The 273,590-nt window shown below is 50.1% G+C and overlaps 16 protein-coding genes and 3 non-coding genes across 136 annotated transcripts; 4 read left to right on the top strand and 15 right to left on the bottom strand.

Annotated features, from left to right (window-relative positions):
• Positions 1-39,746: 39,746 nt before the first annotated feature.
• CHRD (chordin) lies at positions 39,747-48,864 on the bottom strand. Of its 14 annotated transcripts, none has more exons than XR_011429108.1 (23): positions 48,360-48,696; positions 48,021-48,124; positions 47,418-47,547; positions 47,153-47,281; positions 46,956-47,055; positions 46,743-46,830; positions 46,240-46,381; positions 45,985-46,125; positions 45,819-45,910; positions 45,595-45,742; positions 45,353-45,459; positions 45,110-45,229; positions 44,310-44,466; positions 43,747-43,967; positions 43,195-43,308; positions 42,601-42,873; positions 42,419-42,512; positions 42,245-42,301; positions 41,856-41,959; positions 41,289-41,474; positions 40,776-40,930; positions 40,529-40,628; positions 39,747-40,204 (listed from the first exon to the last, which is right to left on the bottom strand). XR_011429108.1 is itself a non-coding variant. In XM_070243409.1 (23 exons), exons 1-23 carry the CDS (start codon positions 48,505-48,507, stop codon positions 40,152-40,154), a joined length of 2,871 nt encoding a protein of 956 aa, XP_070099510.1. In that variant the 5' UTR covers positions 48,508-48,864; the 3' UTR covers positions 39,747-40,151. The 14 variants fall into 14 exon arrangements, 10 of the variants coding, with proteins under 10 accessions (XP_070099510.1, XP_023479210.1, XP_070099509.1 ...); XR_002801776.2 differs by having other exon boundaries at positions 39,747-40,207; positions 45,819-45,928; positions 48,360-48,616; XR_002801777.2 differs by having other exon boundaries at positions 45,819-45,928; positions 48,360-48,616.
• A 1,234-nt stretch (positions 48,865-50,098) lies between these two features.
• On the top strand, positions 50,099-55,683 carry THPO (thrombopoietin). Of its 7 annotated transcripts, XM_070243421.1 has the most exons (7): positions 50,099-50,218; positions 50,666-50,711; positions 52,047-52,210; positions 52,445-52,572; positions 52,863-52,949; positions 54,405-54,572; positions 54,812-55,683. In XM_070243421.1, exons 3-7 carry the CDS (start codon positions 52,198-52,200, stop codon positions 55,466-55,468), a joined length of 1,053 nt encoding a protein of 350 aa, XP_070099522.1. In that variant the 5' UTR covers positions 50,099-50,218; positions 50,666-50,711; positions 52,047-52,197; the 3' UTR covers positions 55,469-55,683. The 7 variants fall into 7 exon arrangements, with proteins under 7 accessions (XP_070099522.1, XP_070099521.1, XP_070099520.1 ...); XM_070243420.1 differs by lacking the exon at positions 50,099-50,218 and having other exon boundaries at positions 50,526-50,711; positions 54,824-55,683; XM_070243419.1 differs by lacking the exons at positions 50,099-50,218; positions 50,666-50,711 and adding an exon at positions 50,758-51,951.
• Positions 55,684-58,874: 3,191 nt separating this feature from the next.
• On the bottom strand, positions 58,875-64,135 carry POLR2H (RNA polymerase II, I and III subunit H). 2 transcript variants are annotated; one of them, XM_070243422.1, is made up of 6 exons: positions 64,053-64,135; positions 62,248-62,711; positions 61,253-61,336; positions 61,076-61,169; positions 60,177-60,260; positions 58,875-59,238 (listed from the first exon to the last, which is right to left on the bottom strand). In XM_070243422.1, exons 2-6 carry the CDS (start codon positions 62,318-62,320, stop codon positions 59,121-59,123), a joined length of 453 nt encoding a protein of 150 aa, XP_070099523.1. In that variant the 5' UTR covers positions 62,321-62,711; positions 64,053-64,135; the 3' UTR covers positions 58,875-59,120. The 2 variants fall into 2 exon arrangements, with proteins under 2 accessions (XP_070099523.1, XP_001498295.1); XM_001498245.5 differs by lacking the exon at positions 64,053-64,135 and having other exon boundaries at positions 62,248-63,876.
• On the top strand, positions 63,947-78,798 carry CLCN2 (chloride voltage-gated channel 2). 2 transcript variants are annotated; one of them, XM_005601853.4, is made up of 24 exons: positions 63,947-64,442; positions 66,706-66,862; positions 67,008-67,139; positions 67,504-67,632; positions 67,720-67,853; positions 67,959-68,036; positions 68,120-68,198; positions 68,323-68,448; positions 68,549-68,633; positions 68,723-68,824; positions 69,721-69,805; positions 69,972-70,127; positions 70,778-70,847; positions 71,094-71,204; positions 71,433-71,646; positions 71,971-72,104; positions 72,354-72,526; positions 72,648-72,762; positions 73,001-73,074; positions 73,308-73,367; positions 73,511-73,549; positions 73,723-73,827; positions 77,946-78,032; positions 78,173-78,798. In XM_005601853.4, the coding sequence occupies exons 1-24, from the start codon at positions 64,371-64,373 to the stop codon at positions 78,365-78,367; spliced, it is 2,712 nt and encodes a 903-aa protein (XP_005601910.3). In that variant the 5' UTR covers positions 63,947-64,370; the 3' UTR covers positions 78,368-78,798. The 2 variants fall into 2 exon arrangements, with proteins under 2 accessions (XP_005601910.3, XP_023479192.2); XM_023623424.2 differs by lacking the exon at positions 73,308-73,367 and having other exon boundaries at positions 64,179-64,442.
• On the bottom strand, positions 78,708-87,467 carry FAM131A (family with sequence similarity 131 member A). Of its 8 annotated transcripts, none has more exons than XM_023623429.2 (7): positions 87,236-87,467; positions 85,987-86,047; positions 84,838-84,980; positions 82,526-82,619; positions 82,094-82,276; positions 81,795-81,911; positions 78,708-80,473 (listed from the first exon to the last, which is right to left on the bottom strand). In XM_023623429.2, exons 4-7 carry the CDS (start codon positions 82,593-82,595, stop codon positions 79,998-80,000), a joined length of 846 nt encoding a protein of 281 aa, XP_023479197.1. In that variant the 5' UTR covers positions 82,596-82,619; positions 84,838-84,980; positions 85,987-86,047; positions 87,236-87,467; the 3' UTR covers positions 78,708-79,997. The 8 variants fall into 8 exon arrangements, with proteins under 8 accessions (XP_023479197.1, XP_070099515.1, XP_070099517.1 ...); XM_070243414.1 differs by having other exon boundaries at positions 85,642-86,047; positions 87,236-87,437; XM_070243416.1 differs by having other exon boundaries at positions 84,189-84,980; positions 87,236-87,432.
• Positions 87,468-88,038: 571 nt separating this feature from the next.
• On the bottom strand, positions 88,039-107,254 carry EIF4G1 (eukaryotic translation initiation factor 4 gamma 1). 34 transcript variants are annotated; one of them, XM_070242337.1, is made up of 35 exons: positions 107,019-107,169; positions 106,153-106,209; positions 105,834-105,927; positions 105,452-105,538; positions 104,933-104,953; positions 104,171-104,347; positions 103,840-103,939; positions 103,427-103,497; positions 102,630-102,742; positions 101,732-101,824; positions 101,461-101,527; positions 100,343-101,176; positions 99,986-100,074; positions 99,704-99,890; positions 99,478-99,611; positions 99,206-99,364; positions 98,852-99,040; positions 98,454-98,651; positions 98,090-98,236; positions 97,631-97,867; positions 97,342-97,446; positions 97,057-97,216; positions 96,752-96,852; positions 96,033-96,135; positions 95,669-95,771; positions 95,209-95,441; positions 94,947-95,065; positions 94,654-94,826; positions 94,228-94,353; positions 93,999-94,080; positions 92,127-92,225; positions 91,877-92,011; positions 91,658-91,739; positions 91,378-91,518; positions 88,039-88,668 (listed from the first exon to the last, which is right to left on the bottom strand). In XM_070242337.1, the coding sequence occupies exons 9-35, from the start codon at positions 102,672-102,674 to the stop codon at positions 88,484-88,486; spliced, it is 4,326 nt and encodes a 1,441-aa protein (XP_070098438.1). In that variant the 5' UTR covers positions 102,675-102,742; positions 103,427-103,497; positions 103,840-103,939; positions 104,171-104,347; positions 104,933-104,953; positions 105,452-105,538; positions 105,834-105,927; positions 106,153-106,209; positions 107,019-107,169; the 3' UTR covers positions 88,039-88,483. The 34 variants fall into 34 exon arrangements, with proteins under 34 accessions (XP_070098438.1, XP_070098445.1, XP_005601808.2 ...); XM_070242344.1 differs by having other exon boundaries at positions 98,852-99,037; XM_005601751.4 differs by lacking the exon at positions 103,427-103,497 and having other exon boundaries at positions 107,019-107,184.
• Positions 96,932-97,007, bottom strand: LOC111769140 (small nucleolar RNA SNORD66). Its single transcript, XR_002801936.1, has one exon. It is a non-coding gene; the product is annotated as a small nucleolar RNA SNORD66 (small nucleolar RNA).
• On the bottom strand, positions 97,508-97,576 carry LOC111769142 (small nucleolar RNA SNORD66). The gene has a single exon (XR_002801938.1). It is a non-coding gene; the product is annotated as a small nucleolar RNA SNORD66 (small nucleolar RNA).
• Positions 100,223-100,301, bottom strand: LOC111769141 (small nucleolar RNA SNORD66). The gene has a single exon (XR_002801937.1). It is a non-coding gene; the product is annotated as a small nucleolar RNA SNORD66 (small nucleolar RNA).
• A 3,982-nt stretch (positions 107,255-111,236) lies between the features above and the next one.
• Positions 111,237-120,627, bottom strand: PSMD2 (proteasome 26S subunit ubiquitin receptor, non-ATPase 2). Of its 2 annotated transcripts, none has more exons than XM_001497742.5 (21): positions 120,356-120,627; positions 119,850-119,906; positions 119,317-119,481; positions 118,211-118,332; positions 117,803-118,027; positions 117,349-117,507; positions 117,048-117,192; positions 116,808-116,868; positions 116,406-116,552; positions 116,133-116,239; positions 115,809-115,936; positions 115,494-115,581; positions 114,303-114,465; positions 114,076-114,177; positions 113,754-113,899; positions 113,412-113,495; positions 113,022-113,190; positions 112,838-112,932; positions 112,511-112,637; positions 111,948-112,066; positions 111,237-111,576 (listed from the first exon to the last, which is right to left on the bottom strand). In XM_001497742.5, the coding sequence occupies exons 1-21, from the start codon at positions 120,488-120,490 to the stop codon at positions 111,394-111,396; spliced, it is 2,727 nt and encodes a 908-aa protein (XP_001497792.3). In that variant the 5' UTR covers positions 120,491-120,627; the 3' UTR covers positions 111,237-111,393. The 2 variants fall into 2 exon arrangements, with proteins under 2 accessions (XP_001497792.3, XP_070099507.1); XM_070243406.1 differs by having other exon boundaries at positions 120,144-120,550.
• Positions 120,628-126,790: 6,163 nt separating this feature from the next.
• ECE2 (endothelin converting enzyme 2) lies at positions 126,791-156,826 on the bottom strand. 14 transcript variants are annotated; one of them, XM_023623422.2, is made up of 20 exons: positions 156,580-156,816; positions 151,556-151,839; positions 139,739-139,825; positions 139,255-139,390; positions 138,831-139,046; positions 138,248-138,372; positions 138,003-138,149; positions 137,783-137,848; positions 134,422-134,610; positions 133,334-133,476; positions 132,836-132,950; positions 131,377-131,487; positions 130,374-130,472; positions 130,195-130,272; positions 129,581-129,684; positions 129,280-129,390; positions 129,087-129,154; positions 128,715-128,905; positions 128,502-128,597; positions 126,791-127,774 (listed from the first exon to the last, which is right to left on the bottom strand). In XM_023623422.2, the coding sequence occupies exons 1-20, from the start codon at positions 156,773-156,775 to the stop codon at positions 127,598-127,600; spliced, it is 2,739 nt and encodes a 912-aa protein (XP_023479190.1). In that variant the 5' UTR covers positions 156,776-156,816; the 3' UTR covers positions 126,791-127,597. The 14 variants fall into 14 exon arrangements, with proteins under 14 accessions (XP_023479190.1, XP_070099501.1, XP_070099505.1 ...); XM_070243400.1 differs by lacking the exons at positions 151,556-151,839; positions 156,580-156,816 and adding an exon at positions 140,626-140,984 and having other exon boundaries at positions 139,601-139,825; XM_070243404.1 differs by lacking the exons at positions 151,556-151,839; positions 156,580-156,816 and adding an exon at positions 140,626-140,980.
• On the top strand, positions 147,896-149,268 carry CAMK2N2 (calcium/calmodulin dependent protein kinase II inhibitor 2). The gene is made up of 2 exons (XM_023623423.2): positions 147,896-148,213; positions 149,054-149,268. Exons 1-2 carry the CDS (start codon positions 148,045-148,047, stop codon positions 149,122-149,124), a joined length of 240 nt encoding a protein of 79 aa, XP_023479191.1. The 5' UTR covers positions 147,896-148,044; the 3' UTR covers positions 149,125-149,268.
• A 412-nt stretch (positions 156,827-157,238) lies between the features above and the next one.
• Positions 157,239-166,134, top strand: ALG3 (ALG3 alpha-1,3- mannosyltransferase). Of its 3 annotated transcripts, none has more exons than XM_070243399.1 (9): positions 157,239-157,680; positions 159,395-159,494; positions 159,592-159,739; positions 159,849-160,009; positions 160,495-160,615; positions 161,044-161,249; positions 161,405-161,482; positions 162,126-162,269; positions 162,406-166,134. In XM_070243399.1, the coding sequence occupies exons 2-9, from the start codon at positions 159,421-159,423 to the stop codon at positions 162,566-162,568; spliced, it is 1,095 nt and encodes a 364-aa protein (XP_070099500.1). In that variant the 5' UTR covers positions 157,239-157,680; positions 159,395-159,420; the 3' UTR covers positions 162,569-166,134. The 3 variants fall into 3 exon arrangements, with proteins under 3 accessions (XP_070099500.1, XP_070099499.1, XP_070099498.1); XM_070243398.1 differs by having other exon boundaries at positions 157,489-157,717; positions 164,961-166,134; XM_070243397.1 differs by having other exon boundaries at positions 157,490-157,717.
• VWA5B2 (von Willebrand factor A domain containing 5B2) lies at positions 162,724-174,924 on the bottom strand. Of its 36 annotated transcripts, none has more exons than XM_070243377.1 (22): positions 174,545-174,798; positions 174,057-174,284; positions 173,852-173,967; positions 173,487-173,632; positions 173,232-173,402; positions 171,144-171,363; positions 170,806-170,963; positions 170,148-170,279; positions 169,776-169,900; positions 169,220-169,375; positions 168,730-168,840; positions 168,441-168,649; positions 168,244-168,355; positions 167,582-167,767; positions 166,562-166,733; positions 166,156-166,472; positions 165,457-165,646; positions 164,998-165,354; positions 164,147-164,284; positions 163,971-164,054; positions 163,643-163,887; positions 162,724-163,556 (listed from the first exon to the last, which is right to left on the bottom strand). In XM_070243377.1, exons 4-22 carry the CDS (start codon positions 173,623-173,625, stop codon positions 163,008-163,010), a joined length of 3,771 nt encoding a protein of 1,256 aa, XP_070099478.1. In that variant the 5' UTR covers positions 173,626-173,632; positions 173,852-173,967; positions 174,057-174,284; positions 174,545-174,798; the 3' UTR covers positions 162,724-163,007. The 36 variants fall into 36 exon arrangements, with proteins under 36 accessions (XP_070099478.1, XP_070099481.1, XP_070099491.1 ...); XM_070243380.1 differs by having other exon boundaries at positions 166,156-166,469; positions 174,545-174,749; XM_070243390.1 differs by having other exon boundaries at positions 164,160-164,284; positions 166,156-166,469; positions 174,545-174,693.
• A 20,404-nt stretch (positions 174,925-195,328) lies between these two features.
• On the bottom strand, positions 195,329-202,507 carry ABCF3 (ATP binding cassette subfamily F member 3). Of its 3 annotated transcripts, XM_001915856.6 has the most exons (21): positions 202,229-202,507; positions 201,852-201,999; positions 201,640-201,719; positions 201,110-201,156; positions 200,798-200,895; positions 200,574-200,696; positions 200,141-200,407; positions 199,728-199,808; positions 199,579-199,638; positions 199,424-199,480; positions 199,292-199,314; positions 199,126-199,181; positions 198,809-199,009; positions 198,644-198,720; positions 197,530-197,574; positions 197,319-197,451; positions 196,619-196,707; positions 196,436-196,527; positions 196,110-196,242; positions 195,882-195,969; positions 195,329-195,792 (listed from the first exon to the last, which is right to left on the bottom strand). In XM_001915856.6, exons 1-21 carry the CDS (start codon positions 202,299-202,301, stop codon positions 195,634-195,636), a joined length of 2,130 nt encoding a protein of 709 aa, XP_001915891.1. In that variant the 5' UTR covers positions 202,302-202,507; the 3' UTR covers positions 195,329-195,633. The 3 variants fall into 3 exon arrangements, with proteins under 3 accessions (XP_001915891.1, XP_070099497.1, XP_023479175.1); XM_070243396.1 differs by lacking the exon at positions 201,852-201,999 and having other exon boundaries at positions 202,229-202,392; XM_023623407.2 differs by lacking the exons at positions 200,574-200,696; positions 200,798-200,895; positions 201,110-201,156; ... (1 more) ...; positions 201,852-201,999; positions 202,229-202,507 and adding an exon at positions 199,939-199,945 and having other exon boundaries at positions 200,141-200,382.
• A 2,024-nt stretch (positions 202,508-204,531) lies between these two features.
• Positions 204,532-213,757, bottom strand: AP2M1 (adaptor related protein complex 2 subunit mu 1). The gene is made up of 11 exons (XM_005601847.4): positions 213,492-213,757; positions 211,376-211,492; positions 209,253-209,518; positions 208,430-208,512; positions 207,681-207,816; positions 207,453-207,594; positions 206,843-206,962; positions 206,604-206,739; positions 206,403-206,500; positions 205,782-205,893; positions 204,532-205,140 (listed from the first exon to the last, which is right to left on the bottom strand). The coding sequence occupies exons 2-11, from the start codon at positions 211,447-211,449 to the stop codon at positions 205,006-205,008; spliced, it is 1,302 nt and encodes a 433-aa protein (XP_005601904.1). The 5' UTR covers positions 211,450-211,492; positions 213,492-213,757; the 3' UTR covers positions 204,532-205,005.
• A 1,036-nt stretch (positions 213,758-214,793) lies between these two features.
• Positions 214,794-231,563, bottom strand: DVL3 (dishevelled segment polarity protein 3). 4 transcript variants are annotated; one of them, XM_023623405.2, is made up of 16 exons: positions 231,151-231,453; positions 225,444-225,513; positions 224,807-224,928; positions 224,577-224,686; positions 224,248-224,383; positions 223,978-224,071; positions 223,694-223,763; positions 222,922-223,061; positions 222,662-222,738; positions 222,480-222,547; positions 222,175-222,324; positions 221,447-221,578; positions 221,096-221,263; positions 217,819-218,034; positions 217,310-217,720; positions 214,794-216,478 (listed from the first exon to the last, which is right to left on the bottom strand). In XM_023623405.2, the coding sequence occupies exons 1-16, from the start codon at positions 231,309-231,311 to the stop codon at positions 216,447-216,449; spliced, it is 2,157 nt and encodes a 718-aa protein (XP_023479173.1). In that variant the 5' UTR covers positions 231,312-231,453; the 3' UTR covers positions 214,794-216,446. The 4 variants fall into 4 exon arrangements, with proteins under 4 accessions (XP_023479173.1, XP_070099495.1, XP_023479174.1 ...); XM_070243394.1 differs by lacking the exon at positions 222,175-222,324; XM_023623406.2 differs by having other exon boundaries at positions 215,638-217,720; positions 231,151-231,563.
• Positions 231,564-237,373: 5,810 nt separating this feature from the next.
• EIF2B5 (eukaryotic translation initiation factor 2B subunit epsilon) lies at positions 237,374-245,795 on the bottom strand. The gene is made up of 16 exons (XM_001915777.6): positions 245,533-245,795; positions 244,298-244,422; positions 243,307-243,492; positions 243,037-243,214; positions 242,864-242,944; positions 242,508-242,585; positions 241,925-242,237; positions 240,840-240,985; positions 240,470-240,611; positions 240,245-240,346; positions 239,936-240,043; positions 239,659-239,749; positions 239,236-239,359; positions 238,526-238,651; positions 237,982-238,092; positions 237,374-237,803 (listed from the first exon to the last, which is right to left on the bottom strand). The coding sequence occupies exons 1-16, from the start codon at positions 245,728-245,730 to the stop codon at positions 237,744-237,746; spliced, it is 2,169 nt and encodes a 722-aa protein (XP_001915812.3). The 5' UTR covers positions 245,731-245,795; the 3' UTR covers positions 237,374-237,743.
• Positions 245,796-261,459: 15,664 nt separating this feature from the next.
• On the bottom strand, positions 261,460-269,261 carry LOC100058884 (5-hydroxytryptamine receptor 3E). Its single transcript, XM_005601844.3, has 9 exons — positions 269,164-269,261; positions 267,283-267,449; positions 266,698-266,742; positions 264,504-264,613; positions 264,164-264,333; positions 263,062-263,222; positions 262,504-262,708; positions 262,113-262,328; positions 261,460-262,000 (listed from the first exon to the last, which is right to left on the bottom strand). The coding sequence occupies exons 1-9, from the start codon at positions 269,228-269,230 to the stop codon at positions 261,771-261,773; spliced, it is 1,371 nt and encodes a 456-aa protein (XP_005601901.2). The 5' UTR covers positions 269,231-269,261; the 3' UTR covers positions 261,460-261,770.
• Between the last annotated feature and the right edge of the window lie 4,329 nt (positions 269,262-273,590).

Raw genomic sequence — 273,590 nt, 5'->3', positions numbered from 1 at the left:
TTCTGCAATGAAAAGGATTGAACTGTTGGTACACACACAACAGCGTGAATGAGTCTCAAAATAATAATGCTGAGCGAAATAAGTCAGATAGAAAAAGAGTCTAGACTGTATGGTTTCACTTGTATAAAATTTTAGAAAATTCAAGCTTCTCTACAGTGACAGAAGGCAGATCTAGGATTGTCTAGGCACAGGGTGTAGGAGAGGGAGGAATTACAAAGGGACACAAGAAACTTTTGGGGGTAATGACACAGTCATTATCTTGATAGTGCTGATGGTTTCACAGGTGTACCCATATGTCAAAACTTATCAGATTGTACACTTTAAAAGTATGGTATGTTTTATACATTATAAATGTTTTAATATGAAGTTTATTGAATATCAGTTACACCTTAATAAAGCCATTTAAGAAAAAGAACTCTAAGGCTGGGCAAAATGGGTCAAGGGCGTTAAGAAGAACAAACTTCCAGCTATAAAATAAATAAGTCCTGAGCATGTAATGTACAGCATGGTGCCTATAGTTAGTAATACTGTATCATATACTTGAAAGTTGCTAAGACAGTAGATCTAAAAGTTCTCATCACAAGAAAACATTTTTTTGTAACAATGTACGGTGATGGGTGTTAAGTTGACTTATCGTGGTGATCATTTCACAATATATACAAATATTGAATCATTATGTTGTACCCTTGAAACTAATATAATGTTATAGTCAATTATATCTAAATTTTAAGAAAAAGAAAGAAAAAAGAACCCTAAATGTCCACTACACCTCTCCCCCTTTTCCTCTTGGGACCTTGTGTTTAAGGCCTTGTCTTAAATTTCTCCCTTTTCTTCCCTGTCTCTCCTTCGATTTCACGATCTTCCTAAACTAGACAAGACTCTCCCCTCTGGGCTAGGCAGTAACGTCATTCTTTCTTAGCAGTGAGATAGAAGCGTCAGGACTCCACCAATCAGAGTCCAGTCACAGGGTTAATACACATAGCATAGGGTGCCAAGCAGCACCCAGATAGTAACACCACTGATTTGGTCCTATGCCCCAGGTCCAATTTCTTTGCTCATCTAGGCAGCTGTGCATCTCAGGGCTGAGATGGCTCTCCTGGCGATAGAGTCAACCAAGAGGAGTCTTTTCTGGAGAGCACGCCAAGCTCCGAACACAGCTATACACCGGTTCCAAGGGCAGAAACTGTCACTATACCTTTTCCTACTTTCCCCAGGGCAAAAACTGTGACGCCTAATTGTACATTTCTTGCATCATTCAATGACAAAGTGGAAAAATGTCCCTTATTCACGCAAAGAAAACTAAAAGCAAACAAAGACGGCTTCTATGTAAAGATGGATTTATAATGGGGAATTACAAGTATTTCCAATATACCTCTTGCTGTATATGTTAGAAATAGAAACAATAATCAAGTCTGCTAATTCCATCTGCTTCCTATAAAAAGGGAAAATTCCTTACATGTGGGTGTCAGGAGGCCTCAAGTCAATGGTGGCGATTGTCCCCAGAGTCTACCAGAACCCCCTCCTGGCTGGTTCTTTGCCTCCTCCAAGACCACTTCCACTCCACCTCCCCTCTTCCACTGCTGTGATGGAATGGCACTCACTGCCTGCCTCACTTTCTTCTCATCACCCAGGGCCTAACTCATCTCCATTTTGCTGTGGCCCCACTCCTCCAGTGAGGAGCCTCAGTGTTGCTCCATAACCTTTTCTCAGAGCTGCAGTTAGCATCCTTCTGTAACCGTTACCCTTCCTCTCTCCTCTGCCTTCTCCAAGTTGCCTGCTTGCTGCCTCTCTGACCACTCCTTCCCATTGGTTCCTCATTTTATCCCAACCGCTTAAGTAAGGATAATTTCCTAAATTCTATCCTTGGCTGACTTTTCTTCTCTCTGCACAAGCCTTCTCTGAATATCTTTTACCCTCTCATGCTTCAAGTTTTATTTTATTCAAATGACTCCCAAATCTACATGGCTAGCTCTAAGCTCTCTTTCCAAGCTTGAGATTCACAGATGGTGGACTATAAATAAGATACATTCCTAACAAATGAAGAAAAAGATATTTTTAAAATCTACAACTCAAAATTATGAAGGGGTCCCTTGGTAGATCAGAAACTGTGGAGAATTCCTAAAGAGGAAATGCTGATGAAACGATGATGGGATTGGAGTGAAGAAAGAAAACGCAGTCCGAAATGTGGATGGGAGAACACCATGCCCAGAGGAAGGAGTGCCTGGGAGCTGGACGGGACCAGGGCAACCCAAAGGGAGAACCACCGAGAGGAACAGTGTTTGGTCCACTGCCCACAGAAACACAAACACCCAGCAAGAGATGACTGGAGCATCTCCCTCCAGGCAACGCAGTGGGTGTGGGCCTGGGTCAAAGAGACAAGGCAGTGTCCAGTGCATACCAGAAACTGGAGCGCCCACACCCACAAGACCAGCCTCTGCCATACCCTGTTCCCAGGTGCCCACCCTCCCTCTTCCCCACTCTCACTCCCAGCCCACTCCTTCTGCAAGCAAGAAGCACAAACAGGCACTAGAGAGTCTAACTCAGCGGGCCTCTCCACTACAATGATGAGCACAGTCAACAAGCAGCAAACTTTTGAGCAAGGCCAACACTGTGAAAAAAGTAGAGCAGATAATAAAAAAGAACCTACAGGGGCAATGTATAATCATAGGAAGATTTAAACATAACCAAATCCTCAGAGGAATAAGTGAGGATCTGGCAACCAAGAGACAAGAATAGGCAGGCTGTGAGGAAAAAGAGTTCAACGAGAACTCTTGAAAATAAAAAAAAATAATCACGGAAATAAAAAATTAAGCAGATGAGCTGATAAAATAATTACAGCTTATAGGAATTACTGAGCTGGAAAATTGAGCTGAAGGATTCTTCTGGAATGCAGTACAAGAGAAGGAAAATACGAATTAGTATATTTAAGAGATTTGGAAAATAAATTCTGAAGTTCCAATATCCCTCTAATAGGTGTTCCAGAAGAAGAAGAAAACAGAATAGAGAGGGAATTTTTAAAGAAATGTTAAAACTGAGCCAGCTGTGGTGGTCTGGTGTTAGGATTCGGCAGTCTCACCTCGGCAGCCTGGGTTCGTTTCTTGGTCGTGGAACCACACCCCCCTCTGTCAGTTGTCATACTGTGGAGAACATACAGTAGAGAACTAAACTAACAACCAGGATACACAACCATGCACTGAAGCTTAAAGTAAAAAAACAAACGTTAAAACTACAAAATAGAACAGAAAATAACATAATACTGTGTTCCCACCAATCATTACTGACAATTTATAATGCTTTAACAGATATGCTTCAAGTAATATGTTTAAAGAAATAAAACTACAGATAAAGTTGATGGTCTTTCTGATCCCCAGTTCCTCTCCTTTTTCCTTAGGGCAGCATCTACCATCATGAATTTGTGTATATCTTTCCAGTCCATTATTTATATAAATATACATACACTCATATATGTATATAAATATATAAATATCATATATATGATGTGTAATACATAATACATATGATGCTTTTGCATGTGCCTGTCAGTTTTAGTAAAGTAATAACATACAGCACATAGAGTTCTGCAACTCGCTATTTTCACTCAACAGTGTAAGTTTTAGCTCTCTCCATGGTTATGGAGAGAGGGCCAGTTAATTTCTCTGAACTGCTGTAGACTATTTCATTGTATTACTGACTATACCACATTTTTTATATAGTCCTTTATTTATAGATAGACTTACAGGGTGTTTCCAGATTTTTACCATCATGAAACAATGTAATAATATATGCCTTATGCACATGGTGAACATTTCTCCAAATGTCTATCTAGAAGTAGGATTGCGGGGTAATAGGGTATGCATGCTTCCAATTTTACTAGATTCTGTCAAATTGCCCCTCCACTTATACTCCCACAATCAGTTTTGGCTGCTCTCATTTTCCCTCAACTTCACCAATACTTAGTATTTTCAGACTTTAATTTTACTGATCTGATGGGTGAGAAATTATACCTCATCATAACTGTTATTTGCATGGTCTTGATTTCTTGTAAGTCTGACCATCCTTTCATAGTCTATTGGCTGTTTGGGATTTCTTTTCTGTGAATTGTCTCTTTAAATCATTTTTTTTTAAATTGAGAGGTAATTGACATATAACTTTATATTAGTGTTGGAGTATACCATATTGATTCAATATACAATTGCAAAATGATCCTGACACTAAGTCTTGTTAACATCCACCACCACACATAGTTACAAATTTTTTTTCTTGTGTTGGGAACTTTTAAGATCTCTCTTAGCAACTTTCAAATATACAGTATTATTATATTATACACACATGTTATATATACCATATTGTATTACTAAAATACAGAATTCTTAACTATAGTCACCATACTGTACATTACATCCCCAGGACTTATTTTATAACTGGAAGTTTGTTTCTTTTGACTTCTTTCACCCATTTCACCCTCCCCTCATCTCCCTGAATCCTTTTTCAATTGCATTTATAGTGTCTTTTTTTATACAAATTTTTATATAATCAAACTTACCAATCTGATGTGAGATATATTTTTTAAAGAATAGATGAGTATTTCTCAAACCTAAAAAACTCAACACCCAACCTCCCATCCCTTGAATTCTTTTTCAATTGCACTTACAGTGTCTTTTTTCATATAAAAGCTTAAAATTTTTACATAATCAAATTTATCAACCTGATGTGAGATATATTTTTTAAAGAATGGATGAATATTTCTCAAATCTAAAAATCTTGATTCATGGCCCAGCCCTGGTGGCTTAGTGGTTAAGTTCAACACACTCTTCTTCTGTGGCCCAAGTCCAGTTCCTGGGCGCAGACCTACACCACTCATCCATCAGAGGCCATGCTGTGGTGGAGGTTCACATACAAAATAAAGGAAGACTGACACAGATATTAGCTCAGAGAAAATCTTCCTCAGCAAAAAATCCCAAAAACTTCAGTCCTCAGACTTGACAGGATGCACCGAGCGTTAAATAGGATGGATATAACAAATGCCCATTTAGACACATTGTAGTGAAACTTCAGACTATGATTGTTGGAGGGTTTTAGGTGTTTGGGAGGTGGGAGGAGTTGCTGTTTGCGCCAGTGTTTGCAATGAGACCAGAAGAGAAGGAGGGAGTTCTCTGGGGACTCGAAAAAACTGGCAAGGAACTGAGAACGTCTTGCGCCTTCACTGGTCTCAAGCTGTCAGTCGTGGCTGCTTCATAAATCACCAGGGACCTGAGACATTGCTGCACAGAACTCTGGAGACTCATTAGGGAGCATGGACGGAAGGATTTTGTTGTTACTGTTATTTAGTTTTGTTTAACACAATAACAATTTAGAGTTCACGAAGCATTGTTTACGTATTATGGTGAACAATCTGAATCTGTCATTTTTATAGAGAAAAACGATTGAATGTTGGTAACTTCCTAGGGTTCAACCTAACACATGATTTCATTTCATACTCTTAACTCTGTGAGATACACATTATTATTACTAACTTTTTGACAGATAAGCGACCAGTGGGCCAGAGAGCTTAAGTGGTCTTATGGGAGACTTATGCCGGCTAAATGACAGAGGTCAGCCTGCCTGGCTCCATCCTGCGGCCTGACCCTGAGAATGCTCCATCTGAGAAGTGGTAAAAACACTTCGTGTTCTTTCTCTCCCCCAGGAGGATTGTCCTGTCATGGGGGTCAGCTGTCTTCTAGGGAGATTAGGCTCAAGATAACCACGGGTTCTTGGCTTTTGCCAAGAGAACTCGGCCTTGATATTTGAGCAGACAACATGCTTCAGGCATAACACACGGGCTGGAGGAAAGTGTGTCAAGGGCAAGAGTAGATCATAAACCAGAGACGATCAGGTGCGTGGAAGAAGAAGAGGAAGAGCGATTGCTGCGCCTGTCCCAGCTGCCAAATGCTGTGCTCAGAGCCCTAAGTAACTGACGTGCTGTTTCCTTGCACAAACAGCCTTCTGGGAGGAAACCTTCCATGGCCTGGATGACAACTCCAGCAAGTCCAAGATTTTTCTGCTCATTCTTAGAATAGGGTCTGTGGTCATTGGGGGTTGCAACATAACCTCAATTCAGAAATTAGAATGCTAATGCAAGACCGTCATCAAAACTCGGAACTTATTTTTACCTTAAGTCCTTCTCTCTTCCCCCAGCCTGGGCCTGCCCGGCTGGACGCCCACAGTGAGGACAGTCTAGAGGGGTTGGCTTCTTCCCTCTTTTTCCACTTGGCCTCCCCAGGCAGTTACCATGGCTACAACTACAGCTGCTCTGTGGGAGCAGTCGGGGAAGGGGCAGCAACAGCTGGAAGTTGACTTCAGGCTTTCTCACAAGGCAGATGTTAAATTCTGCCTCTTTCTCGGGGACCACTTTAATGCCCTGTCCACAGGTTTCCCACTCAGCCTCTTTCTCCAGGACTTCTGGATGTATCTCAAGTCCAATCTCATTGCAAGTGGTCACCTGAGACCCCTTCCTCAGCCCCTGGGCATTCAGCTCCAGCCTTTAGCTAGTGGAGTCCCCCCATACAGAACCCAAGACATGGAGTCCTCGCAGGCTCTCTCTCCTGTGAGGCCCACAACTGTCCAGTGGAAACACGCATGCATCTTGTGCCCTAAAAAAACACAGGGCGTGCAGGCTGGTTCCAGCTGGTGGCAGCAGCCCGACGAAAGCATCTAGTGAACTCTCCTCTCACCTTCCAGATTTCCCAAGTGGGACCACACCCCAAGCCACCACACCTCAGCTATAGGGGTCACACTTTAGGGTCTTGGAGTAGCCCCCCTAAAGACACCCTCACTGGGTTTGAAGCGAGGGAGCAGGAACTCACCCTGTCCTCAAGATGGGACTCATAGCACAGCTTTCTTCAAGGAAATCCTCCTCCCAAAATCCTCCTGTCTCCTCTGTTTCTTCTTTTTCAGAGTCCCAAAGTGGGCCACGGGTTTCAAAAGTCTTGGAACAGATTTTGGCATTTCTTAGAAAGTCTCCGTAAGGTGACTTAGCCTCTTACTTTGGATTTTCATACCTGTGATACATATTGGTGCTTGGCGGAAAATTTAGTTTTAAGGCCCTCTTACGTTTATATGCATTGACACTTTTTGTTTGTAAGTGCAGATGACGTTTTCTATTTTATAACGAGGAAGACTCATCTCCGAGGGCTCAAAGAGGTAAGGCCAAGGTCACCCAACCAGGCAGTGATGGAGCTGAGATTCCAACTAGGTCTGTCTGGCGTCATCTGGAAGGTACGTGCTCGCTGGCTCCAAGCCCAAGGAAAGAATTTGGAGACACAGAGGAAGTGCTTCCTTCATTTAAGGCCCAGGCCCCAGATCACCAAAAGAGGCTCCAGGCTACTGTAGAGCTGATGTACGTCAGCTCCTGTGGTATGGCCCTGCCCACACCTGCACAGGACACATTCTGGGACCCAGAGAGAGGGCTGGGAGGACTTGGGTTGTGGGAGAAATGGATAATTCTACTGATTTGGAAACGACCCAATCTCAATGTGACTTTCGACTGGAAGGAGGGTGCCAGGAGGGCTGACTCACCTAGTCTAACATCCAAGCCAAACACTGTAAGGAAAAGGCTCGGTTCAGCCAAGGCTGTAGCAGCAGGAGGACGGGGAGTCTGTGCTGGGATCCCAGCCATGCCTTTGCCTCGGTGTTTTCTCACTGTGTTTGGGCCTCCCTTTCTCCATGACTTCTGGGAGTTTGGAAACAAGGCATGCTGGGGCTTCAACAGGTGGTCCAGAGCCACCATAGGAAGGTATTGAGAGGTGAGAGATGGAAGAACAGACTTAGCTGGTCCTCATAGGAGACAGAGGATATGGCACTGGCCAGCTCCCAAAATGGGCTTAGTTTGGTCTCCAATAAGGTTCAGCCTGGTAGGCATTTCCGACACTGGGGGTTGTTAATAAGCCACAGTCCATCCACAATGGAGTGACCACTGAACACCATGACATACTTAACTACATGGAAAGATATTTACAATATATTATTAAGTGAAGACTACGCAGAGCAAGATCCTCTCTTTATAAAAGCAGTGTTCTTGCTTAAACAAGTGCTTCTGGAGGATGGGCCTAAAAGGTGCAGTCTGGGTGCCTGGCTCCATCGATCACTGTGGGTCCTGGGATCATGCCCCTTCAAAGAATTTCTCTATTTATCCTCAGGCTGACCCAAAGGTGTGGGGTCAGGAGAGGGTCCAGTCCCTTCTGCTTCCTAGGAGGCCACTCGCCTCCACCTCTCCTACATTCTCTCTCAGAGATCTGTTGGCTGGTCTTCTACACCCTCCAGATACAATGGGAGTCATCATACCCCACACGGGGACTTCCCCAGACAACTGGGCTTCTCACTGGCCGCCCACCTGTTGTTTGTTCAAATGTTCCCTTTGGTGTTTCCAGGAAGCCCCGCCCCATCCCACCTCCAATTTTTGATGGGGGCTACCTCTCTGAGGCCAGAATGTGTCTTTGGCAATTCCTCAATGAAGAAGAGAAACACACGTGCACACACACACATGCTTGTTTAACCTAGGATGATCTACCTTGAAACAAAAACACAAACACACATATAAATACTGGTTTGTTTTTGTTTTTACATGCAGTGGTTTCATAAGAGGTATGTTACTCTGCCCCTAGGATTGAGCTAAATTCGTACTCAGGTCTGAAACATTTCTCCAAGGGAACAATCTGCAGAGATGCACCTCTGCTGCCCCGCCACAAAGATGATCTTTCAATACACTGTGCAAGACAGCCTGGCTTCTTGGTTACTGAGGATCTGATCAATAACTGACCTGGTCTGTCAAATGTTTTCCAGACAGGAAGAAACTATGTATTCTATTTTGCAGAAATTGATGTCCTCATTTTGCAGATGTTGCTATCTTGCAGAGAAACTCACATGTTTGCAGCAAGACTCCTGCAAAATGTTCCAGCTCCAAGCGTCCTAAAGTTACCTTAAACTCATTAGCATCTTAAACTCTCCTCCTCTGGGAGCGTCCCAGCAGCCGTTTTCAGATCCTGTGATGCATGTGATAGCATGTTTACCTGCTATGCATGTGCCCTGGATGAGCACAGTTGTTACACACTTGTTACCAATAAACCTGTTATCCTCTGCTCTCTTGTGAATAAAGTCTCCACCAGCACTGCATTTTGGAGAGATACTGCTTTGGGGAGATATCCCCCATGTTCTTCCTTGCTTGTGCAAGCAATAAACCTTTTGAGATTTATCCATATTTATATAGGTAGCATTTTCACTGCTCTGTAATACTCTATTTATTTGTCCAATCTCTTGTTGATGGATATGTAGATGATTTCCAGGTTTTCCCATCCAGTGTTGCAATGAACCTTTGTACATGTCTCCTACGTGTCTCCTTGTGCACATGTGAAAATTTCTCTAGAAGCCAATTGCAGAGTTGAAGGGCACACATATCTGAAGTTTATTAGACATTGCCTATTGCTCTTCAAAGTGATTGTACCAATTTATTCTCCTACCAGCAGCCCATGAGAGTTTCTGTTTATCTACTCTAGAACCTTGTAAGTATTTGGTAGTATCTCTTTTTAATTATTGCCAATCCGATGAAAGAGTATTTCATGTCATCTAAATTTTTATTTCCTCAATTATTAGTGAAGTTGCTCCTTTGGGTTTCCTTTTCTCTTAATTGCCTTTTCATGCTGCATGCATATTTTTCTATTATATTATTTATGTCTTTCTATTTGATTTGTAGGATTTCTTTACAAATTGTAGCTACTAATCGTTTTGTCAATTCTTGGGGTAGCAAATACCTTCCTCTAGTCTGAGTCTTGTCTTCAAGTTTATTTAAGATGTCTTTTTTGAACAGAAGTTGTTCATTTAAAGCAGGTAAAGTGTCACTCATTTCTTTGATATTTATTTTTGTGTCCTGTTTAAGAAATCATTACCTGCCCAAAAGTCATAAAGATCTCTCCGTATTTGGTTATGTATTTTGGAGTATGGAACTAGGAGCCTAATTTGATGTTTTCCCATGTGGCTAACCAGTTTTCCAAGCATTTTTAAAAGTAATTTCTTTCTCCCACTGATTTGAAATGCCAGCTGTTGTGTATCGTTTCCATATGCGCGTGGGTCTCTTCCTGGGCGCCCTGTTCTGCATCACACCCCCACTCTCTAATTACTATGCCTTTATGATACCACTAAATCTTGTTGTCTTGTAAGTGAAGTTTCCCTTCCATCCCACCTCCTTGTGTTCTTTTCCAAAATTATCTAGTTCTTCTTCTTCCATGTGAACTTAAAGATCAGTTTGTGAAGTTCCATCCAAAAAAACCGGAATTTTTTTATTGAAATCTAATTGAATTTATGAATTTTGTGGGAGAAATTGGCACATTTAGGATATTGAGTCTTCTAATCCATGAACATATGTCTCTTCATTTATTTTAAGGTCTTCTTTTGTATTCTTCCCACAACGTTTTGTAATTTTCTCCATAAAATTTCTCTTATCTTCTGTTAGATTAATCATTGGAAACCTCATCCTTTATCTTGCCATTATGAATAAGATCTTTGTTTTTTCTGTTACATTTTCCAACTAGTCGTGATTGATGAGTAGGAAGACTAGTAATTTTTCTACGTTGACCTTGTGTGCAGCAATAGTGCTGAATTAACTTAATACTTAGAATAGTTTACTTGCAAATTCTTTTTTTTTTTTTCAGGAAGATTAGCCCTGAGCTAATATTTGCCACCAATCTTCCTCTTTTTGCTGAGGAAGATTGGCCCTGATCTAATATCTGTGCCCATCTTCCTCTATTTTATATGTGATCCTCCTGCCACAGCATGGCTTGATGAGTGGTGTGTAGGTCTACGCCCAGGATCCAAACTGGCGAACCCCAGGTCACCCAAGCAGAGCGCCTGAACTAACAGCTACGCCACAGGGCTGGCCCCACTTGTAAATTCTTTTGAATCATCTATGTAGACAATTACAATCTGCAAAAGAGAACACTTGTGTTTCTTCCTTTCCAATTCTTGTACCTCTTCCTTTTTTTCCCTTGTGCTGTTGCACAGGGTAGGTTCTCCAATGTGGGAAAGAAGTGATAATAAAAGGCATCCTTATCTTACTCCTGAGTTTAAAAGAAATGCTTCTGAAATGGTGCCTTGTGAGTATGCTTGCTGTTGACTATTGGTGGATAACCTTTATCAAGTTCAAAAAGTTTCCTTCTATTCGCAATTTGGTAAGTATTATCATGAATGAATGTTAAATTTTATCAAATGCTTTCTCTGCGTCTGTTAAAATGATAATATATTTTCTGCTTTAATTTTTAATATGGTGAGTCACGTTAATAAATTTTCCTAGGTTAAATATTCTTGGATAAACTCTAATTATACACTACTTAATTGATTTTGCTAGTATTTTATTTATAACTTTTACATCTAGGTTCTTAAGTGAGTTTATCAGTTCTCTAGTGCAATAATACCAATTATCCCAAACTAGCTGATTAAAACAACAATAAACATTTGTTATCTTTCAGTTTCTCTGGGTCAGGAATATGGAGGCACTTAACAGGGTGGTTCTGTCTTGGGATCTCTCATGAGGTTGCAGTCAAGACATTGGCCAGTGCTGCAGTCATCTGCAGGCTTGACTATAGGTGGGGGATCCACTTCTAAGATGACTCACTCACATGACTGGCAAATTGGTGCTGGCTATTGGCAAAAGGCTCACTTCTTCATCTCTATAGGGATGCTTGAGTGACATAGCACCTGGTTTCCTCCAGAGTGACCTATGCAAAAGGACAAGGGGGAGAAGCTTTAGTGCCTTTTATGAAAAGTATCCTATGTTCATGGATTGGAAGAATTAATATTGTTAAAATGTCAATATTTCCAAAAGCCGTCTATAGATTCAATTAAATCCCTACCAAGCTTCCAATGCCATTTTTTAAGAAAGTAGAAAAAACAGCCTAAAATCTATATATAACCAAGGAAATCCCAAGAAAGAAGAACAAAGCAGGAGGCATCACAAGCCGCTGAAGTCATGCACTGCAGTATCCTATTGGACACACAGACAAGCCATGATTCCTTGTGGGAGAGTACCACACGAGGATGTGAACATCAGAAGATGGGGGTCATTGGGGACCATCTTCAAGGCTGGCTACCAGTGAGATTGGTTTAGAACTTTCTTTTCATGAATTGATCTTGTGTTGGTTAGTATCAAGAATATGCTAGCCTAAAAAATTAATTTCCTTTGTTGAATTCTCTGAAGCAGTTCTTTGAAAGTTCCATAAAACCTTCCCGTAAAACTTGTTATCTTTTGATGGGGGATAAGTTTGATTAATTATACAATTATTTTTGGCTAATTCAAACTTTCTATTTCTTCTTGGGTCAAGTTTGATTATTCATACTTTTTAGAAACATATCCATTTCCTTTGTTTTCAGTTTCATTGACATGGAGTTGTTCTATCATTCCTTTACTATTTTTTTAAAATTTCTATTCCATTTCTGGTTATGCCTATTTTTTGTTTCTAATATTGCTTGTCTGTGACTTTTCTCTTTTTTTCCCTTGATGAGCCTTGCTAGAAGTTTGTCTATTTTGTTAGTTTTCTTTTCCAGTGAATCACCTTTTGGTTTTTGTTTCTTTGTTTTCTATTTCACTAACTTTCATTATTTTTACTATTCTCCTCCCCCTGCTTTCCTTGAGTTTACTCTATTATACGTTTTCTAGCTCCCTATATTGAGTGCTTAATTAATTTTAAGTCTGTCTTATTTGTAATAAATGCTTTTAAAAATTAAAATTGTTTTTCTTCATCCTACAAGTTTTGACTTATAGTATTTTTGTTATTTAGTTCTAAATATTTGATCATTTCCATTGTGATATCTTTTTCAACTCATTCATTTGAGTGACTCCTTACAGTTCTAAACATGTGGGAGATTTAACATTATTTTTATTGTTAATGTCTAATTTACTTGCTTTATGGCCGGAGAACATAATCTGTGTGATGTTGACTGTCATCCTCTTTCACCTGGTATGCAGTTAATATTTCATAATTGTTCCACGTGTTCTTTAAAAATATATATATATTGAATTTGTTCAGCATACTAGACTAAGTTTAATAATTTTGTGATGAAAAATATCTACATATTTACTATATTTTTGTCTGCTAGATTTATCAGTGTCTGATAGAGATGTGTTAAAATCTCCTTTTTGGTTATTTGTTCGTTTCTGTTTATAATTCTATCAATTTTTGCGGTACTGTTAAGAGCATAGAGGTTCATGACTGTCATATCTGCTTGGTGGATTATTTCTTTTATTATTGTGTACTGTCCTTTTATTCCTTTCTTATTTAATGCTCTTCACCTTGATTTTGTCTCATATTAGTGTGGCTACACCAGCTTTCTTTTGAATAGTATTTGCACAGTATAAGTTTGCTCATCATTTGCCCACTTTCACCACTCTTATTTAACATAGTATTGGAAGTCCTAGCCAGAGCAATCAGGCAAGAAAAAGAAATAAAAGGGATCCATATTGAAAAGGAAGAAGTGAAACTGTCACTATTTGCAGATGACATATTTTATATATAGAAAACCCTAAAGAACCCACTAAAAATCTTTTAGAAATAATAAATGAATACAGTAAAGTTGCAGGATACAAAATCAACACACAAAAATCAATTGCGTTTCTATACACTAACAATAAAGTAGCAGAAAGAGAAATTAAGAATATAATGCCATTACAATTGCAACAAAAAGAATAAAATACCTAGGAATAAACTTAACCAAAGAGGAGAAAGATCTGTACACTGAAAACTACAAAACATTGTTGAAAGAAATTGAAGAAGATACAAAGAAATGGAAAGATATTCTACGCTCTTGGATTGGAAGAATTAACATAGTTAAAACATCCATACTTCTTAAAGCAATCTACAGATTCAATGCAATCCCTATCAAAGTTCCAACAACACTTTTTACAGAAATAGAATAAAAGATCCTAAAATTTATACGGACAACAACAAAAGACCCCAAATAGCCAGGAAACCTGAGAAAAAAAGAACAAAGCTGGAGGTATCACACTCCCTGATTTAAAAATATACTACAAAGCCAAAGTCATCAAAACAGCATGGTACTGGCACAAAAGCAGACACACAGATCAATGGAACCGAATCAAGAGCCCAGAAATAAAACCACATATCTATGGACAGCTAATTTTCGACAAGAGAGCCAACAGTGGAGAAAGGAGAGTCTCTTCAATAAATGGTGTTGGGAAAACTGGACAGCCACATACAAAAGAATGAAAGTAGACCATTATCTTACACCATACACAAAAATTAACTCAAAATGGATTAAAGACTCGAATGTAAGACCTGAAACCATGAAAGTTCTAGAAGAAAACATAAGCAGTACGCTGTTTGACATCAGTCTTAGCATCATATTTTCAAGTACCTTCTCTGACTGGGCAAGGGAAACAATAGAAAAAATAAACAAATGGGACTACAGCAAATGTAAAAGCTTCTGCACAGCAAAGAAAACCATCAACAAAACAAAAAGACAACCTAACAATTGGCAGAAGATATTTGCAAACCACATATCTGATAAGAGGTTAACATCCAAAATATATAAAGAACTCATATATCTCAACAACAAAAAAACAAACAATTCAGTTAAAAACTGGACTAAAGATCTGAACAGACATTTCTCCAAAGAAGATATACAGATGGCCAACAGGCACATGAAAAGATGTCCAACATCATCAACTATCAGGGAAACACAAATCAAAACTACAGTGAGATATCTCCTCACTCCTGTCAGAATGGCTATAATTAACAAGACAGGAAACAAGTGTTGGAGAGGATGTGGAGAGAAGGGAACCCTCATACACTGCTGGTGGGAGTGCAAACTGGTGCAGCCACTATGGAAAACAGTATGGAGATTCCTCAAAAAGTTAAGAATAGAACTAACATAAGATCCAACTATTCCACTGCTGGGTATTTATCCAAAGAACGTGAAAATACGAATGTGTAAAGATACATGCAGCCCTACGTTCATCGCAGTCTTATTCACAACAGCAAAGGCTTGGAAGCAACCTAAGTGCCCATCAAGGGATGAATGGATAAAGAATATGCTGTATATATACACAATGGAATACTACTTAGCCATAAGACACAATGAAATCCAGCCACTTGTGACAACATGGATGGACCTTGAGGGTATATGCTAAGCCAAATGAGCCAGAGGGAGAAAATCAAATACCGTATGATCTCACTCTTAAGTAGAAGGTAAAAACAACAACAAACAATCACATGGAGACAGAGATTGGATTGGTGGTTACCAGAGGGGAAGCGGGGAGGGAGGAGGGCAAAACGGGTGATTAGGCACATGTGTGTGATGATGGACTGTAATTAGTCTTTGGGTGGTGAACGTGATATAGTCTACACAGGAATCAAAATATAATGATGTACACCTGAAATTTATATAATGTTATAAGCCAATGTTACTGCAATTTTTAAAAGAAGTTTGCTCATCATATTATTTTCAATCTTTATGTTTGGTTCTGTTTTCGATGTGTGTCTTACAAGCAGCATATGTTCGGTTCATGTGGTTTCATCCATTCTAATCATCTCAGCATTTAATTGGTCAATTTAATCTATTTATATAAATAATGGTTACTTAAATATCTTAACTTATTGACATCATTTTATTTTGTTTCTATTTAATAACTTTTTCTCTTTTTCTCTTTGAAAAATCTTTGCTGTTTTCTGCTGGATTGATTAAGTTTTTATATTCTCTTATTTTCCCTCTGTTGGTTCAGAAGCTATATATTGTATTTTAATTCTTCAGTTTATCCTTAATTCTTAACTTTTGTATCTAATTGTAATTTATCCTAACAAATCTAAAGTTGTTCCATTTTCTTCTTCTTATACGTCAAAGACATTATCATATTTTACCTGATCATTAAACAAATCTTCAACCTTTTGTCATCTAGAGCAGTGCTGTCCTATAGAAATAAAAAGTAATCCATGTATGTAATTTCATATTTTCTAGTAGCCACATTTTAAATAGCCAAAAAAGGTGAAGTTAATGTTAATAATATATTTTATTTAACCCAATATATCTAAAATTTTGTCCTTTCAATATGTAATCAATATTTTAAAATACTAATGAGATATCTTACATTCTTTTGTTTATACTAAGTCTCAGATATCCAATGTGTATTGCACTGTAAGTGTAATATCTCTCATTTTCGTCTAGCCACATTTTAATTGCTAAATATCCGTACGTAGCTAGTAGCCACTATATCGAGCAGTGAAGGTCTAGGGTTTTAGTTTTACCTATTATTTAGCAAAAAAAGTTGCAGATTTCCAGTTACCCCAACTCCTTCCCAAATCTCTATTTTAGAACGGTCTAAAATGATTTTTTTTAAAGCATAGAACCACAAAAGTAGGGGAGACAAAAGAACACCGACAAAATTTGGAAGCTGAAAAGCAGATCGATGAGGAGTAGCTGACCCAATTTACCAGAAAAAACTGACACCAAAGCTAGCCACACAGGAAATGCAGGAGCAAACTGATACAGTGTGCACAATCCTGAAATGTCACAGAAACTGGGGACACCAGGTACTCTGAGAGTACGGATGTGGGTGGGACTGAAAACAGGATGACTGATGTAAAATCTGTATGAGAAGGACTGTCCAGCGGGCTCCCAGAACACAGAAGGCAGGCTGACAGCCCAGTCAGCAGATGAGAAGATGCCTCTCTGAGGAAGCTGAGCAATCCCGGAGAAAAGACACACATTTGACGTTTGTGGGCCCATGGGAGACGGGTCAGCCAGACCACCCGACAGTGAAGCCCACCTGCAACAAACCCCACCCATGTACACAGAGCTTCCAGTCCGCTTTTTAGTGCTTCATCCCGAATAATAACAAGCAACGATTACCAGACATTTAGCTTCCTGTGTGAAAGAGACCGAAAAGAAAGTTAAAAAAAAAAAAAAAAGAAAAAGAAAAAAGAATTTTGAGGAAATAATGACAGTTGGAAATGGGAAAAAAAAAAACTGCTTAAAAATCTATAATTAATATCCTCAGAGGGATAAACAGGGCTATATGGATTCTAAAATATGAGAGAAGAAATGGAAAATTTAGAAAGAGGGTGGAAATAAAGCTGAAGAATCTTCCTGAAAGTAAAGCAGAGAGAGAGATTAAAAATAGGAGAGAAAAGGACCTTTAAATGATCAATCCAAAAGATTCAACATCCAAATAATGGGAAATCTACAAAGAGAAAATGAAGAGAGAAAAATATCAAAGAAATAATGCAAGAAAAACTTCTAAGAAGAAAGGACCTGAGTTTCGAGAGAGTGAGTATCCACATTCTCAGGACAACTACTTTTAAAAAGACCCCAACAAAGCATATAATCAATAAATATCAGAACAATAGGGATAAAAGAGCAAGCCTAAAATTTTTCCAGGGGAAAAAAATCCCATATATAGGATCTGGAATCAAAGTAGCAATGGACCCCTAAACAGTTCCACCAGAAGCTAAAAGATAACGGAGCAGTGTCTTCAGATTCTGACAGAAAATTCTTTCCAACTCAGAATTATATGTACAGCCTAACCATCATTCAAGTGTGGTGGTGGCATAGACATTTCCAGAGATGAAAGTTCTCGACACTTGTGCCTAGGTCCTATGCACCCTTGCTCAGGAAGGCACTGGAGAATGTATAACATCAAAATGAGGGAATAAACCAAGAAAGAAGATGCGAATCATAGGATGTAAGCAAAGGGAATCCCCAGGTGACAGAGAAAGGACGTCCGAGGAAGACCGCGGTCCAGCAGCCTAGAGCCCAGCCAGCCCAGACAGAAACAGGGGGACAGGGGGTTCCAGGAGGAGACGACCCCAAGAAGAAGATGAAATTAGTAGATTACCAGCCAAGTTCAGACATTTTGAGAGGAGATGAGTTACTCATAAGAATAGAAATCTAAACAAACAAAAAGATAAGACCATTATTATCACCAGGGACAACAAAAAGTTATACAAGAAAGGAAGTGTCATCATATTACAATACAAAGTTTAGCTGCAAGTAGTATTGATATGGAAATACTAATATGAGCACTGAATAACTAAAGGGAATGATGCAATTAGCTTGAAAGGGAAAGGGTAGAGAATTTGGGAGGGAGGAAAATCATATCATCTTCCATAACAGGAAATTAATATGTAGTGTCTAAAATGAAAAAAATAAGAAAAATATAAACAAAGTATATAGAAACAGAGGCAAATACCAAAATAACAACAACCAAATAATAGCTAAAAGGAGTTGAAAGTGTTTGCCTTTAGGGGTTGGGAGTTAGGGTGGGGTAAAATGAGTCACCTATTGTACAACAAATCACCCAAAATTAATCAGCTTAAAATAACAATAAACATTTATCATCTCACTTAGTTTCCGTAAGTCGAAAATTCAGGAGCAGTTTAGTTAGGTGTTTCTGGCTTGGAAGCTCTCATGAGATTGCTGTCAAGATTCCGGCCAGGGCTGTAATCATATGAAGGCTTGACTCAGGCTGCAGGACCCACTTCCAACGTGGTCTGCTAACATACTGGCTGTTGGTGCTGGTTGTTAGCATGAGGCCTTAGCTCCTTGACACACAGATCTCTCCTTGGGACTGCTTGAGTGTCCCCACCACATGGCCGTTGCCTTCCCCCAGAGCAGGTGGAAGCTGCCATGTCTGTCATCATTTAACCTCAGATGTCATACTATTATGTTCTGCAATATCTTATTGGTTACACAGGTCAGCCTCATTCAGTGTGGGAGGGTAAAACACAAGGTCATGGGGGGCCATCTTGGAGGCTGGCGACCACATAAAACTTAGAGAATTTAGTGACTTTTAAAAATATGTATATCTTTAATAAAAATAAGAATTTTTAAAAGTTTTTGTTTAGGGGCCGGCCCCATGGCCAAGTGGTTAAGTTTGCACGCTCCGCTTTCGTAGCCCAGGGTTTCACCCGTCCAGATCCAGGGCACGGACATGGCACCGCTCGTCAGGCCACACTGAGGTGGCATCCCACATGCCACAACTAGAAGGACCCGCAACTAGAGTACACAACTATGTACTGGGGGGATTTGGGGAGAAAAGGCTGAAAAAAAAAGTTTATGTTTATAGTCAGTGCTCCTTTAGATTTATCAACATATTTTTATCAACTTCTGTGCTTAATACTGTTTCTTATATCTCTTTCCTTCTAGGTTCATTTTTCTTCTTGAAACACATCCTATAATAACTCTTTCAGTGAGGGCCTGTACTTTATGTGTATGAGAATGCCCTTTTTGTCTTTAATTTTAACTGTAAGTTAGCTAGGTATAAAAGTCCAGTTGGCACTTTGAAGATACTACTCTGTCATCTCTGGCTTCCGTTTTTGCTGAGGCCAGAAGTTCCTTTGTAAGTAATCTGTCTTTTTCTCAGGGATATTTTAAAGCTTTTTCTCTTCGCTTTAGATGTTCTGCAATTTCCCCAAGGACGTTTCTCTGCCACTACTCTCATACACTGCTTCACTGTGGTTCCATTCATTTTCTTCTTCCAAAACTCTTACTAGACATGCATGGTCCTTCATACAAGCTATCCTTCACGTCTCGTAACTGCTCTGATATTTGTTACTCTTTGTCTCTGTTTGCTGTATTAGTGTTCATTCCTAAGTAATGTCTTCTAATTCACTAATTCTCTTTTTGTGTCTAGTCTACAGTTTACTTTGTCTACCATGTTTTTTAATGATCGAAGTTTCCATTTCCAAGATTTCTAATTGATTCTTTTTATATCTACTTGTTCTCGTTTCATTTCTATCTGCTTCCGTTCACTTCTTGTTAATTTCCAATGAATGCTAAGCCTTCATTTGCCTTTTTGAGCATCCTAAACATGAGTTTTAATTCTTTATAAGACTTTCACAAAATTAATTTAATCTAGAATGAATTCATATTCCAAATGTTGATTCTGTTGACTGTTTTTCTTACCATTAAGTATTTTTCATATATTTTAGTTTACAATGTCACTGAGCTGGAGAATTTTTTAATTTTGTTTTTACATCTATTTTTCACTCTGTATCTGACCTGAGCTGGGACCCCAGCTGAAATCCAGGTCTTATAATAGCATTTCAGGGCTCCCACTCTGCTGTGGTATGAGGACATCACAGATCCAGGCATGTAGCCAGAGGGTGGCTTGGCTCGTCTCCTAGTCAAGAGTCTGTCTTCATCTTCCCACATTTCAAGCCCCAGGCTGTATATAAGGAGCCGGCTTTATTTTTCTTGTCTCCTTTCACAAGCCTCACCCTACCCCTGGCTTCAAGGAGCATGGCTCTTGTCCCCTGACTCCCATGGGCACTTTAGCGCCTTACCAGGAGCTATGCCTCTGGCAGCTATTGCTGTTCCTAGACCCCAAGGCCACCAGGCCCTGAGCCCCACTCACAACTTAGCATTTCTGATCTGCTTCTGGTACACAGAGATATCCATCTTGGTTTGGGGCCCAACTATGTCCTTTTGTTTATCATTTTTTCTATTTTATTTATTATTGCTATGTGTTTGGAACAGGGAGTAGGCCACAGAAAGAACTCACAGTGCCATCTTGGCTGGAAGTTGAGAACTGAATTGTGTGGTTGCCATACCTAGGAAGAAGTCCCATGTTTCCTTTTATTAAATGTAAAAGAGGAGAGATCGTTTTATAAAGATTCAGTAGGCTTTTATGCATGGACTTTGCTGTGAATACTATCTGAGGGCCAGTGGTGCTGACAGAACCCGTTTCTTCCTCAGGATGAAGGAGCTAGAGTCCATGTGTTCCCAAGTCACTCACATGCCCACTCCACACACACACTCTTGAGTTGTTCTTTGAAAGGGGAGGCTACAGGATGCGGCCAAGGTCTCATCAGCGTCCACTCACCTCTCCTCAGAGCAGAACTGGGCCTGAGTATAACAGCAGGGAGTGGCCCTGAAACAGTAGGCCGTTAAAGGGGGACGGAGGTGCGTCTCCCCCTAGTGGCCACAAGCAGAAGCTGCGGTACCCGCAGCTGAGGAAGTGCCCACTGCAGTGGTTTTCCACATACATCCAATTCCTGCAAACCCGGGGCCTGTGGAGATGGCACAGGTGACTTACACAGGTCTCAGAGTGGAATCCATCCCCTCTGCTCTCCCCCCTGCTATGCCAGAATGTAGCCCACCCTACTCAGGCCTGTTGTGTGAAGGCCGTTACTTCCTGCCTGGCCCTTCTGAGCATCAGAACCTTGACTCTAGAGGTCCATTGGTCCAGAGAGCTCTTTGAATGGGTTCCTTAACTCAAATGTGTAGACATCTCCCCCGATCAAGGCCTCACAGAAGACTGTGTGAGGCCAGTCTGAACGTGGTTTTTTGGATTAGATAGACCTGGGTCTGAATCCCATCTCTGTCACTCACTAGCCGTGTGTCTCTGGGCAAGTTACTTAAACTCTCTGTGCCTCTGTTTCTTCATCTGTAAAATAAATGTAGTACTGTACGTACTTTGACAGGTTGCTGTGAGAATAGAATCAGATAATCAGACAACTCTTTTCTCCGCTATGTGTGGCCCCTATTTTGGAGGTGCCCGGGCTCTTAAAGCCCTACCTATTCCATTCCCAGGACCTGAAGGCTTTGATCAGCCTCTTCAGGGCCTTGGGTAGCAGGGACTGGAGGATTCTTTGAGGGGGAGGTGGCCCAGATGGAGTCCACACTGCACAGGCCCCACCTGAGGGCCAAAGTCCTCCAGCCTAAAGCTGTCCCTGAGAATCACAAACTCACAAACGCACACTCTGGCTGCTGGTGACTGGCTGTCTCCTGTTTAACTATTTCCCACCCGGTGGCCCACAGACCACGCTCTCAGAGAACACATGCAGAATTCCAGAGCCCCTGCAGGAGGCGCAAGTCAAGCACAGCCAAGCTGAGCATCTACCTGGTCAGTCCCACTAAAGTTATTAGCACCTGCTCTGTGCTTGGCACTGGGCTTCCGAAGGAAAGGAGGTGCTCTCTGTCTTCAGCGCATTCACAGCGGGGTGGGAAGACCGACATGCAGAGCCTCGTGGCATGACTCTGCTAACTGCTTTAAAGAGAGTTGCAGTGGGAGCACAGATCAGGGTCAGCCTGGATACTCAGGGATGACTTCCCAGAAGAGGAGCTTCTGGCTGGACACGTGTATGTGGAGGACAACCTACATCTATTCATTCAACACATTTTTATTCAACACCTGCCACTCCGTCCTCCAGTTTCTGTTCTATGCTCTAGGAATTCAGTGATGAGAAAGAGGAACGCAGTCCCTGGCATCCAGGTCTGGGCCTGGCACTCACAGCTAGGCCCTGGCATTCTCCTGTTGAATATAAACAATTTCACAGAACATCAACATCAGACAAGGCCACTCTGTGACTGTGATGGATCTAGATAAAAACAAGCCCAAAGCCCGTAAGTCCTTCCTGGCACCCCCATACTGAGAAGCACACAGTTCCCCGTGGTGTGTGCTCTCCTTCACTGCAACAAGCAATAAACCCAGCATGCTCCACTGCAGGCAGGTTCCTGGCGGTCTTTGGGTGGAGGGCATTGACGGTGATGACCAAGAGGTAGGATTTGAGTGGAGAGTGAATGAAAGGAGGGGTGAGCCATGTGGAGATGTCGGGGAAGGACACTCCAGGCAGATGGAACAGCCAATGCAAAGACTTCGAGGTAAGAATATAACAGGCATGTTTGGAAAACAGCAAGTAGGCTGACCTCACAGGAGTGGAAAAGGCAGAGTAGTATTCCGGGCAGAGAGAATAGACTATGCAAAACTTCATGGAAAAGAAAGTAGACCACTGCCTGGAGAGTCTGGGTAGTTCCATGAGGTTGAACTAGAAAGCCAATGTGTTTTGTTTTGGGGGAAGAGGGGACAAGTACAAAGGAAACACTTGATGAAGAACCTTCATTGTCTTTTATGAGATATTCTTAGAAAATCACCATGGGTCCTAAGGCTCGGATGGAGCCACTCATGATGGCAAATTTCTTTGATATGATAATAGAGTAAATAGATCCATACACTACACTCCCTTTTTAAACAAGGGCTACCAACGGGAATTCCACTTGTTCATGACAGCTCCTTCACGTTATCACTAAGGGAGAAGAGGAAACAGATGCCAATCTCCCCTCCTTTTGGGTGACCCTCCCAGCTCACCTTGTGGCTGCGTGTCTCCCTAATCCATCAGGGGAAAAGCCTGTCCCTTTGGTGTAGATCTAATACAATTACCCAGACCGAGTATTTGTGTGGTCCGATGTGATTTAGTGAGGGAGACTGAACAAAGTTTATCACCAGCTGCAATTTATGCCCTGGAAAGAATACAAAGAAAGAGTCTGCCTTCTCATTGCTGGCAACATAAACCGGAAATTCCCTGCAGCAGCTCAGGGCTGTGGGCACAGGTGTGAACACACACACACCACACACTACACCATCATTGAGCCCCAATCCCAGCCAGCTCAGGGCCCAGGACCACTCAGCAGCTAACGTTTCCCAGAGAGAAAGAGCTGAAAGCAATGCAGGTGATAGCTAAGAACTGTTTTAGCATTGGCATTTAATGAAGAACAAAAGCGAATTTTTGACTCTTCCTGTCTCTAGGTATCCTGAAATTTCTGTTTCATTAAAATTAATAGAATCAAGTACAATCTGGTCCATGAGAGGAATAAACTCTGATTTTGGGCAGAGCCTAAAAATGCCATACACAAGATTTGTGTTTTTTATCCTGCTGCCAGTGGGGAGCCATGGAAGTATTTTGAACAGAAGGAAGTCATAATCAGACTTAAATATTAGAAAGATCACTCTGGTAGCTTAATGGTGGTGGATCGGGTCCACACGTTCATCACTCCTTCCCAAAATCCTTTTTTTTTTTAAGATTAAAAATCTGAAAGGAAAAAGGGAAGAGGAGAGGCATCAATAACAACATTTTGGAAGCTGGAGAGCAACTGGACAAATGGTAACCAGTGTAGCAGAACCAAGAAAGCTCAATCCTGAGCTGCGGGACAAGTAAAGAAAAAATTCCTTTTACACCCCAGAACTGTCACATGGTTCAGGAATTGGTGGTACCAGGGACCTCTGAAAGTAGAGAGGGGGGAGGTGGTGAACGTGGAGCCAAAACAGGAAGACTGAGGTTTTTCTTCACCCTACCCCTTTTCTTCTGGAAGGGTAAAATTGAGGGTCTCTGAACTGGCACGCCAGGCAGAGTGAGGGCAAGGCGCCACACAGAAAACAGGATCAAATGTAGGGTTATGTGCTGGATGCTGAGTCACGCCCTATCCACAGCCTCTTCCACCATCCGCTCCCCAACTGGCAGCCAGGTTCCTGACCCCCAGCCAGGACCCTGGAAGAGCCATCTGCAGGAACCTGGCCAGCCCAAGAAAAAAGCCTTAAACATTCTGATATCCACATTCTCCATGAAGCCGCCCGGCCCAGCCCAGCCCAGCCCATCCTGCTGGGATGCTTCAGCGAACTGGCTGGACGTGGTGACTGATTGACTGTGGGGGAATCAGGAATGAGAGGAGCCCAGGACAAACAGCACAATGCCCTGGCTTCTGTTTACCTGGCCCCAAAAGAGACTGACCCATGTGCCTTCTCTCTCCAATCTCTTCCTCCTGTCTCGTGACCTTTTCCTTCCCCACACCAGGCTTCTTACAGCATTGCGCATCTATTGTCCCCTATGTCCACCTGGTGCATGGGGCCAGGCAGGCACACAGGCACAGGATGCAGGCCTTGGGTCCCAGGGGAGGGCAGTGACCATTCCCTCAAGGCTGGGATGGATGGAGTTTCCCACAGGGTGAGTGAGAGGTAGGGGCCTGGGAGCTCCGAGGTCTGACCAAGGCAGGACCACCTCTAGGGTATGCAAGCCCTGGGCAAATATTTTTTGTGTTGTCCCTGGCCACATAAACAATTTGATTTTATAATGCATTGCCAAAATTCATGGGCCCATGTGACCTATACTGATTGATGAGGTACTTACATATTTGTTTATTGCCCACTTGGTGCACATGACGATGCTCCATAGTGTACAGGCATGATCTCTTCCTGTCCAGTCCACGAACCACCTCTTCCTGTTGTTGATGGTCAAAGTTGCTGGCTAACTTCATAAATCTTGCTGCGAGGCTGTTCCTACTCACAGTGTGTGGCTCTTCAGAACCTGTTTATATTGAAACAATATAGACCTTCTGGCCTCTGCCGTTCCCTAATATCATTCATTTAACACTGGGTCCATCATTACTCATATGCTGCATCACCCATAGTGCAGCCATGAGGGCTGGCTTCCGGTGACTCTCTGGAAGGTTCTAACAGTGCTTCCTTGATAATGATCACAGACGCAAGTCTCACCCAGAGTAGGCAAAAAAAATATATAGATATGAGCAATTATTTATTTTTAGATTATGTTAAATTTACCATTTGGGTTTTATAGCATAAATGTAGACCAGCACATCTTCCAACCATGACCACTCTAGAATGTGTGACCCATAATCTTACTGTGTGACTCCATTCTCTGGCCAAATTCCCCTTTAGGCCATAATCACTGAATTCCTAGAATGTGATCTCTTTCCCTGTTGACCACACCCCCACCTTCCACACACTACTGGAAGGAAGGGTAAGAGAGCCCATGGCCAGAATGAAAAGCACAGTCTCATTCACGCTCACCATAACCATCACGGCGAGTAAGGACACCTGTGGGAAACGCCCCTGTTGTGGAGCTGGGCTGCAAGCTCTCGGAGGAGCTGGGTGGGCCACTCCCAGAAGACTGCCTGACACATGATGTGGAGGCCACAGAGGGGCTGAGGTGACCACCCTGGTGCCATTGGCAGGGCGGGGAGAGCACACAGGGAATGCTTGTTGCCACTCCCACCTGGGGTGCTATAGATCGGAGGCAGTGCTGTGGTTGGTGCCCCACTGGCCAAGAGCCAAAGCATGGACACACACAGTCAAGCTCAAGAGTTGGCAGTTGACCATGGGTAGCCCAGAGCCTTGAGTTTGTCCTGTGTCCCAGATGACTCAAACGCATGTGATCCCACAAAAAAAATACTGTGTTGAGCAGCAGGAACAATCCACTCACCAGACTGCCCTCCTAGAAGTGCTTGACGACACCATTGGCATGAGTTCTGGAATTCTTCAGGGCCTCTGGTTCTCCCCACATCCAGAGCAGAGGGTCAGAGACACCACAGAGGAGAGTAACAGGGCCCATGGCCCAGGGCCCATGTGGGTCCTGGTCCTGGCTCAGGGGCTTTGCCAGGAGGGCAGCTCTGGCTGGTCTAGGTCATCAGAGTGGGATTTAGAAAATTTTGAGGAACAGGCTTCTAGAGACCATGACCCACACAGGCCCAGTCTGGGCCCGGGGCACCCAGCCCAGCTGGCACTGCCAGCCCAGCCTGTTCCAGACATTCAAGTGGGTTTAGAATATTCTGAGGAAGGCACTCGAAAGCACTGGGCCCTCTGAGGCCCGACCTAGGGCAGGACCTGCCCACCCACATCTAAGATCAACACTGGTTCAAAGAGACCATTTACCTCCAAGCCATCCTCTCAGCCCTGAGCTTTAGGGGCCCTTGCTTCCTCAGGTGCAGACATGTATGGCATTCAAGGTCCTCTGCAGGCTGCCCCAGCCTGTCTGTCCAACTTTGTCCCCCACCTCATATTCCTTCTCCAACCCCACTGAACCCACATTCTCCCCTTCCAATGTCCCGTCCCAGGGCCCTGGGGCCTTCCCTCTACTCTCAATGTCTAAAGTTTAGGGGTCCTCCAAGCCTCCGCTCAGATGCTGCCTCCTCTGTGAGGTCTGCTCTCTTGCCCCAGCTGGGAGCACATCTATTCCCAGATCTCTACTGGCCTCACGTGCCGTCCTCATCACTCCTGGCTCAGTGTCATGGGGACTTTGCACAAATCAGATCTCTCTTACTAGACAATAAGAACCTGGAAGGCAATGTCTCTACTGGGCAGGGTCTTGGTTAGAGTGGAGGGTGGGGAAGAAGAGCCCAGGAAAGGAGCAGAAGGGCCCAGGAGAGGCGACAGGAGGAGAGGCCCCTGGTGAAAGACAGGTCCTGGCATCTACAGGGCAAGAGAAACCAAGTTATTGGTGGCACCAGTACCATTGCTGCCCACACAAAAATGCACCCATCACATAAGGACACTTTGACCTCTAGGAAATACCTCTAGGGTGCCTGCCTGGCTCATAATGGTCCTCTCTGTTTGTGAATTCCTCTGCCCACCTACTTACCCTCACCCCCACAGAGGTGAGTCCCAGGCAGCCACAATTTTCCTGTGTGACTCCATTCTCTGGCCAAATTCCCTCTCCAGGGATTTGCAGCTCAAACACAGCCAGGGAGTCTCTGAGCATGGCTGGGACTGAGTAGCTATAAACCCCCAAGCTGTGGGTACAGCACCCTATACTTGAAAAGGCAGCAGAGACCTACATGCAAAAGAGGGAGCCGCAGCTGATGAGCCAAGATCCGGGGCACTGGTCGGGTCCTGTTCAGAAACAAGTGACAGAAACCCAGATCAAACCAGCTTGAGCGCAAAGGGCGGCTCTGGCTCACCAACTGCTAAGCAAAAGAGTGCTTTGCCTCAAACCAGCTGCATCCGTGTGGCAGCACTTGGTCCCTCTCTCCACCTCCTGACTCTCCTTGGCTCTAGTTCTTTGCCATCATAGGTGTAAAGACCTTTAGAAGTGCCAGGGAGGGGCCGGCTCCATGGCTGAGTGGTTAAGTTTGCGCGCTCCGCTGCAGCGGCCCAGGGTTCAGATCCTGGGCGCGGACATGGCACCGCTCATCAGGCCATGTTGAGGCGCCATCCCACATCCCACAACTAGCAGGACCTGCAACTAAGATATACAACTGTGTACAGGGGAGGTTTGGGGAGATAAATCAGAAAAGAAAAAAAAAAAAGATTGGCAACAGTTGTTAGCCCAGGTGCCAATCCTTAAAAAAAAAAAAAAGAAGTGCCAGGGAAATGAGAATTCCTCCCTTCATATCCATGGATCTGCTCACGGAAAACTAGCTGACCTTGGACCACATGCCAGCCCTGAGTGAAGAGGTGGGCCAAAGAAGACTGAAGGATGCCCTCCCTGCGTGTCCGCGTGCATCTCAGGATGGGGGGCGCTGGGAGAGGAGTCCTCAAAGGCACAGAAGAAGGATTTGGGGCTGGGCAAGCATGGCGACCAGTCCAGAAGTCTGTGGACCTCAGTCTTGTTCAGAGCAGAGAGAGCAATACCTGGCTCCTCACAGCCTCCTAACTCCTGGCCCTAGCCCCGGACGGCTGAGCGCCCAGTGTTCTGTGAATCCGCTCCATTCCCCAAATATTTTTTTTCCTTTTTGGTTAATCTTACTGGGGATGATTTCTGTTATTTGTGACCAGGAAAACAAGACAACCCCAATCATGTGTGTCTATAACAGCATGGGAAAAACTCTAGATGGTTATACCAAAATCTTCGCAGTAGTTATTTCTGGGTATTGAGATTATAGGCAATTTTAGTTTTCTTCTTTAGATGCTTTTTAAATTTTTCCCAGATTACATTTATTTTGCTTTTATTAGACAAGTACTAAATATTCGACATACCAAAAATTGTAAAGAAAAACAACAAATGTATTTCAGCAAGAATTGTGACTTTAGGGACTGTGAATATTAACATTTTGGCTTCTTATCTTACACACACACACACACATTGTGGCCTGTGGAGTTGAGTGACACCACCCTGTAGGTACTCTTGTGCTAAGCAAGTTGTCATGAAATGCTTAGACACATTAAAAGCAGTGTTTTGTACCCATGAAAAGTGACTTGAATTCTGATCACATTTGAAGCTCACACATGTGTAGACAGCAAGAACGCACAGTTGGGTGGGCAGTGAAGAGACTCAGTGGAGGCCCATAACACAAGCGGCAACTGGAACCCGGGAAAGAAATCGCCACGAGGGAGGGAGTGGGCCAGAGTAAACACCACAGTGGAAGGTCCGGGCAGTAGTGAGATCAAGGGGCCTGGGAGGCTCCTCCGGAATACTCCAAACTCCCCTCCTCCTGGAATGCAAAGATCTGAGGTTAAAGGGGTGGGAGGAGAGATATGCCATGAGGAACATACTCAGTTGTGTTACTGTGGAAAATTGCTTCTGCGTACCTTGTTTTCCTCATCTGCAAAATGCGGATGGGATTAACGACCTCATGTGGTTGTTTGGAGGACCACATGTATGTAAGCTCTTATCATAGTGCTCCTTGTGAATATCATAGTGCTCACAGTGAATACTCAACAATGGTCATGATGTGATGATGAGGGAGAAGGAGGCATGCCCCAGCCCAGAGGGCTACAGAGGAAAGGGAGGAACCACCACCAGGAGCTCAAGCATCAGACATATACATATGCTTCCTCCTTAAAGAGTCAAACTGAAATAGGAGGATCGACTATCTGGGGATAGGTGGCAAGCCACTCTTAGGTACGGGCAAAAGAGTGAGCCTTGCCCCGTGACCCGAGGACGGAGGATGATGGTGGGCCATCATCTCCACATGGACAGCCAGCACCAAAGGAGAGGTGCAGGAGGACCCAGAGACTTGGTGGTCAGAGATGGCTGGCAAACAGGAGGGACAGAGGCCCATGGCAGGGAGGTGGGAGATGGTGGACAATAGAGCGGAGAGACGGTGACAGCAGCGACTGAGAAGAGGGAGCCCAAGCTTCATGGGCTGCTCTAACCAAATGAGACCCCCTCCCTGCCCCATCCTTGTCTCCATTCTCATCCTTGACCCCAGGACACCTAGAGAAACACAATAAGGGCAAAGGCTTTGGCCCTATATTTCGGCATGTGATGGCAATTGACCCAGCACGCTGCGGGGACAAACCAGTGACCTTACCCAGACCCCACAAGTGTGTGAGGTTTAGGAGACTTCTATAGGAGATCCTGGAGTCGCCTGGTGCCACCCTAGAACAACCCTCCCATGGGCACAGATGGCAGATTATGACCACGGATTTACCAAAGTTGCTGCACCCTTCCCTGGCTGGCTGCTCTGAGGGAGAGCTCTGCGCTGAGGAGGGCCAGTCACATCCCTGACCATGCCTCTAAGGCCTGCCTTTGTCCTCACCCTTCGCCTGCATCAGAATCGCCTGGGGAGATTTTTCAAACTGTCCCTGCCAGGATCCCATCCCCAGAGACTCTGGTTTAGGGGCCCGGCAAAGGTGTTTTGTAAGAGCTCCCAGGTCAGAACCACTCTTTTCCATAATCTGTACCTTGCAGACCTCTTAAAGACCTATGACGAAAAGATAGAACTTGCTAGAGAATGCTATGAACTGGATGAGGCACCATGAAGCCTTCCTCAAGGGGACCTGGCTCCTGGGCACTGAGTCTGTGGACCCTTGGACAGCCAGCCCCCTCCGTTAAAACTGAAGCGACCCCTTGAATCCATGGCCCACGAGTCAGACCTGCATTTGAACCCGCCCTCAGCCACTTACTAACAGTGCATCTTTGTGTGCCTTACCTAACCTCTCTAAGCCCCAGTTCCCTCTTCTAAAATGGAAATAATAGTACCTACCCCAGTGCTGCGGATGAAATTAAGAACGCATGACACAGAACAGGCACCTAATAAACGGTGGCTGTTGTGATTCATTGTGTCATTACCCCAGACCAGGAAGGACAGAATGACCACATTAGCACGTCTGCCATAACAAACCCCCAAGCATACCATCACCTCCAGAAAGCACAACAGTGGGGGAATCGGAGAACGCTGCCCGTCATGGAACAGCATCAGGACCAAATTAGACACCCTCCCTTCTACCAATGACTGGCCTCCCTAATGTGAGCCTGCCCTGGACTCACTACTTGGCTTTGTCTGCCTGTCTCTGATTACCTTCCTCTTTTCATTCCTCTTTCCCCAACTTTACTTCTATCTTCTCTTTCTCATTTCTATCTGCTCTTACCCTATTTGTATCATCAAGTTTCTTGAGTTGCAAACCCACTCTACCCATTGTAAGCAAAATAGGAATTGGTAGAATGAGGAGGAGGAAGCGGGAATCTCTCGAGAGCAGTATGAAGAATGCCAAGGTCTCAGCAAGGACCGTCTGTCCACATGCCTCTGATGTTAATACAATGAAACTCACCTGCCACCATCCTCAAACCTTTGGTCACACATTCTCAAGATTCAAAATCCCAGGACAGGTGTCCAATTAGTTGAGCCCAACTCACCTGCCCACTCACAGCTGTCCCCGGGAGAGGGACAAGTGGTCCCTTTGGTTTACACTATGGGCAGTGGGCATGCTCGCATCAAGACCTCTCTGAGTGGAGAACTCAGAAATGGTGGGTGATCTCTGAGCCAGATGGTCACCCAGGTGATTTGGGAGATAATAGGGTGATCTATCACCCTATAGATGGCAGATCCGGAAGCTAATAGGTCAGAAGATTTGATTGGCAGCCTCAAAATGACAAATGATCACTCCACTACTGGTTTTTTCTGCCAATTTGTATTAGGGTATAATTTACGTACAATAAAATTCACCTTTTTTAGTATTCAGTTTTGAGAGTTTCAACAAATGCACGCAGTCATGTAAACACCACTGCAATCAAGATAGAATAGTTCCATCACCCAAAAAAGTGCCCCTGTACTGCTGTGTAGTCAACCTCTCCCCCAGCCCAGTCCCTCAGAGTTTTGCCTCTTCTAAAATGTCGTGTGAATAGAATCATCCAGTATGTAGCCTTTTGAGTCTGGCTTCTTTCACGGAGCATAATAAATCTGAGATGCATCCACGTTGGTGAGCGTATTGGTAATTCATTACCTTTCATTGCCAAGTAGCTTTGTTCCATTGACTGAAACACCACAGTCCGTTCATCTCTTCACCTGTTGAAAACATTCGGGTTGTTCCCCCTTGTTGACAGCTATTAATAAAGCATCCATAAACAGTCACACACAGGTTTTCATTTCACTGGGTAAATACGTAGGAATGGAATTGCTCCAATGTATGGTAAATATGTGCCTAACTTTTTAAGAAACTATCAAACTGTTTTCCAAAGTGGCTGTACACCATTTTTCATCCTGCCAGCAGTGTATGAGCGTTCCAGTTGCTCCACATCCTCACCAGCATTTATCTACAATATCTTTTTTGTTCTTTCTTCCTTTCATCCATAGCCCATCATCACTATAGGCAAACATCCCCTGGGCACAAAGCCCAGAGATAGGCACGGGGCCCTCTCTTCTCACCCTTTATTTTCCCCTTCAGTCCAGGGTGCAGCTCTCCCCTCTCCCCAGCCTCACCTGGTGCGCTACAGAGGCTCTGAGGGACCAAAAGCTTATCTCAGATCCCTGGGCCGGGCCAGGTCCTGAGGGATGCTTGGGTGGGAAAGGGGATGCTCTCCCCAGGGAGCCTGAAGAAGGAGCACTGCACCCGCTGACAGATCCTTCCCGACCCCACTCCTTTCCCGTGAAATGCAGCTCCGAGAACTCTAACGCTAATAAGCCCGGACACCCAGCTGGTTCACTCTCAGAGCAGAGCAGTTTAAGAAATACAGTCCGTGCCTCCCGATATGATCCAATGGGAAATACAGAGCACCCCTATGAAATATTCCCGTGGAAAACTTGAACCAGAATCCAATCAAGACTGTATATTTAACTTTCAGATTATAGGAAATAGAGGGGATGGAGAAACAACTTCAATGACACTCTGAGAAGGCAATAAATCAATCTAGAGTGTGGATCATTCTGAAGAGACAAATAATCCAGTTGCTCCAACAAATCAATGGCATGGAATAAAGAGAGAGAAAGACTATAACAGAATGAGAGGATTTGAGAATCATAACAAGAAAAAAAGATGCACAGCCAAAGGCACTTAACGAGGAATTCCAAAGTGAGATGTGGAATCACCACATGATCCAGCAATTCTACTTCTAGATAGAGCCTCAAAGAATTGAAAGCAGGGACTCCAATAGGTACTCGTACACCAGTGTTCATAGGAGCATTATTCATAACAGCCAAGAGGTGAAAACAACCCAAATATCCATCAGCAGGTGAATGGATAAACAAAATGTGGAACATGCATACGATGGAATATTATTCAGTCTTAAAAAGGAATGAAATTCTGATACACGCTAGTACACGGATGAACCTTGAAAACGCTACCCTAAGTGAAATAAGTCCAACACAGAAGGAAATATTGTATGACTCCACTTCTATAAAGTGCCTAGAATAGGCAAATTCATAGAAACAGAAAGTATAAAAAAGGTTACCAGGAACTGGGGGTGACTGGGGAGTTATCGTTTCACGGGTACAAAGTTCCTGTTTGGGATGATGAGAAAGTTCTGGAAATGGGTAGTGGTGATGGTTGCACAACATTATGAATGTACTTAATGCCACTGAATTGTACATGTAAAAATGGTTAAAATGGTAAATTTTATGTTATATGTATTTTACCGCACAAAAGGAATTCCATTTTTTATTCTTGTCTTGAAAAATATTAAAGGAAACCCATAAATACAGGCCACAGCAACATGTTAGGGTCTGTGTGCTCACGTGTCCACTTCCCTGTCACCCCACATACACTGCTGCACACTTCTCCTCGACCTCCACCGCCTCCGGCCCTAGACCCTTCACCCCTGCACCCCGCCTTTCTCGCCCCTGGATTAGGTAGACTGGGCCTGGCCTCACTCCCAGCAAGAAAGGCTGGGAAAGGAGAGTGAGGTTTAGGCTGGCTACGAAGGACTCTCCTCGACAGTGGGAAGGCTGTGCTCACGCCCCCAGTAATCATTGTTGTCCCGTCACATAATGGAGGCCAGAGCACTCAGTTTCCTCTACCCCAACATAACCTCACCCTTTCATGGGCGTGCGTGGCACTTTACACCTCCCTAGTGATTCTCACACCCATCAGATCCAATGACAGTGACGTCATTGAATGCCAACTATATGCCAAGCATGTTACGTACCTTTCTATAGTCCTTATAACAATCTTGCAGATAACCATTATTATCACCATTTTGCAGGAAACCAAGGCTCAGCTATGTCACATGACTTGGCCAAGGTCACACGCCAAAAAGTGTCAAGGCTTGGATCAAACCACTATACTAAGCTGCTACTAGTTCAAGCCTCGCCATATTTCTGGGAAGTATTTCACAAGCAAGTAAACTGAGGAGTCAGAGGTCAAGCGACTGGAAGGGTCACAGCAAAGCAGGCTTTTCTTGCTCCTCTGGTCTCTCCTCCCCCGTCTTCAACTGCCTCCCTTCTCCTCAGAATGTCATCGACTGAGCCCAAATCCACTCAGCTGAGTCTTCTTGGCAACGAAAATGAATACACATGTTGCAAACTATTAAGGTAACCACAGCTATGTGGAGAGAGCCCGGCCAGCTCTGGAGCAGCTCTCAGGGGGAGAGGCCCCTCCCCCCCTGGCGTCGCATCTCTGACTCCCTCTGACTGCCACTTTCCAGCTCCCTCATGGCTCCCCGCTGCTCCTGACTGCGGTTCATTGTAGGTGTCTAAATTCATTCCTTCTCCATCCGAGGGGCCAACCATCTGCCCTGCCGTTATCCTACTGGACCGAGGGCCAAGTTTATCCTCCCAAAGGGCACTCAGGCTGTGGGATTTCACCTCAGCCTCTGTCTGGCTTCACCTAGATGTGGAAAAACAGGCATTGGCCCTTTTAAAACTCCGATAAAAAGAGGGATATAAAACAATAAACACGGGATAAACTCAACAAAACCCGCAGAAGGAAGAAAACACTTCAAAAAAGCTTTGTATTTTCTACAAAGCATTTTTCCTGGGTTTTTTCTTTAACCAAATTTTCTACTTCAAGCAAACATTATTTTTATAATTAAAAAAGCTGGTTCACTAGAAATACCATCTGAACTGTTCAAATAAATCATGGTATGTTTATGTTCAGAAAAAAGATTGGGGAAAAAAATCAGAGGTGAATAAGGATTATTTGAGTTGGTGTTTTAATTTTATTAAGTAATTAACATTAAATTTCCTCTCCTTTATACTGTTCTGTTTTCCCAAAGTTTTCCAGTGAAGAATCATGACATTTATGATCAGACAAAAATAAAACACTGCTTCTTTTACCCCTGTCAGGAAGTCCCCTCGTTTATCTGTCTCTGGAGGAGCGGAGGGCACAAAGCTACTTCTGAAGGTCTTTCCTGGTGCCGTTCCCAGGGGCACCCCGGTTGGAACCTAAGTGATACCTCAGTAGGAACCTATGAGAAGAAAAGTTCCTTCAGAATGATGTCAGCCTTGCTTTAAAAAAAAAGCCTTTAAAAGTCATGAAAAACACAGTTGATGTGAATCATAGCGGGCCGAGTTCCCGCTAAGCTGGGAGAGTGCACAGATGTTCAGAACAGAAATTCCTCCTCACACAGCAACTATTCTCCACACAGCTGTTGAAGGTAAATACCACGGCCCTTGTCAACGTCCCTGCCTGGACGTCTGGCTGTGAAGTCCTCATTTCCTACCTCCTCGCCCTTCAGTCCCACATCCTCTACCTTTTCTCTAACCCTCCCCTTGTCCAAAAGGAACAGGATCTGACAATAATCATTTACATTTGTTGGCTGATAGATTATACTTTAGCAGATGACTCAATACCGTAACCAATCATTAGCATTTTAAAACTCCCATCTTCCAGTTGTGGGAGGAAAACCTCTGCTAAAGGAATTTCAGGCATCAGCCAGCAGGTGCAGTGTCAAGGGGAGAGGGGAATGAGTCCCTAAAGTAAATCTGATTTAGATCTCCTGGGACCTGGGGGTGGAGGGCCCGAAGGAGAGGTGCTGAGCCTCTCCCCCGGGGGCTCCCTGCTCCCGTGGAAGACAAGCTGGGGCTGGTCTGGTTCCAGCTGCAGGAGCTGCTGGGGGAGACTAGGACGTCCTTTGTCCTCCAGCATCTGGAGCCTGCCCTTCCAGGATGAGTCCACCGGGCACCTCCCCCCGATCTTTCCTTGCTCCCCTTCTTCCACATTAACACCTTTCCTCAGCATTTCCAGGGGCCTATTTGTGTTTTCTGCGTGGTGCCCCTTTAAGTGGTATTCAGCGAGGTTTTCAAACTGCAGCCCCGCTGGCCAACCTTTGCAGCCCATGTGAGGATGGGTTAACTTCCAGGCCTGCCCAAAGCCCACAGCTGAGGAGCTGGGACCCCCACAGGTGGGCTCTAGACAATTTGCTGAATATCAAATCACTGAATGCCGGCCAACTTCTCTGAGTTGGTGAGAATTTTTTCCAAATTTTGGGGGGATTGCCTCCCTGCCATTTTAAATACAAAGAGTCAGATTTCCCTTAAGTGCCATCTCCTGCTTTCCCTATTTGTGCAGATTTAGGTGTGCTCCAGCCCCAGAAATTATCATATAAATACCCTCAACTGAGTGGAGGACAGTCAGCCACTTGACAGTGGAGACAGAGGTGCTGCAGGGGCAGGAGCCAGAGTTGGGACAGAGTTGGAGCTGGGGCTAGGGCCCAGCAAACTAAATCTTAGAAAAATACCCAGTGATTTTTTTTTTAATTTTTTTTGTGGAGGATGATTTGCCCTGAGCTAACATCTCTTGCCAGTCTTCCTCGTTTTGTGCGTGAGCTGCCACCACAGCACAACCACTGACAGACAGTGGTGTGGGTCTGCGCCCAGGAACCAAACCCGGGCCGCTGTAGCAGAGTGCGCCAAACTCAAGCACTAGGCCACCAGGGCTGGCCCTCAGTGATTCTTTATTAGCGGTTATCCAGGAGTTGCAATTCTTTCTTTCTAACAGGTGAATTTTTCTTTCTTTCCTCACACATTTGTGTATTCCCATAATTTTTCATAATAATTTACTTTTATGATGAGCAAAAATAATTCTGGCAGCCCCCTTTGTTCATGACAACATATATCAAAGCTGAACAATGGTATAAGTGGCTCCATTCTCAGAACACTATAATTATTACACAGTCCTTAAGAATTGCTCCCCTTTTGTCATCTTTAACAACATATTTCCAATATTCCGTACATTTTCTGTACATTTTTTTCCTTCACACATCATCTTTGACTACCTAAAATCTGATGAGCTAAAATATGTCCTCTCCAGCACACCTGGTAAACTCCCTCTTTGTCCCAAATTTATTATTTTATTAGACCTCTCCTTTCTGTCACCTTTGTTGTGTCACGCTTTTGTTTTTCTATTTCTCATTATTTTTATAAAAGACTAAGGGTGGCGGCGAGCCCACGGACTCAGTGGTTAAGTTCACATGTTCCGCTTCGGCAGCCCGGGGTTCACCGGTTCAGATCCTAGGTGGGACCTACCCACTGCTTGGCAAGCCATGCTGTGGCAGGCGTCCCACATATAAAGTAGAGGAAGATGGGCACCAATGTTAGCTCAGGGCCAGTCTTCCTCAGCAAAAAGAGGAGGATTGTTGGCAGATGTTAGCTCAGGGCTAATCTTCCTCAAAAAAAAAAAAAAGACTAAGGGTGAAATACAATAAAACAGATGTACTGAAACGTTTTTGAAAGCAACCAACTCTTCTTTGGAATGCAGGCAATCTGAGAAGCAGAGCAGCTGAGGTGGAAGTAGAGTCGGGGCCCTGGACTTCCCACAAGCCCTGAGCGGCTCCACTCTCCCCAGCCCCCATTTCTCCCTCTGCCCAGAGGCACCTTCACACGTCTATGAACAGGTTTGAAACCTACTTTTCTTAAGTCATTGCCATGAATTATTCAAATTCCTGGACAGACTCTGCTCTCGTGACTTGGCGCAAAGTGAACTGGTAGATGCTGGTAGTGCCATCACGCAACAGGTCTCAGTGGCTGCTCGTCATCTGATATACCAAAGTCTGGACATGGCACAGAAAAGATGGCAAAGGAGTGTCACTGCAGAATGTATGGAAGGTGTCACAAGTAGAAACTGGCAAAACGGAGGGCTGCACGTGAGGGCATTTTCACTTCAAAAGACAGGTGTATCAGAACCACTCCCCTTTCTCCTCCGGCCAAACAGAACCCCTGGGTATCACCCTCCATCTCTTTCCGCTGGAGAAGCTGAGGCTGTCAAACCCTCTGCAGAGTAGAAGACCTGACTGACCCAGGGTTAGAGATGAAATTTTAAGTCCTACCAGTAACTTTTGTTGTTTTGTGACACTAAAATATTCTACCCAGGAAAATGGGCTTCTCCTTGGGTTTTGTTTTTGTTGTTGTTTTAGGGTTTTTTGTATTTGGTTTTCAGAAGAGAAAAGGGCTCTTTGAGGCTGTGCAGTTGCCTAAAGGGGAATGGAAGGGGTGCCCTCTTGAGGTCTCTGCAGGTCAGGGTTTCCAATGTCTGACATATATCCCTCACATGCTGTGCAGGGCTGGACTTCCATGGACCTCCTGGGGCTCCAGCAGAGCCTTGGGGACTGGCCAGCTTTGGTTGGAAAGCAGGCTGTGACGGAAGAGGTGTTTCCAGGACTTTTGTCTCAGGAGAACAATGCCCTGCGTGGACCCACTAGCCGTGCATTCACTTGCTCAGCTGATTCCCCTGCCGCTTGCTCTGAAGGCCTGCTAGGTGCCTGCGGGGCGGGATCCGGAAGGTAAGCCCCTGCCTCTACCGTTCCTCTAGTCTTGTGAGCATCAGTAGCAAACTAAGTTAAAGCTAAGAATCAAAATTTCCCTTCTCAACCCTTCTTCCCACCAAACTCTCTCATAAGGGAGGACAGTACTGGCAGCACATCCAATTCTGGGCCAAATCCTCCATCACACCACGCCTGGCGCTGTACTTAGTTCCCTGCTTTTAGCCCCGTGCCGATCCTGCTGCGTTTTCTTCCCTATCTGACCCTCATGATCCCCCTACTGACAGCCAGGGCTCTGAGACAAGTCCAGTTACGCCCATTCTTATCATCCCTTCCTCCCCTCGGGCCTCCCCACGCCCCCTGGGCATTCAGCAGAATATCACGCCACACGTAACTAAAGTCCACTGCCACTCTCCTCCTCAGATTTCTCCCTGCCTTTCATTTCAAACCAGTTCTAGAAATCCTACCTCAGCTAGAGTGCCTTTCCATCTAGTATGTGCCAGGCACTGAGCTGCGTGATTCACATGTTCTGATCGAATGAGGTCGGTATCTGTTTCACAGAAAGGAAACAGGGACTCAGGGAGGTTCACTCACTCAGCTAGGTAACAGAACAGGAACCTGATGCTTCAATGAGCTAAGACAATAGCTGCTTAAGCACATAGGTATGCCTAACTCTAAGGAAGACAACGAGTTCCCCTTCCCACTGCCCCACTAGCTTGTAAAATTCCATCTTCATTGTCTCCCACATTGCTCATACAAAAGGTAGATCTGCAGGTACGTGGACTGATAGCTCTCTGCCCTGGCACTCTGATCTCCCTGGAGCCTGTGAGGACTGTGGGAACGCCCAGGTGCTGAAGGCAGGAACCGGAGAAAGGGGCGAGGGGTCTTATCTTATTCTGTACATCACTTGGTCCCAAGATAAGTTCAGCCAAGAACTGGACCAGGGCTGATTCCAAGCCACTCTGATCCAGATTTGCCCCCGAGCTGGTCCAGACCACAACTAGTGTCCAGAAAAGAATAACGAGAGGGTTTGCCTCACTTTAGACAAAGAAGGTCAAGGCTGGGGACATTTGTGTTTCTCTCTTCGGAGCACCTTCAAACATGGGGTCAGCAAAAATGCCAACTACAGGTAGGCCAGTGGAAATGAAACTCACGTCTAAATCCTGTTCAGGTTGCCTGAGTTCTTGAGGCTCTCCATCCTGTTTGCTGTCCAGCTCTCTTCCCACGCCCCAAGGATCAGAGGGAAGGCCCTGGAGCCAGAGCTCCTCTCTCCCCTCTCCTACTCTCAGACCCTTCTCCACTGGAGCCAACCCAGGTCCCTAGCCACAAAGAAACAAGCTTTAGCCCAAAGACTGAAAAAACAAAATGTTTTAATAAATACAAAAATCTCCAGTAATGACTCTGCTCAGCTCTGGGGCAGCAGGAGTGAATTGGGGGGACCCTTGGTGCTGAGTGAGGATAAATTAAAAATCCCAACAAGCCAGTGACATTATGTACAGAAGGAAAGGGGTTGACTTCCAAGGCAGAGGCTGGAGGGTGATGGAGCAGGAACTGGAGTGGACACGGCCTTGGTCTGCCCTGGCTGCCCTTCCCGCTTGTGGAGATGTGGTTCCCAGAGGTAGTGGGGGAGGGAGAAGAGCAGAAAAGAGGAGCCAGAGGCACTGTGTTTCCCACAGGAGACTGTGGGGTCCTCGCGCCACTCCTTCCCCCAGCCCAGGCCCGGTCCTCTTGGTCATGCGCCCTTCTGCCTGCTCCCTAGGAGCCTTCTGCTTCTTTCTCCAGCTCTGGAACTGTCCTGGTCTCTGGGGCTGCTGGAGACGAAGGGAGTGAATTTTGGAGGAGGAGAGAGGGAACGGAGTGGCATCGGGGGCACAGCAGAGCATCTCTGTCCTGGTTCCAGAAAGGTCCGACTTTTCTAAGCAAGTCAGCACACACCAGCTGTGTGACCTTCGTCTAGTTACCTAATTGCTCTGAGCTTCAGAAAACTCCTTTGTAAAGAAAAGTAACCAATACCAAGCCCAAAAGGGTGCTGGGAGGGTGGAATGGAATGGCGCTTGTGAAGCAGAGGGCGCTATTCCTGGCACATGGCAGGTGCCCTCTTCCCTCCCCTGGCTTCTAGACCCCTCACTTACACTGCCGGGGTGCGCAGTGGGAGCAGCAGCGACTCTCCTTCCCTGGGCCACAGGCCAGTGGCAGTGAACAGTCATCCCGCTCACAGTGGGGCACCCCTGCCTGGTGCAGGACAGAGCAGATCCTGAGGGTCCCCAGAAGCACTGGGCCACAGCAGTCTTCAGCCTCTCTGGGGAGGCTCATCCCCAGGCGCCTGCCCTCCCTGGGAAGGTATCCCCTCTCCAGGCCAGGCTCCCACTCCCCACTTACCCCACATCTGCAGGTGATACAGCTCATCTCCCCAAAGGGAGGCACTGAGGGGTGCCAGCTCTGGCTCTCTGGGAACCACTGCCCTGCAAAACGGCAGCCCCGGGGCCCATCGGCCTGCATGGGGTCCCCCAGATGGGGGTGGGCCCCTGACCCCACTGTTGGCAGGGAGAAAGGGAGAGAAGGAAGACAAGGTCAGCAGATGTGAGCTCTGTGAGGGCCACCCAGGTTTTATTTGTCTTTGAATCTCCAGCACCTAGTAGTTTCTGTCACTTAGTAGGGGATGGACAGATGGATGGACGGATGGATGGATGGATGGATGGATGGATGGGGCAGGAACTGGAACCCATCACAGCCTACTAGTACATGCACATTCTTTCCACAGCGTCTAGAGCCCTGGCTCCAGGCTGGGCATGGAGCCGTGTTCACTAAATGCTGAATTAGCTGAGAAGTCCCCTCCATCCAGCCTCACCACGCATCCCCTCCCCCAGAGGCCTCAGCACCCATCCCCCTCACCTGGACACTGTTTGCAGCAGTCAGTGGGGTTGGCGCGGACAGGCTGGGCACAGGCCAGCCGGGGACACTGCACCTTCTCACAGTGCACCTCTCCAGTGCCCCCCTGTAGGGATCCGTTGAGTGAGGGGTGTCAGGAAGGAGGGGGTGCACCTCAGCCTCCTGCTTCTTCCCTCTCTTTGCCCAGACCTCAAATGTAATATATCCACGGCCTTTTACTCAGAGGCCCTGGACTGGTGCTTTATCTACCTGAGCCCAAACTCACTGTAGCCCTGCAAGGTAGGTGCTGTTGTATCTGCTTGCAGGAGAGGAGAGCGAGGCTCAGGGAGGTACAAGAAGTGCCCAGGGTTACGTGGAGCTAGTCAGCCGACAGAGCCAGAATCACACCCAGGTCAGCCTTTGCCCTCGTCCTACAGGGAACCAACTCTAAAAGCCCAAAGCTCTTTTCTCATATTATTTTGATCCTTGAGCCCTCCTCATCAAGGCTGGGCTTTCCTTTCCTGGCAGCCCCCTCCCCATCTCTGCAGATCTGGCTGGGCTATGGCACCAGAGAAGATTGGGCAGCCATACCTTGCAGGTGCAGATAGCACACTTAATTAAGCCAAATGGGGGCACGACGGGGTGCCACCGGGTACCCGCTGCCCGCCAGCTCCGGTCACCATCAAAATAGCAGCCTGGTGGGGGACAGTGCCCAGCTGCCGTTAGTAGTGAGTTCATTGGCTGGGCCCACAACCAAAGCTTGAGCCTCAGGCCAACCCCACACTAGTCTAACCCAGGGCCCACTTGGGGACCAATAACTCTAATGAAGCCTATCAGGTGTCACTTGGGAACCGTGCCCCTCAGCCCACCCACCCCCAGGTCCCCCACCCCACATATACTCTCATCCTCCTGTCCCCATCCTGGTCCCACTCAACACCTCCTCTGGATCCCCTACCCCTGCACACACGCTTCCAGCTTACCCTCTCCGGGGTCCCTGCTCTTCGGCAGCCCCGGCAGGTCTCTGACATCTTGTTTCTCTGTGGAGCCAAAGAAATAGTGAAGGCAGAGGGTGACCCTCTTCCTTCCCTCCCTAGAGGCCTCATCCCCCACCAGTGGACCCTCCATTACCCTCTCCACCCCTGCAGGGCGCTCACCCGGGCACACAGGACAGCACTGGTCCAGCGCCTGCACTGGGCTCGGGCAGCTGGGCGGCGGGCACACCACGGGGTCACAAATCACCGTGCGTCTCTGCAGGGAGCGGGGGCGGGGTTGAGAGGGGTGCCAGAGCCCCTTGCCCCAGACCCCGGCCCCAATGCGCTCTTCCGGGGCCTCCTACCTGGCAGGTGCAGAGCGAGCAGAGCGGGTCATAGTTAGGCGCCCAGCGAGCCCCATGGGGGCGCTGCTGCCCCTCGAAGAAGCACATGTTGGGGTCTCGGGGCCGCCCAGGGCCGCCAGGTTTGGCGGGCGCGGGGGCGTCCGGGTCCAGCACAGCCGGCAGCCCAGGCAGTGCGGGTGCCGCTGCATCCAGGGTCCCGGGCGCCCGCACTCCTTCGGTTCCTGCGGCCGCCAGGCGCAGGCCGCCCACCTCGCATTGGTTGGCGATGTGCACCTGGGAGGAGAGGACGGTTGAGGCAGCGCCTGGGCTCCCTCTCGCATCTTCACCAGCGCAGCCAGCCGGAGAGCCTGAGACGCCTCGGCGCCTCTGTGCCCCAGGAGGATGGTACGTACGAGCCAGAGCAGTCATCCAGTTGACAGGCAAAGGGAGGTCTACTGCCAGCCTCATTTTGTACTTTGGCTTCATCCTCCCAACCAGCCAAGAAGTGTGATACTACCCCGCCACCCCAGGGCTCAGAGAGAGCAAGTGACTAGCACAGGGGCACACAATGCCAACCACTATGAACATCCCCACTGGCCCACACTGCCTGCCTACCTGCCCTCGCAGCTCCCCGTGGGGGCTACCCTTGGTGGTGATCAGCAGGGAGGCAGTCCCCTGTGCCAGATGCCGCAGCAACTCAGGCTCCAGGTCTTTTACCACGCCCTGGGCCTGTGAGTAGACAGGATAAGGGATGGGAATAAGGTACTTTATGGCTAAGCCTACTTTTCCCAATTCACAGATGAAGAAACTGAGACACAGGGAGGTTAAATAAGGTCTCTAGGGTAGCAAAGCCCATCAACGATGGTGTGGAGCTCAGAAGCCAGGTTTCTCTGACTCCAAGTCCGTGGCAACCTGCCCCACTTCAGGGGGCTTGTTCCATCGCCTCCTATCCCTGTCGAGGTCCAGGATATTACATCCTAACCAAGAGATCCCACCAGAGAAGGACGCAGGAAGGAGAATGGATAATAAAAAGCTGAGTCAGATTCATACCCAGGTCTGTCTGACCCCCGAGCCCAAGTCAGCTCCGTGCCACAGTCACATGAGGCACAGCCCCGCATGCTAAAAAGCAGACATTTTCTAAGCTGCCTCCCACCATCATGTCCTCACCTCCGGGCCATAGAATCCCTTCAGCAGCCGCCGGGGCCCTGGCATCCCAGGAGGCCCAAGGAGGTGGGCAGTGACGGTGCCCTGTTCTGAGCCACCAAGCCCAGCCAGCAGCACTTCATAGTGCAGGTGACAGTGGGTATCCAGGGAGAGCCAGGCATGCCCTGCTGCCTGGCTCTGCACAGGGGGCAACACCAGGGCTCCAGCCAGAGGCACAGGCAGTGCTGGATCCAGACAAAGGAGAGGTAACAGATGAGAAGGTGGCCTGGAGCAGCCACTGAATCCCAGCATTCCCCATCTCCCCCAACACGGACTCCATGAGGTGGCAGACACCGTCCATAGGCCCAGGGCTTGAGGAACAGCAAGTTTTAGACCCCCGCCCCATGGCAACAGGGAGCATCTGCAGGCAGGGCCATCCTGTACATCTCCACCTTCTCCAGATGCCAACCTGGAGCTCAAGCACAGAGAAAGACACACCAGGCTCGGGCCCTCTGGCACCATCCCTCACATGCTTGAGTCACAGTTTAGAGGACACCAAAGGGCAGGCAGACCCCTGGGGCACTCACTATCATGGCGGGCGCTGTGCCCGCTGTAGGGCAGGGCGGCCACATGCCCCCGCAGCTCTCCATCTGGGAAGTCCTTGGTGCCCACATTCAGGAACAGCTCATTCTGCAGCAGCATATGAGCCCCTCGGGCACCCAGCCCAGGGCAGACACCCACAGCCTGGGGGCAGGGAAGGGTGAGCCCTAGCTGCAGCCTGCTGGATCCCAGATGAACCCCTCCTCAGCCTCCACACAAGCCCAAGATTCTGAATCCTTCCCATGTCTTGAGCCCCTACTATACCCAGACACACTTCCACATACCAGTAACATTGGACACATGTTATAGTAACCTTGCAGGCCCAGGTTCAAGTCCCTTCTCTGCCACTTCCTACCTACGTAACAATCTTGAGGAGTTACTTAACTTCTCTGATCCTTCAGTTCATCGTCTATAAAACAGGTACTGTGAGAGCCAAAAGTAATGTAAGTAAGGCAACCAGTGTGGTACATGGCACATAGAAAGGATCAATAAGTGGCAGCCATTGCTATCACATTTATTATATGATCTACTCTGCTGATCTCCATCTAACTCCACCCATTTGGTGTGAGCTGGCTAAGGACAGGGGTCACACCTGATTTTCTTTGTACTCCAGTCCCTAGCCCGAGGCTCATTCAAAATGTGTCCAGGGAATCAATGAATCAGTGAGAGAGCCTGTGAGTGAGTGAGTGATGCTGAACATCCCAGCTCCCAACCTGGCTTCCCAGAGCCCCTCAGCGCCAGCTCTGGGGCAGGGGCCCTATGGCCCAGCTCTGCCTGAAGCACTCACCGTGTGTTCCCCTGGCTGGAGTCCGGCCATATGGCACAGGACAGTGTGCTGGTCCCTCCGCTGAGGCTTGGTCTCCAGTGTCACAGCCACCACCTCACTGCCTGTACCTACCACTTGCACCTGGTGGACAGGGTTGGGGAGGGCAAACTGGAGTGGCAGAGAAGGCATGGGTCCTGAACCACCACAGGCCAAGCCCCAGCCTGCCCTGCCCCTCTCCCGCCTCCTGCAGCCCCTGACTCTTACCTGGTAAATCAGAGAGCCGTTTCCTAGTAGTGTAAGGCTGGCTGAGCCAGCTGCACCCGTCTGAACTGGAATCAGGGCATCGGCCCCGCAAAGGACACTTTGCAGGACTGCAGGGGGCAAGATAGGTGGAGGTGGGCTTGCCCACAGCCATTCATACCCTCAGCCCGCCCTAGTTCCCCTCAGCACTTGTCTGTGCCTCTCAGTTGTGTGTGCCTAGGGTTCCAGGCCCCACCGTGCCTCACCATCGCAGCTCTGCCTGGCAGCAATGTGTCCACTGATGCGCAGCCCTGGCCCACCTGCCCTCTCCAGGACCATCTGCAGCTCCCCCAGCACCAGCCAGTCCATCTCCTGGGCTGTCAGGTTAGGCAGCACCTCGGCAAAGCCTGGCTCCTAGGGACAGAACAGGGTATGGTGGGCGCAGCGAGAGGCCAGAGCAGGTGGCAGCAAGAGCCAGACCCTCACTCACCTGGGCTGAGGCATTGGCCTGGAGCTCTCGCAATAGCTGCCCCTGGTGCAGAATCTGGAGCCGCAAGGGAACCTGGGCTGGTCCTGCAACAGCTGCACATGTGGACAGCTCTGAGAGAGGGGGTTCTCCCTAGCCTCCTCACATGCTCTTCTCCCATTCCACTTACCCCCGCTCCTGGATTCCAGCAACCCACGGAAGAGCAGCAAAAAATGCAAGGAGTCCTCTGTGTCACTGAGAGTGAGTAGGGTGATGCCCCCTATGCCCTGCTGTGGGGGGCCTTCCAGGGTCAGGATGGCACTGAAGGTCTCTGGGGAGGGAGGACCATGAAAGCCTATCAGAAAGTCCCCTCCTCAGCCCACTCCATTCCTGGGGATAGAGAAGACTTAGAACCTCACGTCCAGGGGCCATTAGCTCCCCTCACCTGCAGCCAGGGCCCGGTGCCGGATGAGAGGCCCCCAGACCTCCCCTGAAGGGTAAGTGGGTGTCACGAGTGCCACATGCAGCTGTTCTGCCCTAAGGAGCCTCAGAGACAACCGAGGCACTGCCCGCCACACCCCACAGACCTGGAGCAGAGAAACAAGAAGGCCCTACTGAGACAGTATGCAGGACAGGCCAGCTGAGAGGTCCAGCTCTGGGGAGGAAGGTACACGAAAAGAAGCCCCCAGGCCCTCCTAGGAAGCTTAAGAAGGGGCCCTGGAGCCACATGCTGGAGTCCAAATCCTGGCTCCACCACTTACTAGCTTTGTGACCTTGAGCAAATCACATTCTGCTACTGAGCCTCAGTTCCCTCATCTGTAAAATGGGCATCATAATGTCAGTGCCTTCCTCCCACTGGGCTGTTGTGAGGACCAAAGGAGGCAATGCAGAGCATGCCCCAGCACAGTGCCCAGACTGGATAAGTACTCATAAATGGCATCATCTCACCAGGCCATCTTGGGTGGGGGCTGCAGGGTGTTCAAACAGGACGCTCCCAGTGGAGTCCGAGAAGCGGATCCGGGTAGGGCGGTCCAGCCTGGGAATGAGGGGTCCCTTGAGGCAGGACTCTGAGCCTCGGCCAGAAGCAGCCCCTCCAGCCTCTCCCAATTCTCCCTCCTGGGGCCCCCAGGCGACCCTTTCTTCCTCCTTCCCCTTCCTCACCGCCGGTAGGAGATGGAGAAACGCAGGCTGGAGCGCAGCAGCGACACTCGGGCCCGTGCCACAGCCTGCGACCTCGGCCCTGTCAGCAGCGCCACGAAGTCTGCAAGGGAAGATGTCCCTAGTACCGTCGCTGGCTGCGCTAGCCCGGCCCCAACCACGACCTCAAAACCCCCACCCCCAACCCGGGCCCCGCCTACCGGTGTGGCCGTCTCCACGCGCCCGATCCTCAGCGCCCGGCTCCCCACGGTCGCTGTAGCTGCGATGCTCGGGGTCCCGCGGATACTCGAAGGCCAGGCCGGTCGGCTGCCTCTCGGGACCGCTGCGCTCTGCACCGGGGGCGGGGAACACGGGCTTCAGCTGGGCACTGGGAAGGCCAGTTGGCCGCTCCATCCGCCCCATCTGTGTGGCTCAGGACCAAGTATTGGCCCTGCCCGCCTCCCCTCACGGCGGAGCGGGCCTTACCCTGGGGGCAGGTCTGGCAGCAGTGTCCGGGCAGCTGCCGTGGCTGCCCGCAGGCCAGGGCTGGGCACTCGGGTTTGATGTTCTTGCAGCTGACCCTGGCCGGGCCCCTTGTGCGGCGACCCCACTGAGGCTGCTCGCAGAGAAGACGGGAAAACTCAGTGAGTGCAAGAGGCTAATCGGTGAGACCCAAAGGCGAGGCGAGGAACGTCACGGGACCAGAGCAGAGTGGTCCCACGGAGTCAGACCCTCTGCTACTTAGAAGCTGCGTGACTCTACACAAGTTACTTAGCCTCTCTGGGCCTTAGGGTCCCTATCTGAAAAATGGGGATAATAACTATCCATCTAGCAGGGTTGTAATAGGAGTTAAGTCAGAGACGAAATGGAGTTGGCACAGAGCCTGACACATAGTGAGGGATCAATAACAGTCAACACCTGAGACTTGAAGGAGGCGCTTCCTCCCCTCTTCCTCTGCCAGAAAAATATCCCGAATATCTGCAGACTCTCTTCTTTCTCCTCAAGAGCTCGCAGTCCACTCCGACGTCCCAGAACCCCAGCGCTGCCCCACCCGCAAGGGCCCGGGCCACGGCCGCAGGGTCCACTCACCGCCTCGCAGGCGCACAGCACGCAGCGCATCACCCCGAAGGGCTCCCCGAGGTCCGGGTGCCACGTCTCGTCCAAGGCATAAACCTTCCCGCCGAAGGAGCAGCCTGCGGGGACGGGCTTGGCTGGCGGCCGCTGTCCCGCTCCTCCTGCCGTGTGCCCGCCCCGGGCGCCGCTGGCCGGGCCCTAGGTCCCCGAGAACTGCGCGCCCCGCGGCCCCCGCCCACCCCTCCAGGCCGCCCGCCGCGCCGAGCCACCTGCGCCCGGCGCCCCCTCCGGGCGGGCGCTGACTTGCCCCGCGCCGGACTCCCCGCCCGCGCCTCCCCCGGGGCGCCCACCTACCTGCCGCTCCCCGAATGGGCAGTGGCTCCTTCTCGGGCCGGATGGGCAGCGCGGGGGTCTCGGGGCCGGCGCCGCGGGCCGGCCGGGAGCCGAGCAGCAGCAGCCCGAGGAGCAGCAGCGGGGCCGGCGGGGCCGGGAGGCTCGGCATGACGCGAACGGGACAGCTGGGGAGGCGGGAGGGAGGAGGGAGCGGGCGAGGGAGGAGGGAGGTGGGAGGAGGGCCGGGCCGGGGGCGGTGCGGCAGGAGGGGGCCGGGGCCAGGGCCGGGGCAGTGCGGCGAGGGGCTCGTCGGGCGGCTGCAGAGTCGGCGCCGGCCGGGCCGGGCCGGGCTGGAGGAGCGGCCGGGAGGAGCGCGGGCGGGCGCTGACCCGGGCCGTACGCGGCTCTAGTGCCCCAGGCGCCGGCTCTGGCCCGTTTTATGCCCGCGCCCGGCGCCCCGGTCGGGGGCCTCCTCCTCAGCAAACGGGGCGGCGGCGGCGGCTCGGCGAGGGGCCGGGCTGAGCCCGGGGGGTCCGGCCCAGCAGCGGCGGCCCGGATCGCGAGTGGGGGAGGGGAGGGAGGGGCTGGGACCGGGCAGGGGAGGAGGGAGGGGCTGGAGGGGAAGGGGGAGTGAAGGGGGCAGGGGGAGGGGAGGGACCAGGGGGCGCGAAGAAGGGAGGAGAGGCGGGTCTGGAGCCCCCCCGCTGCCGGCGGCCACAGGGCGGCTGGACCAGGAGGTGTGTGTCCGGCCCAGGACGGGAGCCCCAAGCCAGGGAGGGGCAGAGGCTGGGCCTGAGGCCTGGGCCGGCCACTGGGTTAGGACTCGGTTCTCGCCGGAAGGATGAAGAGTTGTCTTTAGGGATGACAGCGTGCAGGAAAGGCCCATCAACTGATCTCCTCGCGACTCAGGCCCACAGCACCGCTCAGACCCCACACCACCCACTCTCACTGCCTAGCCTGTGTCCCTACTCTTCTCTGAGGTCTCTCCTAATTTTCCCGTTCCACAGGACAGGGACTTAGAAACAGTGTTCCCTTTCTGTCTGGTGACAGTGTTTCCCTCCCTACTGTAACCTGTCCTCAGGTCCATCCAACCATCATGGTCCCCAGCCTGACATGCTTTCTCACCCTCTTGCTTCACCCAGGGCACCCTCTGCCTCTCCACCCTACCCCCAACCTCCTTTGTCTTGGTTTCCTGGTCACCCCCACACACCAGCATCCTCCCAACCATCCCAGCACCCTCCTTCCTAATCTTGGGAGGCATCTCATCTGGCTGAACTGGAGAATTCCGGGATCTAGGCCATACTTCTTAGCAGACAGCCCCATCCTTGGGAGGAGGAGCAGGAGAGAGCCTGAGGAAGAACGAGGGGGGGGTGTGTGTGATGGGAACAAGGTCAGGCCAGGAGGCCCCTGAGGACAGAGACTGTGGGGAGACCGGGACTGAGGGGAAAGCAAAGGAATTAGAGCAGGGGCCAAAGGAAGAGGGGGGATAGGGGGAGGTATTTGCGGGGGAGGTTCAGCAGCTGTCTTTCCTAAGACAGGGCCACATGGGCCTGGTTATTCCTCTTGTCACATGTGGAGTGGTAGGAGATGGAAGAGGCAGAAAGACAGGGCAAGCAAAGGAGGGCATGGGCACAGAGAAAAATGGGCGTAGCTGTTTCAGCAACAGGGTGCCAGCGGAGGAGCATGGCTTAACCCAGCACACACACCCCTCACCTTGAAGTCCTCTCAAACTGTCCAGACCCTTTCCCCACAACACTGACACCTGACAGGGTCCTTCTCGAATACAAGCAATATCCATATTCCCACTTGGAAGGGGGGAACAAGACACGACCAGGAAAGAAAAGCAGCAAAGCAAGAGCCTTACTGGATTTCAGCAGCAGGTGTGGTATCCAGGGAAAATAAATTTGGACAGCCAGGAACTGAAAAACCCACCAATCTAAAACCAGACCTCTGTGCCTCTTCCCCAGGGACAAAAATGTCCTGCCAGGTTCCTCCTGGAAAAAACCTCAGTTCCCCTCCTATCTCCTTCCCAGCCAAGTCCCAGGTTTCCCGTCTTCTAGGAAAAGACGGAGCCCTCTATTCAGATCTTCCCTGTGGTGTGTGTGGGTGGAGGAGCTGGGCTCCGATAGTGGACCATGGTCCAGGGCAGGGGCTCCAGGTCCAGCGCGGGTGGGAGGAGAAGGCGTCACTTCCGGGGGCCCTCGCCAGTGTCTGGTGGCTCCCTGCTCTCTGATTGGGCAGAAGTGGCCAGGGCAGGCGTGTGACCCCACTGCCGTGGAGGGGCTATGCCCCACAGCCACTTGTCTTCCTCCCCATCTGCTCCCCAGCGTGCTGCCTGCTCTGCACCTGGGTCCTGGAGCCCTTCTCCACCCGGTGAGTGGCAAGCAGGGTTTGGAGTTAAGTGAGGGTAGGAAGGACTGGAAAGAGGAATTGGACTCTCAGCTGGGGGAGGGGTAGGCAAACTGGAACCTACAGGCACTGACCTTTGTCGAGAAGAGTATAGCCTTCCCAGAATGGGAGGAGCAGACAGAGCAGGGCAGGGGGTGGGGTGCTGGGTTCTGAGGGACTGATCACAGACTTGGAATACCGCACAGTCCTGGCCAGCCCCAAGGAAAGGGGACATGGGCCCAGGGAGAAATTAAGAAAGGAGGTGCATTTAGGGCTTAGAGAACACAGCACCAAGGTGGACACAGCCCCAATCCCCATTCTAACCCAGCCACTCCTAGTTAGCTTAAGGTTCTGAATCCTGGGGCTGGGGAAGCTGGGTCAGGCAAGCGAGGGCCCAAGGAGAGGGTAATGGGAGGAGGGCTCATGCATGTTGACAGACCTACAGGAAATCCCAATATTGAATCAGGTGCAGGGCTCTTTGCACAACTTGTGAAAAAAGGAGGAAGCCATGTGGGGGGTCCTGTGAAGGAACCGGAAGGGGTCTGCAGAGGGGGCAGGGAGGAAGGTGCAGGCTCTGAGACAGATATGGTAGGTGTTTAAGGTGAGGGAAGCCATGTAAGGCGGGTGCCTCACTCAGCAGGTACCCATTCCTGGGCAATTTGCCTCCGGAAGGAAGTCCCAAGACTGTTAACCCATCTCTTCACTTTAGGAAACCCAGTATTTCAGAACTTGGAGTGCAAAGAAAAACTCCAAGAGGCCTTATGTAGGGGGGTGAATAGGGAAAGAATGAGAGGTTACCTTCTCCCACACCGCCTTCTCTTAATCTTTTCATCACCAACCTCTAGTGGTCCAGTTTTATTTTTGCCCAATTCCCCTCCTCAACCCGACTCCCCAAGCTACCCTTGAGCACACTGCACATAGGTGCCAGCTCCTCATCCTGGCCCTACCGCCTTTTCCCCTCTCTTCTTCAGGCTTGTGCCATAATACTCCCGTTCTCTATCGCCATCCCAGATTTTCTCCAACCAAATAACCAAGGTTGCTCAGAATTTGAGGCTAATTAAGATGTGTATGTGTACATCCATATCCTGTCCTGCTGCTCTCGGAAGGGGGCAGGGGCACCAAACCCATGCCAGATTCACTGAGGAACCCTGACAAAGAGGAGACACCATGTTCTACACTCACAAGAAAATGCGGGAGCAGTCAGAGCTTGAGCAGTTCTAGGCTGGTCAGCATCTCAAGCCCTCCCAGCCTCTGTTCCCCCAGCCAGGTAGGCTTTTCCTTGAAACCCGATTAAATGTTCATTATTCCTGTCACTTGCAGGACAGATTCCAGACCCTCTTCCTCGGCCCACCTGTGCCCCACCCCACTCTGCCCAGAAGTACAAGAGCCCAAGCCGCCTCCATGGCCCCAGGAAGGATTCAGGGGAGAGGCCCCACACAGGGAGCCACTTCAACCAGACAGCCGGGCCAGAATGGAGCTGACTGGTAAGAACATACCTGAGGGCCTAGGGCCAAATCGGAGCACAGTAGAGGGGGAAAGAGAAAGGAGGTGGGCTGCAGTGGGAGGGCTGGGGGAGCCCAACCTCCCAGGAATAAGGATTCTGAGCAGCAGATTCCCTAGATTTCAGGTCTGGGTCCCAAATGGGAGTTCCTGGACCACCACCCGACAATGATTTCTTCCTTATCCACCCCTTTCAACCTCACCTCTCCTCATCTAAGAACTGCTCCTCGTGGTCATGCTTCTCCTAAAGGCACAACTAACTTTGTCCAGCCCGGCTCCTCCTGCCTGTGACCTCCGACTCCTAAATAAACTGCTTCGTGACTCCCATGTCCTTCACAGCAGACTGGTGAGAATCCCCAGGCACTCTCCCCTCTATCCATTCGACTGGTAAGATACCCTCACTCCTAATACGTCCTCTCACTTCCCCATCCAATCACCGTTCTTCCAGTATTGTCTTTTCAGTAAGATGACCACCTCCCGATCACTACTCTTTGACAGGGATTATGATTTGTAATCAAGCCCTTCTAAAAGCTCTAGTCTGGATATGTTACCTGTGGAAGCCTATCCTGGTGATTGGGCCACCACAGTCCCCTCTGTTTCAGCCCCTTCTCCCCCACCCCCAACCTTTTTCAACAGAGCCAGTGCCCGGACGTTAACCCCTTGTCCACACCTGTCCTGCTGCCTGCTGTGGACTTCAGCTTGGGAGAATGGAGAACCCAGACGGTAAGACAGCCATCCTTCCCTTGGTTTCCCTAAGTCCTGTCTTCATCAGTTTCCTACTGCTTCCCATGGATTCTTCAAAATTCCTGAGCTCCCTAAAAATATCTCACCTTCAGCTTGGCCACCCTAACCCAATCTACATTCTACCATGATATCCTCTGGACAAGATGATGGCTTGCGGTCCCAGTATGTTAAATAGATTCGAAGCCGAACACCAAGAAAAGCTGGACGGAAGTCTCTTGTGGCCATGCCTTTGACCCATTCCCATTCAACCTTCTTAAGGTGGCATGAAGAAGTAAGACTGATCTGTCATCCTCAGATGATGCAAAACTGGGAAGCACAGCTAAAATAACAAAAGAGAGAATCAAGATTCAAATTGCTGAAAGGCTAGGTCGAAAACAAGGTGAAATTTAACAGAGAGATAGAAAATTCTACATGTTGTAATTGAGTCAAGTCCTATTCCAGCTTTCAGGCCACAATGCCCCTGCTTCCCTCATATAAACTTCTAACCCTAGAACTTACTAGGAAAAAGACCTGGAAGGGCAGAGTTGACCCCAAACTTAGCACGTAACATTGAAGCAGCTATTTAAAAAGCTCGTGATTCTAAGCAGCTTTAGATGTTTCCATCTTGTGGAAATATTCCTATAAAACTCTATTCGGAGTAGACTGCACTTAAAAATACTGGTCTGAGTACTAGACATCCTCCTCTAGACACATGCTAATTTATTCAGAGGGACCATATTAAACTAGCACGTGCCGAGGAGGAGGAAGCAACCAGAGCAGTGAGAGGTTAGAAAACATGTTACGTGAGGAATGGTTTAAAAAAAAAAGCCTGTCTGATTAGCTTGGAGAAAAGTGGTAGTCTGTGGTATAGCACAGAGCGCTTTAGTCTGAGACTCAGGAAACCCACTGGGAGGGAGCGCTCCTTAGAAAGTCGGCTCTTCTACCCTCGAGAGCCCTAGAATTCCCTTCCTCCCTGCTGGTCTTCTAGGACTGGGCCAGGGACAAAGGGCAGTTCCTAGGGAGCCTTGTAGTTCCAGCTCAGCCATGTATCAGTAAGCCCCTTTCCTTCATCTTTATGATGCTCTCATCTAAGTTTTTAAAAAATCATATGATTCTAAGATTTTTCAGCAGAAAGAGTAATTTGCAGCACTAGAACCAAGAGATACAAGCTATGCTACAGCAGATTTCAGCATACTGTAAAAACATAAAAAGAACTTTTCTGACTGAAGTTAAATGTAAGACCAGGCTGGGTTACTGGACACTGGAGTTATTGAGGCAGAGGCCGATGACCAATTGTCGGGAGGCTGTGAAGGAATTCCTGTGCTGGGTGGGACCTTGGTCCTGTCCGATTCTCAGCTCCTATGATTCATTCTGCTGGCTACTCCTGTAGGCTCCCCACCCGCTATTACTATGCCCTTTGAAGCAGCCCGCTTCTCCCTTCCATCTCTTTCCCAGGAGCAGACCAAGGCACAGGACGTTCTGGGAGCAACGACCCTTCTGCTGGAGGGAGTGTTGGCAGCACGGGGACAACTGGGACCCACTTGCCTCTCATCCTTACTGGGACAGCTTTCTGGACAGGTCCGCCTCCTCCTTGGGGCCCTGCAGGGCCTCCTTGGAACCCAGGTAAGTCCCCAGTTAAGGGAACTATAGAAACTGTCCTTCTTTTCTGACTCAGTCCCCTTAGAAGACCTGAGGGAAGAAAGGGGAATTCTAGAAATCTTGAGAGTAGAAGAGTGGACCTAGGGAGTGCTCCCTCCCTCCTCGCCATAAAACCTGGTGTTGGTCCCCTATCTTTCCCATAGACAAGGGAGGCACGAGAGCTGGCCCAGGTCTCTGGCCTCAGGCCCATCCTCTGCCCTCAGCTTCCTCCACAGGGCAGGACGACAGCTCACAAGGATCCCAATGCCATCTTTCTGAGCTTCCAACAACTGCTTCGAGGAAAGGTGCGCTTCCTGCTGCTTGTGGTAGGGCCCACCCTCTGTGCCAAGCGGGCCCTACCCACCACAGCTGTCCCAAGCAGTACCTCTCTATTCGTCACACTGAACAAGCTCCCAAACAGGACTTCTGGATTATTGGAGACAAACTCCGGGGTCTCGGCCAGAACTACTGGCTCTGGACTTCTGAAGAGGCTGCAGGGCTTCAGAGCCAAGATTCCTGGTCTGCTGAACCAAACCTCCAGGTCCCTAGACCAAATCCCCGGACACCTGAACAGGTCCTTGAATGGAACTCATGGGCTCTTTCCTGGACCCTCACCCAGGGCCCTAGGAGGCCCAGACATTCCTCCAGGAACTTCGGACACAGGCTCCCTGCCACCCTACCTCCGGCCTGGAGACTCTCCTTCCCCAACCCATCCTCTGAATGGACAATACACACTCTTCTCTTCGTCACCCATCTTGCCCACCCCAACAGTCCAGCGCCAACCCCCACTTCCTGACCCCTCTGCTATCATGCCCAGCTCCCCCAGTCCTCACCTAATTGCAGCCCACCCTCACTTCCAGAATCTGTCTCAGGAAGAGTAAGGTACTCAGGCACTGCCAACCTTCGGCATCGTCTTCCATGTAATATCCCCTACCCGGAGGAGGGGCCCCAGACTTCCTGCTTTCACCTGACACCCAAAGCCCTGGGAAAGGGGGATACACGGGACAGACAAAGGGATCGTTTTTCACTGTATATTATAAAACTTGAGAAGCTATTTTTTTAAGCTATCAGTAATATTCACCAGAGCAGCTAGTTATCTTTGGTCTGTTTTCTGCACAAATTTACAACTTACTAATTCTCTATATGCTTTTTTTCATATACTAATTCTGTAAAGGCCTGGACTGGCCTCTGAACCGAGGTAGAGACCAACCTTATGTCAAACAAAAAAGAGTTTAGTTTTCTACTCAGAACGAAGGTTGGTCTCTTTTTCTCCTTTACTTGTGGGACTCTGATCTCCTTTTCTTAGGAGATCCTTACCCTTCAGAAATGAATGAGAAGTTGTCTCAGAAAGGCTGTCCCTACACAATAGACAAAACTGAGCCTATATAAAGAAAGAATAAACGAGGGCACCCAAAAGCTAACTGAAAAGCAAGGGAAAGATGTTCCTCTCGGGGGGGCAATAGACCGCCCCCTCCCTAGAAAAGAAAAGAAAGCTAACAGGAAGCCTTGGAGAGACACACACCCCAGGTAAGGCTGTGCAGACGGTTCAGTCAAGACAAGACCTGGATGTGACAGCTGAGCAAACAGCCAGAGCTTCAGCAGCGCAGCAGGACGCTCCTGCAGGCCTGGGCGCCTGCCTCCCTCCTGTGGAGGTCAGGGGGAAGTGCAGGAAGTGGCATGAGTCAGTCTCCTAGGGCTCACACAGCAGGAGGGACAAGCACAAGTCAAGTACAAGTTGAAGACTCATTTCCCAATTCCCAGAAGTGCACAGTGTCTAAAAAGTGGCCCCATGGGACCGCCATAAACTCTGCTGGGGATCTCTAGAAAAGAAGCTAGGCTTCTGGGGCTTTGCAAATAAATGCTGCCTTGCTGCTTACGAAGAGGTTTATGTTGCCCAAAACAAAAACTTCACTGCAAAGGTCAACCTACCTCCAGAGGCTCTTGTAGGAAAACGAATGGAAGCTTTTTCCTCTCCCTACCAGCTCCCCAAAGGAGAGGAAAGGCTACCATGTGGATAGAGGAGCCAGAAACCCAGAGATCCAAACTCTGCCACAAACACCCCAGGATCACTAAAGGCACTGCAAAACAATAGAATGAAAGCCAGCGTGCCAGGAACCTTATGTACATCACCTTTTCTAACACTCACACAACTCTACAAGGTAGGTATTATCATGTCTACTGTACAGATGAGGAAACTGAGGCTCAGAGAAGCCAGGCAAGTTCCCAAGGGTTTCACAGCCTGTGAGCAGGAAAAGAAGAAACACCCTAGGCTGACTTAGTCTGGGGCACATACTCTCCCCAGTGTGGTTCACTGTCCAATATATCATTCAGTGATTCTATTTACTGGGAAAGATTTCCAAGTCCTTAGGGAGTAAATGCATCAACAGTTAAAGAGTTCTGAGTAGAAAACCAAAGCTCTTGGTAGGGGTGGCCAATTTAGACGTCTCCAGGTATCCCTGTCTCCCACCATGGACCAAACAGTTGCCATGGAGAAGGAATCAACAAATGCACAAAGCTCACAAGTGTTGTCCGAATCTCAGATGGTGTCAGTTTCTGCATGGGAGAGAACCAGTTTATCCACACTACAAATTCCAGCATGCAGTCAAGGGAATGGTAAGTGGAAATTTTAATTCACTGAAATACTAAAGTAGGTTAAATCTAATGATCAGATGAAACACTTTATGGAACATGAAAGCCAGCCCCCAGGACAAGATATGCCAAAGGGACCAGAGAAAAAGAATGAAGGTTCTCAGCACAGTCAGACAAGAGACAAACATGGCAACACTGCAAGAAGTACGTAGCCAGAAAGTTCTAGGCATCCAGTATTGGCAGGTGACTTACTCCAGGGAAAATGCAAATAACTCATGGGGTTCTCCAGTATGAACTAATCTGCCTCTACTGAGGGTCTCACTCATTCCCAAATCATTCTGTCTGGCTCATTCTGTCCCTTCTTCCCTTTACTCAAAAAACAAAAAAACCATGACAACCAGAACACTCTTATCTCTATTCAACTGTATGCCATTTTTCTTTCTTCTGCCATCCCGGGGCAGCCAGGACAGTCTGCTATGCTACCTCACAAAACTATTCTTGGTAATTAGGTTCTCCCACTCTAACCCTAAATCAATCTGTCTCCAACTTGCGCTCTGCCCACCCACGCCCCCACAAAAAAAAATCTGACTCCTCGTAAAGGCTCTAGGATTCCAAAAATTTCATCCCAACCCCCACTGCATCTCTTATTCCCTCCCAGCCCACATAGTAAAGCAAAAGAAACACCTTTCCCTCCCCCTGCAGAGGCCATTCATTTTCAACCCATTTCCCTAAATACTATTTCTAACACCTCATGTAAAGACCTGAAAACGACGGGGAAGGAAATACCCCAGGCATCCCAGCAGGGGCACCACCTCCCCTGGCAAAACCGGGGAGATCAAAAGGGACAACTGCTTAATACACACAGTCTTTCTGGATTGTTACACTGAATTTCCCGGGGGGAAATCAGAGTCCCGTATACCTCCTCAGAGACCCCAAATGCCAGGCTGAAGACGCAGCTCCTATGCTGGAGTCCTTGTTAAGTATCACGATTTCAACTTTGTTCTTCCCCCATTTTTAAGTTAGTTACTACAGTCAGTCTGCTGTACTGTCCCGGGCACTGGCACTGAACTGCCAGCCTCATTGGTATTGCTGCCCTGTCCACTTCACTGGTCTGTACAGCAGCTCCCTGCTCAGTGTCACTGGTGAGAACCACCACCACTTACCCTCCCTCCAGGTCACCAGTGGAATGTAGAGCAGAGAGCTAGCTCCTCCACCTGCTTCCATAAACACCAAATCCACTCTTCCTGTCCTCTTCATAGTCGTGTCCCACGCCTGTGTCTAAAAGCCTCCACCTAAAGCTTCCAGAAAAACGATGAACATTTCCAGCCTATGCAAGTGACTCATTCAAGTCGATGTGATCTGACTTCCTAAGAGACTGAAAGTGTTGGAAGCACACAAGCAGGGCTCCTCGCCAATTCAAAATTCTATGCCAAATGGGTGGTATCCTCCAGGCCTGGGGTGCCCTCAGGAGCCAAAAGCACAACACTCTCTCCCGCAGACAAAAAATCACATTAGAGGGTAAATCTTGGGGATGGTCAGCCAGGAGACTAAGAGAGCCCTGAACCCAGATACCAAAAGGCTGGGCTAGATCCTACACTGACATGTGATCATCTGGCTGTGGACCAGAAACATAATATACCATAAGAGAACTGGAAAATGATTTAGTAAATGGAAATATTTTTTTGAAAAAGGGCAGGGTGTCTGAAAAAGTAAAGTTTAATTAAAAAATCATATACGCAAAACTTCTGATTCATTTTAAGCTCTCCCACTGGGTCTTTCACAGGCAAGTCAGTTTCCCATTGAGTCCAGAACACCTAAAGATGCAGCCACAACGGACAGAGAGCCAGCACCTCCTGAACAGGCGAACAACAGCAGCTGCCACTCAGGCTTGATGAATGTCCACGGCCTGAGAGACTAAGCTGCAAGGCTGGTTTCCGGGGTGGTTCAGAAGGCCAGTTTCTTCATCAGCAGGTACACTCTGGAATCCACTTCAAATCCATGCAGGTTGTTGGCATCACCCTGCAGCCTCATGAGCAGGCCCCCATAGGACACATAGGCAGAGCTGAAACAGAAGGCCATCCCATGAGTATGAGCTCTGGAGCAGCTGCTACTCAGCAGCGTTCCATCCTAGCCTATGAAAAAGAGGCACCTTCTAGTGCTTTGTCATTAGGAACCAAAATTCAGACAAAGATGAATGCACAGATATGTGCAAGGGAGTGTTCTTTATACTAGCAAAGGTGGAAAATACTACATGCCCAGAATATGGGAAATGGTCAAAACAATTAAGATATATCCATTTACCAGAATGTTATGCACCTATTAGAATGTTTAGGCAAAGCTTTACACTGACATGGGGAAACATGTTTTACATAACATTAAGCAAAATGAGCAGAAGAAAACATTGTAATAAACAACATAATCTCAAAGCAAAACGTACACAGGAAAAAAAATCCTAAAATATTCAAAAATGTTTACATAAAAGGTTCCCTCTGGATATGGAGTTATAGGTGACTTTTTTTTCCTTCTTCACATTACTTCTCTGCTTTTCAGATTTCTTACAAAAGGCACATATTGTTTCAATAAGATTTCGGAGAAAAGAAAAAATAGCTTGGCAGAGAAACCAAAGAAGGAGGCATCAGGTTGCAGAGGAGCAACACACACACACACACACACACACACAAATAAACAAAAACAAAAAAGCCTGGCAGTTCAATCACTTAATGCTGCATTTAGTTCCCGGGGAAGCAACCTTCCTTTGCACTTCACACAGCAGGACGACCACTTTCCCATGTGGACCACCAGGCCCTGAGGTCCCAACAAAGGGCAAACTGAGCAGCCTTCATTTCAGCCTGGAAACTGCTCTCAGAACAGTTTCTTTCTGGGTCCCGCCTAGGTCTGAGGTGCTTGGCGAGAGAGACCCCACACAAGAAGCATGAGCGTGGCCCAGATTCTCAGAACAGGGCAGGGCGGGGAGGGTTTTCACAAGACCATGGAACTTACAGACGTGTCGCTGCTTCGGTAGAAGTTTCGTCTCCTTCAATTCTGTACACTTTCCCATACATTACGTACTCAAATTGGTCAGCCCTGTAGAACGACAGTGGCAAAGTTATTCTTAAAAGTAATTAACAATAATAAGAGGCCCTTTAAAAATGGTAACTGGTCGGGGCCGGCCCAGTGGTGCAGCAGTTAAGTTCACACATTCTGCTTCAGTGGCCCAGGGTTTGCTGGTTCAGATCCCAGGTGTGGACCTACATATCACTTGCCAAGCCACGCTGTGGCAGGCATCCCACATATAAAGGAAGCTGGACACAGGTGTTAGCTCAGGGTCAGTCTTCCTCCGCAAAAAGAGGAGGACTGGCGGCAGATGCTAGCTCAAGGCTAATCTTCCTCACAAAAAAAGTTAAAAAAAAAAAAAGGTAACTGGTAACTCAGTGCCAGCACTGTAACAGCAGGCACTTTCCAAACACAAGGTTGTTTAGTCCTCATGGCAATGCTGTGAGCCAGGTATGACCATCTGTATTTTACTGATGAGGAAACTGAGGCTGAACGACACAAAGGATATTCAGTAAATAAGTGGTAGGGCTGAGATTTGAACTCAGTGGGGCTCCAAAAGCCTTTCCATAACACCCCAAACTCACTCGCAAGACACAAGGCCCACAACAGCCCAGGTCACTCAGTGGTCATTTCCTCAGCCACCAAAAAGCCACAACTCGCAAGCATGGAATTGCTGCTCTGGATAAACACCTGGTGGTTTGAATTCTTAAGTGCAGCAATCTCCTTAAGGTTCCTCAAATTCTGCTGATAATCATTTATTCCACAAATTAAACACGGGTCTTTCTATACCACTTATCTCTTAGTCCTCAGGCGTATTTCAAGTATTCCCTCCTCCACTCCCTCACCTGGAAGGCCTGTCATCGGTGGGGTTGTATTCACCATCATCCAAGGTGCCGTCTTCATACAAGGTACTGGCTATGACCAACCGGAACTTGTCACCTGAAAATAACAGCAATATCTGAGGGTGAAGAACAGCCGACATGGGAAAAAGCCTCCTGCTGTTGTCTGTGTGCAATACTTACCCAAGTCTACAGGGTAAATCTGAATGTTCACATCTAAGATGAGGTCCATCTTGAAAGATTCACTCTCACAATGCAGGCGAGACACTGGAGGGGAACAGAGAAAGAGTGACAGAGGGAACTGCCCGGCCCGGGGCATATCCTGCGGACCCCACCCTGGGGCCCTGGATGCAGCAGACCACTCAATTCAACCCAGTCTGCATCCACGGGCCTCTCATCTGCTCTCGGAGAAGCGCGGGCTCAATCAGAACCAGACATGCAAGGAGGAAAGGGGAGAAAGACTGCGGCAAGCAGACAGAATCCCCAGAAAAGAATCACGGTCCTCTGGCAACAAATAACATCCAGGTTCTAGGCCTACTTAGGCCATTAAGAAACAACTGGACTTAGGGCAAGTTATTCATTCATCCAAACGTTTCGTCTTTCTGTGCCAGGCGCTATGCTGAGGGGATTATCAAGATGTGTGAAAACTGGTGTTTGTCTCGAAAAACATCTGTCTCCAGGCAAAGGAAGAGACACCAAGGAGAAGTAATTATCGATCAATGACGGAATAAAGAGGGGCATACAAGCAGCCAACTCTAACTCAGGACTTCACAAACAGCTAAAGATTCTAAAGGCAATACAAGAATACAGGCTCTGAAGTCGGATTACACGCTGTGCAGCCCTGGGTGGATTACTTAACCTCTCGGAGCAAAATGGGTAAGACACCATCTACCTCATGGAGACTCCTGAAAGGAGTAAGACAAAGTGTGTGTAAGGGGCACAGTACAGCGCCTAGCACAGAGTGGGGCGCGACTGGAAAGATGTCCAGGAGTCTACTAGCACCTTGAGAAAAGGCCACCCAGGCACTCGGCACAGCACAAAGCCAGGGAGAGCGAGAGTCTCAGTCTTCTCATCTGTTTCCTGAGGGAGGTGAGCTGGGTGGACAAGGGGCCCAGAGGCGTGTCCCCGAGGAGGAGGCTGACCCCTTACCCCAAACCGCCCCTACACAGCTTACCTACCTCGGTCAAACTTCTTGCCCTCCGGGTCAATGTCTTTCACGTCAAAAATATCCTCAAACAGGATGCCCGCCATGGTGAGGGGGCCACAAGAGTAGGAAAGGGGCTGAGCGCGCGATCACGACTAGGCGTACACGCACCCCCTCGCGTGGAGAAAAGATGAGCGGGGGAACGGTAGCGCCTACAGAGCGGCGGCAAGAGAGTAGAAGGACGCATGCGCATGGACATGCGGGAAGGAGGCCACTTCCGCCGCCTTGCTCTCGGGGCTTCTTAACTTCCGCCCCGAACGATTGCTTCCGAGAGGCTTCAGCATTGAAGGCGGGTCTCGGCTCCAGATAACTCCGCCCCAGGGCGGGGACGCAATAGGTCCCACCTTCCGCCGAGGTGGCGCGGTTTCTCGCTCTCTGCGGAGGCTCCAGTGCGCCCTCTTCAGAGTCCGCGTCCGGAAAACTGGAATGCGTGGGGGCCTGCCCCAGCCAGGGACCTTGATCCTTGTCCCAGAGCAGCCCGGCCCTAGCCCTTCCCTGCCGGTCCGCATGCCCGCCGAGGGCACAGTCCGCGCGGAGGGCAGGCCTAGGATAACCCCGCCCCCAGAGCGCTGACCCTGCAGGAGGCGGTACCTAGCCCCTCCAGCTGGCACCAAGGCCCCTCAGGCTAGCCGGGGCCAGCAATGTCACCAGAGCAAGGTCTGTTCAGTTTGGGAATTTGCCATGATATCACTATGACGAAGAGAAAAGCCTGCACTGTCCCCTCCCGTGGTACTGCACCCTCCCCACCACTACCTTCTTCCCCCACACCACCCCTTCAGCCTGGCATTAGCCACATCACACAGCCCTCCTCCTGAGCACTGCCCCATCAGCTTGGTACTGCCCATTCCACCACCACTGCCCTCCCCCTGTGGACGCTGATCTCCTACGTGCCCCTTCATCCTGGCACTGTCCTCTCCCACGGATACCAGCTCCTCCCTTACATTGCCCCTTCCCCGTGGGTGCTGGCTCCTCTCACACTGCCTCCTTCCTAGGCACTGCCCCCTCCTCCTGGCACCGTCTCTGCCTCCCACATGTCCCTTCGTCCTGGACCTGCCTCCTCCCGCACACTGCCTGTTTCCTCGGCACTGGCCTCTCCCCTGACACTGCCCATCCACTCTGTGCTCACTCCACCCTCTGCTCTGTCCTTCTCCGGACTCATAGAGAACGCAGAGCCCCAACAGGCCTTTCCCCCATGAGGGCGAGATGTCAGCAGCTATCGTGTTTCTCCTTGAGCCCTGCCAGGGAAAAGTGACCTCTGTTCCCCCACGCCCGCCTGCCAGGAGCGGCCTCCTCGGCACCTAGACCTCCCTTCCCTCGGGCCTCACCCCTTCGCGCTCCCTCCCCACTTCCACCCACGCACACCCGGCAGGCCAGGTTGCTCCAGGCGCACCTCCCTGGCGGAGCCGAGGAGGGAAGGAGCAAGGGATGGGATGAGAGACCGAGGGTCTCAGCTCCAAGCACACCCCACCCCGGGCCACTTTCTGGGCCTAGCGCTCCCCGAGTCCCCCCCAGCTTTGCTTCTCACCCCCGACGGAGCAGAGGGGTCTTGCCAAGCCCGTCTGATCCTCTGGCCCCTCCAGAGAAGCAAGAGAGGGCGCCACTCCTCAGAGAGAGATTGGGCCTAAGAGTCTGATTTAGAGGGCTCTGCAGCCCCCGGCCCCCGACCCTCCCGAGCCCCGGCGTCTCCAGCCCCTCCACGTGCCAGCCGGCCCGCCCCCGCTCGGGCCCTGGGCGCCGCTCTCAGCCCCGGGCCTCGGCGGAGAGGGGGCCCGGACTCACGCGTTCCAAGCGCCCCCTGCCGTCTCACCGGAGCCTGGGAGGCGGCCCCAACGCAGACCCCGGCCCTGCGGGGCCGGCCCCTGTGAATGGGCCGGCGGGCGGAGCAGCACGGAGGGGACCGCCCTCTGCCCGCCCGCCCAGGAGGGGACGCGAGCTGGTGGCTGCGCCAGCAGCGCCCGCCTGGGGCCCGCGGCACTCTGCGCTCGTCCTCCCGGGCTGCGCGGACGGGACGGGGACCGGCGCGGACTCTGCGGGCCGGCAGCCGAGTCCGGGCCGGAGCCCGAGCCGCCGCGGGAGGCCAAAGGGCTGCGCGCGGAGATGGCGGCCCCGGCGGCCGCAGCGGCGGCGGAAGGGATGGAGCCGCGGGCGCTACAGTATGAGCAGACCCTGGTAAGTGAAGCCGAGCCGAGCCCGGAGAGTGCGCTCCGGAACCGCTGCTCCGGGTTACCCTCGGAAGCACGAGGACCGGGGCCCTACCCTAACCTCGCCCCAGCCTTCTGAGCTGGAGAAACTGAGGCTCCAGGGCCAGAGAGGCTGGAGGGCTCAGGGGTGGAAAGCTGCATTCAGGTTGCTGTCTGAGGTTGGGGGCCTGCAGATGACAAGGCCATCAGTTGTCCCCCCTCCCATTTTCTTTGCTCCTCCCCCCCACCACCTGGGCCCAAGTCTCAGCACCCCACTACCCCTCCCCAGCACCACTCACACCCTTGAACATTCTCTCTCTACACTCCTTTCTCCACCATCCAAGACATTCCCTCTGACCCCACTATGTGCATGGCAGAGTGCTAGACACAGAAACGAGTGTGTAGAAAGATAATCAGACTCAAACCTAGCCCCAGCCCTTACACCTGGGGCTGGCAACCCAGCATTGGCAGGAACCCCTCAGTCGATTCTCTGGAAAAAAGGTGGCCTGCCACCCTGGGGGAAAAGAGCTTTAGGGAGGATGGGTCAAGCAGGAATGGGTGTGGGAATTGGGACCTTTGTCCATGCTGACTCTGGGTATCCAGCCCTCACCCTCCCCAGGAGTGTCCCTTGACCTCATTTGAAGCAGGGGTCCTGGGGCTCTGAGCTGACTCATAGCCATCATAACTTAGTGTTTGAGAAGACTTTTGCACCTTCTTGTGTCACTGGGGTGGAGGACCCAAACTATAGGGAAAGGAGTGGGCCCTGTGGTTCATTTTTATCCGCTTGGGCTGGAATTTGCCCAGGAAGGAGGAAGGGAATCAACCTCTCCAGGAGGGTGGGGCCTTTGGGCTTTAACTGAGGCTGGGAGGTGCCCAGTTACAAGAGAGAGTGGCTGGATGAAACAGCATGACAGGGAGAGGTGGCAGGAGTGTAGGTGAAGCAAGGGTAGAGGGGCAAGCCTTCACATAGGGTGAGAGGTGTCTGTCAGTCTGCCCAGGCTGAGAATGGGGCATTGGTCAGCGAAGCCAGGCACCTGGCCACTGAAGTGCTGTCTATCTGTTGCGCCAGCCGCAACTCCATCTCCTTTGCCTGGTCTGTATCTCTGGACTGAGTTCTCAGGGTCAAGCTCACTCCCCAGCACACTCTGCTCCAGCTTCTCCCCCTGCTCCTTCCAGTCCCTTTGTCTTTCTCTCACACACTCATCTCCCCACTCCTACCCTGTGTCTGCCTCTTCATACTCTGCCTTATTCTCTTTTCCTCCTCCCTTCTTCCCCTCTCCTTCTCTCCCTCTGCCCCTTCCCCTGGCCTCTCTTTTCCCCCTCTTTCTCCTCTCTCTGTTCGCTCTCCTCCCTTCCTCACTCTCTATCACTCTCTCTCTGTCTCTATCTTTCCCTCCCTCCCCCCGCCCCAGCCCCAGCCCCAACAGGAGCCCTTTGTGTCCCGAAGCTCTGCGGGTGGCAGCCGGAATCTACTCGTCCCCACCCCCCAACACACGCCCAGCTTGGCAGGTCTAGCTGTGGCTCAACAGCTCTCCGGGCCACCACCCCAGCATCCAGTCACAGCCCACCATCAGCTTCTGCTGTCCCCCAACCCACCACTGGACTCAGGGCAGCTCCAGAGTGGGGCCAAGGCCACCAACCTCTCTCCACTACTCAGAGAGACTTTCCATTCCCAGCTGGGCTGGCAGGCTGGTGGAGGGTGGGGGTGGAGAATGGGGACAAGGGGATTAGGGTGGGTGGGAGGGGTACAGCTGAGTCGGTCACAGGCCAGAGGCCCAGCAGGAACGTGATAAGGATTGGGGCCCCGCCTGCTCCTAGGCCTAACTCAGCTGCCCCCAGCTCCGTGAGGCCCTTATTGTTACCCATATGCCCTTGACCATCCCTTCTTCTCTGACCTTCCCTCCTCCCACTCTCAGACTGCCTTAGGTTTTTCCATCCTTTCCTCCTCTGGGACTTCCCTCCCACTCCTCCTCAGTGATCCCCCCCCCCAGGCCTATGAGAAGAGGACTGATTATTCTGCCACCCCCAGAGCTGTGTGCCTGTACCTTGGCTGTCTCCATCACTCTGGCCAGGACAGCCCCCACAGTCTGCAATGTGCATTGTTCCCACACCCCAAGCCAAAATGGGTACTGTGGGTTCAGGAGAGGGTATATAATGTGGGGGCTGGGAGAAGGGGAGTTGAGGCCCCTGGAGCCCTCCCTACATCGCCACTCAGCCCACATCTGCTAACCCCCACCTTCCCTATTGCTCAGATGTATGGCCGGTACACTCAGGAGCTTGGGGCCTTTGCCAAAGAGGAAGCTGCTCGGATCCGCCTGGGAGGGCCCGAGCCCTGGAGGGGTCCACCTTCCCCTCGGACTCCCCCCGAGCTCCTGGAATACAGACAGAGCCGTTGCACCCGATGCCGCTGTGAGACCTGGGTTGGGGCAGGGGACCTGGCTATGCTGTGCTGAGGGGGACAGAGGCCATTAGAGCTGCCCTTTGGGGAGTGGGGGGGACAGGGGTAGGAGTACTTTCGTGCCAGCCTGCTCATTCTTCCCTTCCCCACTCCCAGTCTGTTCCGTACACTGCCATAAGTTCCTAGTGTCCAGGGTTGGTGAAGACTGGATCTTCCTGGTCCTGCTGGGGCTTCTCATGGCGCTGGTCAGCTGGGCCATGGACTATGCCATCGCTGCCTGTCTGCAGGGTGAGGACAAGGGCTGGCAGGGGGAGGGCTGGGAAGAACCAACCTGCTTCCTCCATGCCACACCTGTCCAAGCATCTTGGCTACTTGGCCACTGACCGCTTTGCCCGGCCAGCCTGACTGCCCCATCTTCAGGCGTGTTCACTGCCGCTCGCCTAGGCCACAACTTGCCTGCCTCTCCATCTGACTCTCTTACCTATGGTGATCTTTGTCCCGATGAATGCCCTCCAGGGCTCCCTCCCTACTCCTTGAACCCAGGCTCTGTGCAGTATGCCCTGGGACAGCTTGTCATATCCGTATGTCCCAGTGGCCAGGCGGGGACTGGGTGTGCACATCAGGGGTCCAGCGGCATGTCCTCTCCCCACAGCTCAGCAGTGGATGTCCCGGGGCTTGAACACCAGCCTCTTGCTCCAGTACCTGGCCTGGGTCACTTACCCCATCGTCCTCATCACTTTCTCAGCTGGATTCACACAGATCCTGGCTCCGCAGGCTGTTGGTAAGATAGGAGAGCAGGGGAGGGCGGAGATGGGACCTCCTGAAACGGGCACATCGGATGACTCTCCTGGGACTGTACCCTCTCCAGGGTCTGGCATCCCTGAGATGAAGACCATCTTGCGGGGAGTGGTGCTGAAGGAATACCTCACCCTCAAGACCTTTGTAGCTAAGGTCATTGGGCTGACCTGTGCCCTGGGCAGTGGGATGCCCCTCGGCAAAGAGGTAACTGCCGGTTGGGGAGTGGAGGAGTCCCTCCCAGCGGGGGAAGAAGCCAGGCCAAGGTCAGGGTGTGCCCTTCCCCACTCACCGCCTGCCCCCACCCCGCAGGGCCCTTTTGTGCATATCGCAAGTATGTGTGCTGCCCTGCTCAGCAAGTTCCTCTCCCTCTTCGGAGGCATCTATGAGGTAAAGCGGCCCCTGGGGGAAGGCAGAGGGGAGGAGTGGGCTGCTGAGCCCGTGCTGACTCTCCTTTCCACTGCTCCTGCCAGAATGAATCCCGGAACACAGAGATGCTGGCTGCTGCCTGTGCCGTGGGAGTGGGCTGCTGCTTTGCAGCACCTATTGGAGGTCGGCAGTCCGTCCAGCCCCCCAGTCCTGCCCTTGGCCTTCTCTCCTTTGCCCCTCTCATCTGGGCCTGCATCCCTAGACCAGGCCCAGGCCTCAAGTGGCGCTCTCCCCTGCCCCCTCGCAGGCGTCCTGTTCAGCATTGAAGTCACCTCCACCTTCTTTGCTGTGCGGAATTACTGGCGGGGCTTCTTTGCTGCCACCTTCAGTGCCTTCATCTTCCGGGTCTTGGCAGTCTGGAACCGTGATGAAGGTGGGGGGGACCTGGGGAATGAGGGGAGCCCCTGAGATGACTCGGGTGGGGGCCCTCGGCACTACCCCTGCCTCCCTCTGCTATTGTGCCTTCCTTTCAGAGACCATTACGGCTCTCTTCAAAACCCGATTCCGGCTTGACTTCCCCTTTGACCTCCAGGAGCTGCCGGCCTTTGCTGTCATTGGGTGAGGAGCTGAGGGAGTTTGGTGTGTCAGAGAGGAAGAGGGAAGAGAGGGAAGACCTCCTTGTACTCTGGGGCTTCTTCCCTCTCCAGGATTGCCAGTGGCTTCGGGGGAGCACTCTTCGTCTACCTGAACCGGAAGATTGTCCAGGTGATGCGGAAGCAGAAAACCATCAACCGCTTCCTCATGAAGAAGTGAGTTGCTTCCGGGCTCCTCTCTAGGCTGCTTGGGGTCATGTGAGGGTCCCAGTGGGGAGGTGGGGGCAGTGACAGGTGAGATGGCAAATAATGGCCCAGTCAAAAAACAGGCACTCAGTTGAGAAAATCACCCCGTCGTGTTTTCCAGGCTGATTGAACATTTTGGCTTTTTATGAATTGCCTGAAAATGGGCACTTTTGAATTTTTAGTGAGTGGCAGAGGGTATTTTGGATCAAAGACTGAGGCTGCCTTAGGCCCTCGGCCTGGCCCAGAGAGCAGTGCACCCTGGAGAATATTTGCGCCTCAGTTTCTCTCCCATGAAGCATGGAGATGGGAGGGATTTTTTCATCTCTGGGGCACAGCTCTCTCAGTTGTGACCCTGAGGACTTGGGAGTGGGGAGGCCTGAGACGTGACTTCTGTTGGGACTGCTGTCCTTCAGGGAAAGGACAGCCAACTGAACCTGCTCCCTGTGGCACCCTTGGTCAGCTTCATGAGTGAGCCCAGCTTCCCTAACACTGACCTTCACTCTGAGTCACCACAGAGAAACAGAGGCAGAAAATTCTCCCCACTCTCACCCGATGCACCCTAGTGGGGGCTTCTGAGGGCAGGGGAAGGAGTCGCAGCTCAGAGGTGTCCAAGAGAGGGCTGGGGGTGGGCTTTCTGTCACTGCTACCCACTTAGGGAGTCAGGAGCCAATAGAAAGGCATTCAGGCTCATAATAACCCCACATGGCCATCACCCTTGGGCCATGATATCACGAAGAGCAAAGGGGAGCTTCTCTCAGAACTGCGTGCTTGCATGTAAGAGCCCAGGTTCTGCTGTGACCTCAACCCTGTCACCAGTCGGAGTAGGTGCACACCCATGTTTGATGCTCTGAAACCTGCATCTCTAGACGCCTGCTCTTCCCGGCTCTGGTGACCCTGCTCATCTCCACTCTGACCTTCCCTCCTGGCTTTGGACAGTTCATGGCCGGACAGGTAACCCCAGGCAGGACAGGAACTTGTGCTTTCCCTTGGGAATCGTCCCTTCTAAAGTCAGCAGCCCCAGTATGACTGTGGGATCCCTTGTTCCCCCGGCTTTCCCCTGGGCCCCTTTCCTTCGTCCTATCTGTTCCCCAGCCTGAGGCACCCTGTTCACCTATAGCTCTCACAGAAGGAGACACTGGTCACCCTGTTTGACAACCGGACGTGGGTCCGCCAGGGCCTGGTGGAGGATCTGGAGCCTCCCGGAACCTCACAGGCCTGGAGCCCACCACGTGCTAACGTCTTCCTCACGCTGGTCATCTTTATTCTCATGAAGGTGGGGCTCCTTACACGTGTAGAGCTAACGTTGACATCGGCTTACTAGGTGCCAGGCACTGTTCCAAGCACTCTCCATACCTGAACTCCTTTAAGCCTCACCACAGAGCTATGAGAAAGGTACTAGTAGTCTCCCTGTTTGAAAGATGGGAAGTCGAGGCTCAAAAGAGGTTAAGTAAGGGGACTGGCCCGGTGGCACAGCGGTTAAATTCGCACATTCTGTTTCGGCGGCCCGGGGTTCACCAGCTCAGATCCTGAGCACAGACCTACACACCGCTTGTCAAGCCACACTGTAGTAGCCGTCCCACATATAAAGTAGAAGAAGATGGGCATGGATATTAGCTCAGGGCCAGTCTTCCTCAGCAAAAAGAGGAGGACTGGGGGTAGATGTTAGCTCGGGGCTAATCTTCCTCAAAAAATAAAAAAAAGAGGTTAAGTAATTGGCCCGAAGTCACACAGCTAGATGGCAGAGCAAAGATTTGAACCCACGCCATGTAATTCTAGAGTCCTTCTCCTTCCCTTCACCTGGGGGATTCTGGGATAGCTGGGACAGAGGAGCCTGACTGATAAGATAGACTCCTTGGGGTGGAGCTGGGGGCAGCCTGGGGCCGGGTGGCGCCTCCACCTGTTTGAACCACCTCCTGCCTGCAGTTCTGGATGTCTGCACTAGCCACCACCATCCCAGTGCCCTGTGGGGCCTTCATGCCTGTCTTTGTCATTGGTGAGTCCTCAGCTGCCTCTTCTCCCAGCCTGCAGCCTTCCTACCCTCTCGCCACCCCCTGGCCATCCCCACTCTGCCTGGGAGCGGGTTTTGGTCCAGCCCCAGCCCCAAACCCCACCCCTGCAGGGATGTCCCCTGCACTGAATGACCCACTGGCCCCTCCCCTACCCTCTGACCCTCTCTTTTCCTAGCGCCCCCGCCCTCCCCCTCCACTACCAGTTTCTCTTCCCACCCCCCTCCCTGAAGGAGCAGCATTTGGGCGTCTGGTGGGCGAAAGCATGGCTGCCTGGTTCCCAGATGGGATTCACACGGACAGCAGCACCTACAGGATTGTGCCAGGGGGCTATGCAGTGGTGGGTGAGTGCTCCAAGTGCCAGTCTGTCTGGGAAGACCCCTGGCGGGACCCAAGAGTCTGAGCCTCTGGTGCCCCCTGCTGGCAGAAACCAGGCTTCCCTCAGATGCAGAAGTCCAATCCCCAGGACTGCACTGGAGAGGCCCCGAGGGCCCCCCACAGGACTGTCCCCCGGTGGGGAGGGTCATCTGGGGCCTGGGCACCCTAGGGAGACTGAGAGTGACTGTCCCCAGGGGCAGCTGCGCTGTCAGGAGCAGTGACACACACAGTGTCTACGGCCGTGATCGTGTTCGAGCTCACAGGCCAGATCGCCCACATCTTGCCCGTCATGATCGCCGTTATCCTGGCCAATGCTGTTGCCCAGAGCCTACAGCCCTCACTCTACGACAGCATCATCCGAATCAAGAAACTGCCCTATCTGCCTGAGCTGGGCTGGGGCCGCCACCAGTACGGAGGGCTGGGTAACAAGAGGGGTACGGGTGAGGGGTCAAAGGTGTCCTAGGACCCCCTCATCCCCACCTCCAGCAAGATCCTCAGCCAGTGAAGCTGGAAGACCAGCCACCTTGCTCCCTCCTGGCCAGAGCTGCCCTTGTCCACAAGCTGGGAGAGCTGTGGCTGGCTCTGCCTGATCAGAATGAGGGCAGGGAGTACTCCTTGGCCCTTAACCCTTGTCCCCGTGGACTCTGAGACCTTCCTTATGGCCCTGGGATGGTAATGCTCTGGGCTACCTTCCCCATCCTGACCAAACCAAGTGCCTCTCTCTGCTGCCAGGCAGTACCGGTTGCGAGTGGAGGACATCATGGTGCGAGATGTTCCCCACATCGCCCTCAACTGCACGTTCCGGGACCTGCGGTTGGCACTACACAGGACCAAGGGCCGCATGTTGGCTCTAGTGGAGTCCCCTGGTGAGATCAGGAGGGGGCCCAGGTGCTAGGACCATCTCCCAGGGTTGTTGCTTAGGAAGGGGGCAGGGACAGGGGCTTAAGACCAGTCTCCTCGGTTCCAAAGGGAATGGGTCAGCATTTGCCAGCCAGGGGTTTCCCTCTGGTGTGTGGCCTGTGTCCAAGGCCCCATCTGGATGTGAGAGAAGGCCATGGGGTGGGGTGGGAGGGCCTCACCCCTGGCTCCTGAGTCCTCCCACCTGCTCTATCCAGAGTCCATGATCCTTCTGGGCTCCATCGAGCGCTCGCAGGTGGTGGCATTGCTGGGGGCCCAGCTGAGTCCAGCCCGCCGGCGGCAGTACATGCAGGAGCGTCGAGCTGCCCAGATCTCTCCACCATCTGATCAGGAGAGTCCCCCCAGCCCTGAGACCTCTGTCCACTTCCAGGTGAGTGAAAAAGCCCCGTTGCCACACAAACTTCCTAAATGTCATAGCGTAGACTGATTGGGAGGGCAACCTAGAGGTCATCTGGGGCCACAGTCTCACCAGCCCCTTCTTACCTGGGCAGGTGAACACAGAGGACTCAGGCTTCCCTGCAGCCCACGGGGAGACTCACAAGCCCCTGAAGCCTGCTCTCAAGAGGGGATCCAGCAACACCATGAACCTCGGGGAGAGTCCCACAGGTGAGCCCATCTCCTGCTAGCAGCTCCCCTCCGTCCTCCAACAGAGCCGGAGCCCGGCCCGTGAGTCCACAAGATCCCTCTCCAGCCTTTGTGCTGGAGCACACCCCAGCTAAAAGCTGCCCACATGAGCCAGGGGTAGAACCAGGACGCCTCTCCCCTTGGCCTCCTCCCCTCTCCTGGCCCTTTCCCCCCTTCAAAGATGACATTGCCACCCCGGGCCTTGTGTTTGGGAACACAGGGAACATAGAGCCGGCAGGCATCACCCTCAGGAGCCTGTTCTGTGGCAGTCCACCCCCTGAGGCTGCTTCCAAGGTGAGTGCTTGGAGCCTCTCCATCGGCTCTTTCTTTCCAGCTGTCTCTCTGACACTGCGACAACCTCCCCATTAACCCTGCATGCCTGCCTCCATTCTGCCTGCCCTTCTGCCCTCCTAGATGTCAGTTCTGTCCCTGCAGTGTGCCCTTCCTCCTGCGCTCCACCGCTCCCCCTCGCCTCCCTCCCCCCTATAACATCAACTCCTCTTCTCTCTGGTTTGACTCTAACGAAGTTGGAGAAGTTGGGATCATGTGACAAGCGCAAGCTGAAGCGGGTCCGAATCTCCCTGACGGTAAGTGCTCCCTTTCTTCCAGCAGCCCAGGAGCACTAGGCAGGGAGGGCCAAGGTCTAGGCAGAGTAAACCTCCCCTGAGCCGGGAGGATACACCAACCTCCCCCCAACACCTAGCTGCCAACCTTGCTCCCTCTCTCCTAGAGCACCTCGGACCTGGAAGGCGAGATGACCCCTCAGGAGGTAAGTTGTGACTGGACTCTGGACCTTGTTTCTTCCTGGGTGTGTTCAGTCATCAAATTGGCTGCTGTCCCCATGGGAGGGACACTGGGGTAGGAAAAAGGCAGGCCAGCTTGTAGGGAGGTGAGAGCAGCTATTGGCACCTTCTCCCTAATCTTCCTAGTCTTGTCCCCTAGATTCTGGAGTGGGAGGAGCAGCAACTAGATGAACCTGTCAACTTCAGTGACTGCAAAATTGACCCTGCCCCCTTCCAGCTGGTGGAGCGGACCTCTTTGCACAAGGTAGGGCCAGCAGCCTGGGGCTGGCCTAGGCTATTGGGAGTACAGGGTGGGGATCTAGGTCCTCCCACAAGTTTAGACTCAGGCCAGTGGGGAAAAAGCGACAGCAGACAATGGGCTGTGTGCCGTGATGTTTTTCAAACACATTGCTTCAAACGATGGGAGGCCGGGAGCCAGGGCCCCGTAGCCTCTTCCTGCCTGCAGTGGAGCCAGGCATCATTTTTCCTCTGCTCAGCCTTGCCCCCAGGGAACTCTGGACCAAAGCAGCAACAAAGACAAGGCTTGAGATGGGTGGAAGCCAGAAGGCCAGGCTAGGGTCAGAGCTAGGCAGGAGGCTGCCAGCGCCCAACAAGGCTGATACATCCACGCGGAAAAACATGGGTGAGAAACAGGCAGGAGAAGAAAATCTAATAAACAAGCTAACCAACATCCAAGTAGGGGTGGAGACACTGCAGCGAAGAGATAAACAAAGATGAGAAATGCCCAGTTGGGGGCTTGGAATGTCAGACCCCAGAAAGTCTGACTTAATGTGGGCCGAAGGAAAACGGGTAGGGACACAGGAAGATGGCTCAGCAGAAGGGCAAAGCGGCCTGCAGAGATGTAGAGAAAATTTGAGCACAGACAGGTTGGTGGTGGGTGAGGCCGACACTAAAGGAGGGCGGAGTTCTCTGTGGAGGATGGCCTCAAGGGCTCCCCAGGATGGGGCCGGGGCATCACTGGGCACCTGCAGGCTTCTATGGGAAGGCAGGGTGTGTAGGCACACCCGGCAGGCTGCTAGGGCAGAAACCCAGGGGTGTTTTAGCTAAGTTGTTGACAGATTTAATGTGCAAGCCTCTGAGCATGGAGGTGGGGCTGGTGGCAGTGGGGGACACTCCCAAGGTCTGCAGCTTGGGCGGCTAGCTTAGACGCCAGCTGTGCCTAAAGGCCAGCCTAGCACGGACAAGCAGGGGCCGGGGCAGGAAGGACAGGAGACAAAAGACACACAAAAAAGCAAAAGGTAATAAAGGAACTTAGAAGCCTTTGGGTAAAGCCCTTGGATCAAAGCGAGTGGGGAACTGCAGTGTAGTTGCAAGATAAAAAGGAGAGAGGCCTGAGAAGAATACGTTTGGCTTATATTTAAAGCCTTTCTTCCTAAGACCTCTAAAGCTTTTCTATCATTTTTCTTAGTCTCAAATATCGCATAATGATGATGATGATGATAATGCTGATGTCTTGTTAGTGTCTGCTGTGTGCCAGGCACTGGGCTCAGCTCTTTACATGGTTAATTTAATCCTCACAACCACACCGTAAGATAGATATTATGCTATTTCAGTTTTTATAGATGAGGACCCTGACATTCAGACAGGTTAAGCAAGTTGTCCAACGTCACACAGCTGGTAAGTAGCAGAATCAGGCCTGAACTCCAAGATGACCTGACTCAAAAGCCTGTGCATTTAACCATTTTAACACATGGGGAAACTGAGGCAGGGAGGAGGGCACTTGCCCAAGTCAGCATAGCAGGGTCAGGCCCAGAGCCCAGACTTCCTGGCCCCAATCCCAGGATTCTTTCAGAAGGCCACATGGTCCCTCTCCCTTTCAATTCACTGTTCCCAAGCCAAAGAAGTACAGGCCCTCCAGTGGGCTCCCTGGTGTCTAATTAAATTAAAATGAGAAAGAACAAAGTAGGTGTTTGTTACAAACTTAAAAATCAGAGGAAGAGAAGAAGCCTTTGAGGAACTGACTAACAAAAGTACAAAGAACTGGAAGCGATAAGAACCTAAAAGATTAGACTTCAGAATGTCTTTGCAGGCCTGAGGAATCAATAAGTAGTAGCCCAATTAAGTTCAGGAGAGGAACACTCAGAGCGGAGGGAGAATACATTGGAGACTATTCAGGAACCTGCGCAAGTGGAGACTACCAGCTGAGTACCTCATTCATTCAGAAGCCACCTACAGAGAAGCAGTGGGAGTGGGGGAGATTGGGGGGCCTAGAGTGCCAGCAGGAGGCCAGAGTGGCTGAACCCAGATCTCACTCTGCCATGAGTTACCTAGCTGTGTAACCTTGGCAAATTTCTTAACCTCTCTATGCTTCACTTTCCTTATCTGTGAAATGGGGATCATAGTACCTACCCTCATAGGGTTTTCTGAGGATTAAAAAAGTTGATACTTCTCTAGAAGCACTTAGAACAGTGCCTGGCACATAGTAAGTATTCAATATATGTTAGGAATTACTGCTGCTGCTACTACTTACACTGAGAGGTGAACAATAGGGGACTTTAAAAGGTGGTGTAAGGAGGAAAGGGCTGAAGTGTGGAAGAAATGGATGTTTTCAGAAAAGAATGAGTGATTATGCTGGAAGCTGGGGTGCCTGGCATAAGCTGAGGCTGAAAAGACAGGCCCAGGGTTGGTTTGGGGAGGGTCTTATGGACCATTTTGGGGAGTCTGGGCTCTAACTCAAAGCTCATAGGATGGGTAGAACCAAGATGGAGGGAAGGGAGGTGGAAAGCAGAACCCGTTAGGATGTTGTGGCCCATCCTGGTGAGGATGTGAGTGAGTCGGGAAGAATGGCCAGGATGTTCAGGAAGTAGATCGGTAAGGCTTGCTGACTGCCTGGGACAAGGGGTTTGCAAACCTAAAAGGTATATAGTCTACCGGACGCTCACTCTAATTAGGACTGTGGAGAAAAAGAAAATTAAATAGGATCCTTGGGAGAAGATGAGAGAGATTATTAAACCATAAGAAGACAAGGCTAAGGGATTATGAAAATAGGAAATCTTAAAATAAAGATGTTTTCCCTCTGAAGTCAGAGGAGGAGAGGAAAGATAACTGGCTGCATGCAGGATTCAAGTTAGATATGAGGAGGAACGTGCTAACCACATGACAGTTATGGCACAGGTATTGAAGGAGCACAGAAAAGCTTATTCTAAGACTGAACTTCTAGCTCCTTTTAAAGTACTGTCATGCCTTAGATGGAGAAAGTTAGGAAAGTTCTGGAAGTCCTTTCCTAAAGAATTTAGCGACTGTGTAAGAAAACATTTTAAAAGTGTTAAGATAATCACAATGAATTCTGAATAACTGGTGTCAAGAATCTGGGTTAAAAATACCCAATTTGATTCAAACATGAAGCCAAGAGGCTTATAAGTAAACTCAAAACAGTGCAATAGATGATGGGCCAAAAATTCCAGGAACTGCTGAGTCAGTAGAGTGCTTTTCAAAACATCTGGCCCAAGAAAATCCACTTAGAGCACAAGGGGAACTGGCTGACAATTTCTGCCCCCTTGGTGATTCCATTGGAAAGCTTGGGGGAGGGCCCAAAGCAAGAAAAACCCGGGGGGGGGGGGGGTGACTGTTGTCCCCCAGCACCACAAGCTCCGTCTCAACAGGACCTGGGATGCTACTTGGGCCCCAGAAAAGGCCAACTACGTGAGAGATGTCGACGGCTTCAGGCTAAGACTGGGGTGTTGGAGCCAGGGTGACGGGTTATCTTAACTGGCCAGCCAGCTGAGGGCCAATGGGGAGCATGTGTCAGCCACAAAGGTAGGGTGAGAGGCACAAGATTCAGGGCCAGTACCCCTAAGTCAGGGTGCGGACCCTCCCTCTTGGATATACCAAGACTAATCGATGTCTGCATAGGACGACTGGGGCTGTGCTGCCTCCTTGTGTAGTGTGATGAAAGTGGCCTGGGACTGCTAGGCCACTTCTTACTGGTGACTTCAAGCAAGTCACTTACCACTGAGCCTCATGCTGCCTCTCCTATAGAATGGGTATTATGCTACCTTCCCAGGATGGTTCTGATGTTCAATGCTAATGTAAGAAGGCCCTAGCCCAGTGCCTGGCCAACTATTAGATGTCATATTCAGTTATTCTCTTCCATCCTCCTTTCTAACTTGGAATGAAGAATCCTTCCTCTGTCCATTTCTCCATTAACATAAGCAACGTAAAGATTCCCACTGTCAAGTTTCTGAGGCCTGGCTGCAGAAGCATTCTCATTCTTCTTTTCCCTCTCGTGGTCCTGCCCCCGCTCCCCACCACCTGTGATGCCCCTTTTCTCTTCTCACACCTTGTCTTGGGCCCCCACTGGCCTGTAACTTAGAGCTGTCCCCTCGTGCGTTAAGTCCAATGTATTTTCTCCCCGCCCCACAGACTCACACCATCTTCTCACTGCTGGGAGTGGACCATGCTTATGTCACCAGTATTGGCAGACTCATTGGAATTGTCACCCTGAAGGAGGTGAGATGATAGTGACCGTCAGAGCCACTTCCACTTTGAAAAAGGCGTGGAGGCTTATGTCCAGCTCACTGGGAAAGTGACAGGGAGGAGTCTGAGCGGGGACCTCTGAGTCCACACATCTGACCCTCTCACCTTTGCAGCTCCGGAAGGCTATCGAGGGCTCTGTCACAGCACAGGGCGTGAAAGTCCGGCCACCCCTCGCCAGCTTCCGTGACAGTGCCACCAGCAGCAGCGACACAGAGACCACTGAGGTGCATGCACTCTGGGGGACCCGCTCCCACCACGGCCTCCCCCGGGAGGGCAGCCCTTCTGACAGTGATGACAAGTGCCAGTGAACCCCTCAATGGGTGGCCTGGGATGGCGGTGGCTGTGGCCCTCAGCCCAGATCCTGCAGCTCCCTATTCCTTCTGCCGTGGGAAAGCAGGAGGCAGCTGCAGCTGAAGGCTGGAGCCCCAGCCCCCCTTCCACACCTGGGTGCCAGCTTCTCCCAGTTCATCCTACCTGGAATCTCACCCAACACCCACCTGCAGCAAGCGTTCCAAGGGCAGGAAGATCAGCACTGCCCTGGCAGAATGCGGGTGGGATCACTTGACCCTTGACCTTGTTCCCCCTTGGAGGAGAAAAGGGTAGAACTAAGATGGGTTTATACTGGAACCTCCAATGACCAGATGTATATAGAGATTTACAAAGATTTTTATATTAATTTAATAAAACAAATTCTTAAATAGAACAAAATAAACACCTAATGAGCCACTTATATATAGAATGCCTGTGCCCATCGGCTCTTGTTCTTACCTTGGGCCCTCTTACCTGCCAAAGCCTACAAGGTTCCGAATTCTGCAGCTACCCCCCCTCACGGCCATAAAACTCCAGTGCCTGCTGTCCGTGGAATGCAGGCTCTAGAGGCCTCCACTGCTGGTCATCCACACTAGCTAGGGCAGAGGCCCTCAGTACAGTGGCTTTGGCCTTTCATTCAGCCAAGAAAGGCACTAACCCTCCTTCCTCCCCAAGGAGAGACACTCCCTCATGACTGTCACTCATTGGCACAATTCCTGCCCAGCTTAGGCATCAGCAGACAACTGCCCGGCCACCCCTGTGGCCCCCTTGTGGCCCTCTCTGGAAGAACATCGAAGTCGCAGCTCTAGCAAGCAGAGCCACCCCTTCCAACTCCACCCTAAAGAGAACTCTGGGTGAATGGAGCAGTCTGGTGTGCTGGGAGCCACGAGGACCCTGCCCACACATCCTACAAGGAACTGGGAAGGGCCCAGACCCCATCACAGGGTCCAGGAAAAGGGTAGAGGGTCCATGCTTTCATCATTCTAATGCCTCCCAGAGAAGATCCGACTGAAAGAACAGACCAAAACCCCTCTTTCTTACGGAAAAAGAAGAAGATTTAGAGATGATGGAGAGGTGAAGCACAGCACGAGCCCAGCCGGGCGAGGGGCCCTTGGGGACGGTTCAAGCCACAGGCTCCAGGAGGGTGACACCCAGCCCGCCTCGCCCCGCGTGGGAGTGATTCTGTCAAGCACTGCACATGGACTCGGGAGTGAGGAGAGAAGCAGAGGGGAGAGAGGCATGGCGGGGGCGGGCTCCCTCCACTCTGTCCCACGCAGCCCAGGCAAAACCGCCCCCTTAGGGCTTCACATCATCTGAGGAGGAAATGTGTATGTGGCGTTTTTGATTTGAGAACATGAACATCACTGTCTGCCACAGCTGCAGCCATGCCCCAGAGGCCCCGGGCAACTCCCGGCAAACCCCAGGGGTGGGGGCAGGACATGCGCCCCCAGCCTGGCCCTGCCTCCTCTCCGAACACTTTCATGCAAAACACACAACGGAGGAGTGAGTGCTCCCAGGAGCCCTCCAGGCTTTGGAGCTCTGCTGGAAGCCTCATGCCCACACGTGGACATGAGGTTCTGCCCCCAGCAGCAGCCAGGGGACGCATGCCATCACCAGGCATGATTTGGGTCACTGTTCCTCCGGCTCTGCCTCATCCTCGTCTAAGGACACCACCCCAGAAGAAGCTACGTCAGAGGCTTGCCGCTGCCGTTCCCAACTGCCCACTGGTGGCAGGCAGAGCGACTGGCAGTCCTTGCAGGGGGCTGGCTCCTCCTCGGCGGGAGAAAGGCAGGACTCCGTGAGGGGCGAGTTGTAGAGCGAGTCCTGGGCCTCCAGTGGGCCCAGGCTGCGGAAGGCACTTTCCCGGCTGGGGGGCAGTTTGGCGAGGAGCAGCTCTTCGCCCAGCAGCTGGGAGGCCAGGCGGGCCGGGGAGCCCAGCAACCCATCCTCCAGGCTGCACAGACTAGAGCACAGGGTCTCTGGGGACACGGTCTGCGAGCAGTCGCTCTCAGGCTCCACAGAGCCCTGGCGCAGAGGCCGGGAGAATCGGTGGCCGGTGAAGAGGTCCTGGAGGTGAGGCCCCAGGGGCAGCTGCCCAGCCATGTCTGCAGGGGGAGAAAAAGAAAACAGCCCTGCTAGCCCCATTTCAGTTGGCTAACCTGGAAGCCACATTCTTCCCGCTCCACCTTCAGCTAAGCTCGGGATGGTGGGTAGGAGCTGTGTAACTTTGAGCAACTTAACCACTCAGTGCCTCACTTTTCTTAATGGTGAACTGGGGATTCTATTATACTTACCTTATGGGGTTGTTGAGAGAACAGAGTCTGGCACACAGTAAGGAAGCAATAAATGCAGGGATACCACACATGGTGGTGCAGGTTGTTCACTGCACAAGGGGAGCCTGTCCCAGGCAGCATGTAAGAGCTGAAATTCAGCCCACATTCTGCTCACCGAGCCGCATGCCCTGGCATGGGGCTGTGCCCACCAGAGAAAGCGGTGCCTTTTTTAAATTAGCCACATGGGCTAATAGTGGCCTGGGATAAATGTTAATTATCATTATACCAGTGGTCTAAGCAGGCCTGGAACTCAATCAGACAAAAACACTTGTGGTTCAGGGCCCCATCTTGGCCTCGAGCATCCAAATCAGTCCCCTCTGGACTACAGCAGCAGTCTCCAATCTGCTTTAATGTATTGCCCACTTTGGAGAACTTGTTAATTAGCTGGAGGGGCAGGGGCGGGTGGAGGCAAGCTTCAAAGGTAAAGAGGTGGGGGGGATGGTGGCCTGTGAGGCTTGAGCCCAGAAGCTGCAGAGAAAGTCAGCCATGTGGTCCGGAGAATGGAAGATGAAAGGAGGGCCGTGCACAGCTGCACAGCCCTGCAGGGTACCCTCAGCAGGCACTGGCCCAGGGAAAGGCCCACAGGCAAGTCTCACTGGAATGCGAGGATGCTGAGCTGGAGCCAGCGGCCCTGCGGGCGGTCCAGGCCCAGCACGCCTTCCTGTTTGCCTGGGGCCACAGCCCTCTGAGGCCCTGTGCTGCTGCACTGCAGTTCATGAGTGCTGCCCTAGCCAGCCAGCAGGCAGCCTCGAGAAGGAAAGGCAAGGCACAGCACACCCTCCCAGAGACAAGGCCTGGCTGCACAAAAGGTGTCAGTGAGGTGTCTGGGCATTTTTTTTTTTTTGAGATCTGCAAAGCCCAACTGCACAGACAGGCAGAGAAGGCTCAGCACCTGTGGGAAAGGAACTGCCCCATTTCCAACTGCTGATTGCCCATCCATGAGCGTGGACAGTCCTCCTGCCCCTAGAATGTCAAGGACTGCCCGGAAAGAGTCTGCCCCTCGCCTCCCACCTTCCAAAGGCTGAGCTCTGAATCACTGTCTATCAGGCGGTTCCACCCCAGCTGGCAGCACTAGCGTGGGATGTCCCCTCACCTGAGTCAGTTCCCCCAGCAAAGTCCTCATCATAGGATTCATCGGTGGAGTCCTCACCATCCACTGAAGACCATGCCCGGAGCTTGGCTTCTGCAATGGCAAATTGCTCAGCCACTCCTGTTGGGGAGGACACAGAATTTATTAGCAGAGAAGATGAGCTAAGACTAGGGTTCAGCTTAGAGACAGGAGAGGGTAGACACAGGGGTGTGGAAAGACTCCAACCCCCACATCAGGCCTGAGGAGATGAGAGAGAGCATCCCTACAACAAATGTGTGGCTGATCCCCTTTCTGCCACCCACCGGCTGCAAAGCGAGCCTCTTGTTCACCCTCACTGAGGTCCGAATAGGAGGAAAAGGCAGACTCCAGGGCAGCAGGCGAGTCGCTGGGCTTGCTCCAGCCCTTCCACTCAATGAGGTGAGCCACTCGGCCCTGGGCCATGGCGGTGGGCTTGGTCACGTGGTCCTTCACCACCTGGGAAATACCTGGAGATGGGGCAGAGTGAGGAAGCCTGGTGAGGGCACAGGCCAGGGAGCATCTGGGAGGGAAGTGGAAGGGTGATGATAGTTAGGGTCCACAGGTGCCTTTGCATGGGAGGAGGGAGCTGGGATTTATGTGAGAAAGGGAGGAAAAGGGAGATCCCAGCAAGAGCTCACAGGATATAGTCCCCAAGGGCATGTGCGAAAGGGAGAAGAAAGGACCAAATGGCCAGAGGCATGAGAGGGGGTACACACCATGCAGGGAAGATCTGGCCAGCGCAGCGATCTCCTGGATAGTTAGGGCTCTCCGGGACTTGGGCAGCATCGCGACTGTGTCTCCAACATTCACCTGGGGTGACAGCATCAGCAGGTGAGTGCCCCTCTGAGAGGAGTGCTCCCCTACATGCCCATACCCCACCCAAGGCAGCAAGGGGATATGGGAGCTAGACGGGGGATATGGCAGATGGCAGGACATATGTCCCAGTGGCTTTTGGGATATAAAAGAGGGTAAGAAGCCAGGACAAGCAAACTGTGTCCTCCCGGGAAGCAATGGAGACTTGGGCAGGCCCAAAGGAGCAGAATTGCAGCTAACCCTCCACCTCCCCAGCTTCTGGAGGAGAAGGAGGCAGGTCAGGAAGTAAAGAACCAGGGAGCTCAGGCTTTGAGAAGGGAGAAGAGGAAGGGAGAAGGGTATGGCATCAGGATTTCCTCCAGGTCCTCTCCCCTTTGTCCTTCTCCTCTTAGTCTTCAGACCCACCTTCTAGCTGTTTCTAGAGGCTACCAGGACCAGAAATTCAGCCTGACCAAAACCAAACCCAATACCTCCCCATATCTGGCCCTGCTTCTGGACTTCTTTACTTTGTATCACCCCATTATTCTCCCGTTCAGCCTGGCTCCAAACCTCAGCATTACCACCAACACTCCCCTCAGCTTGGCTTAGCCATATCTGTTGTTAAGACCTAATGATTCCATCTCTTAAGTGCCTCTAATATGACTCTCATCCTTTCTGCTCCCACTGCCACTGCCCTTCTCAAGCCCTCAGTGCCCAGATTAGCACATCTGGTGGTCCCCTAAGCTCTTCAAATTCCACGCTATTTTCTCAGCCTAGAATGTTGTGTGTATAAGTGTTCCCCGGCCCTCTTCCCACAGCTGGCTGGCTCTTTCTCATCTTTTGAGTCTTGCCTGAAATATCGCTCCCTCAGAGGAGCCTTCCTGGCTACCCTACCAGTTGTCCAACCTCCCTCTATAGTCTGTAACAAGTCACCATTCCCTACCAACAACCTCCACGGGTGTAATGAGGTCTATTTCATGTTTCCTTATTTCTTGTTGGTCCCCCTCATGGGTCTTTAGCTCTTTGAGGAATTTGGTCTCTTTTGGTCACTACTGCACAGTGTTTAGCACAGTTCCTAGAAGAGAATAATCTCTCAAAATACATAAGCTAAATGAATGAGGCAAGGTATAAATGTAAACAATTTTCCTGGAGCGCAACTGGTCACAACACGTCCCTATTTAAAATCTTTTCTGGGCTCTCTAGTGTCCAATGAAGTGCAAGCTTCATAGGCAGGGACTGAAGGAATCCACTCTGCGAGGCCCCTGCCTCCGGTCAGGCCTGCTTGGAATCCACCATTGATCTCATCTGCCCAGTAAAACCCCACTTCTCCACCTCCTCTGTCAGAAAGCAGCCCTCCTGCCTCCAGGCCAAGGAACCCAGCTTCCCCTGGGCTAAGAATGCCATCCTGGCCTGACAAAATGCTCCCTACCATTTAAGGCCTGACTCAAGCGCCACCTCCTATTATCTTTTCAGTCCAGTTTCCTCTGTCTTCTTCCAGCCCCCACCCCCACCCCAGCACTGCCCTTGCATCTCTCCTGAGGGATCTCAGGAGGGCAGGGCCTGAGTCTGATTCACTTGGGTTCCTACCTCCACCCTGCACCTGGCTCAGTGCTCCCTGGCAAGCCCCGGCAAACGTTTCTCCCTGTGAATGAATGAAGTCAGAGGCACACGCCCCCTCCCCAGCATTGCCTAGCTCTCCTCCATCACATTCCCACCCTCAGAAGGGCTCCGCATGCCCCTTGAGCTCAGGCCCACCCTCTGTCCCTCCGCTTTCAGTACCTGGCTGACAGGGCCCCCAGGGTGGTGCCGGTAGCTTCTGGCCAGGACTGGGGGGAGGAGCACCTGCTGGGTGTTTCCTGGCTCGCTTTCCCTCCCTCCCCTCACTCCCCGCAGCCGACGAAGCCATCCGTACGGGTGCTCCGCGCAGCTGCGGCCCAGGCCCAGAGAAAAGGTGTATGTCTCCTTGGCAACCCATCACCATGCAACAGGGTCTCCCGGGATACGGCCTGGGAGGCGCTGACGTCAGCGTCGAAGGCGCGAGCAAGCCCGCCCGCTGGCACCGCGCCGAGCAGAGCAGACCGGTGGCGGGGGCGGCCTTGCGGGCCCGGCCGGATAGCGCCTCCGCTCGCAGGAAAAGGGAGCCAGAAGCAGGCTGGCAAGGCGGGGGTGGGGGATAGAGATCCTCTTCATGTGAATGCGGTCCCCCTTCCCCCTACCAACACTGGGGGCCCAGCACCTCTGGCAAGTCCTGGCTGTCCACGGAGGAAGGGCGAGAGGACCGGCTCCAGCCTCGGAGGGTCCGAGCAGATCCCAAGGAAGATAGAGAGAGGCCCCGAGGAAGTTCGATCCACTCCACAGCCCACGCGGGGTCCGAGGCCACTGAGGGGTTGGGGAAAGGCTGTTCAGCTAGGCTCCCACTTCTGCCAAGATCCCCATTTTCATCCGTTGTTGCCCTATGATTTCTCCTCACCTCCTCTCCCACCTCCCAGAATATCTGCAACCACCTGGTGCTCTCCACAACTCTGAAAGCCCCTATCCCCCAGCCCTGATCGTCAGGGCCCTGGGGCCATTTTGTGGTAGCCAGGGGCCACCTTCCTCCTTTGGATGTATTTTGCCATCAAAACCCTAGGTTTGAAATCTAAACTTTGATAAATTCCAAATCTTCTCCGGTTTCTCTGCCTACCTATTCCTCTTGGAAAGCACACCACATTCTTCCACCACATCACCGACCCCTCCCAACCACCACCTTGGACCCTTTGCAGGTTCCTGCCTTCCTTCTCTTAGTTCTTTCCTCTTGCCAACCTCAACTGGTACACAGCTCTTCACTCTTCTTTTCTGACAAACCCATGGTTTTTTCTGACTTTTGCCCCAGTCCCCTAAGGCTTTTTCCCTGACGCCCTGTCCGACTCCAGCCTATTTGTTCCTGTTTCAGCCTGGTTCTCAACATCTAAGCCAGAGTAATTTTCCTCTTGCCACCTGAGCACCTTGTTCCTCAGCTCCCCATCACCTCCCAGATCACATCTACAGTCCCTGGTCTCACCTCTGCGACTTGTCTGACAAGTCCATCGTCCTCCAGGCCCTTCACGCTGCCACAGAAACATTTTGCCCAGCACAGAAATCATAGGCATGCTGGCTGTGTTGATGCGGAGAACCAAAAGCCCAGAACTGCTCCAGGCTCGGCTCCCAGTTCTATTCCTATTTTGGCTCCGGATGCTGAGCCAGTCCCCTCCCCACTTGGAACCTGTGCCTAGTCACATAAGGAGAACACTCCTGCCTCATGGCTTTGAGGAGGTGGGAGCGCCAGGGGCCCAGCCAAGCTCTCTGGAGCTCAGGGAGCTGAGGCCCATCCCCTAGACAGTGCCAAGAGGCAATGTACACAACTGACCTTTAGCTGGAGCAGCCGTCTCTGTCCCTGAGCCTCAGCCAGCTGGTGGTCCCCAGAAACGCTACCAACCAGAAGGAAGACACAAGGTTACAGGCCATCCCTGGTCCCCAGCTAGTACCTAATTAGGGCTCTCAAGGCCAGTCCTGAGGTCAGCCAAACTCTCCCCTGACTACCATAAGGAATGACTTCCTAAACTTCAAGCATTAGTAGGGCAAGAGCGATCAGACCAGCCTACTGCTTCTCAGCTTTGAAAGCCATGAGGTTAATTTAGGACTACAAATCCCAGAATTCCTCATGGGAACCCAAGGAAAGACAAACGTCAGGTAGAGACTTAGCTCCAAAGAACCTCAAGTACCAACCACACCAAGGCCTGTGTGACTGACCACCTGCCCTAAAAGCCCAGGACCCATTCCAAACCCAGCCCTCAATATCACAAGTTCCTGCCTAGCCTTGGGCTTGGAGAAATCCATGACATTGGAGTAAAGCAGGCTGGCCAACCTCAGATGCACAGGACTCAGGCCAGGCCCCAAGGTGTACCACCATCCATGGAAACCAAGGCCCAAGCAGAGGTCAGCAGTTGTGAGAAGGAAGCCCTGATGGCCTCCCTGTGGGCTCCTGTTCCCTTCTACAGGGCAGGGTGATTTTGTTGTTGGGAGTGGGGGAAGGAAACTAAAACAGCTGTCAGAGGTGAGAGGCGATCAGGTACTCACAGGTGCCCCAAATGGGACCTCAGTCCCCTTCATCAACCTAGTGACTCTGAAGGGGAGAGTAAGTTTTCGTTAAAAACTCCATAGGGTGCTTGGCCAGCGTTTGCAGGCTACCTCCTTAAGGGGGTTGGGACACAGCTGGGAGAGGCAGGTTCCCAGCATAGGGCCACTCCCAGGACAGTGAGAGGAAAGGTGTAGGCAGAGGGAGGTGAGTGTGTGTGGGCGTGCAACGCCAGTCGCCATGAGCTGGGGAGGGTTGACTAGCCCCTCCCTGCCACCCTCAACGGTAGGAATCCAGACGGAAAGACCACGAGTCTCCCCTGCAAAGCCCAGAAGCAGGCAGGCCAGGGGAGCGAACCCGAGTCGGTTCAGCCCCCTCCCCGCTCAGGCCCGCTCCCTTCTCTTGCCTGGCCCGCCTCCCCGCTGCAGGCTCCTCCCTCTCCCGACACCGGCCCCCTCCTCAAGTCCCCCCCCAACCGCGGCCCGCGCACCGGGCAGCCGCAGCCCGACTCCCCAACCCGTGCGCGGCCTCCGCCTCTTACCCTGACCCGCCGGGCTCCGGGAGCCGATACAGCCCATGACCGGGCACCCAGGCACACTAGCCCGCGCTCGGGGCCCGGGCCATCGCCTTGCAGAGGGTCAGGCCGCGGCCGCCACCGGGGAGGGGAGAACCCGCGAGAGGGGAGGGGGTGGGAGCCGCGCGTCCGCCGCCGCTCCCGGGAGAGGGAACCGGGCCGGTGACGTAAGCGCGGGGGCGTGGCCACCTGCGTCACCAGCCAAGGCGGGCGGGGAGAAGCCGACGTCACAGCCACGCAGGGGCGGCCTGGGGCCGAGCCTGGAAAAAGCTCGTCTCCTCCCAGGCCAGACTGCAGAGCGACCCTGAATTCAGGCAGAGGGAGTAACTCACTGGGCCCGGGCTGCCAATAATACTGCATGGGGACAGAAGACCTTCCATCCAGCCTCCTCATTTTACAGATGAGACTTGAAGTCATAAAGGGCTTCTCTGGCCATCAACAGCCTGAAACCCAGGGCCCTCTCCATACACAGGGGTTTGGATCACATTCTGGTAGTAAAGCCACCAGGAAGTGCTGGTCCAGTACCCCACAGCTACTTGTCACCCTTCTCCCCTCCTATCCAACAGGGCACCCCACCATGTCCACTTTGAGGGCCCAATACTCCAGGAAAGCGACTCCCCAGCCCCCACAATCATGGACAGGGGAAGAGGCAAGAGGGGTGCCAGGTTACAGGGAACAGTGCTACAGTGCCAGCTCTGGAAAGGAGGCTGCCCACCTATCCATACCCCTTCTCCAGAGGGAGCAAGCCATAAAGCAGAGAGGCAGTGAGCTTAATTGAATTCATGTTTAATAATTACAGGCACCGTGCCCCCCCTTCCCCCTGCCCAGGCAGCAGCAGGGGTGGTGCAGGGGCTGGGGCATATGCCCCCAGCAGCGAGGACGGCAGTCCCAAGAGTGATTTTCAGAAAATAAAAAAAGACCCCAGGGGCAGGCGGTGGTGCCCCCCCCAAGACACACCAAATTTCAAGACTTTATATATAATATATCTCTGTGCCCCGAGGGGGGGGGAGGAGAGGGACACCTGGCAGCATCCTGGAGGGGGGTCCCCAGGCAGCCCCAAGCCATCCTGCCTCTTCAGCCACTTTATTAGCTCAGACACGTCGCACTACAGGCACCCACTGCTGCCGCCACTGCTGCCACCCCCCCTGCAGTCCAGGCGGCTGGCTGGGCCATCCAAGTGTCCATGGGGCTCCAAGTCCCCGGCCCCACCCGCCCTCAGTTGTGGTCTGACTCCTCCTCCTCTGCCTCACGAAGCCACTTGAAGAAGGCTGTGACAGATTTAAGGGCCACGCCCTTGCCCTGCTGCTCAGCGGGGTCCTTGCTACTCTCCCAGCTGTAGAAAGCGTCCTCCTTCACCACGTCCTCATCGTACAGCGCATCAAAGAACATCCGAAGCAGGTCTGCAAGCAGGCAAGACAGCAGTTAGAGGCGTGCTGCCTACAGCCACCCCATCCCACCCAGGGATCCCTCCCAAGCTCCACTTAAAAACAAGGTCCTGACCCATCATCCTGATATTTGTGTGTCTGACCATTCCAGAGTGACCAGGTCTCTGACAGGACACTAATCTTGTGATCTAAGAGACACGTGTAGGAATGAGTCACTTGGCCAAACCTTACAAACTTGCCCAGCCTCACCTCAGCAGCTTCAAACTTCTCCACTCATGATATATTTAATGGGGAAAACTATATGCAAGATTGGTGCTCCTGAATCTGGGGAATCATACAAGTCCCAGATGTATCATTCAAAAAAGTCAAGGGTATAACTTGGAACATTCACTGGCCCTCATTACAGATCCTGACAAACTCTTGATCACAATTTCCTCTTACTTTCCACACATATGAACCCCCTCTCTGGCCTTGACATTTTTACGTGTGCTATATCCTTTGCCAGAAACATCCTCTCTCTTGGCACTTTCCTAGTGAATTCTTTTAGGTTCAACTCAAGCATGCCCTGCTCTGACCCTTCCTTCCTCACCCCTGGCTACTATCGGCCTGCTGAAGCATTTGTCCCATAGTCCCTGAACACAACCTAGCCCAATCCCCACAGTGCACTGCCAGTGTTTCCAAAGCCAACTTTACATTCTTAAAAGCAAAGGGAGGCAGAGTAGTGAATAGAGAAAAGGAGAAAGCATAAGATCTAGAGCCCAGGTTTGGGTGAAATGTTAACTGAGCCATCTGTGAGGAGCTGTAAGCCAAAATGTTCCTTAGGGTGTGCACACCCTCAAATCCACAACTGCCCATGGACAGCCTCCCACCCGCATCCTACAGCAAAGGCAACAGATCATTTATCCCAAACTTGTGCTCCAAATCCCATGCATACCCACCCTGGGGACCCTATACAATCAGTTATCCACTCCGCCCTGTATTTTCAAGCCCAAGTTTCTCCCACCTAAACACAAACGGCCTCCTTTACAACCACTCTCTTACAGCTGAACAAAAACTTTTGACAAGAGATTAACTGAATTCAAATATTTTATCTACACTTGCTGTTTTCCTTTCTTCTTTTCTCAGTCAAGTATTACTCAGTCCTTTCCAATCTGGATTCTGTCCACTGCTCCAGCAAATACTCTATCTGCCAGCAGGAGCTCCATGTTTTTCAACTCCAGAGGCCCTCAATTTTGAGGTCTGCTCCTGTAGAAATCTCAAGCAACATCTAGCATTCTTGGCATCTTCCCTCTCCTAAAATTACTCCAGCCTTTGTTCATAGGGCCCTGTCCTCCTTTAGTCCCTATGTATAGGTCCTCCGCCCCCTCAAGGTTCTATCCCAGGACCTCATCACTCTCCCTTGGGCAATCCCACATCCTTGTGACTTGCACATCTGTTAGCCTGTGCCAGCAACTCGCAGATCAGCCTCCAGCCCTGACCTCTCCCTCTCTAGATGAATTCAGATACCCAGCGGTCTACCTGACATCTCTGATCACCCCTACCTATGGACCACAAACTCAATTATGACCAAACTTAACTTGATCCAGAGTTCCCTACTTGCTAGTGAATGGTACCACACCGTTCCCCGACCTGCTAAAACCATCCTGACAGTCATACAGGACATCTGATCTCTCACTACCCACTCCTCGGCCAGTGTATGTCTTAAATCTACCCACTCCTCTCCTATCTCCAATGCCACTAGCAAGGCTGAGCCACTACCAACAGGCTCCTGATCTGCTGATCCTGCTGCATTCAACACTCACTTCATTCCAAACCACTCTTCCCACTAATGGCCAGGATGATCTAAAACTAAAATCGATTTGTTTTTTATTCCTTGCTTAAAATCCCATAAAGGCCTTTTCCTGGCCTTAGGCTAAAGCTCACAACTCCTTCCATGACTTTCACAGCCCTCCAAGACCTGGTCCATGTCCATCACTCCAGCCCCATCCTGCTTCACATACAACTGGCTGCTGTGCTCTCCCACACTGGCCTTCCTCCAACAGTCCTTTTACCTTGTGTCAAGTTCTCTCTACCACAGAGCCTTCCTTTACACATAGGTCCTTGGTTTCAAGTGCTCCCATTTATCATTTAGCTAATTCCCACTCCTTATCCCTTGACTAGGTGTACTCCCCTAGAGAGCACCCTGCAGGACCCAGCTTCCAACACTCATCACTCTAGTACCAACTCCATGCCCACACGGGAACTGTGCTTGAGTTATTCATTGGTAATATCCCAGTGCCCTGTACAAACCTATTTACTGAATGCATAACCTCAGGCATGTTAACCTAAGCCTCAGTTGCCCAATATGGCAAAGGGGATAACACTGTCTACCCTAAACAACAGTTACAAGGATTAAATGAGGCAAGGAAAGAGAAGCATCTCAGCCCCATGCCAGGCAGAGGGAGCACATGATACTTAGAAAATGTCATCATTTATCACCTCTGCACTCCAGACATCTAACAGTGGACTAGGCCCAAAACAGGTAGTCAATTAACCTTCAAGGCTGAGTCTAATTCCTTCCAATTGTAGGCAAAGAAACAAAAGTTGTAGGGGAAGGAATCAACCAATTGGGCATTTTGCTCTCCAATGACCAGCCACCTCTCTCCAGCTGAGACCTTTCCGGTGATTGCACCCTGCTCTCTGGTGGTTCCTCCACCCCCCCACGCCCCGCAGCCTGGCTCTTACTGGCAGGCTGTTCTAAGGTCACTACAAGGGCCTGGAGGGCATAGAGCGCCTGCAGCTCCTTCTGCTCATCACACAGGTATTTCTGTAGCAGTTTCGCTCGCGCTTTCAGCACTGCCACATCCACTCGGAGAGAAGTCTCAACTACAGGGAGGAAGAAACGGGTAAGTGGACTAATGCACCGTCAGCCTGGTTCAGACCAGGAGGCAGAGACCCAAACCCCCCTCCCTCCATTTGTCTGTTGGGCCCACCCTTGCCCTGCCATCTCCCCAGCCCCTCTTACAGATAATTGCGGAATAGCAGACAGTTGTCATGAGGGCTCGAACTAATGTGTTGGATGCTATCTGCTGCTCACTCAAGTTGGCCTGTGCAGGAGAAAAGAGAAGAAAATGGACCTTAGTTCTGAATTGTGCCCTGAAGTCTCCATTCTTGCTGCCCCCACCCCTAGACCAAGAACTACCTCTCCTTTATCCCTCTTTCCCAACATCCAGGAAGAGCATACCTCTATCCAGTCAAACACCCGCTGGTTACTGCTGCCCTCCTTCAGCAGCTTCTCCAGCTGCCTGCTCAGCTCCTCGGAGGAGAACAGCCTCTGACTGGGAGCTTCTGACTCCTCGCCCAGGGTATACTCCACCTTCTGCAAGAGAAAAGGCCCAGCGTGAGGAAGTCAGTACCCCATGTGAATGAGATGAGGAAAGGGGGAGAAGTGGCCAGCCCCAAATGCTAGAATTAACCTAACTCTAGCCGCAAACCTGTTCAGCCACAAATGCACTGACGTCCTGGCCTTCAGGCAGAAATTCCTTCCAGCTGAGTCCAGCCTCTCGCCACAGCGTCCCCACCTTTTTGGGACCCTGGAAAGCATAAAACCAAGTCAGCAACCCTCTCTCTCTCTCTCCAAGAATCTAACAGCTTCACAAATGTCATCCCACAAATATTTACTGTGAGCCCACTAGGTGCCCGTTAGGGCTCAGGATGCTACAGAGGTAAGAGGTACCACAGTCCCTCCATGCCTACAGCCTGGTACCAGGCAGAGACATCAGTCAAATAATTACCCAAAGATACAAGAACTCATCCACCAGAGTAAACAATTGGATCCAAACATCTCATCCTAGCCTTCCACACTCATCTACATTTCCTTTTCTAAAATACCTTAGTTTTTCATTATTTCAAGCAACAAATGCTTATGGGAGAGAACAACTTCTAACAAGTATGTATTTTTGGTTCCCAGGTCCAGAAAATTTTAGAAGCAGATATACCCCCCCGACCCCAACCCAAATCAGAAACCCTCAAATCAACAGCAGTCTTAGCCTGTTTTGTGTATGGGGCAAGAGATTCTAAAGGCATCACTCTTTAACAATAACACATTCAGAATGATGACCTCAACCCTTAACAAGATTATTGTACTTCATGGATTTTAAAGATGCCCATTTTAACACTACTAAAATTGAGTTGTCTCACGATTGATGTATTGCATTTAAGAAATATGACCACGTCTTTTCTTAGTAATGCATAAAGAATATGTCTTGCAAGCTACGGCACCTTAGATTCAATGACATACATAAGTAAGTTCAACATGCTTTTTCTTTTTCTTTTAAAAAGACATTATCCTGGTACATATTTCTACCTAAAAGGATTAATATGATGCTGAAAGAACAATTCCTTTCAATTCAGTCTCCTTCCTCTAGGTTCCAGAGAGCTGAACTCTTTTGAATGAGAACTTCGCAACTTCTCACTACCACTGAGTACCACACCCAATTTGCCTTTTCCATCTGACTTTACACTTGCAAATCATCAATTAACATTCCAACGTTCACAAAGCAGCTTCCAGGAAAGCTTTCTGCCATGAACATTACCAAAGAGACACTCCTTTGCAATCTCACAGTACTGAAGACACTCCATTTCAACTATTTTATTTCACGCTTTACTTTACACTGTTGTTTTTATTAAGCTGTGTATTTCTTTTTTTCTTTTTTTGAGGAAGATTAGCCCTGAGCTAACATCTCCTGCCAATCCTCCTCTTTTTGCTGAGGAAGACTGGCCCTGAGCTCACATCCATGCCCATCTTCCTCTACTTTATATGTGGGACGCCCGCCACAGCATGGCTTGCCAATGCCATGGTGGTGCCATGTCCGCACCCAGGATCCAAACCAGCGAACCCCGGGCCGCCGAAGTGGAACGTGCACACTTAACCACTGTGCCACCGGGCCGGGCCGGCCCCAAATCTGTGTATTTCTTACTTTTTTCTTTCCCAACTGATTTCCTAACTGTGTTTTATTCACTGCTGTATTCCCAGTGCCTAAACATGTGGTAAATGTTTAAAAAGCACTGGATCAATCAATGAATCAATCAATCAATCAATCAAGGGCCTAGGGTCTTAGATTCCCATTCTTCTCCACCCTTGGCCTCTCCCAGCATCTCCTCCAGAACTCTAAACAGGAACTGGTCCGAGGGAGAGTGCCAGCCCCAACATTTCCTCTCCCAGGTACCAACCCAGCACTACCAGCACCGTTAACCCCATCCCACCAAAGGACCATGAGGCTCTTCAGGGTTACTTCAAGCAGCTAAAAAACCACATGGTGGAAGAGAAGTCCCGAACACGTCACCCCCAAAAGGCTCTCACTCACCATGCTTTTGCATAGGAGCCCTAGGATCTCCAGCAATAGGGAAGCAGCTTTGCCCAAGGGTCTCAGAGGTTTTGTAATCTCCCTACAAGAGGAAAATCCAGCGTTGATAGCTTCCAAAGCCTTCCCAGCACTACCCTATCCCTCCCTAAACCCAGGCATCTAACCTGCCACACCCCCCTCCCCTCCCAGGCCTTTCTTCCCGTCTTCAATTCCACCAAAGGGGGCTTACCTGAACAGCTCCCCCATGGGCACCCCACCTTCCTGCAGAACGGGCGTCACCAGTTCTGCTAAGTAGAGCCACACGTGGGGGATGTCAATTTCCATGTCTTCAGCCAATTCTAGGATTTCATACAGCCTGCAAAGACAATTCAAAGTGAGGGCATTCTAGATGAGACAAGCTGCGCCCCCACCCTCCTTCTGGGGCAACAAGGCATGGCTAAAGGAACAACTGCGGAGCATTTCCTAAACACGAGGCAGTTATCTCAAGCTAAGGCCACCTTCTTGTTCTTAGATGGTTCACCCCTATCCCTGCCAAAAGAAATGTTGACCAGGATGGCTGAGGAGCCTACACTCTTATCCAAGGTTACACGGATCCTACAAAGCAGGGAAACTTGTGCGTATATAAAAGCGGGAGGCCCACAGAAGTCAGTCATACCCTTGGTAGTACTGAGCAGTGGAGAGGTGCCCGGCACAGAGCAGCTGGTGCAACAGCCGCCCCATATGCTCACGAGCAATGGCGCTACGCTCCAGTGTGGACTCGATGCCATGCCGCACAAAGATGAAGAGCAGGGAGGGTGAGGCCAGCTCCTGCACACACTGCACTGCCTCCTGCAGGGGGCACAGGGTACAGGACAGAGAGAGCAGTTACTGTCTGGCCCCGGCCCTCCACTCCCTGCCCCTCCACTCCCTGTCCCCTCTGCCACCACACAGACCCTTCCCACTGGCTACCTTCATGTCATTGAGATGGAGGTACTCCTCAATTATGGCCTTGGATTTCTTCTCCAGCTCCTCCTCAGAGAGCGCGGCCTTCGGGGGGCTCACTGGGGGTAGCGTGGCTTCTCGCTTCACTGAAGGCAGAAAAACAGATCAGAGACTGTCCAGTTCCAGTTTTCCTAGCAAAGAGGGTCTGGAGCTTTGAAGACTGTCTGGGGACTGGATGGTCCCAAACCAGCCCACACGCTGACCTTCCCTTCCTCTCCCAGCCCCTTACCAGCATCCCGCCCGCGGTCCCGATCCTCCGTGAGGCTAGCTGCCTTGCGTAGTCCCTCAGGCTGGGAGGGCCTCTCTCTACTCCGCTCCTCCACTTCCTTGCTGAAGCTCCGCTTGGTGGCAGGTGTCCGTGCACGATCAAGCCGGTCTCCACGGTCACCTCCCCGTTCACTCCGTTCTAGGCGGTCTCCCCGATCCCCAGCTTTCTCGCCTCGTTCCCGGCTCAAGCTACTCCTGGAAGAAAGAGGCACATCGTCTCTCACCAATACTGCCCTGGCACTCTCTCGCTTAACTATCCAACATGCTGAGCAACTGTTGAGCCTTGTTCTTGGCATAAGGAATATGCCCCAATCTCAGGCAGGGTCTCTGAGCATTACAGGTGGAAGAATTCCTATGGCAACAACCAAAACCCAATCATAGTACTCTCAATGTGAAGAACAAAGACACCTAGGAAACCTCACCTCTGTACCACACGTCTGTTATCTGTGCTTTCTGTAGGTACTGCTTGTTGAAGGGCTGAGAAACGATTCAAGGTACTAGTAGCTGGACGAGCAGTTTCTGATGCTGGGGAGGCAGAAAACACAGATTAAAATCTCTATGTTCTTACATTCTATCTCCTACTTGCCAGGTTAGGACACTCGGTCTTAGTCCCAAAACTAAAGCAGTTTAATCCCCAGACCCAAGTACACACCTGCTGTATTACCTAACCACTTTGTACTGAAAGCCTCCCGTAGACACGAGGAGACAAGGCTCCAGCACAGACAAGGATCTGCCCTCAAGAGAGCTGATTAACAACCACCCAGCTCTTTACAGTGGCCTCCATACCTGCGTCAGAGGGCTTGGCTCCAGAACCTCCACTGCTGCCCTTGCCCCAGCTCAATCGCCCTCCAGGTGCGAAGAGCTGGTTGTTAGAATCAATGGAACCAGGCTGCGGAAGGAAGGGGAATGGAGAGTCATGGGTCTGATCTGGTCAAAGCCAGCATCATGACACACAGCCGCAAATGGCCTAGACCAGGGCCCAGGCAATCTTTTCCTGTAAAGGGCCAGACAGTAATATTTTATGCTTTGCAGGTCAAAGATTCTACTTCAACTACTCAAGACTCTGCTGCTGTAGCACGAGAGCAGTCACAGACAACAACTTAAAGGAAATGAATGTGGGGTTGTGTCCCAATAAAACTGAGGATGTTGAAATTTAAATTTTACATAATTTCACATCACATAATATTCACTTTTTGATTTTTTTTCAATCATTACAAAATGTAAAAACCACTCTTAGCTGTGGGGTGTACAGAAGAAGAGAATGGGCTGGATTTGGTGTGCGTGTCAGTTTGCTGACTGCTGGTCCAGACCAAGGCGAATACCCCCCTAGATGGCAGTCCTGTCTCTAGCAACCTAACCAGTTAGTCTAAGAGGGAAAATTCAGCTGTCGCCTTCCCAGCCTCAGAGGGTGAGGGCACTAAGATCCAAATCCGTGCTTAATGCCTCTCTGATCTCTCTTTACCCTCCCACCACCACCATCACCCCTCCAAAACACACACCCCTACCTTCGTGATCTTGGTGAGTCGTGAGGTGTCAATAGGGCGGCTGCCCTTGCTGATGGGGACTGTGTTCCAGCCACCATCATCCACAAGTGGAAGGCCACGGCCTAGGATAAAAAGGAGAGTATACTGGAATAATGAGTAAGTCCTAGCAGCCTGGTCCCTTTGAGCTGCCCCCAGCCTCCCTTCCTCAGATCCTCAGTTCCATCATGGGGTCTCAGTGGCCCAGACACGTGGCACTAACAAGAAGTCATCAGCGGAAAGCACCACCCCTGACAATGCCCCCTTCTCAATCCTAGCCTCAAACTCACTGATGGGTGGGCCTGGGGGGCCACCCCGACGCTTGTCGCTGCCTTTGGCCATTAGCTGCTGCACTTTTATGTGCTCTCGATGCTCTTCCATCTCAGCCTCCTTGTGGATCTGGTCAATGGTCTTGGGACCCTGGTCCCCTCGGCGCGGCACCCAATTGCTCTGTGGGGACAGGAGGCCAGTCACAAGGTAATCACATCAGAGTGGGCCAGACAAACCAACATTGGGAACTGGGGGAGGTAGGGTTAGAGGAAGTAAACTAGCGGTGGGGAGGAGAGGACACATACCTGTCGCAGGTCCAGCACGTCCTGCAGCATAAAGCGGATTCGGGATGAAGTCTTCTTTTCCTTAATGATTTTTTCCATCTGGTTGAAATACTGATCCATTCGAGGCTGGAGAGAAGCAGAGGAATCAGGTCAGGAACTTCTAACACCTCACCTCATAGGCCCTGCCCTCCTCAGACCCTCAGCTCCATCACTGTGGTTCAGTGACAACAGCCCAAGAGGGAGCTCAACAATGGACAGCAGGCCCTACACACCATTCGGCCCATCTCCTTCCATATTCCAGGACTCCTACCTTGGCTTTTTCAAAGTCCAGGTCTTTTCCAATGGTGGTGAGCAGACGGCAAAGGCATTCAAGGGACTCTTCATCATGGTTCTTTAGTAGTTTAACCACACAGTCATGCATTATTGCCTCTGTTAACATCTTCAGCTTGAACAACTCCCCAATAAACTTGATATTCCCTAAAGAGCGCCGCCGGGCTATGTCTCGAGCCTCTTCCAGCTCTTCCTTCAGGCGTCCCCGTTCCTCTGCCTGCCAGTCGTGGGACAGGGATCACATCAAAAGATACCCAACCACTCAGCTAAAACCACTCTCTCCTGCTCTATCTGGATTTCTAAGCCTAGCAGCAAGCACTCACGTCCTAAGGCCAAGAAACCCCCAAAACACCACTATCTCCCCCAACTTGTCCCCACCCCCAATTCTCCAGCTGAGTAGCATCTGGGCGGGCAGTGGAGCTGGTGGGTTTCCTCTCACCGTAGCAGCTTCATCCATCTCTTTTTGCTTCTTTTCAAAAACCTCATCATCATCTTTGTCTTTTTCAAACTCCTTCTGACATCGATTCAACAACAGTTTTCGGAAGTTCACAGTCACTGTTGGCTTTTCTGTAGTGGGCACTTTGAGCTGTATGTCAAAGAGAACATCGCATTCAGAAGAGTTCAGCGCAGGGAAGGCCCTCCAGGAGTCTAACTACGTGACCCAGGAAGAGCTCCTGGCTCTGCCTCCTCCTGGCTGCCATCAACAGCACAGGTGGAGGAGAACCAAGAAGCTGGACTCAAGGAGTCTCGGGAATAGAAGTGGGAAGCTAGACCACAAGGTTTAGAAAACAATGAAAACTAACCGCCATGAGGCAGCGGCACATGTTGGCATAGGCCACAGAGAAGTTGGGCTCTGAAATGGCCTTCTCAAAGATGAGGTCAATGACCCCTTTGAGGCGTTCCTCAGTGTCGATCGCCAGCTGCGTCACCTGCTTCATCAGCTGCTGGAACATCTGGGGTGTCAACTTATTCAGGATGGAGCGCACCCTGCGGAACAGGTCCTATTGGGGAGAGCGGACAGAGGAGACACAGGATGCAGTGAGGTTCTCAGAAGCACAGAGGCTGCTGGGAGGGACAGCAGAGGGTAGTGAGGACTTAGGTAGATGCTAGTGATGAGGATGGACTGAACAAGGGCCAGGCTGGCTCAGAGGGCAGACCTTGAAGAGAAGGAATGGAGACCAAAAGCAGGACTTGCCAGTACCTGGGTTTTGCTGCCATCAGCATCCTCTTCCCCTCGGTCCTTATCAGCCGCCGTCCGCTTGCTGCTGGGTTTCCAAGCCTTCTCTGCTTTGTTCAGCTTTATATCTTCGGTCATTAACACTGTAGCAATGATTTTGCGTGGCTCCTTTCGGGGGCCCTGCTGAGAGCGCCGGGGTCCTAGACCAGCCTGCTAAGCAAGGGTGAGGACAAGAGAAGATAAAAACCTACTCAGCACAACCTGTGACACCATCACCACACATATCCAGGGCAGACTTCTTCCCAGCACCCAGTGAGATACAGGGAGCCACCACGCCCACTCCCCCGCCCATCTGCCCCTCTACCCAGTCCCACTCACCGGCCCTCGGGGCAGCTCCCCACCTGGCCCACCCCTTGGGGGCCCACGGTTGCTAAGCGCTGGTCGGCCAAGGTTGGCAAAGGATGGAGTGAAGTCTGGGCCACAATTTATGCCCTGAAGTCTACTGGGATCCAGTGGCCGCAGTGGTGTTTTATTGGCCTGCGAAGAGGACAGGGAAGGTATGAGAAACAGGTTAGAGCCACTACTCTTTCATGACCTTGGGCTCCTCCCCAGCCAGCCAGCCCAAACTTACCCCCCTCGAGCCTACCAACCTTATCCAACACCACGTCACTGATATGGGGCAATCCCTCCGGCTTCTGCAGACTGGCAAAGATGAACTGAAAGCCAAGCAGGAACTCACGGTCATACCGCTTTTTCTCCTCAAGGTTTAGAGGCTTCCACTGATCTGCAAGGAAGACACGATGAACCAATCCCACTGTTGTCTCCTGGGACCCTGACAAGAACAGTCAGACCGTCTCAACCCTTCCTTCAGCATACCTGACTTATATTCATACTTCTGTTCCCCAGGCTGGATATTCTCAGCATTGTGAATTTTGTCTTCCTTTGCGTCCCAGGTCTCATCTGCTTCCTCAGGCCGCAGGGGCACACTGCTGCCCTCAGGCTCTGGGCCGGGATTGTTGCCTACAGGAGGCTGATTTTCCACCTCTGATACTCCCGGGTTCACCTGTAACCGCAAAACATTCCATTTTGGTTGCAGTATGACCATTGTTCCACAGCCAAACTGCACCCTCTCCCCTCCGTTACCTTCTGCTCCCTTACCTCCTTGAAGGCATCTAGAAGGTCTCCTACAGCCTCTTTCTTATTGAGCTCCTTAATTTTTCGTCTCCTCTTTGGCACAGATACTGCCACTGTTTAGGGGGACCAAAAAAAAAAGAAATGAGCATAACTTAAGGAGTACCCCTAACCCCTGAGAAAAATAAACAGCAGCCACTCTATGATAGTTCCTCCTTTCGTCACAGTAAATCCAGAGTTCTAAGGTCTCTAGACTTAAAATTCCTTAATCCAGCTCTTAGGCTCCATCACAGGGCTTCTATGACCCAGACACAATGGCACAAATAGGAGGCCACCCATGAAGAACCACACCCTCCAGCCCCCCCCCACCCCCCGACACCTTACCTTGGGTGGCCACTGCTGCCTCCAAATTCTGGTGGGCTGGAACAGGGCTGCTCTCTGGGGGGAGCAGTTCCTCTCCTCTTTTCTCACCCTCAGCTTCTCCTGCTTCTCCTGCTTCTCCCTCTTCTCCCTCTTCCTCCTCTTCCTCCATTTCCTCCTCCTGAGCAGGGGAAGTAGCTGGAGGAGCAACAGCTGGAGTAGCAGAGAGGACGGTCGGGGGAGTCACTGATGCTGTAACTTCCTTGGCCTGCTCCTTTGGCTCACTGACTGGGCTTAAGTCCACAGCTGGTGGCGAGGGGGCTCCGTTGAGCAGTTCCTCAGGTTGGGCAGTTGGAGCAATGGGCATGGGGGGTTCAGAGGGACAAGTCGGGGGAGGGAGAGGGGCAAGCTCTGGGCTCGACTCCACTTCTGGTTCCAGATCCTCAGATGGGACTGTGCCATTAGGCTCAGGAAGAATTTCCACCTTGTGAGATGCCAGGGTGGTAGACACCTGGAGAGGACTGGAAGAGAACTCAGATTCTGGAATTGGTTTGCTAAGTGTCACTTCTACTTCCAGTATGGGTTCAGCAAGGGGAGTGGGTTCTGGAGAGAGGCAATATGGCTCCCCAGTTTCACGTGGCATGGGGGCTGATTCTTCTACAGACATCTGTATCATCCCGGTTGTCATAGTGTCCCCAGGAATAGAGAGGACCGTGAGATTAGGCTCAGATCCTGGTTCCAGGACTGGGGGTGGTGATGGGGTCGGAGAAGGTGATGAAGGCTGGGATTCTGAAGGGCTGTGCTCTGGGCCAGGTAGCCCCGGCCGGCCCCCAATGATTGCTCCCTGCGACCGGTCATCTGCAGCACAGGAAGGAAGAACGAGTAATTAAAGGCAAGTCCTTCACCGCTGTTGTTCCTCCGCCTCCCAGCCAAGGCATTCTCAATCCAACACCCTCCCCCAGTCTTCTCCCATCTAACCCTTTTCCTTTCTCACCCAAGATCCAACCAACCCTCAAAATCCCACTAACTGAAACCTAAGTCATTCCTCTCTGGCACCCATATCAAGTCACTCCACCTGCTCAGCACTTTAAATTGTCACACTCCTTTTTCCCATAAAAGCTCTGCCCCACCTGCTTACTTACCTGGCCGGACAACGACAGCAACCTGGGGTGTCTCCCCATTAGCTTGAGGCTCCAGACCGCCTCCCGTCTGCAGGACACAAAGGGTTACCAAGTTTGCCCTGAAGAGTCCCACAACCCTTCTTTACTAGAGTCATTTCTACTTTAGCTCTGCCTAGAAATCCAGGAAAGCAGGGAAATAAATCCCTTAGTTGAAGGAAAAAAATCAAAGGACTTGGGAGTCCAGGACAGAACAGCCATCCAGCCCGGGCATCACTCAAAGAGCAGACAGTACCTGGGGAGGGGTGGGTGTGGATGCGGTGCGTGCCCCAGACATGATCTCCTCTGTGATATCTTTCCCTCCTTGGTTTGGATCTCGAATTCGGATCTGGGGAAAGAAAGGTACAGGATGAGTGGGAAGCAGGAGGAGCCCACCTCTCTACATTGCCCCACTCCTATGACTCCAGGTCAACCCCTCACCCCACCACTGGAGAGCAGGTGGGTGGGTGCCAGAAACCTCATGAATTCTACTGTCAACCCATCTGGCTGCTCTTGTAGTCCCTGCCCTGGCCCCCACCCCTAAGAGGCTCCTGACCTCACAGAGCAGCCCTGTACATCACAATGCCCCTCCCTTCCTCATCCCTGTCCCACCAGCAGTCCCCAAGTCAGTGGCTGCACACCCTGGGGCCCAGGACCCCCATCAAGCACCCATTCGGCTCACTTGTGGCTAGTCTGCCTGATCTCTGGGGGCAGGGCCCAGATCCAGTGGGTGGAGCCAGGGTGACTCAGCGGCTTCCCCAGCCCTGGCACCCTATTCTGGGCACCACGCCCAGGGCTTGAGGATTGAGCAGAGGCGGAGGCCTCAAGAGCTTCCAGGACTGGGGGGGTGGGGCCACAGAAAACACCATTTCGGAGGCGAGCCACTAGAAACCCAAAACCAAACATACATCTTATGGACCCCAGAACCCAGGTCTCTCAGGAATTTCTGCACCTGCCACTTCAGTCTTCCCATGAGCCTCTTCTACAGTGAAATCTTGGTACCTTACAGAGAACCTGAGCACTTCACAGATCCCCATTCTCTGCCCACTCTCAGCTGAAGATCTCTATCCTCAACTTCCTGCTCCCTGACCCACAATGCGCCTGACCTTGATTCTCCCTTTCCAGATGTCCTAGAGCCCCTTGCTGCTACTCACCGTCTTCCGCTCCCTCTTGGGAGCAATCTGGGGTGCCTGGTTCATCAAAACTGGAGCGGGGGCCACGCCAGTGGGAAACTGCTGCACACCCTGGGCTGGGTAATAGGCGCCAGCTGGGGGGGGGGGGGGGGCACAAAGAAAGGAAGAATGGTGGCAGCGTCAGGGCCCAACCATATACAAATGCCTGCTTGAACACCTCCCACTCCTAGAATCTCTCATCACCCACAGCCAGCCCCTTGCTCTGCCCCACCCTGCTCCCCAAGGGAATTAGGTGCCTATCAAAGCTGGGGAACCAGTCTGAACTGCGTTTACAAGAATTCCTGACACTGACACACGCGCACCTTGTAGGCAAGCACTCCTTCCACACCATACAGCAGCTCCCAGGACTGTGTCTGCCCCTCTACCCCATAAGGTACCGTGTGTGCACCCCACCCCCAGCAACACGTACACATATACTCTGAGGGAGCAACAACTACTTAACCTGAAACAGAATCAGGTCTTTGGCTGGGAATGAGAAAACCAGATTTGCCAACCCTGTTCCACTCAACCTGAGTCCAGTTCCAGTCTCCAGCCCTCTGCTAAGGGGCAAGGAAACGAAAAGCAACATTACGAACCAGGCCCAGGATGAGGAAAAGTTAATTCCTTAAAGCAATGGTCTCCAAAACGGGATGCATTCTTTAATCTCATCCCTAATCTCTACTTATTTATTTTTGACAAGTAATATAAGTGTACTATTTATTTAAATTATGCATACATATATAAACAAACAAAAACATACATGTATTAGAGGTACATACTCAAAATTTTTCCTGATAGATGATCAAAAAATTTTGGAAACCACTGCCATAAAGAACAGACTAATTCTTTCCTAGAATATAAATGAAAAACAGCTACAAAAACCTCCCAAATCCATGTTACATGGGCTCCCCCCAACCATGGAACGAGTGTCAGAGGGAATGTTTATAATAGGCCCTCAAACTGGTGCCTGATCCTATGTTCCTTGATGTGGGGAGGACTCCAACTCTCAGTAATATGATAGACTCTTTTCCCCTCCCCATGCCAGCTAGATATTTAGGCCAATCCCTAGGGTTACCTACTAACCCTATCATTTTTAGGCCAAGAGATAAGCGTGGGAAGGGTCTTAGGAATTAGCAGGTGAGTTTAGATGCTCCCTGGGACTTGTTCTCACCTGACTCCCTCCCGTGCTTACCGTAAGTCCCAAACTCAGTAGGGCTTGCACCCGGATAGAAGCTTGGGGCTCCTGGCTGCACAGGATACTGCTGTGTCGGGACAACATACGTGGAACGCCCCTGGTGGAGAAGGAAGGGAGAGGAGGGGAGACAAGGAGTTGAGGGAGCTATGAGGACCATATCAGACTACAAAGAGAATGTAGGGCAAGACAGGACAAGCCAACTCTAGGCGATGACCAGAAGGAAGTCCCACCTCTGGAGAAGAGATGGGACTGGAGGGTCAGGGTTGGGGAGGCGAGGGTTGGGGGTACAAGGTTCTGTGGCTTCCAGCCCCCAAGCCTCCAGCCTCACCTGTCCAGGGATGTAGTAGGCCCCCTGGGAGGCTGGGTAGGAGATCTGGGAAGGGATCATCATTACTTGGGATCCAGCAGGGTAGACATGGGCAGCTGGGCCAGGGCGGGCGGGGGCTGCACTCTGCACTCGGGAGGCTGCACTGCTCGGGGGCTGGGCCCGGCTAGGGTAGAAGTGCTGTCAGGAGGGAGGAAGGCAGTTGGCACTGGGAAGGGGAGGAAGTGGACAGCAAAACGGCCATTCCACAATGTCTCTAGACTGGAGAGAAGTACTGGGGGCTGTGGAGCATGGGGACCAATACTTCCAACACCCACTTGACCAAGAAATGATTAAGTGGCCTCTTGTACTCACACACGCTCTCCAAACTCAAGTATACACTTTGCACTCTGTGCATATATTTTACTCCCTCACCACCACGCGTACTCATGTCACCTCCACCAGGCTACCCCTATGCAGAGGCTTCCTAATACCCAGATGCATCATGCCTAAGTAATGCCCTTTTGGGCAACAGACTCCCCAGCATGCACTGCTCCACCCTAAAGTACTGAGGAACTAACCCCTAACATGCAAGTCTCCCAGTTTCCAGATACGCGCTGTGCAAGATTTAGCCCCTAACATGCACCGGTCAGCCTCAGACTGAGGACCTGGACGGCAAACAAGTCCCCACCCTGAAGAGCCCCAGTCCCTGTGTCTAGCCCCTGACTAGGGTGGAGGGTAAGGGTGAGACCAGGAGAGGGTCCAGGATTAGCAAAGGGGTATTACCTGCAGAGACCTGAATCCTCCCTGAGAGCACATGGGGACAGGAAAGAAGAGAATTATCCCCAAGGTGATGAGGGGAAAAAAATGAAGGAAACAGGACGAGAATCCCCCCACTTACAGAAGAATTTAAGGTATAGAGAAAAGCAAGAACCAGCTGGAATGTTTATCTCACCACAGTCCCAAGAGAAAGAATGGAAGGGGAAAGGAGCAATTGCAACCTCCCAGGAAAAGGACGAAATAGGAAAGCAGGAGTTGGCAGCAGGGCCCAAAGCACTGCCCCCAATTCTCAAGGTACCAAGACCCCTAGTAATGCCACCCCCACGAACTACATACACCCCAAGGGGCCAGCCACCCTAAGTAATCCACAGCGCCAAGTACAGAGCCGCATGAAAGAACACAGAGCAACTGTCAGGAAATTGGGGCAGGTACAGGGCCTCCAGAGTTTCCATCCTAGACCCAAACTGGCCTAAGCTTTCCATGGCCCCACCCAGGCCCCCTACTCCCCTCCCCACGGCCCCTCACCTGGCGGGGCTGAGAAGGCGTGTTCATTTGTGTCGCTTGTGGCGTACTGAACACCACCGGTGCTGTCTGCCCCGGGGGAAACGCTGGCTGAAGGGGGGAGACCAGAGTTCAGCAAGAGGGGAAACCCGGGTGGGGCAGAAACCCAAGCTGGTGAAGTAAAGGGAGCAGCTCTGCGACAAGAGCCTCAGCAGTCCACATACCCCCTCCCCATGACAGCCCCTGGGAACAGCCCAGGGGCCCTGTCTCACTTTGGCAGCAGGAAGCTGCACTTTGCCCTGACACAGATGGGGGTGGGAAATCCAGAGGCTAGAACCTGTTCCTGACCCAGCTGCCTGGTCTCCCCCACCCCCACCCCAGTCTCTGCTAACTCCTCCCTAATTACCTGTGGGAGTCCAGGGGATGGGGCGGGTGGGGGGCCTGTGGGCTGTGGAGCTTTGTTCATTTCATTTGGTGCCACATCAGGGTCCCCCCAGCACCTGTTGGGAAAGAGTGGAGCTCGGAAAGGGGAAGGGACCCAAGCTTAAGGCAAATGGAGTGGGGGAGGGGTTGAAGCAAGGGCTGAGTCCCACACCGAGCCCCGCGGAGGCGCCAAGAGGGTGAAGGTGCAGAAAAGATCCAGCTTATGTCCCCATCAACATGTTGTCAAACCCGCATCACCTCCTACCACCCCCATGACCTGCTGAAACAGCCCCCTCACTCACCCCCTCGGTTAAGAGTAAGTCCACGGTGCGGCCTACAGGTTCTGGGCATCCGAGGGCCTGGGGTTGGGAGGTGAGGGGTATCAACCTGGCTCCGCGGGGCCCAAGACCAACCAGACCGGAAATTCCAGGTCTCGCTGGCACCAGGCTCCCGGATCACAAACGGAGCTAGCAGCTTCGGCCGTGGTGTCCCCACCCCCCACCCGGGGACACCGGGTTCGGGGCCTGGCCCAGGGGCACACAAGGCACGCCCGCCGCGGGGGCACTCGCGCGGGGCCAGAGGCGAGGCCTGCCGCCACCCGGGAGCGGAGGCCAGGAAGGGCGGGAGTCGGGCCGTAAAAGGCCAGGCCGGCGGCGGCCGAAGAGGAGCCGGTTTCAAGCAAGTGAGGGTCGGCCCGGAGGGCGGGCGGGGCCGGGGGCTCCTCCCTGCCCGCCGCTGCTGCCTCCCTCCCCTGCGCCCTCCCTGCGCAGCGCCGGCCAGTGCCAAAGAACAACGTGTCACTTCCCGGCGGCCGGGCCGCAAAGGGGGGAGGGGGCGGCGGGCCGGGAGCCGCGGTGCTGCGCCCGCGGGGCCTCCTCGGGTCGGGCCGAGGTGGCACTTCGCGACCTGCGAACCCGGCGCCCTCCCAGCCCGCGGGGACCGCATATTCCGGTCCGGCGCTCCCCCGCCCCCACCCAGCAGCCAGGCCGGGCCAGGCCGAGCACACGTGGGCCAGGGATCGGGCCCTGGAGGGCCGGGGCCCGGGCGTGGGCCGCCGGGCCAGGGCGCCGGGGCGGCGGCGCAGGGTGGCCGGTCCCGGCCCGGATGGCGGCGGATGCGGGGGGAGGGGGTGGGGGGGCCGGGTCGGGCCCGGACATGGCGGCTTTACCTTCAGTCTCCTTCAGTCCGCGCGGCCGAGCCCCACGCAGCCGCACAGACGTAGTCCACAACCATTTCCGGCTCCCCGCACAGATCCCGCTCGGCGGCCACCGCTTCTCCGCAGGCGCAGCCGGCGCCCCCACGTGACCGGCGCAGAGGGCGGAGCCGCGCCCGGCGCCGCGGAGCACATGGGATTTGCCCCGCCTCGTCATGTGACAGCCACTGCCCGCCCCCGTGTCCCCTCCCGAACTTTGGAACTCCCAGACTGACCCCCCTCCGCGTCTGTGTTCCGCGGTTCTTTAGTTCATTCATACTTAGAGCAAGCATTCATTGAGTGCATACTAAGTGCTAGGTGACGTGCTGGCTGGGGGTTGAGAATACTGAAATTAAAGACTCAGTCCTGCCTAAGTAAATCATGGAACAAGTACGGAAAGAAATACGAATTTTGCCAGCCTTTGAAAATACTGTCGTACCTCATGGAAAGATCTGTTAAACTGAATGTTTCTCTAGAACGATTGAAACATTATAACCAGGGAATTAATATTGTTAGGTTTGTCTTTTACAAAGATCAGCCACTCCCAGGGAAGGACAAAGTCAATCATGGAAAGTTCGGAATGATAGAAGAAGTAATCCCCAAACCCCTGCCCGTTAGCCAAAAGATTTTGGACGCCAGAACGGACCGTACTAGCGCTAGATCCACGTGTGTACTCAGAGTCAGCCTGAGTTTTCCTCCAAACTCTGCGACTTACTCCCTGGCAACGTACCTACCTACCTACCTAATACCTGGGGAAGATTTGAAACCAGGCAGTCTGGCTCAAGTCTGAGCTTTTAACCACCGTGCTTTTTCTCACAATGATAACATCCACTCTATTGAATTGTGAGGATTAAAGGAGTTAATTCATGTGAAAGTGCTTAAAACAGCGCCTAGGTACTGTGTCCTCTCTCTACCTCTGTCCTGTGTCTTCTCCCCTCTTTCCTCTCCCTTCTCCTCTCTCTGTGTATATACACATGTAATCTCAGAAGAAAACATTTTCTCAGCACCGGTGATGAACTGGTCACTTAATATATATGACGTATGTGATCTCACTCAATCCTCACAATTTCTTACAAAATAGATTGTAGTATTATTCCCGTTGTACATGAGAAACTAAGGCTCCACAGAAAGGAAAGCAAAGTAGACATATGGAGAAGGAACCATAGTGAGAATGATGATGCAGATCTAGAGTGTTCTCTGTGACGCTCTTCGTTTGAGTTCTGTGACTTTATCATGTATGGCTTCCTCCTCTACTCTTCTCATTTCTCTTTCTCCATAAGCAAACTAATAAATTAAAATCAATTATTGCCTAAGTGTCAATCCATTTCTAGACCAGAAGCCACTCTCTCAAACGCCAGTAAGAACAAGATACGGGGGCCAGCCTGGTGGCATAGTGGTTAAGTTTTCTCGCTCTGCTTTGGCAGCCCGGGGTTTGCCGGTTCAGATCCCAGGCACAGACCTAGCACTGCTTATCAAGCCATGTTGTGGCAGGCATCCCACAAATGGGCACAGATTTTAGCTCAGGGCCAATCTTCCTCAGCAAAAAGAGGATTTGGGCCAGCCCCATGGCGGATTGGTTAAGTTGGTGCGCTCCACTTCAGCGACCCAGGGTTTCACTGGTTTGGATCCCGGGGGCGGACATGGCACTGCTCATTAGGCCACGCTGAGGCAGCGTCCCGCATGCCGCAACTAGAAGGACCCACGACTAAAATATACAACTATGTGCCAGGGGGATTTGGGGAGAAAAAAGCAGGAAAAAAAAAAAAAGATTGGCAACAGTTGTTAGCTCAGGTGCCAATCTTAAAAAAAACAGCAAATAAAAGTGGATTGGCAGTGGGTGTTAGCTCAGGGCCAATCTTCTTCTTCTTCTTCTTCAAAAAAGTAGTACCTAAAAGATATAATCACCTAAACACCCCAGAGGCATCTTAAATAGTGTATGCCCAGATAGGAATTTGTCATCTCTCCCTACTCAATAGAGTCCTACACTTAGACCCCAAACCTGGTGTCACTCATGCATTCTTTTTCAATCAATAGCGCCCAACCAGAAAACCTGGGATCCTACATTCATTCCCATTCACATACTATATCTAATCAGACACCATGTCCTACGGGTATTTGGATCAAAATCAAGTCCTGTTGATTTTATCTTTAAAAAACTTTCCTCTGCCCTTCCCCGTCTCCCCATTTCTACTGCCCTGGTTCAGGCACTCATTTTCCTTGCCTGGTCTCCGCACCTCCATGGTGAGCTTTCTCACCCAGAGAGCTGATCATGTCACTTTCCTGCTCTGATTCAGTGGTCCCCATTGAGATATACTGTCAATTTCTTAGCACCACAAAGCTCTTCTAAACCTGATCTGAGCCTGTCTCAAACTGTATCTCTTACTACACTTTTCCCTGGCCCTGTACCCTTCCCCAACCCAAGTTATCCACAGTTTTTCAAAACAAATAGCTTTTCTGCCCTCCTGCTTTTGCTACTCCCTTAGCTTTATCCTACCCTCTTTTCTTTTGGACAAACTCCTCATCTTCCTCCAAATCTGTTTCTTCAAAATCTCCCCTGACTCACCCAGACACTTAGGCCCTATTTCAGTGATCCTAGGGTACCTTGCCCATAGCCCAGGACAGTATCGATCCCGATATATCATTGTTTTCTTTTCCAATACATACGTTTTTTGAGGATAGGATTTTTTTTTCTACTTTCCATCCCCACAAACTAGATAATGCCCAATGCAGGATAGGGCTCCATTGGTATCTGTCACTGAATGAATAACCGAATGTGAAAGGTTAAGAACCACTGAAAATTTCTTACTCTAAAGCACAATCACTGATTCAGGAGAATTATCCTTTTATAGCTGTTTTGCAGTTCACAAATCACTTTCTAATTTACCTCATTTTAACCACCACCATTGGAAATGAGGAAAGGCAATTACTATGTCCCCATAATACAGATGGTAAGAGAGGCTCATCAGACATGCTGATTTGTTCAGACTACAGCACGCCCCCTTAAAAGGACTTGACTCCTAAGTCTAGTGCTTCAGCATTTTGTACAGGTTTTATATAGGCTGCCAAGTGAATGCAGAGGGAAGACAATGGAAACACTCAATCCAAAGTTGCCGCTTCTCCAGCTAGCGAAGACCTTGCACTACAATGGGGTCCACAAGTCTCCAAGGCTACAGAGACAGATTAACGTAATCAGTAAGGGCGTGGGCTTCAGAGTCAGATGGACTTAGATTCCAATCCTGGCCTCGTCACTTACTGTGAGAACGTGACTAAGTCACTGAACTTCCCCCAAACTACATTCCTCCCCAAAACACGGGATAATACCTATCTCTCAAAATTGCTGTGAGGTCTCAGAAGTATGTAGAACAATTATTCTTTCAACATTTATAGAAGACCTATTAAGTGCCAGTCACTGTTCAGAGGTTAAACCCACAGTTAGTGTTGGATAAATGCTAGCGATTGTCTGGCAGGTCCACATCTTCTCCTCCACTGTATGCACAGGGGTCCAGGCCCCAACTGGCAGGGAGCTATACTCATACCAGCCCCACGAGGAAGGAGCACTGCAGATCAAGAGTGATTACCTTCCAGGAAGGAGGCCTCTTCTCTTTCCCATTGCTACAGAGAGGAAGGTCAGGGTCAAGCTTCCTTGCACCCAGTTTCTGCAAGGACAGTCCAGAAGTAGATGTTAACATGATCAAATCTCTCAAATAGCAACCTCCCTTGAAGGACAAGAGGGTCATAGGAGATGAGGATATCCCTTTCATTCAGCGGCCCAAGAGTCAAGTTGGAAAGAGTGGGGCTAACTCTGCTGCCTCTTAGAGCAGGGATCGTCAGTCCAAAGCCAGGGAACGATGGGCTTGAGGTAAGTATGCATGGGGGGTGGGGGTGGGGGGTGTATGGGATCCACCTTGGAAAGTTATTTCTAAGAGTTTGTATAAAAATTTGTGTATGTGCATCTCCTAGAAAGCAGATCCATTATATTTATCAGCTTCTCAAGCATTCGTGTCCCAAAAGATGAACCACTGTTTTAAGATTAGGAAGGAGGAGAAAAGGGAAAGGGTCTTAGTTCTTCCCATTCAGGCAGCCCCTCTGCTAGCCTCGGCTCCAAGTTGCTAAAAACAATGCCCTCTCACATCCACTCCTCACCCTAGTCTGGCCTCCAGCCATGGTACCCCAGAAAACAGACACAGAAGGACCTCGAGGATAAAGGTCTTTATTCAACAAAGTCATCTCGCTTGGTAACAAAAGAACAAGAGGTAACGATTCCCTCAAAAGTCTGGAGCAGTGTCCACCCCTGACAGCAAGAAGCATGGCCCACTGACAACAGCCGCAGCTCAGAGCCCCTGGTGGCCACTCAGAGGTCATAGTTGGGGTTCTTCCGAAGGATAACAAAACCTTCTAAAATGGGGGTGACAGGAAGAAACTCCTCAGTGGCCAATTCTGCCCGCTCCCCGTGGGCCAACAACACTGGGGTTGTGTGTGTCTGGAACCCTGTGATGGTCTTAGGCTTTCCGGCCTGGCCCACCACATCCACTGCCTGTAGGGTAAGAAAATTGAGATGAAGCGACTCCATATGGTAATGTCACAGCAACCCAGTGCCCATACCAGTTTCCAAGAGACAGGTATATGTGCATTCTCCAAGTTCTAAAGTCACCCATCACATAACGACAGGGATACATTCTAAGAAACACGTCGTTATGCCATTTCATTGCTGGGCAAGCATCACAGATAAACAAGATGCAAACATCACTTATACCAACCTAGACGGTATAGTCTACTACACACCTAGGCTCTCAGTACTAATCTTACGGGACCATTGTTGTATACGCGGTCCGTCGTTGACCGAAACATTGTTATACAGCATACGACTGTACAGCCTGAGCCCTTCCCTCCGGCTCAACCTCTCACCTGGCCCACACGGACAGACACTGGCAATGGCCGCAGCTCCTCGTCGAATGTCACCAGCATTCGGGGCTGCATGGCAGCCACCAGCCCATACAGTACATAGTGCGATTTGCCGAGGATGACTGAGGGAAGAACACAGGACAAACATAGTTAGAGGCATCAAGGCAAGTCTGGCCTGAACCTTGGGACCCTACTCCAGCCCTGACTCTTTAAGCCCTCAGTCATGGCTGAACCCACACTCCTCCCCTCATAGACCCTACTACAAGCCAGAGATGCCCCCACCTTATTCTGCCCATGGCCCCTAGACTCGATAATCACTTCTCCCCAGGCCCTCAAAAATAGAAACTGGGCTTAGTTCTTCATCCTCAAAAGAAAATCTCTTTGGGCCAGATCACAAGTGTGGGAGATGAAAGTTTCATGAGGCCCACCACAGGCCCAAAGAACCTCAGGAACCCAGGGTGATACAGAGCTACCTCAGTCTTGCTCCTAAATTACCAAGGTGGCCCTGGTGGGGGTGGAGACAGGGCACTATGTGCCACCATTTAAGATTCCTGACATAAACTCACTGTTGCGGACATCCAGAAAAGAGACAAGTACAGTGAGCAGCCCAGCCACGGCCACTTGACTCATAAGCTGCCGGTCACTGTGGTAGGGGCAGAGGGTGAGTGTGCCCTTCCCTAAATGTGTCAGGCCCTGAAAAATACAGAGAGAAGTGCAGGTTGGGAGTCACATCTGAGGAGACATCAACGAACCCAGGCACACAGAAATCCCTCAACTCACTTACATCCTCCCTCCAAGCCAAACTCCAGGTCCCCTTCATGTCACATGTCTCCCTAGCATCACCACAGACACTTCCCTTGGCACACTCTAAGGAGAAGAGTTCTATTCTTTACCTGTGCCAAGCGCACCATGAAGAGGTTGTTGGGGTCCTTGGCATGATACTGGGCTAACTGGCGCAGCATCGCAGCCAGACGGGCATTATTGGTCCCTGGAAGTGTTAAGCATTACAGAGGCTTGAAAAGGGGGCCTCAAACCCTCCCCCAAGCTGCTTAGAATCTTTTTCTGACCAATACTCACCACTGCCCACCATGCCCATGGCAAAGATGGAGTTATAGGAAACTTCTGGGTCAGCATCATGAGAGAATTTGCTTAGAGTATCCAGGATGTTGAGTCGTGGATTGGAAACAGAAATTAAAGCCAGTGCTAAAGGCACAGCCCTTCGGAGCGTAGGCTCCCCGTATCTCAACTGGTGATAACAAAAAATAACAAGGCTATCACAGAAAGCAGGGAAAACAAGCTCAGATACAGGAACAGACTGATGGATAAAAGAGGGTTTAATCAAATTTTGTAGAAAAAGCACAGCAGAAAGATCATTTCTCCACTGAGAAAACCCATCAGGAAAGTCTCCTCTGGGGAACCCCAGGCATCAAAACCAGCATATTCCAACCTTCTCCATGCAATACTCACCAGGTGGCCAAAGGTTCGCAGTGCCATCTCTGCACCAATCTCCTCCCCCATAGCAATCAGGGCAATCCCCAGCACAGCCACTCCCTGGAATTCAAGAGGCAGCAGAACCCAGTAAGCTCAGGGACAAAAATTCACCCTTGACTCAAGTTCCCATCTAAGAAGAAAAAGCGGCTCTGGGGGGCATACCCTTACCCCTTGTGTACGGAACCCAGTCTCAGGCTATTTCACACACAGCAATACCCAGAGGGGCTCTAAAACAAACCCACACCCAGCTCCCCTGCTCCCCTCATGCTTATCTTTTCTCAGAGCATCGCTCAGAGAGTGCCCAACTGCCCACAGAACCTGATGTGCTCCCATGTCAGCAGGGGCTTCCTTCTTATCCTTGTCCTTCTTCTCCTTCTTGTCTTTGTCTTCCTCCTTCTCCTTGGAATCAAAGTGCTCACTGCAAATGTGGAGCAGTTGTTGCACCTTCAGTACATTCCCGGAGCCTGTGGCAAGGTAGTAAGGGGCAGAGAGGGTGGAAATGAGAAGGCACCAAGGAAAAGCTGACTCCAGGAAGAGAAGCTAAAGAATCTAAAGCAGATCAGAACTGAGAAAGGAGAAACAATCTGAAACATCACCCAAGAGAGAAGTGAGGAGTCACTGGGGAAGCACCAAGACAGACCTGCATAGGCACACACATCCACCAGTGTGTTGGCAAAACTGCGGAATGGCTCTGACACAACCTCCAGCGCGGCCAGGATTGCCTCAATGGCTTCTCCCTTCCCTAGGGGACAGATTCAAGGGGTCAGAGGACACTTGCTGCCATCGAGCACAGCCTGACCCACAAACCTTCCTTGTTGTATCCAGTCACTGTCAGCCTTTTGCCCAAACAGACAGACAACCCCTCACCCAGGTGGTTGAGGCCCAGTCCAAGAGGAAGCCAACGGGCATAAGTGTCCTTGAGCTCAGTCTCTGACTTCTCCATGATGGTCTGAAGGATAGTAGAAGTGACATCTCCATTGCAGGATCCCACTGCTATCATTCCACAGGCTAGAGCTGTCACACCTGCCACCTAAAAATAGGAAAATCATTATTACACAAAGTAAGTTATTAAAAGTTGTTTACCTGTCCTGACTCAAGATAGTCAACTCCTATAGTCAATTGTGACTAGGTAATAGTCCCTTTCTGACGGGAGGTCAAAATAACAATGGCAGCAGGCACTCACTGAACGCTTACTGCACGTCAGCCACTATGCCAACTGCTTTGCATGCTATTAACATTCAATTCACACGAGAACCCCAAGAAACAGGTCCTGCTGTTATTCTTCTTTTACTGATGAGAAAAATGAAGCCTAAAGAGATTGAGTCACAGGTCCAAGATCACATTGCTTGTAAGCAGAGGTGGCAGGATTTGAACTGAAGTCTTTCTGACTAAAATCTACACTAGCCACCATACTGTATTCATCCATCACTGAAGCAACTTGCACAAGTGAGAAAATTTAAGATTGGCCGATGACTAAAACATTGAGTGAGAATCACCCACCCCAACCTGGCTTAAGTTACTCTCCACTCTAGTCTGGTACTTCCTCATGGATCCCAAGGGCTGGAACTCAATATCAAAACGTTAACTCTTTTTTTTTTCCCTATGCTTTATTTATTTATTTTTGGGTGAGGAAGATTGGCTCTGAGCCAACATCTGTTGCCAATCTTCCTCTTTTTTTTTTCTCCCCAAAGCCCCAGTACATAGTGGTATATTCTAGTTGCAGATCATTCTAGTTCTGCTATGTGGGAAGCCACCTCAGCATGGCTTGATGAGCCATGCATAGGTCTGCACCCAGGATCCAAACCAGCGAACCCTGGTCCGCCAAAGCAGAGTGCGCAAACTTAACCATTCAGCCACAGGGCCAGCCCCCAAAATGTTAACTCGTTAGCCTCAACAACACCTGAGGCTCAGAATCCCAGTTCCAAGAGATTTTAATGAAGTGATACACCTCCCCTCCTCTCTCACACACACACTTCTTTTTTCGCTGTTTATCACAGAAAGTGGTAGGACTCAGAGCACCTTCTCTACCTCCCCTAAATGACTAACAGCTCTACTCACCTCCATACTGGACTTTGAATCTCCCATCACAGGCAGCAGCAATGTTAGAACATCTTCGCGATTGGAGCCGGCATAGGCCAGGCCTAGCCTGCAAAAGCCAGGGAGAGGCAGTCCCCAACACACATCCGAGGACAGGACAAGGAAGGAACAAGAAGAGGATTGGTTATTCATTATCGTTTCAACAGACACCACCAAGAGCCAAATACTCGACAGGCAAGGTGGGAGTCCTTGGTAATACAAAGGCGAAGAGGGTCCAGCTCCTGTTTTCCCAGAGCTTACAGGCTGAGCACTGTCAGAAGAAGCAAGAAGCCTCACCCAAAGATGGAACCAAGTCTCATAGTGTTGCTGTTGTGGAGAACATAGTCTGAGAGCAGTGCCAGAGCAGGGTCACACTCATTCCGGACCCCAGAGTTCACGATGCCACAGGCCAGGAGGGCTCCTGACTGCAAAATGCAAACAGAGTCTTCACTCAGGCTACTCTACCTTCCTCATCACAAAGGATGCAACATGGGCCGCGGTGCAGCAACCACCTTATCTAGAGTTAAAAATCGAGTAGATCTTACCAGTGAAAGGGAAGCCCCACATGCCCTAGAACATAAGAGGGGGCTGTCCCCATTAATGGGCTGTGCTCAGACCAACCTTAATGTAGTCCTCAGAGGAGTACAAGTACTTGTCAATCTGGGTGAGACCACCATCCACGTCCCATAGCAGAATCATGCCAAGGGATGCAGCTGCACTCAACATTCCTATACCAAGGAAAAACGTATCAGTCTTAAAGTGGCCCTATCCTGAGAAAACTGTTACAAAGAGCTCTCTAAGGAATTGCCTTGGGGATCCCTTGTCAGGTAACATACGAACCTAGGAGGACAACAAGAGTGACCAAAGCAACATAAAGTAAGAATGGAAGTATACCATGGTCTTTGTTCTTGTAAAGCCATTTGTTGCCATCATCAGTCAGCAGCTTGTCCTGGCCAAAGGCCGCATTCACGAAGCCATTCACAAAAGAAGAGGCCAGGTTCATGCGAGCAGAGTCCACTTGAGAGCCGCTGCCCCCAAACCCTGCACAAGAGGGAGAGAAAAGGAAAGGAAGCTTTAGAGCAGGGAAGGAAAGCAACACAGCACAGCAGCTGGTTTCTGGTTCCGAGTTGGCCCTTTAGGATCCCCTATCTATGCCCCCAACAGTGAGCTGGAGAAAAGGTATGTGGGAATTCTGAGCTCTATAGGATAAGCACGTTGGGCCAAGCTATCATTCCCAATACAAGGGGCATAATCAACAATCTTCCAGTCCCCACACATAGGGAGATGGCTACTCACTGTTGTTCTCTAGATGGGTTTTATAGATGTCATCAGGCACCTTGGGCTCCATGATGTCCAGCTGAAGAGAAGTCAGAGGGTCACAATTGCTCCCCTAGTCCTTCCCTAGAGTCCCTTCTGCTACCCCACTGGATGGCAATTCTAACCAAGGAGAGTCTAGTCAGAGGTACAGTCAGCAAGGTGTATTACCAGGGAGAATCACAACCAAAAAAGCCTCGATGGAAAAGGGCAGAGTCTCACCTCCCGAGCTAATGCCAAGAAGTTGCTGTTGAGCTGCACATTGGACATGATCTCTGTCAGGTCCTCATATTCCTCCACATCCTCACTCAGCTCCAGAAACACCCCATGGCGGCCTAGCATAAAAGCCATCTGCTTCTGTACTACCCTGTGGGAGAGAGCCATCACATCTGCTCAACCCCTGGCCACGAAGGGCACAGAAAAGCCCCTCAAGACCTAAGCAGAAACTACAAGTCTTGGCTCGTCATGCAAATGCCCCATCCATGAACTTAGCTCTTCCTCTTCCAACTTCTTCCCTACATACACATCCTTGCAAGAGGTGAAGATGTCTTCTACCAGCTCCATGTCATTGAGCATCAATGCCAATCTCAGAGCTTCAGGGAAGCGACTGAACTTTCGGAACACACCCAAAGCACAACGCAGTAGGGCAGAGTTCTCAGGCTCAGGCACATAATTCACACAACTACAAAAGTAAAAATAATAAAGGAATCAGAAAGTTCCAGATGTCCATTTACCCCATTTAATTCACTTACCCAAATTAAATAGTGAATGCCTACTATATACCAAGCATTATGCTAGATGCTGGACTACTAAGGAGACAAGAAGTCTCTGTCCTCAAGAAGCTCAGAAACATCACCAAATTAACAAGTTTGATGCTACTTGTGAAACAGATGCTCAAGGAGAACAGAGGAGGCACAATTGAGAGAGAAGTGCTGGGGAAGATAAGCCTGACACTATTCCCTAGCATGCTCACTCACCTGGTAAGATACAGGCAGACTTTTGCATATGCATTCTCGTCAATGTCTTTCTCCAGCATATCTACCTGCTCAATTTCCATGAGCAGGTCACAGGCCTCATGCTCTGCATTGTGGGCCATGTTGTAGGGGACAATCTCCTTTACCAGCGTCAGTAGTGGCTCCCGCTGTGCCTTCTCTGCATCATCCAGCTCCTGCCACTCCTTAGCCACTTCTCCTGCCAGATGCCTACGGATAGGCCCAGACCATTAGGGGAGCACAGCTTCATAGGAAGCACTTCCCTGTGAGTCAAGGAATTCAGGGTCTGGGAAACTCAATACACCAATACTCCGAGAAAGAGAGTACTCCAAGATAGAACTCAAAAGTATGCCTCAGAACCCCCATCATATTCCCAAGAAGAAAAAGTCTTACCTGACATACTCGTGACCCCATGATGCCAATTCCTCCTGGGAGCCCACTAGTCGATACTTGAGGCACTCACGCTCCCCACTCATAGTCATGGCCAAAACAGAGATGATGTCAGCAGCAAAACGCTAGAAGGAAATAAGTCTTCTGAAGTCAAATCCAGGGTAAGAGGAGTGTTACACTATAGAATCAAGATCACTGTCACTATTCCCAAAATTAAGCATTAACCATATATCAGCCTCTGTTCTAGAAATTTAAACATGTTATCTAAACTAAGCCTCACAATAACCCTAACGTTAGTGTTGCTATCTCCCTTTTCAACCAAAATGGCTAAAGAGTGGTAAGAAAGGGAGAGTGGAGAAAAATAGAGACTGTGAATTTTATTCTAATCACAACAATAAACTATTAAAACTTTTTTTTTTAAGATTTTATTTTTCCTTTTTCGCCCCAAAGCCCCACAGTGCATAGTTGTGTGTTTTTAGTTGTGGCATGTGGGACACCGCCTCAGCATGGCCTGATGAGCGGTGCCATGTCAGCACCCAGGATCCGAATGGTGAAACCCTGGGCTGCCACAGTGGAGCGCGCAAACTTAACCACTCAGCCACGGGGTCAGCCCCTATTAAAACATTTTAAGCAGAAAAGATGCACCATCTAGGAAGATCACTATGGCTGCTGTATGAGAGACAGACTATGCAGGGAGGGGGTCAAGGACAAAAAGAAGAAGGCCAGTTAGGGGCTGCTGCAGTAATCTAGGTGAGAACTGAAGATGTCCTGCATTAGGGCTGTACTAACAGGCAGAGAACTTATTGAACTGGGAGTATATTTTAGAGATAAAACAAATGAATGTACATGGGATATGAGGGAAAGAGAAAAATTAAAGTTCACAGTAAATTAATAACAGATCACAATACTGAAATCCCAAGGTCATCATAAATGACAGAAACATGTCTTCTGAGAAGGCGATCCTCCTGTCAGCTCTCATGTGAGTATTTTGACTGTGATGAGCTCTATTCAACTAGTTCAGATCTCAGGACTATCGGCTTCCTCTAACTCACCATGAGCTCCATGGTCTAGACGAACTAGGCCTCCACCAGCTTCTGAAATACTTTTACCTTATTCTCCCCAGGGGCCATGTTCTCATAGATTTCCTTCAGTTTGCCATAGTGTGGACGCAGAAATTTGAGAGGCTTGGGCACTGAAGTCATGGAAGTTGTAGAAGAACGAATCTGCCTCCGAAGTTCCTCCAAGGCTGGTCGGTACAGGGATGTGTCCTTCTCCTGATCAGAGGATGTTACAGCTCAGACAAAAAGGAGGCATATCCCTCAAGTGATAACACACAGGTGTTTAACTAACAACTCCCCTAGGAAAGTAACTCTGTCTTATTCATCTGTGATTCCCCAAACTCCCTGCACACTGCCTGGCACAAAAACCAAGGAATTGCTTCTCCCAAGAGAAAAAGCTACAAAATCTTTCAAATATCCTTTGTTACTCTCCTCCCTCACAACATGGTCATAACACTGATCCTAAAATACAGTCCCATCTTTCCCTATACCTCACGTAGGAGTTGTTGCCCCCAAATGAAATAAAGCAAACAAATGGGAAAGACCCAAAATATGCACCCGTTCATGTTAACACCACGACTCACCCCTAGTCGTTCCACGAGCATCTCCAGTTCATCCTGAAGTTGTTTGTCCTCCTCAGACTGGAGGGTTGGAAGAAGCAGCTCATCAAGAGAAGGAATCCCAAACACATCCTCCTCCCGTCCACCCTGGGGCAGGTGGAGAGTGAGCCTGCCTCCTCAGGACGGCCCAGATGGACAAGGAAATAGAGCGGGAACGGGAAGCCCTGCGGGGAAGGCAGCCTGGCTTCTGGGCCAGGCTCTGCTTGAATGCCGGTCTAAAAAATGGGGGTGACAATGACCCGCCCGGGCCCACCTCACCAGGCGGTGGTGAGGGCTGGTGGGGACGGCGGAGATGACGGCGCAGAATGGAGGATGAGGGGCAGGGTGGCGGGGTGCCGGGCGCCCCGAGGGTTGCCCCAGCCGCCCCCACCCGGGCCGGGTGGGGTCGTTGGGAGTCGAGCTCGAGGCCTGCGGAACCGCCGTGACTCAGCCCGCGGCCTCCTCCGCCGGCTCCCGGGGCCGCGCCTCACCAGCTCCTGCTCTTTGTCTTTGTCCCCGGCATCCCTCCGCTCCTTCCCACTCGACTTCTCGTCCGCGCCGCCGGGGGACGTCGCTGGGGCCTGCTGGGGCAGCAGCGGTGCCTTGTCCCGACCGCCCTCCTCCATCTCCGCCGCCACTGCCGGCCGGCTGCGCGCGCACAGCCAGTACCGCCCCGGTTCCCAGATGGCCTCGCGCGCACCGCCCACCGCGCCCCTCCTTCTCCAGAGCCCGCCTGCGACCGGAAACGCCGCGACGACCCACCTACCCATGTAGTCTGGGAGTCCCAGCCCTCCGACCCTGTCCCCGGAAGCCGTATGAAAACTACAACTCCCAGCTTCCCGCGCGTCATAGGTACCGCCCCGGCTCGGACCTGGGGTTTGCTTAAGGCTACCTGACTGTGCCGTCTGGGGTTTAAGTGCTCTCGCTGCTGTAGAGGATAAACTGTTGGCGAGCCGAGAGCCAGCCCACGGATCTCCTCATAACAGTGTGTATAGTACCCACAGTGACACCCGGTTGGCTGCGTGGTGAAACAAACGGACCAGATTCTTGAATCCGGGAGGTTTGATGGCCATATGTATGACGTCTGTGGAATTTATGCCTAGCCCCACACCACTGTGGATATTAACCTCATAACATTTCCCCCCGGTTGAAGGAGAGTACTCTAATATTACTGTGAGGATGTGGCTACCATCTTAAATCCATCTGCGGAGCCAGGTGGAGTAGAAATGAATAAATAAATAAGTCCTATGCTCTGACGGTAAATTCTGGAGCTAAAAACCAAAGAAGACAGTCTTTGCCCTCAGTCTGTCTTTTGGTCTTCCTCTCCCTGTTATGATTAGAAGGGGTGTGACTGACACTCTTTCTGTCACGGCTGATTTTAAATGATATAGCATATTGTTCTCACAACCTTTTGAGTTTGGTAGGGTTGTGTCCGTTTTACAGAGGACATTATATGGTAAGTAGTAGACTCAAGATTTGAACCCTGATCTTTCAAGCTTCTGAGCTCTTGACTGTTTCCGGCAAACCTCAAAGTTCCTCCTTCAGTTTGCGCTATGTGTATGTATCTAGAAGGTGAAAAAAGAGTAAATAACTCTTCTCCCCTTCATCTGGCGGGAACCCTCACCATTTGGCCTGGAGTCTCATTTTATGGGTTCTGAGGCATTAAAGATGCAGAAAGTGTTTGTTAAAAAAAAAACAAAAACCGCCTAGCACAGCACAGTTAGCACTGAATGACCATTGGCTAAATATTTGTATAAATACAGATGTAAAGATCTGAAGCCCATTTTAAAACCTGTCGCTCTTTTCCACTCAGTGCTTGGATTTTGAGGATGACCTTCCATTTCTGTCACCAATGATTCCTCAAGCCCTGGTCTGCTGACAGAAATTGGTCAGTCCATAGCTGTTCTGCCTATTCCGTCTCTGGCTTCAAGATGTCCATGCATTGCCATGCTTTCTTCAGTCATCTTAGACATATTTCTCCTAAATCTCTCCTTTTTCCATGACTTCCTTCTGTCACGTCTCAGATTTTGTCTTTTATACCAGTCATATCCCAACCAGCACTTTAGAGGAGTTGGGGTGATGTTGCGGCATAAAGCACAGGCTGCTATCAGCTGGTGACTCCAGATGAAGAATATATGAATGTTTGTTTCATGTTTCAATTATGTTTCAACTTTTTTGTAGGTTTGAAATGTTTCAAAATAAAAAGTTGAGGGTGGGTGGGAGAACATAAGCTTTAGAGAACAAACAGACCTGGTGTTGAAAAGCAAATTCTGCCCTTCACCAGCTGTAATACTTGGGCAAGCTTCCTAACCTCTCTCAGCTTGGTTTCTTCCTCTGTGAAATGTGGGTAATAAAGTATCTCCCTTGTAAGTTTTTATGAGAACGAAATAAGACAATGTATATAAAGTGCCTAGCAAGGTGCCTGGCAACTGGTGAGGAGGCAGTTGTCATTTTCCCACTACCTCCGCTCTGCAGGGCTGAGGTGAACATTCTTGTCGCCTGCCCCCCACCTCCAAGCACTCAAGCCCCAAGCCTCTTCAGCCAAATGCAAATGTCTGGCAGTTATTTTCAAGGCCCCATGATAACAGTGATGTCCTGCCTCAAGCTTTATTTCAGTCAAATTGCCCTCCCAGAAACAGTCCTTCTACCATTTGGCCAAACTCCCAGCCTTGTGGCCAAATTGCTCTCCAATCAGTGGGCAGCCCATCACCTGTCCCTTCTACCACCTTCCTTCAAATCACATCCACAAGCCAGCTATGCTGCCCCCAAACTCATAGCCTGAGCTATAGAGCCTCACATCTCACGGATGGCTCTACTCATCTGAGAGCCATTCGACCCAAAGCATCACTTACATAACACCAGAAGTGCTCCTGGCAGGACACAGCATCGCACTGTTTCCACTGGGTTGCTACTTTCTTTGTGTGATATTTTTCAAACAGTCAGATTGTACTGTGGCCCTTACTGTTCATTCCAAGCACTGACAGCAGATGTTGCAATCCCCTCTTTTTCATATCCACTCTTACAACTTCTCTTCTCCAGACCCTCACCTCTCATTAGGCCCTTTCACCTCCCTCTTCTGATTATCCTAAACATTTCACATTTCTGAACAGGCCCTGCCCCTTTGAGCTGATTAGCCTTTTCACACTGCTATTCTTTCTGTATGGAATGCCCTTCGCTGTTTTCAGCTAGCAGATTCTATCCTCTGTACTCCAAACTCAAAATTGCCTGTCTAGGAGGTCTTTCCTGTTCTACCCTTCAAGTTAGCCATTTCTTCCCTGTGCTCCTATCATGCTTGGTACCTACATCTCCCTCCCTAGACTCTGAGCTCTTGGAGAACAGGAATTGTGTCTTATTCATCTTTGTGCCTCTAGCATCCAAACTAATGCCCCGTTTCTGGTAGGCCTTGACAAATATTTGTTGAAAGAATGAATGATTGGCTTTGCATTCATCTTCAGGTCATCTTTGTATAAAATAATGGCCCACTGACGCTGGCCCAGTGGCACAGCAGTTAAGTTTTCATGTTCTGCTTCGGCAGTCTAGGGTTTGCCAGTTCAGATCCTGGGTGCGGACCTATGCACTGCTTGTCAAGCCATGCTGTAGCAGGCATCCCACATATAAAGTAGAGGAAGATGGGCATGGATGTTAGCTCAGGACCAATCTTCCTCAGCAAATAAAAAAAAAAAAAAAGAGGAGGATTGGTTGCAGGTGTTAGCTCAGGGCTAATCTTCCTCAAAAAAAAAATAATAATCATGGCCAACTTGGGACTCTCTTTGGAGCCCAGAGCTGGGCATTGGGAAACTTGGGATTCTCCATTTGTGAATCATGATAGGTCTGCTGAAACTGTGCTTATTTTATGGATTATTCTCTCCCACTTGAGATTTCCAGAGTGCTTCCAAGTGTGAAATCACATTGTTTGGTATATGTTACCTTATTGTGCATTGGAATTAGTCTGACTTCCCAATGGGACAGTGTTAGGGTATGGCCCAGCACCTTACCAATAACTGCTCTCATGTGTCCACCCAGGAGCACCATCTTTTATTTCCCCTTCTGCCTTAAAAGACCAGACCATATCACAAATGTGTATTTATCAGCTTGGCAGGGCTACTAAGGGTGAAGTCTACATCTGTCACCTGATGTTCACCTTGCCTTGCCTCTGGAACCAAGCACCTGCAGAGTGCTCAACAAACAGGTGCTGCCTGGCTTAATTTGAGCTCAACATGTGCTTAGGTTTCCTGCATCTGCCTGGTTGTCACAGGAGCCTAGCCCAGGGGAGCTGGGTGGCATTGAAATGCACCTGCTGGTGATGGTCTCACTTGGAAGCATGATGAAGCCCAGAAGACAGATGTCTATGCTTGAGTCTAAACTCTAGAAGACTAAATGGTGGTGATTTAGAGCATCTGAGTTCCAAATCTGAGGATCTGAGTTCCAAACCTGACTTTAATGCAATCTGTCTTGAAGTTATGGAATCTTTTCCCTTAGTTTCTCCACTTGTAAAATAGAGACAATGATAGAACCTCTTTTTAAGTTGTTGTGGGAATTTAATGAGATGATGTTTTTAAAGTGCTCAGCACAGGCTTAAACAAATAGGGACTTGGTAAATGAGAGCTGCTAATTATTATTAGACACTTTAACCCTTTTGCAAATATGGAGTTGTTTGTTTGTTTTTTGAGGAAGATTAGCCCTAAGCTAACATCTGTCACTAATCCTCCTCTTTCTGCTCAGGACAATAGGCCCTGAGCTAACATCCGTGCCCATCTTCCTCTACTTTATATATGGGATGCCTGCCGCAACATGGCTTGACAAGCAGTATGTAGCTTTGCACCCAGGATCCAGGCTGGTGAACCCCAGGCCACCGGGGTAGAGTGTGCGAAATTAACCACTATACCACGGGGCCAGCCCAAAAATATTGAGTGTTTTTTTTTTTTTTCAGATTGACCCTGAGATAACATCTGTTGCCAATCTTTTGTTTTTTTCTCTTCTTCTTCCCAGAGCCCCCTAGTACATAGTTGTATATTCTAGTTGTAGGTCCTTTTAGTTCTGCTATGTTGGATGCCACCTCAGCATGGCTTGATGAGCAGTGCTAGGTCCGCACCCAGGATCTGGACTGGTGAAACCCTGAGCCACCAAAGTAGAGCGCACAAACTTAACCACTCAGCCACAGGCCAGCCCCAAATACCACATTTTAATGTCACAATGGCCAGCTAGTAAGCATCCTAAGCTGGCCTCTGAAACCAGGAGTCAAGGGAAGCAAGGCTTTATGCTGCCAAGCCTCTCTCCTCAGTCATTACACTCTCTGACATTACAAATTTCATCCTCTGTGCAACACCCAAACTTCACAAGTAATTTCTTAATATTTCTTTGGGTTCTGGAACTTGCTAAGCCCATGAATTCACTTCTTAAAACAGTAAAGCTGATCTGGTCCTCAGAGATCATCTCATCCAACCCACTTATTTTACGGACTGCTAAGGATACTGAAACCTACAGAGGGGCTGAGCCAGGCCTAGTATCACACAGCTAGTGGGTGGCAGAGTGGAGCTAGAGCCAGGTTTCCAGATGTGATGGCCCTCCTCTTTCCAATACGCCTTGCCATCCCTCCTGGAGTTGTGCTCTCAGAAGCTCAAGCCATGCTTTCCCTTGGTCACAGAGTTTCCGAGGCCACTTTGTTCCTTTCTGAGTAGCCAGCTGTTTCCTTCCCTTGGTGAGCAGCCAGCACCTCCAATAACTTGAAAGGGGCCCACATATAGCTCTTTATAGGAAGAGTCTGGTGCTGGGATAGGATACAGACTGTGGGACACATGCTGATGCCATGGCCCATGGACCAGGGACCCCAGCAGCAATCACTGCCAAAGCTTCACTCTTACCCTCCAAACTTAACAAACCCTCCCTACTTACACCTTGGGGAACACTGAGTTTTCAAGAGAATTGAGACTGGACTCTTTCCACTGTTTTGCTCTGGTTCTCATTTTACAATAAAGAAACTGAGGCTCATGGAGGTTAGGGGGTAGGCTCAAGCTCATACAGCTATCAGAGCTTCCATTTCAATCCAGGTCTCCTTGGCTGCAAGTGGTTAGAGTTAGATCTGTAAAATGGAAACTGGAGCACTTATGAAGTATGTTGCTCTGAGGATTGGATGAGCTCATGAAAGTGAAAGTGCCAACAGGAAAGGGGTCACCTGAGGGAAGGAATCATCTTATTCATCTTTGCATCACCCGTGCCTGGCACATTGTTAGGAATCAATACACTTTTAAAAAAAATCTATGAATGTATACATTAATAAATGAATGAATAAAGAAATGAGCCACCTAGCAGAGGCGCCTGGAACACAAGAGGTATTCAGAAAATGCCCCTTTTCCCTCCCTCGCTCTGGAGGGTGGCAGCCATATCTACAGTCTCTGCGCCTGGCACGTTGGAGGCCTTGATGAGTGTGAGGAGGGATGAGTGACTCTCAGGAGCACTGAGCCTTTGAGGCCATGTGGAAATGCATGTCTTTCCAGCCACAAGCAGAGGCCGGTGCTCTGAGCTCCAGGGAGTGGCGTGCTACCTTGGCCAGGGCTTCCCTCCAGTGCAGGGTAAGGGCCACCCATCTTCCAAGCCGACCCTGGCCCGGTAGTTACCCAAACTCAGTGTCAGGCCTGGCTGCATGCACCTGACTGCATGTGGAGGGCAGTAGCAAATCTTTCCAGCTGTGGAACAGCTGGCTATGGGAATACAGCCACCACAGAGCAGAGGATAGACTGTCCAGCCTGACTCAACCCCGTTCCATTCCTCCATCTTGTCGTCTTAGGGCTTCAAATTTCAGTCCCCTGTGTCTGGTGAGTGGGTAAATGAGTGTCTAGAAGAGGGCTTGGCATTCAGTAGGTGCTGAATAAATACTGGTGGAATGAGTAAATGAATAAATGAAAACAGGACTGAAGGAAGAGACAGGCTGACTGATGCGTGTCTATTTATTGGCACAGGGTCCTACAGGGCCAAGACCACTCCCTCCCCACCCTCTTCCCTGTAAAAATAAACTCTGTCCTTCCCTCTCCCTGCTGTACTTTCCTGTTTGGTCCAGGGAGGATCAGTCACCCCCTAAGACTTGCACCCCAGGACACAGGAACTAGTATCCCCTACACGTACACACTTCCCCTCTGAGCCCAGGGAAACTGGGAGGCAGCAGGAAGGCTTGGGAAGGCCCTCAGACTTCCACTAAGAGCTGAGCACAGGTGGTCTGTCATGAGGGTTGGCAGCAGTGTTGGAAGCAGCAGCATGAGGAACATGGGGTGGGGGCAGCCCCTGAGGGTGGGGCTGAAAGGAGCTGAGTCCACTCCTAAGTGAGCACTGAGTGAGCCTCAGGGAGAAGTGTGGGAGGCACACCACCCAGGCCCTGCCTGATCAGAGTATGGCAGGCACAGCAGGCCCTATGGCCACCAAGCTGAGGGAGCTTGGAACCAGAGGAGGCGGACTCATTCCTGTGGGAGCTGGGGCCCCCTACCCAGGCCTCCTCCAGGCAGGGTGACATGCAAAGATGTCACAGTGAATGGTGGGGGCTCTGCTGGAGGCAGGGGTACCTCCAAAGCAGAGGCACGATGTGGTGGTTGAGGAGGGACTGGGACTCATGTCACCTGTGGTGTGGAGGGGCTGGACCCAGCCCGGCTGGCATTTGCCTTCTCCAAACCCTGGAGCAAACAGCCTTGCTGGGCGAGCTGCCCCAGGCCCTGGCAACAGCCAGCCATTTCTCCCTGGACCCAGGTCTACCACACCTCACACAGCTGCCCTGGGTTCATGGGGGAGCCGACAGGGCAGCCGAAGTGCCGCAGGAAGTCACGGGAGTTGGAGAGAGTGCCCAGCACACGGAAGCGGGCAGGGCTGTGGGGATCGGTCACCAGCCCCTCGTGAGAGCTCTCGGGTGTGCGGACCGAGCACCACACCTGCAGGCCAGGACAGACACGGGGACATACGGTGTCTAATGCAGGCAGGGCCACAGTCTTGGCTGCAGTAGAGCCATCCCAGGGACACAAACCACTACTGCCCCAGCCCCTCAGCTCAGGAGGCCTCAGGGACACAGGAGGGGGCTCAGCCAGCATCTCAGCCCCATCCCCTTGCTATCAGCACCAAGGAAGGGGAATGCACCCTCCCTCCCAAATTCCTTGAAGGCCTTTCAAAGCTGCTCTGGAAATTGAGTTGCCCAGGATGGACATGTCTGAGGGGAGGAAGCCCAGCCTCCAGAGGTGGCCTGCTGTAGGGCAAAGGACCTAGAGGAGACCCTGCCTGAGTCACACTCTGCCACTTACTTTATTCCTGGGTAGCCCTGGACGAGCCACTTTGTCCCCGAGCTTTAGTTTCCTCCTCCACAGCCACCTCACAGGAACAGCATGAGGATCAATCCTGCCCCCCACCCCCTGCCCCCTCAAGCAGGGCAGCCCTGCCCTCTGAGATCTGCAAAAGCCTCCTGAAGAGTTCTCCCTCAGGCCTCCTCACACGCTTCCATGGCCCCAGCCGAGAGGCTCCGGGCATGAGGCCTTCCCAGACCACAATCCAAATCCCATCTTTGGCCCCATGGCCCAGTCCCTTTCCTGCATGCCCCAAGACTTCTAATGACACGCCCAGGAGGGACTGGGAGAGTGGCAGACGCTGGGCCTCCCAGGAGGGCAATACCTGGGCAAATCCCACAAAGAAGAGCTGGTGGTTGGTGAGCCCCACAGCTGGCAGCTGCTGCTCCTCCCCGTGCTTTCTCAGCCACGCTTTGTAAGCCTGGGGTTGGACACGGGGCGGCAAGTCCATCAGGGCCTGCCCACCATCTCCACCCAGCACCCTTCTCCCCCAGGGTAGGTGGGCCTCAGCCACTGGAGGGCTGGCTGGGCCACTCACATTGTAGGCAGCCTTAAGCCCCCCGTTGTCAGCGATGTTTTCCCCCAGTGTCTGGCGGCCATTGAGCTTCTCCCCGTTGACCTGGTACTGGCTGTACTGCTCCTCCATGCAGGCTGTGTGATTCCGGAAGGCTGCCAGAGACTCATTCTGCCACCATGGCCGCAGGTTCCCTTCCTTGTCATACTCGCGCCCTGAGGAAAACTAAACTTTGCACCCCATGGAGACCAGAGCTCAACCCTTGGAGGCAGGAGCACCCCTCCCAGCCCTAGTTCACAGACTCCAGGGTCCCTGGGGCCTGCTCCCAACATCTCAAGGCCCTGCAGGAACCACTGGGAATTCTAAGCTAGGGGGGACAACTCCATGAGCCTCTACCTTGGTCATCAAAGGCATGTGTCAACTCGTGGCCCATCACCACACCGATGCCACCAAAGTTCAGAGCCCTGGTAAGTGAGGAATGCTGAGTGAGGACATGGAGAGGGGGCTTGCAGATCCTACTTCCAGCCCTGCCCCCAGCTCACCCGCAGGCCCAGGCCCCAGCACCCAGCCCCTCCTGCCTCAGACACACTTGGGGTGGTTACGGGCGTAGAAGGGGGCCTGCAGGATGCCGGCAGGGAAGACAATTTCATTCTTGGTTGGAAGGTAGTAGGCATTCACTGTCTGGGGGGTCATGCTCCACCTGGGGGAAGAGGGAGAGGCTGAGCCTCCTGACCCCCCGATGCCCCTCGCAGCCCAGCAGTCCTGACCTACCTCCTGCAAGGACATTGTGCCTCTGGTTTGGGATCAGTCTTGCGATTCCCTTCCCCCAGCCCTGGAAACCTCCCCCACCTCTCCTGCTGCCCCCATGTGTCTGCGGCCCCCATGCTCACTGGTCCCGGCTGGGAGGCTTGCGGAGCTGGTCAGCCATCACTTTAGCAGAGAAGTTGTACAGATTCAACATGTTCTGGAAGAAGGAATCTTCAGAGACTTCATACTATGAGAATGGCAGGAAGTAGGAAGCAAGTGAGAAAACACATTGGAGAAGATAATAGTCCCAGTTTGGCTACCAATTAGCACCTCTCTGAGCCTCAGTTTCCTCAAGTGTAAAATGGGAGTAAAATATCTAGTGAATAATAATTGCCAACATTTAAAGAGCACCTGTGGACCTATGTAAAATAGCACCCCCATTTTACAGATGAAGAAACTGAGCCCCAGCGAGGGTATATAACTTGTCCAAGGTTACACGGTTAGGTAAGGGTAGGAACAGGATCTGACTCAGGTTTGACTACAAATCCCTGCCTGTTAACACTGCATTCTACTGCTGTCTGGTCTGCAGCCTGGCACAGAGCCAGCACTTGAGCAACGTTGGTTGCCTGCACTTGCCCCTGAAAGGATCCAATGAGCACCTCCTTCTCTTCCAGGGCTCGAGCCCTGATTACTGAGCCCAGAGAATAGTGTCCCCACCCGGGGCTGAAGCTCAGGCCTGGTGAGCAGAGGTACTCACCCCATCATAAACATCATCCAGCTCTTTGGGTTCCAGGATGAAGTCTGGGAAACCAATCATGTCATAGATGGCTTCTGCCTGAAAAGACCAGGTTAAGGGTTTCCCTCCACAGGCTCCCAAAAAACCTGTATCCTCCATCCCCACCTCCAGATGGCGCCCCAACCCTGGCCACGGCTCACTTTCTCCTTGGCCGCCTGGCGGGTCTTCTCATCCATCCAAACCAGCTGTCCCAGGGCATCCTCAAAGGCCGTCCGGATCTCGCTGATCATCCCCTCTGCCTGGGAGGGACGGGGCACAAGTCGGCCTCCTACTCCCATTAACGCATCCTTTCTCCCCGTCTACCCTAGTGCCCCATCCCCCTCCTTCCAGGGGAACATGTGGGAGTGCCCAGACTCCTGAACTAGGCTGAGCATCTGAGGAGGATGAGAAGGAAACACGATTTGTGAAGGTACTGCGATTGTGGTTGGCTTTTCTTCTAATTAACCAAAATTTTAATTGGCAATAAGTTAACTGAACTTACTAAATTATAATTTAATATACATGTTGATTTTTATATGTTTGTGAAAGGAAGGCATCAATAGCAGAAAATTTGGAAAATTGAGAAGAGTTGAAGTAAATAGACCACTTATAATCCTATCACTCAGAGATAACTCCTTTTAACATTTTGATTTTCTGCTTCTAGTGTCTTTTCTTGCCCAGATAGACATATATAATACGGAATTATGTTGTACAACATAAATTTATTTTACAACCTACTTTTTTGAAGTTAATGATCATCAGTTTTAAGGCTGCCTCATAATCCATCCTAACCACAATTTATTTTTCCAGTCCTCTATGATTGGACACTTAAAGTGTTTTCATTTTCCCCAATATAAACAACACTGCCATAAACATCCTTGTAAGTAGTACTTTAATTACATTCATTATCATCTCCTAATAAACAAATAAATATTATTTTTCTAATTATATAGGTAACACAAACTCATTGTAGAAAATTTGGAAAATACAGAAAACTTTAAAGGACCAAAAGAATCCCTCTTAATCACACCACCCAAAGTAATCACTGTTAATTTGTTGATGAATTTCTTTCCAGTTTTTTTTTTCCTATATATATGCACCCAATATGAACAGTGAATTTTAACTAAAACAAGAGGTGGTGTCGGAAGAACCTCGTGGACTCACAATTTCCTTGCTTTGCCGGTCAAACGTGGCCTTCACAAAGAGGGAGCCCAAAGCGAAGCCAAGGGCGTCATCCGTGTTGGAGACGCAGGTCTGCCACCTTGGCATGCAGGACTGTAAGGGACAAAGAGTCAGGCCTCACAGAGATAGCTTTGTCCTCCAGTCTGAGGGCCTTTCTCTGTCTCTGGGACCAGCCCCTCTCAGCTCTGGACATAGCAGGCCCGGGTTTTGGGTGCCATCTCTCCCTCAGACTCCAGGGAAAACGAAAGCAAATATCACAAAGTTTGCCAACTCCAGCAGTGAAACCTCAGGAGGAACACGTGTGCTGCCCACTCTGTTCTCAGCACTCTCCTCCTCTTAAGTTTCTAAGAGGCCCATTGGGGGCCAGACATTTCTTTGCTCAGCTCCATTTCTTGGTCCTATATCCAGTCAGTCTCCTGTGCCAGAAACCTGGGAATCACCAGGTTCCTCCACCTCCTACTTTTCTTAACCATCTCGCCTGTCCACCCCATTGCCACTTGTCTGCCCTACAACCCTCTCATCTTGCCTGAAGATTGCAGTGACCTCCTAACTAGACACTCTGACTCCACATTCTCATCCCCTCCTCTGACATTCCCCACCATCTTCCATTTAGCTCCCAGAAAGATGATCTAATACATAAATCTAACCGGGTTACTCCTCTGCTTAAAACCATCCCATGGTTCCCCATTCCTGAAAGAATCAAGGCCAGACTTCTCAGCATTCAGGTCCCTTCATGGACTGCCCCAGGCCCACCTCACCACCCCCAGCCTCTCGGTGCCCTGTTCTCAAGCTCATACCAGACCACATGCAAACCCACCATGCTCCTTCTGGCCTCTGGGAATTTGCACATCCTATTCCTTCTGTCTGGAATGCCCTTCTCCCTTGCTTTCTTGGTGAACTCAATCTTCAAATGTCACCTCTTCAGAGAAGCCTTTCCTAAAGCCCCCCATCCCTCCAGGTAGAATGTGCTGTTCCCACCTCTGTCCTATAGCACAAAGAAGGTCTTTCACTCAATATGAGCACTTATCACCCCAAAATATAATGTTTGTTTACATGTCCACTTCCCCTACTTAACGGGGCATCTTGAAACTAAGAACTGCATTTATTCATCTTCTTCTTCACCATTACCACCAAAGCTGAGTACCTATACACAGCATGCACTGGATAGATGCTTTCTTACATTAACTCAGTTAGTCCTCATGACAACTCTGAAAGATATTCCTGTTTTACAGACCAGGAAAGGAGAGTCAGAGAGGCTGGCAGACATGCCCAAGGTCCCATAAACTAAAAAAATGGAGGTGTTGGGATTGGAACCCAAGTCAGCTTGACTCCTAATCCTGGGCTCTATACTAAACTCAGAGGCAAATGGTCCTGACACACAGTAGGTATGAAGCATTAGCTAGACTGGATCGGAAGATGGGGGCGGAATCAGAAAGCCTACCTTCTTGGTGCCATAGAGGGTCTCCAGCAGCTTCTCTTGCGCAGACTCAAAGCGGCGGTCCAGGCTCGAGGTTGTCTTCTGCACCAGGTTCCAGATCAGGTAGTTATTCAGGATGCTGGCATCCAGACCAGAATGTAAGGCAACAGCAGGCGGGGTACCACTTCCACGCCAAACCAGCTCTACCAATGTGCAGGCAGCAGGAGTCCCCAGAGGCATATGTGGGAGCTATCCCAGAACCCCTCTCTCTCCCCCTGGGACCACACACCTGCCTGTGGAAGTCAGGTTGGGGCAAAGTGTGGGACTAGAGATCACAAGTGGGCCCCTTAAGCCCCAGCCTAGGGGAATAGGCCACAGACATTCGGTTTGGTATTTGGAAGGTCCAGGGTCTTGTCAAATGCTGCTCTGTGTCTGGCTGTGCCAGTGCCCCATGCCTGGTCCCTACTTGGGACCCACACAGAGCCCTGAGCCCCACCATCCACATCTTGGGCTCCCCCTGACCTTGGCTCCGTGCGGTTGATGAGCTCTGACACCTGCTGCAAATAATCCATCCCATATACCACCACGGGCTCAGAATCACTCAGCTCCAGTGGTGACAGTAAGAAAGACAGGAACTCCAGCCAGTCCATCGAGGGAGCCAGGGCCTGCAAGCAGAAAAATCTCAAATCTCCCTGCATGCCTGCCTGCCTGCCTTCCAGCAAACCCCTTCCCCAATGATGTGCTGGAGCCTAGGAGCCCTTCCCATTGTCATGGCAACAGCTACCTGCTGCTTGGTAGCCCCTTCCTGCAATAAACCCTTTTCCAGGCCTGACTACTCCACAATCTGGGAGCCCAATCACTTCTTCTTCTTTTTTTTTTTAAAGATTTTATTTTTTTTCCTTTTTCTCCCCAAAGTCCCCAGTACATAGTTGTATATTCTTCGTTGTGGGTCCTTCTAGTTGTGGCATGTGTGATGCTGCCTCAGCATGGTTTGATGAGCAGTGCCATGTCCACGCCCAGGATTCGAACCAACGAAACCCTGGGCCACCTGCAGCGGAGCGTGTGAACTTAACCACTCGGCCACGGGGCCAGCCCCCCAATCACTTCTTATACAAGGAAAACCATCATGTGTAATATTCAGCTGGGGCACAGATAGTCAAATATTTTCAAAACAGTAGTTAAGATACCACTCCCCTGATACTACCCAGGGCCCCTACATACCTGACATCTCCCCTAGAACTCCCCTTACCCAACTTCTCCATAATCCAACAACTAAAGGGTCAATGCCTGGCACAGTAAGGGCCCTCCAGGAGATGCTTCCATATCTCTTCTGATTGTTTTGTGGACATCTTGTACAAGTTGTTATAGATTTTTAACATAATCCCTCTATGCATCCTCATGCAACATGAAAGGAACCAGGGATTGCCCAGTGAGAGTGGCCTAAAATGGACACTTTCTTTCCAGGATAGCAATAGCGCAGCTGAAAAGCTCAGAAAAGCATGGAAATGAGGAGAGGATTGGCTGCCTCAGGAAGATAGCATGAAGGGCAGCCAGGCGGTGTGTGCCAGGGCTGGCCCCTCCCAGCTGTCTCTATTCCCCGCCCGCCCCACCTGCAGCTCTGCAATGCTCATCTTGTGATAGATCTTCTCCTCATCCCGCCGCTGGTCCTGGGGCACTGTGATGTTGGCCAGTTGTATCTCCAGCTCCAGCACCTGCCGCATCTGCTCCCGTGTGGAGGCTGGCCTTCCACCCAGCAGCATGCCCAGCTCCTCCATGTAGTCCAGGTAGGCGGTAAGCACCTGTCAAGGCCCCAAATCATTCTCAGAGCACAGCAACAAGTCCTGTCCAAGGCTGAGAGGCTGTTCTGGACACCAACTCTGGTCACCATCTCGTCTGCAGACCTTCCTCATAGAAGCTTTCCTGGATGGCCCTGCTTCATTTCTGTCATCCTGCTTATCACCAGCTGCTAGGATCTTGTTTATTTATTTCTGCACTTGCTTACCATCTGTTTCCCCAAGGAGAAGGTAAGTTTTAGGAGAGCACTGTTCCAAGTTACAGCGGCTTATTCACCACTGTATGGGAGCTTGGGACGTTATATGACTTGACTCCTACCACAAACTAGCAGATGGCAGAGTTTGAATGTGGCCCAAGCCTGATGACTCCAGGGCCAAAGCGTCAGCATTAACTGGACCTAGGGTACTCACATTGCCTCAGCCCCTGCTGGCAGGCAAGCTGCCTGAGGGCAGGTCTCTTTGCTCTGTTCTCCACTGTTGTCTCAGGCTCTAGCACAGCACCTGGCACATAGTAGGTGCTCGGTAAATATTTGGTGAATGAAGAGATGAGAACCTGCAAAGAGACCCTCAGTGCTGCTCAGCACTGACTCCCTGTGGCCTCCTCCCGGGAACCACTCCTCACTCTTGCCCTGAAGCCCCACCCTGGGCTCCCTTAATTGTCAAAGGCCATCTCCTCTTCCACTCTACCAAGTTTAGATCCTTTAATATCCATTCTCTGTACTGCAGTTTCTCCTTTTTCCCACCTCTCCTCTTCCCGGCTGCTGGTGTCTGAGGAAGAAGTCTGAGTCCCGGTCCCAGTCATCCCAGCTCCTAAGGCGAATGGTTGGCTCAACCAGTGATCTTGCCCCCTCAACCCCTCACTCACTTACCCCTTTCTCTCCCTACCTCCTTACCTTCAGCTTAAGGCTTACTTTGAGACCTTCCTGAACTCTGCTTTACTCTTAAGTTTTTATCCTATCAGAACCTTTTGCTCTGCAGCTTCCCCTAAATGCTGGCACAGGAGACTTCCTGCCCAAGACAACCAGCCACACAGTGAGGGCCAAATCAAGGCTTTCTCTTGCCCTTTCCAAGTGTTGGACCATGTAGTTCTCTCCTGCATTCTCAAAATTCTCTCCTCCTCTGACTCAGGTGATGTCAAAACCACACATCTGTTCACACTCCTCCCCACTTTTGAGTTTCTATTTCTTTGGGGAACCTTGACCCACAATGTCCATGCATAATATGAGTCTGCACACCTGTCCAGAAGGACTTGGCCCACTCTCCCCTCCTGCTTCCCTCTCTGGTCCATCAATGGGTCATACTCGGTCCCACCTCAGAGCCTTTGCATAAGGTCTTCCCTTTGCCTGAACGCTCTCCCTTCACTGCAGCCTACCCTCACCCTAGGACTCACCATTCCCTGATACGCTCACTCTCAGAACACCATGCTTTTCCTCTATGACAGTCCCAGCGACTGTGCACAGGATCACTTTCCATCGAGCCATTTCACATCTTCTCCCCCACTTAGAGGGCAGTGGCAACGTGTTGTTCACCACATGCCTAGAGGCAGGTCTGCCTGAGGAATGCTCAGGAAGTGTTTGAGAGCGAATGAAAGGACAAGTGACTCTCCTGGTTGTCCCTCTCCATAGCAGTCTCCTTTGCTGGCTCTCTTTCTCCCACTGCCCTTAAAATACAAAACATCTCTGTCTTTCCCTTCTCTATTCTTCCCCTCATTCTCATCTCTCCTAAGCCTTCACCTAGGTTTCTAAGGAGATGCCCCTCAAGCCCTCAGCTCCCTCCAGGCTCGTCTTCTCTCCAGGACTCTACCCAGCTCTCACAGCTGCCTGCCGACCTCTCCATACAGATGGTGCCCAGGTCCCTCAAACTCACATGTCTAAAATGAGCGGCTCCCACTCTGAGGGTCTGCCACATGCAGGAGCATAAACTTGCATCCCCCTCCACCCCAAGCACCATATGAGGCACATGCTAAACTCCCCATTTTACAGATGAAGAAACAGCCTCAGGAAGCTTAATCAACTTGCACCAAGCTGCAGAGCTGAGACCGAAATCAAGGTCTGAGTCCTAAGTCTGCCCTTTTCCTGTGACTTCATACTGTCTCCTCTTCCCCCATGTATCCCAAGCTGGTTCTTCCTCCAGACATGCCTGATTCTCTAAGGACCCCTCCACTCTACCATCATTCAGGCTTTCAGTCTCCACTCTATTTACCTCTTCCTCCTCCTCCTCCTCTTCCTCTCTTCTAACATCCAGTCACCAATAATTCATGATTCGGACTAGATTATGTCTCTTGCGTCCTCCCCTTCCTAACACTCCCTCTCCCCTTCCCCCATTTGGGTCCTTACAGACCCAGAGCCTGGAGTACTGCAGAGACTCTTAGCTGACCTCCGGGCTCCCTCTCTTGCATCTACTTTTCACACCCAGCCAAACTGGCTCCCCAAAGTACTGCTCACTGGGTCACTCCCTCCCCTCTCTGGGGCAGACAATGGCTCTCTGAGGTGTATACAACAAACTGCTCAGGGTGGCATTCCAGGTCCCCTCCATAACTAGTCTCTACACACCTTTGCAGCCTCTCATCTGCTTTGAGCTCTACCTTTTGCCAAACTAGACCCCTTCCCTTGGTCCAAACATGCCTTAGCCTTTCCTTCTTCAACATTTTTGATTAAACTCTTCTCTGCCCTCACCCACTCCTGGAGATTCTACAGGGCCTGGCTCAAATGCAGTCTCATTAGGAAACCTTCTCCGGCTACCTGAGTCTCTCCTGAGACCTAGGGACCATCTTTGAGCCTTCTTCCCAGCTATCTAGGACCATGAACCCATCTACCCTGAAAGCATCCTGTGACAATGGCTCTGAAACGTACATCTCAGAATTCCCCTACCACACCTGGCACACGGCAGGTGCCTATAAAATGTTTCCCTGGAAGAATAAGATGAAGGAAAGAAGGGAAGAAGGGAAGAAGGAAGGGGGGGAAGGAAAGGGAAAGGAAGGAAGAAAAGAAGGGAGGGAGGGAGTGAAAAGAGGGAAGGAAGGAAGGGAAAAAGAAAGAAAGAAGAAATGGTAGTTGGCTCACTAGGCGACAGCATGGGCGCACCTTCCCCACTCTGACCCTGAGCAAAGGCAAAAGTTAATAGGGATCAGCCCAGCTCAACAGGTGGGTGGGGTGGGTGTTCTGACGATGCTCCTTACTTTCTCATTGGCAGTCCTGTTTAGGTAGTAATCTCGAGAGGGTAGAAAGAGCCCAGACTGGTCCACCTGCAATGGCAAAGTAAGGGAGTGAGGCCTCCACCATCCAGAAATCTGGACTCTTGTGCAGGAGGGGGCACCCAGCCTGCCTGTCACAGGGGAAGGGAGTCTGGGCTCATCAAACAGTCCCTAAGTCCCTCCCCACCCTTCCCCAGCCCTGTACCTGGATAACATTGCTGTTGGAACTCTTAGAGTCGGCGCTCACGTAGACAGTGAAAAAGGGGGTAGCCCTGTAGGTCCCTGCTACTGCCTTCAGCACCTCCATGAAGTTGTCCTGGTCCCAGGGCCCAGTAACGTTCCAACCACCGATCTGAGTAGAGACCATAGCAGAACCTATGGCACAGGGGTCCCCAAAGCTTTCTGGGGCCTGTCCTGCTGCCCCTGCCCGAAGCCCAACAGGGGCCCTACCTTGTCAATGAGGTCTCGCAGCGGCTGGGCTCCCAGCTCCTCAATGCGCTCCACCTGCAGGCAGGATAGGTAGAAGCGCTGCGTCTTCCGCTCAGCCTCACTGCTGGAGTTGAAGGTGGTGTTTTCTGCAGGGTAGAACACAGGTCCACATGGCAACTGTGCTAACTGCTGAGAGGGGTCCCGGGCCCTTGCTTGGTCCCTCTCCTTGCCTTCTCACGGGGCAGTCCTGATTCAGACTCAGGAAGACTGTCTGAAACAGCAAAGCGTGGCTTCCTCTCCCCTGCCCATGGAGACCCTGAAAGATCTCTAAGGACTACAGACCCCCTGGTGCCCAGTGCACCTCAACAGTGCTCCCACCAGAGTGCAGAGAGAAGTCCCTTCATTATACTCAGAGGTCTGCCCCCCTCAAACCCATCTCCGCCTCTCAGGAGCCCCCTGCTCTCTGCATCCCCTACCCCAGGAGTGTTTGCAGTCATCCACTTATTCATTCATTCCTGAACATTATCAAGTACCTACTAAGTGCCAAGCCTGGTGCTGGGCAGGAGGCACACACTCGGCACACCTCCCTAACAGGCCCGCTCACCAAGCAGGTGCTTCAGTATGGCCTGGTTCTGGTCCCACAGGCTGTTGAAGGTGTTCCAGCGAGAACGCCCGTCGGGCAGGGGGTTCCTCCGAATCCAGCCTCCACAGGAAAACTGGTAAAAGTCCTCACAGGGGCTCATCCCACGGTCCAGGGACTCCAGGATTTTTCCAGCCACTTGAATACAGGCCTCTGTGAGGCAGGTGCTGTGGGATGGGTCTGCGGCAGGGGACACGGCCAGGGGGTAGGGGCCTGTCAGTCAGTCTGGGAGAGGCAAATACTTTGGGGGGCCCATGACAGCAAGAAGGTTGGGAGGAGAGAGAAAAGTTGGGGAAGGCTAGCCCCAAGCAGAGAAAATCTTAGGGGCCCTTCAGCCTCCAGAGCCCCCACAGCTAGGATGGCTGGTGGCAGGTGTGGGCCCACCTACCTCTGTGGTACTGGACCCCCAGGGCCACAAAGCAGCCCAGAAGCAGTGCAGCCAGCAGTAGAGAGACACCTGCCAAGACCAGCTCCAGCTGGGTGCGCGAGCTCAAGAAGTATCTTGTCCTCTTCCGGAATCCCACCTGGGGGACACAGAGTGACAGCGAGCTAGCAAACTGCAGGTGGGGATCCAAGATCACAGAAGTCCTCCCAGAGGGGGAAGGCACGGGCAGTGTCCAAGCCATGGAGCAAAGATGCTCATGGGCTTAACTTTGGGCACAGGGGCAATAACGCAGGCTGAGTTGAGCCCCCAAGCCTGTTTTGTGCAACGTCATGGCTTAAAATCGCCTCACCATAGTCCTAGCGCAGAGGCCAGAGATGGAGCGGAGGTAGGGGCAGGTGGGCTTCCAGGCCAGCCCAGAGCTCCTGGATGTGCCAGGCGTCATGGCAGGGCTCGGGCCTGGCGGGAAAGGGAGCACCCCCTTGCCCACCTCCACGGCGTCCGGGGAGGCCCCGCCCTCTACGGGGGTCTCGGGAGCGTCTTCATCCCGCAGCGTGGCCCGTTTGTACTCCACCATCTGCCAGACAGTCGGGGACGCCAACCGAGGTCAGGCAGAGCCGGCTGCTGGCCCACGGCCCTGCCCCGATGCCCCTCGCCCGGCCGGCGCCCTCCTGCCTGCAGTGAGAGCCCCTTTCCTCCTGCCGGCCTCCGCGGCCTGGGGTCCCCCCGACCAGCGCCCCCTCAAGTCCGCAGCCCGTCTCCGTGAGCCCGAGGCCCCGGCCTCACCCCCGCTCCACCAGGTCCTCGGCCCCGGAGCCCGGGCCCGCACTCACGTTGCCGCCGCCGCCCAGCTCCTGCAACGCGACGCTCATGGTGGAGTCGGGGCGGCCGGCACCTCAGGGCTCCCGGCGGCTGGCCCTCGCCCAGGCCGCGGCCTCGGCCCCCGGCCCGGCCCCACCGCCGCCCGCCATCACAGCCGCCGCCGCAGCCCCTCGCTCGGCGGCCGCCGCCACCCCAGCCGGCCCGAGCCCCCTCCCCCCGCGGCGCCGCCCAGGGGTGGGGGAGACGCGGGGAGGGGAGGAGCGCGCCCGCCGCTCCCCACCATCCGCCCAGCGCCCTGCGCCCTGACCGCGCTCGGGGCCCGCGGCCCGCCCTGCCCTGCTGAGCGGCTTGCGCCCAAGCGGCCGCCCCAGCCGGAGCGAGCCGCCCTCCAGAACCACCAGGACCCCTCTCCTCTTCATGCTCAGCCCCCTATGCCTGCAACACTCTCTTGCAAGCCACCCATAATCTACATTCCCATGACCCAGGCCCAAACGCTGCTAATAGTTCTTGGCCCAGTTCCCCAAACTGCAGGCCCTCTCTATCCCCTTAAAACACCTTTGAGAAATTCTGCTCTCATGAGAAGCGTCTTCCCCCAGCAGTCCGCTCAGCCCCTCCTCAGCCCGTACGTGGGCCGAGCAGCACACAGGAATTGACCCACAAGAGCACATAGACCCACAGTCCACCTAGACAAGCACCCAGCCCAACGCACAGTCCACACCCACAGGAGACACAGAATGTACACACTGCATACTCACACACAATGTGTACACGCACAAGGCACCCAGAGCCAACACACAAACTCCACTGTGGTTCCGTACACGCGCACACACACACACACACAAAGTGCACGGGCAGCAGGCACACACAGCCCACACTCTGACTCTACTCTTACGCGCTGCTCCAAGACTGCACTCTTACTCTCCAAGATAATTGTTGTCATCAGATCATCTCAAAAAGGGAGGGTTACAGATGGTGACAAACTGGCAGGGAAAAAAACAGCCATCCGCAGATATTTAAAGAAAAGACGTGCTAACACTTCTAACTTGAGGAAAGCAAACCATTTTACTTGGGAGGTTTACAAGAAAGAAAGAAAAAAAAACCCACCAAGCAGTGTTTAACTGAAAGGCAATAGTGTGGCATCTATGCATCTGCCATCTGCCTTCCATATTGTCATTCCTTAATCAGGCCTGGCGGTGTTGCAGTCTGCTGCACTGAAAAGTGCCGAGTGTTTTTTGCCATAGTTTTTAAAGAAGTTCCTTATCCTCCTCTCTCCTCCCTGACAGAGTACATGAATTGGACCTGAGAAGGCTTGGAATGGTGGCAAATCCATAATCCATTTCTTGACTCTCACCTTGCTTCTCAGACATCTTGCTGCAAGTGGTTCTCACATAGAAGGCTCTTGTGGCTGAAAAAGGATGGATGATGAATGGACCGTGCTGAGAAATGTTGGATTGCTTTCTTTGGCATTTTCCACCCCCAAATTGCATGTTCTCAAACAAGAGATAGCACAGTGTCATCGTTAGGATGAAAGATTCTAGATTTAGACTCAATTTCCTCACTTGTAAAATTGAAATAAGAATAGTACCTATTTCAAAGGATGGTTGTGAGAATTAAATGAAATAATACTTATAAAGTGCTTAGGATGGTGTCTGGCACCTACTGGGTGCTCAATGTGTTAACTGCTATTATTATTGTTGTTGTTATTAAAATCCTAGAGTTAGAAATGAGAATTGTAAGGCTGGAGGCAGCCTGTTCTGTTTCCCAAATAGTAGAGTATGCAGATGAGTTCTGGGTTAGTCAGGGGTTCCCCGAGCAAGGAGTGTTCACATCTGGCCATACTGGGGTCTGGAGCAGCAAGGCCTTGATATATCCACTTGGAACAAGTCTCTGGAGTTGTTCCTGTTCACTCTGATGACAATGTGGCATCACAGCACTCACCTCCTGCCCCTCCCCTCCTAAGCCTGGATGAAGGGAAGCATGGCAGCAGGGTCAGTCCTGCTCCATGGGAAATCCCACCATGATACAGCCGTGTGAATGCAATCAAAGCTACTGAAGAAGGCAAGAGGCTCATTAGAGATAGTCCCAGGGCTGCTGCACTGCCATACTGGAAACAGCAGCTCATACAGCACTTTTGACGTGCCAGCCGCTGTTTAGGTGCTTTACATCTACGTACTCATCTACCCTCATGGCACCTATGAAGCCATTTTACAGTTGAGGACCTGAGGCATAGAAAGGCTAAGAGTCACACAGCTAGTAAGTAGCAGAGCTGGGATTCAAACCCAGGCAGTCTGGCTCCTTTCTCGAGAGCAGTTTGGCAATATGAATCAAAAGGAGCGTATACTTCCTCCCAACATTAGTTGCTAGTCTTCTGCCACATCCTCTCTAGAAGAGTAAGAGGCAACAGTTTTCAAGCCAGACAGACCTGGACTCAAATCTGGACTCAATTCTTTATCAGCTGTATGATCTTCATCAAATTACTTGAAAGCTCTGACCCTTAATTCTTCTTCATCTGTAAAATGGGAACAATCCTCCCTTTGTCAGAGTTGCCGTGAGAATTAAATGCAGCCACATATGAAAGAGCTTGGTACTTTTACAGGGTTCTCAGTTTCACTAGGCTTGGCCTAAACGGACATTTCCTTTCCATGCCTCTTTCATGACCCAAATCATTTCTTAGGCTCATAACTATTCCTGACTACACGTTAGGTATCCTATGTATAAGAGACTCGGAGGTCACTCTATTCTATAACTGTATTTTCTTTCCTTTGTGTTTCCTCTGTGTTTCTTTGACTCTGTTTTACTCTCTCATTCTATTATTTTCTCTCTCTTTTCTGCTCTTCTTTTTCTACAGGAGTAATCTTTTTTTTTTTCCTTTTGTCTTTGTTTGTCTCTAAATTGATTGTGAATTAAGAGGGAATGGACGATGGTTTATGTGTTAAATTTATAAGGACAATGTAGTCATGAAGATAACAAGAAACATTAATGTCCAGTGTTGACAAAGATGGCAAATACGGGCGCTCTCATATATTGTTGGTAGCTTATAAACTGATAGAACCTTTTTGGCAATATGAATCAAAAGGTGTAAGGGAACACACTCTTTGACCCAGAAAGTCTAATTCTAGGAAATTGTTCCAGGAAATAATCATTATTCATAGGATGTTTGTATCAATTAGCTTGTGCTGCATAACAAATCTCCCCAAACCTCATGGATTAAAATAGCAAACATTTATTATTTCTCACGTTCAGTGTGTTGATTGCACGGTTCTTCAGGTCTGAGTCAGCTCAGCAGGAGCTGAATGGCCTCATTTACATGTCTGGGCCTCAGCTAGGATGACTGAGCCCTGTCTCTATGTGGTCTCTCCTCCAGTAGGCTAACTCAGGCTTCTTCATATGGTGATCTCAGGATTCCCAGCAACAAAAAACAGGGCAAGCCCCAGTACATAAACGCTTTTCAAGCCTGTGCTTGCATCACATTTGCTAATGTCCCTATTGGGCAAAGCAAGTCAGATGGTCAAGCCCAGATTCAGGGATTACTTGTAGGTCGGAGGAGCTACAAAAAATTGGGGCCATTTTTTTCCTGCAAGATTTGTTCATCACAGCACTGTCTATAATAAAAAAAAAAACCAAACAAACCGATGGGGGGAATTCAATGTTCAAGAGTAAGGACTTGAGTAAATCAAACATCTATACAGTGGGATACAATGCAGTATTTATAAATGATGGAAAAGAAGAGTTAATGCTATGGGGAAATAGCCTCCACATAAAGTTAAATGGAGGAGAAAAAGGATTACAAAATCTCATTTCTGTGAAGCAAAAAGTTATAAAAGCACAAGTAAAAAAAGAGATTGGAAGGACATGCAAAAAATGTTAATACGAATATATTTAATGATAAAATTACTTTTAACTTTTTCTTTATGCTTTCCTCTATAATATTAGCTAAGAATTCTATTGTCTGGCACTTACCTAAGCCCTTTAAGTATGCTAACTTATTTAATCCTTGCAATGACCTAATAAGATAGATTCTACCTGTATCATTGTCCCTATTCTGCAGATGAGGAACCTAAGACACAACAAAACTTAATAACATACTCCAAGTCACACATTAGGTAGAAGGTAGATCCTTGAATTGAATGTAAACTCCATGCTCTTAACTACTATGTTCCTTTCTAAGTCAACTGATTTGTCTGGGGCACGAGTGTGATGTTTGGTAAATGGACTGTATCATTGGCTTTAAACCTTTTCAAAAAAATCATTAAAACCTTTTTATTGTAAATGTAACATACTCCAGAAGTATACGGAATAAAAGAGGAAATTCATTCTGCAAGGATCCCAGTACCATCCTCAGAGATAAACATTATTACCTGTTTGGTATGTATCCTTCCAGATCTCTCTTTTATATCCATTTACATACCTAAACACACTATGTGTGTGTGTGTGTGTGCATGTATGTAGGTGTGTACGCATATCTGTGTATGTATCCTTTTTTCTCATATATGAAATCATACTCTGCACTTGTTATTTGGTGACATTTTGGCAGTCCTTGGAGATCTTACCCGTCAATCCACACAGATCTGCCTCATTCCTTTTTGTGATTTATCAGCCCTGCAAAATAGAATGAGTCCCAGAAATACCCTCATGATGTGGACTTCCTTTGAGTGGACGGGGTGGGAGCAAAGGGCCCCAAGAGAAAGTTTAAGGAAGGAGAAACGTGGTCATGAGAGATGTAAAAAGATGGCCCAGAAATATTTGTAACAGGTTGTATTTGTTTCCTAGGACTGCTGTAACAGAGCGCCACAAATTAGATGGCTTAAAACAATAGAAACTTATTCTCTCGCAGTTCTGGAGGTGAGAAGTCCAAAATCAAGGTGTCGGCAGGACCATACTCCCTCCAAAGACTCTAGGGAAGAATCCTTCCTTGCCTCTTCCAACTTCTATGGGTCCCGGCCATCCTTGGTGTGTCTTGGCTTGTAGCCGAATCACCGCTTCCCCACATGGCCTTCTCCGCTGTGTGTATGTGTCTTTGTACATCTGTCCTCTGCTTATAAAGACACCAGTGATTGGATTGAGGGCCCACCCTACTCCAGTATAACCTCATCTTAATTTAACTAATTACATCCGCAAAGACCCTATTTCCAAATAAAGTCCCATTCTGAGGTTCCAGGTGGACATGAATTTTAGGGGGGACCCTATTCAACCCACTACACAACCCCACGGTTTCCCCTTGAATAAAAGTACCATTAATGCTCAATTGTCAAAAAGCGTACTATTATGTTTAGAACATATGGATCAAGTCCACTAGGTTTTGAGGGACTCTGAATTGAGAAACTCAATGCACGGTCACAAAACTCCAAACAAACTTTATTTCATTTTAGCTGTGAAAATGAATTTTTGCCTCATGGGCAGGGATGCAGAACATCAAAATTTTAAGCAGAGAATCACAATTTAAAGAACTCCCCCCACATTTTTACAATACAGCTGAAGCTTATATATTGCTATACTTTTACGATTTTGCACTTAGGTCTTTTGCTTTAGTTGTGATACAGTATGCACAGCTGGGACAGGAATAAGATTATTTCAGAAGGAGCTAAACAAATGAATTCCAAGTTAAGTTGCTTAATCTCCCTCATTCGAGGGGGAGAAAAGACAGTTGCTTCAACTCCCCATCCAGCGTTCTAATCTCATCCTTGGCAAGAACCCTCATGGCCCCTTTCTCACTTTTAGTGAGGGGCAGTTCATTACCTCCTGGGACAATCCACCTCAGGACAATGATTTCATCTATCAAACTGTCCTTAATGTAGGTTCTATCATCTCTGTGCTTCAGACTAGAACTTGGAGGCTCAGAGAGGTATGCATATTATACAAATGCAGGAGGAAAAGACTGGAAGGATATATTTCAAAAGTTTTGTGTGATTTTTCCATATTTTCCTAAAATATTACAAGTACAAATGAATTAAATTTTAAAACTATCATTATGGGGCCTTTAGTTCAAGGTCACACAGAAAGTGTCAGAGCCTGGATTGAAACCCACTGCTGGACAACCTCCAGTGGGAGTGGAATTTTCTGGACCTTCTCCTAGTGACCCTGAGCACCAGCCTCTCTTGTCCTTCCAGGTCTCCCGACTCCTATCACTCCAGCTGGGCCTCCACCTCCAACTTCGGCCCTCATCCCAGAGACAGCAGAGGAGGGCTTGACAGGGATGGGACCCCAGGTCTGAAGCCTTGTGACCGGCACAGAGCCATCCTCTGACGCCACCTCCTCCCCCCAGTCCTGGTCCCTGAGGGCAGCCACCATTGCATTCGCCTCTGTCTCTGTGGGACTAACACCTGGTGAGGAGTTGTTGGAGGAAGGAGACCCAGCACCAAGCAGCCTCACTAGCTGGGTGATTTGGAGGGAAGGAGGTAAAGCGCTTCCGGAACAGTGGAGACCCCTCCGCCTCGGTTTGGACTGAACATACGGGATGATTATTACCCTTATCAGCACTGTCGTCACTGTCGCCGAATGTGAGACACCCTCCTCCCCCAAGGCCAATGATTGTGCCAGAGCCCCTGCGAGCTAGTTAGCAGGTGACGCCGCCGCTGACGGCCAGCCGGCGAGGTGGGGAGGGAGCCGGAAAGAAGAGGACGCGTTTCCACCGGTGCGGCGAGAATAGTCACCTGACCACCCGCAACGGGGGCAGGGGGGCCCTCTGCCCCTCCCCCTCTACCTCGCGGCACACGCGGGCGCGCGCTGCGTCCTCAGGCGCTCCGGGCTTCCCTGTGTTACCTGCAGCCAGGGCGCCCCCCGCGACGCCGCCATTCATTCCTCCTACACTGCGCGCGAGGCGCGGGCCTCCCGGGACCGGGAGAACCACAGGGTGCGGCGGGCGCTCTGAGCCCGAGTTTCGGCGCCAGCAGCAGCGCTGGGAGTGGGGGCCTGTCCTGCTGCGCGCGTCGGCCCAGTTACCGAGACCCTTCCGAGGAGAGACCGAGATACCCAGAGACTCAGGAGATGGAGACACAGTGGCACATAGGTACAGGGGCCAAACATGGAGACAGATACAGAAGGGTACAGACACTTAAAAGACAGACGTAGACAGAGACCGTGACACAAAGATATGGGGCACAGAGACAGAGATACAGACAGACTCATAGAGATAGACTGACATACGGATAGGCAGAGACAGAGACACAGAAGGGCAGTCAGAGAAAAACATTCCAGATGAACAGTCTAAGACTCGAAGAGAAACCTGATACAAGAGCGCGCCAACGGCGGGGACAACACCCACTACCCTGAGCTATTCCCGCGTCCCGCGGGTTCGCGCAGTCCCGCACACCTCACCCGATACCCGACCCTTTCTCTGCCGCATTTCCAGTGTTCCCTCCTTCGAATGCCGGCCCTGACCTACCCCCCAATTCCCAGTCCCCGTTGTTCGCCTCTCAGAGCCTCGGTGCCAGTCTCTGCTCCCGCCCCTCGGGTGCCGGGCTCGCTCCCTCCGCGGCCACTTGCCCCGTCCCGCCTCTCCCCACCAGATCCTGCACCCGTTGGCCGGTACCCTTCGCCTTAGCCACCACTCCCGTCTTGGTGCAGGACCCTCCCACTGCCGCTCCCTTCCCTCTCTGGAGAGCTGGGCGCGCTCCTGACCCCCCCGCCCCGCCTCTCTCCCTTGGCCGGTGCCCGCCCCGCTTTCACCGCGCCCCGCCCGCCGCGCTCTGCGGCAGTCGGGCGCTCATCGTCATTCCGCTCTCGCCGCCGCCACCACCCCCGCCCCCCGCGCACCGCCCCCGCCCGGTCCCCGCCACCGCCGCCGCCGCCGCCGCCGCCGCCTGCCCAGCGGCCCGGGAGGCGGAGGCGCGGGGGAGGAGGCCCCGCTTGGCCCGGCAGCCCCGGATGCTGCATGACTTCATCCTTCCGCCGGCTCCCCTGCTGAGCTAGGGCCGGTCCGGCAGCTAGCCCGCGGTCCGCGCCCCGCCGCAGTCCCGCGCCCACCCCGCGCCCGCCATGTCCGAGATCCTGCCCTACAGTGAGGACAAGATGGGCCGCTTCGGCGCCGACCCCGAGGGCTCCGACCTCTCCTTTAGCTGCCGCCTGCAGGACACCAACTCCTTCTTCGCGGGCAACCAAGCCAAGCGACCCCCCAAGCTGGGCCAGATCGGCCGAGCCAAGAGAGGTACGCGGCCGGGCCCCGGAGTCGCCGCCTGACCCAGAAACCCTCCGCTGGGCGCCCCCCGGCTGCAGTTCCCCGCCAAGCGCCCGCAGCACTTGCCGCAAACCAGTGCAGCCAGCCGCTCGCCGGCCAGGGTTTGAGGGGGGGTCCCCCCTGCAGTATTGTGTCCCCCTCTTCCCCTCTCCCGGGAACGCAGTGCCCCGGATTTGATGCTCGCCACCTCTGGAAGTAGAGCCCTGGCACCCAGGCGAGGGGGAGGGGCCGGCCGGGGCATTTGGGGCTGCCTGGAAGTGGGAACGTGGGGCGACGGGCCGCTTCTTCAGGATCAAAAACTGAGTCGGTGGATGCTACTGAAGAACCTTCTGGTGGGGAGGCATGTCCGATTGGTGAGAGGGCAGAAGGGCCTGGTTGTCCTGGTTGTCTGTATGGGGAGGGGGTTTTCTTGGTGCCAGGATAGGAAGAGGGATTCAAGCAGCAAGAGGGTTAGGTTGGACTAGCTGGAGATTCCATTTGAGGAGGGGGATCCCATGAGCAAAAGGTTTCTGATCAGCTCGGAAGGAGGCGAGCTCAGGCGGCGGGAGGGTTTGGACAGGGAGGTTGAGCGGCTGGAGCCTTTGGAAGAGGGGGCGTTCCTCCACAGGGAGGGGAAGGGGTCTGTGGGAGCTGGGCTCGGCAGTGGGTTGAGTCGGCAGGAGAGTTTGGATGGGGAGGGCACTGTGGCACGGGAGTCCGAGGGGCGCCGCTGGGCCACGGGCAGTAGCTGAGCGGGGCGCGAGGACACGGGGCCCGTTCTCGCCGCCGCCCCCCGAGGCCGCGCGGCTGACGCGCTTTCTCCCTGCGCAGTGGTGATCGAGGATGACCGGATAGACGACGTGCTGAAGGGGATGGGGGAGAAGCCGCCGTCCGGAGTGTAGACGCGCCGGCTCGGGCGGCGGGCTCCGGGCCCAGCCCCGCAGCGGCCAGGAGCGCGGGCCGGCGATGCGGCTGCCGGCGCCCCCCGCCCCGGCCCAGGCGCCCGCGGGCGGGGGCTGCAGGGCCGCGCCGCCTCCAGGTCGGAGTCGCTGCCGCCGCCGCCAGGCACTCCGGAGCTGTCCGCTTCAGCACCACGGCGGCGGCAGTAGCGGCGGCGCGGACCGGCCGGGAGCCCACCGCCGCGCTCATGCACTTTAGAACCTCGGGCCGCAGCTCCACCCCACACACCGGAACGGACAGAGACCCGCGGCCCTCAGCCCCCGGCCCGCCCCCTCCTGCACGGCTCCCCTCCCCGCCCCTCTCCCGCCGGTCTGGTCTGCAGACCCGGCTGCTTGCCGGGTGTCGGACCGCGCGCGCGCGGCCAGGGATGTTTGGCTGCGTATTTGCATGAGCTTCCCACCCACCTGAGCCCAGCCCTCCAGGCCGCTCCTCACCCCCACCCTTGTCTGGCGTGACCCCAGCCTCAGCCTCTTTCTAAGGGACTTCCTCAGCACATTTGTATTTTTATATCCGACTCTTTGTTTACTGGCTCCCCTCATGGTTCCCCCCCACGGTCTCGGCCACACTCTTCTGCGCCTGGCAGATAGGACGGGTGTTGAGGCTGGGATGGGGTAAGCCCCCAACATGGTAACCAACCACATGGCCAGTCTGCCCAGACCTGACCCCAGGCAGCTCTCTGGCAGACACTTCCCCTAGAGGTATCACCTTCCAAGGGCCCAGGTCTGATTTTACCTTGGACCCCTGTGTCCTGCCCCTGGAAACCTAAATGGGGACTGCTCTGTACCTTTGGATGACACCTGTGGCCCTGGAGATGTTCCCAACCCAGGGGTGTCCTTTGTAAATGTTCCCCCATCCTCACTGTACCAGGAGTGTGTGAATAAACACAGACCTCCCTGTGTGTGTGTGGCCGCTGCTTCAGTCTGCTCAGGAGCCAGGCCAAAATGGCTCCAATACCTTTTGCGGCCGGGGGCAGGTACTTGGGAATCTCAGGTGCATGTTGCTGGTAGGGAAAGGTTGGCAAGTAATCACAGGCAGGCCAGCATGGCCTGAGAACATCGTTACAAGTAGACTCCTTGGGTAAATACATAACCCAAGCAGGATAGGTACCAGAGTTGAGGCTGCAGCTGGGGTCAGAAGCATAAAGCAATCTAGATTCAAAGTCTGCAGCCTCCTGTGGAAAAATCCAGGTTGATTGGGGGTCAGTAACAGTCCCCAGGGATGGTCTCTGAGTCTGGCTGGCATGCAGAGGGGTTGTGCTGAGCTTTGCCCCAGTGGATGAACCACCCAGTGGTTCAGTATGGTGGGGGAGGAAGCTAGGGAACCCAGGAGAGATCTGAGGAACCCAAGAAGAAAGCCAGAAACCTGGGACTTGGGATCTAGTTTGACCCAGGCTGTATTGTTTCATGGGGGGTTGTTCCCATCAGTTCTATCTTAGGCACGAGGCCCCTGGGATGTGAGCACCTTGGACCCAACCCTAAGCCCTGAGTTAGGAATTCCAACTACTTAAGGAGGCCAGGGCAGAAAGGCAGAGAAGGCTGGAGGACCATGCTTCTGGCCTCACAGCTGAATGGCACTGAGGAAGTCCTCATGATCTGAGTCCTGGAGGAAGCAGGGTGAGGTGGGAGGTGTGGGGGGTGAGAGGATCTGGGCCCCAAGGGCCAGCTGGGCCACACTGAGCTCTTTGCCCTTGTGCATGAGGTAGAGATGGAAGTGGAAACCGCTGCTATAGGTTGCATGCCTCAGGGACCAGCCGTAACGGGCTTGGGCATAGTGTCTTGTCCGAAAGTGGGGGGCAGCAGAGGTCAGTGAGATGAACCGGCCCCCAGGGACCAGCACCCGGCTCACCTGCAAAGCAGAGAGAGAAGCCATTGGTGAGAAGTCCATCTCCAGGTTCTTAAAGGTCAGTATTGCCCCAGATGACCTCCCAGGTCCTATACTACATCCAGTAGCTCAGGGCTTTCTATGGCAAGAGAGTGAGCCTTCTTCTCTGCCCCTGGTCATTCCATGGGGGTATGGCTATCTTTTAGACAGCTAGGAGCACAGGAGTGATGTCAGATGCAGGGGGCACTGCTCTCCTGCAAACTGCTCACCCTCCCAGTCTATGTTACCTGTCTGGAATCCGGCTGCTACCTCATCCCGATGGCAACCCAGTAGCTAACCATCAGCCTCTGTAAACCAGGCCACTCCAGCCCCCTATAATCTTGACCCAGCATAACCCTCCCCTTCCTTCAGGTAACCACAATCCTCAGGGTGACCCATCACCTACTCCAAACTATGCCTTCTCCTAGCTGCTGAGTTCTTCCAATCTCCTGAAGCCTCAATCCCCTCATTGCACACCTCTTGGTCTGCCCTCCTCTCTTGTTACTCCCTCACCTCACTCAGCACCTGGTCCACAGTGTGGACACCTTCAGAGGACACGGTCCACGGATCCTGCTCTCCAGCCAACAGGGCATCCAGTGTGCCCTTCTCAAGCACCACGTCAAAGGAGCCACTGGGGAAGCCCAGCGCCCGCACGTCCATGGTCTCCCAGCGCAGCTTGGGCACATGGGCATAGCGAGCCCGCATGGCAGCCACCACTACTGATGAGTAATCCACACTGGTCACATCAGGGAAGCCCCCAAGGTACAGCTCGTAGCTCAGGGCACTGTTCCCGCAGCCTGGGTGGGTGGCAAAAGGGCTAGGTTAGCTTTGGTTCTCGCCTCCCTAATTATCCATCCACTCTTGCCCCAATTCCTCTCAGCCCAAACCCTCCCATATTGAGGGAGAAGCAGCATCGTACAGAAAAGACCATGAGCCTTGAAGTTATACAGACCTGGGCACATAGCCTGGCTCTATCATTCCCAGCTGTGTGGCCTAGGGCAAATTGCTTACATACTAGGAATTTGGATTTCCTGTTCAGAAAAATGAAGATAACGATACCTACCCTACGTGCAGGATGTGATGCACTAAATTTAAAAGGTAAAACAACTGGAAAGTAGCTGAAGGAGCTCTGAACTTAGGAGTTCAAAGATCTGGGTTCTGATTTCCCTAGTCGCACAGCCATGGCAAGTCATTCAACTCTGAGCCTCAGTTTCCTCAGACTCTGAATGGGGATAATATTGGCATTATTAGGACCATAATATTATTATTAGGATAATATTTGTATTATCCTAATCCCTAACCTCTCAGGGAATCTCTGATGATATCAGCCCTGGGAAGACTTCTTGTTATGGGTTATTATCCTACTTTGGTGTTCAAGACAGAGTTAACAAGTGAAGGGGAAACTAGTTGGGGACATAGTGGAGCTAACCCTCTGTAATTCCTTAATGTATGTATTGTGCACTACATATTGGGTTCTGCTGATGAAGAAGAGTCCCCCTCAAGGAGCTCATGCTCTCATGGGAGGAACAGATGTGTAATCAGGCAACTGCCACATAATGCTACAAGTGTTTCAATAGGGACAGGCTGCAGGAGCACAAAGGATGGTCCCTGTCCCCACCTTAGGTGGGTCAGCCAATGGTTTCAGGCAAGCTGACAAGCAGTCAGTCTTGAAGAATCATAACACTCTGGTAGGAAGTGCTTAGAAAGAAGTTCCAAAGAGAGCAGGGTCAGGTGTGAGAAGAGGTGGAGGTTAGAGGAGTGGATGTGGATCCATAGCCAAGATGGCACAACTTCCTTTGAAGATACATTGGCCTCTTCCAGGCCTTCTTGTGGTCAGTCTCAGCCTGAGAACAGGCCAGGATGACAGCTCTTGGTGGCTCCACATGGGGATTCCCAGCTCTTGGGATTAGATTGCCTTTAATCCCCATTCGCCTCCCTAAGAGGATCATGGGATCAGCTGTTGGGATAGCCCTAATCTAGCAGGGTTTGGCAACCAGACAGGGCACCCAGAGACTGCTGGCTGGTCCTCAGCTGCCCCTTCTTGTGTTCCTCCTCAGGCCCTGGGGCCCAGGGAGAGTACTATCTCACTTGGAAAACCCAATGCATCCTTTCCCACACTGGAACCACAGCAAGCTCCAGTAGATACACTGCATGGGATGGTAAGGGTGGCTGAACAAGAGGCCCTAACTCAGTTCAGGCTGAAATTCCCCTGGGTTCTCTGCCCTACAATTGCTTCATCACCTCACACCTAACCTCATATGCCCGCAGAGCTCTGCTCAAGTGTGGACAAACCCACATTTCCTTCCTTTATTCCCCTTGGTACAGGAATGGCATCTTCCAAGAGAACTTTATCAAAGATGAAGGGAGAACACAATCTGACCACAGGGACAGTCATGCTTACAAAGCAGTGGTTTCTGATCCTACTGCCTCAGTGACTTGGTGCCTCTTAGTAACTAAGATGGGGCTTGGGAAGGCTATGCCTCCCTAGATGGAGACTTAGGGAAGCAGAGCCCTGTAGAATTGAGCCAGATCCAAGAACCCATTACGTGGAAGCCCAGAGCTATGTGGATGCAATCCCAACACCAAGAGACTAAGGCATAAGCCAGAATACCAATTCACTAATTTATAACAGGAAAAATAGCTATCATGGGGTCTGGACAGTCAATCCTTTGGTCAATCCCTTCTCTCTCTATATGAAATACAAATTGAATCCAAATTATGATCAGAAGATTCCTACAGAGCATGGAGTCAATCAAGGAAAGAGAATCACAGACTCGTAATGACAGCAAAGCTGAGTCAGCCATATGCATTCAACTGCCATGAGGATATTCTAGCCATGAGGACCAGACACACAAGTCTTCAGGCAGGGTACTCTGTTCTTTGAACAGTCCTGGATAAACTGTCTCTCTGACTCCCATTTTCAATAATAATAATGATAGCTAACAGTCATTGAACACTGGGTCCTATGCTAAGCAACTGACAGGAATTAGATCAGTTTATTTTCACAATAGTTCCATACAGAAGACAACTATTATTACCATTACCATTTTCCAGATGGGGAAACTGAGGCTGCCCAAAGTGGATAAGGAACTTTCCCAAAGTCACACAGTCAGTGGAAAAGCCAGAATTTGGATACAGGCCTGTCTCAATCTAGAACCAGAGCTCTTAAACCATTATGCTAAACTGTCTCCCAGTTTTCAAGAGGCCCACTCACTGTCAGTCATGACATTCCATCTTTAGCTGTATCAATATGACCATTAGGCTGTAATTCACAATGTAGTCATTGTACTAGTTTCAACAGAGTTCTAGATGCCTCTATGCCCATCTGCATGCTACAGCAGGAGAAATAGAAGCTCTGGAGTCAGATAGCATCCTTACTTCACCACTTACTTGCCGCATGACAATAGTGGACACTGTCAGTGCTCTGACCAGATCCCCCTGGAGTGTCCCTAGGTTTTGGCGTGTTTGCTTCTGACAGTTTGTATCTGTGACTCTTCAGGCTGAAACCCCCCTGAGGGAAACTTTACCTCTGATCACAATCCTGCTTGGCCTCTTCCCCTTCCCTGTTCCCTCATTCTCTTACCAATTTCGCCTGGGAGCACTTCCCAATAAATGACTGGGACGTGAATCCTCATCTTAGGGTTTGCTTCTGGGGAACCCAACCTGAGACAAGGACCTAGAGCAGGGGTCACCAAATCCAGTTTGCCACTTGTTTTTGTAAATAAATTTTTATTGGAACACAGCTATTTTTATTCAGTTATGTATTGTCTGTGGTTGCCTTTCCACTAGTTGTGACAGAAACTGTATAGCCCACAAAGACTCAAATCTCTACTATTTGGCCATTTTCAGAAAAGGTTTACCAACATCCATCCCAGAGTAAATCTCATAATACTTATCACTCACCTCAAGGGGTTGTCATGAGGATTTAAAAAGTTAGAAAGAGCCCAGCACATTCCCTAGCACCTACCAGGTGCTCAATTTATCTTTGTTGAGGTGGAACGTGACATAGGGTACTCCCCAAAGTTGTGAGTCCTGTTCTTAGATCTTGGGAATCCTGCCTGGAAAGTTTTCCTTTTTGATTTTTAGACTTTTCTCCCCTCTATCCAGAAAAAGATACCTCCCCATCAAGCAGATTTTAAGGCGGTGTTACTCTGCCAATCAGCAGCATGAGAATCAGCTGTGGGTTTGTTGAAAATACAGATTCCCAGGAAGAAACCTAGACTGTCCCTGGAAGGAGACTCTCAGGGTGCAGTCCAGCTTTCCAGATGATTTTGAATGACACCAAAGCTTGAAAAACAGATCTATGGTAAATCTATAAATAAATTCAATGGTTTAAAAGCACAAAATTCAAGAAAGTCTTTCTCTCTGGGGGAAAGGACTTTGATGGACCACACAAAAAACCTTGACTATACACAGAGCTTTTTATTTCACCAGGCATTATTCTAGGTATCTTTCATACTCACTCATCTTAAAACCCCAATACATAAGTACTCTTATTTTTTTAAGGCTGAAAAATGAAGGCACAGACAGTTAAGTATTTTGTCCAGGATTACACAGTTAAGATTACATGAGCCAAGATTCCAACATAATTAGCCACCTCCAAGGTCCAAGTACTTAAGCACTAGGTTACACTTCCTTCCTAGTCCTAGGAATGTTCTATTTCTCAAACTGAGTAGGGTATACACACATATTAGATTTATTATTTAGACCTTACATATATACATTATAGATGTCTCTTTCACAAATATGAAATATTTCACTTAAACACATGCATGCTTTTACAAATACCAAAACAAACGCTATAATTGGAAGTAAACCCGTTGCTCAATCAAACCTCACTAGAGCCCCCAAGACTGGCAGTGGGAGAAAACCCCGAGGAGGCAGCTGGACCTTTGAGAGTCCCACCTTGCATCCCAGCGCTTGTTTCTTTTGGGGGATCGCACCAATCTCGGCTGCAATCTCCCCTTCGACCTCAAAGGGCGCTGTCCTCATCCTCACTGTACACGGGGCACAGGACCAAGTTTCACATAGGGCTCAGAGAGTGACAAGATAACTCTTTCTAGGCGACAATTGCTCCCGGTGACCATCGGCGCAAACAAAAAAGTGCTAGGCGTTGTGCTCGAGATGCCTGCACGTGCCTTATCCGACTTAAGCTGCAGTCCCATTTCTAGAAGTGAATCTGAAGCTCAGAACGAGTTCACGACTTAAGTCATACAGCCAACTAGTATTGGGACTTGAACTAGGTCCTCTGAGCTCTCCAGCGCTCAAGGCTGCTTCCTGAGGGTCCGGAACGGGTCCTGGGTCACCTACTACGCTCAGGCTCAGACTATATTTCTCCAGCGGGCCCCCGGACTAAGAATCTCTTGGCTCCTCTTTGCCCTGGCTAAACACTGCCGAGATTCTGAAAGTACTGGATCTTGGCTCCCAACTGGGGTGTCCTCTGAGAGGGGCAGACAGACGCAAAGAAAGGGGATGGGGCCAGGCCAGGGCAGGTCCAGCCAGCTCCATCTGGGCTGGGCAGCGCCTGGACTACCCACCTAGCACGAGGATACGGTCTTCCGGCCGCAGCTCCGGCTCTAGGAGGGCACGGAAGGAAGAAAAGTCCCCGAACCACTCGTAGGGAGCAGAGTCGGCAGCGCTCCGGTAGCGCTGGTCCCAGTACTGCACCTCTCGGTACTCGCAGTTCTGCTCCGGTAACTCTGGCTGAGGCGCGGGGGCCCCTAGAGAGGCCATGCTCTCCGCCGCAGGGCCTGCCCAGCAGCCGGCCGACACCTTTGGGCGGGGCTTGGCGCCCCTATGTAGCCAATCGGGATGGCAGAATGTGGGAGGCGTGGCCTTTGTGTTTCCGCCCACCACCTGAAGCGGTTCAACATAAACACGTGGAACTTCCGTCCCCTGCTAAGCGCTCTTCTAAAAATCCTCCGGCTAGGGAAACCATATCGTCCAGACCCCGACTCCTCCGGTTGTACTGCTCGCTCATTTCCGAGGCACACTCATGGTATCAGACTCACTTGGGCTCATCACTGCCTCCTCTCATATTTTTAGTTTGGCCGGCTCCTTCCATTAAGAAGTCTGAAAACTAATGAAAAACTCATTTCCTTCCTGTTTTGAGCACACAGAAGACTCTGAGGGGAGGCGGGGGGGGGGGGGGGGGGCGGGGACACAGATCTTTCCCTCCAGCAGGGACTGGCATGAACACAGATATTCCCGGCACAGGCGAAGTGTTGGGCTGGGGTCGCGGGGTAGGGGAGAGGAGACAGCGCGGGCAGAAATGTTACTTTTTTAGGCAAACGGTCGATCCACATTAGCGCCTGTGTGCCCTAAGTATGTAATGAAGAGAAAGACCATTCAAAATAAGGACTCGGGGAACTCTGATCAGCACTCACAACGTTGCGACGCCGGGCGCCGGGAGCGGAACCTAAGTGCCTAAGTGTCTGGCTTCCAGGGAGGCGGGCCCACAGGAACGGGGCACCGTCAAGATGGCGGTGGGCGTGCGGAAACGCGGCCGGGCAGGTCCAGCAGCACGGGCAATGGGACTCTGCGGGCAGTGGCTGCGGCGCGCCTGGCAAGAGCGGCGCCTACTGCTGCTGGAGCCGCGCTACACGCTGCTGGTGGCCGCCTGCCTCTGCCTGGCGGAGGTGGGCATCACCTTCTGGGTCATTCACAGGGTGGCATGTGAGTGCGCCGAAGGGGAGGGGAGGGGAGGGAGAGGGACCCGAACCCCTGACCCAAACAGGGACCCAGATTCGGATCTCAAATCCATACCCCGGATCCTACTTAGTCGTCAGTTGCAAACCCATATCGTTTACCCAAGTCCCAAGGCTGCTCCACAGAAAACCAATCCGGCTCTTAATCCTTCCCCCATGACGGAAGGGGAGACCCTAGAGATTGGCCTTCTGCCCCGAACGTACAGCCTGCCAGGCAGAGAAAGTAAACCAGGCTGGGAGTCGGAAGACCTGGGTCCGAGTTAATGTACTGCTGCTGCTGCTGCTTGTCTCCGTGGCTTTGGACACCTCACTTCTCGTGCGAGGTCTCAATTTTCTATCTGTTCAATTGAGATCTTGAAAGTCTCTTTTCAGCGACGGCGTTTTGTGATCACTGGAGTCCGTTTGGCATTATTGGCGGCTCTTTTCCAGGCTGAATCTAGACATGGGGCTTAAAGCTTTCTTGCTAAAGACGATTAATTCAAGACATTTATTGAGTGTTTATTATGTGCCTAACGCTATGCTAGGTGCCAGCGGTTCAGTGGTGAAAAACATAGACAGATTTCCTGCTTCAGTGTCTGGGTCTGGACAAAGATAAGTTAGCAGAAAATTATAGTGCATCATATTCATCATGGTAGTAGTAAGACAAAGTGCTATAAAGGACACAGGAGGGCACCTAGCCAGACTGGAGGAGTCGAGAAAGGCTTCCTAGAGTCTCCCTTGAGAGGTAAGAACTAGCCAGTTGAGCAAAGAGAGAAAAGAGGAGGGGGAAGAGAGGCAGAGCCTAAGCAGAGAGGATCCTGTTTCAGAAACCTCCAGTCAAAAGAGAAAGTCTGGTTCCTTTGAGGAACTGAAAGAACTTTTTTAGAGGCAGAACACAAATCAAGTGTGGGTAGTACTGAGGGATGGGACTGCAGAAGTTGAGACCAGATTATGAAGGAGTCTGGAAGCCTTAAGGTTACACTTAGCGTGGTGGTTAAGAATTTAGGACCCCATGAGTTCCGATCTCAATTCTACCCTTCCTAGCTCACTGATCTTGAGCTAGTCACTTACCCTCATTAATTCATAGGTTCCTCTTCTAAAAATGGGAATAATAGAGTTTGGTCTTTATTTTAAGAGCCTTGGAGAATCATTGAAGTGTTTTTCTATTATATTAGGGTGGGAACTATATTATAGTGGGGTGAAAGTGGAAGCTGGGCGCCTAATTAGGAAGCTTTTGCATCATTGAGGCTAGAGATTATATTAGGCCCAAATTTGAATATGTAATAGCAGAGAAGGATGAGATAGTAGAAATATTTAGAATGAAGGATAGGCATGATTTGGTGACTGGTGGTAGGAAATGAGAGAGAAGGAAATATCAAAGATGTTACCCAGATTTGTGGCCTGGGCAGCTGGGACATTGATGGTGCCATTCATGGAACCCAGGAAGGAGAGCAGATTTGGAGTTGAAGATCGTGAGTTCAATTACAGACATGTTGAGTTTGAGATGTCTGGGTTCACCCAGTGAATGTCAGATAGGCAGTTAGATAAGGAGTTATGATAGAAGTGCTGGGAATGAGCTAGAACTCTGTGCTTGGATGGGCTGGAGATATAGAGGGCAGACAAATTCAGAACTTGGAAGTAACCACATCATCCTGTCCTTTTCCAGATACAGAGATCGACTGGAAGGCCTACATGGCCGAGGTAGAGGGCGTCATCAATGGCACCTATGATTATACCCAGCTGCAGGGTGACACCGGACCTCTTGTGTGAGTGGGGATAGGAGGATCAGCAAGGATGTGAGGGGCTGACTGGATACCAGGCTGTGTGGCCTGACCCAGACTCACGTTCCCTTTCGTCTTCTAGGTATCCAGCCGGCTTTGTATACATCTTTATGGGGCTATACTATGCCACTGGCCGGGGCACTGACATCCGTATGGCCCAGCATATCTTTGCTGTGCTCTATTTGGCTACCTTGCTGCTTGTCTTCTTGATCTATCATCAGACCTGCAAGGTGAGTCCATGCTACCGAGACCAGGGGGCCCCAACCTGGGAGGGCTGGGGAGCAGAGATGGCTCAGAGTTGGTAAGCTGACCTTGTTCCCCACTGTGCCCACCTCTCAGGTCCCTCCCTTCGTCTTTTTCTTCATGTGCTGTGCCTCTTACCGTGTCCACTCCATTTTTGTGCTGCGGCTCTTCAATGACCCGGTGGCCATGGTGCTGCTGTTCCTCAGTATCAACCTCCTGCTGGCCCAGCGCTGGGGCTGGGGCTGCTGCTGTTTCAGGTCAATACTCCTCCCTTCTGGCCCCCTCTCTCACTTTTTAAATTTACATCACTTTCTCCCTAATTTTCTACAGCAGAGGGAGTAAGAGTGGCCAGACAATGTGGACTAGTCAGGGCCCTGCTAAGCAGGTCCAGGATCTATAGAAAGGCTCTGCTCTCACCACCCCCACCCTGCCAAAACACCCCCCCCCCCATTTCTTCCTTCCAGACAGTATCTGTTATTGGAGTTGGTCCCTGCCCATTCTAAATACTCAGTGTGTATACTGGCTCAGTCTGGGCAGAGAGACAAGGTGTTTGCCCCCTGCCCTCAGCTTCCTCCCAGGCTGCCTTACCCTCCCTCCGGCAGGTCTGAGTGTGGGCCCCATCCAGGAGCTTGCTGGCCGGGGAGGGGAGGAGTTGCTATAGTGATGGTAGGGAGTACATCTCTGGGTGGGCTGCATGGCCCTGGAGCTGATCTCAGCCCTTCCTCTCCCCTGCCCTCCCCAGCCTGGCAGTCTCTGTGAAGATGAACGTGCTACTCTTCGCCCCTGGATTACTGTTCCTTCTCCTCATGCAGTTTGGTCTCCGTGGAGCCCTCCCCAAACTGGGCATCTGTGCTGTCCTTCAGGTACCCCCGCCTCACCCATTCCCCTTTTTAATGAAGGGGAGGCCACTCTTTTTGGCCTCCTTCCATCCTTGAGACTTCCTCAAAGCCAAGAGACAGGGGTTTGGAGTTGATTCTGCTCCTGGCAGCCACTACCCCTGGGCTTTGGTTTCTTTAGCTGTAAAATAAGGGTGTTGAACTAGATGGTCTCTGAGGACCTTTCTAGCTCTGCCCATTTATGACTTGGTGAATCCAACTTAAAGCACTGTTATTACCTGCCTCCTCAGCTTCTTTGGCCCCAGGCTGTGGCCTGGGTTGTGGGCTGGCTTTCCTGCTATCCTGGTGGGAATTAGAGAACCAATGAGTCCTACAACCTTTCCCACTCCCCTCAGTGATTAGCATGGTGCTGAGGTGAGCCTGGACAGCTCTGCTGACATCACACCCATCCTCAGGTGTTGCTGGGGCTGCCCTTCCTGCTGGAGAACCCCATCGGCTACCTATCCCGCTCCTTTGACCTTGGCCGCCAGTTTCTCTTCCGCTGGACAGTTAACTGGCGCTTCCTCCCAGAGGCCCTCTTCCTGCATCGTGCCTTCCACCTGGCACTGTTGGCTGCCCACCTCACTCTGCTCTTGCTCTTTGCCCTCTGCAGGTGGCACAGGTGAGAAAGAGGAACAGTGCCATGGGCAGAGATTGGGGAAGGAATGAAGGGTCCAGGCCCTGGGAACTCCTTGGGGGAGATTTTGAGCTCGAGGGTGAGTTGAGAGCTTGGCACACAATGGGGGCTTGATAAGTGTCTGAATGGCTTCTCCCTAGGACAGGGGAAAGTATCCTGTCGCTGCTGAAGGATCCCTCCAAAAGGAAGGTTCCACCCCAGCCCCTCACACCCAATCATATCCTTTGAATCAGCAAGGTAAGTCCTGCCCTCTCCAGGTGCAGATGGGGTCCTGGTCAGCTAGGTCTGGATGGCTGGGACCTGGGGGAGGGAAAAGGAGGTACCAGTAATAGCCATAGGGCCCATGCATAGAGCTCCTGCTCTGCACCAAACACTGTGCTGAGCACTTACATATTTAAGCATATTTTATTCTTAATTCTGAATATGATTGAGTTGCCATTATGTGTTCTGACTCTGCTTTGTGCTTTCTAAGAGATTTATATACATTCTAACATTTAAGCTAACAAAAGACCCTAAGATAGGGATATATTTTTATTATCCTCATTTTACAGGTGGCAAAATTAGGGCTTTAAGAGGTTAAGTAATTTACCAAAGTCACACAGCCAGTGAGTAATGGACTCAGTAGACCTTACGGCCCTGGGTATTACTGTCTCCATGTTAGATTGAGGAACAGGTGTAGATTGGTTAAGAAACTTGCCCAAAGGTCTGCATTTAGGAATGGGAGAGCCCGGGGCTATCTGACCCAAAAACTTTTGCCCCTCTGCTTTGGAACCTCCCTGCCCGACAACCCCACCCCTCACCCCTGCCCACCTCAACTCCTGCCTCTTCTGCTCCTGCCCTTGGCCTTGACCACTGCATACAGATTGTTTCTACCCTCTTCACCTCCAACTTCATTGGTATCTGCTTCAGCCGCTCCCTCCACTACCAGTTCTACGTCTGGTATTTCCACACACTACCCTACCTCCTGTGGGCCACGCCTGCACGCTGGCTCACACACCTGCTCAGGTACCGGCTGGGACAACCTGGGGGAGTGGGAAGGGCTAGGGAGCCCCTCATCCCAAGGATGTGACCATGGAGGGGCTGGGGTGAGCTAAAGGGCCTAGAAACTGAACAGAACCTGGAGCTTATTTCTCATCTCCAGGTTGCTGGTGCTGGGGCTCATTGAGCTCTCCTGGAACACATACCCATCCACATCCTGCAGCTCTGCTGCCCTGCACATATGCCATGCTGTCATTCTGCTGCAGCTCTGGCTGGGCCCCCAGCCTTTCCCCAAGAGCATCCAGCACAGCAAGAAAGCCCACTGAGATCCGCCTCTTCCCCTCCAGTCCATTTTCAGGACCCTGGATGGGGATGGACTCTGTGCCCTTCCCAATAAACCTTACCAAGTCCACCTTGGTATATGGAGGGGCCTGGACCAGGCTGTGAGGGGCATGCATGCGGCAGATAAAGAACTCATTCAGGCAGTCCTAAGAGGCACTTTATTGCATAGGTTTTGGGGACTGTGGCTCTCTCCCCTTCCACTGCACTGCACAGAGCTCAGAGGGAAAGGGGTGCCGGGTGGGAGGAGTGGGAGAGAGCACAGGCAGGCACTTTCTGTGGGGGCAAGAGGATTCTGGGAAAGGAATGAGAAGCAGTGGGGGGCAGGCTGTCACCAGCCCACCCCTTCCCAGCACCAAGAAGCCGGCCCTGGGTGGCAGTGACTTGCAACTGTTGGGGGGCGCCAGCCTGAGCAACGCGCAGCCCTCACATGTTTGCTGGGCTGTAGCACAGCAGGTGTAGCTGCAGGTTCTGGTCCCAGTGGCGCAGCAGCAGGAAGAGACCCCGGGCTGCGGCCTTGAGGGCAGCCAGGTCGAGGCCGTCAGGCAGGTGCTGAGCCCGCAGCCAACAGTCGGCCTTAGCTGCTGCCAGTTCCCATTCGCCAAAGGCGGCTGCACAGCGGTGCTCCAGCCACGCGAGCGCCACAGCCGTGGCCCAGGTCCGGCCCCGCAGGTCGGCACCACAGGGCCCTTCCGCTCCCTCCGAGGCCTCCGTGTCTGAGCCCCGCCCACTGTCCGCCTGGCCTGGACCCTCGGAGCCCGAGCTGGGGGATGGGCTGCAGGAGGCCGTGGCGCTGTCACCCTGGCCGACACCAGGACCTAGAAGTGCCCAGGGAGATGACGCCGAGGTGGGGCTGAGGCTGGCGCGGTGCGCAGCGAAGGGCGAGGCGCGGCACAGGCGCTCCTGCGGGATGCGCACCGCCGCGCAGAAGGGGGCGTCCAGGCGGAAGGAGCCCGGCGCCTCCTGCAGCCGCACCTGAGGAGAGAGGAGGTGGGGGGAGAAGCGAGCTGAGACAGCGCCCTGGCCCTGGCAGTGCCACCCTCCACCTCCCGAGTCCTCACCAAGGGCAGATAGTCATGGTCGCTGCCATCACTCTTGTCGTCACTGGCCTGACCCATGTTGGGGCTGCAGAGTTTACGGCTGTCTGGGCCTCTGACTTTCCGACGGCCCAGACTGAGCCTGGAGGGAGGCTGGGGAGGTGGGCGATGAAGACCTCTGGTGGGGGCTGCAGGGGCCCCTGAAGCAGGCTTGGAGTTGCCATTTCGGTCCTGGTCCCATCTGCCTGCCAGGGAGCCTCCGTGCGGTCCTGCAGTGGGGCCAGGCCATCAGTTCCAGGAGAGGCCCCTAAGCCCGCCTACTCCCCACTATTGCCTCAGATTGGGGTGTTACCTTTAGAGTGGACAACTGCGGGCAGAAGAGCTGCATCTTGGCAGTTCTGAGAGGCAGGAGGGGTGCCTGGGGGCTCTGCTGGCTCTGCAGGGACACAGAAGGCAGGTGAGGTTTGCCCAGGAGGGTGGCCAGTGAGGTGAGGTGTGGCACCTGAGGTCACCTGGGAGGAACTCTACCTGAGCTCCGCACCTGCAGGGCTGAGGGCAGGACCTCCCTAGTGGTGGCGTCTACAGCTACAGGGCAGGTGAAGCAGGAGGGGGCAGAGCTGACCTTGCTTGTCTGAAGGGCCCGGAGCCAGGACCTCCGGGCATGGCCTGCGAAACCAAGGAATAGCATCGTGAACGGGTGTATGTGTAGGGGCGGGGGTTCACTTACCCCCTACAGAGGGCTTTGTATAAAAACTTCTCAGTGCTCCTCATAGCTTCTCCCTCTGTCCTGGCCCCCTGGCCAGCCAGAAACAACATTCTTTACACCACCTGTAGGAATCGACTGGTTTCTTTTTCCATCTACTCATTTCAGGCGTGTCTAATAGAACTTTCTGCGGTGATGAAAATGTTCTGTATTTGTATGATCCTATATGGTAGCCACTATTTACATGTGACTCTTAAGCATCTGAAATGTGGCTAGTGCAGCTGAAAAACTGAAATTTTAAATTTATTTAATTTTAATAGTCTTCCCAAATGACAGGTTTCTTTTTATATTACGGGCACCATGAATCATTACAAGATCACGTTTCCCTCTATGTTGGGTGCTAGGAAGCTTGCCGATTTTGGGTCCTATGCTTGCAGGGGCACATAACCTCATGGTGTGCATCTTTAATATGACCTCATTCTCCACTTCCTTTTATTATCGCTTTTTTCCCATTGCCTTGCGTAATTTTTTTTCTTGTCACTGTGGATGAGCCACCTCAAATCATTTGTGAGCAAGGTGAGATAGAGAGAATGATCAAACACACAGACCTATGCCTCTGCTACTCTGTGCCCCATACAGGCTCCTTGGGCCCTGACTGGGCCCACCAGCAACTCACCCCGGTCAGCCATGGTCTCGGCCCCTCCTCGGAGAGCCAGCTGCTCATTGTCCCGGACCAGGGAAGCTGCTGTCAGCCGATGAAGTGCTTGGTCCCAAGCACCTTCTCTTTCAGGGGGTGACGGAGGCAGCGAGCCATCATCCCCAGGCCCCCATAGTGTCTCTAGCCCAAGACCCACCTCCCAGCACATAGGCTGCTCCCCACACAGGGCCCGGATCACCACATGGCAGCGTGGAGTGAGGGGAGCCAGTGGCACTGCTGCAGGGGCCGACTCCCCATTGGGGGGCACAGCTGTGAACAAGAAGGGTGGTTCCATCAACATGTCCCAGTCCATGGGGGCTGGGGAGAGCAGGTTTCCTGGGGAGAGACAGTGGCAGAGCAGAGGCAGTGTGGTGCCCTGGACTCCACCTCCCCAAGGCCTCCTTGGTGTCAGAATCCAGCTCCCCATCCAGTCCTTACCTGAGTCATCCAAGCCCTGTCCCAGCTGCTGCCCTGGCTCAGGGCCCGGCCCATCTGGGGCTGCACCCAGAGAGGGATGCCGGGGCCGGCCGGGAACTGGGTTCACCCGGCCTGGGGGTGATGAGAGGCTTCGGCCAGCCAGAGCCACTCTGCATCGACGGCCCAGCACCTCAGCACTTAAGGCTCCAGCCTGCACTTGAGAAGTGGGGTCCATTGGTCAAGGAATGCAGAGCTCCTGGCCATCAAACTTAGACACACAACGGGCCACATGCCCCTTCGTCTGAAACCCTGGATGGCTGCTCACTACCCTTAGCAGTAAGGCCAGGCTCCTTATGGCCCCAGCCCCATTCCCAGTGTCATCTCCCTCCATGCCCTCTTTCTCACTTGAGCTTGTTGCTTGTCTCTGTTTTCGTTCATATCTTCGCTCTCTTTGCTTACCTAACTTCTACTTATTCTTCCAGACATGACTCTTGCCTTCCTGACTCCCTCAGACATGGTTAGTCACCTTGACTCTGAGCCCCCATAAAACCGTGTCCCTGTGCTCATCACTGTGTGTTGCATGGTATCATCATTATATATTTACCCATCTATTTCTTCAGCTAGACTTAATAGTAACCACTGCGAAATTTATTGCATACAGCAGATGGTCAATAAATAGTTTGCTGGATACATGGAAAATGGATGTGGACTGAATCTCACCTTGACTGGAGTGAGTGGGGGTACAGGCAGGGGGCAGGAGCGGGAGCCTGCAGGTTCTCCACAAGCCAGGCTGCGGCAGCCCTGCTGAGAAGGGGGATGCAGGGCAGTATTGCCCTCAGGGGAGCCAGGGCCCTGGGAACCAGGGGACTCGCTACTGCCTGTGGAGCCTGGGCCTGGCTCGGGGCTGGCAGAGCAGTGGGTGAGCACATACTGCTCCCGGATGTATGAGGACTGGAAGATGCGGCGCCATATGGCTGTGTCAGAGGAGGGGTTGGGTCCAGGATCGGTGACTGGATCTGTCAGAGCGTCAGTACCTGCTGGGAGACAGGAGAATAGACCCCGGCCCTGGCCTCCCACTGCCCACTCCTTCTCCAACGCAGCCACACACATACACCGGGGCACTCACTCTGCTCTGAGTCCCCAGCAGCCCATGGGCTGGACAGCTCTGCTGACACAGTGCCTGTTCCCAGTGGCTCCGAGGTGCCAGTGGGCTCAGTGCCAGGGCTGGTGGCAGATGGCGCCTCCTCTGGGGACGGGAACACGGAGCCACCTAAGCTCTGCCAGCCAGGCTCTTGGCCCTAGAGAGGGATAGTCATTGGGAAAAAAAGCAGATTGTAGTTATACATAAACTCTTTCCAAACAGGATTTAAGATGGCATACCGCAAGAGCCAGTAAAGCTAATAAACCAGAAATGGAAGCATATATGCTAGCCATGGGGTTAATAGAGCTGCTGTGGCTGAGCTTCAGGTTTGGCCCTGAGCTTCCCAGCAGCCAGGCAAAAAGGCAAACCGTCCATTATACAGCTCTCATGATCAAAAAGGAGGAAGTATGCTTAGTTCTTCTGGAGAGATAGAGCTCTTCATAATAACTATCACTTCTCAAACTCCTATGTGTCAAGTATCCTACCAAGAACAAGTACAATATGACCTCTAATTACAACAACGCTATAAAAAATAAGTATGAGGAAATTGGCTCAGAGAGGTTAAGTGACTTGCCCAAAATGAAATGGCTAGCACATGGCAGAGCTGGGATCTGAGATTTCATCTAGACTATGCTCTGTCTGTCCCTGAGTGTTAACGAGAGATAATCAGATGGTGCTTTCTGTAGGGCACTGTGTGCAGTAATGAGCAAGTTTTGACAAGAATCTCACAGCAAATGCTGGAGCTGTTTTCTGTGGCTTTGTGCTTTAGTGTCCTTTGGTAAAAGCCAAGGGCAACCCTTTGCAGGACAACCCAGTGGAAGACATCCTGAGAGGGGCAGGCTGCAGTCACCCTGGGGGGGGGGGGGCCCAGTGTGATCTCTGGGGAGGCCTTGGGAGTAGGAGAGTTTGGCAGAGAGAGGCACAGGGAATGGAAGAAGGGTTTTGAAGAGATGCGGGGGCTTCAGCCATCCCAGGCCCACCTCCCACACCCCAGCCTAGGCCTACCCTGGGAGGGCGGGGCCGGAAGCTATCCACCCTGAAGAGTGAGCAGTAACCCAGCAGCTGGTCGCCAGGGTAGAGTGCTGGGATCTCCCGGGGGGTCAGTAGTGCCTCCACTGCGTCGGGCACAAACCAGTCTACAGAGATGTCACTCAAAGCGGGCTCCAGTGCCTTCCGCAGAGCCTGCACAAGCTGTGAGGAGTGGCCAGAGGGAAGTCATGGGAGAGAAAGAGGTGCCACAGAGCCGACAGAATTGCCCTTCCCCTGATGCCATCTGCCCAGCCCCTGCGCTGAGGGGAGCAGAGTCACAGTGGGGGTAGGAACAAACAATGGGACTGAGTGCTCAGTCCGCAGGGCTTGGTCTGTCTCCTGGCCTGAGCTTGCCACGTGGATGAGCAAGATTTTCCAGGACATGGCTCAGTACCAGGACAAAACCAAGAATAAGATTTGGGGTGTGGTCGGAGGCCATGTACCCCCACCTTTGGCCTCCTGAAGCACCCACAGAAGCTCCAGCAGCTCCCCCCTGATTGGCATCTCAAGAGAAGGTAGGGATTGGAGTGGTCAGGGTGCCAGAGACCCTGCCACCTGACTGGGTTCTGTTGGAGACTCAGGGTAACTTGGGACACGGGCTTCCAGGAGTCGGGAATAGGGCCCAGGCTCAAGCTCACCAAGGGCTGCAGCCTCTCCCCAGGCCTCAGGAAGTAGGCTTGGCCCCTGCTGAGGGCAGACAGACCCTGGAGCAGCTGGTGGCAGGCGGGCCCCAGCCCAAAGGAGAAGCACCTGATGAGGGAAGGGAAGCAGCTGTGACCCTCAGGAGCTTCTTGAAGGAGTTGATCTCAGGCACCTGGCTCTGCCCACCCCATACCTGGCTGCCCCCCTGTGCCACCTCATGAGCTCCAGGGTTTGGTGGGTAACAGTGGCCATGGGCGAGGCAGCAGTGAGCAGGAACAGCTGCCGAGGGTGGGCCCTATGCTGGGGCTGCCCCATGGCCCAGTCCAGCGCAGCCAGCACATCTGGGGGACCACTCACAGCCTGCAGGGTCTCAAGGCTCTCACAGATTAGCTGCACAGTGTCCTGGAGAGAGAAGGCAGAGGCTGGGCCGTGCTGGGCTGAAACATCTCCCCCAGGACCCCAAATCCCTGGGCCACACTCACATCACTGCAAGGCCGGCTCTCTAGGAAGAGGGGCTGCACTGACGTGCCAAATATGGCCAGGTTGATGAGCGTCTGGGACGGGAGCGACTTCACAGCCAAAACAATGGCATCCTGGGGAAGGCCAGAGAGGAGAGCGTGAGGCAGGCCCCACGGGCACTGGTAGAGAGTGAGGGACAGCAGATTGCCTGCCTTCTCCAGGCTCTCTGAGTGAGAGTCTGGAGTGTGAGGGAGACTCTGAGTGCGTGTGCAAGGCACTTGTGTATATGACTCTGGAGGTGTATATGACACTTGGGTTTGGGCTTAGGTGTGACTGACTATGCCTTTATGTATGAGAGAGGTTCTTGGAATCTGGGAGAGATGCCTGCATGTGTATGAGAAACAGAGAGACACGTGTGTGTGTGTGTATGTCTTCAAGAGGCTGCCGCCAGCCCACCTCAGATCCACTGCCTCACCCAGCCCCCGGGCCTGCCCACCCCGTGTCCCCACAGGCCTTGTGTGCTATGCTGCTGCTGTCCAACAGGAAGAGGAGCTCCCGCGTAGCTGAGCCCAGCTGTCCAGGCTTGGAGCTCAGGTCTGGGCAGAAGCTCAGCACCAGCACGGGGTTCAGCAGGATATCCTTGTGGAAGCGTCTCTGCAGGAACCACACCTGAGACAGGAGCCCTGCGTCATCCTGGGCCAGGCTTAGTGTCACTCCAACCTGGGCTACCAGCAGGACCCAGCCCTGGGGCCTTTTCTGTCTAATCCACCCAGAGGGGACACCTTTCTGTAGTCATTGGAATAAAGGCCATGGCAGAGGCAGGTGACTGTCCTCTGCCTATGTCAGACCTAGCCCCCATCCTCTGAGACACATCCCAGGGAGACTTGCATGGGCCCTCCTATGACAATACTCATCAGCCCTCTGGAATGGTGGTGGCAGCTACTGAGAAGCCCTGGTGAGAGCAGAGGCCCCCCACCCATCCCAACATGAGTCTGCTTGCCTGCTCCTCATGCACAAATACAGCCAGCAGTGCGGCCAGGGGTCAGACCAGGACCCCAGGCAGCCATACCTGCCGGTCCCCATCACTGTCCCTTCTCTGCAGCCTCTGGAAATCCCGGCGGGCCCTCACCCAGGCCTCATATTCTGCTGAGCTCAGGCTGCCGGCCTCCAGCATCAGGTGCGGCTGGTGGGGCTCTGAGGAGGAAGAGACACAGCTCTGTCAGGGAAGTCCTTGTCTCTGGACTCCAACTGCCCAGTCCCACTGCCCTGGGAGGACCTTGCAGTTCCAGCCTCCCTGCACCACTGGGCGCCCCCTCACAGATGACGTGGTCCATCTGGTTTGCGGCCTGGAAATTTAGACTTGAAGAATGCTACCCAGGTGGTCCTGAAGCAGGTCAGAGTTGCCCAGTGCAACTCCCCACTGCATGCCCCAGCCTCTTACCACTAGGGTGCAGCAGGATCTCCAAGACCCGGTCACAGCGGTGGCCCTCTGCCAATGTGACACAGATGGTGGCTGCGGAGCTGGCATGAGGGGGTGCATCTGCCCGCAGAGCATGAGAGGGGCTCTCCAGGCCTGAGGGACATAGAGGCAGGGAGAGGTGATGATTGCCCCACCCCAGGCCAGCACTGAGCGCAAACATCAGCTCCCCAGACAACAGTGGTGTGGGCAAGCTCCTGACTGATTGAGCTCAGCTCTGAGCCTAATCTATGGGGTCAGTGGACGAGGGGGGATTTGCCTGCTTATGAAAGGCTGGGCAGTAGATTCCCAGCTCTGTTCCTGGCTCGCCAAAGACTTATACATCAAGCAATTGCTGATTTAGCATCCTCTCCAGCCTCTTGCACAAGGGAACGCCACTTCTTCACTTGGATTGGTCTCATTGTAAGCATCTCTCTTCCCATTGGTGAGCGGAGTGGGATATAAATAAATTACAATGACACACCTAGGGGTGTGTGTGTTATGTAGAAGCAGCCAGGGAATGCTCTCACTGGGAGACTGGAGGTTCCCAAGGCTTAGGTACCTGTCTTCTTCTGTCCTGTGTTCCTCCCATCCCCAAGCCTTGAATTATTTCCCAGACAGCTACACTGGGAGGGGCACCCACCTGCCAGCAGGCACGGCCCAGTCACCAGCATCTCGAAGGAGAAGGTGTATGGGGCCGGGCAGCGGGCAGGGCCTGAGAACACGTCCGGAGGGGCAGCTGGCTCCTCCCAGGCCAGCCCTTCCTCCTGAGGGCTGCCCACCCCGAAGCAGCTGGTAGGGCTGGAAGGGAGCATGAGGAGGGTCACTGAGCCACTACCAAGGCCCCTAGACCCTCTGGCTGACTGGCCCCAACCCTTCCTCACCCTGCCCATCCCCCGGGACCCCCTGCCAAAGCCCCCTCACCCGCACTAGACCCAGAGAAGCCGAGGGAGGGACGAAGAGAATCACCATAGGCCCAACCTGTCGTCACAGAGCCCCGGAGGCCTGGGGGGCCCCAGCGGGCCTTGCAGGGCCAGCGGGGTGAGCACAGAGGGCAGAGCCACGCGCAGCACCCCATCAGGCCTTGAGGGCAGCTCCCGGCTGCTGCGCAGGGTCACTGTCATGGTGCCGGCCGCGGCGATGAGGCCAGTGGGCAGCACCAGCGTGGACCGGGCCTGGGCCAGATCCAAGACAAGATGACCTATGATGAGTGAGAAAAGGGGTCAGAAGGGGCTGGAAGCAGAGGAGATGGAGGGAAATAGGGGTGGGAGCAGGCACTGAGTCAGGGGAGCCTGGGCAAGGGGGACTTTTGAGGTTGAAGGGACACTGGGCTAATGCATTGGTGATGCAGGATGGAGGCATGAGATGAATGATGGTAGGAGAGGCAGGTTAATGGTAGAAGGCTCTGGCTGTCATCAGGAAAGGGAGAAGTGAAATCACTGCTAATGGAGGGTTGAAGAGGAGAAGGGACCATGTCCACACCACCCCCAAGATCCTGGGGGACCCATACCTTCTGCCCCTACCCATTCAAACCTTGGACATCATCTTCCCAAAGGACCCTCCCTTGTGGACTGACATCCCCGGTAGCCTGGAACCCACCCTGCTCACAAATTCCTTGCTCGTGAATGGTCAGGGGCTCCCCAATGCCCACTAGGAGTAGCTCCAGAATTTTCTACCCAAGAGGAGTTTGGGAGCAGTAATCTGCTTGGAAGCTGGCTGGAGGACATAAGGCTGCATCTGCATACCAAGCACACCATTTTACTTAGATCGTGGGTTGATTTGGGGACTGGTGGAGTTGTGGAGGCCACCACTGCTGCTAAAGGAGAAATGGCCAGGTGTACAGTGGCAGTCAAGGCCTTCCACCGTCTGACCCCAGCCTCCCTGTACAGCCCTACCTCACCTCACTGCACCACAATAATCATTTATCCATTATTTCGAGAAATACTTGCTGAATAAATGAAGGGAAGAAAAAGATGGAAGGGAAAGAAAGAAGGAAGGTAATAAGGAAGAAAAGGGCTCCCATCCCAGCCAGCTGAGGCTTGGGGACAGCCTGACATGGTGGAGGGAGCACAGCATCAGGTTTTGAGTCTCAGTCCCATGACTTCTAATCCTGCCCTTCGGTAATTCTCTTGTTTGAGGCGCCTCTGTTTCCTCATCCATGAAATAGGGGTCATAATAACTAATAATAACTATATCTCAAAGATTGTGGTGAGGAATAAATGAGATAATATATGGAAAGCATCCAACACGTAAGAGCCCGTTGCTGTTATTTTCATCACCCATAAGAAGGGGAAGGAGAACAACACTCGCATTACATACCTCTCTGGATTCAAATGAGGTGATACCAGTGACTGGGCTTTGTTAACTGTAAATCACTATAAACAGGAGGTGTTTTATTACCATCACCCAATATAACTTACTTCCAAACCTGTGCTTACACCATTGCCCCTGCCTGGAGTGCCATTCCCCTCCTCTCCACATCACCACATCCTAACCGTCCTTTCAGTCAAAAGCTGCCTCCACTTCCTTCTGGAACATTCCTGTGGCCTCAGCCCAGAGCTCACTCTGGCCTCTAACTACCTGCTGGGCTCATGCCAACTCTCAACACCACTGGGTTCTGTCCCTCTTCTTACCTGGAGGCCAATCCCATGTGCAGGAATCCAATGAACGTATAAATAAATGAAAGAATGAAGTGCAAAACACAAAACCTAGCACGGGGTGGGCTTCCATTCCCTCACCCAGCACTCCCTGAGCCCCTTTGTGCCACATTCTCTGCGAGATGCCGGGCCTTGGAGACGACCAAAACCCTGCCCCAGGCTCAGGAGCTAATGCCCCCGAGGGGGAGCCAGCCATGCGGACCCCCTGCTGTGCCTGTCTGCCTGGCTGCCAACCTCAGGGCAGGCCTGGGTCGCACTGCCCCAGCACCTGGCCTAAGTCGTGCCCAGTCCCAAAAGGGATGAATCAATGAATGAAAAAATCAGCAGCTGGAGCGGGGACGGGGAGGGGCGGGACGCAGAGCGGGTGCAGGAACCGGCGGGCTTTTGGAGGCGGGGCGGGGCCAGGACTCACCCTGCGCGCAGCGGCGGGGCGTGGAGGCCCCCCGCCCGGGGCCCAGCGCGCGGCAGCACGCGGCTTGCAAGCGGCGCCGGCTCTGCAGCTGGAAGGAGACGCGCCGGCCCGCCGCCTCCGCCTCGAAGCCCGACACCACTTCGGCCTCCGCCAGCGGGTACACGAACACGCCTGGAGCGGGGTGGGGGGCACAGGCGGTGTCGGACCTTGCCCGGCACCCGCTCCCCACCACGCCGCGCCCCGCCCGCGCCTCACCGTCCACCGGCTGCGGCTGCGGGTTGTGATAGGTGAGCCGGGCCCGCAGGCTGAGGCAGGGGCCGTTGGCGCAGGCCCGGACCCAGGAGTCGGTGAGGGGCAGCGGCGTCCAGCTGGAGGGGCAGTACAGGCCTGGCATGGTGCCCCTGCGGGAGGAGGTGCTCGATGAAGGGGCACGCGGGGTGGGTCCAGGGCGCCCCTCCCCGCCCTGCTGAAAGCGGGTGGGAGAATCTCACTCAGGCACTAGGACGCAGACCTGCAGGGGGCGCAAGGCTGAGCCGGGGCCTCCCGCCCGCCCGACAGGTGGCTAGGGCAGGGAAGAAGGGAGAGAGGGGGATGGCGAGATGGGCATCCTCTCCTGTTACCTGGGAAGCCGGGGTGGAGGGCAGCTCCGGGCAGCGCGGGGACCCGGGGAACGGAGGGTTAATGATTAACTGGCGCTCCGGACGCCCAGCAGTCCCGCCGCCGGCTCCTCTAAGGGCTGGGGGGGGGGGGTTGGTGGGGGGGGCGGGGAGGTTGTGTCACAGCTGTTCCATCACCCGCTCCCGGGCCTCACCACCGCCCCCGTACCTGCCGGCCCCCCGGGGCTCCCCGCGGCTGACAGCTGTTGGAAGTGGCGCGGGTGGAGAGATGGGAGATGCTCTGGGTGGGGAGCAAGGGTTTAAAGGGCCAGCATCGTCCTGGGTGTCCCCAGCCCAGCAAGGGACAGCAGGGGCGGGATGGGATGGGGAGCCCAAGGGCCGCAGTCTTTCTCTCTCCGGCTCTTCATCTGCCCGAGGCGCTGAGAGGGGCTGCAGGCTGGAGTGGAGGGGGTTGGGTTGGGAAGAAGATGGGAAGCGAAAGGAGGGGTGGGGTCTTTCGGACGCAAGAGCAGGAGAGGTGTTGGGGCAGGGGGATTCCGTGGGATCCGTCAAGAGTACCTCTCCCCACCCTCGCAGAGCTGATCTGGGAGTAGGGGGCGACGGCAGTCGCCGCCGCCCCCACAATCGAGCTGTCAGGGGATGCTGCAGGCTGGGTCCAGGGATCGTCCCCTTCCCTGCGGGCAGCCCCAGCCTCACCGTCGCGTCCTCTGCAGAGTTCTGGGCGCCACGCCGGGACCAGGGTGGGTGGTGCTGCCTCTGCGCCCGGGCTGCACTCAGTCCCGGCACCTGCTGGGCACCGGCTCTCGACTCCTGCTGCGGCCGCTGTGAGTCCGCGCAGGGGCGTCGGCCCTGCGGGTGCTGGTCCCGCCCCCGCTCGGGAAGGCAGCCCCTCCAGCCGGTCTCGGCCCCGCCTGCCGCTGCAGCGGGGCTGATGCTCCCCCCCACTCCCCGCCCCCTTCGGGCGCCGTACCGCCTCCGCGCCAGCCCTGGCCGCTGGAGCCAGACACAGCGCCGCAGTGCAGGGACCACGTCCCCACCGCCGCACGGCCCCCCATCAATTCGGGACCGAGACCTCTGAGGCCCCACCCTTTACGTCCTTCAGGAAGTGAGGCGTCCTGCAAGTGCAGCAGAGCCTCTCAGTCTGCAGCCCTCCGGCGCTGCAGCGACCCCAGCTGTCCCAGTATCAGCCCAGTCCCCTCCCTGGCTAGGTTTTCCTTCACTGTAGTGATCCCCCTCATCACTGCAGCCACCCCCCCACCCCCACACACACACCAAGAAGCTAGCCCCTTTCTTTTGCAAAGTGATCCTTCATCATTGCAGGAACCGTCCCCCATCCCTGCAGATATTTTCAGCTCCTGTGATCACTTCAATGACCACTCACCCCAAGCAGCGACTTCCCCCCAGCCCCACGCAGCCAGCCTTCCCATCACTGCAGTGCCATCTTCTCACTTTATCTGGGGGTAGGGAGAGGGGGCAAGATGCCCCCCTCCAGCTGTAACTCCCTGGTTCTTTCAGTAGCCCACCACCTTGGAAGTGAGGCCTTCCAGCCTGCAGAGCCTTGTGGCTGCAGCCCCCATCATAGCACTGACCCCCACTCCATCACTGCAGCACCTGCAGGAGAACACATGCCTGCTTGTAAACAGGTCCCTTGTCATTGGCAGAATTTTCATGCAGCTTGATACTGTTATGCTGCAAAAGATTAGGGAAGTCTGTAAAACCTCTCCCAGGATCCCTGAGGGAGAGTCTGGAAGTCTTGGAGAAGGGACCGTGTTTGGGTATCACCCATGGATGCTTTCTTGCAGAGACCACAGTGAGATTTTGTAAAGAGAGCTAGAGAAGAGCTAGGAACAGGCTTTCAAGCTAGAGAACCCCACATACTCAGGGTTCTCAGCCCTCCTCATTTACTCTATCCTTCTGATTCCAGTCACTATCACCATACTGGCCCCAGTTGGGATCCCCTGCCTCCTTGAGCACCTGAGCCCTCAACCCACCCCTTTCCCTTGCTCAAACCACTTAGCATGGTGGAGATCGCTTGGCCTTTTCCCAGGGAACTTCATGGGTGGAAATTCACAGGGACGATGCAGGAAGCATAGACACCATCACAATGATCCAGCCCAGAGGGGGCTCCAGCTGGGTGCCAGCCCTGTTGTTTCCACACTGTCTGAGCCATGGTTCCATTGACCCCCCCCTCCCTTCTCTGCTGAAGCACCCCAGCCTCATTCTGAGTAAGGGTCTCTCTTAAAGGCTTAGAGGAGAAACAGTGGATGGTGAGTAGACTGAAGGGCCCTTCAGGGGATCCAGGTCTCCAGGCAGGACCAGCCCTAGCCCGGAGGGCTCCCCAGAAGTCCAGGCAGTGACCACCTCCCCGTGGGTGTTTTGTGCTCTGCCCCTTCTGCAAATGGGTATTATAAAAGCATTTAACAGGGAGCTTTTAGGAGGAGCTAACCTAACCTGGTGGTGGTGGGAGGGGGTGCCATTTAAGCTGAGTCCTAAATGGGAGTTAAGCAGTGAAGGGGAAGCTGCTTCATGCAGAGGGATCAGCTCATCAAAAGGTAAGAGAACCAGAGGTCTAAGGAAAGTATAAGTTGGTGTGTACTTGTTTTTTCTCTTAATATTTGTCAAGCACCTACTATAGGCTAGGCCCTGCACTAAGCACGGATTACCTCCGTAAGGATCAAAACGGCCCTAAGAGGTAGGTTCTATTATCATCTTACAGGTGAGAAAACCAAAGCCCGGACAAGGGAAGTAACTTGCTCACGATAAGCTAGTAAAGTGGTGGAGCCAGGATGCTGAACTCAGATGGTCTGGCCTCAGAACCTTTATTCTGAAACTATCCCCATAGACAATACGGTTTTCTTGATGTTTATTTTCTGGTTTATTCTCTTTGATTTTCCCTAAATCTCTTTTACTTCAATGTTTTTTTTTTTTTTATTGAGAGAGAATTAACATATAACATTGTATTGGTTTTAGGTATATAACATAATGATTTGATATAGGTATATATTGCAAATTGATGACCACAGTAAGTTTAGTCAACATCCACTTAGATTCCCTAAATCTCTTAATACATTTCCTTTTGAAAATTCCCATCAGTCTTGGCTGACCTCAAAAACAAAGGCACAGGTAGAGCAAGGGTTTGGCCTGCTGCCATGGCAGGGAGGTGTGCTGGCGGGGCCCTGGCAAGGATGAGACAGGAGCGGGTGGCTGAAGCTAGAGCCCACGGTCTCCTCTTGAGCCTGTGAGAACCCCTGGAAGGAAGTGACCCTTTTCCTACCACAGCGACTGGCACACAGTAGGTACCTAAGTGTTGGCTGCACTCAGCTCAGTTGCACTGACTCAGTTGCAGTGATGATGTCATGAAACGTGCTGGCTCTGTTAGTGACAATGACCCTGTTTTCTAATGTCTGTGTGGAGCAGGTAGCTAGGCCACCGAGCTCCCTGTCCAGGACATCTGCTCACCTCAGCTACCACCAAGCTGGCCTGTAGGGTGCTACCTTTCCTCTGATCTGGCCCAAGAGGGAGGTTTCGAACTCACCCCTCAACTCAGTCAGACACTGCCCAGGTTGGGGCTGGAACATGTCAACAACCTTTAGCAAGGGTGGTGGTGATGGGGGCCAGAGATAGGGTAAACCTGAAGGGGAACCACCTTGGAAAATGACAGTCAGCCGGGTCACTTATTGCAAAGCACAGCTCATCTGTCCTCTGCTTGCAGGCTGCCTCCCTGCCTTTGGGGACAGTGGTCTTGTTTCCCCAAGCCTCAGAGCATCTATGCTGTCAGATTTGAGCTCCAGGAAGAGTTAGGCCTTGAGAAAGAGGAGGTTTGCCTCCTGCTTGTCTGAAGCTTCATCTCCAAAATCCCAGGCCATGTCTGAAGCCCAAATGGGAAGATGGCTTTGCTCACTCATTCATGCATTCATTCAGCCAATCAGTGCTTCTTGCTGTAGTCCTCCATTTGCACAGGCTGAAGTTCTGGCAGGAAACAAGACAGCAGTAGGTCCTTCCCCTTATGGAAGGCATCCAACATACATCAGCATACAATTAATTTTTAAAATTCTGATTTGGAAATAATTTCCAAACTTATTAAAAAGTTGCAAGAATAGCATTTTTTTTCCTGAGCCATTTGAAGATAGGTTTTTCACATCATGCCTCCTCATTCCTAAAAACCCCAGTGTGAGCTTCTTAAGAACAAGGACATGCTCTTACATAACCACAGAAGAGTTGTCAGATTGTGGAAACTTAACCTTGAAACAATGCTATTATCCAAACTACAATCGATATTCCAATTTCACTAATTGTTGCAAAAATGTTCTTCATAGATATCCCCTCCCCCAATCCAATCCAGAATCACACATCGCGTTTAGCTGATAGTTCTTTTTATAGTCTTCTTTGATCAGAAGTATTTCTCATTCTTTTTGTCTTTCACAATACTGGCATTTTTGAAGACTACTGGCCAGTTGTTTCGTAGAATGTCCCTCAGTTTGGGTTTGTCTGTTGTTTCCTCATGATTAGATTCAGGATATTCACTTTTGGCAGGAATACCACATAAGTGATGTTATATCCTCACTATATCACATCAGAATGTATATGTCACTTACTAATACTGATGATGTTAACGTTGATCATTGGATTAAGGTGATGTTTTAGAGTTCTCCAGAGAAGCAAAATCAATAGGAGATATATCTACATCTATATCTATGTGTGTATACGTGTTTCTGTTTATATTTATATTTATTTATTATAAGGAGTTGGCTCACCCAATTATGGAGGCTGGGAAGCTCAACTTTGCAGTGCAGGCCAGCAGGCTAGAGAACCAGGAGAGCCGATGGTGCAGATGAAATATGAAGGCAGTCTGCCGGAGAATTCCCTCTTGCTGGCAGGCCCGTCATTTTGGTCTATTCAGGCCTTCGACTGATTGGATGAGGCCCACCCATATTATGGCAGCAGTCAGCTTACCTACAGTTCACCAATGTAAATGTTAATCTCATTCAAAACCACCCTCCAACACATGAGATGAACTGTCACAGGTGGTGTCTGCCAGGTTTTTTTCAGTGTAATGCTACTATTTTCCCTTTTGTAGTTAACTAAGTATTTTTGTAGGGAGACAGTTTGATTCTCTGAACTGTCCCGATCTTCATCACGATCTTACCTCCAAGTTTTAGCATCCATTAATGTCCCAATTAACATTTTATGTCAGTTTTATTGAGCTGTAATTTACATACAATAAAATTCACTGCTTTTTATTGTGGTAAGATACACATAAATAAAATTTGCCAAGCCAGCCCTGATGGCCTAGTGGTTAAAGTTCGGCACTCACCACTTGCGCAGCCCCATCTGTCAGTAGCCACGCTGTGGCGGCAGCTCACATAGAAGAACTAGAACAACTTACAACTAGAATATACAACCATGTACTGGGCGTTTAGGGAGGGGGAAAAAAAACCCAGGAAGACTGGCAACAGATGTTAGCTCAGGGCCAATCTTCCTCACACACACACAAAAAGAACAACAGAACAATAAGCTATATATATCACAAACATATATGAATCTAGCTATAGAATCTCAAAATATATAAAGCAACAGCTAGTTGACCAGCAAGAAGAAATAAATATAACAACAATTATAGTTAAAGATTTTAACACATTCTCCTTGCAAACTGATAGGTTAAAGAAATAAAAATAAGTAACGTAAAACACCTAAAATATAAAATAAGTTTAGATACATTTAGATATTTAACTAACACTCATATCATGCTTACTATGTGTCAGGCACAGTTCTAAGCGCTTTGCAAATATTAGCTCATTTAATCCTCATAACAACTCTAAAAGGTAGATGCTATTGTTAATTGTTATTATTCCCATTTGTCAAAGAATCTGAGGCGTGAAAAATAAATAGAGCTTGCCTGAGCTCATACTGATATTAACCGGTGGGGCAGGGTTTGAAACTAGGCAGTCTGACTCCAAAGCTGATGCTCTGAACCACTATGCTATGCTTCATTCCACAAACAAGGGACACTCTTTTCATGTACATGTACACTCAAAAGATTTACAAATATAGGCCACAAAGAAAGACCAAAATTCATTCCAATGGATCAATTTCATAGAGACGATGTTCCCTAACCACATACATTACAACTAAAATTAATAATAAAAGGAAAACTTTAAAAATATCATAAATACCACAACACAACCTTTAGAATGGCTAAAATCCAAAAACTGACAATTCCAAGTGCTGACAAGGATATGAAGCAACAGGAACTCTCATTCGTTGTTGGTGGGCACGTAAAATGGTACAGCAGCTTTGGAAGACAAGCTGGCAGTTTCTTACAAAGCTAAATATGGTTTTACCCCACAATCCAGCAATCATACCCCTAGGTGTTTACTCAACTGATCTGAAAACTAATGGTCAACACAGAAATGTTTATAGCACTTTTATTCATAATCATCAAAAACTGGAAGCAACCAAGATGTCCTTCAATAGGTGAACAAGCTGTGATACATCCATACAATGAAATACTACTCAGCAATCAAAAGGATTTAGATAAAATCAAGCCACACAAAGAGAAGAATTTTAAATGCATATGGTTAAGTGAAAGAAGACAGTCTGAAAAGGCTACAGAGTGTATGGCTGCCTTTATAGGACATTCTGGAATAGGCAACACTATAGAGATGGTAAACAAATTAGTAGTTATCAGGCTTTGTTAGGGGAGAAGAGTGCAATGAGGGTTGAATAGGTGAAACAGGAGATTTTGGGGGGCAATGAAGCTTTTTGTATGATACTGTAATAGTAGATACATGACACTATGCATTTGTCAAAACCTATAGAATTGTAGCACAAAGAGTGAACCTTAATGTATGCAAACTTTAAACAATCATTTAGGAGATTGGGGGACCCCAGGATAGAATGAAGAATGTGACAAAAGAATCTAACAGTCTTAGAAATGTATGAAACAACTTCAGTGAAAGAGGGGAGTGGGGGAATGATGCTGACCCAAGTTACTCTAGAAATGAGTAGAGGGTGTAAGACCAAAGGTAAATGAACTGTAGGTAAGCACTGTACTCTGGTTGATAAAATTGTTTCCCCTGGGGAAATGTGTTAACAATTTTGAAACTACTACACATGTACACTGGTTTTGAACAGTTAAGTAAATGAATGGTGGATGGTGGGAGTCAGGTTTCTTACTGTTGGAGTGTGAGGTTACAGACAAGGGGAGAAAGCTAGAATGATCCATGTGGTTGTGGCTTAGAGTTGGAGACATTAGTAAAAACTCATTTAGTTTAATATAGATACAGATGGCTACATATAGAAGTATTTATAGATACGTGTTTATATACATAAAACTAATTATTTGTAGGTGATATAATTATCTACCACAAAATACCAATGGAATAGTTGCAATACAAGCTGTTGCAACAGTGAGAGAATTCAGCAAGGTAGCCAGGTATAAAATCAATCTACAAAAATCAATAGCATATATCTGCATCAGCTATAACCAACTAGAAAATGCAAGTAAAAAGATGCCTTTCACAATAATGACAAAACCCATAAAATATCTAGGAATTTACTTAACCAAGACTATATGAGACCTCTATGAAGAAAACTTTAAAACTCAAATGAAGAACACAAAAGATGATCCAAATAACCACTGTCTTGGATGAAATGGCTTAATAACTAACAATGCTAGTTTTCCCCCAGTTAATCTATAATTCATTGCAATCCCAATTAAAATCCATGAGGATTTTCTGAAGTGTAATAAACTTACTCTAGTATTTATACAGAGTAATAGTTTCAAAATTAGCAAAGTCAATATAGAAAAAGAAAAGTGGGGCTTACTCTACCAGATACCAAGACATACTACAAGACTACAGTAATCAAAACAGTGTGGTACTGTTTCAAGAACAAATAGGCCAATAGAGAACCTGACCCATGGACATAATGTGATATAAATGAGAACATAATACGCACTGAATGGGGCATCACCATCACTGAAGAAAGGATAGGTTGTTTACAGATAACACTGGAAAAACTGGGTCACTGTATGGAGAAAAGTGAAAACCATATTCCTATACAACAACACATACAAGGGTGAATTCTGGATGGATTAAACCTAAATAAGAAAAGTAAATCTATGCAATTAATAGAAAAATGATGTTTCAGAAAACCTCCGTCACCTAAGGGTGGTGGCAAAGAACTCAAACACTTCCAAAGAACAAACCATTGTTGCAAAACATTGATGATTTTGATTACATGAAAATAAAATATTCCTTCTCCACAAGATACTTATTAATTACAAAAGGGAAAAATGCAATTTACAGTGTAGAAACCCGACAGACACCAGCTTAACCAAGTAATCAAAGTGAACATCACCAGTAATGGGACAAATGGACGTCACATGCCTCCTGATAAGATGTACTGAGAAGGCACAGCCTCGTTTCTGTGATATTCCTGCCCAAAATGCATAGCCTGAATCTAATCATCAGGAAACACCAGACTAACCTTAATTGAGGGACACTCTACAAAATAAATGTCCTGTACTCTTCCAAAATGTCAAGGTCATGAAAGATAAAGACTGGAGAATTGTCCCTCAGATTAAAGGAGGCTAAAGAGACAGGACAACTAAATGCAACGTGTGATCTTGGATCAAAACAGTTTTTGTTCTTTTTCTATAAAGGAAATTGGTGGTACAATTGGCAAAACTTGGATAAACTCTATAGATTAGATAATAGTACTGCGTCAATGTTCACTTCCTAATTTTCACAATTGCACTGCGGTTATGTAAGGGAAGTCTTGTTTTTAGAAAACAACATATTGGGGTCTTTATAAATAAAGGCACATTATGTCTACAACTTTCAAACAGTTTAGGAAAAAATTATACACACACACACACACACACACACGGAGAAAGATGAAGCAAATGTGGCAAAAGGTTAACATCTGGGGAATCTGACTGAAGGGTAAAAGCAGAATTCTTTGTAATATTTTGCAACATTTCTCCAAGTCTGAAATTACTTCAAAATAAAATGATACAAAAATTAAGGACTTCTGTTTTGTGAAGGACACTAAGGAGAAAGTTAATAGCTGCCACAATGAGAGAAGGCGTTTCAATACATAAAAATTTACAGGTTTGCATGTTCATATCATATTAGATAAAATTTTGAAAGATTTCTGTGAAACTAGTAACTGTGTTTCCTTTAGGAAAGAGAGAACTAGAATTGGGAGGGAGTGGTATTAACTTGATTTGACTATACCACTGCATTCTTCAACTTGTTACAACACTCATGTGTTACTTTTCTATTTTAAAAATATTTTTAGGGGCCAGCCTGGTGGTGCAGCATTAAGTGTGCATGTTCCGCTTTGGTGGCCCGGGTTTCGCCGGTTCAGATCCTGGGTGTGGACATGGCACCACTTGGCAAGCCATGTTGTGGTAGGCGTCCCACATATAAAGTAGAGGAAGGTGGGCATGGATGTTAGCTCGGGGCCAGTCTTCCTCAGCAAAAAGAGGAGGATTGGCAGCAGATGTTAGCTTAGGGCTAATCTTCCTCAAAAAAATAAAAAATAAAAAATAAAAATAAATAAAAATACTTTTAAAGTTTCAAACAATCTGAAGTGTACAGAAAATTTGAAGTACAAAACAAAGAACTCCCCCCCACGAACCATTTACAAGTAAGTAGCCAATTTATGTCCTATTATCCTTGATTTAATGTGTATTTTCTACAAACAACGACATACTCCTATATAACCACAGCACAACCGTCAAAATCAGGAAATTAGCATCGATATATTTCTAGCATCTAATCCACAAACCCCACCCTGCTTTTGCGTAATGTCTCAACAGTTTTCTTTATAATAATAAAAATGTCCAGGGGCCAGTCCAGGGGCATGGTGGTTGGGTTCCCACAATTGGCTTCAGTGGCCCAGGGTTCATGGGTTCAGATCCCGGGCACAGACCTACACACCGCTCATCAAGCCATGCTGTGGCAGTGTCCCACATACAAAATGGAGGAAGATGGGCAAGGATGTTAACTTGGCAACAATCTTCCTCAAACAAAAGAGGAAGATTGGCAATAGATGTTGGCTCAGGGCCAATCTTTGTCACCTCCCCTCCCCCGCACAAAAAAGAAAAAAAGCACCGAAAATCCGGTTCAGATAACATGTGGCATTTTTGTCAAATGTCTGTGGTCTCTTCTTCACTCTGGAACTCTTCCTCAGTCTCTGAGACAGACCATACTGCTTCCTTTCTTCCTTTATCAGGAATTGCCCTAATTTCTGTTTACTTTTCTGAGATTGTCTACACCTTGATTTTTGTAGCATGTTTTACAAACTCAACTGTCCTATGAATTGGGAATAATTTTGCCTTTTTTACGCAGCTCAATGCATTTTGCTGCACAAAGTTTGTCTCTATTTCCATTGACTCAGAAATAAAATCTCCAACGCTCAGCAGGCTTTGGGAAGACAATGCCGAGAGAGACGGAGAGAGACAGAGACAGAGTTGATGTCAAAATTCCTGGCACGATAATTTCCCTAAAACAAGATTTCCAAGACACTGTAGAAAAATAAAGCTACTGCCTATAATGAGAAAAAAAAAGTTCAGGAAAGTAAAAAAAAAAATGTGAATGAGAATATTGAGTGCAGAGAACTGTAGAGGCTTTTTAATGAATACCTGCAGGCTTGATACATCCCTTAAGATTCTGTAAGATTTCCTTGCTTCCCCCCCTTTTTTAATTAATTAATTAATTTATTTATTTTTGAGGAAGATTAGCTGTGAGCTAACATCTGCTGCCAATCCTCCTCTTTTTTGCTGAGGAAGCCTGGCCCTGAGCTAACATGCATGCCCATCTTCCTATACTTTATATGTGGGACGCCTACCACAGCATGGCATGCTGTGCTTTGCCATGTCCGCACCCAGGATTTGAAACTGCCAACCCCGGGCAGCCAAGAAGCAGGACATGTGAACTTAACCACTGTGCCACTGGGCCGGCCCTTTTCTCCTTTCTTAAAAGTCTCTGGCATGAACACAAAAGAAAGTCCCATCAAAATCAGTATGAATTAGGTTCTGATAATAATAATATAGTGACCACTATTTATTTTGCGTCTATTGTATGCAAACCTCTATAGCAGGTGCTTTATTCACATTATCTCATTTAAGCATTGTAGCTTTTTGGTGTAAATATTTTAATTCCTGTATTACTAATTGAAAACCCAGAGAGATAACGTGCACACAGATGTTCACTGTAGCATTTATTCATAGAAAATTTAGAAGCAACCCAAATGTCCAACAACAGGGAAAAGTTTAAATAAGCTTTGGTACATCTGCTCAGTAGACTAATTTGTAGCCATAAAAATTTTAATTATGAAAACTGTAATAGCAATTACAAAAAAGAAAAAGTTTTTGATATAAAGAAAATAAGTTTAAAATCAACTACAAAACAGCAAGAGTACTATGACCTAAAAAATGCAATTACATATAATGTGTCCATGAATAAAAATTGGGAAAGACACAAATGAAGGCATTGTAAGTAATTTCCCCCTCTACTTTCAAACACCCTGCATTGTTGCTATATTGTCTTTATAATAGAAAAGGTACAGATTGGACCTTGGGAAGCATGGGCTGATGTCAAAAAGGGGAGCACTTAGGAGGGAGCCACCAGGAGTCTGTCAGGGGTGAGCTGGCATGTTTCCCACACTGCAAGGGGAGAAGAAGAGCAGAGACTTAGAGGTTGGTGTCCTGGTTAGTCTCTTGTATCAACTCAGCCCGGCTAGAGTACGCAGTTATTCAATCAAACACTCATTTAGGTAGGTGTTGCTGTGAAGGTATTTTGTAGCTATGGTTAATAATCAGTTGACTTTATGGAGATTATCATGAGAATGTGGGGCCTCATCCAATCAGTCAAAAGGCCACAAGGGCAAAAGTCTGTGGTTTCCTGGAGAAGAAGAAATTCTGCCTCAATACTGTAGCATCAGCTCCTGCCTGAGAGTTTCCAGTCCGTGGCCTGCCTACAGATTTCAGACTCACCAGTGCCTACAATCATGAGTCAATTTCTGGAAATACATCTCCTAATATATATATATCCTACTGGTTCTGTTTTTCTGGAGAACACTGACTGATACAGTGGGGATGTCACCTGGGAAACGCAGCTGGTCCCTCAAATGGGTCCCCACTAAGTGGCATCCCCCTCTTGAATTTGTCCCTGAAGAGTCTGTTTCTAGACCTTATGGGCTAGTACCTGGTCCTCACGAGTGAGAGCTGATATGATAATAGAGTTTTCACAAGCCTAAACTTTAAAACCACAATGCCAATTGTAGTGGTTTTAAAATAAGTTCACAAACTCTTTGATATTCCTCCCTTTAAAAAGTGGAGCCTAATTCCCTTGCCCTCGAGTGTGGGCTAGTCTTAGTGAGTTGCTTCTAACAAACAGAATGTGGTGGAAGTGATGGTGGGGGACTTATGAGAGTAGGTCATAAAAGGCATTGTGGCTTCCTCTTTGCCTTCTCCCTTGAATGACTTGCTCTGGGGAAGCCGGGCGCCATGTTGTGAGGACACTCAAACAGCTCTGGGGAGAGGTCGGCCTGGTGAGGAACTGAGGCCTCCTGCCAACAAGCAGCAGATGAGTGAGTGGAGGCAGATCCTATAGTCTCAGTCAAGCCCTAGAAATGAATAGAGCTCACGTTGCTTAAATGTGTGTCTCTAGCCTAGCAAAAACCATGATAATGAGAAACACAGGATAAACTTATTTTTCGTGTAAGATGCTCATTATGTTTTTCCTCAACCTTGAGACACTTTCTCAGGTAAAGTGCCTCTAAACTTAAAGCAACAGGTCCAAATAGATTTTTTTAGTCTGAAAAAAAAATGCAACAATCATACTACAGAGAGTCCAAAAAAGCCTGAAAATATAGAGAAAGTAGTGTATTTATGGTCTAAAGCCCTTTCTAGGTTTTCTGCAAGTTCCCAGCAGTTGGACACTTGTATTTTCATTCTTATGATCACCTCTGGCTCAGAACTCCTGCTTCCTTATTTTATCTGCTCCACCCTGCATTGATCCAGCACCTTCCTTGATTTTAAAAAGGAAAAATAAAAGCAAGAACTAAAATCACTTATATAAGTGACTTTAGTAGAGATCTGAGATAACTGGAAGAGGATTTTTCGTCTCAGAAATGCAAATAACTTCCAAAAAAAGAATAGACCCTCACTGTTCTTAAATGTCCTTGGGCTACCCCACTTTTGGGAAGCTGGCACCAGCCCCCTTACCTCCTTCCCTAAGGTGTCCCAAGCTCAGGACACATGCATCTCTTCTCTTGTCTTCCCTCCCCATTGACATCCCAACTTCAGTCTTCCCACCACATTTGGCAAAGCCATATATCTCTTTACTCCAGCTCTGAAGCCCCCCAACATGTAGGACATTAGGGCTTTTCTACTTAAGAGAACTTACCCTCCCTAGCAGGCATTCCCCCCTTGCTGTGTGAGGTAATTCTCTTAATCTTTTCAATAACCATATGCACATTATCCTCCCATCTTATCCAGAGGAGAATTGTACCCTGAGAGGTTACAGAACTTGGCCCAGGGCACTGAGCTCAGAAGTGGTAGCACCAGGTGGGACAGCCAGCCCTGTCCCAGATGGGCTGATCCGTTCCAAAAGAAAGAGTCTCCCATTAGGAGCTCTGGGATTTGAAGCAGGCTCCAGGACACCCTGTCTTCTGGCCAGTGCTGGGGTGGGCACTGGGGATTGACACGTCCTTCTTTCAGGCAGTTTGGATCAGCTAGACAGCATCCTCTCTCTGGTCCATTAGGGGCTGATTGTTCAGTTTGAATCTCAGAAGGCAGCTTACACCCATCATTTCCAAGTTCTTGGGGGTTACCTCCATCAGCTGTCTTCGATGGGACTGTCCGGCACTGAGCGGGTTGCTACCAGACAGCCCCTCCCTAGAGAACTGGTGCTGCACCCACCCAACAAGGGATACAGAAGTTGTTCTGTGAAGAACCCTCCATGTTGTCAATTGAGGGGTCTCTCTGGGCAGCGTTCATATCAGAACACTGAGTGAACCAGCCAGAGGGCAGGGGATTAGCAGACCGGTTTTATAGAGGGGAAGGCTGAGCAGGAGTAGCCATTCAGTAAATGTCAAGTCAGATGGAATGCTCTTTCCCCAGACACCCTGATGTCCCAGACCAAACCTTCCTAGCCGTCCGGTTTGGGAGCACACAGTGAGGTGTGGAGTCCTACTGGGCTCCAACGGTTCCAGGTGAAGCAGCCAGTGTCGGAGAGGCAGCCCGTGTGAACTAGAAGGCAGCCAGATAAAACTTCCCGGGGCACCAACACCTCAGCCTGGGGTCAGAAAAGGCAGTAAGACGGGCCTAGAGTTATTGTCACTGAAGAGTGTCCAAGCGCAATGAAACAGCGTTTCTTTTCTTGGGGCTGAAATGAAATGACTCGGGTTGGAAACTGTGATTGTTTAAGGCAGATCAGAAACTGTGATTAGTACATTATGTCTGATTAAATTTTAATGGGAAAATAATAATGATTTAACAAATTAGGTTTGTTTCACAGATAAAATCTGCCTCAGGTGGGCTGGCAGGCTGCTCAGATGTGGCCCCCTAGGGCCCCAGTGCCTGCTGAGGTCACCACAGCACAGAGCTGCTCCTCACAGCCTCAGGTCCCGAACGTCAATGAGGTCGGGTGTGTCGCTGTGCTAGGGTGGGCAAGCTGGCTCTTGGGCCCACCGTGACCTCAGTGCAAGCCACAGCTCAGAGTCTCGTGAGCTGGCTGGACCTAAGCAAGTTTTTTAAAATTTTGGGGGGGGCTTCCATTTTCTCATTTATAAAATGGGGATAATCCATACCTCATTGGTTTGTTGTGAGGATTAAATGAGTTAATTCATGTAAAATGCTTAGAACAATGCTTGGGACATACTGCTCAGTAAATTGTTATTATTATTGGATCAAGCTAAGGGGTTTTATCTTACACTGTTGAAACTCAGAAAGGACTGATGTATAAACGAGATGTCAGTTTATTAATTTATCACTAGGAACGTGGCTGACAGCTGGCCTAAAAATCCATCTTTTCTGGTCAACACATCCTTTCTGGGTGAGAAAGGCCACACGAGCCAAGTGACAAGCCAAAGAAGCCCGATGAGGGTGGAATTGAGTGGAGGAGTTAGTGGATGAAGCTCAGGGGCCTGTGGTACCAAGTTCTGATGGACTAAGGCATCCAGTGCCTCTGAAGGCAAGACCTGCTAAAGGGGCAAGTCACTAGAGAGAGTCTGCCTCCTCCCAGGCAGGTCTGGGGACCTCCTGACCAATGGTTGGTCTCTCATACCCTCTCCGTCTCCATTCCAGGATCCAGGCATTCTTGATTCCAATCCCATTTCATGTGTTCTTCCAATCACTTGTGTCCTTCCTTGGCTAATAGTGCCCTCGTCAACCTGATGGTTCTTAAATGTCCCCCTAACCCTGACACACACACACACCCACACACCACCAAACCACGACTTACAATCTCTTGAATGGCTTCTACATCTCAACCATTGTTTGTTGGTTCTTACTAGTTTTACTCTCAGATAGCTCTACTCCCAAGTTCTGGGTGTGCCATACCTGCATTCTGGCTGTAGAGTTCATGGTCGGGGAAGAGTAAGAAATCTTTGGTGGTGAGAAGGTTCAGAATGACCATGCTCAAAGGTCCCTAGCAGTAAGGAAAAACCTAGACTCTTACACTGATGGAGTGTCAGCAACCTGGATCAAAATATTGAGTGATGGAACAGATTGAGTACAGAACATCCAGAAAGAACTGGAGGAGCCTGAGAGTGTGTGTGTGTGTGTATAGGAGAAGCCAAAGAAAATGACTTTGCAGTGGGAGAGGAATCCAAGAAGGGGTCCCTTCTAGGTCCGAGGACACAAAGTAGGAGGCTTGGGTACCTGTCATTTTGGCTGACTAAACACAATGGTTTTCAGCTGCAGGGCATTATAAACAATGTCTCACTAAAAATCAATAAAGCAGTGAGGGTTGCAACAAATTCTAATAATCATCATAATGGCTAACAATTATGGAACTACTAAGAACCATGATGAGAGTTTTGCTTGTATTATCTGATTTAATATTCACCATAACCCTACAATATAAGGACCATTATTATTCCCATTTTACAGGATCAGGAAACTGAGGCACCGAAAGGCTTAATCTGCCAGGGTCACACAGCTATTTGATAATAGACTCCAGACTCAAATTTAGTTCTTTCTGACTCCAGAATTTTCAAGTTTAAAGCAAATTAAATCAGATTCACAGTCACCTCCCCTCATTCCAGCTTCAAAATACTTCCCTAAAAGGACGGAAGGGCACGTGACCCTGGGTGAGCTCAGGGGCACGTGTGATGTGAGAATGTCACCTATTGCATGAATAGCTGTGGAACTAAGTTGAGAACAGCCGATCTGGAGAGATGTGAGAAGGCTGGGGACTGAGACACCTTGGTTCTTGCCCATCTCTGCACTGGCAGAGGTATCTGAAACTAAGCAAGACACTTAACATCTTTCTGTCTCAAGATCCTCTTCTGTAAAATGGGAATAACTCAGCAGGAGCCACTTAACACAAGGTTATTGAGAAGACAAGACCAAAAGAGAACATTTGTGAAAGCACTCCTCACTGTTAAAAACATGAAAGCATGGGTTGACAAATATTTATTCTAATTTAGGGTTTCAAAGATCTCTCTATATACAGCAAAGCAGAAATTACTTTCAAACCACACATTTACTTAACATAAAGAAAACAGAAACCTAGAATTACCGACAGGGCATGACCTATCCACATTATTAGAATGGGCTTAAAGTGCATGGTGATTTCTGCCTTACCCCATGTAGCTCAGTGAGTGCCAGGCAGAGTCTCACGCTGTGTTCCTGCAGGCATGCTTTCTGATGCCTAGCTCGGGGGACAAGGGCTGTGGAGTGGCTCTCTTAGGACAATCATGTTGATAATGGCCTAGAGCGTCTTTGTGCGCATGCGCGAGTCTGTGTGTCTCCAGAGGTGGCCCCAGGCTGCTGCCCCATCCCTCCTCCCGTGAAATGACACCCTTTGGATCCACACCACTTTACAGTCTACAAGAAATCTTCTTCAGTTTACACAGGCTCTTGTCTCATTTAATCCTTCCAACTATCCAAAGCAGCAGGCAAGACAAACTGTTATGCCCATTTTAAGGATAAGGATAATTTACTCAGCAGAGGTGGACTTGCCCAAGATGCCATCAGTGGTAGAGCTGGGCGAATCCGTGTGTGATTTTTCCACTATCACACGCATTTTTAATCATCTATTTAACGAACTATTCACTGAGTACCCAGTGTGTGGCAGCCACTGTGTCAGGTACTCCTACCCATCAGCTTGCTCTCTTGTGAGAACTTGTTCCAATCCCTCACCTCCCACCCCCTGCCCCAGGAAATGAAGGATGAGTTTTAAGTGATGGAATTGACACACTGACTATTGAGCACGTCACATCAGGAGCTGAGTGATCAACCGTGTGGCAGTAAAGAGCTGCCCTCTAGAGCCAAAGTGGCCAGAATCCCAGCCCTGCCACCCACTATGTCAGCTCCCTGTTTCCTCATCTGTAAACTTGCCAGTTCACAGGGTTGTGAGGCCTGACTTACTGCACATAAAGCACTTACAACATGCCTATTACACAGTAAGAGCTCAATAAATATTAACTGTCATTATGTCTCGAAAGGAAACAAGGAGCGGTTTAAAAACAACAAAAGCCCCCTTTAACCTCTTACTGTCCGAAAGCTTTCATTTCATTTCAAGACTCTGGCTCAGAACAAGGAGTCCCCCCTTGTTTGGGTAGAGCTCACAACCCCTTGCTGAGTCTGCACACCATCCTCCTAGCCTCCCCTCCACCTCTGCCGTGCTGACCCCACATCCTTAGCGCTGGGTTTGGGTCATGGATTCCTTGCTGGTCTCTTGGCCTCTGCTCTCTCCTCTTCCAATGTCATTCTCTACTTTCTCGCAAATAGTTTCCCCAAAATATTCATTTAGCAAGCATTTTTATTGAGTACCTACTATGTGCTGGCACTGTAGTGTATGCTGTGATGGGCTACCCAGATCCCCCTTCAGGAATGAAGGATTGGTTTGTTGTCCCAGCTGCTGAGAGTGCTGATGGCAGAAAGTCCTCAGCCGTCAGCCCTTCAGGGAGAGCGCCTCAGCTGAAGAAAACTTCCTCTCCAGAGGTCCACCTCCTTCTAGTAGCAAGCAGCCAGCATCCACAGATTGATCAACTCAGCGGAAAAAAGGCCTGACCCACAGCCTCAACTCAGGTCAACGCTGCAGCTCTGGAATGTGGGGTTGACTGAGGCTCACTGGGGATGCACTGCTGCTCAACATCTCCCTCTGCTCGATCCTGGTGTCGGTCCCAGGACCACCCCCTAATAAGTACCCTGCATGCCGATTTCCTCTTTAAGCTGCTTCCCAGGGAACCCAACCTGCAACACGCACAGAAAATGCAGACGGGTAAGCTGTGGTCTGGCCTTTAAGGATATCAAGGCAAGGTGGGAACTACAATTTTTTTTTTTTTCTGGGAAAGATTTGCCCTAACATCTGTTGCCCATCTTCCTGTTTTTTGCCTTTTTTCCCTCCCCAAAGCCCCAGTACATAGTTGTATATTCTAGTTTAAGTCCTTCTAGTTCTTCTTTGTGAGCCACTGCCACAGCACAGCTACTGACAGATGAGTGGAGTGGTTCCATGCCCGGGAACTGAACCTGGGCCACCGAAGCAGAGTGCACCGAACTTTAAACATTAGGCCATCAGGGCTGGCTCGGAACTACAGTCTTTAATAGCATCCAGCTTATGATGCAGGAAGCAAAGTACGATGAAGCTCACTTGTAGTGGGGAGGGGTTGAGGGAAGCCCATCACTCCAGGTTTGGGAACCCCTAGAGGCCCTTCAACCAGGTTGTGAAAGCCCTCCACAGCCTCGAGCCACGCTACTGGGTGGCCAGGATTTCCCATAGGCTCCAACATCTGGTCTGCATGCTCAGGGTGGTATACAGCCCTGGTGCTCTGATGTTGGTGAGGGTCTTGTTTGGTTTGCATCTGTGTGTAGACCAGACCCAGACCTGGGGAGCGGCTCTTAGTAGGATGTTAGGTTCCAAAATGACAAACTAGCCTGCGGCATGGCCAGTAAACGCAAACGGCACCTCTTCTACTCTGCTAAAATCTCCCTGGAAACCAGTGAGAACTTAGCAAAATGCCTATGTCCCACAAATCTCAAGACAGTAACACCACATTGAAATAACTGACTGGCATCTTTGAGTGCCTTACAGACTGGTGTGGAGGGAATCATGACCCCTCTGCACCCTTGCACCTTGCCTCCCACCACAGACCAGCCAGTTGCCTGAGAAGGCACTGGTGAGTGTGGTCTAAGGGCAGCAGGAGGCCATCGGTTGGACGAAGACCCTGCAGACTGACGCCTTTCAATGTGGCAGCTCCTGACTGGTTTAAAGGGCTGACTCCAGGGCAGCTCCAGCATCAGCAGGTTGGAAGGACCAGCTTCCCAATGGTTGTGGTTGGGATTAGACTCTCTACAGCACAAAGTGGGTGGCTGCTGTGATGGGCAGGGTGGAGTGATCAAAGGTGGCTTCCCACCCTTCTGTGTCAGATTTCTCTCCTCTCTGCCCTGTGCTTTCTGGAACGGAGCTGGCTGACATCGCCTACATTTTCCATCCCTTAAGACAACCATCTTCTGCCAACTCCCCTCCTCTAAACCCCAACAGTTCATCTTACACGCTTATAGTAGGGTCTTTCTCAGCTGGTGTAATTCATTCATCCCAATGATCTCAAGGCCCGCAGTGGTATGTATTGTCATATATACAGGCTCTTCCTATCACTATCATGGAATCAGAGAATTGGGAGCCATCTAGGCAGCCATTCTCTAGAGCCTGGCAGGGCCGAACGGTTCCAGAGACTGGGAACTCACTCTCAGAAGGCAGCCTAAGCTATTTAGTTTTCTTCCCTTTGAGTCCAACCTGCCTACCTCTGGAGTTATTCAGAGAAAATTTACTTTTTGATAGTCCTTCAAATCAAACCAGTCACACAAGAATCACTTTCTGAGTGCTTACTATGTGCTTATCAGCTAATCCTCAACAATCCCATAAAGAAACCAAGTAGGAGGTGTTAGAAAGGTTAAGTGATTTGTTGTGGTTACCCAGTTAATATTGGTGGCCCCTTCTATTGCCAGTAATAGAGCTGGGACCTGATCTTAGACCCAACTCCAACTCCAGTGCACTTTGTACACAAAACCACCTCCAAAGAAGCAGGTTCTGTGTCATGGAACCCTTCAGCTGCATTCCCACGGACTCTGAGTTGGGAGAACTCAAAGAGATTCACAAGCTAGTGGGGGATGAAGGGGCTGAGAGCCTGACAAACAGGCCTCCGACTGGCCCATCTGCAGGTCCGAGGTTGGAAGAGTGCTGGGAGCTGAGAGAAGGCTCTCAGGAGTGCGAGAATGCACGTGGCCACAGACACGGCTGGAAGAGCACCTCCTCTGGCCCTCTGCGGAGGGAGGCTGAGAAGGCTGGCTGGTTGGTGGTCACTCTGCCAGCTTTATCAGTCCACTGGCGCCTGCTCTGTGGTAAAACATCAGAGCCTTCCTGTCTTTATTCTCCTTTACTCCAAACAGGGATCCCTCCCCCAGCTACCTGTAGCACAAAACCCTCAGCAGCTGAGTTAAAATTCCTTGGTTGAACTTTGTGACTACAATTCTCCATGAAGCCAGCAAGTACCTTCTGTTGATTCTGCTTTTTCTGTTGTCATTGAGAGCAAAGCAATGTCTCTATTTTTGTGTTTTCTGCAAATTATTACATATAGCAGCTAAGTCCTCAAGAAATAATATTTATAAATCAACAGGTAGAATCTACCCTCCCCTCTTAAAGATTGCTTAATTTGAAAACAACGTGCTCTATTTCTTCCCATTAGATCTCATTCTCAATTTCCTACCTCCCCAGCCCGTCCCATGTGGTTAGAGGAAAAATAAAGGACATCATAAAACCACTCAAGCAAAATGAGGACAAAGACATTTTCTCGGTTTCTCTTCAGCCCCATCTGAGGGTCCAGATCAGAGAAGAAGGTGAACCTGGGCCAGAGCCCACTGGAGAAAGCAGGTGGCAAACCACTGGTCTCAGTTTGAGGCCAGGTTACAGAATCATTTCACTCTCCCAAGCAGTGGGGCTGCGAGAGCAGAACACGAGACCCCTCCAGTTGATCCCAGACCACAGGGAACACCACCAGTCATGTAATACACTGCCCTTCATTTCACCAAGGCAGCCCAGCGCAAGGTCAGGCAGGTGACCTCTGAGCCCCAGCAGCTTTAATGATGTCTCCTTCCAGGGACAAGGCTGGTGCTGCCATAGTTGCCTCCATGTGACTGATACAAGTGTCACAGGAAAACACCAAGTGAGGAGCCCACACTCCTGAACAGTGGGCAAACACTGTAGCCCTGCCAGGGAGTAGCAGAGATGAGACATGGGAGATGCAGCGGGAGGTTTAATTTACATAGCAGCCACTCAGGGCCCAGTCAGAGCTGAGCCAGTAGGGGAAATCTATAACCCCAGAGGGCACCCCCCACCCCTTCCCCTTGGAAGACCAGTCCTCACAGACTCTTACAGGGGCTCCCTGGGTTGTGCAGAAGATGCTCCAGTCAAAAGGAGAGATTTGGAAATAAGGCTGTCCCCAAAGTCAGGGGAAGTCCATGGCCTGGAGATGGTTGCCTACGTAGTGGCCCAGGGGTCTGAGAGACCAGTCCATGTCCTGGGCAGAGTCCTCAGCTGGTGTCCCTAGAGGAAGCCCTCACGGCGGAACTGTTCCTGGAGAAGCGCACGGTACTGGTCAAATCCACCCTCGACCCGGGTGACGCCGCCTTTTTCGCATACCCACAACTCCCGGCACACCAGACGGATGAAGCGCTCATCATGGGAAACCAGAATCACACCACCCTGAAAGACAGGAGACCAGGAGGCACTCAGGGGGGCCCCAAGGGGTGCTGAGGTCTGGGGAGGAGTGGGTGGTGAGAAGGCAGACTCACCCTGAAATTGTTGAGAGCACGGCCCAGAGCCTCAATTGTCTCCATATCCAGGTGGTTTGTGGGTTCATCCAGAATGTAGAAGTTGGGACTGGAAGCAGAACCCACAAACATGGGCCATTATGGTGGGTGGGAGAAAATGTACTCCTCTAATATGAAGGCAAGAGGATCATTTTCTACTAGGCAAGAGAGGAAGAGGGAGGGCAAGAGCTCTAGAAAATGAGGCCTCACCAGGGCATGGTCATCTGAGCAAAGGCTACCCGGCTCTTCTGGCCCCCAGACAAGCTGGCAACAGGGCGCACAGCCAGTTCTCCAGAGATGCCGTACCGGCCCAGCTGGTGACGATACTCCTCCTCAGGCCGTCCTGGAATAGGCCCCACCCCATCCTGTGGGTTCTTGGCCCAACTCCCTCCCTTCTCCCTCCCCTAGCTCTATCTCCACATGCCCATGTTCTTACACCTACATTCGGGTGGGCTGCTCAGCACCCTCCCCCAAGGCAGGCCCAGCTGTAGGCATCAGCCCTGGCCCTCTTTCCTCAACTCAAATCCCTGTCGCACCAGGAAACTTGCGTGCCAGCAATTCCACAGCACTGACATTCAGGTCCAGCTGCTCCACATGGTGCTGGCTGAAATAGCCAATCTTCAGATTCCTGCAGGCAGAAACGAAGGATGGAAGGCAATGACCATAAAGGAATATAGCCACCATGCATGGGTGGTTGGTGAGTGAGGTGTGGGCCCTACCTGTGAGCATGTCTGATGCCTCGAACAGGTGCCAGGTCCCCCATAAGCAGCTTCAGCATGGTAGACTTCCCAGCCCCATTCTCCCCAACCTGTAAGAAGAAACATGAGAAGGTTAAAGAGTATACATGTGTGGCACACAGCAGGGAAGGAGAGGAGCATTCATCCCAGTCATCCCGATGACTCCTTCAACAACTAAAAAAATATTTTGAAGGAAGTGTAGAGAAAAATGAAGGAAGTAGTAAAGATGTAGAGGGAACCAATACCTAAGTACCTACTAAGTGCTGGGGATTTAATTCTCCCATTAACCAAGTAAGGTAGATGTTATCTCCATTTTAAGGACGAGGAAACTGCTTAGTAACCAGGCTAGGAAATGGCAGAGGCAGGATCTGAAGTCTGACCCTGAAGCCCAGGCTCTCTCCTCTCTGTTGCATGGTTTGAGAAAATTCAGAACCGACACCACTAAGATAAAGTCCTGCTCTCAGTGTTCATAAAATACCACACGCCAGGATTTTCATCTCTGCAAACAGCCCTGTGAGGCTGGAGGATGGGGCAGCATAAGAACAGCCAAGTCCTTGGCCCAGGCCCTGACTCCTGTTCCTGTGGACCTCTTCCCTTTGTAGCCTGAGGATCTGGGCCAACTGACACCACATATTGGGGTGGGAGAATCCCAGCTCATGGAACAGAGAAATAGCAACCATACCACACAGATGCGGGACTCAAGATCAGCGGAGACTGAGAGACGGCTGAAGATGACGTGCTTAGGGTCATAGTAGAAATCCACCTCATCTAGTTGGAGAATTGGTGGTGAGAACTTCTCAAAGCCATCAGGGAACCTGTAGGAGGTGGGGGTGAGGAGCACGAGGGCAGCCAGAAACAAGAACTTCCCCACCTGCCCCTCTGGCAGCACTCACTTCATCACGACCTCCAACTCTTTGTCCACGGGTTTCAGCTCAGGCCTGAGGAGAGAAGAGACAGACGAGATTTATGACTCTAAAAAATAACTTTCTTGTTCTTATCACACAAGTACTATATGTTCAGAGAAAACTTAGAAAAAGCCTGTACTCTCACCACCCATATAACCTTCTTATTTTAGAGTACCTTCTTCTAGTTCACTATATGCTGGGAAAATAGGATTATCTTTTTTGTTGCTTTTTGTTCTCCCAGTTAATATATTGTGATATATGTTTCAATGTCACAAAATCCCAAGCCTTATGATTTTAACCTTCCCCACTACCAGTACCTCTAGAAAGGCTGCTTCAAGATTAAACCCTAATGCTCAGTATCATTAGTCATTAAGGAAATGCAAATCAAAACCACAATGAGCTATCACTTCACACCCACTAGGATAGCTAAAATTAAAAAGACAGCTAAGTATGGGCAAGGATGTGGAGAAACCGGAACCCTCATACACTGCTGGTAGGAATATAACACAGTGCAGCTGCTTTAGAAAACAGTTTGGCAGTTGTTGAAAAGTAAAATATAGAATTATCATGTAACCTAGCAATTTCACTCCTAGGTATATACTCAAGAGAATAGAAAACGTATGTCCACACAAAAACCTGCACACAAATGTTCATAGCAGCATTATTCCTATGAGCCCAAAAGGCGAAATAATCCAAACGTCCACCAACTGATGAATCAATAAACAAAATGTGGTATGTCCATAAAATGGAATATTATCTGGCCATAAAAAGGAATGAAGTACTGGTACATGCTACAACATGATGAACCTTGAAAACATTATGCCTAGTGAAAACAGACACAAAAGGTTATATGTTGTATGATTCCATTTATATGAAATGTCCAGAATAAGCAAATATATAGACACAGAAAGTAGATTAGTAGTTGCCTAGGCCTGGGGGCAAAATTAACTCTCCAAGAGCAATACAGAATAGTTTGCTTTCCTGCAGAGGAAGAAGTTAAAGCTGGTTCCTAGAAAAGAGCAGACCTAGAAGGGGAGGGCAAAGGGTGGCCTGCAAAACGAGAGAACAGAAGTCAGGGTCTGGTCAAGGACCTGGTACTCACAGCTTCTCCAGCATCTTGAGTTTACTCTGCACTTGAGAGGCTCTGTTGGCATTGTAGCGAAACCGGTCAATGAAAACCTGTGGGTGATGAGTGCAGGCCCTGGTCAGGCTCCCTCACTCCCTGCAATTCCAAAACCTGTGGGGTGGGACCTGCCCGTTCCCACACCTGGATATGCTGGCGATACTGCTGCTGGGCCTCATATTCACGCTGCTGGTTGAGCAGCCGCTCCTGCTTGCTCTTGATGAAGGTCTCAAAGTCTCCCCGGTAACCATCTAGCCGCTGGCTATGCAGGTGGATGATGTCTGTGGCTATGGCATTCAGGAAGTTGCGGTCGTGGGAGACGACCAGGATTGTGGAGGGCCACGTCTGGGGGGGGTCACAGGATGGCAGGCCCAGTTTGGGAAGGCAGTCAGCTCTCAGCTCCCCAAGGCGTCTTGGAGGCAGACCTTCCCAGACCTACTCCAGCACCTGTAGGCACTCACCTGCAGGTAATTCTCCAGCCACAGGATGGCCCTTACATCCAGCATGTTTGTGGGTTCTGGGAAAGTAGGGGAGGACACATTTGGGATTGAAGCGCTGGAGAACTAGGAACTTGGATGTTGCCACCCTTTCCCACCCAAAAGTCACGGTGCCCCACTTCAAACTCACCGTCTAACAGCAGAAGATCTGGCCTACGGAAAGAATGCAAGAGTTGAGGGTTTAGGTCAGCAACCCATTGCCATCTCTCAAGAACCAAGGCCCATCCGCCATAGTATCCATACACAGGCCCAAGAGACTCACCTGGCAAACAGGGCCCGGGCCAGGGCCAGTCTCATCCTCCAGCCACCTGAGAACTCCCTAAAGAAAGACAGAGCCACATCAGGGGTGGGTATTCACCAGGGCAGGCAGGGGCAGTGCCAACAGTGTTCAGAGCCAAGAATGTAAGTGCCACTCACCGGGTGGGCTGCTGCTGCATTTTAGGAGTAAAGCCAAGCCCAGCAAGAATGACTGATGCCCTACGGATGAAAAAATTGAAGAACCCGGTTGGAATAGACAGCAAAATGGAAAAGTGAAATCTGACAGAGGGAAAGGGAATTTTAAATACCTGGCAGGTGCCTTGTCAGCCTCAATCTCCTCCAACTTGGCATAGATTTCTGCCAGCTGTGCAGCTTCTGAGCCCTCAGCCCTGGGGTGGGAATGGGAGGAAGAGCAATGAACCTGGGGGGGGGGGGGAGGGGAGGGGTGGCAGTCTAGGAGCTGTCCAGCACCGTATGCAGCTGGATGCACTAGGACACCACTGGGACTCCACGGGCTGCCTTATTGCTGGGACAGGAATAGAGTATAGAAAGGACTCGCTCACAGCACTGTGGAAGGAACAAGGGCTTTATAGCCCCACAGGGCCAAGTTCTAAGATCTACTGCTTACTGGGATGGGCATGCGAATTTCGGATTGTGACAGTATGGCAGGCACTGTGTTAAGGACAGCTGCTGCTAGTTATTTCCTAGTCTGAGTCCTCACCTGCCAGCAGCAATCTGGGCGCTGAGCTCCCGTTCCCGCCGCAGGAGGTCCTCTCGCACAGTGTCACTCTCCAGCACACTCTGCAGGGCAGGGGTGTCATCTCCAGCAACCTCCTGCTCTACATGCAGCAGGGAAATGTGGGCTGGGACCCGCAGGCTCCGGGTAGCCAGCATCTTTAGCAGTGTCGTCTTCCCCAGCCCATTCCGACCGACCAGCCCATAGCGGCGGCCCCATGCCAGGTTCACATCTGCACCAGTCAGCAGTACCCTGCAGGGGCAGTAAGAGGAAGACAAGGGTACTCTAGAGATAAGGGCACAGGAAGTTTAACAACAGAAATCTAACATTATTTTTAGCCCCACTTCATCTTCCCAAATTCTCCATCAATTGGAAAAAGAAAAATGCACCCCCCCCCCCCCCCCCGTCACTCCCTCACCTATCGCCAAAAGACACATCAAAGTTCTCAATTCGCACATCATAGGATTTGTTCTTGCCAGATGATTCCAACCGACTCTCCTTTCTGCTGCCTGCCTGGCTGGCTGATGCCTCTTCCAAGACTCTTTTAAAAGGAGAAACAGATAGCTTTTAGCACTCCCAACCACCTTTCCATCCCAGTAGAGACTGCTCTACTCTTTTCTCAGTCCTTCTTGCCAAACTCACAGAGGGTTGCTGGTCTTGAGTGTGTCCTTCTCTGAGCGCTTCTCCTGCTTTGCCTTCAGTCGAGCCTCAGCCTTCTCTAGCTTCTTTGCGTTCACTGTCTGAGGGTCCAAACACAATCATTTCACCCTAGTTTGTAGGCTCAGAAAGGAACCCCTAGGGAAAACTGTAAGTTAACCCTCTCAATTTACCCATGATGAACTGAATCAAAGACTCAGGGAAAGACATAGTCAGAAATCCCCCAGAAAGATACAGTCAACTCCCACTCCTACCACAGACAGAGCCCCTTCCCTTTCTTCCTCCTCTCCTCCTCACCGAGAACTGTTCCCTCTTTAGCAGTCCTGGGAGCTTGGCGCCAGAGTCTGCAAGTGATAAGAAAAGCAGTCACCTTCCCCCGAGAGAAGGGAAACTAACATTTTGAGCTGCTAACATGAACCAGACACAAAGACATTTAAAGAAAAGCCTTACAATCTTGGAGATAGCTATCATCCTCCCTGAACTTTATATAAAAACAAAAACACATACTGCACAGGTTAAGGGTAGAGACTGGAGCAGATAAGCAACTCTTACAAGATCATGCAGTTGGTTAATAGGTCGCAAAATTGGGGGGTGAACCCAATTCCAAGGCCCATAAACTCCCTACCATAATCAAGAACTTGGAGAAGTCTCCAACCCCTACTCCCTTCATCACTGAGCTCTTTTGCCCCTCAGCAAACATATCAACTAGCTTCTACAACCTTGTCCAGTGGAAAAGAGGTACCAGGAGTTCTGAGCTCCAAGGGGCAGGTGGCTGGAGGCTGAGAAAAAGACAGAGGGCAGCTAATTCAATTTTCCCTCACTCTCACCGTAGTTTTCTGTTATCTTTGACAACTGGATGGGGGCGTCTAGTAGCACCTGGCTGTTTCCCTGGCTCTGTGGCTCAGCCCTTGAGAGTAGGGATAGAAAGCGCCGAGTTAGGAGTCGAGGCTACGACCATCAGACCTTTCTCCCTCACGTCTTGTCTCTCGACGACCCGCCCTCCCATCGTCCCGAGGAATCCCCCTGCCCAGGCACATACAGGCGCAGAGTGTTGTACATGCGCTGGCACACGGCCCTGATGCCCGCGTCATCCTTGCTGTCCCCGGACACTTCTTGCAGCAGTTCCCCCACAGCTTCCACTAGGTCATCCACAGACTCGAAGTCTGCGCTGCCGCTGTGCAAGACGCCTGGGCGCGGCGAGGCAGGATAAGGAAGATACCGGATAGGATGGACATACAAGCAGTTTTAACCCCCGAACCGTGGCCCCAATCCGGGCTCCAGACCCCACCAGCCCTCGGGACGAGAGGTCATGCAGAGGGAGGCCTAGCAGCGGTCCCCAGAACTGCCCTCCCTTAGTCTTTCCCCTTCACGACTTCCACTTCAGCCTCCCTAGCGCGCTGATTCGGTTGGGCTCACCCGTCACGTAGTCGAAAACCTGTCCGTCAATTTCGGGGAACTCGCTCCGCAGGATTTCAGCGCAAGTCGCCATGTTCCAGCCGGGCTCCCGTCCGCGCAGTCGCCGTGAGACCTCGGCCAAAGCCCGCCCCCTGCCCGTTCCCCGAAAGCTCGTCCCTGCTTCCAAGGCGCATGCGTAGCGGTGACGTAACAAAGGCGCCGAGTAGGCCGAAACCGGTGGGCGGGGTGAACGGGGCGGAAGGAACCGTGCGCAAGCGCTGCTCAGCGTCTACGCCGGAGCTGTCCTCACTGCGCTTGCGCAACGCCTTTTCCGCTGAAAAATTAGCCACATGTGCGGTTCTCGCTGCCTTGTGGGAAGCGGAGCTCCCAGAGGCTGCGGGGGCGACGGCGTTCGCGGTTTATCAGGGCGCGAGACACCGACGGTCTGGCAGGTGGGAACCTCCCAAGAGGCAAGCAGTTGAGAAGGCACATTGGCCTTGGTGGGTTCTCTGCGTTCCTTTCCGGCGCGTCTGCGGCTCAGCTGGGTCCATCTTGGAACCCGCCGAGAGCTTTGCTGACTCACGCCGGTCCCTGAGCTCTCAGAAGCCCCCTGTACAGGTCTGTGCGGCCGCGGGTTTTGTTCCGGTCCCCAGGCCCCAAGGGCTTGTCTCAGCCTGGTGGCCAGCCCGCCGCCGACTTGCACAGTCCTGTCACGCTTGACAGCTCAGCGGACCTCCTGCGAATCATGCCCACTCAGTCCTTCCACCATCCTGGGCACAACCTCTCCTGCCGCCGAAGGGCGTGAAAACTAGGTCCACAACACGGCCTGTGTAAATTAATTGGCATTTTTTCCCTACCTACACCCAAAGCAGACTTCACTGCACTCTGAATCTCAGTAAATGACTGTAAAAAGCTATTTCCTTTTAGTGATTCCCTCAGGTGGAAGTTAGGAATTTTCCCCAATTGATGCTACTGCTTTACATTTAACGTGAATATTCTTCCAGCCCGGCTCTAAAATTGGCATCTAAAAGTACATCATCCATTCCTCCTTTTGCCATTGTTAGGAATCAATCTCGATATTTAAAGTAAAGCTATTAAGTCTCTAGATCTAATAACCACTTTATAGAAAATACAGGGAAAGAGATATCCCTACTGGGGAACTATAGAACTATCTGGTTTCTTCAACATTGCAAGAGCTGAGGGAGAACCTGTGGTTCATAAGTTTTAAGAGCTTTCACCAGCCGCAATGGACTTGTTTGGATCCAGATGAAAGCTGTACAAAATTTTATAGGGCACTTGGATTAAGTATGAACACAGATTGGATGTGATATTAAGGAATTGGCCGTGAGTTGATAATTACTGAAGTTGAATGATGGGACATGAGGGTTCATTATATTTTGCTACTTCTGTTTATGTTTGAAATTTTCTCTGTTAGATGTTTTAGGTTTAAAAAGGCTGAAACCAGGGCCGGCACAGTGGTTAAGTTCGCACATTCTGGTTCGGTGGCCCAGAGTTCGATGGTTCAGATCTGCCGTGCGGACATCGCACCACTTGGCAAGCCATGCTGTGGTAGGCATCCAACATATAAAGTAGAGGAAGATGGGCACGGATGTTAGCTCAGGGCCAGTCTTCCTCAGCAAAAAGAGGAGGATTGGCAGCAGATGTTAGCTTGGGGCCAATCTTGCTCCCCCCCCAAAAAAAGAGGCTAAAACCAAGCAAGGGAAAACTGGCAAGGGCAAACCTGCTCATTTTATCTTCTCAAACACACCAGCAGGATATGGAACACTCCCGTCAGGGACTAGCCCACCACAGGATTCTTTGGAGAGGGGGAGGGACAGAAGGGAGGAATTTTGAAAAAGGCCTGGGGAGCTTTACATCTTTGGTTTTACCACCCACCCACCAAGGTTAGGGAAGCCTGGGTAATTAGGAAGAGGATTGAATTAAAAGGGCAGTCAGTTTCTCAAGATGGCTTGAAAGACCGAAAGTAAACCTTGCTTAATCTCTGCTAATTAGAAAATACCAACCTAAAGCTGGGGGCGAATTAGGGAAAGAATCTCTACCCTGAGGGAACCGGGGCCAGATGGGGCTGCATGCCCTTAACGCTGTTTTCTTCTCAGAAGAGACAGGAGACCTGGGCTAACACATCAGGATAAGAGCTTGCATGGTCATGAAGGAGCCTAACAATTGAGACAAGACAAGGGAAGAGCCTTGGGAGAGTTCAGAATAGAAATCTCTATTCAAAGCAAGCAGTGTAAGACATCAGAAGAGCAGTCCCACCAGTTTCCTTCCCCATGTAGCTCCCATATCAACACTTAGCCAGCAACTCCGCTCTATAGAGTTTATTGGGTTTATAACTGGACGAAATCACACGTGTACAAAATGAAGCTCACACTATCCCAAAGCAGAGTAGGGATTGAGGGCTGGGGATCTGTTACTGGCCTATGGGGGAGCTCTGAGGTGAGGGGCAGCCAACCCTCCCACTCCAGAGATGTGGCCACAGGGGAGGGGAGGAGAGGGAGCCCACCTGGCTTTGGTCACAGAACTCAGAGCCTGGTATTGGGCCAGGGCAGACAGACGGATGGAGGAGCAGGAGCCCCAGAAACCACCCTGCCCAGGGAGCCCAGGGACTGCTCCACCAGTCCTGCTCTCTATGTGGTTGGTCCAGACCTAGACTCAGGGGCTGGTGCAAAGGGAAGGCAGCAAAGCAGGAGGGAGGAGACACTGATGTCTGGTGGCCGGGGGCACCCGGACCTGTGGAAGAGGGTGGGTGGGGAGGCGGGCTAGCTGCCACTAGGCAGCTAGCAGCGGGTCTCATAAATGCCGCTGCGGCCAATGTAGCGCACCCATTTGATGACATCATGGTCACTGTAGTTCAGCTTCGGTTCAAACACCTTCAAGTAGCGCACCTTGAGGCCAGAGGGCGCGAATGGCACCTGGGCAAGGGACAGCTCCAGTTAGGAATGTGGTCTTCTTCTCACAGTTCCTCTCTGGGAAATCTGTAGTCCTGCCCTACCTCATCTCTCTCTACTACAGGCATTTGAATGATTGTCCTGAAAGAAACTGGGGGAAGCTGGGGTAGTGAGGGGTCCTCTAAGAGATTACTACAGAAGAAAGCATATCCAAGAGTAACTAGCAATCATTTGGGTTTGAAGTCAAGCCCTGCCTGTGATAACTTGAATCAATTCCTTTGATCAGCAGGAGGCAGCAACCAAAGACCTGCCTTAGAACATACTTATCCTGCTCAATATTATGGACTTAAAAAATAAGGTGGAGAAAATTATATGTCTAACATGCACACAGCAAAGTCAGCCCATTTTCCTGTCTGTAAGTAAACTTTGTGTTTTATCCAACATTGAAGCAATCTCAATTTATCCAAAGAATTGCCCAACGTCAAACCAAAAGAAGTCAAAGATTTCTGTCCATGTGAATACCAATTTCTAGTCAGAGGCCTGAAGGGGGAAGAAATGGATCTATAAATTAAAGTCAGTTCTCTCTAGGCCTCAGTTTCCTCATCTGCAGCTGGTAGGTGCAGAGGTTGATCTGAATGATCTCTAAGGCCCCTCCTCTGCCATACCTCAAAGTTCATGGAAATAGGGGGTCGAGCCCATTTCTTCTTGTCATTGGTGGGCAGAAGCTCAATCTCCGCGCTGATCTGCGATTCCTTCATGCCTGCCATGCGCTTGATCCTGGGAACACAGGGGCAATGGGCAGCAAGTGCCCGTGATAGCTTGGAGGAGTTTCAAGGGTTGGGGGCGCAGTTTGCCCTTTTGTAGGGGAGGGGGAAGAGAACCCAGGAGCTTGTGGGAGGTGCTAGGACAAGGAAATGTGGTGAGGACTCTGATAACCACTTGCTGTGGAACCTTGAGTCTGCTATTCCTTTAGCACTGGGCTGCAGTTTCTGCTTAGATACATGGACATGCTCTCCCTGCTCTTTGTCTACTTCACAGAGATGTCACAAGGGCCAATGGGGAAGCGTTCAAGCATCTTGATAAATAAATGCGTGCATGCACCCAAGCGCAGGCCTGTGCATACTCACACAGAGGTATAAGGGGTGACAGCAGAAGCAGAGGCTCCTAGAGAAGCAGACAGGCACCCTCCCGCAAAACACACACTCTCAGAGGATAAAAGGTAAAACTTAAGAGGGTACACCAAGTCATTTCGAGCCCTGCTGTGGCCTCATGAAGGAAAGACTCACTTCCACACGATGGCGTTCTCGCTGGCCTTGTACTTGGCCTTCCCCTTCATGCAGATCACCTGTACCCCACTTGTGTTCAGTGGGGTTGGGATCCTCACCTAGAAGTGACGCACCTGTCAGAGAGCTCTATTGAGCCCTGACATCAGTTGCCTTTATTCCTGGAGACAAGTGCTTCCTCCTCCCCAAGTCCCTTGTCCTCACCTCAATCTTCTGAGCCAGCAGTGAGGGCTTGAAGTTGGACTTGATGACCACCTTGACCTCCAGCTTGGTGCGTCCCACTTCCCGCACCAGTGGGATCACCCGGAAAGGAAGGATGATGTCCTTGGTGGTGCGATACCTTTGAAGGAGGGGAAGCAAGGTTGGCACAGTAGAGCCTGTCCTCCTCCCTTTCCCCCATCTCAGCCAGCAGCACCCCCTGCCTCCTCACACCCCTGTGGCACCTCATGAGCTCAAACTCTCCATCTGGCGGGATGAAGCTGATGCTGCGTTCAGAGTCAAACTTGCTGAGTCGCACACACTGGTGGAAGGTGCAGTCATCAATGGCAATTGATTGCTTCCCACTGCAAGCAGAAGCAGAAGGGGAGAGTGGCAGGAGAGTTGGGCTGGGAGGCTATCCCACCCCCAAAGGCTGCCAGAGCTTGGGCGAGGCTTTCACTATAGTCTATGGAAAGCTGCCGGAATGCAGCTTTCTGACTCAGGGGTCCCTGCCCCAGAGTTAGGGATGAGGGGGAACTTTGCAAGCTCATCATCTGGAGAGCTCTGCTGCTTGGGACCCAGAAGTTTCAGGCACACTGGGCAGAGGCCATCAGTATGTACAGAAGAGCCTTGGTCCTGGGGACCGAACAAAGCAGCTTACTCTCTGAGTAGGATCAGGACAATACCCTCATCTCTCTTAAGACAGATGTCAAGAGCAACCAGCCAAGCAAACCCTTTGGAAGAGAGAGTTTGCATTACTGCAGAAATGACACCCAGAAGGAACTTGTGATTCACCAGGCCCTGCTCAGCCCTCCAAGGTCCACCCTCTCCCACCAGCTCCCCTGCCTCAGGCACCTCTTGCTTGTTTCATCAGCGGTGCCTTTGCCCTGCTTCTCAATGACAATCTTGTCATTCATCCCAAACTTGCACTCAGGCATGCCACTCAGGTAGCTCTTCATCACCACCCGGCCTGACACATGGGCGCTCAGCACCTGCCCTGGTGATAGATAAACCGGAACACCTGAGTCAGGACCAGGCTCCTGTCCTGGTCCCCCTCCAGCTTCATCACAAGAGGTCCCTCACCCTGTGGAGACATGAGGAGGTTCACACTCTCCAGCACATCCAGGAAGAGCTCGTTCCGGCGATACTTGATGCCCTCCCGCCGCCAGCCAATCTGCCCGGTCACTTGGCTGGTGATCTGGGACTGCTCTTCTTTCGTCTGCGTGGGGGATAGAGACAAACACCAATGGCCTCCCTCCTCTCCACCTTCAATCACCCTGTCTCTCTCCCAACTCTACTCTCATCCCGCCTCCCTTCTAGTCCCCACCTGTAACTCGTCTTCCCCCACAAGCCCCACGGTGCAGGGCCTGGAGAAAACGGAGCAAAGCTGCAAGGGTGGAAGCTGAGGGAACAGCTTACCTGATGCTGGAGGCCACAGGGCCATTGTGGTGCCCACAGGAAGCAGTAGGGGAGCACAGACGGGAAGAGGCAGGCAGAAAAGAAGGAGGAGAAGCTATGAGTCCTGGATCCTAGAGGAGGGCCCAAGCGCTCTCCTGCTGAGGAACACCAGGCCACCAGAGCAGCCACCCCCCTTCCCCGAGCGCAGAAGAAAACTGCTTGAGCTGCATTCCCAGTAACAGAGGTGCTGAGTCTGCTCCTGGGGTGGGAGAGGGCCACACAGAGCAAAATAGGCCTGCAGTCACAGCAGAAGGCTCAGGCCAGCACTTCTTGTAAGAGGCAGGCTAATGAGTCAGCTACGACAAGCCTTAGGGGCCAGCTGGGGTGAAGGGAGGTTGGGCTCTACCCTGACTGTGGGTGTACAATTCGAGTACCTGGCTCTTGATGCCCTGCTGGGTGATGAAGGTTTTCAGTGCGCCTGTCTCTGAGTTCTGTGGGTAGCCAAAGTCCAGGATCTCTGCAGAAGGAAGGAAACCATCAGTGCATGGAAAAAGCTGAAGGCTCATTTATTCCAATCCCTCCCCTGGCCTGGATGGTCGGGCCAGCACAGCTTCAGAAGAGTGTGGGATCATCTGCAGCAAAGTCTTCCAGCTTTCTAGCATTTACTCTGGGATTTGTGCTTCATGAGAAAACAATTAAAATGTCAGATTTTTTCTAATAGAGAAAGTCAGCAGATGAGTCACATGGCCAGTGGGTGAGAGGTCAAGAAGCCCTGAGCCTTTAGAAAACAGAGATGTTGGAAAAGTGGAAGGACTCTGTTCACTTAAATACCTCACAGGCGAACAGAGATAACAGCACACACCCAGGGACTAGACCTCACCGTCCCCCAGGCTCTGAGGCAGCTGTTGAGATGGAAAGCTGGGAGGACAGTCAGTGAAATAAGGCCCAAACCACAAAGGTAAGAGAATGAAATGTTCTTAACTGCAAGAGGCCCAGCCACCAAACCCCTGAGTCAGGCTCCTAGCCCCCTGAAAGACCTTTTGGTCTTCCCCCATCTCTACTCGCTAGCCTATTTCTGTGTTCCATTTCAGAGCAGCCTTAAGGTCTGGATTTGGACTGGCCTTCTCAGGGCTCAAAAGACCAGAAAAGTCATGAAAGAAAGTTCAGAGGGCACTGGAGCCTCAGACCCGCTCCCACCTCCACGTCAGGCCCCATCAGGTTCATCCCCACCTAGGCCCACCATCCCATCAGCCTCACCATCCAGCAGCTCATATATGAGCACAAAATTGTTCTTGATGTTCTCCTCGCTGATCTTGCCAAAGTAGGCGGCCATTACGTCACACATCTTATAGAGGAATTCGAAGACCATGGCAGCATTGACATTCTGCTTGGTGACTGCTGCCAGCCAGATGTTGGACCGCTTAACATGGAAGAAACTGGTGCGAGCGATGTTGGTGACGGGGCTGCGCACCTGCTGCCGTGCATGGATAACATTGACCCGAAAGGCGTCCACTGCGTTCCTCCTGAAGGAAAAGGGTGCACAGGGGCTGCTCAGCACCCAGGCAAACTGCACTCCGTGGGGATCAACCACAGCTGCTGACAGCCCCACCCTTCACTGCTGAAGTCTGACACGTAATCTAAAGCCAATGCCTAAACCACTGAGTGGTTCCCTTGTGACTCCCAGTGGGGACATGGGAGAAGGGCCAGAGCTGGGCTGGTATCTGAAGACCATGAGAGACAGGGAAGTCAAGTGGCAGTGACAGGAAGACAGATACAACCTTAATAAAGTGAGGTCCATCAGGTGTAGGCAGGTATGTTCCTGACTCCCAGGCCTGGCCCCAATTTCCCAGCTGCCACCTCTCTAGCGTCTCAGTAAGCTCCAGGCCTAGATGAGAAGACCTTGCTTCTTCTCCCGTCTTCCCACTAGTGATTGCACCAGTAGGGAAGGTTGGCTCCTCCAGAAGCTGAACAAACCCAGCAGGACTTCAGAGAAGGCTCTTATCTACTGAGGGAGAAGCACCAAGGGGCCATGGAGCTGGGCCACCCATTCTTGTCCAAGATCCAATTCCAGGGCAAGTTCAGGGAATGAAAAAGTATGAAGAAAACAACGATGGGGGGCAGGGCTCCCCACCCACCTGTGCCTGGGCGGCAGCTTGACAGGCCGCTTACCTATTGCTACGGCAGCCAATGAGATGGGATGAGAGAAATGACGCCAGCAAGAAGAGGAGAGTGACAGCAACGAGAGAGAGGGTTAGACACACAACACACTGGGAGGTTGGGGGGTAGCACACACCATGAGGAGGAAGCAGAGGAGGGACAGGCGAGGGGCGGAGAGCATAGGAAGGCATGCAAGACGGTATGTGCCCTGGCCTCGGCTTAACCAGGTCTACCCAGGGAAGGAGGGGGTGCAGAGGGGTGTAGCCAGCCAGGTTCAGGCAAGCCAGGCAAGCCACAGCTCTAGCTCAGGCCCCCCCACCAGCCAATGGACAAACAGCCACAAAGGCCAGGCCAGCCCATTAGCCAGGGAGCCGGGAGCCGAAGAGCTAGGGCCCTGCAGCAGGCCCATTCTATAACTATCCCAGGCTCTTTGAGGAAGAAAAACAGGGCGGCATGAACTACAGGAGCCTAATCTCATTAGAGCTGCTGAGGCCAGGCCATGTCCCCTCAGCAGGAAAGAACAGCGGCATGCAGGGCAGAATGCAAAGTAAGGCTGTGCCTCCTTGTTAAGGTCTGAGGGACCCAGAACAAGGAGCAACTCTGGGTCAACTTGATAGGCCAGAAAGGGCAGCATGGCCTCCCTGCCCTTCCCTCAGTGAACTGCAGAGTGCCTCAGGCTTGCTCACAACCTCTCCTCCAGGAGGGCCCAGAGGAACTGAAAACAACTGAGTCAGCAGCCTGCCTCCTTCTGAGAAAGGGAGTGGGAGAGGATTCGGCAGCCTGGAGAGGGTTTCAAGAGAATCCAGGGAAGGCTCTCACCATGCGAAGACTTAGATGGATTAGCACCTCCAGTCTGGCCACTAACTCCACCCACTGGAGACTGATCTCCCTCTACCTCAAAGGAGGAATCAACCTGCCTGGGGAAAAGCATTCATCTCCAGCAACCAGGTCTGTCACTAAGGGAAACAGGAGACAGGAAGGACAGGAGTCCCTAAGACTATGGGGCCACGCCATTCCACAGGTCCCGTCCAGCAGCTAGCAACTGGCTGCCAAGCCAATACCACCAGACCTAATGGGAACCAGGCTGTACTAGCCGAGCTTCCAGGATGCAGCAAGGGGTGGGGGTGGTCCAAGTCAAGCCTTGGGAGGAAAGACCTGGTCATGCATGCTGGGGAGGAGGGATGGGGGGCTGGGGGCACAGCTGGCTCTGCCAGGGGACTCACCCGATGTCATCACGGTAGACCCGGGAGATGAGCACCTCCCCCTTGTGATTATAGATGAATAAGCCTCCAATCATGGCGGCAGCTCAGTCTCCGCAGCCCATCGCTCTGAGAACAGACCTAGGACAGGCGGGGGCAGGGTAAGGGAAGGCCTCAGAACCCCCGCCAAAGTCCCCTGTGGGGCTGGGCAGGTCAGTGGCTGGCCTTTTTTCCTGACTCAACCCTTTAGCAAGTGACCCTGCAGCCCTCCCAAGCATGCTCCTCCCCTTAGCCAGACTCCAGTTCCTGTTTATCCCATACTGGAAAGGAGAAAGAAACGGAGAGGGCCTGGAGCCCAGGATTCTAAGGCCATTTTGACCCTCCCTTTTCTGGGGCTGAGCCCAGAGAGTAGCGCTCCTCCCACCCCCCACGGAGCGGAGCTGAACTCAGCAAGGATCCTTTTCCCCTTTTCCTGTGCAGATTCTCACCCAGGCTCTAGCCAGTGAGTCACTGCGAACGCCTGCCTGCGGCTGCAGGAATGGCGGTAGAAATTACTCCAACTGGTTCAGGCCTGGGGCCCCCAGGCACAGCTTTGGGAACACCCAGTCTCTCAGGCTCCATTACCCTTCTGTAAGGTGGCAGGGCCTGAACCTCCGGCCTAATTCACAGAAGTCTAAACATTCCAGGAAAGGGTGTGCAGGGTGGGGAAAGGAGGAGAGAAGGGAGGCCTTAGGCCCTGACATGGACCCAGGAGTGTGGCTCCTGCCTCTCCCAGGCAGTCAGATAAGCAGGCAAAGAGCAGAGCAGGCAGGCCTCAGCCCTGGCTGACTACACTTCAATGACCCAAGCTACTTATGAGTTATTTTTGAGCCTCCCTTTCAAAAAGGGAGGCTCCCTTTCAGCTCCCAAGTACAATAAAAGTAAGGGGGGTCGGGTGGGAGGCAAGTCCTTAAATTAAAAGATCCTTCCAGCTGAAATTCTGTGATTCCAGACCCACGACATAACTTGCTTCTGGCCTGAGTGCCTGTAAGCAAGGGGTAGAATGCCTCAATTATCCAAATTATTTGGGTCAACTCATTTAGATTGTTTACAAGGAGAAAAAGGGTTCATTTAGTTCTAGATTTCTTGGATTAGCCCTTGTATTAATTTCACAGCGGGGAGTTCAGCAGACTTTTCTAAACTGGAAAATAAAGCCTATTCCTGTGGCCGTCAAGGTCTTCCAGATGCAGGGAGAGGTCTCTCAAGGTGGCAAACTCATCCCATCCCTCAGTCCCAAAGAGGCTGGGAAAGGAAATGCAAAATGGAGGTCGAGCCCGGGGCAAAGAACCAAGTTCACAGGTACCAAGTGGTAGGGAGCTCAGGGCACCAGCGAAGCACAGGGGGGCCCAGGACTGGAACGGAATATTCAGTTAAGGGAAAGACTGCAGCAACAGCCAGACCGTATGCCCAGGCGAGCCCTCAGCAGCCACAGGGCTGGCGGGGGCACCCGGAGAAAGTTTCCAGTATGGCAAAGGTCAGGGCCTTGAAGAGGAAACACGGCAGGGAGGGACTGACAGTGGTGAACAGGGGAAAGCCGGGCAGACGGAACCCGCTTTGGGGTTCAGAGGCATTGGGGGGACGCTTTTCGCCCTGGGGAGGAGAGGAAGACATCGCAGAAAAAGATGGTTCCACGGGGTGGTGCGGGGGCTGTCATGGGTCTGAGAAAGAAGAGCCGCGGGGTGTCACTCAACTGGGAGGAGGGGGTGCCGCAGGGTGGAGGCCTGTCACAGTTCAAGGAGGCGGCACAAGGGGGGTGTCACTGTCCTAGGAGTGGGGGAATTGTCCTTGCGCTGAGAGGAGGCGGCGCCGAAGGGTAGGGGGCTGTCACGATCCCAGGGAGGGGGGCGCCGCGCGGCGGGCCTGCTCTGGGAGGATTCCAGTAGGTCTCCCTCCCACGGGAGGCGCCGGGCGGGTCAGGTGGAGGGCTCTGCTCCCCGCCCGTCCTGCAACCGCGCCCCGGGCGCTCCCGCCCCGCCGTCAGCTCCCTCCGGATCTGAAGGCTGAGGCCACTCCTGGGTGTGGGCAGCTTTCCGCGCAGCAGAGAAGGGCAAAGCGGGGCAGGCGCCCTCCCTCACCGCGTAAGGCCAGATCCCAAGCTCACCTGGTGTCCGCGGCCCCCTGCTCGGCCCGCCCGGCCACTCTCTGGATCCCAAGATGTCCGCCCGCCCCCTGCTCGCCTGCCCGCTGCCTCGGCTTTCACCGCAGTGCCGCGGCCCCGCCCCGGCCGCGGCTGCGCGTGCGCGTCCGCCTCCCGCGCAGACTACAAATCCCGTCAGGCCCCTCGGCCTTCTCGCTTACAATTTTAAGCGCTCCAAGGTTAGCAAAACTACAACTACCGACTGCCTTCGAGAACCTTCGAAGTGGGTAGGCGTGTCCTGGGAAGGGGTAGGAGTGGCTGTATTCAGCCCTACCCAAAATACACATCACAGCGTACGCTGCTCCACTCAGTTCATTTTCCTCTCTGAGCATTCTGGGAATTGTAGTATCTGGCGTCCCTCCTCCTCCTTTTTCTCTATTTCGGAGAGCCTCAGAGGATTAGTGCCATTTGTTGAAGCCCAGCTGTTAAACTTCTGATTGCTGTAGGCCTTTTCTGTCTTCAGAGTCCAAGGACTAGCTGTCCTCACAAACATACGACTTGACAGAGTGTTTGTGATGAATTTACTGCTTCCTAATACCACCTCTGATTCTCTCAAGCTTTTTTCATCACTTATTTGCTCGAGACATGAGTCTTTTCCCAGGGATCAAGACCCAAGGAAGGGGGCAGGGAGTGAGGAGGCACATACTTGGAAAAAACTATCTAAAGCTTTTCAAGAATATGCCCAGTGTTCCGCCTCAGCTCTACCTGTGTGACTGTAGGCTCAAGGCCCGGACCTGTGTGCCTTCCAGTGACAGACATCTACGTTGCTTAGAAAACTGTTGACAAGTTGAATTTAATTGGACATGGGATTTGAAATCCCGTCTCTGATGAACTGAGTTAATCTTCACAACCAAGCTGAGGAGATAGAGCCAACTCTGGAACATGAGAGGCTTGTGTGGCTCTTGCAGGACCTGAAGAAAATTTGTTGGCTTTTCTTTTCTGTAGGGAGACATACCCTGCTGCTTTCCCTAGGCAGGGCTGAGCGGTCATGAGAGGAAGCGCAAGAAATGGCAAACCGGGTTTCAAGCCATACTGTCCTTAGCATCCTTCCACCAGCAGCCAGGATGTGGCAGGATGAAGATCTCACCTCCTTCAAACCGTGGTCACAGCTGGAAGCCATTAAGTGACCAAATACAGGCACTTCTAATCCTTGAACCAGCATTCAAGGCTTCACTCCTACCTTTCCAAATACCTTCCACTCCTACCTTTATCTTTGGAACATACCCTAAGCCCTTATTAATTTGGAGTAAATAATAATGATAATAATAATAATAATAGCTACCATTTATTGAGCACCTATTCTACTGTGTGCCAGGCACTGTGCTAGGCACTTTCCGTACAATATCTAATTTAAATCCTCACAACAACCCTGTGAGGTAGGTATTATTATCGTCATTTTACATATGAGGGAATTGAGGCTCAGAGAGATTAAATAACTCTCCTATGACGCAATCAAAAAGTAGTTAGAGCTGAGATTCAAACCCAGAACAACCTGACTCCAAATCCCATGCTCCTGTGAACTACAGTAGAGGCAGAGGGGAGAAGATCCAAATTCAAGAAAGATTGTTAGAGTGGAATGGATATGATATGCTGACTAGTAAGACATGGGAAGGAATTTAAACCCATAAATGTTTCTAGCTGGTGAGCCTATGTAGATTGTGATGAAGGTAACCAGGATTGGAATTTAGGAGGAACACACTTGGTGGGGAAATGAGTTGAATCCATGTGGACATGTCCATGGATTGTCCAGTGGGTGATAAAAATACAGATCTAAAGATTGGAGGGAAGTTGGTGCTAGAGATACATATTTGGGAATCACCAGCATATCAGTGGCAGTTGAGGACATCAGGATGGATGACATCATTTGAGGAGTAAATAGAGAGGAAAGAGAAGTGGACTGGAGAGAGAACACTGGGAGCACCAACACTGAAGGCATGAGCAATAGTGGAGGGATTCTCAGGAGATCTGGACAATGCAGAGTCAGAGAAGGAAGAGTACAGGAGGCAGCCCTGTAGTAGTGGCTAGAGGAAGCCATGATCTGGGCTGAGAGCAAACCCGGAGCTTCCAGAAGGCAGGCAAAACTGAGTCACACTTCCAACACAGCCCTCACTCACCAGAAATCCCAGGAAGTTTATTCGATAAATGAATGAATGCCAAAATGCCCTACCCTGGTTTGCCCCAAAGCCTGGAGGTTAGGACTTCATCTCACTCTTGACACCCAGTCCTGAAAATATGAGAACCTAGGTGAGCCAGGTGAATTTATAGAAGAGGCTTAGACAGAGAGTCATGAGTTGTTTAAACTGGAGAATAACGTGAAAAGGAAAACCTGGCAGTCTGTCTGGGAGTCCCAGAAGTCCCCGTGCCCACCCTTGCTCTGGGGTATCATGGTGATTGTGAAAATAGTGAAGGGTGTGGGCGCAGGGTGTGGGGTGAGAATAGCCAGTCAGTTGCCTGGGGAGTCCTCTGCTGAGCCTGGCCTGAGACCTGGCTTATGGGCTTTATCCAGGTAGGAGGATGATGGGGACATGTGGGAGGCTTGAGGGCTACAAGGAAGGGGAGAGGGAAGTCAGGGGACCAGCCCCACAACTTGGGAGAGGACTGGGAGAGAGTCCAGCCCTCTGGGCAAGGGACCAGCCCTGAAGGTTAAGTGAACTTGCATAGACATGTGTGTATGTATGTGTGTGTGTGTGTACACGTGCAGTCATATGTGTATGAAAGACAGAAAGAGAGATCACATTCTGGAGATGGGAACAGAGTCTCCCATAAATGGGCGAGAGAGGCTGGGGACCTCCACAGAAGCCTAGTGACTCAGCATGTTGAAGTGCGGGTGTGGGGGCTGAATATCCTCCAGAAGCCCTGAGGGGTTCCTGAAGCAGGGGTCCTGGTCTCCTCCGAGGCTGGGCCTCCCCTCGCTGGGGGTCACAGAAAGTCAAACAGCCCGAAATTCTTGGCTGCTCCAGGCCCAGGAAAAATTGGGGGAGGAAAAAAGAAAGAAAAGAAATGTTTCAGGCCCAGAGGCGAGATGAGCCTGCTGGTTAGTAGGGTTAGGGGTCTGAAGGAACCAGCACACAGGGCAGGCATGGGGGGGAGGGGGAGAGTAGAGATGCTCCCTGGAAGCCTCTAGCAGCTCAGGCAACTCAGGGGCTTCTGATAAGGGCTGAGTGCAGGGATAGCATGGATGGAGGTGACTACAGCCCCAGGGTGCAGGACCGAGGCAGCAGGTGGGGACAGTTAGGAGAGGCAGATGAAGCCAGTATTTCCTTGGTGTCAGTACTGTGGGGAAAAGTCAAGAGGTTGGCATACATGCTTGAGGGGATGGGGTTAACAGAGAGATGGTATCGCTGAATGAGTGGTGAAAGGGAACTGAGGGGGAGAAGGAGGGACAAGGGGGTGAGCAGGCCCTCAAGGGCACTGCTGGGTCGACTCCTGAAGTGTGTAGGGGGAGAGGGAAATAAGGAGCAGCACCAGCAAGTCGGCTCCCAGGGACACGAAGGATCCTGGGCAGTCCTGCGCAGCGGTTAGTGGGCAGAGGGACAAGCGGGTCGGCGGCAGGTTAGGGGGCTGCAGTGGCGATCGGGGGGTGCACCCCGCCCTCGCTGCGCCCAGCGAGCAGTTAGCGCGCCTGGATTTAGTTCCGTTTATTTCCCTTCCAGGTACCAGACAAAGTAAAAAAGTCGGACGGACGGAGAGAGGGACTCAGCCGGCCGGGGTGGGGGTGGGGGTAGGGGTGGGCTGGACGTGGGGGAGGGACCCTGCTCACATCACATCCACAAAGAACTCACTGGGGTTTCCCATGGCCATGCGGAAGGACTGTCTGCTGGCGGTCAGTTCGGGGGGCACAGAGGCCAGGTCGCGGCCCGGAGGGGCTCCGGGGGGCCCCATGGCTGCGGGCGGTGGGGGCATCATCAGCATGGGGGGCCCGTAGAGAGGGGGCACGCCAGGCGGGCCGTAGCTCGGGTGCGTGTGGTGGCTTCGCAGGCTGCTGGCCAGCGAGTGGTGGCTGCGGTGGCTGTGCTCGCTGGCGGCGGGGCCCGAGCGCTCGCTGGGCGCCCGCTCCCGCGGCCCCCGCAGGCTGCTGCGTGTCGTGTGGTCCGACTCGCTGCCGCTGCCGCCCGACTTCGAGTCCCCGGTCTTCGGATCCTTCTCCTTCCGCCGGTCGCTGCCGCTGCGGTTGGAGCCACTGCTCCGGCTGCCTGTAGGCGACACGCAGGAACGGGGTGGGGGCCGCTCAGAGCTTGCGGAGGAAGATGGGAGCTCCCCTGGGGCCCCCTCCACGGCCCCTTTCCCTTACCTTCACTGTGCTGGCTGCTGGCGCTGCCCCCGCCATAGCTGTAGCCCAGCTCCGGGAAGCCTGGGTGTGGGTTGTAGGGGTGCGGGGGCGGCGGGTACTGGTAGGGGAAAGCCATGGGCCAGGGGGCGGCCCCCGGGTGAGGCAAAGGGGCCAGCGTGTCCTGGTCAGAGGCGCCGCTGGAGCCGTCGTGATCGTGGAGGGACAGGTTGGCCATGTCTGCGGAGGGGACAGGAGGGGAGGACCGGATGAGCTGGGTCTACCTCGGGCCCCCGCACCCCTAGGTCAGGAGAGAGGTCCCCAGCCTAGGTGCGGAGGCTGCCTTTGGGATGACCCCAACAGCGGCGGCAGTTTCTCGCCAGAACGGGAGGAGGCACAGGCCAGAGATCTCTTACTCCTTCTTCAGACCCCTCTGCCACCCACCAGAGATGGTGGGGAGGGAGACCCTGCAGAGGCAGCCCCAGGGAAAACCCTCCTCAGGAAGGCCCTGAGTCACACCTCAGATCCGCAGTGCCAAATCCTGCCACCCAACACCCAGTCCAGGGAAGACCCCCTACCAAGCCTTTGGCAGTTTCTCTTCCTTCCTCAGTGAGCTGGAAGAACGGGCAAACTCTTACTTGGCAATTTTCTCCTCTGTTCACTTAGAGGGTAAGCAGTAGGGGAATGTGGAAGGCTGCAATGCCAGCCAGCCACCAGGTGGTGCATCCCTGCAATTCCTTAGGCACACAAAGCACTTCATCTCATGCAAATGTCCCCACAGCCCTATGAAGAAGGCATTGGTCCCAGGTTTTCCAGATGAGGCACATGCAGTCCAGAGAGGTTAAATGACCAGCCTGGGGTCAACCCAACCTGAAGCCAGAACAGAAGCTAAGAGTCGCTTACTTTCTCCTTACCTTTCCAGGACAGGTCACTAGTAAGGAGTAGGGAGCAGTTTGGGGAAATTTAGGTGAAATTTTGCCCTCCCCCTTCACCTAGGACTAAAAAATTACTCATTAAAAGCCAGAAAGAACACAAGGCCTTTCAGAGCCTTCCCATATAGAAGGCCGTTGGCCTGAATCAATTTTCTGCTGCTGCTGGGGAGGGTGGGAGTGGGGTGGGAAGGGCCCAGAAAGAGAACCACTTAGGTGCTTCCTCTGTGCTCTCCACCCCATTCCCAGCCAGGCCTATTCTTCACAGCACTGGGGTCGCTGTATTGACATTACTTCTTTCATGACTCTGGCTCCCCAGTAAATTGTGAAATCCTAAGGGCAAGGCTGCCCCCACCAATGCTGGAGCTACCTGGAAGAGAGTATAAGGGACCACTAGAACTGACCATCTGCCTGGGACACCCCTTGCTCACAGCCCGTATGCACCAGGTCCCAGAGCTCCAAGAGAGCTGTAATTGTCCTAGGGGCCAGCTGCCGGATACAGACTGAGCCCTTCTCTTCCAAGCCCTTAAGTGACCCAGCCCAAGCTTCCAGGGGAGAAGAGGTCAGGAGAGGGAGCTCTGAGGGGGCTGGGGCAGCCTATGGAGTCTGCCAGCCAAGCCATCGACCTGTCAAGGCCAGCAGCTAGCAAGGAGGGTTGGGGGTGGGAAGCAGGGGCCTGCCTTGGCTTATGCCCAAGGAGCTGGTGACTACTTCAACCTCTAGGCTGTCACGGAGGGGAGTGACTGTGTGCTCCTGGGGCTACCCAGGTACCCAGCTCTTCCCTTTGAGCCTCCCACACTCCCAGCTGAGGAGACAGTCAGTGAGAAGGAAAAGGCCTGTTCTGTCAGCATCTTCCTGAGCTGGGCCTCTGACGCCTTTGGTCCATGGGGAGAAGACTCAAGAGGCCTTAGGGAAGGAACAGTGCCTCTTGAGCAAAAGCCACAGCTGCCCTGAGAAGCTGCATGTGTCCCTGGAGGTTTGGGGCCAGGGCTGACTTCTATAATGATAATAACCACATTTGATTGAGTCTGAGAAGCCACTGATTGTAAGATGCACCCCAGTTTCAGAGCTATTGAAATGTGAAAAAAAGGTTCATCTTAGAATCAATTAAATATATGAATCATAGACAACTTTTATAGAGCACTTACTGTGAGCAAAATATGATGCTAAAAGCATTATATACACTATCTTATATCGTCCTCAAAACAGCTCAGTGAGATAAGTTCTACTGTTACCTCCATCTTACAGATCAAGAAACTGAGGCATGGAGAGGCTGTGTCACTTACTCATGTTCACACAGTAAGGGTGGAGCTAGGATTTGAACTCAGACTGCCTAACTCCAAAACCCTATGCATCTGTCACTACGTCATGGGGCCATGCTGGAGCTGCTAAGGGCCAGGGACCCACTCTCCACCAGGGACTTGTGCTCTGCAGAAACAGCCTCTCTAGTCCCTAGAACCTAATCTGAAGCATGTGAAGAGTTAGCTTTTAGACTCCAGCCAGCACCACTGGGCTGAGAGAAGGCTCCCTCCGGCAGAGGTGCCTGCTGGGGGTGGGCTTCAGCTCCCAGCCCTGAGCAATGCTGTTGTGTCATGAGGACTCCCATTCCCAAGAGTTGTCCACAGGCCCAGAAGGTTCCCTGCAGACCTCCTCTGCTTAACAACCCTCTTTGGCTTTGTACTCTCTCAGGATCAAGTCCAAACTGCTCAGTATAGCTTGCAGAGTCCTCTACAACCTGGCCCTGACAGCTTCTCCAACTTTATCCCGTGGCACAGCCCACTGTCAGGGGTCCGAGAAGGCTGTGGACTTGGGGCCTCAGGCCAGCTTGATGCTGGGAGGCTGAGCAGGTGCCAAGAGCAGGAACCCTCTCTGGCCTTGCTGAGACAATGTTTCTGCAACACCACACACCTAGAGCAGCCCCAGATGGTGGGGAGAACAGGGCTCTGGAGCCAGAAACACCTGGACCCAAGGCCTAGCTCCTCTGCTTTTAGCTGTGAGACCTGGGGTGGACCATTTAACTTCTACAAGTCTCAGTTTCCTCATCTGAAAACAGGGATGTTAATCGGTCTCCCCGAGAGTGGGGAAGAAGTTGGAAGGACGGAGCGAGAGAGTGAGATGATGCTTTAGAAACAACCAGCATGGTGCCAGGTGCAGAGCAGGCACTTAGAAAATGCTGGTTCCCCAAGAGAGGAATGTGAGGCAGCTGAAGAGGGTGGACTGGGCTCTGCTTCCACGACAGAACTCTCAGGCCTTGAGCTGGGCCCCCAGCTCTGCTGCCCCCTCATCTGGTTCCCTGGAGTCTGCTGCCACATCCCCGGGCACCTCCCCACTCCCAGCCAGGAGACAGGGCGGGAGGTGGGGGAGGCACGTACTGCCGCAGAGGTCACCGAAGATGTAGTAGCACTGCTCGGAGAAGGTGATCTTGTTGACGGTGTGGCGGATGAAGCCAGCTTTCAGCAGGTTGCTGGCGTACTTGCGGGCCTCCCGCCGGTCAGTGAAGCCTTCCACGTTGTGGTACAGCCAGTCCACCACATCCGAGCCTGGGGGCAAGGCCACCACTTGATTGGGAGGCCCTGACTTGGACTCATCTGGCCTCACAGAAGTCACGAGGCTGGGGCTGGTTTCAGCTCAAAGGAGTGGCCCATGGGAGTTCTTGGGTCCCTGGCCTGCCCTGCCCAGCACTCCCCACCCCTAGCCTTCATCCCACCACGGGGCCCTCTCACCGATGAAAGCGTTGGGGATGGTGATCTTGAGCCACATGCGGTCACGGACCTCCAGCCCGGATTCCGGGGAGGCCATGGCTTTTACGATGGCGGCCATGTCGCTGTGGATGGATAGGTGGAAGTCATCTAGGCCTGGGAGTGAGAGGCAGAATGGTGAGGCAGAAAGAGGCTATGGAGTGAGGTAGACAGGAGTTGCATTCCAGCTCTACCATCTAATAACTATGGATCAATGTTGGGCAAATTACTGACTTTTTGGACCCTCAGTTTCCCCTTCTGTAAAAACAGGGACTTTAATTTACAACGATGTTTGAAGAGAGAATGAACTAATGTAAATGAAGGTGCTTATGGCACAGTGTATAACGTGTGTGTTACGATAATAAAAATGGCAGTCATTTATTGAGTGCTTACTTTATGCCACACACTGTGATGGATGCTTCACTTTTATCCTCTCATTAAACCCCCAGGAACCTGGTAAAGTGCATATCATTAGTCCCATTTTACAAGAGGAAACTGAGGCTTGCCGGGTACTCAATACAGGCTCCGAAGCAAACACTATTTAGTGAGAGTCGGTGTCCACTGAGGGAAGCTGCAGTGTGAGGTAGCTGGAATGAGCTGAGTCCCCACTCCAGCCCCTCTGATGCTTAAGCAAGAGTCTCCAGGTGGGCCTTCATCAGTCCCTCCCACCTGGCCCTGTCAGCTAGGCCCAGGGGACAGGTTTGGACACTCACGCTCTGTGTCAGGGATGGAGCTGGTGATGGAGGAGCTGGTGGAGGTGATGGTGCTCAGGGAGGGGCTCATGCCGTAGGCAGGGAAGGTGCCAGTCATGGCTGCAGTGTGGGAGACCCAGGCTGCAGGGTCAATGGGCCGGATGGGCTCGCCTGCAGGGAGGATGAGGAGTCAGGGGCTGCCCACCCTGCCCACCTCCGGACCCAGCAGGGTAGGTGTGGAGGTTCAGGGCAACACAGAAGGAAGGAGAGACAGGGCTCACGTATGCCAAGCAGCAGCTGTAAGGCCGAGTTACCCATCCACTTACTCCTGGGCAGTGTGAAGCAACCACGTGGACTTGGGTCCCAGCACTTGGCTACAGTCAGGGTGATGGGCCTGAAAGCAAGGGTGTCCCTAGTGAGGGCAGGATGTGTGGGGGCCAGACCAAGCCCTCTGCCTGACAGCCAGAAATGCTTGCCCCCTCCTCCCCAACACCCATCCCATCCATACCCTGGTTTGTGCACAATCTCCCGCAGTACCCGGACCGCGTCGTCATTACTCATGTTCTCAAAGTTGATCTCGTTTACCTAGGAAAGAGGACCAGGAGTGGGATAAGCAGTTGTGTTGGGGAGGGGGGTTAGGGAATCTGAGCTTGGTGGGTCAGGGGGTCTTTCCCTCACCAAGAAGGGACTCTGAATGAGCAGAGCACAGAGGGTAGGGATATCTCCCCACTCCCTATCCACACTGCGACCCAGAGTGGGCAGTGGTACCTGTAACAGCATATCTCCTGGCTCAATGCGTCCATCAGCAGCCACGGCCCCGCCCTTCATGATAGAGCCGATGTAGATGCCTCCGTCCCCGCGCTCGTTGCTTTGGCCCACAATGGAGATGCCCAAGAAGTTATACTTTTCTACAGGAAGTAATAAGACATTGAGAGGGGAGCAAGGTTCCTACCCAAATTTTGAGCCCCTTATTAGAAAAAGATGGAAAGGAATGAGAACTAACATTTATTGAACCTGAATCAGGCAGTGTTCAGATGCTCAAACATGCTTTCATTTATCCTTGTTGGCTGTGAGGCAGGGACTCTTAGTCCCATTTTACAGAGCAGCCAACTGAGGTTTAGAGAATGTAAGTAACTCTTCTAAGCCATTAAGTGGCAAAGCCAGAATTCAAACTCAGATTTAAATTCCAAAGTTGGGGCTCTTTTCACTATATCCAGCTATCTCCTAACGACAGTAGCTAGGGCAGAAACCAGAGAGCAAGAATGCAATGGCCAAAAAATGGGAATGGGGAGGGAATCAGAAACCACTTCCTCCAGGAAGCCTTCCCTGATGCCATTCTTGCTTCCAATAGCTCTCTGTGCTTCTCTGTCATAGCCCTGATCATGAGATAGTGAAATGATCCATTTATGTACCAGTTTATGTTTATGAAAGTGAGCTCCTTCAGGGCAGGGAACATATCTTGTGCCTCTCTGAACTCCTCAAGTCTGCCCAGTATCTGGCACATAGTAGGAGCTCAAGAGTGTTGTTTCACCAGACTCACCCATGTTGAGAGTGACCGTGATGATGTTGAGTGACATGGTGGAGTCCGTGATGCTGCTGAAGGACGAGGACTGGAATAGACAGAGGCCCTAAGCAGCAGGTAGGGGTGGCAGGAACTCACTGCTCCCACCTAGCTCCTCCTCAAGGTGAGCCCTCAGCTCTGCTCCCCCTCCCCCAGCTCCTAAACACTGACCCAAGGAGGGGATCTATGGAAGCACAAACCCTGGTCCTGTCTAGGCAGGGCTCGGTCTGCCCCGACCCATCCTAGCATCCCAGGCCCCATACCCGCTCAATCCGTGAAACCTTCTGCTTCCGCCGCCGCCGCTTGTGTCTTCTCATGAGGCGTGAGGCGCTGCTCTGCTCCGTGGAGCTGCTGAACCTGTGGGGCCCACAGTCGTTCCCCACCAGGCTGGCCCAGCCCTGCCCCATAAGAGGCACTGCAGGGCCCAGTGCCCAATACAAAGCCCATATCCCTCCCAGGGACCCAGCATCCTCAGGGTTCAAGGATCCTCAGGGGTCATCTGCCCCACAGTCCCCGTGAAACTAAAGCCCCACCTGCTGGTGGAGTCATCTTCATCCGAGTCAAAGAAGCTGGTGGTCTCCAACTCGCTGCTCATAAGGGTGGATGAGCTGTCATAACCCCCTGGCTCTCGCCGCCGCTCCCCCTTTGCAGTTCCATTCAGCCGGGTTGCTGCAGTGGGTAGAGGCAGCTGGGTTCACAGTGCCCGGTGCAGGAGGGAAGGGAGGTGGGTGGGGTGGGCCAGGGGCTGCACTGGGACCAGCACACCCAGAGGTCAAGAAGTAGGGCAAAGAGGCTGGTAGCTGAGTGGAAGCTATGGGGAGGGCGTGGGCATGGGGAAGGCGTCTGTTCAGGGAAGACGCACTGTGTTCTGGGCCATCCCTCCGGCGTGGCCGCTCCCGCTGGGCAGACACCAAGGAGTCGGTCTCCGTGTCATTGTCCAGGTTCTCCTGGCTGCCCCCACCAGCATGAGGGCTGCAGGGAAGAGAGGCCTTGGTGGGGGAGGGGGCAGGCTGGGGGTTCCCTCCCCCAGCCCTGGGCTAAACTGATGTGGCCCTCCCCCATGGGCCCTCCCCACCCTCAGGTCACACTCACTGGAAGGATGGGGGCCGGGAGTCCCCAATGCCTCCCGTGCGCTCCATGGGTGGTGGCAGCTCCGATGGGTTGTCAGCACAGAAGGGAGCTGGCTCTGGGTGCGAGCCCTCAGCTGACACCAGCTGATGGGGAGAAAATGGGTGGGTAGTATGGATTGGGGGCACCAGGGAGGAGGAGAGCTGGCTTCTGGCAGGGCATGAAGGCCTGGGGAGAACGAAGCAGGGGACACGGAGGGAGATAGGACTGTGCAAGGGCAGCTGAGAAGAGGAACGGACCCACTGTTAGGTTGACGGGGAGGCTGGGAGGCATGAGCTGGTGAAGTGGGATGGGGGCAGAGAATAAGGGTCAGTGGTCCAAGGCAGAGGTCGGCAGGTGACAGAAGGGAACTAAAAGGGCATGGGAGGCAATTTTGTCTCCAGTGTGTGGTTCTGTGCCTGCCTTTTCCCCCTTCCAGCCACTCCCCCACTTTTTCCCAAGGCTATGAGAGTCTGGGGTAAGAAACAGGCCAGTTAGAGAACTCAAGGAAGATTCAGATATTGAAGCATGAAACCACCAGCTACAATCTCAGCAGTGCCTTTCCTCCATCCAGCCCACCGCAGGAATCCAGGTGGAGGGAGGGCTGAGGAGGGCTCCTTACCCAGGACACCACCCGGCCATTGAAGCAGGGCAGCTTGGCATTGTCGTCTGAGATCTCCTCCTTCACCACTCTGCAGGGAAAGGTGGGGTGTCAAAGTAAGACTTCTGGGGTGGAAATGGAGGTGTCCTCACAATCCCGATTCTCAGGGGCTCCTCCACCCTAAACTGGCAAACCACTAGCACAAGCCTGTTCAATTTGAAGCAGGTCAGGGTGACCAGGGACAGCTCTTTTTTTTTCTTTTTTTGGTGAGGAAGATTGACCCTTAGCTAACATCTGTTGCCAGTCTTCCTCTTTTTCGCTTGAAGACTGTCCCTGAGCTAACATCTGTGCCAGTCTTACTCTATTTTGTATGTGGGACGCCACCACAGCATGGCTTGATCAGCAGTGTCTAGGTCCACACCTGGGATCCAAACCCATGAACCCCGGGCCACCAAAGCCAAGTGTGTGAACCAAACCACCACACCACCGGGCTGGCTCCAGGGACAGCTCTTTAGCACCACCAGGAAGACACCAGCCCTGCCTACATCAGCTGCCTTTCTGGGCATCCTCTCAGTCATCAGGTGACTGCAAATTACACCTGACAGGGGGGTGTCCCCCACAAGAGCAGCCACTCCCTAGAACCTCCAGCGTGTGTTATCCATCCCCAGCATGGCTCTCCTGGGCTAGGGTTTTTCTTTCCCTCTGACCCCAAACTAGGAAAAAGCACACCCTTATTACTGTCCTTGCCTTCTTAATTGGGAATCCTGACATTCCTCTGGGAGGCGTGGACAAAGAATTTAAGGAAATGAGGAAAGAGAAGGGAAGAAGGCATACACCAAACATCCTCCACTGCCACTATGGGAGTAGTAACAACTGCTCTCAGTCACTGAGCATGAATTCTGGACCAAGCACCAAGCTAAGCACTTTACTTGTATCATTTCATTTAATACTCACAGCAATGCTGTAAGATAGATACAGATGGAGAAACTAGGCTCATTCAGTCCAGAAATTCACCTGTAGTCACACCACTAGTAAGTGAAGAGTCGGAATTTGAATCCTGGTCAACCTGACCCCAAAGCCTTTCTTCTTACCTATCATACCATCTTATCTTCCTGTAGTTACAGTATATAATCTTCACATCAGCCTCTTTGTGTAGACAATATGATCCTCACTTTATGAATAAGGAAACAGTCATTTGCCCAAGGTCACAGAGCTAAAAGATGTCAGCTGGAATTCAACCCCAGGCTCGTCTGATTCCCAAACCCATCCTCTTTCCACACCTTTCACAGATGACAGGCGATGTGGCTCTGTGTGGAGGGTGGGAGTGGGGAGACAGCGCTGTGGGGCAAGGAGGGTGGGATGTGGTCACAGGTATGCACTTTGGCCTTGGTTATGCAGTGAGGCAAGAAGTCAGACCACGACTACAGTTTGGGGCCAGGGAAGGGAATGGAAAAGTTTGAGGACCCCCAGACTCCATCAAACACCCCAGGAGTACAGAGCTGGAAAGAAATGCTCAGGGGCAGAGGAAGACATGTGCGTGGAGTCGTGAGCAGAGCAGGAAGACAGCAGGGAAGGTGGCTGGGAAGCCCAGTCTTCCCTTGTTCTTGGAGCAGCTTCTGCCCAGAGCCGGGAACGTGCTTGGCTCCTTGCGATGTTCACATTCTTGGACTCACAGCCAAGTTCGAAGGCTGAGCCTGCCTTCCTCCCTCCCATCCAGCTCTGACTCCTCCACCATTTCTAACCCCACAGCGACCCCAAGAAAGCAGCTCAAGTCATCCTGCTCAGGCCACCATGGCAGAAAGCCTGGAGACAGACAGGCTGGAAAGGAGGGGCAGAGAGATAGCTCAGACCCACCAGCCAGTCTGGTCACAGGGTATAGCCAGCTTGCAGCCCCCTCTGGGAACAGGGGTTTGTGGGCCACATGGCAGGAGCTGTGACCTGCTTTGGAGAGGGTCTCCCTGTGGTGGGAAACTGCTGCTGAGTCCCCATTCCCCTCCCCCAGCAGGTCCCACCACACAGCTCCATGCTACAGATGTTTCCTTTCTTTCTGGGGGTCACCGACGGGTCACCAAGGCTCTGCTGACTCACAAGGATCAGCTGATCTTCAGCAGCCTTGGGGGACCTCAGACAGGCCTCCCCCTCCCACCGTGGAGCTGAACGGCTCAGGGTTCCACAGCACTCACTCACACCCCAAGTGGAGTCGGACAAATCTGGGTTCAAATTCCAATTCTGCCACTTATTAGCCCTGCTATCTTAGAGAAGTTTCTTAACTTTTCCAAGTCTTTGTCTTGCCCTGGTAAATGGGAATTGTAAATGGCTGGCATGGTCCAGGCATACAATGAAAATAGTTACTAACTTTGTCAATTTTTAGTGGGATCCACGCTCTCTTTCTAACTAGGTATAAGTTTCTAAGGGCAGGGACCAAACAGATCTGCTCATCATTCATCATTCACTCAGTTAAAAGGCCTTTGCTGAGAGCCCAGTGGCTTTTAAGTCCTGGGCTTGCCAGTGTATGGGCCTCAAGGAAGCATCAGACCTGGAGTCTGCCTCGTCCTCGGAGGTTACGCTCCAGTGGACAGTTCACAGAAGCATACTGCAAGTGGGAAGTGGTCAGAGCCGGAAGAGCAGCAGATGTGTTCCCTGGACAGACATCTGCTGAGTGTTACTCAGGTGTCAGGTCCTGGCTAGGAGCTGGTAGGTGTAAGGATAAATAAGATGAAGTGCCATAACTGTAAAGCCTCAACCCAGAGGACAGGAGAATTTGGACCAGAGGAGACATGAGACGAAGAGTGCTCCAGGGAGAAGGGCTGAGGCAGGACAGTGTGTGACATGGAGCACGCAGCAACGCAGTTAGGGACCCGACTTCCCATCTTGCTCCTTCCCACAGCTCAAAGATACGCTAGCAGCGGGCACCTTGTTCTTCCATCCAGCATCTCGTCAGTGCTGAAAATGGTTATTCTTCCTCCATTTCCCAAATGATTTACGAGGGCTGGGCCTACCCTGAGCTTGACAAATACTTCTGGAGACCAGACGGGAGTCAGGGAGTCCTCAGGCCTTACAAACCAGAACCTCAGTCGGTAAGCCTGGAGACACTGAGAGACGGCAGCCTTCCTCCTCTGACCCACTTTTCCATCTGTCAGCAGGGGTCCCTGACTGCTGCCCCGACCCTCCTCTCGTGGAGCTAGGATAATTGGCAGCCCTGTCACCTCTGCAGTTTGCCAAGGCTCAGCATCTCCCTCAGAGAGGCTGCATCTGTTAAATGGTGATTATAATAATGCCTACAACTGTGTGATGAAGGCCTTAGACTGTGCAGCCAGATTCCTGATGTCAAATTGAGTTCTGCCACTTACTAGCTGTGTGACCTTGGATAAGTTACTTAAGTTTTCTGTGTTCTAGTCTCCTCATCTATAAACTGGAGATAGCATACCTATTTCACAGGGCTGTTAAGAAGACTGAATGAGTAAAAGATCTGAAAAGCATTTAGATCAGTGCCTGCACACTGTAAGCACCATAAAAAGAGTTTGTTAAATAAATGAGATATACGTATACACACGCTCCTCAGCTATTAGTCCTTTGTGACAAGACAGCCCTACCAGGTCTCCTGCTCATTAATCTTTCTGGGGATAAAAACAAAATCAATCTCCTCCACTTCATTTTTAGCATTCTTCTCAACCCTGTTAAATGGCCTACTCTAATATTTTTCAAAGGATGGTTCAACACCACTGACGTACGCAAGATGGCTTCAGGTGTACTTGAATGAACACTTAATTCAACAGTTAAATATTTATTTTTAACATGTTTTCAAAAGAAATATAAATAAAAAATAAGACCTGTGATTTCACATTATTGATTGGGTCAAGCTAAGAAAGAGTGAGTGGGCTGATGGATTTAAAGGACTGACAGCGGGTTTAAAGAACAATATTAAGTCAGCAACGACTGGATCTAATGGGGGCCCTCCAGCACTGCAGTTAGGCCTGGAATGACAGCAGCCTGGGGAGAGAGGGAGGCAGCCTAGAAAGGTCAAGGCTCAGGAGGTGCCTGGGCACTCCAGGCCAGGCCCAAAGGGCTCAAGGATGAGAGGCAAAGACACAGACCTATACTAGTCCCTCAAGGCATCTGGCCCCAGGGTGGCCCTCCTGCACTCACTCTTGCTGATTTCCCCCTATCCCATACCCCGAGGCAGAATCTTGGTCTCTTCTAATTCTGTTCTTCTCTTACCCGGCCAAGGCATCAGCCCCCTCAGGCCCACCCCTTGCAGATTGATCCCTCTTCAGAATCTTCCAATCAGGGGTGTCTGTCTCTGGCCTGAAGCCAGACAATTGTTACTACACCAGGAGTACCCCACCCTCAGGTAGGAACAACAATAGAAACAACTAGAATTAGATGTGGTATAGCACTTCCCACTGTACGAAGCACTTTCACACCTATGATCTCAGGGGCTCATGGAACCCTGAGTTCCAGAGGGAAAGGTGACAGCAAAACATGACGGGCAGAAGAGAGAGAAGGTGCTTGCTTTGCTTCCCAGGGCAGGAGGGCCGGGGTCCTGGGAGAGAAGCCACACTGATGAACACTGGGGAGAAGACTATCTCCTCTCACTCAGCTCTGGGGCCTCAGCTCCACAGAGCAGTGCAGGCCTCAAGCTAGGGCTGGAGAGGCTGTCTTTAGGCCTGGAGGGCCCGGGGAAGGCCTTCCCCATAGGCCTCCAGGCCTAGTGCCCAGTTAGTGTGGGGCAGGCTAGTGTGGGGGCCTCCCCCTCCCCCATCCCTTGGGAGTTGGGGGGGTGGTGAGGGGATCGGCCAGGCTCCCCCTCCTAGGCCAGCTGCTACAGAACCTTCCGGCTCCAACATTCCATCCCCTCTTAAAGGGGAAGTCGCTGCTTCCAAACTCCGCCTGTCCAAAGTCCTGCAGCTGGGTGGAGAAGACCCCGCCAGGGAGGGGAAGATGAAGAACACTAAGAGACTCTTCCTGGCCCTCCCATCCAGGCTCTGAGGCCCTTTCCAAGGTCTCCCCCTTGGCCACCATCTGGAGGGAAAAGGCTCCAATTCAGAGGGGAAATCAGCACCCGGGCTAGTGGGGACTCCTCCCAGGGTCCGAGTGCTCTGCTCTCTTGACAACATCCGGAACACCCCACAAGGGAAAGGGGAGACAGCTAAATAAACATCAGGTCTGCAGGCCTTAGCTTAACAGCCTGGGCCTGAGCACCCCCCGACTCCCCCTCCTCCAGTTCAAAGTCCCGCAGCATAGCCCTTAAACGCATGATACTCCAAATATGGCTCTGAGCTGTGGAGAAGAAAAGATGGAGAAGGCAAAGGCCGACGGCCAAACACCCCAAGTCTACGCTAAAAAGGTGGCTCTGTTGGCAGGAGGAGGGTTGGGGACTCCGGCTCTGGAACTGGGTGGAGGAGGGGTGTGTCTGTCTATGTGGGCCGCTGGTCTTTGAGGAGGCAAGGGGACTTGACTAGGCTGGAACTCTGATTGCTCTTGGGGAGTTGGACGTCCCCCTACACTAGGGGGACCAACGTGCCCCGAAAGAGCTGAAACGAGAGTCCCTAGGGGGGCTGAACTCCAGCCTCTGAAAAAGCCAAGGCGGCCCAAATGGCCGAGTCGCCCCCTAGAATCCAGAGCAGGGCTAGAAGCCAGCGTAGCAAAGGGGACTCCAAACTGCCCGAGCGGCCCATAGAAGCCGGAGGGCCGGGGTCGCCGGAGGCGAGGCGGGGGCCATCCTCACCCGAAATCGTCGTCCATAGACTTGAAGAAGAACTTATAGCTGGGTCGCTGCAGAACGCCCTTAAAGTCCGCCAAGGTGACGCGCTCGGCGGGCAGGGGCAGCTTCACCAGGTACGGCGTCTCCTGCCCGTCCAGGTGGTAGATGATCTTGGTCTCGCCCATGGCTCCGGCCTCGGGCCCGGCGGCCCGCGCGCGGCCTGCTCGGGCGGCCGGGCCGGCCTCTCGGGGGCGGCGGCGCTCGGCGCGGCCCAGCGGCTCAGCCCAGCTCGGCGGCCGGCCGCGGCGCCAGCTCCCTTGTTCTCCGGCCGCTCCCGGGTCCCAGCGCCGCCTGCCGCCGCCGCGTCCGCCGCTTCCGCTCCCCACTCTCCCGGCTCGGCTGGCGACGGCGACTCTTCCGGTGGCCGCGGCCCTCCCGGCTCTGCGCTGCGGCCCGGCCCGCTCCCCGCCCCTGGCCCCGGCGCGGCCCCGCCCCGGCGCGGCCCCGCCCCCGCCGCCGCCCAGCCGCGCTGGCCTTGCGGCAGATGTCCTGGCCCTCGGCCTGGCCCCGCCGACACCCCGCTCTCCGGCCCGGCGGCGCGCTCCTGCCCGTGCGCTCCCGTCCCAGGCCCGCGGGGAGCGTCGCGACGGTCACCTAGACCCCCAGAAATGGAAGGGCAGACCTCACTAGGATGGCCGCGATCCCGGCTCTCTCTTCAAGGACTGGCTCTGAACCCAAGGGGGATCGACTGCTCCTCGCAGCTGGGGAAGGGTGTAATGCAGGGGTCTCTTTGGTCCCTGGAGATGGGAGGGGAGCACGGTTCTGACCACGTATAGCTGGAAGAGTGACCTCGACATGGCCCTTTAGGGTCTGTTGAGAAGCATAGATGCTGTCATTAAGTCTACCAAACTGAGCTCCTTGAGGACAGAACAGAATCGAGTTCTGATTCCTTCTTATAACCTCAGAACCTAGGTGCAAAGTGGTGGTTTAATAAATGGAGTGAATGCAGAATGAGTGCAAGAATGAAGATGGGTACATGACTGGGACAGTAAGTCTCAAACCGGGAACTAGGTAAAATCGGTTCCTAATAGATCACCTCACCTCCTAGCTTTTAATTCATTTAATAAATATTGAGTGCCTACTATGTGCAAGGCAAACTGCATGAGATACAGCAGAAACAAGACAGATAGGCTACCCTCAGGACCTTCACTCATCTGCAAGGAGGCACAAGCATGTATTTAAACAACTTTAGAGTGACAAACGCTATGAAAAAGATAAAATGGAGTGATGTGATACTAAGGGGGAAAGAGGATTATGGGCGGTCAGAGAAGGCCTCTTCCTTTGGAGCTAAGACCTAGAATTAACGAGGAAGCAGCTATAAGGTCTGGTCTGGGGCAAGAGCATTCCAGGCAGAGAGCACAGCCAAATATAAAGGCTTAGGGCAGGAATAAACTTGCCAAATTTGAGGAACCAGAAGCAGGCCATTGTGACTATAGGGATAGTGGTAGAAGAGACTGGAAAGGTAGATTGGAGCCAGATGACATTTGTCCTCTTTAGGCCCCTATGACAAGTGTGGGCTCTTCCCACTTCATTTTGTACACTGTTGCCAAATTAGCATTTCAAGAGTAAGTACAGTCATGTGCAGCATAACGACTTTTCAGTCAACAATGGACTGAATATACGATGGTGGTCCCATAAGGTTAGTTCTATATAGCCTAGGTGTGTAGTAGGCTAATACCATGTAGATGTGTGTAAGTACACTCTGTGATGTTCACGATGAAATCGCCTAACAACGCATTTCTCACAGCGTGTCCCCGTCATTAAGTGATGCACGACTGTACCTCTTTCAGACACCTCTTCTGATCAGAACTCTCCACATTCCCCACTCATCTGCAAGGTGTGCCTTCCAAATATCCTTAGCGTGATATGCAAAGCCTTCCATAATCTACCCTCTTCCTACCTTTACAGCCTGTTTCACTATATCCTGGCTAAGTTTTTTACTTCAGCAAATCAACCTATTTGCTAGCCCCTGCACACACCTTGTATATTTTCATTTCATACCCTTCTCTTTACTTTAAATTTTATCAAAGTAATATGTGTGCAGTCAGATAGTAGTAAGAAAGTGTTTAACAGCAGTCCTCTGTCCCATCTCCCTCTCCACCCCAGCATACTTTTTCTTTTTTAGCTCACACTCTATTTCTTTTTTTAAATTTTATTTTATTCCTTTTTCTCCCCAAAGCCCCCCGGGTACATAGTTGTATATTCTTCGTTGTGGGTCCTTCTAGTTGTGGCATGTGGGACGCTGCCTCAGCGTGGTTTGATGAGCAGTGCCATGTCCGTGCCCAGGATTCGAACCAACGAAACACTGGGCCGCCTGCAGCGGAGCACGCGAACTTAACCACTCGGCCATGGGGCCAGCCCCTCACACTCTATTTCTTGATTTAGGAATTCTAGACATTGTTTACTGATTTCCAATTTTGATTGATGGATTTATTTTCTTTATCTCCCCCTAACCTCTTTAAATAGTAAAATCACACTTTTTGGTTAAGTCTATATAGTACTTAGTATTGACATTTTGACTACAAATAAATGCTTCCTTTACGACTTTTTGTTTCTCCTGGCATTTAGTCATTGCCTTGCTTTTTCATTTGGTCTGTTTTTACATAGTGTACTTATTATTAAGTCTTTCCACATAAGTTTATTAATACATATTCTGTTCACTCAATCACATGTATTAGATAACCCATCCATTTTCTCCCCTGGAGCCTTCCATTCTGCTGCTCTGGTCTGCACCGCTGGCTGTCTCAGCCTGTGCACGGCTGTCTTTCTGGGACTTCTCTGCATCATCCGAATTATTCCCTTTACTTCTCCATGTTGGATCCTTGTTTCCTGGAGACTTTACTCCTTACTTGGTAAAGCACATTCTTTGGTAGCGTCCCTTGAAAGCATAGGAAATAAATTTTTCGAGAACTTGCAAATCTGAAAATGATTGAGTTGAAAGGAATTTTCCTTCAGAATTTTTAAGACATCACTCCATTGTCTTTTATCTTCCAGTGTTGCTATCAAACGGTCAGTTTGATCTCTTTTTCCTAAACCTTTGCACATAACTTGTTTTTATTCTCTCTTGAAGTCTTTAGGACATTCTTTTTATCTCTGGAGTTCTGAAATTTCACGGTGATAAGCCTTGGTGCTCATTCACCGTGCTAGGCACTTGGTGAGCCCTTTCGATCTGAAAATTCAACATTATTTTCTTGAATTTTTAATAACATCACTACCATTTTTCCTGTTCTTTCTGTAACTCCTGTTGGATATTGGAACTTCTAGATTGATCCTTAATTTTATTTTTTTCTCCTTAATCATCCATTTCTTTTTATTTTTAAATAATTTAATCTCTTTGCAAGATTTTCTTAACATCATTTCCAAACTTTCTCCTATCCAATTCGATAGGTAACATATTCACAATTCAAAATTCAAGTACATAAGGATGGACACACAGCCTCTCTCCTATTTGGTTCTCTAGTCCTCCAGTTCTCAGAAGGAAATAATCCATTTACTTATTTTTAATTTCTAACAACTCTTTTGTTCTCCAATTGTTCCTTTTCATAGTACTTTCTTCACAGACACAATATGTTCCCTCTTTGAGTTTTGAGAATAATAATTATGGCTTTTCCCCTCCTGAAATTTTTAAAAAGCTTCCTTGGTTTCAATTTTCTGTTTTGGTTTCTGCCTTTCATGTTGGAAGTTTCCTCAAATGTTTGATGGCCCTTAACAATCTATTCACAGTTAAGAGTGACATACTGGAAAGCTGATTGCAAGTTCTATCCATGCATAAGGCTTATTAACTAACAGGCTTCACCGTAGGGTGATGTAAGTGGGGGAAAGATGACTTTTTCCTCCCCAAGGAAACAAAAAATGTCAAGTATTTGCAGGCCCTTTTTCTGCAGTTGTTCAGTTTGTTTTTGCCTGGGGGTATAAGTCTGTGTGTGCTGATACTCAGAGGCCTACCACGCATATACTTTCACTTAATCCCTCATTTTCAATCTAGCCCCACCCTCATGCTCCCCATGTCTGCTGTTGAGTCCAGAGGCTCTACGAGCTTATTTCATTCACTATGCCGGGAGCTCGTGGGCTGTCAGTCTGGGAGCACATGAACTTTGGGTTTAGGAGACCTTTGTAAGTATTTCTTTGATAATTTTCTCCCTACGGTTTCTCCAGAGACCAAAGTTCCCATTTCTTGCAGGGGAGAAGTTGAGGTAAACACCTGGCTGGATGAGATGAGGTGAGGACCTGGGGGGCTATTTTCTGTACAGATCTTTGTCTGATTTACTTCCACCCCCCCCACCCCCCCAGCTCTCAGCCCCAATCCTTACCCCCTCTGCTGAGCCTTTTCTGGGTCCAGAAAGGCACACTGGTTTGCTTCTTGGTTAAGACCCACCTCAGCAGGTAGAACCCATCTCATTCTGCTCTGCTAGGTCAACTTTCACTCTTCTATTCATTTTCCATTCTCCAAAATGTTGATGTCTCTCATTCATTGTCGTCACCTGTTTTCCTTATTGAGTCACGTGCCTTTTTTGAAGAATTCCTTTACTGGCATTTGAACGGGTTTTGGAAGGAGTAAAAAGCCCATGCGTTTAATTTGCTTTTTTTTTTTTTGGAGAAAGATTAGCCCTGAGCTAACACCTTCTGCCAATCCTCCTCTTTTTGCTGAGGAAGAGTGGCCCTGAGCTAACATCCGTGCCCATCTTCCTCTACTTTATATGTGGGACACCTACCACAGCATGCCTTGCCAAGTGGTGCCATGTCCGCACCCAGGATCCGAACCAGCGAACCCGGGGCCGGCAAAGCGGAATGTGCAAACTTAACCACTGCGCCACCGGGCCGGCCCCTAATTTGCACATTTAAGTAGAAATCTTTTGCTTTGCTTTTGCCCTTCTACCTTTTCTATTTTTTTAGGCCACTCAAGCATCACAATCCTGTAAGCCTTCCCTAATTAACCCAAGTGGAAGGAAGCGCTTCCTTCTAAAAAGTTCTACCGGCCACTTCTCATCTCTGCCACCCACTAGGTACAAATCAGAGGTGCCCTATAGTTATGTATTTAACTGCCCCTGAGGTCATGCCATAACCAGAAACTGAGATTTACTGAAGAAGAAAAGTAAATTAAGCCAAACTCTGGCCAGCCTGCTTTTTTTTCTTCTTTAGAAATACTCAGTAATACCCCTTCACACCCGAGGACAGTTCAGTAGCCCCTTCCTCAGCTTACTCCTTTCCACCCAAATGAAATGAAGAAAGGCAACTATGTTAGCTGTGATGTCCAGGAGGGCCACTTGTTACCAGTAACATTTGCCGCAATTTGTGTCAATAAAGTAAGGGTTACAGGAAGGCAACCAAGAGCTCAAAAAGATGAGAGAGAAGGGCATGTCTCGTGGCTGAGGTTAAAGGACAAAACAGCAAAGTGACAAACTCCAGCTCTAGAGTCCAATAACAAATCCTGGCTCTATCGATGACCAGTTATGGTACCTCTCTGAACTTCAGGCTCCTCATCTGAAAATGGGGATAAGACCTACTTCATGGGGCTGAAGGTTAACTAAAATAACACATGCAAAGTATTTGGCAAAATGCCTGTCAAACAGTAGTCGCTCTCTCAGTTTTAGGGGAAAGCCCATTTCACAGGATCTTATTCTGTCTTAGGATAGCGATTGCTGGCTTGGGGTTATATTTGCCTGTGGGGACAATTTCCCTTTATGGAGACACTGAATATGCAAAAGCAGAGAGAATTCTGGATTATGAGGCTCAAGTCCTTAGCTTTAGCCCTCAAGAGTCATGAGACCTTGAGCAAATTTCCTTATCTTTAAGATGAAAAGTAGCCCAGTTTCCCTGAGAGTAGTACTGGATCGACTCGACAAAGCATGTGAGGAACTTGCAGGTGGTTAATGGACTTACATATGCTTGGCATCGTCACCCTCTGGCAGAGAGGTGTTCAGACTAGGACTCTCTATGGAAATAGGCTCAGGCACACCACACCAGGATCACAAATTGGTCCACAGAGGCTGGAAAAGAATCTAGGCCCTCCACTACCCATGAGCCACAGCAATGGTCTATTAGCAAGGTACCACAGTACCACCTAGTGGCCATACCACCCCTCTTCTCCCTCTCTCCGGTGTTAAGGAAAGGCTGACACGTCAGGGGTTTAGAACTCTTTGGTCACCTACTTCATTGGCTAATCAGTCAGAGTTGGAAGGAAACCAAGTACACCCCTCTCTCTTTTTTAATATTAACAAATACAAGCAGCAGAGAGGGCCAGCTGCTCTCTGCTGTTCCCTGAGGGAATGCCAGAACACAAAGCTGTTCCTCTGCTCTTCCTCTAACTGCAGGGCCTGTCTAGCTCCTCCTCAGGCAGAGCTTTGTTCCAGCCAACTCCCCTCATCCCAAATCCCCAGTCAGGACGGGAGGCACATGGTTGCTGGCAGTGGGAAGAATACTGTAATTCCAGCCTCTGCTCCTTTAAGTCTCAGCTCAGACGGTGGTCCCTCCAACCTTCTGCAACCAGCTTCTCGCTTGCCCTGGCCCAGAAGCCAGGAGGGCAATCCACCACACCCACAGAAGCAGGCAGTGCGACTTCAGTCATCTTCAGATGACTCCTCTTCTGCCTCTTTTAGCCACTGGATGAACCTCTGCAGCTGTAAGGAAGCAGAGTGGACAGCTACTGAGGGAGGGGCACATAACTCTCCTCTTCTCCTTAGCAGATAAACAGTTGTAACAACCAGAGTCCCAGGGACCAACCATCCTGGAGCCTAGGGCCAAGGGCCAAGGAACAAGACAACTACCCCGTGGCAAGAGGAGGGCAGTGTGACTTACCTGTTGGTTCTTGCGCAATTGCCAGCCCTTGTCAGTTGTATCCCTTCCGCTGAACCAGCTCAAGATTGTTTCCTCAGCCAGGATCTCCAGCTGGTAGAAAGCCATCAGTACCTGCAGAAGGCCAGCAAAGGAGATCTCAGGGCCCTTGCAGAGTCCAGCAAGATACAACGGATAACAGAGGAAGAGGAGGCAAGATCTTAGCACCACTCTCTACCAGGCCCTCAGCTTCCTTCTACACGCTGAGCCGCATCCTCCAGAACAGACAAGAATAATAAGCTGTTCACTCTGGTACTGGAACAGGTATAACTTCTGGAACTATTGCTGGGTAGTGCTTCACACATCCCCAGGGCAACCTCCAAATGGCTGCCTTACTAGCCTGGCTCCAAGCTGTACTATCCCACCAATAAGGACAACACTAGGGGTGGATGGTGCTGTTAGCCAAACTCCACATTGGATTCACGTCAGCCTGTTTTGTGTCTCCAAGAGGTTACCAAGGCCTCTGTCAAAGGAAATGCAGGACTATGGGGCTTGAGGTGGTATTCACCTTGGCCACGGAAGTACCAAGAGGTTCATGCTCCAGGAAGAAGTCCTCAATGGCTGCCAGTGCTTCCAAATGATCAGCTGCACGCTTTATGTAGTTCCGAAAAACAGGGCTCCAGGCCTTGAGCAGCTATGGAAGAAAGGAGAAGGGAGCTGCAATATATTCCCCAGCATGCACCTGCACCTGGACAGCAAAGAAAATCAATATTGATAACATGAGTCTTTCATGATATGGGAAGTCAAGAGGGAGATGATACAAGCCCTGTGAAATCAGGTCAGAGGGACTTGGGGGTTGCTGGCAGTCAGGGTTGGGGAAAAAGAAGGGATTACTCAGGGAAGGTGAAAGGGACGAAAGATGAAGGGTGAAGGTGAAAGATGTTGCAGGCTGCTTCAAAATACCTATTCTCAGCCTAAAGGCTGATCTCATTCTGGGTCAAATCAATTTCCGTCAGAGAGCCTGAAAGTCCAGGGCTATTCTGGATCTACCTTTGGGGTCTAGGATGGTCTGAATCTTGGAGTCTCAAACTTGACTCCTCTGGACCAGCCAAGGCTGCTCTAGAACCCAATCTGCATCCAGTAGCAAGAAGAAAGGAACTACAAGTAACATATTTCCCACAAGACCTTCTACTCCTGATGTCCTTTAAAGTCAAGCACAGCAACGACGTGTATCTGCCTCCACCCAATCCCTTGTACCCAGCCCCAATCTTTGCTCACGGGAAGCAGCAGGGCACAGTAGCGGTTTGAGTCAAGCGGGGAATCCATTTGTTGCAGGGGGAGTTCCAGGACCACGTGGCTCAGTACCTGCATCACCTCCTTTAGGCTTATGTTGTAGGCGTACCTGTGGGGAGACTGTAGTAACACGAGGGCCTTCACTGGCCCTTCCAGCACACTGTAGGACTATGACTTTGGCAGGACACTGGAGTAAGGAAGTCAAATGGAACAACATGGAAGGGGAGGGTTTTGGAAGGTGAAGTCTATGCTGAGGTTAGAACCTAATGCTCTCCTTGCTCCAAATGCTACTGGCCTTGTCCATTTGGGATGTTGAGGGACCAGGTTCCTATTAGGGGAAGACACAGGAGAGAACCTTTACCTGCCTGCCATTACCCCAAGAAGAGAACAGGGCGGGGCTGCTCTTACTTGAGAGAGTTGATCTCTAGGACTAGATTGTCACAAGAAATGTTCTCCTCCTTGCCCCGCTGTAGCGTTCCCAGGACTTCATTCTGAAACACTAAAATCAAAGCAAGAATAAGTTTCTGGACCAACATCACTCCAGAATGCTTTAAGTTACCTAGTCCTGACTTTATACCAAACTCTTTCTGGGAGGAACACAAGTCTTTGGTTAGTTGATCCAGACAAAGAATAAACTAGAGGTTTTCCTCTTTTGTCCCAGGGCACTGCTCCCCTGGCCACTCACCTCTGATGTCATCCATCTGTGGGGAGCATGCCCGGCTGTCTAGCTCCTCAGAATCCACACTTCGCTCACTTTCAGTTTCACTCTCTTCTTCCATGTTGATTCTGAGTCCTGAGGGCCCATAAAGGGTGAGAAAAAAGAAAAATAAGGAAAGAGCTATTGACAGAGACCAACATATCTGCCCTTTCTACATAAATTAAGCAATGAACAAGTCATCTGATTCTAAAGTATTCACTCTCCTTCAAAACATTCCGATTCGGGAGGGGGGTGGCCGGAATAAGGCCGGAATAATACCCCCCTAATAAAGCTCACCCCACAGACTCTGCCGTAGTTCCTCCTCTTCCTCCACGTTCACATCTGGAGCTTTCCAGAGGTAGCCCCGGCCTGCAACTCCAACTTCTGCCGGATTGTAACCTGGAAAACACATTAATCTTTAGGGAAGGTCCAGCAGAAGCATTAATCCCTCCAGGAGGAAACACTGCTCTTTCTATGGGGCAGAGAGACACACAGACGCCCCACACCTGCTGAGCCTCACACCTTTCAGCTTCACTTTCTCCTTTTCTTGGTCAGCCCCAGAATCATCACTGAACTGGCCATCATCCTCATCTTCCTCTGCATCTGGAGGGTGCAGAGAGACCACCGAGCCCTCAGGCAGCATGATGTCTGGGCCCACTACCACCTAGGGGAGAAAAAAGGAGTGGGTGGCACCGACCCATAAGTATGTTAGAGAAAAAATACATCCTGAAGTTGAGAATAACTTTTTTCACTAAGCCAACAGAAGGCAAATGAAACCACTGGATTTGGATTCTCAATTCAGGCTGGATTAAGGGTGGGCATAAGGCCCCTTGTGGCTCAGCATGACCAGCACTCAGTTTGGGGCCAATGTACAGTATGGAGCAGGTCTCACCTGGGAAGTGAGGACACAGTGTGGCTTCAGTATAACTTGTTCCTTGACCTCAGCATTGTCACAGAGCAGAGACTGATGGATCTTTGCTCCAGCAGCCACTCGGACCCCTTGCCACAGGTAGGCCTGGTCCAGCTCCACGTTATCACCTGGCTCAGGACAGGAAGGACTCCCGGTCACTTAGGGCTCCAACTCCAGACCAGGGACATTCCTGGAGGATAGGGCTGACTGACACCAGCACAGCTCCCAACTAGCTCTAATACTCCATCCCCGAATTCACCGGAGACACCCTCTCCCCTTCTAAGTCCAGGCCTGAGAACAGAATATTGCTCACCCTGACCATCCTCCACCAGGTGTATAACAATTACAGATTACACACAGGACTTGAGAACCTGAGACCCTTCAAGATTTCTGGGGACCCCTTGAACTCAAGAACCTTATTAGAATCATATCCACGTCTAGAAGTAGAACCAAATTATTCCACCTCTTCTTATACATTTCAGAGTTAGAAACTTATTGTTACTTTTTTAAAGGGGCAGTTCCATCAGAAGCATCATATTCCTATAACCAAAGTGAATTACTAAGAGGCTAACCAGGCAATTATGGTAGAGTAAAAAGAACAGTGGACTTACAGTCAGAATACTCAGGTTCAAGTCCCAGCATTGCCTCTTATTAGTATGACCTTGGGTAAGACAACCTCTTTGAGCCTGTTTGCTTATCTATAAACTGGGGATAAATACTACTTCCCTCACAAGGTTTTTGTGCGGAGTAAATGAAATAACGTATGCAAAAGCTCTCTGTAAACTGTAATGCACTAAACAGATGTTATTATTGCATGTTAATTATCTACTTGGTCCTGAATGTGAATATAGGGTACCCTGAAATGTGAAGAGTCACCCAATAAGAGGCTCACAGGCCACAAACTAAAGTATTGCTGTTTTCACATCCCTGTTCCCTCCTTTATTAAGGTAGCCACTCTAGTTCCTTACTCTCAGGGACTATCCCTCTGTATCCTTCTCTGGAGACATGGGGCTCCCGCAGGTTCCTGCTCCTAGGAAAGCCAGCTTCACTTCCCCACCTGTGCTCACCAATGTGGCAGCCAGGGCCAATGACACTGTTGGTGATGGAGCAATTGCTGCCAATGACAGTGCCGGAGCCCAGGAGCACATTTTCTTCCAGGATGCTGCCATGGCCCAGGCTGACCTCAGGCCCTCGGTAGATGTTGTGCCGGGAATGAGTGCAGCTCTGGGTGGTGCTGTCAGTGAAGTTCGCCTCAGGGGTGAGAGGGTAGACCCATCGGCGGATGACATCAGCGCAGACAGCCGCATACATGTGTAGGTTGGAGACCCGGGCACCATATTCCCTAGCTGTCACGTGCATGTGGATCTGGTTCCCTAGGATCTGAATGAGGAGAAGGAAAGGGAGGTCAGCCAAGCAAGCAAGAGAGGAAGAACATCCCCAGGTACACTTTTCTAACCTTCTTAACTTCCCCTCTGCCTCTCAATGTCACAGCCAAATGGCCTAAGACTTTTCTGTGTGTATTGCTTCCCCTTGCCCCTCAGCTCTTTTCTTCCCTCTTAAGGCTCAATAAACACAAAAGGGGACCGAAAGTTATCAGCATGAGATAAAATCACAGCCCTCTCCTAAAGAGGTACTGAGAGCCTTTCTTACCTCCTCATTCACTAACAGGCCTCGCACAAAGTCATCTCGAGTTTGGTAGTCAAAGTTGTCTGTAAAGAGTTGAGCCACCTGTGGGGGGAAGTTGGGTGGGACCAAGGTTAAGTGCTATTCTCTGGAAGCAAAGATAAAAGCCCCCAGAGACCTATCAGACCCTATGACAACGTACGTGGGCCAGAATCCCAAAGAGGCTCCCAATGGGATATTGGGGTCAAGAAGACAGCACCTATTTGGTGTAGAAGAGATAAGGGAAAGAGGGAGAAGAAATATACCCTGGCCTTCTAAGGGGGCAACAGCACATCCTCAGAGCTCTGCTCTTAGGATTGTAGCCCTGGCCCTGAAGAGCTCACCTGAGGAGAGCAGATGCTGATATGACAATCCAGTAAATCATAGCGAATCTCCACGCCATCTCCACTGCTCTGGAACAAGCTCTGTGGGGAGAAGTTTACAAGAACTTTAATGTCTCTGTTGCCGAAGGCTTGAGGTCACTTTCCTACCTCAAGGACCCCAGATACCCACACACCAGAGGGAAAGAAAAACGTCTGAGGCCTTGGGTCTTCTGGAAATGGAGAACCCGGTTTGTGGCACTATCCACAGCCACTACCACATTGTCCTCTTGGCAACGAGTCGGGTGGCTGGGGGATGACTCTTTGAAGATCATTGTCATCACAGATACATTTTTTTCAAGCTTCCGCCTCAACCTATGAGGAACAGGAGGGAGAGAGCTGCAAAACAGCAGGCTTGGGGCTCTGCTGGTCCCAAACCCTTATCTGTACCGTTTTCCCGTCCTGACCTGTGTTCCTCCAGGGCTCTGGTAATATTGATGTTTGACACAATGTCCCCATACACCAGAAGGAAGTCGGAGCGCACCAAGGCCTTGGCATCAACATCACGGAGAACATCCCCCAGTGATCGATATAGCTCTGATGTAATTATCCGAACCACATTGAGGGATGTAGGGCGGCACCATTTGGATTTCCTGAAGGAAAGGCGGTGAGGGGAATGAGTAAATCAAGCATAAAGATCATGTAGAGCTTCCCTATCCACCCCCCCACCCCATTCAACATGCACACTCCTTCTCTATGGCTTTCTTGGGTTCCTGCCAGCATCAACTTCAAAGAGATTTATGAACTATAATTAATGGTCTCAGCATCCTATGTCACCAATCTTGTTTTATGGCTTAGAGAAACATGGTTACTTCCTCTCCATACTCTGACCCCCGTCCCCAAACACGGATTTGAACTCAAAATCCTGCTGAGATTTGCACAAAGTATCAGAGGAACACACTTCTTATGCCACTTTTCTCCAGTCCAGACCAAATTTAGGAACTGTCTAACATGCAAATATCCTAGTCTTTATTTTCTAAACTGTCATAAATCCTGGGATTTGCTCTTCATCAAGAAGATTTCAGCAAGCATTTGTCAAGTGTTTACTATGTGCTTGGTACTAAGCTAGGCACTGGGAATACAAAGATGAGGAAGAGCTCAATATTTAGAAGCTCAGTGGAAAAACAAGGATGTTATTCTTATAACTTCCATAATGGTGCCATTAAATAAAAAGCAAAACCCACTTGGACCAAACTTTATAAGTGAAATTCAGAAAAAACCCAGATGTTGTTCTTTAATCTTTGTCACAGCTTCAGCTGCTCACTTCCTGATAAGTAAAAAGAATGCCCTTAGACTTATGATGGGATCCAAACAGACACATTTTCCCCCTTATTTAGTTACATCCATCCTAGGGAAACTGGAAAAAAATGATAAACGTGGAAACAAGAGTTGCCTTACAGTAAATGTTCCTTGATTTGAGCAGCCTTCCAGCAACAAAAGACAAAGGTTTCCTGGACACCTGTGGCAGTCAGAAATTCCAGAGTGTAGTCAATTAGTGCCACATTGGCCAGGGGCAAGAGGACCTGGAGGGTAGGAGATAGAAAAAGTTTGAAGTCTTGAATCCATGAGGGCCCTCTGGGTACCATTCTTTCCCTCGCTTCAACCACGATTTCCACTCCCCTATCAGTCTTTCCAAACTCCATAGTTTTACTTTATCTTTACAATTTAAAAGTAATCAGGCTCCTGCCTTTGATGTTTACTACACACTAAGCCTTAGAGTCTAAGGTGTTGCAATTTGGATACGGTAGGTAAGTATGGAATTTACTTGCTTAGCATCAGACACAGAGCTGCTACAGAACAGACCACCCTTGGCAAAGGATAATACTGGAAATTAACCACATCTCCAAAAACTTAGGCACCATTAATGCCTTTTTCCCTATAAACTTTCCTTCCTTGATTCCTCTCTGAGAGTCAGGGGCTAGCCACCCCAACACTCGTCTAAAATGAACAACCATTAGGTTTTTGAGAGGAAGCAGGGAGTTAGAGATTATTTTTCCTGAACCTGAATGCAGTTCCCTTTCTTTGACTGAACTGGGGACTGACTGCTGAGTGACCCAGCAATACCTAGGACCGGCTCAGTCCAATTCCCCAGTGTCTCGACAATACAGGGGCTGCTGGCAACCAGCCACTAAACCCGTTCTGTCCTGCTTTTGACAGATGGCACTGTCATTAAACCTGGAAAAAAAAAAAAACCCATACTGTACGAGATCCAAAACAGCTGTTACTAAGAGATCAGACCGCCTGTTCTTCTTCAAGGCATAAGACCTCCCTTTTGGAGGTCTTCCTTTCACCTCCGGATCTCTTTCCCATCTGCATAAAGGCAGCGCAGCCTCCTCTTGGAGCACGGAATCTCCACGTGAAGGCTTCTCACAAGCCCTGCTTCTACATGCCTCCCAACCCTGAGGCGGGCAGCACTACGAGTGCCCAAATCTGCCAGCCACTCACTTGGTCAGGCAATCATCAGGGCTTTCGACTGTCCCTCCGCTTTCCTCCTAACCAGATAAACCCGATTCCCGGGAAAGAGGGTAGACATAAGTCCTTCCAGAGCACGCCTCACTAGGCAGCCGAAACGATAACTTGCTCTAGCCGCGCCACCTCCGGGCCCTCTGGCTGCTCTCGCGCGCGGCGCTCACCCGAGGCCGGTCCTTGGAGATGGGGAAGAAGCGGCGGTTGAAGCTATCTGCCACCAGAATTGCTTGTAGGGGCGGCGGCGGTTCCTCCTCCGCCCCCCTGGCTCCCCCGCCGCCGCCGCCGCCTCCCGGCCCACTGCCGCTGCGCTTGTTAGCCCGACTGGCCACCGCACCAGGCGGCGCCACCACAGGGGCCGCCATCTTCTTCCCTCACGGCCCCCACTTCCGCACGGAAACTGACACCGCTCGCAGTAGGGGACAAAAAGAACCCAGCACAAGGAACGCGAAGGTCTAACGAAAGCGGGGAGGGAGGAGACAAGGAAAGAGGACTGCGCATGCGTTTCCCCAAGGCCGCCCAGTCCGAGGTCTGAGCTAACGGGGGCAACGCGTGGGGCCTGGCGGCGGCTGTCTTACCCAACTAAAGCGCGGGGGCAGGGGACTACGGACCGCAGACTAGATCTGCAAGTATAGTAGGTCTTCATTTGTACACGAACAAGCTGAGATTCTTGCAGGATGGTGGGACTTGTGGTCTCTGCGAAGGGGTCAGATCCATTCGGGATGTATCTTTCTCTCTCTCAGTATGTTAAAAGCTGTCGTCCTCCGTCTTCATTCTAGGCACCTAATGCGAACCGGCACCTAGGGAAGCTCAAAACCGAGTCAGACATCCTCCCTACGGGAGCTCAGTCTGCATAAATACCGACCGTGCTGTAGTAGACAGAGTAGTAGTTCTATTGAGCGCTGATTGTGGCGAGGGACGAGACAAGCATTAGCTCGTTTAATTCGTCACACATCTCTGGTAGAACATCTTATTCATCCGTTTAACAAACATTTCTTCAATTCTCAGAGGGTGAAGTTCACCCAGCTAGTAAGTGGAAGAACCAGTATTGGAACCCTATCTGTCTGACCTCATAGCTCTACAATCTTCCTGCCAAGTGATGTGGGGATAAAAATTGCTATTTTATGATGTCTTCACTTATTCATGCATTCAGCCTATCGGCATCTTTTGAAACCCTACTCTGTGTCTTAATCAGAGTGGACATAGGGGTGGATGCGAGAACACCATAAAGTTGAGTAGGAGTGGAGTTAAGCAGCAAGCTTTCCAGGCAGAAGGGACTATGAGCGCAAAGATCCAAGGCGCGAGAGCTGCCGCACGATTTGGGAAAACAGGCGGTGGCTGCGGGGAGTAAACCAGTCCTGCTGAGGTGCTGGACCGTGGGGACGCGGCGGAAGCCAGGCAAGCCAGCTTGGGTGTCATTTGGTAGGCGAGGAGCTTTCCAGCAAGGCACCACGCCCTGTCCGCTGGAGAGGAATTCCGCGATCCTCTGGTGCCACCTGGCCGGTGCTGCACGCTGGGCAAAAACCATTTCTTGAGGATTTTGGAAAATTGAGCCTGGAGCAGGAAAGGCAGAAGGCAACTCAGTAAAAATGTTTAATTAAATGAATGTGCATTGTAGGGGAAAGTGAGTGTCCTACAAATCCACGGACAGAAAGAGAAAAAAAGGGTGATTAAATAGGACTAGTGATTTGTGCTCCCTCACGCACGTGCGCACACGCGCGCGCTCGCGGGGGTGGGGGTTGGGGGGTGAGGGTAAGGCCTACGGAAAGTTGGTCCAATTGTAGAGATTTTTAAATAACTTCTGCAACCTGAGAAAGTGGTGAGTGGTAAATCCAGGTCTTACAATTCTGTAGATAGGTAGCTGGATGGATAAGGTTTTTAATGAATGGATCTCGGGGAGAATCTTTCTCTCTCAACCTGTTGTTAATTTTTTTGTTTCAAAACGTAACGCAACAACAAAACCAAACAAAAATAGGCAAAGGACTTGAATAGACGTATCTCAAAAGAAGATATACAAATGGCCAATAAGCACGTGAAAAGATGTTCTCATAGCTAGTCATTAGAAAATTACAAATCATGGGCCTGCCCGGTGGCCAAGTGGTTGAGTTCCCGCTCTCTACTTCAGTGGCGAGGGTTTCCAGGTTCTGATCCTGGGAACGGACCTAGTACCGCTCCTCAGGCCACGCTGAGGCAGTGTCCCACATGCCACAACTAGAGGGACCCACAACTAAAATACATACAACTATGTACTGGGGGGCTTTGGGGAGAAGAAGGAAAAATAAAAAATAAAATCTTAAAAAAAAGAAAATTACAAATCAAAACTACAATGAACTATCATCTCATACCTATTAAGACGTCTACTAGCAAAACAAAACAAAATAAGTGTTATGGAGAAACAAGGATGTGGAGAAATTGGAACCCTTGTGCACTCTTGGTGGGAATGTAAAATGGTACAGCTGCTGTGGAAAACAGTATGGTGGTTCTTCAAAAAATTAAGCATAGAATTACCATATGATCCAGCAATTCTACTTCTGGATATATACCCTAAAAAAGTGAAAGGAGGGACTCAAACAGATTTTTCTTTTCAGTGAAAGATTCGCTCTGAGCTAAAATCTGTTGCCAATCTTTTTTTTTTCCCTCCCGAAAGCCCCAGTACATCATTGTGTATCATAGTTGTAAGTCCTAGTTCTTCTATATGAGCTGCCACCACAGCACAGCATGGCAACTGACAGATGAATGGTGTGGTTTGCCACTGGGAAATGAACCCGGGCTGGCAAAGGGGTGAGAGCACCGAACTTTAACCACTAGACCATCAGGGCTGGCTCTCAAACAGATATTTATACATCCACATTTATAGCAGCATTATTCACAATAGCTAAAACATGGAAGCAACCCATGTGTTCACTGAGGAATGCACAGATAAGCAAAATGTGGTGTATACATATGATGGAATATTATTCAGCCTTAAAGAGGAAGGAAATTCTGACATATGCTACAACATGGATGAAACTTGAGGACATTATGCTAAGTGAAATAAGCCAGCCACGACAAGACAAACACTGTGTGATTCCATTTACAAGAGGTACCTAGAGGAGTCAAAATCATAGAGACAGAGAGTACAATGGTGGTTGTCAGGGGCTGGGGGAAGCAGGGAAAGGGGAGTTATTGTTTAATGGGCATGGAGTTTTAGTTTTGCAACATGAACAGAGTTCTATGGAAGGATGGTGGTGATGGCAGCACAACAATGTGAATGTACTTAATGCCACTGACATGAACACTTAAAAAATGGCTAAAATAGTAAATTTTATGTTATGTGTATTTTGCCACATAAAAATTTGGGAAAAATGGAAAGATATTGAAAACCACAAATACATGATCACACAGACACACAAACTATAAAGAAATAAAAATCCCTTTCCCTACTTCTCTCATCCTACTCAACCCCCTGAGTTATAACCATTATTAGTAATGTGGTTGGTATTCTATCCATTTCCCTCCTAAGTTTGCATGTGTAAGTCTAGAAATGTATGCCTAAACACACACGCTCACACCATACACACATATTCGAGCATATATGTATCTACATATATTAACACATATTCAAACATAGAATTATGCTTAGAGACAGTACACCATATGGCTGTATGCTGGTGCTCCAGAGCCAGAGTGCCTGTGTTCACTTCCAGGCTCTAGTCATTCGCCAGCTGTTAAATCTTGGGCAGGTTGCTCCAGCTCTCTATGCCTGGACTGCCTCATTTTTGAAATGGGACCCTAATAGTACTTAGCCAGTCCTGCTAATCTAGTGGTTAAGATCCGGTGTTCTCACTGCCATCCCCAGGTTCGCACCAGTCAGGGAACCACGCCATCCATCTGTTGGTTGTCATACTGTGGCAGCTGTGTGGTGCTGTGGTGCTGAAAGCGATGCCACTGGTGTTTCAGCGGAGGTTCCAGATCAAGATAGACTAGGAAAAAGGGCCTGGTCACTTACTTCTGAAAAAGCTGGTCGTGAAAGCCCTGTGAGTAGCAGCGGAGCACTGTCTGCCGTAGCACGGGGAGGTGAGAGATGGTGCAAAAAGACCCGGCAGGGTTCTGCTACGCTGCACACAGGGTCGCTAAGAGGTGGAATCCACTCGGCAACACTGGCAATAACAAAAGTACTGCTACTTACCTCATAGGGCTGAGGATTAAATGACATAATATATGAAAAGCCCTTAGAACACCATTTGACACACTGTCAACACAATTTAAGCATTAGATATTATTGTGATAGGCATTTTTGTATGAAACTTAATTTTGTTTATATGTGATAGAATCTAGACGAACTTAGCTATTTTCGGTGATTCCATGACATTCTGCAGTATGAATGTACCATTATTTATCCAACCATTTCTCAATTGATAAGACGTTCAGATTTTTTTTGCAGTTTTTGCTATTTCAAATAATACTGCAACAAACACCCTCTTATTGATATCTTTATAAATTTGCATTCATTTCTTAGAATTTGTTCTTCAAGGAGAGTGGTTCAAATTGAATACAATTCCTATGGCAGGGGATATGCTGTTGAATTCACTGGGCAGCCTGCTGAGGCTTAATTGCTCATGGTGGTATTACTAGTGCGACAATTGCTATCCGGGAAAATGTGCCATATGCCCTTACACCGGCAACATATAAGAGCGCCTGTTTCCCCACAGCCTCACCTACAGAATATGTTGTCAACAGTCTGGACTTTCTGCCAATCTGTAGGGGGGAAAAAAGTGTAGTTTTAATTTGCATTTCTCTTATTTCAAGTGAGGTCAAACATCTTTTCCTATGTTAAAAGACCATTTGTATTTCTTTGGTCAACTGTTAGTTCTGGTTCTTTTTGTAAATTAATATATCAGCGTTAAGGTTTCAAAATGAGCCTTGAATATCGATCAGTCCAGAAGGTAAGCTCTGTGAAAACCAGGGCTTTCACTACTGTATCCCAGGTGTCTCGAAGAGTACCTGGCGCATGGCACATCTTCAATAAATATTTGCTGAGTAAATGACTGGTTGTTGCTAGTCAGTAAGTAAGAGACTCATCAACTTTAGACAAATAAATAAAAGTAATTTCAGGCTCTCCCAAGCTAAGGCTCATGTTTTTTGTTTTGCTTTTTAATTGTGGTAGATGTGCATAACAGAAAATTTACCATCTTAACTATTTTTAAGTGTACAGTTCAGTTGCGTTCAGTACATTCATATTGCTGTGCGACCATCACCACCATCCATCCACAGAACTCTTTTCACGTTGCAAAACCGAGGCTGTGTACCCATTAAACAATAACCCCCCGTTCCCTTCTCCCCTCAGCCCTGGCAACCAACATTCTACTATCTCTATGAATGACTACTCTAGATATGTGGAATCATACAATATTTCTTCTTTTGTGACTAGTTTATTTCTCTTAGCACAATGTCCTCAAGGTTCATCCACTTTGTAGCATATGTCAGAATTTCCTCCCTCTTAAAGATTGAATAATATTCCATTGTATGTATATACCATATTTCATTTATCCATTCATCTGTCAATGGACACTTGGGTTGCTTGCACTTTTTTTTTCTGATTTTTCTCCCCAAGTCGCCCCAGTACATAGTCGTATATTTTAGTTGAGGGTCCTTCTAGTTGTGGCATGTGAGATGTTGCCTCAGTGTGGCCTGAGGAGTGGTGCCATGTCTGCACCCGGGATCCAAACGAGCGAAACCCTGGACCACCAAAGCAGAGCACATGAACTTAACCACTTGGCCTCGGGGCCGGCCCCCGCTTTTTTTTTTTTTGGAAGATTAGCCCTGAGCTAACTGCTGCCAATCCTCCTCTTTTTTTTGCTGAGGAAGACTGGCCCTGAGCTAACATCCGTGCCCATCTTCCTCTACTTTTTGTATGTGGGACGCCTACCACAGCATGGTGTGCCAAGCAGTGCCATGTTGGCACCCGGGATCCGAACCGGTGAAACCCGGGCCACGGAAGGGGAATATGCACACTTAACTGCTGCACCACTGGTCCGGCCTCCTGCCCCCACTTTTAGCTATTGTGAATAATGCTGCTATGAACATGGGTGTGTAAATATCTGTTCGAGTCCCTGCTTTCACTTTTTTGGGGTATATATCCAGAAGCAGAATTGCTGACTCGCATGATAATTCTGTTTAATTTTTTGAAGAGCCACCATACTGTTTTCCATAGCGCCTGTGCCATTTTACATTCCCACCAAGAGTGCACAGGGATTCCAATTTCTCCACATCCTCACTAATACTGGTTATTTTATTTTATTTTTTAGATTTTATTTTATAATAGCCATCCTAATGGGTGTGAGGCAGTATCTCATTGTGGTTTTGATTTGCATTGCTCTAATGACTAGTGATGTTGAGCATCTTTTCATATGCTTATTGACCATTTATATACTCTTTTTTTGAGAAGTGTATTTTCAAGTCCTCTGCCCATTTTTAAATTGTTTTTTTTTTTTTTGAGCTGTAGGGGTGCTTTGTATATTTTGGATATCAATCCCTTATCAGATATATGATTTGCAGATATTTTCTCCAGTTCTGTGGGTTACCTTTTTACTCTGTTGATAGTTTCCTTTGATGTACAAAAGTTTTAAATTTTGATGACGTCCAACTTATCTATTTTTTCTTTTGTTGCCTATATTTTTGGTGTTATATTCAAGAAATCATTGCCAAATCCAATGTCATGAGGCTTTTCTCCTGTGTTTTCTTTTAACTTTTAAATGGCACTTTTTCCCTCTTCAGCTTCTCCCTATAAAGATGTCAAAACAATGGTAGATATATCCTCTGCAGGACTTCCTTGGTACGTGTACCAGAGCTGGTCATTTCTAGGCTTTGCTGCAGAGTCAGGGCTCTGGTGATTGCATGCATCAAACGGATGGACAAGAGCACATTGAAGGTAAACCTTAGAGCCTTCTGTGCTTCTCAGCTCGGCTCACTTGTTGCTTAGTGATAAGAGTAGATTATTCACCACCATGAGTGTTGTTTATCTTCCTAGTCACTTTTGGGTCTGGAGTTGTTGTTCCGAAAGTTGAGAGTTACAAATGTGCTATGGGATAGCTGAGGTTTTTACTGTTCATGTCTTCGCTCACTAGAAAATGACAGAAGAACTAAAATTCTGAGTTCACTCTGTTCTGAGTTTTTTAATGGAATTTTCACTATCATATACCTTGTCTCCAAAGGTATAATGTTACTTTTGTTTTCCAGGCTGAGAGTTGAGGGGAAAATATCCCTTAAACTTTCTCCATAGCTCAGTTAAAACAGGTTGGGATTATTCAAAAGAAATTTCACTTAAAAACTTAAGGGAGGGGCTGGCCCGGTGGCTGAGTGGTTAAGTTCATGCACTCTGCTTCGACGGCCCAGGGTTCGCCAGTTTGGATCCTGGGCGTGGACCTAGCACTGCTCATCAGGCCGTGCTGTGGCGGCATCCCACATAGAAGAACTAGAATGACCTACAACTAGGGTATACAACTGTGTACTGGGGCTGTGGGGAGGAAAAAAAGAGGAAAATTGGCAACAGATGTTAGCTCAGGGTCATTCTTTCTTACAAAAAAAAAAAATACACCTTAAGGGAAAAGACGATGGGAGAAAAAAAGAAAATAAAGTCATTTTCACCTGTAGTACACGGCTTTGGCTGGGCCTTGATGAGATGGAGAGGGTGGCTTGTGGAGTCAGGCAACACTACCCTCTAGAGGTCATTGCCCTGCGGTGCACCAACCTACTCACCAATTGTCTCAGACTATTCAGGTGCCTTTTGATATAGAGTGTTCCGGAACCATAAAGGAGGAGCCTAGCCATATGCATGATGTACATGGAGCCCAGAAGCCCTGTGGGGAAGAATTTGACGTGGCTACTCTGAGATCCAGAAATGTACATACCAGCCTTCAAGAAAACTTGAGCCTCCTGAGTGAGGCGGAACTGGAAAGAGCCAATAGGGTTTCTGAGATAGTGCTGCCAAGATACAAAAAGTATTAGCCTGAACATCAGGGTCTTGAATCCAGATGGAGCAGGGATTGTAGGAATAGTGCGACACTGTGCCTGGCCTGCTGATTGTCTAGCCTCCTGTAGGGAACATGTGTGCTCCAGGAGGGAGAAAGCTGTGGTATGAAGGAGAGGATGCAGGTAGGGTGACCAACTCTTACTGTTTGCTCAGGACTCACCCTTTTTAGCACTGAAAGTCCTGAATCCTGGACTGAAGGGAACTCCTCAGTCCCTGGCAAACTAGAATGGCTGGCCACCATACAAGCAGGCCATTAAGGGCCAAGAGTTCTGCCATGGGAACTCCCTCTCAAAGAGCTGACCAGGAGCTATAACCAGAGCTTCCCCAATGCCTGGACGGGAAGGAGATGCTGAGTCCAGGGGTACAGAGAGTGTTAGCAACACGGTAGCGCTTGCTGGTGGTAGAATTGCAAAACTGCCAAACCCCTACTGCAAAACACTAAAGACAAAAAAAAAAAACAAACATTAAAAACAGCCAGAGAGAAGATACATATGACCTAAAGGGGAACAAAAGTAGATTGACTTCACTAGAGCCAAAACGGAAGCCGGAAGATAATGACATAACATCTTAAAGTGTTGAGAGAAAATATCGTCAACCTAGACTTGTCTTCCCAGAGAAATTATCTTTCAAGAACAAGGGTGAAGTAAACACGTTTTCAGATTAAAAACAACTGAGACAATTGATCATCAAAAGAACTTTACTAACAAGACTTCTAAATTTGTACTATCCTGTGCAGTAGCCACTAGCCACATATGGTTATTTAAATTTAAATTATATGGAATTAAAATTCAGTAGTGCAGCCACATTTGCCACATTTTGAGTCCTCAATAATCACATGTGGCTTGTGGCTAGTATATTGGACGGTGCAGGCATAGAGTGTTTCTACCACTTTGAACAGCATATTGAACAGCACTGTTAAAAGATATACTCAAGCAGGAGAAAATTCCAGAACAAAGGTTTGAGATGCAGTAAAGAAAATTGTAAATGTGTGAGTAAATCTAAACAAATATTGATGATATAAAATAATATTAATGTCTAAACTGGGGGGTTAAAGAAAGAAAGTGCTAAATTACTCATATAAGTCAGAAAGAAGATGACAAGAGTTAAAACATTCTAAGATCTTTCTATTATTTACATAAAGCTTGGACCAGTAAATAAAATTCAGCAATATACTGTTTACAAGTGACACACATAAAACATAAGGACCAGAAAAGCTGAAAGTCAAAAGATGGAAAAAGATGCATTGGACAAATGCTGTCCAAAACAAATCTGCAGGGAAGTTTAGTACTGGAAATTGAAATCATCACATGATAATGATAAAACTTTAATTCACCTGGAAGATAAAATCTTTCAAATCCTGTGCACCTAAAAATGAAGCTTCAAAACATATGAAGTAAACATAGATGAAACTATGAGAAACAACTGACAAATCTACCATCATAGTATGAAATTTTTAATAGATTTCTCTCAGTATGTGCTAGATCAAGCAGATAAATGAATCAGGACACAGAAAATTTGAAGTCACAATTAACCATATTGATCTAATGGATTTATACGGAACACTGCATTCAATAATTAGATAATATGCATTATTTCCAAATGTCTGTGGAACGTTTGTGAACGTTAACTACACATAAAGCAAATCTCAACAGATTTCGAGGAACTGGTGTCATATAAACCCTTTCCATGAAAAGTATGGTTCATAAAGCAGCATCAGCAGTACGACTTGAAAGCCTGTTAGAAATATAGAAGCTCAGGTCCCAAAGCAGACCTCCTCAGTCAGAATCCACATTTTGCAAGATCCCCAAGGGAATTCATGTGACTTTAAAGTTTGATATGCATTGACATATTTTGTGACCACAGTGTAACTAAGTTAGAAATCAATAACAAAAAGGTAATTAGGAAGACCCTATATATTTTGAAATTAAAAACACATTTCTAAAAATAATTATGCATATGTATATACGTGTGTGTGTGTATATATATATATATGGCATGTATTGTTTATTCCACTTACAGACAATATGTGTGTATTTGACAATCCCATGGCTTGGTTCCCTGGGTCCATAACCCCAAAATTGGGAACCACTGTCTTAAACATTGTGTTCCTAATACTAGTTCAATTGTAGATAATATTTAGAGAGCCAGTATGTGCATTTTTCCTTTATCTTTCTGAATATGTGACATCATCATGGTTGCTTTGAGCCTGCATCTGCCTGAGAAGAGATAAGGATTTGTAAAACAGAAAGGAGGCAAAAGGAAAGAAACAAGCAGTTTTAAAACATTTTGTAATGAAAAAGTTTAAACATACAAAAAAATAGAGAAATAGTATAACGAATCCTATGTACTCATCATCATCTGAACCAGTGATCAACTCACAGACAATCTTATTTCACCCCCCAAACCTTTTAGGCTTTCCTTTTGGCTTATTTTGAAGCAAATGCTAGACATCTATCATTTAATCTGTAAATATTCCAGCATTTATCTCTAGAAGAAAAGGACTATTTAACAAAAATAACTACAATGTCATTATCTCACTGAAAATTACCAATGACTTTTTTGGGTATCATTAAATATCCACTCAATGTTCAAATTTCCCCAGTTACCTCATGAGTGTTTTTTCTTCTAACAGTTTATTGTTTTATTCAGGATCAAAATAAAGTTCATACATTGCAATTGGTTGAAATATCTCAAGTTTCTCTCTTTTGAAAAAAATATTCATTTTGAAATAATTTTAGAATTTTAGAAAAGTTGCAAAATAGTACACAGAGTTTCCTAATGTTTTTCCTCTAATGTTAACAATTTACGTATCCATAGCACACTTATGAAAGCCAGAAAATTAACACTGGTGCAATATTATTAAGTAAGCTATGGACTTCTTAGAATTTCGACAAGGTTCCCTTTCAATATCGTTTTTTTCTGTTCCAGGATTCTGTCAAGATCCCCTATTGCATTTAGTTTTCATTTCTCCTTAGTCTCCAATCTATGACAATTATTCAGTCTCTCCCTGTCTTTTATGACATGGACACTTTTTTTTTTTTTTTTAAAGATTTTATTTTTTCCTTTTTCTCCCCAAAGCCCCCGGTACATAGTTGTGTATTCTTCATTGTGGGTTCTTCTAGTTGTGGCATGTGGGACGCCGCCTCAGCGTGGTCTGATGAGCAGTGCCATGTCCGCGCCCAGGATTCGAACTAATGAAACACTGGGCCACCTGCAGCAGAGCGCGCGAACTCAACCACTCGGCCACGGGGCCAGCCCCATGACATGGACACTTTTGATAAGTATTGGTCACTTGTTTTGTAGAATGTCATTCAGTTTAGTTTTATTTAGCAGCTTTATTGATATATAATTTACATGTCACATAGTTCACTCATTTAAAGTGTGCAATTCAGTTTTTAGTGTATTTACAAAGATGTACAACAATCGTCATAATTTAATCTTAGTATGTTTTCATCATCCCATAAGGAAACCTTGTACCCATTAGCAGTCTCTCCCCACTCCTCCCAATCCATCACTGTCTCCTCCCCTACCAACCCTAGGTAGCTACTTACCTACTTTGTATCTCTACGGATGTGCCTATTCTGGACATTTCATATAAATGGTATGAAACAATGTGGCCTTTTGTATTTTTCACTTAGCATACCGTTCTCAAGGTTCATCTATGTTGTGGCATGTATCAGTACTTCATTCTTTTTTTTTTTAAAGATTTTATTCTTTTCCTTTTTTCTCCCCAAAGCCCCCCGGTACATAGTTGTATATTCTTTGTTGTGGATCCTTCTAGTTGTGGCATGTGGGACGCTGCCCCAGCGTGGTTTGATGAGCAGTGCCATGTCCGCGCCCAGGATTCGAACCAATGAAACACCGGGCCGCCTGCAGCGGAGCGGGCGAACTTAACCACTCGGCCACGGGGCCAGCCCCAGTACTTCATTCTCTTTTATGGCCAAATAATATTTCATCGTATGGATATACCACATTTTGTTTATCCATTATCAGTAGACAGGCTTTTGGGTTGTTTACATTTCTTGGCTATTATGAATAATGCTGCTGTGAACATTTGTGTAAAACTCTTTGTGTGGACTTGTTTTAATTTACCTTGGCCATATACCATGGAATAGAATTGTTGAGTCATGTGGTAATTCTATGTTTAACATTTTGAGGAAGTGTTAAACTATTTTCCATCAAATTATTCTCCATAGCTATGAGCTTGTTTTTGTTTGATTAGTTTTTTTTAGACTCCATATATAAGAGAGATCATTTGGTATTTGTCCCTCTCTGTCTGACTTATTTCATCTAGCATCATGCCCTCAAGGTCCATCCATGTTGTCACAAGTGGCAAAATTTCATTCCTTTTTATGGCAGAGTAATATTCCCGTGTACATATACACAATTTCGTTGATGTTGCAGTCTTGAGTTTGAAATCTACTGGGCAGGCCAGGAGGCTGGAAACTCAGTCAGGGTTTCTATGTTGCACTCTTTTTTTTTTAATTTCAGCTTTTTTGAGGTATAATTGACAAATATGTTGCACTCTGGAGGCAGAATTCCTTCTTTTTCAGAAATACCAGTTTTTACTCTTAAGGCCTTCAACTGATGGCATGAGGCCCACACACATTATGGAGGGTAATCTGCTTTATTTAAAGTCTACTGATTGTAAATGTTAATTACATCTAACAAAACATCTGACAACAACATAGAGACTAGTATTTGACTGGACAATTGGGCAGTCAAATTTCCTAGCCAAGTTGACACATAAAATTAATCATCTCAATGACCAAGATGAGTATTCAGGACAGAGGCTCCTGCTGAAGTAGGATTAATGAAAAAGAGAAGATAATTTCTAGGACATGTGATCAGAATATTTAAAAGACTTTATGAAAGTAAAAAAATCTTATTTTTAATTAAAGCATTCAATAGATGAACTGAGAGTAGAAATAGTCACTACTGAGAACTGAATTCATTGTCGGAACGACTGGTCATAACACAAAGCCAAACTGTAAAGAAATGGAGGTGTGAAGAAAAGGATAGTTTGGAGGACAGATCCACGAGACCTAACCTGCAAAGAGCAGAAATTTCAGAGCAGAGAAAGAGTAGATGGAAGAGAGTGTTACTTAAATCCTAGAAAAAGATTCTCCAAGCAGAAGAAAGATTTGAATGTTCATATTGAAAAGGGTCAATGAGACACAGGCAGGATTAGTTCAAACACACATCTAGATATATCCTAGCAAAATGGTTAATGTTCAGAGATTAATAGAAATTCTTGTAAGCATCCAGATAGTCCTTTCAAAAGGGAGAGAATCAGAGTAGCCTTGGACGTCTCATCTAAGACATGAGAAACTAGAATAACAGGTACAGACAATTGAGGGGGAGGTGATTCTAGATGTCTACACCCAGTCAAGAAGCATTATTATCTGCCAAAACAAAAGATGCTTTCAGACACACAAGGAGTCAGGGCACAGACCAGGTCCACTGCTTGAGGAAAATACTCAAGATAAGTATCCCTAACCAGGGGACAATTAAAACAGAACGAAGCTTTCTAGATAGAAGACAAAGAGGAAAGAAAACTGAGATGAACTGTGAATCTTGCAACATATAGAATTGAATCTATAGCATAAGTGGAAAATTAATAAAAAGCAAAGATCCTTGAAAATGAAGAATCATACTGTAAGAAAAAAAATAATAGCCCAGTACTAAAAATTTTAAGCTGTATTTGCAAAATCTGAAGGCAGAGGAAGAGTGAAAAAGTAAACTTTTTCTTTTTTTTGAAAGTTTTCATTTTGCTGGGGTTTGGGGGAGGAATGGGCAAATAAAACATTTTGGTGGGGGAGCAGCATAATAATTTAGTTTTGATATATTAATGGAAAGATATTGGTCTAATTATAACTGTTACGAAGATAATCATGAGCATAACTAAAAAGCGTTGCTGGAGGCTGGCCTGGTGGTTAAGTTTGTGTGCTCCACTTTGGTGGCCCAGGGCTCGCTGGTTCAGATCCTGGGCACGGACCTAGCACTGCTCATCGAGCCATGCTGTGGCAGCATTCCACATAGCAGAGCCAGAAGGATCTACAACTAGAATACACAACTATGTACTGGAGGGCTTTGGGCAGAAGAAGAAGAAGAAGAAGAAGAAGAAAATATTGGCAACAGATGTTAGCTCAGGTGCCAATCTTTAAAAAACAAAATAAAATAAAAATATCTCCATTTAAAAAAAAGCATAGTGGGACTTCAAATTTATAGGAGAAAAAAAGTGAACAGAAACTAGATCAAGCCAGCCAAACTGGGGGAATGGAAAATAGAGAAAACAGCACCAAGAAATATAAATGGCAAACATAAAATATATGGAAGGAATAAAATCAGGTGTATCAGTTTTTTTTTCCTTAAATGTAAACAGGCTGAATTCATCTATCAAAAGGAAGATACTGAGTTAAACAAAATCCAACTTTTTGTTGTTTACATAAAATGTACCTAGAACAAAGTGACAAGGAAAGATGGAAAATAAAGAAGTACCCTGAAAGATACACAAGAAAATGGGGGACCAGGTGGCTGGAAAAAAAGATTGAAAGGAGACATTATTTTTTTTTTATTGAAGTATAATTGACATACAATATCCTATTAGTTCCGGGGAAGAGAGACGTATTTTACTCTATATCATATTGTACGTTTTTGTTTTTTTGAGGAAGACTGGCCCTGAGCTAACATCCGTGTCCATCTTCCTCTACTTTATATATGGGATGTCTGCCACAAATGACTTGCCAAGCGGTGCATAGGTCTGCACCTGGAATCCAAACTGGCAAACCCCAGGCCGCTGAAGCAGAACATGCAAACTTAACAGCTGTGCCACCAGGCCGGCCCCCTATATTGTACCTTTTGATATTTGTACCTTGTATGTATATTACCTTTCCAAAAGTAACCAAGAATGAATAAAAGAAATGTGTAAAAATATACCAGACCAAAGCAAGATGAAAAACACACTTTTAGACATCATATAATGTGGCAGTCAAATATATAAAGGAAAAACTACAACTACCCAGAGAACCTGAATGAAACACTTTAGAGCTTTAACAGATGAAGTAGACAAAAAATAAGCTATGATATAGAGGGTTTGAATAATCCAGTCAGTAAGTTCTATTTAATAGATCCACATATAGAGAATACATGCTTTTCTATGTCCTTATATAGTTACAAAATCAATCATGTGTTCAGCCAGAAAGAAAGCTTTATAAATTCCAAAACGTTTTTAATTTAAAGACAGTGCTCTCTGAAGACAAACCAAGAAACTGGAAATTAACAATGAAAAGATTGGCAATGACAAAAACCCCTTACCATGGGGATTAAGAAATACTTTCCTCAACGGCCTTCAGATCAAAGAGGAAATAAAAACTGAAATTATAAGTTGTCCAGGGAGCAAAGAAGAAGAGAACATCTCATTCTAAAACCTATGGGATATAGCTAAAACTGTTGGCAGAGGACAACTTATAAAAAGACAGACAATACTTTGAGAATTCAACTTAGAAAATAAGAAAAAGAATAAAATGAAGCAAAATAAATTAGGAGAGTATTAACATGCAGTTTAGTATGAGATAATGAAAAAGGATGAATAAAAGGATCTGCAAGTAAGAAATATGTCTTTTAAAACGCCTAAGAGAGGGCCTGCCCAGTGGTGCAGCAATTAAGTTCGCACATTCTGCTTCAGTGGCCCAGGATTCAGTGGTTCGGATCCCAGGTTCGGACATGGCACCACTTGGCAAGCCATGCTGTGGCAGCCATCTCACATATAAAGTACAGGAAGATGGGCACAGATGTTAGCACAGGGCCAGTCTTCCTCAGCAAAAAGAGGAGGATTGGTGGCAGATGTTAGCTCAAGGCTAATCTTCCACAAATAAATAAATAAATAAATAAAAATTAAATAATAAAATGCCTAAAAGAATTAAAATTTCTCAGATAGCATAGTTGTCACGATGGACTTAAAGTTGAGAGCATCGTCTCTTATGACGTCACAGGCAGAGGAGTGCACAGGTGATATTCTGAAGTTGAAGTCCTGGATATTTAAGTTTCTTCCCCCACAACATGACAAAGAGCCAGGGATCTCTGCAGAATGATTTATTAGGACAAGTTAGCAGGCAGAGGAGGTGGGACTGCTTGCAGAAGACATAAGGCGGACCTAGAACCACGTGAGAGGGCTGAGGGAAGCCAACAGAGTGCAGGAACAAGGGGAAAATGTCTAGTATGGGATTGAGACTAATCAGGGGGCTGGACTGGGGTACGTGAAATGCAGCAGGGAATTTGGTAACCTTTGGGGCCATGACAGTTGGTACTCAACATGGGGCAAGGACCGGGGTGGTCCCTGGAGACCGGAAGCAGCTCCGGGGTGGAGTGTGCAGGAGAGGATAGACATCATGGCTAGGTGTTCCAGAGGATGACGACCGTGACAACAGAGATGGCCAGGAAGAGCAGGTAGAGGCGGAAGAGCAGGGCGTCCATCGTGTGGCTGAACTGCACCCACAGGCTGACCAAGTGCTGCTTCTGAGCCCCGTCTTCCTGCCGGGCCCTTGTTGACCCAGGGAACTCATTTAACTCTGCCTTTCTGGGACCTGGCACCTTCCCCGCCAACTCCACCGGCTCCTTCACAGCTGTGGAGGGACAGAGACTCAGATATGGGCTGCGAAGTTCACCTGGGGAGGGAGGGGACAGGGAAGAGGAGGTGTTAGAAGAGAAAGTGTGGGTAGTGCTGAGTTCCCTTACCAGACAGGTGGGCAAGGGTGAGGCCCACGTCCTTGTTTCCCTTCTGGGGTGCAGTGGGGCACCATTTCCTCAGGCTGGTGCAGTGTAGAAGCAGGGAATGAAGCCACCAAGGCATGGGTGGGGGCTGGGTGGTGGCCAGGTGCAGCAGGTGGGTGATGAAGATGGTCTCCAGCAGGCTGACCACCATCAGGGACAGACACAGGGCAAAGTAGACACCTGGATGGAAGGTAGGCCTGAGTGAGGGCCAGAGGCATCATCCAGGACTTCTCCCTCTCTTCCAGTCCCACCCTGGCAGACACAGAGCCTCCTTTTCCCAGTATATTTCCCTTCCCTGAGCTAGTTTAGTCATTCCTTCCCACCCTTTTCTTGCCAAAGGCTGGAGGGGCCATACTGATGAGGGGGGTGCCACTGGTGGGGAGTAAGTCATTCATCATGAGCAAGAAGACATTGTAGCCCAGCAGGAGGGTCATCTTGAATGGGGCTCGACTCTCGTTTTCTGCTGGTATGTAGAAGCTGAGGGCATCAATGGCAACCAGAAAGCCACTGGGCACCAGGAGGTTTATGACATAGAGGCTGGGCCTGCGCCTGATGGCCACCTGGTGGAGAGGAGAGAGAGGGAAGTGGATATGGGATTTGAAGGTTGCCAGGAATAGCAGTGACTGTTTCCGTCTTTGCGTTTCTCATTAGTCTGGTATTATCCTGGGATCTGGGGCTGTGCAGAATGTATCTTCATAATTTGGTATAGTGCCCTCTGCCAAAGGAGAGTTAGGACAGAGCCATGAGCTTTAGGAAGGAGTGTGTGGCTGGGCAGCCAAGAGAGAGGGGTATGGCCTCAGGTGGAAGTGGCAAGAATGAGAAACCCTGAAACTTGGAAGATACTCATTTAGTGGAGATTCTAGGTAAGCGTAGAAGCAAGGAAGGAGGGAAAAAGCAAAGGCCTTCAACTCACATAGAACAAGATCTGATCATACTGGCTGGTGCCCACAGACATCTTTGAGGTGGCCTTGTAGATGCCCAGGAGCTCCCATTCTCCACGGGTCTGTACAATGTCCCGGGATGTTTGTGCCATTTCCCACACTTCTTTCTCCATGCCCAGCAACATGTAATCCACTGAAAGAGAGATCCAAATCATTTTCCAAGGATACAGTTTCCTGTTGACTCAACCGCACTCTCTTTTTCCATCCTTTCTTCCACAAATATTTTTTTTAATTTTTATTGAGTTAATGATAGGTTACAATCTTGTGAAACGTCAGTTGTACATTATTGTTTGTCATTCGTGATGTAGGTGCACTCCTTCACCCTTTGTGCAAACCCCCCACCCCATCTTTCCCCTGGTAGCCACTAATCTGTTCTCTTTATCTACATTTTTAAATTCCTCATATGAGCGGAGTCATACAGAGATTGTCCTTCTCTAACTGGCTTATTTCACTTAACATAATTCCCTCAAGGTCCATCCATGTTGTTGCAAATGGGACAATTTTGTTCTGCTTTACGGCTGAGTAGTATTCCATTGTATATATATACCACATCTTCTTTATCCAATCATCTGTTGATGGGCACTGAGGTTGCTTCCATGTCTTGGCTATTGTAAATAAGGCTGCAATAAACATTGGGGTGCATAGGACTTTTGGAATTGCTGACTTCACGCTCTTTGGATAGATACCCAGTAGTGGGATAGCTGGGTTGTATGGTAGTTCTATTTTTAATTTTTTGAGGAATCTCCATACTGTTTTCCATAGTGCCTGCACAAGTTTGCATTCCCACCAGCAGTGTATGAGGGTTCCTTTTTCTCCACAACCTCTCCGACACACAAATATTTTTGAGTGCCTGCCATATGCCGGGAACTTTGCTAGGAGATGGGGATGGTAATGAATAAGATAGCCTTGGGTTCTACCTTTATAGAAAATATGTAAGCACCCACAGAGCCATAGTCTTTGCTCTATCTCTACACCTTGGTCACCATTTACTCATAGTTTCTTTAGATGCTATTTTCTGTTGCTTTATTGGTTGCTGCCATTCACTTTCCTCCCTGAGACTCCACTGCAACTTACCTGTGTGGAGTAATGAGCTGAAGGTGAGCGTGCAGTTCTGCTGGTCAAAGGGGAAGTAAAATACATCCAGGTTACAGATACTGACAACCTTCATGGGTTTCTTATAAGTGATGCGACCTTCATTACTTATGTATGCTTTGAGGCCTTTTGGGGTCTTGTCCACATCCATGCTGTAAGAGAGATGAGGTGGGAGGCAGGTGCTAGGTTTTTCCTTCTTACCTCTCTGGTCATGTCTCAGCCATCTAAGACCACTTATAGTGGCCCCAATTGTAGATTGTGAACTCTACTGATACCAGGAGACGGGGCTTCCCTCCGGTTTTCCCCAGCCCCTGATACGCACAACTCAGTGATGAAAATGTTCGGGAGCCAGAGGTTCTCGGTTCCCACACTGATCTTCGTGATGTTTGCACACTCCTCTGGGTTCCATCGGATAAATGGGTTGTCCCAGACCTAGAGCCCACGTGGAGGAGAAGTGAGAGCCTGATAGGAATTGGGGTTATTTTCTCCTGCCCTTTGAGTTTTCTTAAAAAAAAAAAGTTAAGAAATATTTTTAGCACATAGAAAATAAGGTAGCACATAATATAATAAACATCTGTGTATCTACTGCTCAATGTTGCGGAGTCAATATTTTGATAAATTTACTTTGGCTTTGTTTCAAGAAATAAAAAGTACGGATATAATTGAAGTTCTCTTTGTCTATTTCTTCATAAACTTTGATCCCTCTGCTTCCTCACTTTTGTGAGAAATTACTGGTGATGGGGGAAATCCTCTCCTTTCTGCAGTAGAAATGAGATTCAGATTTGAAAGATTAGTGACTCAGCCTGTCTGAGCTAGAATCTCCTCAGTGTGAAATAAGGGTAGTAGTGAGTACCAAATGAAATAATGCATATAAAAGGATTTTCTAAATGGCAATGTTTTTCATAGATTATTATGTATTAATATCTAGCAAGGTTTCAACTGTTTTCCAGACCCCTCTCACCAGTGTCTATTGCAAGGAGACCTTGGACAAGCCCCTGGATTCTTTGAAGTCAAGAGGCTTAGTCAGTGGTCGTCCTCTCATTGGCAGGTGCCAGGCATCATCCTCTCTCCTCTCTGTGATGACCTTTCTAAGACAGGCAACCTTCTCTGGAAACTGTTTTCAAGGCTTGTCCGATTCTGGGTGGGCTTGTCTAGTCTCAGGACACTTTTAACATCTGCAGCTGCAGTTTGTGAACCACAGCCAGAACAGAGGGCTCTATGCACGTTAAATAAAGGTTTGTACTAGATTAGCACTTCTCAAACCTCACTGTGTGTATAAAACGCCTGCGGATCGTGTTGGAAGGCACATTCTGAGTCAGTAGGTAGGGTGACTAACTCATCCTGACTGGTCCGGGTCCTTTCTTGATTCTAGCACTGAAAGTGCCAAGTCCTGAGAACTCCTCAGTCTTGAGTGTGCTGGGGTGGTTGGTCACACTAGGTGGGGCCCAAGATTGCGTGCATTTCTAAGTTTCCACGTGGTGCAATCAGCCAGTGCTGCCCATCTGGGAACCACACTTTGAGAGCAAGGTTGATCATTATGATTCTTCCCTTCCTCTCTCGTTTCTTTTAACCAAGATTTCAGGTTAGAAACTTAATTCGTTTACTTTCATTTTTTACCTTTTGTTTTCTTTTTTTTTTTATTAATTTAAAAAAATTTGTTTTTTGAGGAAGATTAGCCCTGAGCTAACATCTGCTGCCAATCCTCCTCTTTTTGCTGATGAAGACTGGCCCTGAGCTAATATCCGTGCCAGTCTTCCTCCACTTTATATGTGGGACGCCTAGCACAGCGTGGCCTGCTAAGCGCTGCCATGTCCGCACGGAGATCCGAACTGGCGCATCCCGGGCCGCCAAAGTGAACGTGTGCACTTAACCGCTGCGCCATCGGGCTGGCGCTTCCCTTTTCTTTTCTAATTAATGCACTTATGATGTAAATTTTCTACAGTTATACTTTGACTACATTCCATAGATTTTCATTTGTAGTGCTCTTCATTTCTGATTTCTATTTAATTGTTTTATTTTCTCTTTAGCCTAAAGCATTTGGAAATTTAATTTTAAATCACCAAGAAATAAGGTTTTCGGAGGCGGGAGGCAGTTCTATGCTTTTGAGGTTAGTTTCTATTTTCATGTATTGTAGTCAGAGATTGTGGTCTAGATAACTTTTGCTTTCTTGATTTTGATTGAGATATTCTTTGTGGCCAAAAATATCATCAGTATGGGGGACTATTCCATTTGTGTCAGAAAAGATTATGCATGTTCATTGGTACGAAGTCTGATATGTTTATTAAACCAAGTTTCATAATTGTGCTGTTAAAAATCACTATATGTTTACTCTTTTTCTACTTGATTTTTGAAAGCAGTACATTGAAGCCTCTCACCATGATTGTGGATTTTTAAATTTCTCCCTCTTGTCTCAAAGCTATGTTGTTAGGTACATAAAGGGTCATAATTATTATATCTTAGTTTAAAATCCTTTCTGACTGTAAATGAAGGGAGAGAATAAGCATTGTTGGCCATACCATTTCCAGCCACAGGAATGATGACAGGAGCTGCAGCTGTTCATTCTGCCAAAAGAATTTCCTGTTACCAACATGTTGCTGGTAAGAAGTCTGTCCATCCCGCCCCACTCCTCATTTTTGTTTACCAACTCCCAAGGTATATAGAAGTGGTGCTGTGATCAAGCCCAACATGATAGATTAAGGACAAAATCTTGATTAAAACTGATGTGTTGGGCCATGGGCAGGAGAGTTCACAGCAGAACTGGATTAGAGTAGAGCTTCTCAATCCTGCCTGTATCTTAGCATTGCTTGAGGAGCTTAAAAATACCAATGCCTGGGTTCCGTCCAATCAGAACCTCTGGGAGTGGAGCCTGGACACTAGTATGTAGCCAGGATAGAGAATCACTGGGTGAGAAGAAAAGAAATTCTCTTCCATGTACTGTTATACCTCATCCTGCTGAACTGGACAGAGCATCTTTGAGATCCCCAGGCCATATAGCAACGATGGAGGAAGGTGCAATGTGGTCAAGGGCTTTGGAGATTGCCTTGCCAGGGGTTGGGAAAAAATTAAGAATACTAAGGAGGGCTAGAAGGGTCATCACTCACCACACCTAGGATGGCAGACAAAGTGAAGGAGATGTTGATTAGGATGGGGATGCTGAAGTTGGCAGTCGGACGGAAGGCCTTCCTGTCAAACACTGAATCTAGAAGAGTGGGATACACCCCATGCTGGCCAAACTTTGTGCATTTGATGGTGAAAGTACTGCCCCATCCTGTAGTAGACATAGAATGAGTGAGAAGAGAGAGAGAACTCTTGTGTTCCCTGTATGAGAGAAGCCCAGGGCAGGAGCTTAGGGGTAGCCTGTGATAATAATGATAGCTGGCTTTATTGAGCATTGACTATGTGCCAGGAATAGTCTAAGTCTTTAAATGGTTTACCTCATTTAATCCTCCCAAGCCCCTGTCGGGTAGAAACTATGTTTATCCCAGGTGATCAATGAATTAACTGAAGAACAATAAGAGGAAATAAATTCCCAAGGTCAAATAGATAATAAGAGGCAGGAACTACTTGATCTGAACCTAGGTTTGTTTGATGCTGCTGTGCTATACAGCTCCAATGATGAGATAGAGGATGGGGGAGGAGGATTACCAAGAGGGGCCCAGCTGCTGAGCACTTCCCACCAAGGTCAGGGAGGATGTGTTGGGCTGGAAGGCAAATGATGGAAGCTAATGTAGTAGGCTGAATTAGAGCTCTGGCCTCCTTTCTAATGTTTCTGTCTCTATGCAAAGCATGCCCAAATGTATATGCAAACTGAGCCCTGGACAGCAACAGCCATCAGATAGGATTACATTCTCAGGGGCCCCAAGGAGAACACTCTTATTTCACCTTCACTGTCCCAACTTTCCTTCTCCTATTTTGCTGCTCAACCCTGTATCAGCTTTCTAGTTTGAGGCTTTTGAGATGTTGTCTTCTCCCTTTTTATGACTAATAATGATTCCAATTTTCTGCTGGTGGAAATTTGTTAGAAGAGCAACAACCTGGAATGAAAGAGATGGTTGATGACCAAGGACACCAAGCCCTATCCATTCCCAAAGTCACAATGCTCTCCAGGCAAATCCTTGAATCATTCCTTGAGCAATGACTATTCATTTGTCAATTACTGTCTGTGAATAACTAAAGGACCATTTATAATGTTGTCTGCTGACTAGACCAGGTATACAATTTGTGCCTCTTCCCTGTAGTGGCCTCAAAAGCCACCTCTGGTTCAGTCCTCTCCTGTGCCCTCTTATCCAGAAATCATGTGACAACCTAAGGAGAAGAGATGCCATTTATTGACACTTATCAAATGCTGGGCACTGTGCTACTCACTTTCTCTCATTGAATCCTCGCAACCGGCATGGTAGGTCCTATTTTACAGGTGAGGAAATTGGAGTTCAGAGAAACCAAGGTTAAACAACTAGCAAAGTCAGGGACCAAGATTCAAACCGAGGTCTGTCTGTCTCCAAATCCCGTTCTTTCCACTATACCATGTTAACTCCCTGCAAGAGAAGCACACTCTATCTTCACTCTCCACCTGCTGCCCTCTGGCATCTGACCTAACCCAGAACACTTGGATCCAGTACGTGGATGAGGAAGTTATGGTGAAAAGTGGGCACTTTGCTACAAAGGGGTGGGTTTCATAGCTTCAGAGAGAAAGAATTACACCTGTTTGTAAAGAGGGATGGATATAGAGGCTAAATGGAAGAGAAGACAACTGGAGATGGCTCATGGGATGATAAATAGAAGGGTTCTTGTGTCGCGCGTTGCTAGAAGGGGATATTCTGTCTTTAAGAGATGGAAAGTCTCTTTGGGCGTTATGGTAACATGGTTATGCAATACCTATGCCCATCTTAGATAAGCTCTAGGAGTTGGAAATTTGAAAGGAGTTCCTAAGTGTTCTACCAGAGAGGGTCTTGCTTCTCTCCCTATTGTTGCCTCTCTCTTACCTGGAAGTAGAAGACCAAGAACAAGGTAGAGGGACAATCTCTCCCTGTGGCACCAGCTTCCTCCCATCTTCTTTGTCTAAATTCTTCTCTGAGCATGTACCATCACTCAAGAATGCCCAGATTAAAAGAGCACAGGCCACACCTAGTCTAACTTTGAATAGCAATCGCATTGGTTGACCACTGACATTTGTAACCTTCCTGGAAAAAGTGATCTGGTTGTCTTGTTCTTGCCCGTGCTTGAGGTTCAGATTGCTTTTAAGACTTTCTTTCTTAGATATCTCACTACAATGTGTATGGCTGTGGATTAGTCAATATTTATCATATTCGGACCTTGATGTGATATCTGGATCTGAAGATTCATCTCTTCAATTCTGGAAAATTCTCAGCCCTTTAAAAAAATACTGTATTTCCTCTATTCTTCCTCTTATTAGACACATGTTGGGTCATTGCCTTCTATCTTATATGCCTCTTAACCTCTTCTATTAGTTTCCTATTGCTGTTGTAACAAATCATACATTTAGTCGTAAAAACCCCACAAATTTATTATTTTACAGTTCTGTAGGCCAGAAGTCTGAAATGAGTCTCACTGGGATAAAATCAATGTTTTGGCAGGGCTGTGTTCCTTCTGGAGGCTCTAAGAGCAAATCTATTTCCTTGTGTTTTCTAGGTTTTAGAGGCTGCCTGCATTCCTTGGTTCATGGTTCCATTTCCGTGTCTTTGAAGGCAGCTACCTTGGGCCAAGTCTTTTTCACACTGCCATCTCTCTCATTTTCATGCTCTCCTTTCTCCCTCTTCTTTCTCCCCTTATGAGAACGCTTATGATTACATTGGGCTTGCCTGGATGATCCAGGATAATCTCATCTCAAGGTCAGCTGATTAGCAACCTTAATTCTATCTGAAAGCTTATTTTCTCCCTTTTCATACAACCTAGCATATTCACAGGTTCCAAGATTAGGATGTGGACTCCTTCGGGGGTCATTATTCTGCCTACCATACCTCTCTTTCCTATTTTCCATCTCTTTAACTGTGTCCCTAGTAATTTCCTCAGATCTAGCTTCTGGGTAACAAATTGTCTTCTCAACTGTGTTTAAATTACCATCTAATCTGTCTATTTAGTTTTTAATTCCAATGATTATATTTTTCATTTCTAGAAGTTCTATTTGGGTCTTTTAAACATGCCTTGGTTCTTTCTTTCTTTCTTTCTTTCTTTGCCCTGCTCTGTTCTTTCATTTTGGTTTTCAGTCCTTCTTTGATCTTTTACTATTTGGAGAAAAACCCAAACAGAGGTCGCAGTTTGAATACTCCTAAACCAAACAGTCATAGTCACATATCCAAAATTTAAAACTGTCTTAATCTCTCCAGAATGCTGACTCTGACCTTAAACAAGTGTGTAAACTTACAGCTTCCTAGCTGATCAGCTACAAACACATAAGCTTAAGCAATGAAAAAGAATTTAAGTTTCTAGTAACCAGTCACACTAGAAAACAATGTACTTACTCATTCATACTTATAAAGTGAACTGTAACTACTGAGAGCTGAGCTTCTTAACCACTTTTGGTTGGGAGTCTCCCTATTCGTAAACAATTTGTTTCTTGGTCAACAAAATATTTGTATTAAGTAAAGTTCTGTGAATTTTCTTTGGACAGAACATGTTTATTTCACCATTTGTTTCAGATTGTTTTATTACATGTAGGTCTTGGTATGCTATTTTTGCTAACTTTGTCTCATTGTGGTTTGTTTCCCCATGTGATCTGTAATTCTTGGTTGTAAACTCATCTTCATTAGGAAATTATTTCAGTGGGAGTTTCATGTGCCTTGGGTTGTGAAATTTCCCTACAGAGAAAATTTTCATTTGCCTCTGCCATGACTTTTGGGGTTTTACCAAGTCTAGGCAATTTTTTGGTGTACATCAATTTTTAAAAGTCCCAAATCATATGATTGGTGTAAATTCAAACTCCACACCAATATGTGATACAGACTTGGTGTTTCAATTCCTTGCATATGACTTTTCCTCACCACCTCTTGCTCCAAGTCTTTGGCTGTATTTTAGATTCTGAGATTGGGGGAGTAGTGGATGGTGCGTTGGGAAACCCAGAGCTGCTGTGTTGAGAATATGTAGATTATGACCTGCTGAATGAAGAGGCACAAGCCACCCACACAGGGCCAGCAGGTAGCTTCCTTTGGCATCCAAGCTCCCACTTTGGGGGAAGTGAAAATCCCTGGGGCCAATTTGATTGAAGGTGCAGTTTTAATACCCTCACACAAAGGAAGTGAATCACGAGGTTTATTACTTACAGATCACAGAATGAGGGTGCAGTGAGCTGGGGGAAGAGCAGTCCTCCCTCCCAGGTCACGAGCAAGTGGGAGATAGAGAGCCGGGTAGCAAGTACCTATTACTTATAAAGCAGTTGGGGTGGCCATCACTAATTTTTCATGGGCTCAACTCTGAGTGGTCATTTTAAAAGGTGCTCTGGGGAAAAGCAAGGCGGGAACCTGTGGCCAGGATCCTAAGCTCGGGTCCTTATCTAAATATCCAGACTCGGTGTGAGCAGGGTTGTCATACTGTCAAATGCCTGGGCAACAACTCAAAATGGCTATTTTCTCATCACAGATGGCCAGCTCAGAGACATATCAGTCTGCAGTCTGGTTGCTAATAACGTCAGAAGATGTATGATAAAATTCTCATTCTGAAAAAAAAACCCCACAAAGATAAGAATCTGTATTTTTAGGTAATTTTGAGGTCATCTATTACAATCTTTCAGCCAATGTAGTTTTATCCCGAAGTATCTTTGATCAATGGTCATCCAACCTTATGGTTTAATATTAATACTTCCAGTGACACCATTCCATTGCTTCTTAGATTATCCTATTTTGTCTTTGAACAAAAACTCTGGTTACTTGAAAATTTTTTTAAAATCCAAATTTGGCTTCTTGTAACTTACACCACTGGTGTAATCTTTGCCCAGTAGAGAATAAAGAATAAGTTAATTCTGTCTTCTGCATCACACCTTTCAAATATTTTAAGACCATTATCATGTGTGATGGAGGAATGTGTAAACCTTAAACTTATGAAATTTTCAGTCCTCACTGTTCCTCCCAACACACATATATCTATCTCTGTGCAGCCCCGTAAGTCTGTTTCCTCTGTAACCCTGTCTGCTGTGGGGAGGGCAAGTGCTACCCTCAGAAGAATGACTCATGGAAAATCTCTACTGCAGTAGAAGGAGACTAAATTCTTCTTTTTTTGGCCTGATGGAATACGGGACAAAGGAGAGAAGAAGAAATAGAGAGAGAGACGCTCCCTCCCAACACACACACACACACACAATTGGGCTCTCTGTGCTTAAATCTGAGACTGTGTGTGTGTGTGTGTGTGTGTGTGTGTGTGTTGGGAGGGGCTAGATAGGTTGAGAGAAAAGCCAAAAGCAGAGGCGGGCTTGTGCCCCACCACTCATTTGGGATTCTGGAAAGAACTGCCATTGCTTGTGGCCACAAACAGTCATGTGGAAGCTGTTGGAGTACAGAATGGTTAGGCAGAGAGAGAGCCTGATTTAGCGCTCCTAGCACCTTCCTCGGTCCCCATAAGATGTGGAAGGGCACCAGGAATTCCTCCGTGCCCTGCATGGAAGGTGGATGGAGGCTGCACTGGGAGCTTACACAGCTACTGTGGAGCCAGTGATGGATGAAGCAACTCTACAGTGAAGCCTGTGAGATGGACTATTAAGGCTGGAAGGAGGCCGTGGGCGAGGCTCTGAGGGGTCTGCAGCAGCAGCAATTGCTGTGGTGGGACCAATGCAATGACGGAAAACTCTGTCAGAGCCAAGAGTCAGACCAAGAATTCACCAGAGGCAGACTTGAAGCAGCAGGTGCCAGCAGAGCACCCAGCGACCAAGAGACAAGAGATATCACCATGGAGACAAGAGAATTTAGAGGACTCACAGGACCTGCACATGCTGATGGAAGGCATATCTTTCTTCTGAATGTTTTGAAATCTTCTCTCCTAGTGTATGTCGTCCATGTTTGATTCTGCCCAGTTGTGTATTGATTTTGACCTTTAGAAAGCTACATTTTGAAAAGGAAATAATGCCCTGATGTCCAGAACTGATCTGACACTTGCAGGTCGTTTTGTTCTCCTGTTGGATGTATACAATTTTACACAATACCAACCTCAGTCATGATTATCCTGAGACCATGACAGAATGAGACAAAACAAGGCTGCTTTGTACTTTTGTCTAAGCACACACAAAAGCAAGATAACCATGGGGCCAACCAAGCAGTGTAGCAGTTAAGTTTGTGCACTCCGCTTTGGTGGTTGGGGTTTGCTGGTTTAGATTCCAAGCGCGGACCCACACACGGCTTATCAAGCCATGCTGTGGCAGGCATCCCACATATAAAATAGAGGAAGATGGGCACAGATGTTAGCTCAG

The sequence above is a fragment of the Equus caballus genome, chromosome 19 (assembly GCF_041296265.1).
Source record: "Equus caballus isolate H_3958 breed thoroughbred chromosome 19, TB-T2T, whole genome shotgun sequence".
Lineage (NCBI taxonomy): Eukaryota > Metazoa > Chordata > Mammalia > Perissodactyla > Equidae > Equus > Equus caballus.
This window is presented reverse-complemented; position numbering and strand designations above follow the sequence as displayed.

Excerpts from the sequence above, each read along its gene's own strand:
- POLR2H (XM_070243422.1), bottom strand. The coding sequence starts at position 62,320 with ATGGCGGGCATCCTGTTTGAGGATATTTTTGACGTGAAAGACATTGAC. Across the intron at positions 61,337-62,247 it reads GGGCAAGAAGTTTGACCGAG|TGTCTCGCCTGCATTGTGAG; the intron begins GTAGGTAAGCTG and ends GTTCCCCTCCAG. Across the intron at positions 61,170-61,252 it reads GATTTACCCTGTAGACTTGG|GTGACAAGTTCCGGTTGGTC; the intron begins GTAAGTATTGCA and ends TGTTATTTTCAG.
- EIF2B5 (XM_001915777.6), bottom strand. The coding sequence starts at position 245,730 with ATGGCGGCCCCTGTGGTGGCGCCGCCTGGTGCGGTGGCCAGTCGGGCT. Across the intron at positions 242,238-242,507 it reads GCCTGTTAGTGAATGAGGAG|ATCCTAGGGAACCAGATCCA; the intron begins GTAAGAAAGGCT and ends CTCCTCATTCAG. Across the intron at positions 240,044-240,244 it reads ACTACGGCAGAGTCTGTGGG|GACTCAGAATCAACATGGAA; the intron begins GTGAGCTTTATT and ends ATGGGCCCTCAG.
- DVL3 (XM_023623405.2), bottom strand. The coding sequence starts at position 231,311 with ATGGGCGAGACCAAGATCATCTACCACCTGGACGGGCAGGAGACGCCG. Across the intron at positions 224,929-225,443 it reads ATGGCCGGGTGGTGTCCTGG|CTGGTGTCAGCTGAGGGCTC; the intron begins GTAAGGAGCCCT and ends TCTCCCCATCAG. Across the intron at positions 216,479-217,309 it reads CATGGCCATGGGAAACCCCA|CCAAGAATTTCGGGCTGTTT; the intron begins GTGAGTTCTTTG and ends GGCCTGGAGCAG.
- CLCN2 (XM_005601853.4), top strand. The coding sequence starts at position 64,371 with ATGGCGGCCCCGGCGGCCGCAGCGGCGGCGGAAGGGATGGAGCCGCGG. Across the intron at positions 69,806-69,971 it reads GACAGTTCATGGCCGGACAG|CTCTCACAGAAGGAGACACT; the intron begins GTAACCCCAGGC and ends GTTCACCTATAG. Across the intron at positions 70,848-71,093 it reads CATGCCTGTCTTTGTCATTG|GAGCAGCATTTGGGCGTCTG; the intron begins GTGAGTCCTCAG and ends CCCTCCCTGAAG.
- VWA5B2 (XM_070243358.1), bottom strand. The coding sequence starts at position 173,625 with ATGCCAGGCCTGTACTGCCCCTCCAGCTGGACGCCGCTGCCCCTCACC. Across the intron at positions 164,055-164,146 it reads CCTGCAGGTGCGGAGCTCAG|AGCCAGCAGAGCCCCCAGGC; the intron begins GTAGAGTTCCTC and ends GTGTCCCTGCAG. Across the intron at positions 163,557-163,642 it reads ACCATGACTATCTGCCCTTG|GTGCGGCTGCAGGAGGCGCC; the intron begins GTGAGGACTCGG and ends CTCTCTCCTCAG.
- LOC100058884 (XM_005601844.3), bottom strand. The coding sequence starts at position 269,230 with ATGGGAGGAAGCTGGTGCCACAGGGAGAGATTGTCCCTCTACCTTGTT. Across the intron at positions 264,614-266,697 it reads CATTCCTGTGGCTGGAAATG|GTCTGGGACAACCCATTTAT; the intron begins GTATGGCCAACA and ends CGTGGGCTCTAG. Across the intron at positions 262,329-262,503 it reads CAGTGGCACCCCCCTCATCA|GTGTCTACTTTGCCCTGTGT; the intron begins GTATGGCCCCTC and ends CCTTCCATCCAG.
- ALG3 (XM_070243397.1), top strand. The coding sequence starts at position 157,522 with ATGGCGGTGGGCGTGCGGAAACGCGGCCGGGCAGGTCCAGCAGCACGG. Across the intron at positions 159,495-159,591 it reads GGTGACACCGGACCTCTTGT|GTATCCAGCCGGCTTTGTAT; the intron begins GTGAGTGGGGAT and ends TTCGTCTTCTAG. Across the intron at positions 161,483-162,125 it reads CAGCCCCTCACACCCAATCA|GATTGTTTCTACCCTCTTCA; the intron begins TATCCTTTGAAT and ends CCACTGCATACA.
- CHRD (XM_023623440.2), bottom strand. The coding sequence starts at position 48,507 with ATGCCGAGCCTCCCGGCCCCGCCGGCCCCGCTGCTGCTCCTCGGGCTG. Across the intron at positions 47,548-48,020 it reads TGCTGTGCGCCTGCGAGGCG|CCTCAGTGGGGTCGCCGCAC; the intron begins GTGAGTGGACCC and ends CTCTGCGAGCAG. Across the intron at positions 47,056-47,152 it reads GCGTGGAGACGGCCACACCG|ACTTCGTGGCGCTGCTGACA; the intron begins GTAGGCGGGGCC and ends CTTCCCTTGCAG.
- FAM131A (XM_070243414.1), bottom strand. The coding sequence starts at position 85,729 with ATGCCTATGATTTCTGTGCTGGGCAAAATGTTTCTGTGGCAGCGTGAA. Across the intron at positions 82,620-84,837 it reads ACAGCCAGGACTTGCCAGAG|GTGAATGTTGGAGACACAGT; the intron begins GTGCTGGGCCCC and ends CTGTCACCCCAG. Across the intron at positions 81,912-82,093 it reads AGAGGCTCGCTTTGCAGCCG|GAGTGGCTGAGCAATTTGCC; the intron begins GTGGGTGGCAGA and ends CCTCCCCAACAG.
- ABCF3 (XM_001915856.6), bottom strand. The coding sequence starts at position 202,301 with ATGGCGACTTGCGCTGAAATCCTGCGGAGCGAGTTCCCCGAAATTGAC. Across the intron at positions 202,000-202,228 it reads GGTTTTCGACTACGTGACGG|GCGTCTTGCACAGCGGCAGC; the intron begins GTGAGCCCAACC and ends CGCCGCGCCCAG. Across the intron at positions 196,243-196,435 it reads GCTGGCACGCAAGTTTCCTG|GACGGCCTGAGGAGGAGTAT; the intron begins GTGCGACAGGGA and ends GGCCTATTCCAG.
- THPO (XM_023623433.2), top strand. The coding sequence starts at position 52,021 with ATGTTCATTATTCCTGTCACTTGCAGGACAGATTCCAGACCCTCTTCC. Across the intron at positions 52,573-52,862 it reads ATGTCCTTCACAGCAGACTG|AGCCAGTGCCCGGACGTTAA; the intron begins GTGAGAATCCCC and ends CTTTTTCAACAG. Across the intron at positions 52,950-54,404 it reads GAGAATGGAGAACCCAGACG|GAGCAGACCAAGGCACAGGA; the intron begins GTAAGACAGCCA and ends TCTCTTTCCCAG.
- ECE2 (XM_023623422.2), bottom strand. The coding sequence starts at position 156,775 with ATGGCCTCTCTAGGGGCCCCCGCGCCTCAGCCAGAGTTACCGGAGCAG. Across the intron at positions 137,849-138,002 it reads CCAACAGCAATGTTATCCAG|GTGGACCAGTCTGGGCTCTT; the intron begins GTACAGGGCTGG and ends TTGCCATTGCAG. Across the intron at positions 128,598-128,714 it reads GGCTTAAGGCTGCCTACAAT|GCTTACAAAGCGTGGCTGAG; the intron begins GTGAGTGGCCCA and ends GTCCAACCCCAG.
- AP2M1 (XM_005601847.4), bottom strand. The coding sequence starts at position 211,449 with ATGATTGGAGGCTTATTCATCTATAATCACAAGGGGGAGGTGCTCATC. Across the intron at positions 208,513-209,252 it reads CATATATGAGCTGCTGGATG|AGATCCTGGACTTTGGCTAC; the intron begins GTGAGGCTGATG and ends TTCCTTCTGCAG. Across the intron at positions 205,141-205,781 it reads CTATTTCCATGAACTTTGAG|GTGCCATTCGCGCCCTCTGG; the intron begins GTATGGCAGAGG and ends TCCCTTGCCCAG.
- PSMD2 (XM_001497742.5), bottom strand. The coding sequence starts at position 120,490 with ATGGAGGAGGGCGGTCGGGACAAGGCACCGCTGCTGCCCCAGCAGGCC. Across the intron at positions 117,193-117,348 it reads TTCACCTCTTGCAAGGATGT|GGTAGTACAGAAGCAGATGG; the intron begins GTATGTAGGGAA and ends TCTCTCCCACAG. Across the intron at positions 114,466-115,493 it reads ATTCAAAGTCCAGTATGGAG|GTGGCAGGTGTGACAGCTCT; the intron begins GTGAGTAGAGCT and ends TCCTATTTTTAG.
- CAMK2N2 (XM_023623423.2), top strand. The coding sequence starts at position 148,045 with ATGTCCGAGATCCTGCCCTACAGTGAGGACAAGATGGGCCGCTTCGGC. Across the intron at positions 148,214-149,053 it reads GATCGGCCGAGCCAAGAGAG|TGGTGATCGAGGATGACCGG; the intron begins GTACGCGGCCGG and ends CTCCCTGCGCAG.
- EIF4G1 (XM_005601751.4), bottom strand. The coding sequence starts at position 105,893 with ATGAACAAAGCTCCACAGCCCACAGGCCCCCCACCCGCCCCATCCCCT. Across the intron at positions 99,612-99,703 it reads GAAGTATGAATATAAGTCAG|ATCAGTGGAAGCCTCTAAAC; the intron begins GTATGCTGAAGG and ends TCTTCCTTGCAG. Across the intron at positions 97,217-97,341 it reads ACGTGCTGGACCTGCGACAG|AGCAATTGGGTGCCGCGCCG; the intron begins GTATGTGTCCTC and ends CTGTCCCCACAG.